This window comes from Rattus norvegicus, chromosome X (genome assembly GCF_036323735.1).
Source record: "Rattus norvegicus strain BN/NHsdMcwi chromosome X, GRCr8, whole genome shotgun sequence".
Taxonomy (NCBI): domain Eukaryota; kingdom Metazoa; phylum Chordata; class Mammalia; order Rodentia; family Muridae; genus Rattus; species Rattus norvegicus.
The window spans coordinates 115,442,962-115,731,319 of NC_086039.1; the positions used below are offsets into that span (position 1 = coordinate 115,442,962).

Here is a 288,358-nt window from a genome sequence, read left to right on the forward strand (position 1 = left end):
TAGAAAGACTTTAATGCAAGATCTGAAATTGATAAAGAAAACAATAGGTAAAACATTTTACAATTTGTGCATAGACCAGGAATTTCTGAAAATGGCTTCAACTGCATAGGGAATAATCCAAAAGAATCTGGAAATCGGATTACATATATATAAATATATATCCTCCAAAGAAATACAACTATTAAATACAAAAGGACAAAATCATCCAATCAATAAAGTGTAAATAAATTAATGAACTAAATAGGATACAAATGACTAATAAATACTTTAAAATTTTTTCAACTTCTTTAGTGACCAGAAAAGTCCTAATTCAAACTGATTTATCATTGAGAAAACAAACAGGGGCAAATGAGATAACTCTCCAGTTCAGAACATCATCTGTTCCTTTCAGAGTTTGGTTCCCATCATCCGTACTGGGTACACTATAACTAACTGTAGCTTGAGCTGCAGGAGATTTGATATAGCCATGAAGGAATTCACACACACACACACACACACACACACACACACACACACACACACACACAAATCTTATAAAGAAAGGAAACAACAAATGTCAGGTATGTGAGGAGGGGGAAACCTTTAAACACTGCTGATGAATGTAAATTGGTCCAGCCACATGGAGTTCCTTAAAAAATAAAAAGGCAGCTATATTTTTGAAAAGTCCAAGTCTGCATCAGTAAGACTATTGATTATTTGTGTACTCTTCACAATAGCTAAAATATGGATACAGTCAAGATGCCCATCACCAGATAGATGGATACTGAAAATGTGCTACATACGCACAATGGAACTTTATTTAGCCATAAATAATGAAATTATGATATTCACAGGAAAATGGATAAAACAAGAACTTATTATGTCAATCCAATAAACTAGACAACTAAAGACAAACTACCTATTTACTTATCTATCATCTATCTATCTATCTATCTATCTATCTCCCATAATGTTGAAATATTGTTACAAAAGGAAAAGCAGTCTAAAGGAGTGGGAGGAAGGAACTAGATAACCTGTATGCATGTCATGAAAGCAGAAGCAGGTACTGGGGAGAAATTAGGGAGAAGGTTGGCAAGAGGAAGAGGAAGGGCAGGGGAGAAGAGAAAATATAAGAAATAAAATAGGTAGTTTGAATAAATTGTGGACTGCAGAAACTACAAATAAAATAAAAATACTGATTAGAGATAGTCTAAAAAAAGTAAAGGGCAAACAAAATAAAGTTTGAGTTGGGCCATTTTAGTTCAAGATTGGAGTGTTACTAGATAGTAATAGGCCAATAGTCTTGTTTTTGCTTTTAGTTAAGCTTTACTCGTAGAGATGAAGGACTTCTATGTGTGATGGTCTATGTGTATTCATGTGTTTTTATAGTAAAAATGCTAAAAGAGTATACTTTTCTATAATTTGCTTTCAGAGCATCACAATTTGGGAACTTACTTTGGTCTTTAAATACTGAGGAGATGGAATTGAGCACTTCACATTTATTCATGTGGAAAAAAATCAGCTTAATATGATGTTAAATCTGTTTGGTATAGCATCCTCATTAAAATATCTGCAACCTGAACACAGTTAATAGGATATTAGGGTACATGGAAAAATATCCCTTAGGTTATTCTATTTCCAGTATCTTGCAGAACCCAGTAAGCTAATAGTTTTTGCTGAATTGTAATGCAGGACTAAATTCTATAAAAATATGATGAGAAGAAACAGGAATAAACCTTATAAAAATTAAAATGTATGTTAATAGAGCAAGTGATTGGTGCTTGGAAATCAGCTAAGTAATTCCTCGTATTGGTTAGAATTCTGCAAGTGAGAGACCAAATGATGTGGTTGTTTCGGTGTGTAAGGTAGTGGTCATAGCGTGGTTTTAATAGCTGTTTGATTGGTTTGCAATATCTAGAATCTTCCATTACACTGATTTTTAAGAGATGAGAGAAGTGAAGAGCTTTTTAAACCTCCTCACTTCTGTAAAGATATTCTGACATAAGATTTGAATTAGCTCAACTCAGTTACTTATTTATCAGAGAAAGTTTAGATATCAACAAATAAAGAACAAATGATGTGAGTCTGATAGTGACATTGATTGCTGCTGCAAATCGTGTACTCCATATTTTTATTCAATAACATTTTATGATGAAATGTAGGTTTCCTTATTTATATTCTAATCTAATGATTGCATAAAGACAGAAGGAACCTTTTTCTGAAGTACTAACATTGTCAACCGAGGATATTTTAGGAGGAGAAAACTCCATATTGCAAGCATATAGTGATAAGCTCAATCCACTTTCATCTTTGTTACGCCATCTGTAAGGCAACTAGTGATAATATTCACAGGTGATTTAAATATTCCAGCTGGCTTTTTTCTCTTTAAATTACAAATTCTCATTTAGAGAGCTCTTTAACACCTTTGATGTTTTAGTTTCCCATGTGCATTGGAGGTACAAAATGTGTCTAGTTAATGTGCACTGTATTCATTGCAGCCTCTGGGAAATCAAGAAGCAACAACTCTCTAAACTAAGCTTAACTTTATATCCTTCTGAACCTGTGGCTTGGACTTACTGTAGTTGAGCTTGAAGTGATACATAAAATTACATACTGACTTGTGGAGGTTAGTTTTGAATCTAAATTAAAATCTACCTTGTAAAAATCTTGTAAGACTAAATGGATAAAGAATAGTAAGTTCTCTATTAATTTTATTTTTAGTGTAGTATGGTGCATTTGCATATGGTTTTTGCACACTTGCATGAAAGTACATTTTTTAGAGGCCAAAGAAAGATATCATGTTGTCTTACACTTCCACTCTCCTCCATATCGTTTTGAGACAGGATTATTCATTAAATCTGGACTTAGAATGATGGCCAAAACGTTCCTTCTCTCCCTGCCAGTCACAGAGCTGGGGTTACAGACATACATGCCAGTATATCCACCTTTTTATATAGTTGTTAATATTCAAATAGAATCCCATACCTGTGGAGTGATATTCTTCCCTACTGAGTCATCTTCCCAGCCCCAAAGAATAATAACTACTGAGATTTTTTTTCAAAGAGAATAGAGTCAAGTAAACAAAGACAGCATGGTGACGTACATATTTTAGAAAGCCAACCCTACTTTTAAAACTTGACCGCAACATATTCTGCAACTTATTCTTCATACCAATTTATCAAATTTTGGTGGATTGTAGCACTTCTGACAGAAAACAATGGTATAATTAGAATTGGTTCAAATGCTTCTTTGTAGTTAGCTTAAAACCCCTGGCAGTTTATAAAGTCACACAAAATGATTAGCTGGGAATCAAATTCTGCCCAACACATTTCTAGTTGTGTTTCAGTTTATTCTCTATGTCCATTCATACGATTGGAACACATCTTTGTGCAAATTTCAAGAGTCTTAGACAAAGATACTGAAATAATATTAAACTCATTGACAAACATTACAGTATTACCAGAAAGGAACTTGGTTTTGGCTTTTGAAGTTTCTTTTTTTTTTTTTTTTTTTTTTGGTTCTTTTTTTACGGAGCTGGGGACTGAACCCAGGGCCTTGCGCTTCCTAGGCAAGCGCTCTACCACTGAGCTAAATCCCCAACGCTTTTGAAGTTTCTTAACCTTCCTAATGTTCTAATGTTTCAATATACTTCTTCATGTTGTAGTGACCCCAAAACATAAAATTCTCTTCATTGTGATTTCATAGCTTTATTTTGCTATGATCATAACATAAATATTTGTATTTTTGATGGTCTTAGGTGACTCCTGTGAAAGAGTCATTTATATAGTTATTAATATTCAAAATAGATAACAAACCACAGGTTGAGAACCACTGGTTTAAAGTATCAAATTTTCCATAGTTATATTCCATTTATGTCTTTTAATAATAAGCTATACTTTGGATTTGATTATCTTATAGGGCAGTCTAGACTTGTAAAAACAATGTTGGTATCTCAAGGTAGTGCTCTTTTTTTCCATGATAGCAAGCTTCCAAGAACTCATTTTGCATTGAAGTCAGTATCTCCTGAGTGTCTCAAGCACAACAACAATACTCCAGAACTAGATAGAAGAGGCTTTTCCTTTCTCTTTACAAACACCAACGCACAATCTATGACCAGGATACAGTGCATAATTTTATCTTTATTTTACAGAAAATCTTTTATTTGTAATCATTTAAAACTAGACTGAGATATCATATTTGGGATCCAAAACAGCATAAAATTTTACTCATTGGCCCTGTATTTTATCCCCGCATATAACTTTCCATTGTAACACATTCCCTAAGAGATTAGCCATGTTAGGGTGGAACATGTTGATATTCAACAAAGCACTACATACTGAAAAAGTTCATGCAACATCCAGTCAATTCTGATGGGGAAAAACACTCCAATTGAACCAGAATGCAGACATTTCTAGTTTGATGCTCTTAAATGCTAGTTAAGGGGTACACTATAAATAAAATGAATAGTGAACTTGCAAAACAAATTAGTTCCTGGATGGTAAGAAAATCCTTCAAATATCTAGTCAACTGGCCATAGAGAATCATGATACCCAGAAGATATAAGATTCTACCTACTCTTCATATAACTTATCTCAGGACTTCACTGGCTTGAACCTTCTACTGGATGAACTATTATATTCTGTTGTCCTTCATAATGTCCCTGGAAACATCACACAAGACTCAGTTGTACACTGTTCTATAAAAATTGCAAGAGTAAGGATTAAATTAAGCTTCTGAGCACTCATATCACACCAACAGACTGATCTTTGTGCCAATCCCTATTTTTAAAAACATGTTTCCAGTTGCTGGAACCTACATTGTACCTACAGTGGTACAGAGAAGCTCAGGACCATGTACCACTTCCCATATATCCCTACTAACTTTCATTCCAGTCAATTCAAACTGACATAACCTTCTGGTGTCATGGGGCAATTTGGCAAAGCACTTTCAGTTTTGTTTCGTTTTGTTTTTCATTAAGGTTATTGCGAAGTTCAAGTTTGAGCACTTGTACCTTTCAATACTAACTTCTGGGGTGTGACAGGAATTAGTAGTTATTACTGTTGTTTGTATCCTTTAAACCAAGTGCTAGGATATATTTGGGGAAAAGAAGAAGAATAAAAATATGTGGTTACATGCCAGTTTTTAACATTGGGAGAGGAAAGGGCAGGAGAGAGAGGAGGAGAAAAGTAAAAGTAGGAGTGAAAAAGGGAAGTAGGGAAAGTAGGAGGGAAGGGGAGAGAAAGAAACAAGGAAGGACTACTTTATTGGAAATAATGCGATGATATTAGTGATAGATCAAAAAACTGAAATTCATTACACTAAATAACTCTCCAACCTTTGGTTTCATGATCAAATACCCAATTAATGTAGGACCGGAAATTAGATATCATGCTATTCTGAAAGAATCAAAATAAAATGTGCAACTAGCACAACTGCTTGTCAACAGGAAAGCCTGAGAGAGAAATCACGAACACCTTGAGTTTTTAATCTTAGATTAATTTAAATAAAAGATGCCAATTGCTATCTTTCTCATTTAAGGGATTATGATAAAATTCATACTCATAACATAAAATACATATGTCATAGCATAGATGTACTCTAAGACAATGCATATTTCTCTCGATAATCACATCAAAATTGTTTCTAGCTTTGTGTCCTTTCTAGATTTTAACCTTCAAATTTGCATGCATAATTTGTTGTTTTAAAACATACATATTGAGGCAGGGGGATCAAAAGTCCAAGATCATCCCTTGTAAAACAATACGGAAGCCCACTCTCTAAGATGAAATAAAATAAAATAAATACAGTGCTACTGGAAGCCCCACTAGGTATTTCATTACTAGAAGAATATTAGAAAATGTTAAATTCACTCAATACGATTCCCCCACGCACACGCAATAAAAAGGACCTCCGAGTTTTAATCAGAAAACCTGATTTTGTATGAGAAATGGGGAAAATACGTAATTGGGACTTCATACTCCACTCAAAAGGCTTTTAGATTTTAGATTTTCATCTCCATTTCGTGAGTGTGTCCCATAGCTCATTGTTGCTTTTCTTTTAAACTGTGAATCCGTCCAAATGGTATGAGCAGAGACTGCCCCCTGCCTTCCTACATAGCAATAGAATTCTGCCTTTTTCATTGAAAAAAAAGAAACTTAACCAAATTTTTAAAGACTTTATGTATAATAAGCTGTCTGTATATGCTATATCTAAGTTTTAATCACTCGGTGACTATTAATGAGGAAACCAAAGAGCCATAATAATACTATAAAAGATTATCTTTAGACATTCCGTATACTCAATAAAGAGCCGTAATAATACTATAAAAGATTATCTTTAGACATTCCGTATACTCAATAAAGGATACTATGGATCTGACTTCTTTTTAGCTTAAGTAAAAAAATATACGCAATACCAAAAAATACTATTTGATACAATTACATAAGTGTTTAAATTTCTAGCTCTTAAAATTTGCTTCAAAGCACAACATACCTGTAGGTAGAAGGGTTATCAGAACACCTTGCATCTCTAATCCTCTGGTAAACAAGTGGAGGGGGGGGCGGGTTGTTCCGGTAAATTTGGTTTGAAATCTTTGGATCTGTGTAACTATCTTCCTTGAAGTAGTTTTCTAGAATTGGGGTACTCATTTTTACATTTGTCTGAGAAATTTTTGGGATGTGTTTGCAACATAGGGCTCTCTGGTCAGGAAGTTATATAATGACTAGTAATTTGTCAATGGCTGGGATTTGTAAGAAAGTTCTCAAAGTCTCATGTGATGAAGGACTTTTTCCTACTTAAGAACATATTTATTAACATTCTTCCTGAATTTCTAAATCAATAGTTTTGGAAAGATATGCGTAGCAGAGGGGAGAAATGCCCCTGGGAAGAAACCCAGCGGTGAGACTATTGGAGACTCTTCCTGTTCCCGGGATCAGAAGGCATTTGCATCATGCTAAAAGAACTGATCCAAATGTTTTTTTCCCAAAAACAAAACAAAACAAAACAAAACAAAACAAAACAAAACAAAACAAAACCTTAGCCAGACTTGAAAAACTGTTGGGACTACAATGAAAACCCAGGCTAATCCCTCTGCATACCTTAGGTGCTAGAAAAACCTCTACAACTGAGCACACCTGAAAAGGCTTGTAAGAATTTACTTCTCCAAATTTAACGTGTGTCCTACCTGTCTCCCCGTGTCGTATTTATTCTCTCTCCCTGGCCAGTGTTACCCAAATCCCCAAAGCTCTTCAGATCACCAACTCTCAGCTAAGCGTCTGCCTACCTAGAGAACACAGACTGGCTGGGGATATGCCACAGACACCAAGAGAGTGGAACTACTGCTCCTGGCTGAAACCAGCTCTCTAAACCCGGCTGCATCCCGCTCCAGCTCAGCATCACCGGCTCCCGGCCTAGGCGAGAGCGCCGCTCAAAGGCAAGCTTGCCTGCGGCTCGGCTCTCAGGCAAAGCAAAATGCTAAACCTTGGAGCTCTTCAACTCACTGCCCTTATTGCGAACTTTCTGCCCAACCAAACACAGGGTGGGCTTCACTTATCTCTTGTCAAAACATTTGTTTTTTCTCCAGGATGGAAAGAGTAGTCTAAAGAGCGACATAAGGAATAAAAAAGTATAACTATCGCCCTCGTTACCCTCCTCCTCATAACTGCCATTTGCCACGGTCAATTTCTCCAAGCCGGTTTCCTCTGGAACTAGCAAAAGAGACCAGGTTTTGGGTGACGGTATCTTTCTTCCAAACCTCAGTGAGATATTGCATAGCGAATGTCATAGGGATTTACATTGACAATGTTGAAGTAATACAAACGCCTCAGCCTCCGACATAGTCAAGAGAAGTCGCGAGAGAAAAGAAAGTATGAAAAGTATTCCATATTCGCAAGCCTAAAAAAATGTAGGGGGTTTTAAAAGATGAGCGCTTAATTATTTAAAGAGAAAACATATGTTTTCGCTTTGGTATTTATAAAATACTTTTCGCTAACAAAGCGATCCCACAGATGCAAGTGTGGTGCAGTCTGCGGACTTGGCAGCGCTGTCGCCACCACCTGTGTAGCAAGCATCATACAGGAGCATTCAACAGATGCTTCGAGCAAACTGCGATAGGGTCTTTCCTTGCGCGGGGGAGGGTGGTGGTAGTGGTGGTGGACAGTATGTTTGTTGCCGAATTAAATTTCAAAGCCTTGCAAAGTATTTGAATTCATTAAAGATAGAGAGACTCCCGACCCTCGGGTGGCCTTCTTACAATAATACAGTTAGTGCTCCTATTGCAAACCTAAAAAAAAAAAAAAAAAAAAAAAGATTTGGCTCCCGGGGCACCCAGAATAAAGAAGAGACCTAAGTCTTCTCATGTCTCCCAACTCCACCTCCACCCCACCTTCTCTACCTTCTGGGGTCAACAGTCCCAGAGTTGCGGGAAGGTGCCTTCCTTTCTGCAGTTTTCGGATTTGCACCTTCAAGCCCTACATCGACCCTTTGCAGTCTCTTCTATGTAATTAATCACTGTTCTGTCCTAAGGTCCCAACTAGCTGTACTAGTTAGTCTCTTACTCTGGTCCAGCTACCTCGCAGCGGTGGGGAAACACTCTTTACCTCTCCAAGCAGCTGTCCCTGTTGCGGACACACACACACACACACACACACACACACACACACACACACACACACACCTCTAGTCACCCCTGTCTGCATAGAAATCTGGTCTATCTCTGTGGGGGTATTTCATGCTTGTTTTTCATGTTACTCGGGGGGTGTCTTGACCAGGTGGCCTGGATCAGCCTCTGCACTGCAGCCTTGACACAGCAGGCACCTGCCCAGTGGTACTTGAGAGTTAATGGTGAAGGGTTCTGCTTGCCGGCTTGCAGCTGAGTGTATGGGCAGTTGTCAAAAGAGAGCTTTTATTTCTCCCTAACTTGACTATTGTGTCTATGCCTTGATAGCCCTTGAAGTGGCTGGGCAGCTAACTGTGCCTCCCAATTTCTGTTGGAGATATTTTCAGCTCCCAGAGAAAACCGAATGAACTACATTCAAGGTTTATTTCTAAGCTCTTATCAGAGTGTGCGGGGTGACATCAAGAATGAATTAAAAATTGTTTTCCAAGGTCTTGAAAGTCAAGGGGCTCCCTTTCTCTCTTTGAATTTAAGAGTAGGGGCTGGGGTGAAATATCCGGCCATCAAACCGAGTTGTGGCCTTTAATGGTTGATCCTGTCAGAGTCAGTTGTTCCTGATGGACAGAAGAATGACAGTCGGACTGGAGACCCTCTGAAAGGAGTTTTATGAATCAGTGAAATTTATAAGACTTTGAAAGTCTCTTCCTGGAACTAAAGCTCCTCCTCCCCCATCTCTGTCTCTATTTCTATCTGCGTGTATGTGTCTATGTGTCTTTCCTCTCTGTCTCTTTTTCTCGCTACATGTCCATCATGCTCTGTGCCTCTTTCTCTGTCTGTCTTGTGTGTCTTGTTCTCTCTCTCTCTCTCTCTCTCTCTCTCTCTCTCTCTCTCTCTCTGTCTCTCTCTCTGTCTGTCTCTCTGTCTCTGTCTTTCTCTCTCTCTCTCTCTCTCTCTCTCTCTCTCTCTCTCTCTCTCTTTCTGCAGTATGTGTTTAAAGTTTAAATTTTGAGGGTCGATCTTAAGAATTTTCCCATCCCCTCTCTGTTGCCATGAATGACCTCAGTTTCCCCGAGTCCCTATACCTTATGAATCAAATTAATCACTTCTCCACCTACGCCACAGGGTCTCAGGCTCCCCTGCCAGCAGATTCCAGAATCACAAAGATTCTGGTCCAAACAGGCCCGGAGCAGTGTAACCCTGAGCACTGATTGGCTCTTCTTGGCTCCTCGTGACTCCTCCCCTCATCCCTGGTTTTGCCTAAGAGCCCGGTGCAGCCTCACCAGCTCTGGGTAGGCGCTCTGGTGCTCACTGAGGAAGCTTCCTTAGGTGTACCGATCTTAATGATTGAGCCCTTGGAGCAGCAAGATTGTTAATCTTGGTTGCTCCTTTGGCCTGTCTATCCCTTACCTTCCTATTACATATGAACTTTTCTTCGTTCTGCACATCGATTGTCGTCGGCGTCGTGGAGATCGTCGTGGTGCTCCGGTGGTGGTCTTCGTCCGCTTAGAATAGTGTAGTTAGTTAGGGGCCTTCAAAGAAGAAAGAAGAAGCGATTGGCGCGGAGATGCTGGAGGTGTCAGTTACTATGCTAGAGTAGGGTAGTGAAACAATCCCCAGCCAAACCTTTCCGGGGGGCGCAGGTTGCCCACAGGAGGTCGACTTGCCGGCGCTGTCCTTCGCGCCGAGCTCCCTCCATCCTTCTTTCCGTCTGCTGAGACGCAAGGTTGCGGCGCGCAGCGCTGAGCAGCGCACTGACTGCCGCGGGCTCCGCTGGGCGATTGCAGCCGAGTCCGTTTCTCGTCTAGCTGCCGCCGCGGCGACCTGCCTGGTCTTCCTCCCGGACGCTAGCGGTAAGTTGGAGCCCCCGGGCGACATTGCTAGCGCAGACCTTAAAGATTTGGGCGGAGGATGGGGTCGGGGAGCATGGACAGGTCCCGGATGGTTGCAGCCTGGAGGACCGCACTGGTTCGGGAAGGGTGGTGAGAAGCGACTCAGAGCGCTCAAATCGCGGGGTGGTGGGGGTCTCTGAAAGGAGACAAGAACGCAGGCTTCTGTAATGCAACCCCAGAGTCTGGAGGAGGTTGGAGGACAGCACTCGAGATGTAGGCGCTAGAGGGAGGCAAGGATCTAGAGACCCTCGCGTTCAGGGAAAGCTGTGAGAGTAAGACTGGGGTGGGGTCTCAAGAAGTAAGGGGAGGGGGAGGAGAACAGGGAAGGGTGGGAAGGAGGAGGAGTAAAACTGAACGTAGGGGTCTCTGGTCGAGGGGTTGGACTGAGAAGGGTGCAATCCAGTAGGGGGATGCTAACTGTTCACCTTATTAAGAAATCGGACTCTGACTAAGTGGGAGGGGGCTCAGGGCTCGAAGTAATGGGAGCGGGGCTGGGGGGATTGCAAATGATCTCTATTATGTTCTCGTTGAAACCGACCCTCATTTTCGGCGGGTCTCAGGGAACACTCGTAACTCTGGGAGATAACACACTGCGGATCTATGTCTTGGTCTAACAGCTGCTGGCTGAATTTGAACAGCGTTGCTGATGGTCACGTAAGTTTAAGAGGATAGTCTAAGGGTATCCGGCGAGCCTTTTTATTAGCTTCCCGAAGTCATTTTGGTGACAGTTTTATATTTTAAAAAGGACTATGGAAAAGTCTTCAAGGCTGCCTCTTATCCCGTCTCTTTGCTCAGCTTAACCTGACAAGCAGTGTTAACAGCATACCACGGAATTGCTAAACATGAACAGGTTGCTGGTTCCTGGTGCGACATAAAGTTCGTCATTGCAAAACATGTCTCTGTGTCTGTTTCTTTTCTGCGCCGAGCCCTTTGCGTCTTGCTTCCTGTTAGATGGTACTAGGTGACTAAGACACTTCACACTGTGATGGAGACAGACCCCTTATTTTAATTGACAGGCACCCACTCCAACAAACACAGCAGGCGACATTCTGCAGTTGAAGGATATTTAATTTAGTTCAGAATCACTGCCAGTGCTTGGCAGGTTCTTCATTAATATCTACCTGTGTAAATCCCATCCAAGGAAATCTTAGCTGTTTCTCTTAATGCTTATGCCCCTCACCATATACTTTGTACCATATACATTACCTTGTTCCTTGCTAAGCAAGGAAAATGTCCATTGGGGAAAATGGGATTGAACTACGATGTTGCAGGGAGGTGGGGGGGGGGGAGAAAATGTTGCGCAGTGAGTAATCTCTGCACTCCCAGTCTGTTGCAGATGATCATGACCTCACATAAAAGAGTGGTGAAAAAAAATGTGGGACCAAGACAGACTTTAAATGTTTTCATTAAGAAATTTGTATTTATAATATGCATTCATAGATACACATAAATACATATATGCATATATGTATATATAAAAATCATATACTCTGACAAACAAAACATTAATTCATTTTACATAAACTGTCACCTGGAGTCTTTACACCTGTAAGGATAATGAGAAACAGCAATTAACTTGCTCCACAGAAAATAATTTCTTCACTTCTTTTTCAGCATCTCTTTCTGTCACACACACACACACACACACACACACACACACAGGCACGAGCATGCACATACCCACACACACAGGCACACACACAGGCACACACACAGGCACACACACACACACACGAACGTGCAAGGTCACACACACACAGGCACGCGTGTGCACATACCCACACACACAGGCATACACACACACACACACACACACACACACACTGGCCTTTAAGAGGAATATAATTTTTGGCACCTTTCTTTTGGGAAATCAACTATAGCTCTCAACCCCACCCTATAGCAAGTAGATCATAGGATTTTCATTCGGTAAACTTGTTTTTCTGGTCCTTTGGGAATGTGAAAAAAAATACTTGCAATGTGCACATAATTTCTCTCCCAATAGCACCTATCATCTACAGAAGTAAGCCCAACTCAAGTAAGTCCTGAAAGTCAGAAGGTGAATAAAGCTTGTGGTTTCAATGTCAAGGTAGGATTTGGGGTATTTAGACTTTTTCTATCTGCAAAATAGAGAGAGACCTGTTAACCCTTTCTCTGTTGTCATTTGGGTTTTTCCTGCCATGTAGAGTCATAATGGATAACAGTGATGACTTTTTCAGGTAATATCACGACAGGCTTTGGTGCAGTATGAATTCACAGGAAAAAGAAGAGTGATAACTGATATTTTAAAGATCCTCCTGGATGCCAGCTAGGGTTCAAAAGTATTTCATATATACATAATGGCATAATATCTTCGTAACATCATTATGAATAGAATAGTTTGTCAAATGTTATTGGCACCAGCCAATTTCCCCCTCCCTTTCCAAAGAAGCTCTCATAGAGTAAGGCAAAGAAACAAAAATCACTTCTTTGTACTTACAAGGATACTTGAGAAGAACATAGCTATTTCTCCAGCAACCAAAATAAAAACGGAAAGTCCTGGGCTGCAATAGAGCACTTACCTAGCATGTACAAAGCATTAAGTCCAATCTCTAGCGTGCAAAAAAAATTCCCCTAATTTTAAGCTGGATACCCGTGACAGTGTGCCAGGAATCCACTAAGGATTTAAGAAATATTAACGCCGACACCCACTGCTGTGGCTCACAGAGGACAATAGAATTTCTCTCTCTCAAAAAAAAAAAAAAATTAAAAAGCCTTGAAATTCTGGCTTTTGCAGTGTTCTCAATATTGCTTGGAATTAACGATTTAGGAATATTAAGATCTAATTTTCTTAATTTGGCCAATAAATACCCAAACTTCAATAATAGTCTGAAACCTGAAAGAATGCTCGGCATCTTGCTGCTTCATTTTATTTTCTCCAGATAAGAGCCACGTATGTTTCCAAATGAAGGAAGCATAAAACCAGGCAGAATTTAGGGTGAAGATGGTCAGCAACCAATATCAAGTATCTTCATCTGCTCTGAAATTTGTCCAAAGCTTGAGACTAAAAGTTGTGGATTGCTGAGCCCTGCTGCAAAACAATAATTAAGTTCCCAGAGCTAATGACTCCTTAGTCTGCAGACTATTTGGTTGGTATCATTAACCTGTGCCTTGCCACTTCACTTATATAACAGTGAAATCCGTCAAGAAACAAGGATACACAATACTTGTGTTGAGATTATTTTAGCAGAGCATCCTTGACAGCTTACTGTTTAATGAAATAAATGCTTAATTAGCTCATTAATTAGGTAACTATGTGCTATCTATGAATATTTTACATATTTGGGTTAACAAGATATTATCATAACAAACAATGTAATAATATAATAGTCATATAATCAATTGCCTTTACTTGAGCATTTTGGACCATTATAATGTACTTTGACTTTTTAATGATTTTAAAAAGATTATCATTTGTCATGATTATAGAACACCTATGCTATTTTTCAATGTGTTGTAACTGCTGAATTTCAGAAGAAAATCACCAACCATCAGCCTAATGAATGTTGCACAATTCAATCTGTCATTGCCTTTGATCAAACATTTAAGATTTCTTATGATACGGAGAACGTAGCTGCAGAGCATCCTAGTAATCTCGACTTTATACACTCAGCTTTGCAACCAACAACGAATTTAAGGTGTTCCATTATTTAACTAGCAACTAGCAGATATTTTAATTCACAATTGGAATAGTATAAACAGGATTTCAAATAAGATGTAGAAGAGCTGGAATGTCCAATTTGTGTCCTGCTACTCAGCACCTATCTCTATTTTTCTGCTGAGTCCCCCTCCCAGCTATGGTTAAGACTGTGCCATCTGCACCGTCCTAAAGACGCTTGCAAGCTGCATTTCATGTATACATCTAGCTGTTGTTTAGTATCATTATTAAGGTTACTCTGCTGCATAGATCGTCAGTTGCATGGTCTAAGTTTGAGAAGAACTAGAAAAATCTGTTGACTCCAAACTGTCTTCATGGCCCTTTGTATCACTTGAAATCCTACTTCCAGGAACATTCTTCTGTATTTTTATTTTAACCACAGATATCTTCTTCAGGGGGTCAATAATGTCCTTGCCTATTTAATGTAGGATAACTATCTATAGAAATCAGAAAGCTTTGAGAACTGCATTGCCTCACACAACAATTCCATGTTGGTATTTTAAATTTCATACAAAAGTATATCCTTATAAGTTCAGAAATACACATCTCCTAACATCAAATTCTTTTGGAACATGTTGGATATTTTCTGGGGAATGAGAAAGGGAGTACAGTTCTGATCCAAATAGCAAAAAAAAAAAAAAAAAATGAGTGAAGGGAAATGGATTGCAGTATCTTAGGAGGTAACCTAAATAATTGTGGTAGGTTGACAGGCAAGCCTTAGAGGAAAGAATGTCAGTAATGCCTTTTACAAAAGATGGGTAGGGCAACAGGGTGGGTGGGTGTTACAAGGTGAATTATTCAGTAATGACAGGCTGTGGAGTGCATGTAGTGTAAAAGCTGAAACAACTTCATACTATAAAGTCATGTAAACAAATGTCTAGACAAAATATTATCAGACTAAATGGCAATGGTTGCCATGTCATTTTACTTTCATGAAAACATATTTCTTCTTTAATGACATGAGTAACGTGCCTTTGACAAAATGGCTTGTGTCCACATCTTTTTTTTTTTTTTTTTTTTTGGAGCTGGGGACCGAACCCAGGGCCTTGTGTTTGCTTGACAAGCGCTCTACCACTGATCTAAATCCCCAACCCGTGTCCACATCTTTTTAAACTAGCGCAGAAATCCAGACTCATTTAATGTTTTTCACATACAGCTTCCTACAATCAAAACATGAAGATCCAGTTGTCAAGTAGCTATTCCTCTTAAGAAAATAATAAAAGATGGTAATAGTAGCTGTTATTCATTGGCAATTGCTGCATAATATGTAATAAAGTCTGTAATAAATTAGCAATTTTTGATTGATTAGATTGGCAGTCACAGGCACTTAATGTTTTGTACCTTTAAGAAGAGAATCATCTAACCCAACTACCTCCCTGAAGACAGGTTAGGACAATTAAAGATTTATAAATCTTAAATTAAGTGGGTAAAGTTTAGTACTAAAATACACAGTATTATATTCCATTTCATAGTCAGATATGCACATTGTGTGTGTGTGAGTGTGTGTGTGTGTGTGTGTGTGTTTGTGTGTGTGTGTGCATTTGAAAAGGGAAACAGTTTGGTCATTTAGCTGACTACTTACTAGATGGTAAACATGTGCTTAAGGGTTAGGACCAGTTCCACATTCTAGCTCTATCCCATAACTTTTATATTAGTTAAAATTTAAACATATAAATCAATGATCCACACTCTTTTTGTGATGTGGGTTGATGGGTGAATCTAATTGTTTTCTTATCTAATTATAGGCTATCAAAGGATCCTATTCTTAAATTGCTTATAATGTTACAATTATGAATGTGTTAGGTTTTGTAATTTTGCATACGTAAAGTTAACTTTATGATTTATAACCATCTGGGACACACCTCAATTGTTTTTGGATTAGTCATTGACTCCTGGAAGTTGAGTAGGGCCATACATTCCCATATGATCTAAAAGAGCTTCAGAGAAACTGGGATGCTTTCATGCTTGTAGGAAGCAAATAGGAAAACTCTGTATAACTCCAATTTTCTAGCAATACCTACAATTTAAGGGAGCAAAAATGAATAGTTTTATTGATAGACTTGTTTCTTTATCCTTTCCTCACATATCTACTTTAAAATGATCACAAATGGCAAAGAAATGGTAATATATACTATATTTATGCAGCAAGATTATTAATCATTGATACCATGAATCTTACTCTTCCAAATATTATTTTAATAGTCAATATAGTAGGTTTGTTAGATGGGAAGATTATTTTCCTCTTTTTATTGGGCAACAGTATATCTCAATTTTAAAATACATCTATTCCCAAACCTCAGCCACTTTTCTAAAATGTACTTAATTAAATTAAATCTATAAACTGTATTGTTCATATTAATCACATATATAATCCAAATCAGTCAACTATAAGATGAAATGAGAAATCAGTTAGGAGTAAGGAATTTTACTGAGTATTATTTTAAAGGCTTAGTATATTTTCAATGCTGTATATAGATGATTGATAAAATCTAATGTGCATTTTGTATTAAACTTCTAAAAAAAACTAGTATTCCGAAAAGACTAGTCCATGAAATAGCACAGCATAGTTTTTCAAGCTATGCAATGGGTAACATTTATTTCTCTTTCTTTCGTTTCCCCCTCAGAACAAATGAGAGGAAAATGAGACTGACATTTTTCCCTCAAATGTACTACTTATATTTTTCATTTCCATAGTGATTATTGGTAGTTCTTTAACTATCACTGAAGAAAAATATCTCCATTCTGCACTTGAGCTCAACATATACATACTCCACTTTAGTCACAATACATAAAAAATGCAGAATATTTACTGGGTTAACAGCAATACAATGACAAAGGACTTGTGACATGCCAAGAACAAATAGAGTCTCAGGTAAATTATAAAAGTAATGAGCTTCTGGCAAAGGTAGGACTTCGAGAAATGGCAGCAGACTAATTCTCGGTCTTAGTTCAGGCAGAAATGTAAAGTTTTGCCACAAAGAGTGAAGAATGAGGGCATTTTGCTGACTGTAAAGCAAAGAAGCAAAAGCCGGGCATGGCTTTCGTACGCCTGAAATCTGAGTACACTCAGGAAGGAAGAGCAGTGAAGTAAAGGCTAGCCTGTGCTACAAGTCAAGGTGTTATGAAGGACGTAGAATGATCTTATCCTGTAACAAATAAACACAGATAAAATAAATAATGCTTACAATGCAAATGCTTTAAAATATATATAATGCAAATTAAATTATATATATATATATATAACGCAAATGCTTAAAATTTTATATATATATATATATAAAGTAACTGATCACATAAAAAGCATCAAATTTTCCATTTTAATTTTAGTGAAAATAGAAATTAAACACATTATTTGACACTTAGAGTATTGTGGTTTAGTTTATTTGCTTGTTGCTTTTAATTTAATACTTTAATTTTCAATAATTCCTATCCACCAGGCATGACATTAGAAATCGTATAAACATTGTTTTGGATATTACAGTGAGTATAACCTAATTTATCAATTTATATATCCACAGATAAGGATTATACTTTATTCATGTTTATGTGGATAGACCAATATATCATCGTTTACTTCAATATATATTTGCTGAATAATTAATATGAAAAATAAAGGCACTATGGGAAAGTTTTAACCTTTTCAGTTCGAGTTAAGTGACATGAAGTTTACTCCTTTATTAGCCTCTGTATCTTCTGCTGTTCACACAGTAAATTCTAGGCAACTTGGTGGTAGAGCATTTACCTAGCATGTGTGACAGTCTTTGTTTCAGTCCTCAGCAGTGGAAGTAAAAAAAAAAAAGTTGAACTAGGTGGTTATTAACATCCCTTCAAATACTACAAATTAAGAAAAACTTCAAAAATTATCTAGTTCTGAAAACTGAATTCAAATTATTACACAGAGATAGGAGATTTTTCTGTCTCAGAAAATAATAGCTACAGTTCTTCAACCACACAAGAAAGTTTTACAGAAGCAAAAGCCAGTATTCATTTCTGTCATTTTCCCATTCAGTGACCTATATTTGAAATAATTCATCTTTTAATGACAAGTGGAAACAAGTCTTGGTTTTCTTTTATTTCTTGAGATGAACTTAAGACATTCTTACTAAATGGAACAAAACTAACATAACAGCTAGCGATCTAACCTCAATGGTAGTACAGTTCCAAACCTTACGAAACAGAGATATTTAATGATGTCAATACCCACAAACTTATACTTCACTGTTAACCTAGGTTATCACTTATCAGCTTCCTTAAGCTATATAAATGTTACTCTAAGAAGAATTATTTTTGATTACTTTTCTTTAATTGAATTGATAACCAAATACCCATGGCTGGGTGTGATGACATCTGTCTGTAGTCCAAGAACTTGAGAAGGAGAGGCAAGAGCATCAGAAGTTCAGGGTCATCTTTGGCCACATAAGATGTTCAATAGCCTAGGCTTCTTGAAACACTGCCTTAACACACACACACACACACACACACACACACACACACACACACACACACAGAGAGAGAGAGAGAGAGAGAGAGACAGACAGACAGACAGACAGACAGACAGACACAGACACAGACACACACCACACCACACACACACACACACACACACACACACACACACACACACACACACACACATTCTAGCCATGGTTTTTTTTATATAGCATATAGCATATATCGTAGGAAGAGAAAGTGAAGATTTTAATAACTTTTTTTTTTATAAATTTTGCACCTGTCTTATAAACACACAGAAGTCAAAAAGGTGAAACTTAAATGTACTACAATCTTCACACAAAATTATTTCTACAACTGATTGTAGAACAATTCAGGGGTTCATGCTGCCAGTCTGTGAACACACAGGCAATTCATTGTGATGCATAGAAAAAAAGAAATTTAGAGATATTTTCCATTTCTCCATTTTGCTATATATTACCTAACAGGTGCATTTAGGATATTCTTCCTAATGTCTATTATATATTAAATTTATGTTATCACGTACATAAGCACACACACACACAATTTTGTATTTTGTGTCAAGGTTTCATTTTGCAGGACTACCTATCATAATGTAGATAAAACTGACTTTGATTTGTGTCTTCCTCTCATTGATTACATAACTAGCCTATTTTTAAAATATTTTCTATTTAATGTAGTTTTAAAATTCTACTAAGGGGTTATATGTAAGTTCAAAATCTTTACTTACATTCTAGACTACACTTTCCCTATCCTTTATCTAAATTATTTTCTTAATGAATGCAGCATAAAGGTGAAAGTGTTTAAAAATAATCACAGAAATAATTTTAAAGGTAGATCTAATCTTTATAAAATTATGACATTTATATCTAGTTATAGCATACCTAAATATTCTCTTATTTATTTTTCAATGTAACTACAAAATAATTAGAAGCCATATTGTAGCATCAATTTTGCAAATGAGAACTTAAAAGTAAATAAGTTTAAATAATTGTGTTCATGATCACACACTTAATTGTGCCAACAAATTGAAACAATACAATGCTATCTCCATATTAATTCCAGTAAACTCCCTCCCTTCTATGTTATACTTACACAGAAATTTTGGTGCTGATAAGTGAATGACACAGTTAAGAAACTGAAAGAGTTGATGTGTTCTTGGTAACACAGTGTTTGCCTATTTTAACATGTGGGAGGCTCTGAGTTTCATCTCCTGAATCATTAAAACAAAAATTACATAGATATATGTGTGTGTGTGTGTGTGTGTGTGTGTGTGTGTGTGTGTGTGTGTGTGTGTGTGAGAGAGAGAGAGACAGACAGACAGACAGACAGACAGACCGACAGACAGACAGACAGAAAGACTGAGATAGGAAAGTTTAGAACTTACTCTAAAATGATTAAAATAAATAATAAATCTTTGTGTTTCTGCAAAAGAATAGGCACTCATTTAAATATGGTCAAAGGTTATATAAATAAAATAGACGATGAGCAATGTGTCTTTGATGAAAAACTTAATAGATTCCAAATAACTTTCTGTAGGACGTCAGCCATTCCATTGTGGTTTAGCCAAGCAAGGTTTCTTGAAAGTCAATCAAGCTTGGTTTGACTTCCTCCTCTAATTTCCCCCTAAAATGTCTCAATTTATTATATTTTTCTAACTATTAGTTCTACCTTGTTCATTTTTACTGTGATGTTCAGAGGCCATGTAACAGAAGGTACTTTCATTATTGTATAATGTAAATTTTGAGACTATTATAGAATGAGGATATAACAATATACATAATGCTACCCCCTAGAAATAAACCTTTATTTCTTTCTAGAGAAAACTATTAAAAATATATCATTAGATAATTTTATTCCCAAATCACTTTTCAGTGTAGAATTCAGAATGAGAATTCATTAACATCAGTGCTGCCAACTTTCAGGCTAAGATTAAATTTCATGCCTAGAAATTGTCTGGTTCATTAAATATATTCTTAGATTTAATGGAACACATGGGTGGTTAGTATATAAAGGCTTCAAATGACAAAGATGACAGTGGGCACTTGTTCAACTAGAGGCCATTATTCCATCCTGTGTGAACTTTCCTGACCCCTACATTGGAAGTCTTTACTGGGGAATATTCACTTTCTGTAATCAGAGTGCCTTTGAATATTTGGGTGACTTTAGACACTGGGAAGAAGAGAAGGAAAGGTCATTTGTAGTTTGTCCATCACTCCTATCAAGGCTCCCTTTGGATTCCTAATTGTTTACCAATGAAAACAGTATCCAAATAACGTTCACCATTTTTTAGTGAATGTGAAGTTGCACTATTTGTGATTGTGTCCAATAATTTCAAAGTAATCACTTAGTTTTCTCTACTCTGGTAGATCTTAAATTTTGGTGCTTCGATTTCTTCTTGATATGTTTTAGGAAACAAGCAGATTTCTATCATCAGTGGAGACATATCTTTTGAAGCCTGATTGTACCTCAGGCCATAAGGAATTAACAGAATATACCACCTGTTCTTAGAGTCATCGAACTGTCAGACCAGGGTTTGATGTCCATGTGATGTCCTCCATGCTAAAATCCCTACCATAAATTATATTGGTATGCAACTAAAAGTTAAGATAATATATAAGGAAGTCCTAAATAGATGCCATGCATACAATTAGAAAAGAGTACCAAGTGTGGCAATTTTATTAGACAAAATGGGAGCTGACTTGGTGTCTGAGGCTTACTAGGACTTGGATTGGCACAGAGGACAGAAGAACATTTTGAAAATCTACAGATATTCATGTTGTACAACTTTAAAAAGGGGGCAGTATGGGCCAGCTAATAGCTGCAGCAGTGGCGTTCCCTCAAACATATTTAAAACAATGGTCCACATGTGCCATTACATGTTCCTTGGATAAATGAAAATCAGACCTTAGGTTTCTGGAGACAGATTTTCCCTGCATTCCGAAGAGTGATTCATGACATGTTCATTTTATTGAATTTCAAGACTTTGCAACCTTCTGGTTGTCAACGGAAAGGAACTGAAGTCCAATGTTCAAAGCTTTGGGGGAATGTTCAACAATCATATTAATCCTGATATTCAAAAGAATTTCTAAATCAACTCCCAGCTTTCTGCTTTACTATAACTCAGTGGTTATTAAGGTTCTAGTATCTGCAAGACACTTATATATTTCCAGAAACAGAAATAATACCCAGTTCTAATATTAAGGAATTAGAATTCAGTTCTTAACTGGAAGTCCAATATGTAAACATTATAGGAAGATATGGCAAGCAAGGATCACCATGCTATTTAGAGAAAGTTCACAGAGTAGATTTTTTAAAAAGGATACTGTCTATGTTGAAAATGGTGATATCGCTCCAAAGTGCAAAGAAGGAATACAAGTTTGAATCATTTCTCAGGTGCTATTTTTACTACCACAAATGAAGATGTATTGATTAGTCTATTCTGTGATAACTCACAGAGACACCCAGGTAGAGAAGACATTTGTAGAAATTAAGAAGAATTCAAAGGAGCATTGCTCAATGAACATGCTCAATATTTTCATATGGTCAAACAGGAATTGAGAACAGTCTAGGCTACTTAAGTACTTCAAGTGAAATGATTAAGCTTTTAATATGTAGAAATTATGAAACTTATTTTTTAGCAAATCATAAATATTTGAATTATTTGACTTCTATAAAATGTAAGTAAATAATGAGCTGTGCATTTCACTTGAATATCATCAGTTGTTTGGTTATAATATAACTGCTAGTCCCTAATGCCAATAAAACTATTTTATTAGTCTATTTTTAGTAATGTTAACATGGCATTTCATATTTTTCAAGGTATATATGATGCTCTGAAAGTAACAATTCATTAAGTACTAATCGTTCTAGTAAAACAATAGAATTAAAATATTTTCATATTTCTGAATGATCTCATGTTGCATATGGATTTTCAAAAATTAAACATTAAATGTAATCTTGTGTGTGAGTGTGTGTGTGTTCACAAGAGAGGGAGAGAGATGGGGCAGTCTAAGCAATCAAGGAGGTCAGAGGACATTCTGCAATCAATTTTTCCAGTTCTATGTGGGCTTGAGGGGTTGAACTCAGGTTTCCTGCCCTGCACTGCAAGCATGTTCCCCACTAAGACGTCTTTGTGTCCTGTTATTTGTAACGTCTGAAAGATGCCTAATAAGGTTAAAAAATGGCTCTTCATTAATTTTTAGAAACACAAGTAGTTGGTATTTATTAGTGAAGAAGCCATAGAGAGAATTTTAGGCTCTTAACTCTGAATGCAGGCTCTTTTCCCCTTTGGTCCTCTGCCTCTTGAAGGCCATGTGACATAATAAATGAAAGCTTTTAAAATTGTGACTGCATCACACTGTCCTTGAGAATCTCATCATGCTTAATAAATTCAGAATGAACAGAAAATACACTTGCATTCTTGGCTTTGAAAATTAAAAACAGTACAAATATGTGAATAACTTGCAGACTATGGCTTTTATTATTGCTGCCATAAACATAGAATATACCCTTCTGTTTGTGTAATACACACACACACACACACACACACACACACACACACACACATATATATATATATATATATATATATATGCACATTCACAACAGGGCGAAAAGTAGAATACATTTTGAGGTTTATTTTAGGTGACTGACCAGCCGATTGGCCACATACACTTACTTATGTTAGTTTTGATGTCTTAATTTGAACAACTGAGGTTTGAATTAGCTCAAGGCTGAATGCTTACTTTATAAATCACAGCCCTTTAAAATGTACAGATGCAGACATGAGTCACTAGCTACCGAAGTCCATCTTTAATCTATTATGTCATTCTCATAAGAAAACAAACCAATGACCTTCATGTCATTTTAAAGGCAATGACTGAGCTCCAGTAAAAAGATAATTATATAAAATGAAATCAGTTTCCTTCTATGTTTATTTTTTTCCTTTTATTTGCATGTGTATCTTTTATCTATGGATGAGTTTGAAACTATTTTGAAATAGTCATTCATGTATTTTCATATTGATGCAGGGGAAATCCAGTCTCCTTTGGGGGTTCTTAGTCCCATTAATAAAACAATTCAAGAATGGACTCAGACGGGAGCACAAAGGAAAAGGCTATTAGAGTTTAAAAGAAAAATGTCAAGCTGTAAAACCACAGCAGTTGCCAAGTAAGTGAAGGAGCAAAGGGGAGAACAGACCCCGCTCTTAGGCTGACATGCACATCAGATACATGGCGAAAAAACAGCCACATGATAGGAATGCAGGTTTACAGAAAATGCAAGGAAATCAAAATGTTTAGGGAAAGGCCCAAAAAGAGATGGAAAAACAAGGAAATAGGAATGGAGAGAGGCTAATAAGTAACCAAGTCACGATTCAAACTCAGCTTTGTTCATCTACAAAGGCTGGGCACACATTTTTCATTGTGACTTGAGTAAAAAAAAAAAAAAAAAAAAAAAAAAAAAAAAAAACAACTTACCAGTTCAAAAATATGCCCAATACTCATGCATGAAAGGTCCTAGGAATACATCTACTCAGACCTAACACTGTTCTCCAGGCCTGAGTTGGCACATAGACATCATATGACAGCTTCTCAAAATGAGGAGTGTGTGGGTCGTGAAAGATCTCAGTTCACTTTTCAAAGTGGAGGAAGGGCCATTTACTAAGATCATAAGGATAAAAATGCTGTGGAAGATGTTATATTTGGGTAGAGGTCTGTCACCTAAGGTTTTATTCTTGGGATCTAATGTGGCAACAGTGTTAGGACAATATCTTTGTGACTTCTGCCAAAGTAAAGGACACACACACAAAGTGACAACAGAAATAGCAGTTTTATTGCTCTTCTTATCTTGTGAGCCCAAGGGAGGAGTCAAAGTTTTTGTTTGTTGATTTGTTTTGTTTTAAACAAAAGTGGCTTTATGTAAAAGGACCCGTTTTATGCACAGTTGACATTGGCTCAGAGGGCAAAGCACTTGCTGTACAAGGGTGACGGAAGTTCAAAACCCATCACATATTTAAAATTTTAAGTTTGGGGCTGGGGATTTAGCTCAGTGGTAGAGCGCTTACCTAGGAAGCTCAAGGCCCTGGGTTCGGTCCCCAGCTCCGAAAAAAAGAACCAAAAAAAAAAAAAAATTTTAAGTTTGATGGACTGAGTTCGATCCCAGATTTTATGGCAGAAGGAGAGAACCAACTCCTAAAAATTGTCTGACTTCCACATGTGTACTGTGGCACAAGCCTGCCAACACACATCTCTCTCTCTCTCTCTCTCTCTCTCTCTCTCTCTCTCTCTCTCTCTCTCTCACACACACACACACACACACACACACACACACACACACACACACACACTGAATGATAAAGTTTAAAAGGTAATAGCTGATCAAGATAGCAAAGACTGAGATTTGTTAAGACTACATGGAAACTTGAAGTGAAAGTTAAGACAATAAAACAGAAGGCTGTAAGTACCCATGGTTTAAGTAACACTCAGTGAAAGGAGAACAAAATTGTTTTGATAACTGTAGAAGAAACAGAGAAAGTCAGAACCTCTTTGCGCTAGAATTTATAACAACTATACGACCGAAATAAACCACAGTGCTTAGTCTGCAATATGTTTTTGAGGATGATAAAAGGTTGGAGATGTTTTGTACCTACCTGGAATTGCCTGCCTCACTAAACTTTCTTTAAAATGATCACATTTTGATCACATATTTACCATACTTCTTTAAAGATTCCTTGAAAACTCAAATAAGCGGGGAAAGGAACCCTGCAGGCCACCTGTGGTGTTGCTTTAATCCTGAATCAGATGACATCCCTTTCTTTTTAAATGAATATGATAATCTGGGAATAGGTAGAGAAGTACATTCTGTTCTTTTGTGATGCTAGTATCCATTGGCTCAGGTAATTAAGCCTAAGATAGGCATGTTGGTAGGTACTGTACTTGGAAAACCTGTCTCAAGTTGTGAAAAACTATTATTTCAACTAGAACTTTTATTTAGTCCTCACTGTCTTCTTAAAAGTTTTAAAAGGCAATTTTGAATTGAAACTATGCTTTCATAATAGCTTTATTAGTGTAGGCTAGGTACAAAAGAGCTTTTGCATGTACTTAATGTGGTATAAAAGCAGACTGGACAATAATAAACCTGCTTCAGCCTCAGAACTGGCTGGAGTCATGGTGTAAAAATAAATAAATAAAATAAAATGTCTTAAATAGCCACAGAATTGTCCTTCATGTCACTTTATAAATTAATTATAGGTCATGTCAAATACAATAACATCATAAATGGAAAACTTTAAAAATGATTGCTTTACAATGAATATCCTAGTAAGAGCACCAGTGGAAGGGGAAGCCCTGGGTCCTGCTAAGACTGAACCCCCAGTGAACTAGATTGTTGGGGGGAAGGCGACAGGGGGGGGATGGAGAGGGGAACACCCATAAAGAAGGGGAGGGGAGAGGGGAATGTTTGCCCGGAAACCGGGAAAGGGAATAACACTCGAAATGTAAATAAGAAATACTCAAGTGAATAAAAAAATGATTGCTTTAAGACGTGCATTTATATTAATATGTAGAACACAGTTGTGCTCAAGGCCATCTTGATATCTTGAATCACTGCCCCACAAAAAGAGAGAATCAAATTTATTGTGGGAATTTAAAATTGTAATAGTTCAATAAGGTATGGAAAGATCAAATACTTGAACTGCTAATAGATGTATCATAAAATGTATCTAAAATTCACAACTAGCTGATGGGGAAAAGATGTCTTCATAGATGATAATATTGCCATAAAGAAGGCTCTGAGCCATGAGCTAGAGAGCAGTGGAGTGTCCCTGTAATGGGAGACAGATACAGGAAAATTGCCATAAATTTGAGGCCAGCCTGGGCTACATGATTCTATTCAAACAACAATAACAACGGAAAGGGGAAAAAAGCATAATGAGGCTGGAAGGACAAACTTAGAAAAGAGTTAATTTTATAGTGAAGGAGGGTGTCTTTTTTTAATCAGAATTAACATTTTAAAAATCTACTCGAAAACATAAGACCCATCAGAAAAATAGTTTTACTTGTCAAGTTTCACAGAAATATGTCCTAAGAAATTCCAGGTTCAATGCTTTTTTTTTTTACCATGAAGGAACAGAAATGCTTCATTGTAAGATCATCTAAATCTCCTCATGTGAGGGAAAACCTGACTGAAATAAATCCTGACTGACTTCAGACCACACATTGTTCTGACTGCAATAGTTACGAATGACCACTAGGGGGCCGCAATCCTATTTGCCGCACTTCCGTGGTCACAAAATATGAAATCCCCTCTTAGGGTACTGTATAATTAGGTAAGAGTAATTTAACCTGGAGCTGCGACGGGTAAGAGTAGGTTACTTCAGTGTAGTGAGACGATATGCTTTGTTGCAATGCAATCTACAATTTGCAGCCTGTAAATTGATAACAGCATTGCCAAGGCCTTCTTCACTCAGCATAGACTCTTAGCAGAAGTTGAAAATGGCTAGTGATTTTGGATCTGTGCCTCCTGAAATGTATTAAAGAGAGCCGGCTTTATACATCTTTCCAATAAGGAAACTGATTTGTTTATTATATGTACTTTAACGTTTCCATACAACAAAATCACAATGTTAAACATTTATTCTTCACGGTCATTGCAATGATTCTCTGCGCTAACTATTCAAAGTGGCAAAAAGGTGCGCTCGTGCAGATTTTTGAATAGTAAACGTATGTTTTAAAAAATTAATTTAGGTAGTAGAGGAAAAATTTAACCCAAGTTGTTTCTCACTTATTTGAATTCACAACTACCTTAATTTACTGTCTTAAGAAATCTGGATAATATGAAATAAAATCATCAAATTATTGAAATTGCGACTTTAAAATTCTATATATACATATTTTATATTATGTTATTCATGTAACATATGTTGATATGTATATGAGTAAATTAAATTATTTTATTAATCTAAATTACAGAATAATGTTTTCTATATATTTTCCACCATCCTAATGGTGTTTTACTTAGCTCAGCAGAAATATTAACTTTCTATTTTAAGAAAATACCTGTATTTGAAACATATTGGACATGTTTGTATTGGTTGGGGAATACATTTTTGTTTAAAGTAAGTAAGTAACATTATTGAAAGTTTGTTTGTCCTACTATAAAAACGTATCTAATGTTTGTTTTTAACTTGTTTTGCATTGAAAAGTAAATAGTTGCAGAAATGACACTGTACAACAACTGCCATTAAAATGTTAATTTCAGGTGTTATTTTCCTTCCCTTAGGCTAGGCTAAGGATCTATAGATTGAATGCCCTCTGATTAGAGCTCTGAAAATTGTCTTACTTAAAATGATTCAACTTAACATTGGGTATAGAATTTTGCTGATTCACTTAGAACGCAGAATTGGCATGTGATTCTTCTTTAGCAGAAGGACAAAGGTAGTGGACAGGCTGAACTGATACTTTAATTTTTGTACTTATGGAGTTGAGATTTCCATGCGGAGTTTGGGGATAGCATACCTGTTACTACTCAGCCAGGCTTTATCCAAGAAAATAGGATAGGAACCTTAACTAAAGTCTTTCTTACATAATTCTCATCCTATTTTTTTCATATTTACTTTTAGGGTTGTCAACTATTACCTGCAAGCATAGGCCAACGAACACCTTCTTTCCAAATTAATTGTAAGTATACACATAAGCATGCCCTGGAATCATTTTGGATCAATATTTAACTATTATATATAGATGATTACAACTAGTTTGACAACTTACGGCTGTACACAATCTACTAAATATATACCATTGAGGGCTTACCACATCTGAAAAATATTGTTGAAAAATATTTTAATGCAACCTAAAACATTAGAATTATGTTTTATCGAATTATGTGTGACGCAGATACCCTCACCAATTTTCAAAACACTATCTCAACTTTGTGGTAAGTAAATATAAGATTACATACTGAGAAATTTCAGCCAATGAAGAAAATCCATGATCGCTTGATTTCCCCTTATAATGCCAAACTCATAGCTGTGCTTTGAAATTAGCAAATCCAGCTATCATTTGCTGATAGGAATTTTAGAAAGCAAAACTCATTAAATGTTCTTCCTACCTGAGGCTGGGGTGTATCTCAGTGGTAGAATAATTGACTGGCAAGGGGACGAATCTATGCTCCATTCCCAGTACCAAATAAAACAATGATTATTATTGTTGTCATTATTAATTATCATCAGCTTCTCAGAACAAGTGTAAGAAAAGGTGAGAATCTTTGTTATCACTCAAAAATTCTGAAAACCAGTAAAGACAAACTTGCAGAAGAGAGGAAAAGGAGAGAGTGGTAGCTGGCTGAGGTGGTATGTGTGCTTAATCCCAGCACTCAGGAGGCAGCAGCCAGTGAATTTCTGAGGTTCAGGCCAATCTGGTCTACAGTTCCAGTTCCAGGATAGCCAAGGATACACGGAGAAACCTTGTGTTGGAAAAAAGTAAGGAAAAAAGGAGAGAGAAAGAGAGGAGGGGGGAGGAATGGTTAGTTAAATATTTGAGCCTTCTCACAGTACTATTGACATAGTTAATATCACAAAATGAGCTTACAATAGTAGTTTCAGAGGAAGAATTGATGATTGTGGGATGTAAGCCATCACTATAGGGGCATTTGATAGTAGTATTTTAATATAGTGCTAATATATAACTATGTAAAATATAAGGGTACAAAAATAAAATGAAAAATGAATGCTATCCAAATTTAAAAGATATTAATAAGGAAATAGACCTGGAAATGGGAATGTCTCCTACACACATAACTGAAGATAAAATATAATTGAAAGAAAGAAGAAATCAGTGACATTTTTTCCCAACAAAGCAGGTATATAAAACATGGCTACATCAAAATGTACCCAGTAGTCAAAAAACCAACATCAAACCATTGTGCCAGATTACTAAACATATTTTCATTTAATGCAATGACAAACATAACATTTCCTATTAATATATATTAAAAAGTTTCTATTACTCTCCCACTAGTTTTCCATACAGTGCGAAAATAAATGTTTAGGGAAATTTAAGAGCATAGAGTAAAAAATTTTGAAGTGCTCCAATAGGAGGAATCTCACTGTAAGTTTATGAACATTGAAATGTACTGCAATTGTTTTCATTGTGTTGGTGAAATCGGTTAACGTGGATGTCCAGGTAAGTTTATACGGTATTCACACCAGGTCTTCTCATACTGATCAGCATGCGAATGATAAAGACCAAGGTCAGTTTTACCACACTGTGAAGTCAGCCAATTCTACCTTTGCTCTCACCTTTTACTCGTACTCTTCTGACTGTGGCAAAGTATCTTCTCTCTACCTCTTTATGCTAAGCATCTAATACCCACACAGCGAGTGTTGTCTATTTCTCTCCCTGGCCTTGTGCTGACCATTGGTTTTTAAACAGCAGTTAAAGATTTTTTTGATAAGTAAATTCATCTTAAAGTAGTATTAACTGGTAAGTTCTATCTCATCTCTCCAAAACTTGAATCCTCCAAAGAGCTCAAAGGCAAAATTTAGCTTAAATTCACTTTATTTTATAAAGTTTTTGGCTTACTTCACTTACCCAAGCAGTTCTCCTTGCTAGAGCACATCAGGGACCTGAAAACTGCATTCCCACCCAGCTACAAAAAATGGTTGAAGACTAGTTGTTTGTTGCGATGATGTAGCAAACATGTTTAATATATTAATATTGATTGTATGTTGATGAGTAGCAAAAGTGCAATTGTAATACTTATATACCAATATACCTACTTTTTTTAGGAGAATTAACATGACCCACACATACTGGAAAAGCACAGTAATAACAGGAATTTTGAGTTTCTGAAACTATTTTAATAAGAGCGAATAATTTTTACAAACTAAATGCAGGTTCATGTGACTTGTTTCAACTATCCTACGAAGTTAGTAATATCTTCTTTAAAGTTCTACAGAATCAGGCACAAAGATATTATATATATATATATATATATATATATATATATATATATATATGGAGAGAGAGAGTGTGTTAATGGTTTGGTTAATGGTATCAACATCTCTTTTGAAAAATGGGTAATTTTTTCAATTGGACAGGCGTGTTCCTTTTGAACAGAATAAAGTTTGCAATACCAGTAAGTATTTAAAGTATATACTGTTTAGTTTTTTTTTTTTCTGTAACATGGTGACAGCACTGAAAGTTGTCTACCTGAATAGTTCATGTAGTGAAGATCACCAATACATTTATACTTATTACTCTCTTGACACTTGTATTAAAAATGGAAGAACATTCATTTTTTTTATTATTAACTTGAGTATTTCTTATATACATTTCGAGTGTTATTCCCTTTCCCAGTTTCCGGGCAAACATCCCCCCCTCCCCTTTCTTATCGGTGTTCCCCTCCCCACCCTCCCCCCATTGTCCCCCTCCCCCCAACAGTCTAGTTCACTGGGGGTTCAGTCTTAGCAGGACCCAGGGCTTCCCCTTCCACTGGTGCTCTTACTAGGAGAACATTCATTTTTAACTATGTGCCCTTGTGTTGTTACAAATATAACAAATTCAATATTTTTTATTGCAGAATTCCATTATTTTACTATGCACTATGTTGTAATTTCTTTTTCACAAATATTTAAATTTCTTGTACTTTATCATATTTATATATTATATTTTATATATTTATATTATTTTTTTTACTCCTCAACTCTTCACTTGGATAAATTTAAAAATATATAAGCAGAAGAGTGGGAAGGAATCGAAGGATTGAACGCTAGTCAGTGAAGTATCATTATGTTCTATGTCGGTTATACAGTTGTATCACACACAATAAGAACATAGTGTACTACATGTTATACATACTCAATAATCAGTATCACAATAGTTATGAAAGTTCTATGAAAAAATAACAATGATAAAATAGTACTTTTAGAAGAGAAATAGCCAAGTATAGTTGTTAAAAATTCCCATCCATAGTATATTTTAAACATGGGTAAGTTTTGAGGCTTTCTATTCTGGCATTGTATACAATATTTACTTTTGTTGATAATCTAAATTGTAAGCCATCCTTCTTCACATTAAGTTGAATGCAAAAGACTGTCTACATACTTAAAATCTTCTTGTCGTCCTATAAATATGTAAATATATGTATATATACGTATATATGTAAATGCATGTAATCTAATTTCGCTAACTAGAAATGTAAAACCTGTAAACAGTATGGATGCATTTTTATTTGATGTAGCCCGTGGCAAAAGCTGGCAAGACATGACAGTTTAAAATGTATATATTCTTTTACAAAAACTTCAACATCTATAAAATAAGTGAAAGTTATACGATTTTGAAAGGTGAGTAGCCAAAGAGTTTGTAGTAACTTTAATGACTGCAAGAAAGTTAGCAAACACGTGCATATTAGTAAATATCTTAAACAAAGAGTTCATCACACAAACATATCAATGCCAAATTTTATTATTTTAAAATATTAATCTTAAAGGCATATGCAGTGCAATTTGTAAAACATCAAGATTTCGTTTTGTTTTCTTTCCAGAAATACATACTAGACACCACACAAATGAGGCAACTGTGTCAAGGGTTCACAGCCAAGTCTTGCTACATAAACTGTTTGAAAGCAAACAGCAAACAGAACGGAACAAAAGCATCAGAGACAACTATAGTCAGAGCTATTTCATTTTACATCATTTCATTATTTTATCTCTGTCCAACCGAATTGACTATTTTGCAATAGCCCAAATTTGTCTTAAATTTAATGTATCTGTCCTGACTCATACATTTTATGATCCTACTCACGTTTCCTCTTTATTTTACAACTGTTGAGTTTTTGACAAACTATTTCAAGCCAGCATGATGAATTATATCATTGTTCCTGGCACTACGCTGTGACTACAATCATCTGTGGGATACTGACTCAATAGGTTTGGTGAATAGGTTAAGAGTCTGTGCTTTTAACAATCTCCCATGTTTCCATAAACCAAATTTGAACCAAGGTCAGAGATTAAGTGTCAATAATTTTTCATAATCCATAGTTTGGATGGTGGGAACCATGTGGACTCTCACAGATATTTAGCTTTGCCTTTGAAGCTCAGAGGCAGCCACAGGCAGCAGAGTTAGAGCCAGGCCCAAATAGGCTCATGAACACTACACTGACATCTGAAGCCTTAAAAACTTTCCACATCACTCCATATTATTGACATTTTGATTTTTCAACTGAGTAAAAATTGAACCCCATCGTTGGCTTCTGCATCAAAGCAGTCTATGGTTAATTTGCAGTCCACCTTCTTGGAGCAAAAAAAAAAATTACTAAAAAATAGTGTCACCACAATTTAGTGGGTAGTAGGAGAAAGATGAGCTCTGCAGAAATATGACAGTCAAGTTAGTAATTGAAGGTATAAGGCTTCTCTAGCAAGTAACAAGGAATTAACAGAGAGAAAAGGAGGTAAGGAAGAACATTGGTACGTTTAGAAAAATTAAATCATCAACTGTATGTGAAAAAAAGTAAGCTCTTCTTGGCCAAGAAGGCTCAATGTAGTGGGAATTTCTCCATATGAATATTGAAATAGCTTAAAACTTGAATGAGTAGTAGTGTTGGGTAAGCATGCTGAGTAAACAGTAGGGAATGCTATTAAATTCCACATTTTGGAATTTCAGCAAAGGACTGGTCTGTCGTGAGAGAGAAAGGGGACAGAAGTGTTTGAAACGCTACAATAGAAAGGTCAGGCTTTAGAAGTAGCTGGAAACTATTCAGAACTAAAAGCTTTGTGGAAGCATTTGTAGAAATCATCTGAGTTGGAAACTTTATTGTTAATGTGTGAAAGGAACATTGACTTCAGAAGCAGAGCAAGCCTTTAAAGTCAATTTTCTCATTGTTAGGAAGCACACAGCAGATTGAAAGAGGGGTCTCTAAGAACAAAGAAGTGAAGACTTTAGAAGGTGATCTCGACAAATGTTCAAGGGGCTGCCAGATATTGCTGATGAGCTAAGTGTAAGAGAAGCATGTGGGCTTGGTAGGTTTTTCTGCTGGTTCCTTGATGGTAGTAGTGGGCTAAGATGATGTGACGTATTCATGCAAAAATACATTGCCCTTATCTCAAAGAGAAGAAGAGCTAGTTTATTCTGAAACCATGTATCTGTTACTATGACCTGGGGACAAAGATTCAGATCCTGTATTCCAGTAGCTTACCAACTTGGAAAAGTTCAAAACAAAGTCGTTAATCAAACCTTTTTCAAATACCCCAGATAGTTGGGCTACACCCAAGTGAAGCATTCTTTCTCCAGTCCTTGGGTGTTATGTGAGGACATTTGTCACTTTTGGATGAGTAGAAGTTAGATTTCTTTTCATACATTCTACAAGGTTTGCCCAACAGTTACAACATATTAATGATCACACAGAGGTGGGGAATAAAAAATGCTATTCACAGGAACAAGAGAGCTCAAGATAACTTCCTTCTGGAAATGCAACATTCTAAACACCTACAAAGCATCAAAGTTCTCACCATCCAATATACCCTTGTGTAATGTTAGAAATAGGAATAGCTCCATTTGGAGAAATTTAGCTCATAGATACTTCATAAGAGCCCCAGAGTTAGAAATATGAAAAACAGAATATCAAATAGTAAATGAACATATTTCATAATTCTTTCTGGACCTCTTTCTGAATCTCTCTCCCCATTTCCTATCTCCTGCAACTTCCTCCACTTCCAGTCTTTTTAGCCAAGTGATTCCAAGGTGTGTGTTACACGAATTGTTAAAGGGAATTTAAAATTTACGGAGTACCAACTGGACATACTTTTAAAGTCTCATTTCAATGCTATAACAAATGGCAAGTTTTTTCTTGCTGTTTAGCATACAAAATAGGAAAACCTGACCTATGCAACAATTCTTGCCAGCTGTAGGTTCTAAATAAAATGTGAAGAATCTCACTCTTCCTCATTGGAGAAATTTTAGCCTTTCTGCTAGCTTAATATAAGAAATACTTTTCTCAAGTTTTGTTCCTCAAGTTGAAAAAAATTGCCTAAAAACTTAGGTAAAACATTTGAGACTGTTTGCTTGTTCTCTTCTAATTTTGTTTTGAAGTAGGGACTTGCTCTAAAGTACTCACCTCACCATGTAATCCAGGGCAGCCTTGAACATGGGGTAATTCTCAAACTTCAGCCTCCTTAATGCTTAGGATTAAACGCATGAGCCGCCATGCCCACTTTAATTGATTTTAATGATGAAAGTTAAGGTGTCATGGTTGTTATATAAAATAAGTTATCAAGAGTAGCAAATATAGGCGTAGGAAATAACAGAGGTGCTTTTTTGGTGTGTTTCTCTGTGTTTGTTAAGTGTTCGCTTAAAGGACAGATGACAAAGTTTCTCATCAAATGAACTATGAAGTTATGTAGAGATATAATATAAACTATGCCAATGTCAGGTATAATGCTGGATGTGATAAATGCTATTTCCTCCAAATTTCACAACATTGTAATGAATTATTACCCATGATTAATACTCTACTCCACTAGACTTGCCTAATGAAATCTGTTCATGTAAACTCGGTAGCATTAACTATCAAGTGCATCCTGGTTACAAACAGATAATGAACATTATTTCCTTTCTATTATGACTATTATAATTAGCTCCATCCAAACTTCTAACCCTGTACTGCAAGATGACAGAGTGTGTAAAAATGCTTACTGTGGACACTGATTACCTGATGCCATCCACAAGGTGTCCCCCAACTCAACACACATATTGTGGTATACACATACACATGTTTTTAAAAGGATTCAAAGTTTGTCAAGCCCAATTACCTTAACCCTCATGTGGAAGTCAGTATAACATAAGATTGCCATAAAAAGTCCCTAAATTGAACTTCTTGAAGATTTTAACAAATACAAACCATTTAGTAATTATTAAAACCCCTATGTGTTCTCTTGAAATATACCTTTTACTTATAAATAAAGTCAAGCCAGATGATTGATGCTTCTGGCTACTCAGTGGGAAAGGATCTTGGTGTTTACAGCCAGAAAACAGTGCTTCTCCACAAAGTGGCATTGTTTAAATGCATGCAAAATGCAATACTTGTCTGAAACTCTGAGTTTTTGGTTTTGTTTTTTTTTTTTTAACACCACCACTTCTTTCTTTTACCATGTTCCTGTATCTTGCGCCTCCAAGATTTCAGCAGACATTTCCTAATATTTTGGACTTAACAAAATAATACTGCTCAATACTATTGAGTCTGCAAATTTAGTGGGATCCCAGCTGAAAAGTTGTCTTTTAATAATTTAAGCAACTTTACCCACAGTAAGAAAGCGTTCACTAAATGTTTTTAATAAATGTTAGATGCAGATGAATGAATTACTTATTTCCATTCTTTGGTATTTTTAAATCTTTATATTTCTGCAGATCTTTGTTTCCCTTAAGTTGAACATACATTTATCTGCTAATTGATTTTAAGGAAACACGTCATGTTCCCCTGGATAAAAAAAGCTCAAATGATTGTCTTTATTCTACTATATTTTTGACAATTATATTAAAGTCTTACTCTGGTACTTGATGTGCTAACACTTGAATGCAGCATTGCTTTCTCATATTGTTTGCCCTTTGTTACTTCTCTTTAATTTATATTCACTTTGATCAGTTTGGCATTCCTCCTGCCTTTAAAGGAAAGGCCACATTTGGGGGTTATGGAAATACGTTTCTTATTGTCTAACCATAATCACTGATTCTAGAAGTAAAAGTAATGATGCATTTCTCACATGGAACCCTAATATTTCAGAGACATCTTTAAATTCATTAAGCAAATAAAGAACTAAATCTATATTTTTATTTTTTAATTAAAATGTAATTACATAATTGCCCCCTTCCTTCAAGCATCCCTACCCAGTCCTGTTAAACTCATGACCTCTTTCCAATTGTTACTGTTATTTCTTTCTTGTTTTCCCTCTCGCCTTATATATTCATATATATTCATATATATTCATATATATTCATATATATTCATATGAATATATAAAGAGATATACAAATAGACATGTGTTGTATAATGTGTGAATCATCATGCTTACCTCCTCTTGTGTTACATATATATAGATATATATGTAACACCAATTGGTATTGTATAAGCAATCAGGCAATCAGGCAACCAGTCCCTAGAGAAGACTTATTCTTCTTTCCTTAGCATTGTTGCCTGTAGGGTTAGGGCCTTGTTAGATTTGTTTGAGTGTAGGGTCCTACGAGATTTTCCTCTTCTCTGTTCACATGACTATTGCTATAGTATTTCTTTGGGTCTTGTTTTGGCAGCTATATTGTTCAGGCATCAGGGTTGCAACAGAATACATTTTAAAGTGAATAAGCCTCTTGGAAAATGTCTAGTTAAAAACTTACTACCGGAAAGAAAGGTCAAGGAAGGCACTATGAGATCAGCAAGAGATCAACAAATAGAGCATAGCTTGTATGGTGGCAGTGTGTAAGAAGTTCTGAGCTTAAAATTGAAGACAGAATTGGTCTGGGAGGGTGGAGAGTCCAGAAGGAAGTGTATTTCAAAGCATATGATTCGACAAGTGTATCTGTGGGGGCTCATGGAAGCCAATGAGCGTTGAGAACAGAACTGACGTGACCTGTGAACTTTTATTAAAACAAGAGGAATAAAGGAAAGGTAGGTAAAGGGAGAGATTTCAAGAAGAAGATGTTGATTAGGGGATGTTGACCGTATGAATAGCTACATCCCCCAATAGAAACTCCTACAAGTACATAGAAACACAGCCCTAGATTTCTCATTTGTATGTCACAGTTTTAGCACTGTTTCTAGGTACAGGGCTCTGTAACATTTAAACCTGTAACAGCCTACCCTGGCCACCAGGTGGCTGCCGTCCTAGGATTATTTTCAGGTAGTTCAGATTAGTGTGGCCAAAGTTTTCTCTCCACCCACGACATGATTTTTAGAAACTTATAGTCTACCTACAGTCTTATTTTACTATCTAGAACAAACTTTTTCCTTTTGTGTATATGTGGTTTGAATCCAAGGCCCATTACTGAGCTGTATCTCTGGCTGACTACATTGGACTCTTCCTTTCTTACTATCTACCAGTTCAGGGAATTAACTTATATATTAGGTTTCCCAACTGAGCAAATGAAAGTGAAGTAATTAATCAGATTTGTATGTAATTTCCATATACCCTACATTATAATTGATGGCCTATTCTCAGACAAATGTCTTTAATGGTATTGCTATCATCTAATATTGAACTGTGGTGTTTAAAACTATTTAATTACTTTTCCACATTGTCCTGATTTTGAGTCCCTATGGCAGAGTTATAGCTGTGAGACAAGATATTCACTAAATTACAGGATGGGAAAAGGATAGCCAGGCACTCTAAAGCCTTCAGTGGTAGGTTGGCAACCATTTGAATAGTAATCATTAGCTAATACAAATCCAGAAGGGCTGTCTTCATTACACTTCATGATATCCATGCCATAGAGAACATCAAGTTCTCAGGGTATGGTTTTTCAAAAAAATATAAAAATCCAAGATTGTTACTTTGACTTTACGTATTTATAGATAATGCATTAAGTTTGCATTAGAACTAAAAATGGTGCAACCTACTTTTGAAAAAAGCATAACACTCCAATTAACATATCAAAACACCCCTGCCAGAGAGAAAATATGCTGTTTATTGCTCTAAATTATTCATAAGTTTTCACACAATTTGTTGTAAACATCTGATTGAAAGGAGATCCCAGAACTATTACTTAGTACTTTTTTTTTTTTTTTGGTTCTTTTTTTCGGAGCTGGGGACCGAACCCAGGGCCTTGCGCTTCCTAGGTAAGCGCTCTACCACTGAGCTAAATCCCCAGCCCCAGTCCTTTTTTAAAAATCAAATTGTGGATTTTATTTTTCTTCCATTTCTCTCTATAAAGGTTATAATAAAGAATGAGTAGCACAAGGTGTTGGGCTGATAGTTGGAAATCATACAAATATATCCTTTAATAATGCTGAAACAGTTACTCTTACCTGTCCACGCTATCGGAAATTAATGGGATTGATATGAAATGTTCACCAAGATCTCTGGCCTCTCAAGGTTTTTGTGATGCTATTGGTGAGGTAAGATCAGTTAATAAGAAATAAACAATTGAATAGTGTGGTCCTAAGTATTAAGATCATGCGTGTACAAAGAGGTAGAGAACCACTGATGCCTGCATCCTGCTAAGTCTCCTTCAGAAACTGACCTTATCAATTAGCAGGTAGCATATCCCTATTTTGAAGTTACCTTGCTTATCTCATTAGGCATCTACTTTTTATGTGCCATTCAAGCCCTGTGCATAGGTACCTTATAGGGTACAAGCTATGTCAATATTCCTACTTGATCAAAGGGTTTTTGGCTGTTTTGTCTTTTCTTGTTTTTTGTTTTGTTTTTCTAGACAGAGTCTCACTGTGTGGACCAGGCTGCCCTAGAACTCATAAATAGCTCTCTACTTTGCTGGGACTAAAGACTATGTCATCACAATAATTTCTATTTTTCCTCTAATTTGCCACTGTTCTATCACTTCGGACTAGATACTACCCTTTTATGAGTCACATATTAACTTGTGTGCTTTCATTCCTGAAGAATAGTTGTTACCATACTCTTAGATTAATGCCTATTTTTAATTGTTTTTATTATTCTTAAATCTTTAGTGTCTTAGAAGAAAGAAAATAATGCAATCCTCAGTTTGGTGTTAGAAAACAGCTTCATAGAATAGATAATGTAAAGCAAGAAGGGGAATGTTTTTTTATTGATTACACTGATAAAACTATAAATGTTTAAAAGAATCAAGCATTTATAGGAATAGGAACCAAGTGGATCTTTTATAGATTGCTGGCAGAAATACAAATCTGTACAAATACTTGGGAAAATGTTGGCATTATCTCCTAAAATTGGATATTCACAGTGCATAATTTTAAATAACAAATTAATTATAGCAAGAGAGCCATGGGTGGTGCGATGGTAATAGTGATTCCCACACCAAGCGTTATAATTAATCCCATTCTGTACACTGAGGCCAGACTCTCAGATTTCAGGGAGCTGAGTATCCAAGTGGGGAGCATTTAGTATGACAGAGGTACAAAGGATATTGGAAGGTGCATTTTGCTTGGTATAATATTGTTTTACTCTTGTAATTGCTTCATATAATTTACTAGTGAATAGTTTCTGATTTAGTACAGCAAGACATGTGGGGAGAAATAATGATTATTTGCTATAGGCAGCTCCACGTGACAGGTTTTCTTTTATAACCAAGAGGGAGAAATGGAAGATGCACTGAATGGATTGTGCTCTGTTTTTGTACCTAAGGAAGAACATGAGATCCATCCAGGTGCAAGGAAAGATATATCATTGTCATTAGTACAACTCAAGTATAGTGATCCATGGATTTTTATAGGAAATATTGCACAGTTTTAAGTAGTCACCCCATCTTTCGGTCAACATCAGCAGTTCAGTACAAAGAAGCTTTGTTTTATAACAGTGAAATTATAAGAGGAGTGGAAACATGTAGAATTATTAATAAGAAATAACTCCCTGGTGCGGAAGAGGGCACAGCAGTAAAGAGTCCCTGCTGCTCTTCCAAGGGATCCAAGTCAGGTAGCTCATAAACTCCTGTAACTTCAGCTCCAGAGGACATCCAGCCCTCTTTTAGCCTAGAACTTGTACACATGTGCAGAGATAAAGATGTTAGGTACAGCACTGGATGCCAAATACTTTCCCTAATATTCTTATAACAATCAAGTCTTATTAAACATATGAAGAAACAGAGGCCAGGAGACCTTGAGTATGTTTTCTAAGGTCTTACAACCATACAGGGACTGCTGCCACTCTGGACTCAAACTCACCTAACTATCAACTTACATTTCTTTTTTTTTTCTTATTACATAAGAGTGATTTTTATTTATTTTTTTTTATTAACTTGAGTATTTCTTATATACATTTCGAGTGTTATTCCCTTTCCCGGTTTCCGGGCAAAAATCCCCCTCCCCCTTCCCCCTCCCCTTCCTTATGGGTATTCCCCTCCCAACCCTCCCCCCATTGCCGCCCTCCCCCCAACAGTCTAGTTCACTGGGGGTTCAGTCTTAGCAGGACTCAGGGCTTCCCCTTCCACTGGTGCTCTTACTAGGATATTCATTGCTACCTATGAGGTCAGAGTCCAGGGTCAGTCCATGTATAGTCTTTAGGTTCAACTCACATTTCTATTTCCTGAAGTAGAACCTGATTCATAGGACACCCTGCCAAGTGAAAACAGCATCGATTTCTGAGATGATTCCGGTTTCTATTCACCTCCTCCTACTAGCTGCTTCCTCTGCACAGAGCATGTAGCTGTGCCAATAGCTTTGCTGTCTGTAGCACTGGCAAGTGACCTGTTGGACTTTCTCTTGACCAACTGGGCATCGAGCAGTGCGAAAACAAAACCCTCCGAAAGCTGGGAGAGTCACACTGTGGACTACTCCCGCATGCAGGTGGGTACATAACTAATGGGTCCTGGGACCTTTCCTGAAAATTGTGAGCAAGTGAAAAGACCTTGACTTCGATGAAAAGATAGCTATTCCCATATCAGGTTTACAGCTAGTGTTCAGTACTATCCTTGCTAGGGGGCCATTTTAATCCTTTCTAGCTATGCAACTTTTAGCAATATACATCAACCTTTTTAATTTTCAGAGTTGGCGTCTACAAAATATGTTTGATCTTATTGGAATGAACAGAGGTTCTCATAGAGATTTCAAGAAAGCAATGCTCATTTAAATTTCTTGACCAAATGCTCGTTAAGTGTTGCTTAGAAAGGACAACACAATATCTTCTTCAACTGCCATGATGAAAAAGAGTCTATTATCCTTACAGATGATGGCTCCCTTGTGTTCTGTTTGTTCTATGTTCTTACTAGATTCCTGAAAAACTGTTTCCCCAGTTTCTTCACCCCCTGGATACTAACAGTAGGCTCAGATGTGGGATTTCACTTCATGATCCATTGCTGGCCTCTTTATACTTTGAAGACATATTTAAATACCCAAATCTCCAGTAATCCTTCCCTCTACCACATAGTGAGTAATGGCCGACTCTCTGAGAGCAACAGGTTTAACTTCACATGCAGGTTAGAACTTACTGTCACCTCTAGGGCCTCTTTCCGAAAATAAAAACTCAGTGAATCATTATTTAGCCAAATTTTAGTGAAATTTCTTTGCAAAGTCAAACATTGATTACTGTCATCAGAACAGGATGAAGACAAACACTAGAACCTTGAATGTCATAGTTTTGGTATCATATAAAAACAAAGTGATTTCAAATCTAATAAAGTTGACTCAGTGAAATATGAATCCATAATAAGTTCTGTAAATAAAATAATAACATGAAGGGAGACCTCACATTTTTCTTTTAGGGACATAGACAGTGATCATGCCTTTCTAGAAAGTTGTTTTAAAACATGATCCTCTGTTATAAAAGCCAGGGACCATAGGCCTAACTTTGAAGCATGTCTATTTTCTAACAATTACGTCATCATTGTTAAAGGATGCCCACAACTTGAAGCTCTTACAATCTTACCTTTCTGGAACAATGAAGGTAACATACATCAGTGGAAAAATACATACTTCTGATAAAATTTATAATCCTTAGCAATAGCTATACATGCTTAATTAAAATAATGATATAATTTCCAGATAAATGAAAATTATACCTTAGGATTGCTGCTTATTTCAGTATTTGAGAGTAGATTCTTGAAATGCATTATTCTTTAGACTATCATCTTTATTAACATTTGAGAACCATGGGATTTTTACCTTTAATTTTAATGTTTGTGGGTGATATGAAATAAGAGAGCACATCCTTCTGTGAATGTCCTTCTTCAGCTTTCAGACTTCGTCCCTTAGGAGGTAAACCTGAGTGACTTCTTCTTTATGAGTATAAGAAGATAGAATGCTCATCTACCTGATCTACCTACCTACCATATTCGTAAAGGAATATGTGCAAATACAGTTTTATTGTTTGCCCTTTCCTAATTTAACTCTGGAATAAGTGTTATTTGAATGCCCGCCCCCCAACACACATATATCCCGTTCATAACAAGATGTGAGAAGCCAGCTTCTTAAATAGATTTAAAAATCTTTAATTTCTTAATATAAAATTGTCTTGAGACATCTCAGTGGCCCTTGTTGTGAAGCTCTGTCAAATAAATGTCTTTTTCTCAACAAATTTCCTAAGGGCAACATGTGTTTTTTTGGAACTATTTTTTGCCTCTTTTTCTTTCCTGATGGACTTTAGAATCATTTGGAAAGTTATGGAAAAGAGTGCTAATCTAGATAATACTCTAATGTGAAAACATTTTATAACAAAGACTAGGAACTTCATTGCTGTAAGTATCTGCTTATATTTAAATGAAGTATATTTATAACAGAATATGATATTCAAAAGGAAGCACAATTATTGATCTTTGTACTGCTTCCTTTGCTACACTTATCCTCTTGGGATCTTGCTGTAAGTGTATTTTCTATTCATATTTTATTGTTGTCAAGATAGCAAATTATGATCCGGAACAGATGAAAAACTACCATGGTTCAAGTACTCAAAATTCATTCTGGTGCATGGTACTTTTTATAATCAAACCTCTCGTAACATATCAACAAATTGAATCATGGCTGATCCATCAGAGATATTTGAATTCTTGTTATACATTGAACAAGAACATTGAAGCATTGTTCTTATTATATTGTGATAGTATATGAATGCTATCAAAGGGAAATGATCATTTCTTGTTGTTCTTTTATATGATGATACCAGATTAACAAAGCTGGCCTTGAGTGACAGTATTTAAGCCATCTTTCTGCCTCCGTCACACCAGAAGTGCAGGCACATGCAACTGAACCTAAACGTTAATTTATTTTTAACATAAATTAATTCACAGATTTACTTCATTAAGTTAAGAGGGCCAAAGTTATTCTGTCTAGGTAGATGGACCGCATGGTGGAGAGATAAAAGATATGAGGTGGGTAGATGTAGATGAGAAGATGGTAGATACACAGTTAGATAGATAATAGATAGAAACAAGATAGACTTTAACAGTAGACAATATTTTACTCATTACTTGTATTTGACTTTATCATAGGCTTATTTTTCCCTTACTTATTCTTTCACAAATTTTTCATAAGAAATGAAAAATCGTAAAACAAACCTTCATATTTCTTGAGAAGATTTAAATATGAATATAGAAAGACACTGAACTGTATATTTTCTGCTGAGAAGAAATTGTAACCAATGATATTTTTATCTCTCTTGACATCTCCCTTCCACACTACCAACTCTGGTCTGCTTTTTTCTATCCAAGGTTAACAGGCTCTGCAGCCTCTAGTTCCTGGCCCTCCAGGCAGTGTCAGACATGGGCTCCCTCTAGTGGCATGAGTCTCAAGTTGGACCAGTAATTGGTTGGCCACTCCCACAAATTCTGTGCCACCAGTACTCTAGTACATCTTATCAGTCTAAGGTTTTGTGACTGTGTTGATGTCCCTATCCCTCCACGGGAAGCCTTGGCTGGTTGCAAGACAAGACTGGTTCAGGCTCCTTATCCACCATTCCTAGGAGTTCTAGTTGGGTCACCCTCGTAGATTCCTGGGAGTTTCAAGTGACTTTGCTTCCAATAGTAGATATTTTAAAATGTTGGACGTGGTTTGAATTTCAAAATAGTATATTATATCTCAAGAAATAATTTTAAAGACAACAAATAACTATTTTGTTAAAGTATTCATGACTCCTAGGCAAATTATACCCACATAAAAATATTCAATCAAATTCTATAATGTGTTAAGGAATTTCTGGGCTCAGTACTGTATATTAACTCACCTTAATATAATGAGTACATTGCAAACAAAGTCCCATAGCTGGAAGATCAAATGGAATGATTAAGAAAATTCATTATTATTAGGTGACTATACATCGTAGTTGTCTAAGATAGTGTTTATACTACTTATTATCTTTAATAATTTATTTGACTCTCAAAAATATTCTTATTTTGATGCAAACACACATGGTTATTTCTACTCACCACGACAAGCCTAAACATTATATAATTATACATAAAGAATTGTAAGAAAATATCCCTGGGGAGCGGGAGAAACGCCTTAAAGGTATAAGACCTATTTGTGCTATCACTACCAAGTAGTCTCTGTGTGTTTAAACTGAAAGCTTGCATTTGTATTAGGTCAGTAAGCAGAGAGTAATGAAGGGGCACCACGTCGTGGGCTAGCCCATATTTTTCGAATACTTCTCCTAAAGGTTGTTATATGCATGAAGTCTCATAAATAAATGTATAGTGATTAAGGTGACTATGGTTCACATCTAAACACCTCATGGGGGAAAAGTGAGTACAAAGAAAGACATGTTAGAAACAGCAGCACAAAGACTTAGAAATTGTGGTGGTCTCTCGGCCTATGTCTTCTACTGCCTAAGTTTAAGACAGTGAAGCGACCATGGTCTTCACCTTTACTTTGTTTACTTGTGTAAGAGATTGAAGTAGATTCATTCATGGATATATAGCATCATTAATAAGGGCTATGTAAATGACCTTTCAAGTTATTATCAAGTTTTCTTCATCTGATTTTCATAGCAATCACCAATGTCATGTATGTTTTCAGTGATGTAGTATCCAATCGGAATTCTGTGTTTCACTAATAGAGAGAAAGGAAATGAGGGAGGAGAGAGAGAGAGAACATACTGGTAATTGCCCCGAAAACAACAGACATCTGCTGTGTTAATTTCATTTTTATTTTTTGAAGTAACTATTTTGTAGTAGGGATGTGATCATATTCCATTCCTTCTGATAGTGACGGTATACTAGGACACTCCACTAGGAGAAGCGGGCCTTGGATATTTTCAGAGTGAAAACTTCAATTATGCTACAAGTAGTAATTGTGGCTCCTGCCTGCTCGGGGGGGGGGTGCATAACTATGGTATATAGGTCTCCTTTGTCATTTCTCACAAGGAAAGGCAGTTCCACATTTCCAGTACCACTTTGGTTTCAGGAAAGATGCTCTTGTTCCCAGTGTTCATCAACAAACAGGAGACACCACGCCCCCTGGAATACAGGTAGAGCAACTGAACAGCAAGAAACTCTTGTCAACTCAATGAGGCTCAGATGTCTTCTGTGAATCCAGCTGGTTCAAGGCTGCAGGCCCACTTCCCTTGGCAGATTTTTCCATTTCAGGGAGTGGGGAAAGTGGCCCTAAACCATCAAAATGGATTATACATCACTCTTGACATACGTGGATACTCCTCTCCATTAACTGGAGAAATTAGAAATAGATTTAGCTGAAAAGCAGTCTAAGGATGAGGTCACAGTGTCCAATACTTAACACATACTTTTAAAATGCGGTGGGATAAAAGGAATTATATATCTATCTGTGAATCAACTTTGAACTTTCTTAATATAGTGAATACAAAGCCAAGACCAAACTCAAGCAATGTTTAAAAGGATTCTTAATCTCTCTCTCTCTCTCTCTCTCTCTCTCTCTCTCTCTCTCTCTCTCTCTCTCTCTCTCTCTTTCTCACACACACACATACACACACACACAGACACACCACATCTTGGTTTCTTGTAGGCTAGAAGTGCCACCATGTATTTAAATCTAGCTGTAAATCACATCTAACTCCCAAGATCAAACTCAAGCAATGTTTAAAAGGATTCTTCATTATTTTCTTTGTCTCTCTCACACATGCATCTGTGTGCAATAATTGTGTTAGAAAAATCAGAGTATAATTTAAATTCTGTGCCTCATTCCATAACTTCTACAGATTTGTGGCACTTTGTCCAGCCCTTACAAGTATTAAGCATATGGAGGAAAATTAAGATGTTGACTCATATTGATATGTGATATATGGTACCAACCTCAGAAAATCTACAACATTGAGCAAGAAGGTCGTGGTGGCTGCTGTCATTGCTTCAATTCTTCCTCATCCTCCTTCTCCTACTTCTTTTCTTCCTTCTTCCCCTCCTCTTTTTTTCCAACTGAATAAAGTTGATATTATATAAAAAGAGTGAGTACGATTTTTTAAATGAGTGTAGCTTAATGATTCTAATGGTGAGTAGGTCCTCTTTCCTAATAAAATCTAAACATTTTCTGAACTAGGAAAAAGTTGAATCTGTATCTAATGAGGTTCTGGGCTACTGACTCAGTTATGTTTCAGTTACAGATGAGGTTTATTTATTTTTCTCTTTTTGATACAAGGTCTTTCAATAGAGCTCATAATTGCCTTGTATTTGCTCCTTTTCTGCTTTAGCCTCCCCAATCCTAAAATTACAGTGTGTGCCGCCATGCCAAGTATTTTTTTATATTTACTTAGAAATAACTGACTCATTAAATGACATCATCACTGATTTTTCTGAATAAACTTATTCATAATTTAGACACAGCTACTGTGAACCTATTCAGGTCCAAATAACTTAAATAATTATATTTAAAATATTATATTTATATTTAAAAATATTCTGTAGAACACAAAGTTGCTTAATAATATTTGACTGCCAAGAAGTTAAGTTTAACAAATATAGGTCAGATCTGTGGTAAATGGAATCCTTGTATGTTATAATTTTAAGGTTATAATTCATGTTTTTGAGCATGATTTTTATGGTTTTATCAACATTTGTATTAATGTTCTACAGAAATAGTGAATATTCATAATGATTTTTAGTATTTTTTATTTTGAATTTGCTTTCATAGCTCCATAATTGAACATCTTTTGTAACCTGATTTTATCATGAAAAGAAAAACAAATAGTTCCTCTTGTTACAAAAATTGTGTAAATATTTTGTTCAAATCTTTGACTTCTATTTATCTTATAAAAGAATGTGGAAGAAACGTTTCAAATGCCATTAATTGCTTACATTGTAAATATTGTTAAAGTCTAATTTAAGTGCTAAACATTCATGTGGATTTAGATTTGTGAGGGAAAATATGATAATGCAAGAAGGAACTCATTTGCTAGGTACCTCTTGCCATTTTTAGAAGGATGTACAGTCATAGCATCAACACAATCAAAATCTCGGAGGCAGGTGCTCACATGTCCTCCTCCATGCCTACACATACATGGAGGAGGCCATAGTGGCAACTGTCACCATGATTGATTTCGTTGGGATAGAAGATTGACCAACTGGTTGGAATCTTTCTTACAACAGGAAGACCATTACACTTAAAGTCCTCAAGGTAGAGCAAAGGAAAAAGGTTTTGAAATGTAAAGGTTCGGAATCCAGGATACTTTTCTCATGTCATTTCTACTAAACAAACAAAATGTTATGTTTAAGCCATCTATGTCCTTACACCATAATGTCAAAATGATAACTTTTATGTTCCAAAGACAAGAAAATATAGTGATAAAGGAATTGATACATTGCTTTGTGTGTATTTCCTCCTAATCTTAAATGAATAATGTATTAAGTTCAATCTAAGGAATAAGATTGTTTTAGAAAACTAAGATTCTGAAGATTGATATTTAAGAAATTGTAAATTGTATGGTGGCATGCTATAATATTGGAATAATTTCTTGACAAACATATCATAGTTAACATATAAACTTATGATTCCTTTATTCAACAAATATTTTATGACTGTAAATATATGCAGGGATTTTTTAATTTGTATTCTATTCTTAATAGTACCAAGATAGTATTACCTGAATCATGAATATTAAAATTGGATTTTATCACTCTTACCATCTACAATTTCATATATTTCACTTCCACTTTGAATATATATATATGCCAGTGGCTACACATGACTATCGAGTAGGAATCACAGGTGGCTTTTTGAATGACACAAAGTTCTTGAGAATGGACTACACTGATGGGCCACTAAAAAAAGAAGCATGAAAACAGCCAGTTACACTGTCATTTGGAACATCACAGGAAAAAGCGCAGTCATGTTTTGGTCTTACGAGATTGACATTACACACATTACATAGAAATATGGCAAAAAATGTTTTCATCTTTTCTATGTGAAAATTTACCTGGGTAATATGCTTATGAGTGGCACTTTTGATAACAAATCATCTGTATTTTTTAAATTATATTGAATTTTTATATATTTTGAATTTGATAAACTATATAAATAGATAGGAATTTCTGGAAGACTTAATAAAGGATCTATGCCTTTACTGAAGACAAAAGCATATTCTTCATATTCAAGCTGCTTGCAACTGGCAGGCAGGATGTTGTGACCATGCTCTCAGGAGCAAGGCCTTTCTACTTTACACAATTGAATTATAGCATCTTTTATTGTAGCGTGCTTTCTATTTCTCCTTTAGAGTTTCTATTGTTTTAGCAATATTGATAATGAGATCAAATTCAGGTCATCATTTGAATACTTATTACCCACTGATTCAACTTGCCAGGGTCAAACTTGAGTTTTTAATATTTTCATGATCTCATTTTGAAATTATGGCATGTAGTGGTGGTGCATGTCTTTAAGCCCAGCACCCAAGAGGCAGAGGCACACAGAACTCTGTGAGTTGGAGGCCAGCCTGGTCCATCTACAGAGTGAATTTGAGGATAGCCATGGCCATACAGTGAAAATCTGTCTCAAACCAAGAGATAGAGAGAGAAATAGAAAGAGATGAGAGGGAGAGGGAGAGGGAGAGGGAGAGGGAGAGGGAGAGGGAGAGGGAGAGGGAGAGGGAGAGGGAGAGGGAGAGGGAGAGGGAGAGGGAGAGGGAGAGGGAGAGATTATGAAATTACGGCATGAGCATATGATGATATAAAAATTTTGGTCACACTTTATTTCCAATGCTAGGTATGGACTCCTCCACAAACTCACAAACTAATATCTGATTGATAAAGTGTATAAATCACATTCACATTGATAAAATATGCAAACAAGACCATTTGTGTTTTTATTTGCTTTTTGTGTATTTTCTCCTGTTACTTAGCTTTTGTTTTATGTATGGGCCTACTATAAGTAAACAGTACCACCCAACCATTGAACTGAGAATGGGATCCCCAATGGAGGAGTTAGAGAAAGGATTGAAGGAGCTGAAGAGGTTTGCAACCCCATAAGAACAACAATATCAATCAACCACAGCTCCCAGGGACTAAACCACTACCCAAAGAGTACACATGGCAGACTCATGGATCCAACTGCATATGTAGCAGAGGATGGCCTTGTTGGACATCAATGGGAGAGGAAGCCCTGGTCCTGCCAATGCTCAATGCCCCAGTGTAGGGAATGTCAGGATGGGGAGGAGGGAGAGGGTGGGTGGGTGGGAGGGGGGACACCATCATAGAAGCAGGGGAGGGGGAGGGGATAGGGGGGTTATTGATATGAAACTGGAAAAGGGAATAACATTTGAAATGTAAATTAAAAAATCCAATTTAAAAAAAGAAAGCTGTGTGCTATACTATTACTTTGGAATATATTAGGTTTTTTAGAAACTAGCTGTTAACAAACACACCAGCATTTGAAGAAAAGATTTCTTTTCATGACTCAATTGGTCATGAATTTAGGTTAATGACTTACAGATACAAGCTAACAGCAAATTTAGCCCTTAATCATGACTTAAGAGTTAAACTCCAAACTTGTCAGAGTTGTAGCATAATTAAATATATTATGGAGTGAACTTTTTAAATTAAAGTTTGTAAAACAATTTGTTTTCAAAAAATAATTTTAAACTAGGGTGTGCATTTTTTCTTCAATGTGGAAAAGAATCAGTTATTTTCTCCTCAAATATGAGCTTGTGATTACATGAGATTACTATTGCTCTCTTTGTGTCCATCTAAGAAAGGTGAATAAAGATTTTTTTTATTAACTTGAGTATTTCTTATATACATTTCAAGTGCTATTCCCTTTCCCGGTTTCCAGGCAAACATCCCCTCCCCCCTCCCTTTCCTTGTGGGTGTTCCCCTCCCAACCCTCCCCCCATTGCCGCCCTCCCCCCATAGTCTAGTTCACTGGGGGTTCAGTCTTAGCAGGACCCAGGGCTTCCCCTTCCACTGGTGCTCTTACTAGGATATTCATTGCTACCTATGGGGTCAGAGTCCAGGGTCAGTCCATGTATAGTCTTTAGGTAGTGGCTTAGTCCCTGGAAGCTCTGGTTGCTTGACATTGTTGTACTTTTGGGGTCACATAGGCTGCCGCACTCCTTTTATTCTTGACAAGAGCTCCAGAAACTACCTTGCTAAATACTGTCTTAGGGAAATGCGGGCAGCCATATTGATTGCTTTGCAGTCTTTCCTTTGGACATGTGTTGGGTGAGTTAGTGATGTTATCCCAACTGGTTGCCATACTGATTTGGCAGCCTTCACATTTAATTCCTGAATGTCTCGGTTTGATATATAAGCCTAAGATAAATTGTTAAGACTTAACTTGTACAGTAAGGGGGCAGCACCTCACTGAAGGAGGGCTTTCAGCTCTCGTTTTCTGTCTCTACAACCCAAAATAAAAATTCCTTACAGAATAAGACTTTCCATGTGACAATATTTTGCTAGGAAGCTATCAAAGTGTAAGTTAATTATAACACTGGACTACTTGGATGGGTTTACAACTATTCATTACAATTTCTCTGCTGGCTCCTTTTCAGGCCATTTCCTGTTAAAGAAAGCAAGTTGTTTGTAGTTTTGTAGAGAAGAAGAGCAAGTGAGTGAGCAAGCTAGACAGACCGACAGACAGACTGAGACAGAGACAGACATACATACAAACAGATGAACAGAGACAGACTGACAGAAAGAAAGAGAGACGGAGAAATAAATACAAATGGGAAGATAGAGACACAGAGACACACAGAGGGAAGCAAAAAGGAAGACAGAGCCATTTTTGGCCCAGGTTGCTTTTGAATTAAAGTTCAGACATGTGTGTCTTGAGTCTCCAAGTGCTGAGATTACAGATTTACACCACCCCATGCAGCTATAAGGAAACTATATTTTTGTCTGAAATTCATAGGCTAGCGTTTTTAGAAGTTTAGTGTTCCCCATGATATATTTAAATACCCACTACAGTTAGAATGATTTAAGTGTTTATATGCTTATCTAAGTAAATAGATTTAAAAATGATGTAACTAATTGGAATTCAATGAGTTTATGTTTATTTAGGCAAGAGAGATTTTTCTGAGAAGTTCAATGTAACCGAATTTATTCACGTATTAAAAATACAGAAGCTTCATGAGCCTATTAATTTATGCTGACTGATCAGTATAAATATAGCATTCTTCATTTTTTCTTTGTCCCTCATGCTTGAATCAACTTTTGACAATTCGATGTTATTACTCTTCTGTAATGGTTATTAAGATAGTATATCATGTGCTTGAGGTGTCTGAAGACTTTAGTTCTTCGTGTCTGACAATAATTAACCTACATCATACAAACAGAACAAGTAGAGGGTTGGAAATAGATAATCACTTTCTCATACTTGGGCAGCAGCACATTAAGGAGAAGAAATAAAACCCTAAACATGCTAATTGAGTCTAAGTTCTTAATGCTTTGGTCCTGAATTGTGCCTGCTCTGTAGACATAGGCTGTGTCTGAAGGCCTGAACATGGGCTAGCTCTATAGAGAGGAAGATGAAGGATCTCAATAAGGACAGAATACACTATGAAAATCATTTAAGTTGCAGTGGTAGCAATATTGTATTTTCCCTGCAGCTACTTTGGAAAGAATAAAACATGACAGCAATCTAAAGCATCTACAAGCAGTATCTAACCATTTTGTGTATTGATTTTTGGGGGGGGGGTGCAAGTGGAATTCCGTAGCAAGCCAATAGCAAGAATCTCTGTACTATTGAACTGAGAAAGGCACTACACATTTAAATTATTTAAAAAGCATATTTAGATTTTTGAGATTCATTAAGATGTGTTGGATTTAACCATATGCCTAAACATTTTATTTTTAGTGCACACTGGAGATATGTTAATGAGGCACAGATTATCATTGAAATTAGACTGAAACTTCTATCTCCTAGATGTATAATGAATTAAATTAAGTGCACATTTTTCTTTTATTCATATATTCTTTTCTTTTTGATGTTTTGTTCGTTTGATTTGGGCTTTTGCTCTGATGCTTCAATCTTTCTGTTTGTTTGTTTTTGTTTTTGTTTTTGTCAACCGCAAGTATCTGTGGACAGTTTAATTATTACTGGGTAATTCACTCAGAGTTTGATAAGTTTGATAAGTTGCACTGTGCCAAGAGCTGGGTAACCAACACTGAGTAAGTTATCGTTCCTGGGACTCAATTCCCCAAGTCTTGCAGAGGCATACGAATAAGCAATGTAAAAGTTGTCTGAAATTATGAAGTTTACAAGTAACCAAAATCAGAAAATGTTTAGTTAGTCTGAGCAAGCCTGGTAAGACTAGGAGTGTTTAATGACTCTTGGCATGGAAAAGAGGTCATTGTCATTCTAAACAGAAGAAATGTATGTGCTGAGGCAGAGAGGTACACAGCAGCAGTGTGGTCTGGTGTTTGGCATTACTACTGTAGGAGAGAGGAAATGTCATGTTCATTCTCCCTTTGTTTAGGACAGAGACCCCAATTGCAGGAAACATTACTAAGAGAAAGGGGTCATTATACCATTCAATAGTAGAAGGTTTGCAAGATACTTTGATTTCCATCTTTAGAATTATAGGTGGGGGGGGGTCAGAAAAGTGACCATTCTTCTTCTGCCATGTATTTCAATGCCAAGGCACCACATATTTGGAGTAGTTTGTCCCAAAAGTGGCACTGTATGGAAATGCTTCATTTTCCATTACAAAACGTGCAAGCTATATTATTACTATCTTTACTATGATTAAGCTGTGCTAATTTTCAGAGATATGAATGGCATATCCATTAGATCATGAAAGTTTTGCAAATAATACTTCACAATTCTCCCTTTTCTGATATGAAAATGGAAACTATCACATATCAAGGGAGTTTAGTAAAGTGATAATTTATTGCTTAAGGTCTGTCAATTTCAACTCTGTTAGTGTTAACAAACCTAGGCTCTAAATACTCTACTCTACTCTAGGCTCTACTAATACTTCAACTTAGAAGTAAAGCATTGTAATCTTCTATTTTCCCATAATGCTTTCATTTAAATATCACCCACAGTTGATCTTGACAATGATAGAGCTAAAACCGCAATAGTTTTCAAAACCAAGATCATTTTGTAGACCTTTTAGCAGGTAAATATTAAGGCTCCTGGTGATGCTATGTTGAACATGTTTATAGAATTCAAAAATAATTCTACCAAACTAAGAGTGATGATTTGTTTACTTGTCTTAGCACACCACTCCATACTTAAATCTGTCCAGTATTTAGAGATCAACGATATGACCTCATGTATTTTCTTCTCCACAGCCATAGTAGTTCACACCCACTTTGAAGTCAAGTGTTTGCGATAGTCTCTATGTAACAGTATCTTTTTCAGATCTTCAGATGGCTAGATGCTCCTCCTTCTTCAAGTCCCAGGTTATATATGACTACCTCATCAATCTACCCCGATACACCCGCAATCCACACGATTCAAACTCTGTTATTTTAGTTTGTTTTGTTTTGTGTTTACAGCATGATTCTTCTTCAATTATCTTGTGCATTTGTTCACTTCCTTATTAAATCTCTCCGGGCCCTGCCCATTTATCCTAAATTTGAATGTAGTCAGAACTTCAGTTGTTTCCTGAGAACTACATCCCAAGCAACCTATTCATTAAACAATAATAGGTAATCAAAATAGCCCTCAAACAGCTACTCCATAAAGTCTAACGTTTAATTTAGGATCATGGAACTGAGAATTAACATAAAAGTTGTTGGAAACATTTCAGGGAAAAAAGAAGCAAACCGTACAAAAACTATTTAAAAAAAAACATAACAATTCAGGTAAGACCAAGAACCAATTCTATTTGCTGACTTTTTATAACTGATCTTTGACCTACTAAATTCTTTTATCTTTTACAAAATAAATACACTAATTTAGTTACTATTGTCCCTGTTTTGTAGGTATAAACTGAGGCCCAAAGAATGGACAATTTGTACAAATTCACAGAAATATAAAGTGTACTCCAGGTTTTCCTTCTTCCTATGTCCAATATTTTCCCCATGAAACCATCTAGCTACAAGTTCACTAAGAGCTCAGAATTTAGTTTGGATGTAGTGAACAATAACCGCTCCTATTTGAGCTTATGAATTATTTATTATGTTATCCCAGGAGGTTTCCAAATATCATGGTCATTATTCAGAGTAGCAATTTATTCTTTGTAGGGTTTAGAAGAATGTGCAGCATAATGGTAGAGGGTGACAGATTGCTAATCTATTGGTTCTTCAATTTCTAACATTCCATAATTATGTGGTTAAGCTTTCCACTTTGCCCACTAATATTTCCAATATACTTAACTTTGTGTAACTTAACAAGCTGGTGACGTGATAACAGCTATTGAACCACACATACCACAAGCATACTAGTCTCTAGGATGTGCTCATTGCATGGGCTATGTAGATTTCTATTTAATACACAGAACATGCAGTGAGAACTTGATAGAGATTGGAAGACATCCAGAAGAATAAACCATGAATTCTGCAAGGATAATTTTGTACTTGGTACAGATTAATTAACTCTCCAATTTAAGCTTTTTACTAACCCTGTGTCCAAACCCCACAACCTAGATTCGAAATCCGCCACTTGAATTTGCATATTGATTCTATTTTCATTTGTTATTTGATATTCTTCTTTTAGATAGGATTGTTAACATTGCACACAAAGAGTCAAAGTTAGTTTTTATGGAGAATTTAAAACAATTATTTAGGTGCTGGAGAGATTTCTCAGTAATTAGGAGCACTTGTATCTTTGACACAGGACCAGGATTCAATTTCCTGTACCCAAACTTTGGCTTACAATTGTTTTTAGCTCCACCTTCCATGAATCTGACGCTCTCTGATGGCCACTTAGGGCACTGTATGCATGTGGTGCACTTATATTTACAGACTAAGCATTCACACACATCCAACTAAAAATAAAGTCAATTTCTCAAACATCCCATTGATGAAAGAACATAAGCCATATGTTTCAAATATATTATGACCATGTGTTACTTTTGATGACACATTAGATGAAAATTTTTACAGTATACTGGATATTGGTGACGGTCATCTAATGCTCACCTCATTCGTACAGTTGGAACTAATTACTGAAAATATTCTGAATAGATATATGTCATTCATTTCAAATAGGAGATTTTGTAGAGTAGTAGAATGATTTAGTTTGATTTGAAAGTATGGTAACCCTTGCACATATATTTCTTATAATTAAAAATACTCATTCTTGTTTTGGCACCTCCTTGTTTATACAAGGAAGCAAAGCCAAACTAAATACGTATTAAAAAATCAAATTCAAGAGCTAGCCAGAATAAAGCACATTATAGGTCAGAGAAACACAACAGCTCTATATTTGGATGCAGCGATGAACAAAATAGAGATAAAAAGGAAGTTTATAAAGAAAATGATTTATTAAGTACTTATTAGAAATATTGGAGCATCTTCTATAATGTCATATTGAAAATTATGGTCGAACTTTTTAAAGACAATGTTAGAACATATACAACACATTGTGTTTCTTCATGCCTGGCATATAGCAGGTCCTCAGTAAGTATTTGTTGAAAAAATAAATGAACCAACAAATCTTATTTGAGCACCTGTTATGTGGAGGATAAAAAACTACAAACCAGGCAGAGTTTGTTATATTATATGGGAGAGAATGAGTATAAGGTAAATGTGCAAATGACTATCATTTTTGAAACTGTGTAATAACACCAACTGTGTCTTTTAAAAAGATCACAGATGGACAGTTCATTTCCAATCCTCAAAGAATTTAAGGACTTGAACCTGGGACTTATAAGAAGTATGGGAGCAAATATCTATATTTCTTTTAGAAATTTAAGTGACTTTAACAAGTATTTCTAAATCTATAATCTTATGAGAGTCAATAAATTAAAAATAGAACTTCCTGGATCACCATAAAAACTTCTTCATAATCATTTTTCTTAATTTCTTTTGCATTTTCCATTTCCATAGTATGAAAGAGTGTGAGTTCTGGAAACACTTTGTGCCCCTTAGTTCTTTTTTATTTATATGTATTAACCATCATTTATAATAAAACTTATCCAAAAGGTTTTTATCCATTTTTTATAGTAAAACTTATACCAAATGTTTTTGTTAAATGCCCTGTACATTATTTTATTACTCTTCAGGTTCAACTTCTAACCTGAAAGTAATTTGAATATGGAAATAGCATTAGTTATTTCTAATTTAAACTTTTCCACTAAAGATGTAGAACAATGTTTATGCATTTTAATAGGTCCCCTTTCCTAAGAAGATTAAGGAATAAAATGTCTTCTGTTTGAGTTGCTCCTATGCCATCTTTTTGAAGAACAGCTATTACTAGAAAATATTAATTTTATCGGACTACAGGTATATATTAGGAAAGACAAACAGGTTATTCTATTTTATGAATGATATATAGATCACTTTGAATATAAGTCAGTATTGCCACCACTTTTTTCGAAGGTTGCCCTCAATCCATTTTTCCACTTATTTATTGTTTTATCTGTTGAGAGTTTTATTGAGTGATTGATTGGGATTTTTTGAAGCAAAATATCAAATAGCCTAGTCTGGCCTAGAACTGATTATGTGGCAGAAGATGATCCAAAACTTCTGGTTCTCCTGCTTAAAGGTATGAACCACTACATCTGGCTCCAACAGTCTCATTTATGAGACACAGGCTAATTTCTCCTTCATTTGGCTTCTTTTTTATTCTATATACAAAATTTATGCAGATGTTATTCACTGTTTTATAGTCAATTACTTATATATACATGGGCTTGAGCAGGAATCCATATAGATGTTGGATGAATGAATTAGGAATCATCTGTTGTAGAAATATGAGCATAAATAATAGTATGACTATAAAAATGAACTAGGTACATTTATTGGGACTGGAATTAAGAACTCTGCATTTTGATTGGCTGTGTGTTTTTGTTTTGTTTTTGTAATGATTTTCATGTGTTGTAAGAAGTTTAGTTGATGAAGAGTGAGGACTACACTTATCTGTGCACATAAGGACTAATGTTTAGAAATTAATGACTTACCAAATTGATTGTTATACGTTATCCTTCACTGAAGATCCATAACTTCACTGGCCTTAATGAGTTGGCTAGGTCTCCTGTACTATGCATGGTTTATCAGTAACATTATGGAGCAGTATATATATATATATATATATATATATATACATATATATATATACATACATATACATACATACACACACATATGGATTTGAAGAAAACAAAAAGGATATACAGGAGGGTATGGAAGGAGAAAATCTAAGGGAGAAATGATGTGACTTTATTACAATTTCAAAAAGAAAATCATGGAAGAAAAACGCTAGAAGAAGATGAATATGAGTTCTGAGTATCATATACTAAAAAAATTCAAATTGCTTTTATGTCATTCAATCTTGAAATATTCTTATTACTACTCTACCCTATCTTCATAAGTGTATTAATGTGACTTTTACTAGTAAGGTCCTTACTGGTTGCTTCCATAAACTAATAGGTAATTAGTAGTTGAGACTGTAATAAATGTTACAGGTATAGCAATGATGGAGAAACTATGGCTTCACTCAGAGATAAAAAAAATGTTTAGGGAAAATCTGGTAAGTGATCAGGCAAAGAAAATAATTTGAATGCTATGGCAGGGGTCATCTTAATATACTTTAAGAACACAAGAAAAGTCTAGGAAACCAGCCGAAGGTTAGAGAAGGTAGCACAGGAAAGATTTCTGCAGAAGGTAGTATGAGGACGATCCTTCTGACTGTCTATGTCATTCTCGGAGAGAATGGAATGCAATTTATTGATCTCTCTGGTTATCTGCCTGTTTTTGAGAGCTGTTTTGAGGGTCTCACATAAACTAAGCAGACTTTGGACTATTTATATAGGCAAGATGACCTTGAACTCCTGATATCTCTGCTCCCACTTTCCAAGAGTTCAAACTAAAGGTGCACACAATCATCCTAGGTAATATGCAAATTGTGTAAGTATTTAATATATGAGATAAGTTGTGAAATTTGCATCTAATTTAAAGAATGTACTTGGTATTAATGGGAGCCACATAATCTTTTACTGGGAAGCAGGAGATGTAAAGAGAATGAGAAAAGGAGACTAAGTGATGGCTTCCCAAATGTGGCAAGTAAGAAATAAGTAAAAAGTACAAACAAACTGCTTACTAGAAAAATTCCAGGGAGTTAGGAAATTAAACTTTAAATGCAATCAGGTAGGTGACAGTAGAAAGGACTTGTTGAGACAGTGATGTACTTAGCTTAAGTGCAAAGAAGAGCGACAACGAGTTGTGTGTATCCAGTTGCTTGCAGTATTGAACACCAGGACCAGGGCAAGTAGTTGTTGTACTGGTTCTTTAGCTTTATTTTTTTTCTTCACTTATAAAAGGAAGAGTTTGGTTTTTAAGTTCCAGAGAGAATACATAATGACCAGGGAGACATGGCAGCCAGCAGTTACATAAGGAATCTGAGAGATCACATCTTCATCCACAAACCAGGAAGCAGAGAATGAACTGAAAGGTGGGCAAGCCTATAAACTCATACAGCCTAACCGCAGTGACATACTTCCTCTTGGGAGCTGTCCATCTTGGTTAACCTTAGCAGCACAATGAACTAGCAGGCTGAGATCAAGTGCCTATTACATTCTAGGCCCTTTTTTGAGATATGTCTGGAAAAGTTCAGGGTTGTCAAAAGACTTTGATGATTTTTTTTTGGTAGTAAAAACAAGAAGACAGTTTTCAGAACTGAGAGAGTCAGATTGCTCTGTACTTTGTCTGTTCCTTTGGAATTTACCCATACTTTCTAAACCCTAGGAATATCTTATTTGATTGACTGAAAGTAATTACTTTGAATCTCAGAGCCTGCCCTTTGTTTAGTTTCAAACCTGGGACAAATGACTGAGATGCACAGTTAATCTGTCAAAGCAGAACTGGCCTCCAGATCCTCCCAGCATCCCTCTGTCCCGGCTGGGTATAGGCTATGGCTCACATATCCCACACCTCTCCCTTCCACTTTTCAGCCCAGGGGTTGGGCTGCCCTATCCCCAGAGGCTCTTCCCTATATAATACTGATATTTTGCTGGATGACCCTTTTTGTACCCTTGGCCTCTTGACTGCTGGACCTGGCTATCCTCTTTCTCCTCTTCTTTCCCCTCTTTTCCTTCTCCTCCCCGTCTCCACACATTAGTCAGGGACATGAACATTCTGAATTCTCCCAGATGTCCTTGCCTCTACATGCCTTACCCCTTTATGTATAATAAATTTTCTCCTTCACCATACCTAGAAGCAGTTGTGTCCCGTCCTTTCCTAATTCAAGTCCTCATTAAGTACTTCTTCCAGCAAGGCCATACCTCTCACACCTCCCCAAATAGCACCAGTTCTGGAGAATGATATTCTAATGCCTGAATCTATGAGTGTCACGTAAGAGAAATTTCTTTAGATTTTGCAAGATGGGCAGCTGTAAATGTTATTAGACTTAAACTGTACTAAAAACTAAAAATTAGACTTAAATGTCCAAATTTAAAGATGATTTGATTTTTGATGTCTGCCCTTATAAAGCTAGGTACCCCTTATATGTATAGAATATTTAGGATATTTTTTCATGTCACTATAGTCTTAAAATGTACACAATTTTTAAATGACTTTATATGATGTGCTTCAAAAATCTGAATGCTAAATATAAACTGTGACAAACAGACAAAAATAAGTAATTGTTTATACAGGATGTTTTCTTACAATTTTCTTCTGACGGCACATTCATATTTTTCTAGGAACCTATATAAAGTGAGATTTTTTCTTCAGTACCAGAATATTTTTCCAGTATTCCTGATGCCTTTGGTTCATTCTCCAACATCAGTATGGCTCAGTGGTAGAGCCCTTAATTAGTATATTCAAGGGCATATGTATAATCACTAGCACTCTGGAAAGAAATAAATTATAGGTTACTTTTTGTTCCTTTGACAATATTTATAGTCCCAGGCTTTTTGTACTTGATAGTGGACTTGTGACTTGCCTCTTGCCAATAGTGTAAAATCAAAATCTATTAGGTAGAATACAATAAAATTACTTTCATCATAAGATAAATAAGACGCAGTTGATATTTATAGTCATTGAATGATTCTTTAGCTTTCAAGTAAGCTTTAGATCCACTAACTAGCTACTGTTAGGCATAGTAAGAACTGTTACACTGTACCAATGACTTTCCTACTCAGACTTAACTACATTGCTATAATCTTTTCACTTAATATAGCTATATTAAGTTTTTCCTCCTAGACACACTCATTTTATGCTTGTCAGCTATTTTTCTTCCTTCTCAAGTGTTCCTTTATAAAAATAATTTTACAACTGCCTCATTTACCATCACACGCAACCTTGAAGGGTATAGATTGGCATCATGTTTCATGGGCTGATGAAGCTACAGGGTGTAGAATTCCTTTCTACATCCTAAATTCCATTAGATCATTTGACAGGATTCTTTTGGAAGATTCTGTACCTTCTCCAGTTTTAATAGCATAAAGCTCTACTCATTTTCATTGACCTGCTAATTAAAGTTGCAAAAATAACTTGCTGAATCAGAGAACAATTATTTTGATTATTTCCACCCTGGATTTCTTCATATTTTCATTATCATTTAAAATACGCATTCAGTTTTGTTTGTGTGGTAATTTCAGCCAACTTATCTTTATTTAGGTCACCCTGTGCAAGAAAATAAATTATCTCACTGTTCCATTCATTTGCTTGGCTTCTCCTACTGTACATAACTGTGACATTCCACAGAATGATTTCCTGAGAGGTTCTATTTTCTTTTCTCAGTTTCTTTTATCGCACAACCATCTATCACCCTTTAGAATTCATTTTATTGGTTTAAATGATTTCTTAATCTCAGTGCTTATCATCTAAGCAGGTTACATAAAGGTGAAGGGAGAACTTGAAAGATTAGCAACTGTTAATAACCCAAGTCTCTGTGTTCTCTGACCTTACACAGCAGTCTTTCTAGACAATTGCTTCAGCAGGAAGGAAAGGAATGTTTATTGATTCAGCCATCCACCCACTGTTTCAATTGATTTTTAGAACTATACTCACCACAATACTTCCCATGGAGTTTGCCATAAATGAATTAACATGTCCATTAGTTTTCATTTGGTCACCTAACTGCTAAGGCTGAAATGGGGTCTTTAACTTGCTAGGTGAGTGCTTTGTCACCAAGTCACAGCCTTTGCCTCCTAAGTTAGATTAGGTCTATTTCCATAGAGTCAGGATGTCTTTTTACTTTACTCTTTAACTCCTTAATTCCCTGCAGTGTGAAATAAGAGGGGGATATACCCTCATGCGTGCGTGCATGCACACACACACACACACACACACACACACACACACACACACACACACACACGGTGGGGTTAGGGGGAGGAGGGAGGGAGTAAATGAGACAGGAGACTTTTTTAACCTAATGTTTACAAGTCAATCTCTTGCTCATATATTTTGTACCTCAAATTTGATCAATGTTAGTTTTCTCACCTGCCTTCTTTTTCTATTGTTTTACAAGATATTAAAATTAGTGGGAACTTACAACACATTTAGTGAGCAGCTTGTGAAAGATTCTCTTACCCATTGTCAAGAAGAGAAAGTCAATGAAATAACTTCATATATTTAAGCCTAGACGTCTAATGAAGTTCATATTCCTACAGTTTCCTTGCATCCCCAGCAAGATGCTTACTGGGGTGTATATATTACTTCACCAGCAGCAGCAACAATAACAGAGAAATTCTTTTCCTATTCAATACATTTCCAGAAATAAAATATAAATGTGTAATATTAGCCCTTGTCTATCTGTGTCTGTTATTTTTTTTTTTTTTGGCAGTTCGAAAACCTGTTCAGCAACTCCTACTGTAATACTGAACTTTTGTTTAGCTTTTCATTTTATTTACATTTTCCTTGTAACAAACATAAAGCAATGAACTGTTATATTTCCTAGATCCCATTCTTGAGATGTTAAGTTTGCATATTAGTGCCTAAACAATGGTAGTCTACTTGTTAGCACATCCAGTTAGATTCTTTTCTTCCTGCCAACTAACTACTTAACCAATAAATACATGTGCAATAAATAAAAACATTAACAGAAACAACACTCAACTTGTTACTTCTGTCTATATTCCTTGAGAGAAAACATGAACATAAAAGCCAGACACTTCAGTATCTCAGATAATACTCCTTAATTTTATAGATACTGTGTAGAATATTCATGAAGTCATATAGTATTGTGTAATTGTGATTAATTTTATTTTTGTTGGTACCATTATAAAACTGAATGGCATTTTTTTTACTTGAAGAAACTACAGAATTCAGTAAATCTCTTCAAATCACACAATTCTTATCATTAATGTACAAATGCATTCACAATCTTGAATCAATTGAAATGATCATATGCACACATTCACTCAATCTTACAATCAACTGTAAGAGGAGTAAAATTTTTGAAAACAGTTTTACTCATATACAATACAATTAATTACATTTTTCTCTAGGACTATGAAGAAATAAAGAGAAACTATGAATTAAAGACTTGGATGACTTCGATTTTGTTGGTAATAATTCCCATTGTCTAATCCATAAGACAACAGTATAGTTTAGTGGTAGATTACTTGCCTAGCATGCAAGTTTCTGGCTTTGAGCTGTGACACATTGAAGCTAGTTACTTAGAAATGTAATAAAAAGTACTACAAAAACTGCCTTACATTCACATTCTGCTAGGTTGTGACTGATTTCTATGGCTATGGTTTATTACATTCATTGAACTCTTAATCTTTTATTTGCTTTCTGAGGTTGAAATGAACCCTGGGCTGTAACAAATAGAGAAAAACATAGGAACCTGTAAACAACAAATCTAAGTTATAATTGTGTCCTAACCTGATCCATAAACCAAGTGTTTACTTAAAAGATCAGTGAGTTTTAGTGAAAAAGCACCACCTAGAGAAACATGATAGAGTACCTTTATGTATAACTCTCATTTTCTCCCTATTCTCTTTCTCTCTCTCTCTCTCTCTCTCTCTCTCTCTCTCTCTCTCTCTCTCTCTCTCTCTCTCCCTTACTCCCTCTGTCCCTCCCTCTGTCCCCCCCTCTCTCCATCCCTCCCTTCCTCCACCCCCCTCTCTGTTTATCTGCCTGTCCCTGTACTACTCAGTGTCTTTACCTATCCCCACAGCCACTAAGTATACGTGTAATCTGATATGGAACTGTAGTTGTAGAACTGGATAGCATACAATACACACGCAATATTAATTTCCAAGAAACTCAGGAACTAAACTGAATCAAATTTGTTTAATCTTTATGAACATAGATTACACATAGACCCAGGCTCACACTTGAGTCATAAACTCAATATAGTTACAGAAGTCTGTGTCCTGATGATGAATCAGACGTGTGCCCTTTAATAAAAGGCAACTTGCATATTTATTATCTGTTCAAATGTTTCTGGATAACCACAAACCTGTTAATGTCTACATTATAATAATTGTACTAAAATTCACTTATACACTTTCTTCTTATTTATGGTGAAAATTATTTTCCTTTATGTACCGCACAATTATCACAATGTCTACCTGAATCGTGGAAGACTAAAGACATATTATTTTTTAAATCCTCCAAAAAAACATGTAAATTTCTAGAATGTAAATGTTCCATTGATTTCCAGTGGTAAACAATGGAATTTTTCTGATGCAGACTCTCAATGAGAAATCCACTGAATTTTTTCTAAGCATGGTTTCTTTGTAAACGACACTGTCTTACATTACTAAATTGATAATCCATATGGATGCCTGATCTGTGCTTCTGTTGATTTAAATGAAATTCTTTCAATAAGAGTTATCCATAATAAATTTGAAGGTACTGTGGGAGCAAGTCTTATGAATACCTGAGTTTAATGACTAATATGACAAATGTTGAGAAGTGCAATTACACTTCGCCCACACATTTCTGCTTTATTTTTTTTAACTTAGCTTTCTGAGATGCTGTGAGGAAACCCATCTTTTGAAGAACCAAAATACTATAATTATCTTCAAAAGCGTGTTTAGTGCTAGATTTAAATTAAAGGTAGGAGGGTAGAGAACTTGGAAAAGGCCTACACAATGAGAATAAAACAAAGGTTTACAATGTGTGCCCCATAAGTAAATTCTATTCTGCACTTTTTCCTGGTTGTGCAGACACAATCCAATATTATTTCACTGTGTGTTGGTACTATACACATACAAAATCATCAAATAACAATATATAAGCAAAGAAATTATCAGGAAATACTTTCTTTGCCTACTTTTTTTCCTTTTTTTCTTTATTAACTTGAGTATTTCTTATTTTACATTTCAAATGTTATTCCCTTTCCCGGTTTCTGGGCAAACATCCCCTAACCCCCTCCCCTTTTATATGGATGTTCCCCTACCCATCCTCCCCCCATTACCGCCCTCCCCCCAACAATCACTTTCACTGGGGGTTCAGTCTTAGCAGGACCAAGGGCTTCCCTTCCACTGGTGATCTTACTAGGCTATTTATTGCTACCTATGAGGTCAGAGTCCAGGGTCAGTCCATGTATAGTCTTTGGGTAGTGGCTTAGTCCCTGGAAGCTCTGGTTGCTTGGCATTGTTGTTTATATGGGGTCTCAAGCTCCTTCAAGCTCTTCCAGTTCTTTCTCTGATTCCTTCAACTGGGGTCCCGTTCTCAGTTCAGTGGTTTGCTGCTGGCATTCACCTATGTATTTGCTGTATTCTGGCTGTGTCTCTCAGGAGAGATCTACATCTGGTTCCTGTCGGTCTGCACTTCTTTGCTTCATCCATCTTGTCTAATTGGGTGTTTTGCCTACATTTTAAAAAATAAATTTGTGCTTGGATAATTCTAAAACAAAATACAAGAGAAAGTGAATATCTATTCATAGTTTCTTATCAAATTATTTAGATATTTCAAATAATGTTGCATATTTTAGATAAAAATCTAACTTCTGTTTCAATTAATATATCATATTCTGATTTTATTTTAAAATTATTATTTTTCAAGATGAGGTGTCACTCTACAGCACATGTATGTTTCCAGCCAGAGCCTAAGACTAGAAGCAGGAATCATATAAGGCTTAATCCAGATTGTTTTTGAAATAAGTGACTTTTGAAGAACAATGGCCATGTCAGTGAGTGTGCACAGATAATTTTCTTTCAAATGAAATGCAGAAGTAAAATTACAGAGTCTGTGATTTTTCAAGAAAGCCCTTGCCATCAGTCAACCTCAGTTGATACACCATGCACCAAACCTGTAGTCACTGACAATGATTTGGCCATTTGTTTGTATTTTGGTAATTTATAAGAATAAAATAATATTCAGAAGGCAAATATTCTTTCTAAAAATGTAGTGTGTATAATTAATTCATGACTTTACTGAAGAATAGAACTGAATAAAGAATGGGTTTATTTAAAGTTACTGGTATATTCTTAGTTTGATAAATATGAAGAGTAAAATGCCATGCAAATGTCAGACTGCCCTTGTCATCGCACTTATATCCTTTATTTGGTTTGTGAAAGAGTTCCAATCAATAACTTTAATGTCATTTATTCTACTATGCAAGAATAGGTGTGGGCAAATCCACAGTATTGATCCTTTCATTTTCATATTGGTATTCCCATTTGGTATAAAGAGAAGGCAGAAAAACACAGCAATGTCTTTTTACCCAAACCACCGATGATTCTTTACAAATGAATCTCATCAATTTCAGGTCAGTTTAAATGAACAACTAATAAAAATGGCGAAAGAGAATACATATATTTATACTTATATGACTTGTTTTAAGATCACAAATGCTTGATTCCCAGTAAAATTAGATTTAATGTTAATCGTAAATATTAAAGAAGCATTTTTCCATGTGACGGGTGAGTGATAGTTTTAAATTAAGAGACCTTCTATTTATAGTGTTTCTCCACACATTTGTCTTTGACAAACTTTGTTTGTCTTCTTTTTGCTACTCAAATCTGACTGACATTGCACCATGATACAGTATTGTCAATCATCAATATGATCTGTGATGACTTTTAAAATATGGAACATACCTTAATGCATAAATAATTTAAAATAACATAAAACTTTCAGAATATTTCTTTCATCATCACAATTTTACACCATCATTGACATAATTGACATAAACTGTAATTTGAAGAAATTGGAGGGTACAACAATGGGTGTAAACATTGTCATTATTCCCAGTTAACAGTTTGTTGGAAAGTAAAAATAAAATATTGCAGTAGCATTGTGATCTTGCCTTTAAAAATAAAGGTGGTTGTGTTCACTTTCACTTGAGGAAGTAACTAATATGAACTTGTCATAGACCCTGCTCACAGGAAATAATGACAGCTCTAAAATATTTATTTTCTCCTTTTTTTCAATGACAGTAATGAAAAAGACCACTACCATTTATATAAAGGTGCATCAAAAATTTCTTGGGATTTTATTAGAAATAAAACACACTCAGTATAAGATATCTATAAGAGAAAATCTTAAATCTGTAAGGTAACTTCGAATGCAATGTATATTTGAAATACATGAAATGATGGATTCATAGTTGGATGAATCCAAATGAATATTTCATAACAATCCTGACATAAATAAATTCATATGTGAATGGTAGAGCAATGCCTAGCACATGCGAGGTTACGTGTTCAATTCTTACTACCACAAAATGCTAATAAGCAATTTCATATATATGCACTAACTTATGCTAATCATCAGTATTTTCAAGATCTTTTTAGTATTTTCAAGATCATGGTTGCTGTATATCTTGGAAAATGATTTAGTTTCTCTGTAAAATGAATTGGAGGAGTTAGAGAAAGGATTGAAGGAGCTGAAGGAGCTTGCAACCCCATAAGAACAGTACCAACCAACCACAGCTCCCAGGGACTAAACCACCATCCAAAGAATACACATGGACAGACCTATGGTTCCAGCTGCATTTGTAGCAGAGGAAGCGCTTGTTCAGTACCAATGGGAGGAGAAGCCCTTGATCCTGCCAAGGCTGGATCCCCCAGTGTGGGGGAATATCAGGGCATGGAGGCAGGAAGGGGTGGGTGGATGAGTGAGAGAAAACCCACTTAGAAGCAGGGGAGGGGTGGGAGAGAGTGTTTGTGGACAGGAAACCTGGAAAAGGGATAACATTTGAAATGTAAATAAAAAATCCTATAAAAATTAAAATAAAATAAACTTAGAGAAAGAAGAAAAAACAATTATGTCTTATATGTAGGTTAGCTGATAAATTGTAATTGTAATTATAAAATTTATACCTTCCTCTAAAATAACTACTGTTCATCCCCCATTAGGGATATTTTGTACATTGCAATGTACAGTTCTGGAAAATATACCAGCCATATACACATATATGTTGAAGAAGAAATAGAAATTATGTGGTGATGTTACAGCTTGCTGTACTTACATGGAATATTTGACTCATGGATTTTACTTAACTTTCTAAGAACTTCATCATTAAAAGCAGTACAATCACTGCTAGGAAAGTTATATTAACAAAATTGATATCAATATGGAAAATTAAGTTGAATGCATCCCTAAGATTAGTAGGATAGAAGTCACTACTTCCCTTGGAATAGAGAGATAGACATTAAGTTTTATAATTCTTCACTAGCCAACTAGACCTTTTTTTCAGGACAAAATCTGATCTCTGTCCTCAAACAGATATACTTCAAATAAGTGTAGTTTTTTACAAACATTGAAGAATAATACCTAGTACAATTGATATTATTATTATATTAGTAGTAGTAGTGGTCATGTGGGCTGGATAAATGCAGCATATGTCATGGAAAATGTCTAAGGTTCAAGAAACAGCTCTTCTTCTACTGTGGTTTCTTGAGATTGAACATTGGGCTTGCCCAGCAAATGCCATCATCATCTTAGACATCGCAACATCCCTAAATATATGTAGCCCTTCAGCTTGCCAATGGCAGTAGTGTACACTGTCTTACTTTAATTATCTTTACTTTTGTGTGAACTTTACACTGAATAATGAATTATTAGAAACAGTGTGAAGTAAATTATTTACTCAAAACTTTTTTGGATTTATGTCCCATTTACATCTTTCCTTTCTTAAGATTGTTCTTAATGAACTTGATGAGGATGTGAATTAATTAATTATATTTTTATATATGACATAATATAATATTAACCTGAATCAACAGGTTAGAAAAATGAGATTAAGAAACATAAAATCGTAACCTTGTAAATGTAGCCATGTTCAACACTATGCTACCATCAGTTCATTATATGTGGTCTCTGTATTCCTACAAACTGTTGCGATGCACCTGGACTCTGCCTCGTTCAGGATCACTATCTTGTGAATGAGGTGCAGGTAAAATCAGCAAGTCATGGAGCGGTTTGCATTTAACATTACTCCATTTTTAAATACTTTCTTGGTTGTAGAATTGGAAATCCTGCTTCTGTATATGGTAGACAGCTATCAGCATTTAGTGTTTCGTGTGTGTGTGTGTGTGTGTGTGTGTGTGTGTGTGTGCACGCATGTGTGTGTTGCTAGAGAGATTATATTAAGTGGTATGCATATGAGTGATAACTGATCAAACACTGAGCTGTACCTGGAAGCTGCATTTTACTTTTTCAAGTCCTACTAGGTTTATTACAGTATATATAATATAATTTGATGGTGTGAAGTTTTACTGAAATGCTACATTAAGAGATTTGGAATATATGGATATGAAACTACTTAATTTGACCTAGGCAGAAATGCATGTACAATTAATACCTGTCATAAGTGGGTGTTTAGATGATGGGATTCTTGTGACAGTAACCACATACATTATATGCAGTGGACACACAGATATTTGAAACTCTCCTTACTGGGGAGTTGTTGGTGGAGTATACTAATTGAAGGAGAGGGGAAAAAATCATTCTTGTGTAAGGATGTGGTCATTTGTAGGATTTAAGTGCTGCAGTGGACTTGCCCACAACTATGTGTATATAGAAAACACTAACTTGACTTTTTAGGTTATCAACAAAAAAAGAAGAGAGACTATGCTCCACGAGAAATATGTGAGGGGGTATGGAAGGAAATAGAAAGGAAAAAATGGAGTATGAATGCAAATATTTCATTACTATGAAATAAATTTCTCAGGAATAAAGAAAGAATTTTTAAATACCAAATTGTTCTAGAACTCACATTTCCCATGGCATAGATAATAACACTGACATGGTGGAATAATGGTAAGAAAGCTTGTATATTCTCATTGAGTCCCCATCTTTTTTATTATTAACTTGAGTATTTCTTATATACATTTCTTTTTTTTTAGTTTTCTTATTCAGTGTATTTATTTATTTATTTATTTATTTTGGTTCTTTTTTTCGGAGCTGGGGACCGAACCCAGGGCCTTGTGCTTCTTAGGCAAGCGCTCTACCACTGAGCTAAATCCCCAACCCCTATTTATTTTTATTAACTTGAGTATTTCTTATTTACATTTCAAATGTTATTCCCTTTCCCGGTTTCTGGGCAAACATCCCCTAACCCCCTCCCTTTTTATATGGGTGTTCCCCTCCCCATCCTCCCCCCATTGCCGCCCTCCCCCCAACAGTCTAGTTCACTGGGGGTTCAGTCTTAGCAGGACCCAGGGCTTCCCCTTCCACTGGTGCTCTTACTAGGATATTCATTGCTACCTATGAGGTCAGAGTCCAGGGTCAGTCCATGTATAGTCTTTAGGTAGTGGCTTAGTCCCTGGAAGCTCTGGTTGCTTGGCATTGTTGTACCTATGGGGTCTCAAGCCCCTTCAAGCTCTTTCAGTCCTTTCTCTGATTCCTTCAACGGGGGTCCTATTCTCAGTTCAGTGGTTTGCTGCTGGCATTCGCCTCTGTATTTGCTGTATTCTGGCTGTGTCTCTCAGGAGCGATCTACATCCGGCTCCTGTCGGTCTGCACTTCTTTGCTTCATCCATCTTGTCTAATTGGGTGGCTGTATATGTATGGGCCACATGTGGGGCAGGCTCTGAATGGGTGTTCCTTCTGTGTCTGTTTTAATCTTTGCCTCTCTATTCCCTGCCAAGGGTATTCTTGTTCCCCTTTTAAAGAAGGAGTGAAGCATTCACATTTTGATCATCCGTCTTGAGTTTCGTTTGTTCTAGGCATCTAGGGTAATTCAAGCATTTGGGCTAATAGCCACTTATCAATGAGTACATACCATGTGTGTTTTTCTGTGATTGGGTTACCTCACTCAGGATGATATTTTCCAGTTCCAACCATTTGCCTACGAATTTCATAAAGTCATTGTTTTTGATAGCTGAGTAATATTCCATTGTGTAGATGTACCACATTTTCTGTATCCATTCCTCTGTTGAAGGGCATCTGGGTTCTTTCCAGCTTCTGGCTATTATAAATAAGGCTGCGATGAACATAGTGGAGCACGTGTCTTTTTTATATGTTGGGGCATCTTTTGGGTATATGCCCAAGAGAGGTATAGCTGGATCCTCAGGCAGTTCAATGTCCAATTTTCTGAGGAACCTCCAGACTGATTTCCAGAATGGTTGTACCAGTCTGCAATCCCACCAACAATGGAGGAGTGTTCCTCTTTCTCCGTATCCTCGCCAGCATCTGCTGTCACCTGAGTTTTTGATCTTAGCCATTCTCACTGGTGTGAGGTGAAATCTCAGGGTTGTTTTGATTTGCATTTCCCTTATGACTAAAAAGCTTGTATATACTCAGCACCAACTATTCTATAATATGGAATAGAACAAGATATATAAGTGTTTAAATGCATAAGTACGAACACATTCCTAGTCATTAATAAAAAAATCAAAAACTCCGTACAATCTCACTTGGTTTCCTGGAGCCATCTGACCACAGATGCTTTGATTAAATCCTTTCTGTCCTTTTTGAATTTCAGTACTCATGAGTTTGAAGCCCCTTAAAATAAGATGAATTTTCTATTCTGATTTTTACTTGAAGATATAATACTTTATTTATAGGCTAAAAGATACCAAAAAAAGGTTAGAAACCAACATCTCTAGGCTTATAAGAGTAAGAAGCCACATGAAAAAGTGTCAACCTGTAACTCCCAGCTACTAAAAATCCTTCAATATGAGGAGCACCTCAGCCACAGATCAAAGATGTGTTTCCAGAAGATGTAAGGAAAGAGGTGTGGGAGAGAGGAAGGCTATTAAACTTTTAGAAGGGCACATTCTAATTTTCTCTGAATATGTTGGACTTAACCTGGCATGTGCTTGTTGAAAGGTTATTTTATATTCTTTGCTTCCAAATTTGGTATCTTTAACATTTATATTCTGCCTTTCATTGTCCTGCCATTTGTTATAATATCATGAAATGATTCATCCTCTAATAATATGATGGCCTGAAATAGTTGTCATAGCTTCCCAGTATGCCACACATAAAAATGACTTAAGCTCCAACATTGCAACCATTGCATTAAACAAACGTTCCAAATTGTGTCGTTGATGAAAACACATGAAAATTTGGTTCAATAATTGAGAGGTACTTTTATGTATTCATTAAAAATGAATACCCTTGACAACCATAGCTATTATTAAATAGATAAATGTCAATCATGACAAATTTCTTCTTCATAACCATAAGCATTGTCTATGGATCCGTAATACATAGAAATAAAGTCATATAAATGAAGGTGATTAACCTACCAAAATATCTACCATACATATAGTCACCCTCTGCAACACACAGTATTCCCCTTAATCTTATGATACAATTACCATTGATTATCTTCTACTATTATTCCAACCTGAAAAAGGAAATGTATTTCATTTCATGTTTCCGAGGTTAAAAAAAGCACTTTCAAAGGTAAAAATAAAAGATAATTTGAGTTGCAAGATCGTTCCAGTTTTATACATGCTAAAAATTTTATTATAAGGAAAGGAAGAATTCCTTATGATCTGTAGAAGTACAGCTTAAACTTTTGGTCTCATTAGATTTATTATTCATTGGAATTAATTAAGTATTGGGGTGCAGGAAATCATGTACCAAGTAAAGGTCTCAAATAACTTGTTATGTCCCTAGGATACTTTATTTTTGCATCATTATTTTGGATCTAATAAATATACTATCTAAAATATTTTTAAAATATTTATAAAAAGCAACACATAATACACCAGAATTGTTTGCTTGTGAGCTAACAACTATTGAGATAACAGGAGACCTGAGGGCCTGACTTGAATTTCAAAGGACAGGAAGAAAGGGAGATTTGGCTCTTTCAACTCTTCCTCCAGTTCAGTGATTGAATTCCTTAATTGAATCCAATTCACACCATCTGCACTTTCCTTCTTCTCCATACAAATACATACAAAGGAGCTGCCTGTTGCATTGAGGGAACTCAGTTCCCCAACCTGGAGACCTGGAAGTGTGTTGTGCATATGGTTGTGTTGTGTGTTTATTGGGCCAGTGTTTGATGACAGGGAAATAAGATGGATTTTCTCTATTGTCACTGTCAATAATGGTTTTTTCGAGCTGAAGGAGGACATGGCTTTACATCACATAGGAAACAAATTATGAGTCATATTAAAATAACTTGCAGCCAGTGATAATGTAAGACAAGGAGAAATATGTGGAGAATCTATGCGAATTTTATGGTGATTGGCAGGTATCAACCTGTGGGTAGTGACCCTTTTAGATGTTGTGCAACCCTTTCATTGGGGGTCACCTATGACCATCTGAAAACACCAATAGTTACATTACAATTCATAAGAATAGCAAATTTACAGTTCTGAAGTAGCAACGAAATCATTTTATGGTCAGGGGTCACCAAAACATAAGGAATTTCATTAAAGTTTGCAACATTAAGAAGTTTGAGGACCACTGCTCTAGATGGAAAAGAAGCATCTAATCTGGAATAGGGTCATAATCTCACCCTTAAGTTTAAATCAGTTTAGAAAATTGACAATTCATAATAGTATAAGAAATAACCACTTTTGTCTTCTTAGAAGTCAGGCATCAGTTAGCAATGGAAAGCAGTCAGCTCTAGAAATATAATGAAATACTGGCTAGTATTTTTAGTCACAGTACAATGAATACTGGACAGAATTAAAGTGATATTCCTATCACCATCTTATCACCATCTTCTTAATGGCAAAGCCTCATATTTTTAAATTTAAAATGACAAGACTTGGAAAAATTCAAAACCAAAGAGCTTAGGAAATAATCTCTCCTTGATAATATCATATTGGCTTTTATGATGACTAAGTAATCTTAACTGGCTACCAATGAAGGAGAGAAGAATAGTTTCAAGCAGGCTAAAGGTTTTGCAATTATTTTCTGCCTGTTTTTTTTAAATATATATACAAGGGTAAGAAAAATGAATGCATTGTTGGAGCCATTTCTAATGATACCATTTTTTTCCTTCTATGGCTTTCCAGATCACCAAAATGATCTTCTAATGCCATGGCTGAAAGAATCGCTATTCTAAAGCAATCTTTGTTTCAATTTTTCTGTAGACTGAAAATGAGGTCATTCAGTACATTTATGCAACAATGTCATCTTACAATATAAAATTGCTTTCTATTTGTAAGACTGGCCAGTCTCTTTTTCTTATGCATTAAATTATTTTTGAACACCAGCATAAATTAAGGAATTTAGTTGCTGTGAATAGTCATTGAACAGGAGGGTCCACCCTTAATGTATAGTTGATGCCAAAAGATAATCAGACAAAATGTGCCTGAAATGAGATGTAGAGCATGCATCTGTAGTCACATACATACACATATGCACTCAGGCATACATTTATTCAATCGATGACATTTTTAAGTGTAGATAGACTTTTAAATGATGTTTAATATGCTGCTCCTTTAAAGTATATTTTTAATTGAAATAGAATTATATCAGTCTCACCTTCCCTTTAGGCACTGGCAACTATCCTGCTTTCACCTTTCCTCATGTTTCCCCACTATCATGTTGATAGGTTCTTTTCCTCTGGCTATTATGTATGTTTGTTATATATAAATTTCAATTTAAAATAAAAAGATGCTATCTGGCCTAGAAATTAGATTGAACTTCTTTCTATTCTAAAAGGAATGCATTATCCTTTAGTATGTCCAAGACCCTGAGTTCAACCTTCGACATAACCAAAAACAGGAGAGAGGAAAGAAAAAAAAGGAAGCATACTTCATGAGCTTTCTGCTGCTTAAGTTTCATTCCAATTACTCCCATTTTCCCTCATAACAGTAAATATTTGATTTTTATTTAACTAGAAGAAAGGAAAATTAATCTACAAGTCAATTAGAGATGAGACATGTTTCTACTTTATCGTTCCCCCTTTGTGAACATCTTCCTAACAACTAGAATCTCCTGTAAACTGCAAAACACCTATGAATACTTTCTAAGTTTCCTCCTTAATGTTTTTTGTTTGGTTGTTTTGTTTTCTTATAAGGAATGGAATAGGTTAGTGCTTGGGAAAATTTTGGAAAATGTACTGGAAAAAAATAAATAATTTCCCCTAGAAAACTCCTCTTTTGGCCAAATTGGAAAATTTTATAACCATGCTGTTAGCCCTGGCAGTGACACTTATTCCTTTTCTTACTGATAAGAATTTTATAATGTGAGACATAGTTAGATTGGTCCTACTCAGCCCAAGCATGATGGAGATGTCACAACTCTGTATTACTCTTGGAAATCTCATAAAATATTTCAGCTTGGGAAAGTCCACTGTGTTTTAAAATAGTATTATTCCAGAAGTGGTTATCACACCTGAAAAAGATAAAGATTCTGTCTGTGACATTCCTTATAACATATGCTGCAGCCAAAGAGAACATGATAGGTTGAAAATAAGAATGAGTTATATTTATATTATTATTCAAATTTGCCAGCATATCATTTCTCTGCATACAGTATTCTCACATACAAATGAGTAAGAATGCCACAAGCAGGTTTCTAAGTAATCTTTTCTGCATTGAAAAAAAAAAACCCTATAAGATGTAAGACAAAGTCTCACCCTAGAGAAACAGAAAGGGACAAATGGGGACTCAACATCTATCCAACTTATGTTTTGAAGAAGATTAAGTTTTTAAGACTCACAGGCAATGGGAACCCACTAAAATAATTTGCGGTATGTTCAAAATGTTTGACTTCTGAGAATTATACATTTCTTTATATTTAAAAGTTAGTTGTGAAATTATCTTTTAAAATAACCACAGTCTATCTAAAACTTCTCCGAATTGATACGTCTCATTTCTTTTCCTGAAAAAATTGAAATATATTTATAGGTATGAACCATATACCTTTTGATAAGTGGATCAAGAATTCTTTTTATTTTTTTTTTACATTTTTAGCTATAATAAATATTTACTAATTTAGTGGTTTATTTTATTTTTTTATTAACTTGAGTATTTCTTATTTACATTTTGAGTGTTATTCCCTTTCCCGGTTTCCGGGCAAACATCCCCCTAATCCCTCCCCTTCCCCTTCTCTACGGGTGTTCCCCTCCCCATCCTCCCCCCATTGCCGCCCTCCCCCCAACAATCTAGTTCACTGGGGGTTCAGTCTTAGCAGGACCCAGGGCTTCCCCTTCCATTGGTGCTCTTACTAGGATATTCATTGTTTCCTATGAGGTCAGGGTTTATTTTTTTAATCAGTATGTTTTGTGTTGTGATTCCTTCTCACACTTTATTAAATTAGATCCTACCCCTAATTGGAGATTTCAACAATACCACAGTATTAACTATCTGAGAAAAAAGGTAAAGTTGAGTGGAGGATAAGAGTCCAAAGGCAATATTATTTATAAAGTTTTATTTACTGTCCTGAAATTACATTTTTTGTTTTTACAAAGGGTAAAAATACTTAGCAGGGTGGAAGTTTTGCTTACTTCTGGGGAGAGTATTGAGGTGAGGATGTACAGTGATATAGACATTTTTCTTCTTATAAGTTAGAATGTAGTAAATACCCCTTATTTTACAGTATTGTAATCTAAAAACATAACTTTTACTTCAGTTACCTTGATACTCTTGGTTATTTTTTGGAAGGGAAAAATATTTTTATAATGGAGAGCAGAAAATAATTCTCATTTTGTGGGGTTATTTAAAACACTCTAAGAATATGCGTAAGTGTTTTTGGCATATGAAATATCACAGCATTTTCAACAAAATACCAAATTACGAAAACAGAAATGGTGGTAGGAGGATTGTATTTCTCACTATAGTATTTCAAAAATATGCATTTATAGAAGGACTAAAACAAGAAACAATTAAAAATAAACTGCTATAAATGAATTTGCAGCTTTAAAAGTTTGAAATTGATAGCTCTTTTAATAAAAATCACCAGCAATACATTTGTTTCCTCAAGGTTAGACAAATAGACTTTATATAAGTCCATACATACACAGATGTCAAATATTAAAAGAACAAAACATCAATAACAAGATGAATTTTAATGTAATAGAAAGAATACTACATGAAAAATAATACAACTTGAATATTATAATCATATTTCACTAACCTTTGAATTTGATTTTTTTCTGAAAGTATAATCATGTTCTTAAAAAGCAATTGGATGCAACCTTGATTTATATTATAAATACCATTCTTTTTATCATTAATAAATGGGCATGGTAACAAGAAATTGATGAAAAGTTAAATTCTTATGAAGTTTCTAAATGCCATGGAATAATTAAATCTTCTCATTACATAAGAGGAAACTTAATTATTTGTAATGCATAGTATGTAAGGAAGATGTGAATATATTATTCAGGTCTCTGACATCACTTTTAAGGGATTCTGACAATGAACCAGTCTTTCTGCATATATGACATCTTATAAGACTGACTATATGAATCATAAATTTTTCAGTGAAATCCTAACTTAACTATTATTATGCTGACACAACACTAAGGAGTTACATTGTTTTGCCTAACATAAACAAGCTTGTAATTAACATAAACAGCTTTCAGGGAGATTGTTAATCCCTAGATTATTTAAATGTCAAATTTTTAATACCCTACATTTGTTTTTAACACTTGTTAAAAAACGTTCTAATGCATTCAGAGTACTTTAGAATTGGAAAGAATCTAGTCTACCTGTTTAATTTCATACAAATGAAACTGATGATCAGATGAAAGAGTTTTTCCTAATCATTGTTTTTCCTTAAAAATGTGCTAGTCAAATCAGGGAAATTTCATAACATGAGTCCCCCAATAAAAGACTCTAAAAAGTAAGTTTTATTTCCTGAATAAGTTCACCCTTTATTAAAGGAACAAAACATATCTGAACTCTGGCTGGCTTGTTCAACTCAGCTGTTCTGGTTCAAACTCATTTTCAAGCTGATTGATTCAATCTGGATTCTTTTAGTGTCTCACTGAATTGGTCTGCTTAGCCTCAAAACAATTCCTATAAGCTATTCTGGTTCCTTCTTATCCTTTGGCTTCAACTACCTCTGCTGACCTGCACTGAACTGCATGAACTCAACTCCACTACACTGCACTCACTGCACTCACTGCACTCACTGCACTGACTTCTAACTCACTGCACTGACTCCTAACTCACTGTACTCACTGTGCTCACTGCACTCACTGCACTGACTTCTAACTCACTGCACTCACTGCTCTGACTTCTAACTCACTGCACTCACTGCACAGACTCCTAACTCACTGCACTCACTGCACTCACTGCACTGACTCCTAACTCACTGCACTCACTGCACTCACTGCACTGACTCCTAACTCACTGCACTCACTGCACTCACTGCACTGACTCCTAACTCACTCCACTCACTGCACTGACTCCTAACTTACTGACTGAACTGACTCACAGTTGACTCCTTTGCACTGCTCTCAAAAATTTTTCCTCCTGAGAGTTGGGCAAATACTATGTCTGATTCATTCTGTTCATCTTTCTTTGATTCATCACTTTGTCTACGCCTTAGTTTGATGTCTCTGTTTGGAATTAAGAGTGTTTACTAAGAGCAGGTCTGTATTCAATCCAGAGGGATTAAAGGGGAGTTATTCGAACTAGATCATAGTAACCTGGAAGTTCTTTGTATATAATCCCTTACCAGAACAGTCATGTTGCTGGATTAAAATCCCTCTGCAAAAAGAGTTGTGATTGGGGCAAATTCCTGCTAAAGCAACAGTGTAAATAATGGTCATTGTCTTAAGTCAATTCCTGCCCAAAACATCATGACCAAGAAGAAAGTTAGCAAGGAAAGGGTTTATTCAGCTTACATTTCCACATTGTTGCTCATCACCTAAGGAAGCCAGGACTGGAACTCAAGCAGGTCAGGAAGCAGGAGCTGATGCAGAGGCCATGGAGGAATGTTACTTACTGGCTTGTTTCCCCGGCTTGCTCAGCTTGCTTTCTTACAGAACCATTGACTACCTGCCTAGGGATCTAGGGCTAGGTTCTCGCCTCTTGATTGCTAATTGAGAAAATGCCTTACAGTTGGGTCTCATGGAGGCATTTCCACAAGGGAGGCTCCTTTAGTCATAACTCCAGCTTGTGTAAAGTTGACAAACAAAACCAGGAAGTAGTGATTTGGGTAATTTTTTGACAAAATTTTCCTTTTGGTGCTCAATGCTTAACTCAATATCTCAATGTCCTTAGACATGATGAATAAAGAATTATTATTTATTAAAAATACCAACTACAATACTTAAACTAATGACTAGATTGGACTATTTGAAACCTTGAGCTGAATAATTTTATCTCCTTTACTTTATAGCATATTCCAGAAATAATTCTCCATAGGCTATCTATTCCTAGACCATTTCTTTCATAAGTAAATAGAAAGAGAAAAAAGAATGTACTGTTTGCCACTAATGAGCCTGTACATAATTTGGAACTATTTTTTCTTCAATCAGGAAACATTCTACTCTTGCTTTCAATTTGTTTGCACCAGTAACTTTGAATGGTGCCTTATTACACTGTTCTGCAGTTGAGACTGAAGTTTCAGGTTGAGAATGTTCTTGGCAAATTATTCCTGCAAGACAATTGGAGTGGGGAAGGTTGTTATTGTTTTGATGAAAAGAATGACTTGTGAGGTTGTTCTTTTTTTTACAAGCTCTTTAAAATATTTACAGTTTAAAATAATTTAAGTACCTTGGCAAGTAGGCAAAGATAGGAATGAAGGAAAATTTGACCCATTTTACTTGTTGCCAGAATAATTATATACTTCATTAAATCAAATTTTATCATACCACTTAAAGAAGACAACAAAGCAGACTTTTGTCACCATGGAATACAACAAAATAAATAAATTATATAGCGGTTGTGTTTTTATAATAAAGTGGTTCAGTACCAACCAACTGTACTAATAACACCATATTAGTTACACATTGCTTCAATTTTCAAAGAATAAGGACATTCTGCATTATTTTAGTACTTAATGTAATTTCTTTAGCTTAAGATTTTCTTAAGGAAAATATTTATGTAAAATATTGTGTTGAAATCAGTGGCTGAAGCTGTTATCATTTTGAAAATTGTAGTCTGTCTGCAGTTGATATCATTGATTTTATTAGATTCAAGTTTAAAAGAAACTATGAAAATTTAAGAGATTAGTCCTGTGTTTTATCAGAGCTGTCTTTTCTTCCAATTAGTGTTTAAAACTCACTTTGGAAAATGCTGTAGAAAGCAGTTACTTAGTATATGTCATAAGATATAAAATAGAAAATATATATGAAAATCAAATTTTAAGAATCATATTTAGAAAACAATTTCTTCTAGTGCTGGTTCATAGACTCAATAATATTTGTACTTTCACAATTAATTGTGGGCACCATTCATTGTTTAGTAATTTATCCACATATCCTATGCACTTTTGTGCATTTGAGACTTTTTCCTTTTTTTCTTTTATAATTTTATTTATTTATTTATTTATTTATTTATTTACTTTTACACTCCAAATTTTTTTTTGTTTTTTTTTGTTTTTTATTTTATTTTTTTTTTTATTAACTTGAGTATTTCTTATATACATTTCAAGTGTTATTCCCTTTCCCGGTTTCCGGGCAAAATCCCCCTCCCCCCTCCCCTTCCTTATGGGTGTTCCCCTCCCAACCCTCCCCCCATTGCCGCCCTCCCCCCATAGTCTAGTTCACTGGGGGTTCAGTCTTAGCAGGACCCAGGGCTTCCCCTTCCACTGGTGCTCTTACTAGGATATTCATTGCTACCTATGGGGTCAGAGTCAAGGGTCAGTCCATATATAGTCTTTAGGTAGTTACACTCCAAATTTTATTCCCCTCCCATTCCAACCCCCGAGGACTCCACATCCCATACACCCTCCCCCGCAACCACTCATTCCCACCAACTCCTGTCTCCACAAGGATGTTCCCACCCCACCCACCCCACTGAACTTCCTGGAGCCTCCAGTCTCTTGAGGGTTACGTGCATCTTCTCTGACTGAACAAAGACCCAAGAGTCCTCTGCTGTATATGTGTTGGAGGCCTCATCTCAGCTGATATATACTGCCTGGCTGGTGATTCAGTGTCTAAGTGTTTTCAGAGGTCCAGGTTAATTGACATTGCTGGTCCTCCTACAGGATTGCTCTCCTCCTTAGACCCTTTTTTTGTCTTTTGTGACGGGATTCCACTATGTAGCCCAGTCTGTCTTTGAACTCAAGATTCACCTGCATCAGCCTCCAAAGTGCAGGGATTACAAATGTATATCAACATACCTAGTTTGAATGTCTTATGGTGTCTTTTCAAAAGACCTGTACCTTTGCAATTTTTTTGTTTTCTCTGTAATTCATTAACTGAAATGGATTGGTCCTTAACATATTTTCATATTTTAAAGCAAAGAATTAAGGCTATGTTTGTCTTACCTATAACAAATTTTGTAGTATAATTTCTATGTCATTTTTTTTTCTTTTTTTTTTTTTCGGAGCTGGGGACCGAACCCAGGGCCTTGTGCTTGCTAGGCAAGCGCTCTACCACTGAGCTAAATCCCCAACCCCCTCTATGTCATTTTTAAATCCTGGAGCTGAGACTAGAATTGAGCACAGAAGGCCTGCTGAGTAAGTTCTCAGTCATTAAAGTATACCCTTAGATTCCCAGAGTAATTTAGGGAAAATACAATACTTTTAGTCAACAAAATAATATTAAAAGTTCATATATGAATACAAATTGCATTGAAAAATTTTCAACCTTATGGTTTCTTTTTTGTTTAGTTTTATTTTATTTTATTTTATTTTGAGACAGGGTCTCATACATTTTGTTGCAAAAGGTGATTCTCAACTCTTTTTGTTTTAGTGAGAAAGTAGGTCTTTATTGTCCACTGGCCTTTGAATAACATCTTCATTTCATTAATAATCAAAAGTTTCTGTGAACTATCCTGAAGTATTTTTAAATTATTTTCTTTTATTAATTTTTTTAAAATTTATATTTCTTTTTTTTTTTTTTTATGGATGATGAAACATGGATTTAGCTTCACTTTAATTGAGAATACTCTGGCTAGCCCTAGGATATTTTTTTTTTTTTATTAACTTGAGTGTTTCTTATATACATTTCGAGTGTTATTCCCTTTCCCGGTTTCCGGGCAAACATCCCCCTCCACCATCCCCTTCCTTATGGGTGTTCCCCTCCCAACCCTCCCCCCATTGCCGCCCTCCCCCCATAGACTAGTTCACTGTGGGTTCAGTCTTAGCAGGACCCAGGGCTTCCCCTTCCACTGGTGCTCTTACTAGGATATTCATTGCTACCTATGGGGTCAGAGTCCAGGGTCAGTCCATGTATAGTCTTTAGGTAGTGGCTTAGTCCCTGGAAGCTCTGGTTGCTTGGCATTGTTGTACTTTTGGGGTCTCGAGCCCCTTCAAGCTCTTCCAGTTCTTTCTCTGATTCCTTCAATAGGGGACCTATTCTCAGTTCAGTGGTTTGCTGCTGGCATTCGCCTCTATATTTGCTGTATTCTGGCTGTGTCTCTCAGGAGCGATCTACATCCGGCTCCTGTCGGTCTGCACTTCTTTGCTTCATCCATCTTGTCTAATTGGGTGGCTGTATATGTATGGGCCACATGTGGGGCAGGCTCTGAATGGGTGTTCCTTCAGTCTCTGTTTTAATCTTTGCCTCTCCCTTCCCTGCCAAGGGTATTCTTTTTCCTCATTTAAAGAAGGAGTGAAGCATTCACATTTTGATCATCCGTCTTGAGTTTCGTTTGTTCTAGGGATCTAGGGTAATTCAAGCATTTGGGCTAATAGCCACTTATCAATGAGTGCATACCATGTATGTCTTTCTGTGATTGGGTTAGCTCACTCAGGATGATATTTTCCAGTTCCAACCATTTGCCTACGAATTTCATAAACTCGTTGTTTTTGATAGCTGAGTAATATTCCATTGTGTAGATGTACCACATTTTCTGTATCCATTCCTCTGTTGAAGGGCATCTGGGTTCTTTCCAGCTTCTGGCTATTATGAATAAGGCTGCGATGAACATAGTGGAGCACGTGTCTCTTTTATATGTTGAGGCATCTTTTGGGTATATGCCCAAGAGAGGTATAGCTGGATCATCAGGCAGTTCAATGTCCAATTTTCTGAGGAACCTCCAGACTGATTTCCAGAATGGTTTTACCAGTCTGCAATCCCACCAACAATGGAGGAGTGTTCCTCTTTCTCCACATCCTCGCCAGCATCTGCTGTCACCTGAGTTTTTGATCTTAGCCAATCGCACTGGTGTGAGGTGAAATCTCAGGGTTGTTTTGATTTGCATTTCCCTTATGACTAAAGATGTTGAACATTTCTTTAGGTGTTTCTCAGCCATTCGGCATTCCTCAGCTGTGAATTCTTTGTTTAGCTCTGAACCCCATTTTTTAATAGGGTTATTTGTTTCCCTGCGGTCTAACTTCTTGAGTTCTTTGTATATTTTGGAAATAAGGCCTCTATCTGTTGTAGGATTGGTAAAGATCTTTTCCCAATCTGTTGGTTGCCGTTTTGTCCTAACCACAGTGTCCTTTGCCTTACAGAAGCTTTGCAGTTTTATGAGATCCCATTTGTCGATTCTTGATCTTAGAGCATAAGCCATTGGTGTTTTGTTCAGGAAATTTTTTCCAGTGCCCATGTGTTCCAGATGCTTCCCTAGTTTTTCTTCTATTAGTTTGAGTGTGTCTGGTTTGATGTGGAGGTCCTTGATCCACTTGGACTTAAGCTTTGTACAGGGTGATAAGGATGGATCGATCTGCATTCTTCTACATGTTGCCCTCCAGTTGAACCAGCACCATTTGCTGAAAATACTATCTTTTTTCCATTGGATGGTTTTGGCTCCTTTGTCAAAAATCAAGTGACCATAGGTGTGTGGGTTCATTTCTGGGTCTTCAATTCTATTCCATTGGTCTATCTGTCTGTCTCTGTACCAATACCATGCAGTTTTTATCACTATTGCTCTGTAATACTGCTTGAGTTCAGGGATAGTGATTCCCCCTGAAGTCCTTTTATTGTTGAGGATAGCTTTAGCTATCCTGGGTTTTTTGTTATTCCAGATGAATTTGCAAATTGTTCTGTCTAACTCTTTGAAGAATTGGATTGGTATTTTGATGGGGATTGCATTGAATCTGTAGATTGCTTTTGGTAAAATGGCCATTTTTACCATATTAATCCTGCCAATCCATGAGCATGGGAGATCTTTCCATCTTCTGAGGTCTTCTTCAATTTCTTTCCTCAGTGTCTTGAAGTTCTTATTGTACAGATCTTTTACTTGCTTGGTTAAAGTCACACCGAGGTACTTTATATTATTTGGGTCTATTATGAAGGGTGTCGTTTCCCTAATTTCTTTCTCGGCTTGTTTCTCTTTTGTATAGAGGAAGGCAACTGATTTATTTGAGTTAATTTTATACCCAGCCACTTTGCTGAAGTTGTTTATCAGCTTTAGTAGTTCTCTGGTGGAACTTTTGGGATCACTTAAATATACTATCATGTCATCTGCAAATAGTGATATTTTGACCTCTTCTTTTCCGATCTGTATCCCTTTGATCTCCTTTTGTTGTCTGATTGCTCTGGCTAGAACTTCAAGAACTATATTGAATAAGTAGGGAGAGAGTGGGCAGCCTTGTCTAGTCCCTGATTTTAGTGGGATTGCTTCAAGTTTCTCTCCATTTAGTTTAATGTTAGCAACTGGTTTGCTGTATATGGCTTTTACTATGTTTAGGTATGGGCCTTGAATTCCTATTCTTTCCAGGACTTTTATCATGAAGGGGTGTTGAATTTTGTCAAATGCTTTCTCAGCATCTAATGAAATGATCATGTGGTTCTGTTCTTTCAGTTTGTTTATATAATGGATCACGTTGATGGTTTTCCGTATATTAAACCATCCCTGCATGCCTGGGATGAAGCCTACTTGATCATGGTGGATGATTGTTTTGATGTGCTCTTGAATTCGGTTTGCCAGAATTTTATTGAGTATTTTTGCGTCGATATTCATAAGGGAAATTGGTCTGAAGTTCTCTTCCTTTGTTGTGTCTTTGTGTGGTTTAGGTATAAGAGTAATTGTGGCTTCATAGAAGGAATTCGGTAGGGCTCCATCTGTTTCAATTTTGTGGAATAGTTTGGATAATATTGGTATGAGGTCTTCTATGAAGGTTTGATAGAATTCTGCACTAAACCCGTCTGGACCTGGGCTCTTTTTGGTTGGGAGACCTTTAATGACTGCTTCTATTTCCTTAGGAGTTATGGGGTTGTTTAACTGGTTTATCTGTTCCTGATTTAACTTCGATACCTGGTATCTGTCTAGGAAATTGTCCATTTCCTGAAGATTTTCAAATTTTGTTGAATATAGGTTTTTATAGTAAGATCTGATGATTTTTTGAATTTCCTCCGAATCTGTAGTTATGTCTCCCTTTTCATTTCTGATTTTGTTAATTTGGACACACTCTCTGTGTCCTCTCGTTAGTCTGGCTAAGGGTTTATCTATCTTGTTGATTTTCTCAAAGAACCAACTTTTGGTTCTGTTGATTCTTTCTATGGTCCTTTTTGTTTCTACTTGGTTGATTTCAGCTCTGAGTTTGATTATTTCTTGCCTTCTACTCCTCCTGGGTGTATTTGCTTCTTTTTGTTCTAGAGCTTTTAGGTGTGCTGTCAAGCTGCTGACATATGCTCTTTCCTGTTTCTTTCTGCAGGCACTCAGCGCTATGAGTTTTCCTCTTAGCACAGCTTTCATTGTGTCCCATAAGTTTGAGTATGTTGTATCTTCATTTTCATTAAATTCTAAAAAGTTTTTAATTTCTTTCTTTATTTCTTCCTTGACCAGGTTATCATTGAGTAGAGCATTGTTCAATTTCCACGTATATGTGGGCATTCTTCCCTTATTGTTATTGAAGACCAGTTTTAGGCCGTGGTGGTCCGATAGCACGCATGGGATTATTTCTATCTTTCTGTACCTGTTGAGGCCCGTTTTTTGACCAATTATATGGTCAATTTTGGAGAAAGTACCATGAGGAGCTGAGAAGAAGGTATATCCTTTTGCTTTAGGATAGAATGTTCTATAAATATCCGTTAAGTCCATTTGGCTCATGACTTCTCTTAGTCTGTCTACATCACTGTTTAATTTCTGTTTCCATGATCTGTCCATTGATGAGAGTGGGGTGTTGAAATCTCCCACTATTATTGTGTGAGGTGCAATGTGTGTTTTGAGCTTTAGTAAGGTTTCTTTTACATATGTAGGTGCCCTTGTATTTGGGGCATAGATATTTAGGATTGAGAGTTCATCTTGGTTGATTTTTCCTTTGATGAATATGAAGTGTCCTTCCTTATCTTTTTTGATGACTTTTAGTTGGAAATTGATTTTATTTGATATTAGAATGGCTACTCCAGCTTGCTTCTTCTGACCATTTGCTTGGAAAGTTGTTTTCCAGCCTTTCACTCTGAGGTAGTGTCTGTCTTTGTCTCTGAGGTGTGTTTCCTGTAGGCAGCAGAATGCAGGGTCCTCGTTGCGTATCCAGTTTGTTAATCTATGTCTTTTTATTGGGGAGTTGAGGCCATTGATATTGAGAGATATTAAGGAATAGTGATTATTGCTTCCCGTTATATTCATATTTGTTGTGAGGTTATGTTTGTGTGCTTTCATTCTCTTTGTTTTGTTGCCAAGACGATTAGTTTCTTGCTTCTTCTAGGGTATAGCTTGCCTCCTTATGTTGGGCTTTACCATTTATTATCCTTTGTAGTGCTGGATTTGTAGAAAGATATTGTGTAAATTTGGTTTTGTCATGGAATATCTTGGTTTCTCCATCAATGTTAATTGAGAGTTTTGCTGGATACAGTAATCTGGGCTGGCATTTGTGTTCTCTTAGGGTCTGTATAACATCAGTCCAGGATCTTCTGGCCTTCATAGTTTCTGGCGAGAAGTCTGGTGTGATTCTGATAGGTCTCCCTTTATATGTTACTTGACCTTTTTCCCTTACTGCTTTTAATATTCTTTCTTTATTTTGTGCGTTTGGTGTTTTGACAATTATGTGACGGGAGGTGTTTCTTTTCTGGTCCAATCTATTTGGAGTTCTGTAGGCTTCCTGTATGTCTATGGGTATCTCTTTTTTTAGGTTAGGGAAGTTTTCTTCTATGATTTTGTTGAAGATATTTACTGGTCCTTTGAGCTGGGAGTCTTCACTCTCTTCTATACCTATTATCCTTAGGTTTGATCTTCTCATTGAGTCCTGGATTTCCTGTATGTTTTGGACCAGTAGCTTTTTCTGCTTTACATTATCTTTGACAGTTGAGTCAATGATTTCTATGGAATCTTCTGCTCCTGAGATTCTCTCTTCCATCTCTTGTATTCTGTTGGTGAAGCTTGTATCTACAGCTCCTTGTCTCTTCTTTTGGTTTTCTATATCCAGGGTTGTTTCCATGTGTTCTTTCTTGATTGCTTCTATTTCCATTTTTAATTCCTTCAACTGTTTGATTGTGTTTTCCTGGAATTCTTTCAGGGATTTTTGCGATTCCTCTCTGTAGGCTTTTACTTGTTTATTAATGTTTTCCTGTGCTTCCCTAAGTGTGTTCAGGTCTTTCCTGAAGTCCTCCAGCATCATGATCAAATATGATTTTGAAACTAGATCTTGCTTTTCTGGTGTGTTTGGATATTCCATGTTTGTTTTGGTGGGAGAATTGGGCTCCGATGATGGCATGTAGTCTTGGTTTCTGTTGCTTGGGTTCCTGCGCTTGCCTCTCGCCATCAGATTATCTCTAGTGTTACTTTGTTCTGCTATTTCTGACAGTGGCTAGACTGTCCTATAAGCCTGTGTGTCAGGAGTGCTGTAGACCTGTTTTCCTCTCTTTCAGTCAGTTATGGGGACAGAGTGTTCTGCTTTCGGGCGTGTAGTTTTTCCTCTCTACAGGTCTTCAGCTGTTCCTGTGGGCCTGTGTCTTGAGTTCACCAGGCAGCTTTCTTGCAGCAGAAAATTTGGTCTTACCTGTGGTCCCGAGGCTCAGGTTTGCTCGTGGGGTTCTGTCCAGGGGCTCTCTGCAGCGGCAGCAACCAGGAAGACCTGTGCCGCCCCTTCCGGGAGCTTCAGTGCACCAGGGTTCCAGATGGTCTTTGGCTTTTTCCTCTGGCGTCCGAGATGTGTGTGCAGGGAGCAGTCTCTTCTGGTTTCCCAGGCCTGTCTGCCTCTCTGAAGGTTTAGCTCTCCCTCCCACGGGATTTGGGTGCAGAGAACTGTTTATCCGGTCTGTTTCCTTCAGGGTCCGGCGGTGTCTGTGGCAGGGGTCCTGCCGCTCCTGGGCCCTCCCCCACGGGAGCCCAGAGGCCTTATACAGTTTCCTCTTGGGCCAGGGATGTGGGCAGGGGTGAGCAGTGTTGGTGGTCTCTTCCGCTCTGCAGCCTCAGGAGTGCCCACCTGACCAGGCGGTTGGGTCTCTCTCCCACCGGGTCTGGGAGCAGAGAGCTGCTGCGGGCCGGGATCCGCGGGTGTGGGACTTCCGGTAAACACAGAACGTGCCCGGTTCTAGAGAAATTCTGCTTCCGTGTGTCCCAAGCTCACCAGGCAGCTTTCTTGCAGCAGAAAATTTGGTCTTACCTGTGGTCCCGAGGCTCAAGTTCGCTCGTGGGGTGCTGCCCAGGGGCTCTCTGCAGCGGCAGCAACCAGGAAGACCTGTGCCGCCCCTTCCGGGAGCTTCAGTGCACCAGGGTTCCAGATGGTCTTTGGCTTTTTCCTCTGGCGTCCGAGATGTGTGTGCAGGGAGCAGTCTCTTCTGGTTTCCCAGGCCTGTCTGCCTCTCTGAAGGTTTAGCTCTCCCTCCCACGGGATTTGGGTGCAGAGAACTGTTTATCCGGTCTGTTTCCTTCAGGTGCCAGCGGTGTCTGTGGCAGGGGTCCTGCCGCTCCTGGGCCCTCCCCCACGGGAGCCCAGAGGCCTTATACAGTTTCCTCTTGGGCCAGGGATGTGGGCAGGGGTGAGCAGTGTTGGTGGTCTCTTCCGCTCTGCAGCCTCAGGAGTGCCCACCTGACCAGGCGGTTGGGTCTCTCTCCCACCGGGTCTGGGAGCAGAGAGCTGCTGCGGGCCGGGATCCGCGGGTGTGGGACTTCCGGTAAACACAGAACGTGCCCGGTTCTAGAGAAATTCTGCTTCCGTGTGTCCCAAGCTCACCAGGCAGCTTTCTTGCAGCAGAAAATTTGGTCTTACCTGTGGTCCCGAGGCTCAAGTTCGCTCGTGGGGTGCTGCCCAGGGGCTCTCTCAAAATTTATATTTCAAATGTTATCCCCTTTCTAGGTTTCCCTTCCAGAAACCCGCTATCCCATCCCCCCTCGCAGTGCTTCTATGAGGGTGTTCCCCCATCTGCCACCCTACACTGGGGCATCGAGCCTTCACAGGACCAAGGTGGCTCACCTTCTTGATGTCAGATAAGGCAGTAGTCCTCTGGGACATATGGGACCCTCCATGTGTACTCCGATTGGTGGTTTAGTCCCTGGGAGCCCTGGGGGGGGGGGTTGTTGGTTGATATTGTAGTTCTTATAGGTTTGCAAGCCCCTTCAGCTCCTTCAGTCCTTTCTCTAACTCATCCATTGGGGTACCCTGCTCAGTTCAGTGGTTTGCTGCTAGCATTTGCCTCTGTATTTGTCGTGCTCTGGCAGAGCCTCTCAGGAGACAGCTATGTCAGGCTCCTATCAGCATTCACTTCTTGTCATCGGCAATATCGTCCGGGTTTGGTGGCTGTATATGGAATGGATCTGTGGTTTCTTAATGTACAAATTAGCTATTATGTTTAAAAATATTTTATAACTTGTTAGTTTCGTATTTCAAGCCTTTTCTATTTTGTAATATGTCCCTAAAGTTTACTAACATTCTCTGTACGATGATTATAAATGTTAAGCCAGCCATATATGTGAAGTACAGCCCTCTAAAAGACTGCTGACCTGAACGAAAGTCATCAAACTTTTGAGAAAAATGTTATATCCACACTGTGGTCATTAGTTTATTATACTCTTACTTCTCATGAATTTGATAGAGGACAGGGAGGTTTTTTGAAGGGAGGAAAGAAAAGGAGAAATTGATATTATTTTAGTCAAAGAAATAAGAAATTAAAATAGGACTTTATAAGTAATCTTACACATATATAAGTAACCACACATATTGAAACATCATTTTATAATTTAACCATCAGCTCTAATAATTAGAAAAGTTGTTTTAGTTCATGAATGCAAGTAGCACTTTCAGTACCTGCACGTAGAAAATGATGAAAGCTTCATTAAAATTATGAAAATTGAGCAATAAACTGAAGAAGGGAAATTAAATTTTAGTAATTTTATTCATTTATAGTCATGGAAATGTGAATTTTTCATCCTCAAGTAAGCTTATTAAATATATAATAAAGACATAATGTAAGTGGGAGAAAAATGAGTAAGACTGATACTTTATGTATTAGTTTCATACTCATTTTGAGTTCCCTTTTCTAACCAGTTTTTGATCATCCTACAAAACTGACATATTATTAGGAAGCCTTAAAATACTTATCGAATCTCGGTGAGCTGTTTCTTCTCAGGTCTCATTCACACTTGAGGGATATCTACATTATACTATATGTGCACTTGGCTGCCAACTTCCTTGTTTTATCCTTTAGAAATTTCACTGAAACATATTACTTGGTCTCACCTCTCTATGTTAAACCTTTACTACACAGCAAACATTCATTTAAAATGGCACCTAGTGTCAGATGTTTTAGCACATTCCTGTATTTCCAATACTCAAAAAGAGGGAGAGAGGAGGATTTTGAATCAGATACCACTCTCAGGTAAATAGCAAGCTATCCTGGACTTACCACCTCTAAAAAATAAAGGAAAATGTTGATAATTAAACAAATATTATTTTCCATAACATAACTTACTTTACAGGGCTATAAAGGACAAAGAGTGCTGATCTTAAAATGTCTCTATTACTATACATGGACTGACCCTGGACTCTGACCCCATAGGTAGCAATGAATATCCTAGTAAGAGCACCAGTGGAAGGGGAAGCCCTGGGTCCTGCTAAGACTGAACCCCCAGTGAACTAGTCTATGGGGGGAGGGCGGCAATGGGGGGAGGGTTGGGAGGGGAACACCCATAAGGAAGGGGAGGGGGGAGGGGGATGTTTGCCCGGAAACCGGGAAAGGGAATAACACTCGAAATGTATATAAGAAATACTCAAGTTAATAAAAAAAATAAAAAAAAATAAAAAAAAATGTCTCTATTAGTGTGTCGAGAGACAAAGCATGGAATTTTCATTTTCACTATTATTAGTAGTTAAAGGATGTCAGAAAGATGATTGGGCATTTCAGAAAACACTGATTCTGAATGTAAGAATGCTTGATCTTTCAATTAGCTATTTCTCTCTGAAGCCATGGACTTTTTCCATTAAGAAACTGAAAACCGAAAAATATCTTTGTTTTGATCACGATTATCCACAAAAGAAGAAAGCAGAATACTAAAGAGAAGGCCAATCATGCACAGCCTTTGAGAATCAGGGCAAAAGTGGGACTTTGAAGAGTGTTGCGTTTACACTAGAATAGTTGACCATCTCCAAATCAGAGACAAATGGAGGTTATGGAAACTGTTTTGCAATAAGGAATTGAAATGGGAAGATCTGTACAATTGCTTATTTTACAAATAGCATTGATAATTTAGACTAGTGAACTTAAAAAAACAAAGCCATACAACTGGCCTATGTCCTGTTTGATTACCTCTAAGTATTCCTATGTAGATTTATCTTCTAGCATAGATTCAAAAAGTTGTATTTAAGTTGAATAGTAAATGTAATTTCACTCTAACCCAAAGCACTCTGGCATTCCATTTACCTCGTTTCTAGAATAACATGAACTGAGTCCATAGAACTATAATAGTATTAGCAAGTGTTTATACTCTGAACTAGTACATAAATAGGATTGTTTTGCTTTACTTTGTTAAAATGGGTTTTGATCTCTCCATATTTTAACAGGGTCTCACATTGTAGCCCTGGCTGGGGAGATACTCTATGCAATCCCCAACTATCCTTGCATTCAAGGCAATCCTGCTTCAAAATTCCTGAGTGCTAAAATTGCAGCCATACTCTGGTAGAGACAATGCCTTGTTATGTTCAGCTTGTCCTCTAACGCCTAAGCTAAAATAGGAATTCATTCTGAAGGAATGAATCAGAAATTTCAACTTAAATGAACCCTTAAAATCATTTATTCAATGTATTTATTTATGCGGGTATTAGTGTGTGCATGTGTACCATGTTGCACACATGGAGGTCAGAGGACAACTAGCTGGCATCATTTCTTTTTTTCTACCATGTGGGTCCCAAGGGTCAACTCAGGTCATCAATCTTGATAGCAGTGGGATTACTCAGTGAGACATCTAGCCAGCCTCGATAAGATTTTGATTAGCAAATCAAAATCTGTTGTATTTACTACTACAATTTGGCCAGCTAGAAAATTTGATTGAAGAAAAAATTGGCCAGCTTTGCCTTCGAGAGTTGGCCAAATGCAAAGACAGAACAATGTCTTGTAAACGAAAAAGGACATGGGATTTATAACACATCAACTGACTCATTAGAGCCACGAGAGTGCAAATTCAGGTCACAAATGAAGATTTGCTGTAATTTTAATAATCTTGATATTAGGAAGTTAGTCATTACACTAGAATGACAATTATGGCAAGTCATTTTTAAAGTGAAGTTGTGGCTCTTACAGAGAACATTGCTTGTCATTTTTGAGACAACTCATTTAAAAATTCAATATTTATAAAAGGTATCAATTTGACAACTCTGCAGACGTGCTTAATTTAAAAATATATTCAAATAATAGAACAGCAGTGATGAGATTTTCCGCGCAATCCCCTCCTAGGCATCTGTTGTGTCTATCACTATTTTGGAAAATCTGTTTCCTGGGTGAAGAATTATTTTGGTCAACATCTGAGCAGCATCTCCAGGAAGACTGTCTTTTTCCTCATGGCTCTAAAGAGGATCATGACAGTTTTTGAATGTTTGGAGATGTGGATGTGAACAGTTGGTAGTGCTTTCAATTTCCTACATCTAGGGCAAGAATTAAGTAGTCAACCCAGGGAAGTTGCTAACACTGTGCTAGGTTGATTCGTTTGACTTTTACTGCTTCTCTTCCTCTCTGAAATATAGCAAACAAAAAGTCAAACTACAACAATATGATTTTGATGGTCTTCCATCTGTTTGATTCAAAATTTCTCTATATATTTATTTCTTCAGCATTACTTCTCTTATTTCGCATTTATATCTAACAAGGATTTTTATATACACATACAATACAATTGAAAAAATTGAATTTAAAACATCATAGGAAATAGGCATTCCTGTATGTTTTACTGGTAAAATTAAAAACAAAATTGTAAGCCCCTTGGGGGTCAATATAATTTTCAGCCTTATTATTTAATATTTAGTAGTAAATTGTCATTAGAAATTTAGTATTCAGTTAATACAGGTTAAAGCTTACAATGCCTGCTTCACGCATCCTCTAACAAAACATTCATGGTTTTATGCAGGACTAATGAATAAATTGAGGATCATATAATAAGTTTGATATGTTAAGAAAACTACACATCTAGCCACCTAAGCTAATATCAGTTATGACACAATACACTTCATGCTATTATAAGGAAGTTAACTCTTTAAACTAGTAGCTTTTGGATAACTATTATAGAATTCCTAACAAAGTCTCTTCATTGAGCAAAATTAGTTTTGGTCCATGGTTTCAGAGATATTTCAGTCAGTCTTGGCAGTAAGGCATGATGGTGCACATGGTAGCAAGAATGGGATGTTATAGATTAAATACCCATAGAGTTAGGGTTAGGGTTAAGGTTAGGGAACAGACAAACATGCACAGAAATTGAGCCATCATGAAAACTGAGTATAGCCTTCAAAGGCTGTCTCAGGTGGCCTACTTTCATCAGCAAGCCTCTCAAAGTTCTACAGACTTCTAAAATAACAATATAAATTGGAAGCAAGCATTCAAATACAAGCCTATGGGAGACAATTTATATTCAAATTGTAATGTCCTTTGATGCATAACAAGATTTTTATTTGTCATCACAATTTCACTGATTGCAATACTTATTTTATTATGTATCGTCATCATCATTCATAACCATATGTCACTGACATTAATACTAACTTCATTCTAAACCAGAAGAAATTGAGGCTAGAAGTGGTTAAACACCTCCAAGAAATAAGTCATATCAGCATAATGATAGCCATATCCATTCATTAAAGTATTTCAGCACTCCTTTCTATTTGACTCAGAAAAGTTTTGGTAGTCACACAATACTAATCATATAAAAATCAAAGGTAAAAAAAACATTTTTGAGTGAGAAATGAGTATGTGGTCATCAGCTTTATATGCATGGCTGAGGCAAAAGGAACATCACACTCATCAATTCCATTAATCAGTGTTTGAAAATGATTTTCTTTCTCTTAGTCCTGTCTACAATCTTAACATATTCTCGGTTGTTCAATATTTCCTTCATTCAACAGATATTTACCAAGCACTAACAGTTTGCCTGGCTTTGGTAGGAATATAGTGTTAAGTATCTAAATCTATAAATTGAGACATAGTTTGGAGTCTCCTGATCATTTTTTCACATTTAAAACAAATTACTTATAAATATGTTGGAACAAAAGGTAAGATTATTTAATAGAATTTGTTTTGACTGAAAGCTATTACTTGTTGGAAAAAATAAAATCTATATATCTCATTGATAGAATTGCTCCTAGCTTAAAATTATTGATACTTTAGGAGAAATGGTGATATGATAAAACAATATCAATGGTTTAATTTCCTGCCTTAATAGAGAAGTTTCTAGATCTGAAAGAGAACTATTACATTTTCTATGTTATTATATTCATTTTCATAAAGAAAGTCCTACTCTCTGGAGAACTATCAATTTTAACTTTAGATGTGTATTTTTCTTTACACATATTTAGCTTGACTCTTGAAACAAAGCAATCCACTCATCTCCAAAGTAAGGTAAATTATAAGTTAGGTATTTTATCATTATCAAATTATAAAATTTAATTGATTAATTATCAAAAGAAAGATAATGTCAATAGTTATCATATATCTTAACTTTAAAAGAACATATTAGAAATTTCTATTTCTACCTATTGACTTTAATCTAATGATTGATATAAAGTAATTAATTATCTATTCAGCAGCAAAGAAAATTCTCCTACTTATTATTTTAAAAGGGGTAATCATCCTCAATATTTTAATTAAGTACCTTTACCCTATCACATATTAATGAAAGTATTTAAGCATCCAATGTGATGCATTACATATGCCTCACAGAGCAAACATGTCTACTCCACACTATGTTGAATGTTTCCTGATGGGCAAAATCATCCTCAGTTGAGATCCACTGATCTAGAAGATAAATATCTCAGCTAAAGTGAAGTGATAATGGAGAATATAAAGGATATTCACTGGATCCAGAGGTATGCCCAAGATGAATGCCAAAGAGAGGGCAGAAATTCTTATTTAATATATGGTCAATGAAATTTGCCATCCACAAAGATGATGTTCATGGGTTGTTTAAATATGTCTATCCTGTGCTCATCTGGACCTTCATTATTTGTTTCTGAGTAAAGAAAGGGAATCTGATAAGGATAGCAACTTTCCGTTTATTCTATTCCCAAGATACATTGCTGCTGCCAGTCTGACATTGATCAAGGTGAATCCTCAGGAGGGAATCAGGCTTCCGGAGGGAATCAGGATGAGCTGACTAAGAGTTTACTTCCAATTGCATTAACTAAATAGATGTTTTAGTTATTCACTGAGGTCCATCAGCCATCTCCTAAGCATAAGACACTGAAATTCATGTGCAAAGTTGGCAGGAAGAGTGAAAAGTGTTCTAATTGAAAACAAAGTGAAAAGGAGCCATAATGAAAACATATTGTTCTTTCATACAATGACTAATGACTGGAATGGGTACAGTTTTCTACCTATGAAAAACTGTAAAGAGTGATTTCAGCACTTTCATCAAGATGTGATGATAACCATGTCAAATTTTCCTTTATTTTCTTTCTGAAAATTTTAACAATGGATTTGTGTTTGTTTCTAGCTTAGATTTCTGAGTTCCTACCTCATTTTTCCATGGCAATATGATGTTGCTTACACATGAACAAATAAAATAATTAATAAAATTGCTTAATTTCCTCCACTGGGGAAAGCTTGAGAAGAGGATACATGCTCTTCTATGATTTTCCTTCGCTTCTATTTATTAGTGGTTTACATGTGCTTAAATCTAGGGTTTTATCCCACGGAATTTCTTTATTTTCTTCACATTTGTGAATATTCAAAATAAATCCCATCTGCTTGTACTTTATAAAAACCTGGGTTATATATACTCTAAGCCCTGTTCATTTTATTCCACTGCTAAATATTTATAGGACTGCTTTAGTACTGAAGTGCGTAACAGACAGGATACAGACACATCATAGGGGGCCACCATTTTGCTTAAGTGCATCATCCATTTTACTGTCTTATAAACCTAGTCTAACCCAATTATTTGAAATCGGTGTTCATTTTCTTTTATACTTCTTTTAAGATATTGTCCCAAACAAATCACTCTAGAAATGACAACCAACTCAAGGTGATTTATACGAAATATACAGCTTGAGAGTAATGTAGCCCACGTGGTGATTAATTTTAGATGTAGCATTTTGTGAACTTCTGGAAGAATTCAAGTATGCTGTTCTTCCTCTGTCAGTTTTGATCAACTTCAAAATATATAGTGTTTATCAATGGCTTACAGATTTCAACCATAAACACAAATCAGTTTTTTTCATAGTGCCTTCCACTGTGTAAACGTCTCCTTTTGTTAAGTGCATTAGGTTTTGTGTAACTTGGGTATTTTGCACACCGAGAACAAGAAGAAAATCTTTCAATCATTCAAGTAGATAATTAATATGTATATATAGTTTCAGATTTTTGCCTTTTCTCAATAGCAATTTACAAAAATATCCTTAGCTTAAGCTATAATGCCTTTCTGATAATCTGATTGCTACTATGATGAGATCAGGAGCATATTTACTGACAGGGGGTTCAATTTTCATCTCAGAGTCTAATTTACATCTAAGATTTACACAAAAAATGCTCAACTTAGTAATACAGTGTTGACTCCCAACTCATTTCGCAAAGGAGTGTAAGAGATGAGCTAGAACACTGTATTGGCTTTGCTGTAAAATTTAATTACATGCACCATACTTTCTCCAACATCAGCATTAACTACTGGGAGTTTTTCTCCCTATGTCAGCATACATATGTGTGAATGAAATATTTTATCAAGTTTCTTTTAATTTTGTGGGTTTTCATGAATTTAATAAACTCACTACTTTCTTTTGACACTTGAAGCTTCCCAGAAAGTAATCCACATACATTGTGATATCCTGGGGGTATTCTGATAACTACAGATTTAATATCATTCTGTTAACAGAATTTTCTGTGTTGAAAGCTATAGTATTATAGAAAAAAATGGAAAGGATAAAGCATTTAATAATGTTTCCCTGTACAGGTTAAGAAATACTTCTGCCTTTTTAAATATTGAACCTTTAGACTATTTGCAGTCGTAGTGATTGACAGTTTTCGAATTGAGAACACTTTGCTCTTGACATTATGCTTTTGTATTTGTCTTTTTAACAAAAAGTCCACACAGTTATCTATTTGCAATTGCGTTGAGTACATTGAAATCAATCCTCTATAGTTGAGACTTGGCCAGCTGCTGTTTTTACTTGTTCTCTTCATTACTTTCTTCTCCAGCTCTACTTTGCTCTCCCGTGATGGAAACTGTATGTTGAACCAAGTAACTATTCTTATAGGATGACTATTGCCTTAGCCCTGAAACTATTTGCCCTCAATATATTCACCATCCTCTCTTCCGAGCTTAATTTGTAGAGCAAACACTTCATGTCACAACATGAATATTGATCTCTGCTAATAAGATTTCATGCTCTATTTTACCCTCCTTAACAAAGAATGTGTCGTGTTTAGGTAACAGTCTCCAGAAGACTGCAAACGTGTATAGATGCATGCCTGACACTGACATCCAGTGAGCAATGAATGGGCTCCACTGTTTATATGAGCATTTCTGTCAATATGTTGTCTACAAAATTATATGAAATCTTTGCTTGGTGTAAAGGACTTTGTCATGTTTAAAGGGTTACACGAGCTTATTTTCTATCTTTTTAGGGAAGAGATGTCCACATCTGTTACACTTAAAAAATCAAAGCACTTGCTAGAAGGCACAAAGTTTGCACTTAAGATTGTCTTGGGAGTTTAAGTAAAAGTAAAATGCTTTTTAATCAATGCTTTAGCATCTTGAATGCTAATAGCATACTGTCCTCTAATCACCCTTATAGATTGAAGACAGGCCTTTGAAAGATTTTCATGGAACAAATAAACAGAAACATTTGTCCATATGTTTGAATACCATTTTATATTTCTAGTAGACTAATGTTAGAACAATTTTAAATGATATATTTAATCCATCTAAATTTGTCTTTTTGACACAATGTCATTATTCTTTATATAATTTTATTATTTATATCTATGTTAAATTATATGAGTGTAAATGCAGCTGAGCTGCTTTCCCACGTGCTTCAAACTATTTGAGATAAGAGTAGAACATCTAATCTTATCGGGCTTATGCATATTAATAAAAGCATCTGCAATTTAAGATAACTCCACAGCTCCTCAAGTTCTTTCAATATTCATATTTGGACACTGGCTTTTTTTGATTGGTTTAAAAGATTAAATTAAATAGTAAACAGCCTCTTCACAAAAGGCTATTCAGGAAATAAATGGGAATTTTAAATACTTTCTCAAATAATATGTAAGTATTTTAGTTTAAAATTAAAATAAAACTAAAATTTGCCTCTCTCTTTTCCATTATTTTTTATTTATTCACTTTACATCCCAATGTCAGAGCTATCTCTCTACCCGGTCCCCACCTTACACAGATGCTCCCTCCCCTAACCCCTCCCTTCTCTTAGCTAATAGTTCCCTATCGTCATATCACCTCAAACCCTTCAGCCTATGTAACCACCATTCGGTTCTCTGTTTTCATGAATGACATTTTTCAGATTCAACATATAAATAAGGTAATGTGGCTTTTGTCTTTATGTACTAATTATTTTAATTTTGGGTTTTGTTTCATTTATGATACCTTGGATTGAAATTCTTTAGGTGATATCAGGATAGGGCAGTTGGGAGGTTTAAATGTGTGCGTGTGCATGTGTGTGTGTGTGTGTGTGTGTGTGTGTGTGTGTAAGGATACAACAAATACGCAGAACAACAGGAAGCAATCTTTCTCTAATGCTGAGAATCTGCTTCTCCTAAATCATCAGCTCTGTCTTAAATTCTTCAAGTTCACCATGTTCGCTTTCTTCTACCTTTGCAACTTGTAATAAATAGGACAAAATCCCTTTAAAATAGTTTACATCTACCCTCACAGATCAGTGCAAACCTCAGCCATCACCTGCTTTCTCTTCCAATACAGAGCACAAAGACCCACAAGTAGACATTAACCAGTGAGAGGGAGAGACCTCTCAACACTCAGCCCTAAATGGGATTTCTACATCAAATCCCTACCCTCAGAATTCAGGGAACCCTGTGGAAGAGAAGGTGAAAACAGTGTAAGAGCCAGAGAGAATGGAGAACACCTAGAAAACCAGACCCTCTAAATCAACATGAATAAAGCTCACAGGAACTCACGGAGACCAAAGCACCATGCACAAGGCCCGCACGGGTCAGCACCAGGTCCTTGTGTATAAAGGAGTTTGTCTCTGATTCCTCCACCTTCTCTTGGGATCTTTTCCTTCTGTTGGTTTGCATTGCCCTATTTCGATATGATTATTTTGTCTTATCTCATATTTTATTTTGTTATGTTTTATTATCATCTCTTAGATGCCTGTTCTTTTCTAAAGAAAGTGGATTTGGATTGGATTTGAGGGAAGATCGGGAGGAGCAGAGAGGGAAAACCATAATCAAGATTTAATGTGTAAGAACTGTGGTCTTGCCACACCTTAAACTCACTAGGGAAACAAAGAGAATGTAGCCATTTATTTACGGATCCTAGTGCAGCAATTCAATTTACTGATCAGTCTTTTGAACATAATGAATTAAGATTACTTGTACATCTTTTTTGGTTTTGTATTCCATTCATGTGTTGAAAAAAACCTGTATTTGTGTAATAGTACTTACTAAGAGGATGTTGTAAGTTTCATGAAAAAATATTGTAGGAAGTTAAGTCTTAGGTCTGTTACTTAAAATAATAAAAATCTGATGCCCCAGGGAAAGAGGATGCTGGGAGTAGGTAGGGTTAGGGTGGGTGGGTGAGTAGGGGTGTACCCTCTCAAAAGCAAAGGGGAAGAACTATCGGAGGGTGGACTGGGAAGCAGGATAACATTTGGAATGTAAATAAATAATATAATTTAATAAATAAAAATAAAATAATATTTTTCCTTTTCTATTATTACATTACAAATGTTCCCCTTTTCTGGTTTCCCCTCTGGAAAACCCCATTCCAGTCCCCCATCCCCTGCCTCCATGAGGGTGCTCCTGCACCCATCCATTCTCCCCCTCCCTCCCTTCCCCCTGCCCTGGCATTCCCCTACACTGGGGCATCCAGCCTTTACAGGACCAAGGGCCACTCCTCCCACTGATGCCAGATAAGCCCATCCTCTGCTACATGTGCATCTGGAGCCATGGGTTGCTCCATATGTTCTCATTGGTTGGTGGTTTAGTCCCTGGGAGCTCTGGGGTTTCTGGTTGGTTGATATTGTTGTTCTTCCTATTGGATTGCAAACCCTCTCAGTTAGCTCAGTCTGTTCTCTAACTCCTCCACTGGGGACCCTGTTCTCAGTCCAGTGGTTGGCTGTGAGCATCCACCTCTGTATTAGTCAATCTCTGGCAGAGCCTCTCAGGAGACAGCTATATCAAGCTCCTGTCAGATGCACCTCCTAGCATCCCCAATAATGACTGGATTTGGTGGAACTGCATGTGGGATGGATCCCCATGTGTGGCAGTCTCTGGATCGTCTTTCCTTCAATCTCTGCTCCACAATTTTTCTTCGTATTTCCTCCTGTTAGTATTTTTGTTCCCCCTTCTAAGAAGAACCAAAGCATCCACATTTTTGTTTTCCTTCTTGAGCTTCATGGGGTTGGTGAATTGTTTCTTGGGTGTACCGAGGTTTTGGGCTAATATCCACTTATCTATGAGTGCATACCATGTGTGTCCTTTTGTGATTCGGTTACCTTACTCAGGACGTCATTTTCTAGTTCCATCCATTTGCCTAAGAATTTCATGAAGTCATTGTTTTCAATAGTTGGGTAGTACTCCATTGTGTAGATGTACCACATTTTCTGTATCCATTCCTCTGTTGAAGGGCATGTGAGTTCCTTCCAGCTTCTGCCTATTATAAATAAGGCTGCGATGAACATCGTGGGGCAATGTCCTTGTTATATGTTGAAGCATTTTTTGGGTATATGCCCAGGGGTGGTATAGCTGGGTACTCAGGTACTATGTCCAATTTTCTGAGGACCCTCCATACTGATTTCCAGAGTGGTTGTACCAGCTTGCAATCCCACCAACAATGAAGGAGTGTTCCTCTTTCCCCACATCCTGGTCAGCATCTGTTGCCACCTGAGTTTTTTATCTTAGCCATTGTGACTGGGGTGAGGTGAAATCTCAGAATTGTTTTGATTTGCCATTTCCCTGATGACTATGGATTTGAACGTTTGTGCTCTTTGTATAGAAAATATTGCTTTTCCTCAGCCAAGAAAACTGAGCAGAAAGCAAAGAGGTGTTAAATTGCACTCCATTCATCAAGTTCAAAGTCATTTCATTTGCATTGTTTTGGACTCTACAAAACACTTCAACACAACCAATGATAAGGGACTGCAACTTGGTGTGGTTCATGGTCTTTACAAGGAGAAAATGGTTTTACCTATCCAAAAGTACAGGCCTCCATCTGCTCTGGCTTTCAGGTTTTCTTTACCTTCTCTGTCTATGTGGATCAGGATGGATGTGCTACAGTGCACATGTGGAGGTCAAAGGAAGATTTGTAGGACCTGACTCCTCTTTTTACCATGTATATTCCTGGGTTGGACCTCAGGTCCTCAGGCTTGTCAACAAGTACCTAGACTGTTTGCCACCATGGCAACTGTATTAATGAATAAATTATGAAAGGTTCTATACAACTTTGTATTATAGTAGATGGGTGTAGTAGGCAAAACTTTAAGAATGCCCTCCAATGATTTTGTCACTCTCTCTCAGCCCAAATTCTGCTCTTATTCATCTCTGTTCTTTCCTAGTCATTGTGTCAAGGCTCTACTTTGATAAACAATACGTGTTTTCCATTGCCGTGTAACAAATGACCAAAAGCCTGCTTCCTCACAACACTACCACATTGTTTTCTACATCAGAGGCTCTAAAACAACTTCTCCTGAGCTCCTTGCTCAAGATCTCATAGGTCTTAAGTAAAGATGGCAGACTGGCTAAGCTCTAACGTGGCTCTGGAGAAATAGCTGCTTCCACGTTAATTCAAATGTTAGCAGAATCAGTTCCTTAGGATTATGGGGTTGTGGTCGCTGTTTATTACAGCCTATTCCTCATGGACTACCATTCTGACTGACTGTCCATTTATTGGGTTTTCTACAGGGGTATGGGTGAGGGATTTTTAACAGACGCATGAGTGACTCAAGGGCAGTTGCGTCAGCAAAGCCTCCCCCTCCCCGGCCCCCAGAAAGGATTTTTTTTAATGCTTCATTTCTCTGTGACATGCCCTTTGCCTACAGGACAGAAGATGGCCTGTGTTTAAAGGACTAATAGATTAGTATCAATTAAATGGGTTCTTTTGCTGCAGAGGGGAGCGTACAAGGGGCAGAGTTCATTGGAGGTCATTCTTAACATTGGCTACCACACTAATCTACTGTAATACCAAAATCTTACAGCAGCTTTCAAAATTTATTCATTGATACTGGTGGCAATACGATATATTACACCTCAGAAAACATATTCGCACATACACACAGTAAGGGGGGGTTGAAAACTACATTCATTCTTTTTACAATAAATGACACTAGTTAGAATTGTATCCTATTTCATTAGAGTAAAAAAAAAGATTAAAGCTAAATAATTTATGGAAAACAGTAATTTAAAAAAAAAGTCAGGAAACAATTACTCCATGCTACCCTTTTTGGAAACTCATGTAATTTTTCATTTCCTAACAACCTTTTCTATCGGAGATAGGACAATACACATATAAATTATGTTTTTTTATCAAAACAGTATGCCTAGGCTTTTTTCCTCACTGGTGTCTTTATTATGTGTATGTCTGTGCTCTGAACCAGCGTGGTCATGCTCTTGCTGATGCTGCAGAGTTTTGAGACAGCCTTTCACTGTGTAATCTACACAGACTCTCAATCTGTAATTCAATTTTGATCTACAGAGCTCTGGCATTACAAGTGTAGCACTACACCTGTATACCATAATTAGGTTTAGTATAAAACAGGCTTGGGAAATCAATTTGAAACCACTAAAAGGAGCACCTTGCATTTGATCCCGTGTCATCACAGAGCCCACATATACACATGACTATTTATAGTAGTTATCATAGTAGCCACGAGATGGCAGTACGAACGTGAGTTTTGCCTGAAATGAAAGGCAGCCACAGATTGGAGTGTGGAGTGTATTAAGTGCCAACATTTTATCTCAGATATTTTATACTCTCTTATGACTTTTCATAAATGAAACAAATATTGATATGGTATTATTTAAAATGTTGACAGTTTGCATTATTAGAAATAAATATTCAGTGTGATTTTTTATACTTTTTTTAATTTTCCACATATTTATTATTTATTCACTTTATATCCCGATTGCTGCCTTCATCCCAGTCCCCCCTCACATAATCCCCCCATCCTTCTCCCTCCCCTTCTCTTCTGTGAGGGTGGAGGTCCCAACCCTAGCACTGCAGGGCTAGGAACATCTTCTCCCACTGGGTCCAGACAAGATAGTCCAATGAGCATATCCCACAGACAGGCAACCACTTTAGGGATAGATCATACTCCAGTTTTGGGGGGATACCATATGAAAACCAAGCTGCACATCTGCTACATATGTGTAGGAGACCTAGGTCCAGCTCGTGTGTATGCTCTTTGGTTGGTGGTTCAGACTCGGACAGCCCTAAGGATCCAAATTAGTTAACTATGTTGGTCTTCCTGTGGACTTCATATCCCTTTTGGGGACAGCAATCCTTCTTCCTATTCTTTCATAAAAGTCCCCAAGCTCCATCCACTGTTTGATTGTGGGTGTTTGCATCTGTCTGAGTCAGCTACTGGGGGGAGCCTCTGGTAGGACAGGTGTGCAAGCATGAGAGAGTATCATTAATAGTGTCAGGGATTGGTTCTTACCCATAGGATGAGTCTCAAGTTGGGCAGTCATTGGGTGTCCATTCCCTCAGTCTCTGCTCCATCCCCCTATGCCTGCATTTCTTGTAGACCTAAGGATAAAATTTGGGTTGAATGTTTTATGAATAGGTTGGTGTCCCTATCGTGCCAATGGGGTTCCTGCCTTGCCACAGAAGGTGGACTGACTTCAGGTTCCATATCCCCACTGCTATGAATTTCAGCTAAGGTCTCTCCCACTGATTCATGGGTAACTCACTCTCCCAGGTTTCTACTATGTCCTCCAGATGCCCCCACTTCAACCATTAGCTGCAGATATTTGTTTATTCTCCTGGTCTTCTGGTCTTCATGTCTTTCCCCACACCTCATCCCGAACCTTCCCATTCGTATTCCCTGTCCCTTCTCCCACCCAGTTTCCTCCCTCAATCTGCCTCTTATAACTATTTCATTCCCCCTTCTAATTGAGACTCAAGCATCCTTGCTTGGGCCTTCGTTTGAGGTTAACTTCTTCACGTTTGCAAAGTATAGGGTGGGTATCTTGTATTTTATGGCTAATATCTATTTATAAGTAAGTACACACCATGCATGTCCTTTTGGGTCTGGGTTACCTTAATCAGAATGATAGGTAACACAGAATTCTTACTTTTTTAAACTATGACATTTTACTATCTTCATCACTGAAATGCAATACTTTTGCTTGGGGCTGCTAAAAATGGGTCTGAAACTGAATTTTCCCCTGAACAACCTTGAACCTGATGAAAAGTTTTCAAGAGTGATTTCTTCAGGTCAGTTAATTTCTTACAGAAACCATAACTGAACGCATGTCTGGAAGCCCAGACATTCAAGATCTCAAGGTGTCCCCCACTGGTGAAGGTCTTTCAAGGTCAGCCTGGACTACATGAGAACTTGTTTCTGAAACCAACCAACCAAATAAACAAACAAACTTTTAAATGAATAATCAATAAAAAACAAACCCTCTAATTGGATCCAGCCTGCCCTTTGCCCTTTTTATACTGACTATAATCTGACAACGTAGACCTGATGCAATTACTTACTAGCACTAGGCTTCGTTTTTATGCTAAAACGAAGAATATCAATTTTGCCTATCATCATGGCTCCAGTACTCAGCACAGTGCTTGACATATACAAAACGTCCTCAGTTCAAACTTATCCACTAATAGGGAAAGCGAATAAAGCTTTATGTTTGTTTGTTTGTTTGTTTGTTTGTTTAGTGTCACCATCAAGGATGTTGTTGTTGTTGTTAAAGATCTCACTAGTATTTAGGGACATGTGGGCTTAATGTTCTGCAGTACCAAGACAAAAGTCCATCACCTTTATAATTCTGGTTTCAGTCAATTCAGATTGAAGCAAGTATATGTAAGTTGACTCTGAAACTCCACCTCCATACCATTGTGCATGAAAATGCTGATATTTAAAAAAAAATCTTCCACTACATTTAATTTTTACAGAAAATGAAAATGGCCCAGCTGATACACAGTATGTTCTTTTTTGCAACTGTATTGTCTATGATCTATCTGAATTTATATGGCTGCCAGTTCTCTCATTAAAATCTATGGTTGCTGGCACAGATTTAGAATGTTGACTCTCCTATGATTCAGTTATCAAATGCTTGCCACAACAGGTGACTTTCTTCAGATTTGAAAAACTACTTGATGCAAGCATGACAGTTTATACGAGCAAGTGATTTTGTATTCCTTCATATCCTTCTCTATATAATGACATGTAACCACGGTGTAGGTTACTCAATGACTATGAATTTTGCCTAAGTATAATTTGGGCTAACTTGATGCTTAAAATCACTTTGAATAGATGCAGAGACAGTTAATACTATCTGCTTTTGTCAGCAAGGAAACCATTTTATCATATTGCAAAGTTTGATGGGCATAATGCAGCTTCCTTAGTTCACAGTTTTCTTCTTCTATCCTGTGAGTAATAAGAAGTTTACTGAAGTGGAAGCCTCAAGGCTAACTTGTTGATAGGTCCTGAATCAACATAAGGATTTCAAATAGACTGGACATGCTTATTTTAACATGTGCTTTTCCTGATTTATGAACTTAAAGATCAAAGTGGCACATGTGTATGACTCTTTTATGCTCATTTCAAGGTTTAAGTGCCCTACTCCAAAAGGATAAAACTCGACTTTGCCTGAATACACCTTGGGTTTTCTCATCTTGATGATCAACTGGCTTAAAATACCATTCAATTTAAATCCATGATTTTTTTTTGAAAATTAGTAAAGAGGAAGGCAGTCGTTAAACAATCATAATTGTCATATAGTTTTAGAAAATAATGTATTTTGGTATGATAATTTTTATCTATTATCTTTAAAAATGTTTACGCTTGTAAGATTTGTCTCTTCCAGTGTTTTTTATTCTATTAAAAATTGCCAAATGAAAGGAACACCCATTCAGAGTCTGCCCCACATGTGGCCCATACATATATAGCCACCCAATTAGACAAGATGGATGAAGCAAAGAAGTGCAGACCGACAGGAGCCGGATGTAGATCGCTCCTGAGAGACACAGCCAGAATACAGCAAATACAGAGGCGAATGCCAGCAGCAAACCACTGAACTGAGAATAGGACCCCCGTTGAAGGAATCAGAGAAAGAACTAGAAGAGCTTAAAGGGGCTCGAGACTCCATATGTACAACAATGCCAAGCAACCAGAGCTTCCAGGGACTAAGCCACTACCTAAAGACTATACATGGACTGACCCTGGACTCTGACCTCATAGGTAGCAATGCATATCCTAGTAAGAGCACCAGTGGAAGGGGAAGCCCTGGGTCCTGCTAAGACTGAACCCCCAGTGAACTAGACTGGTGGGGGGAGGGCGGAAATGGGGGGAGGGTTGGGAGGGGAACACCCATAAGGAAGGGGAGGGGGGGAGGGGGATGTTTGCCCGGATACCGGGAAAGGGAATAACACTTGAAATGTATATAAGAAATACTCAAGTTAATAAAAAAATATTAAAAAAATAAAAAAAATTGCCAAATGAAAGAGTTCTTGTTACTATTTAATAGAGAGAGCAAATTTAGACTGGCAGTGACTATAAGCCAGCCATCTGGACTTCAACTCAGTAAGAAACCTCCAGGAACTACATATCCACATAAATTTAACTCAAGACCTATTTTCAAGTATCTATTATTATCACTGAGGGACATAGAGTCCCTTTGTAAGTTTTTGGTATTCATGATAAAATAATTTTTAAATGGGATTAAAAGGAAGGTCAAACACTATTAAATAGTGTAACAGAAAAAAGGAACAGGGAGGCAAACAGGAGATCTTGGTAAAGAGAAAAGAAATGATAAGGATGGCCAAGCCTTTGGCGCTTGTTTTTACATTTAATTGAAGAGTCACTGTATTGCCTCCCTCAAAGGGTGATGTGTCCCTTTGCTGTACAAAAGGCTCTTCATCCTTTTTGGCTAAATCAAGGAAGTACGTCACTGTAATATTACCTGGTTTAGCTGCATCATCAGGTAGGATTTGCTCTAGTGGCTTAGAATTCAGGGCATCTATCAAGTAGAAAGGAATAACTAACTATATCTGTGGCTGAGAGTTTGCCTTCCATTTTTTTAATTTTGGATGAGAAAGGAATAATTCACAACATATTTGGCAGTCATTATATCTTTGCTCTTATAATTTTGGGGCCAGTTTAAAGTCCATGTATTTGGCTCTTTTTTAACCTTCAATTAGTTTCAAGGAGCCTTTGGGTCTTTATCAATTACTGTAAGGCCAGCACTTAACAATGGGTCATTAGCAGATGATGGGATATTTTTCCATCATCTTGTTTAAAGTGTGTCTCTTTTAATTACTCCTAAATTCTTTGTATAACAAGACGTGACTTGCCACTGATTATGCCTTTTGTCTCTAAGGAAAAATTGTATGTCTAAAATGATGCTAGGCAAATAGATAGAGGGCATTTTCATTCCCTTTCTCCCTACCTCGCACTGTCTTCTTGAAAACATTAACAAGAGATAGAATTCTTACAGGAATTTGTACTTAAAGGATAATGGCAGACATTTAGATCAGAAATATGTGTTAACTGCCTTGTTTTTAGGAGACAATAAGATCAAAATACCCAAACAACACCAAAGGCCATCATCAGGTGGACGTATGTGTTTGTCTAACAAGTCACTGCTCACCTGCTGACTGTTATCCTGACTGGATGGCCAAAAGTTGTGGATTTCAGCTCAGAGTAGTTATGAGCTAGTTTGATAAGCATATATAAGTGATCAGAGTGTGTATCAGTGCTGTACAAGCTATGGAAAAACTAGGGGTTTGCTCTTTTGTGATTTTTCTTTTTTTTTTGGAGTTTTTTTATTTGCATTTCAAATGTTATCTCCTTTCCTGGTTTCCTGTCCATAAACCCTTATACCATCTTCCTCCCCCTTCTTCTATGAGGGTGTCCCCCACCCATCCGCCCAGCCCTTTCCTGCCTCCCCAATGTTTTCTTAAGGTTGAAGAGCTGGCTGAGTTCAGATGCCAGCACCCAGATCAAAAACCAAATAGATTCTCATGGCTACAGCTCCACCATTTGTGCACAAACACACAAACGTGTATATGTAACACACATGCTACATAGACACACCACATCACACATACACATACCACAGTACACACCACACGAATAAAAGGAATCCTTTCTTCTTGTATGAGCCACTGGTTTTCATGATACAATTAATTCCTGACTTAAAATATCTCTTGCACATGTTAGCGTGCATAGGAATTCGTCTAACTTAAACAGTAAGGAGACACTAATTTCAAATACAGTTCAGTACAAATGTAAGCAACTCAGACTTAATGATGTTAAATTTTCTTTTATTTTATGATAATACTATTTTTCCTTTGAAAATTTAAAACTGTTTTTTGAAATAAAGTATATTCAATGGCTGACCTTAGCACATTAATAGCCTTATTTAATTTTAAATTATATTTGTATGATTTAAAACAATTTTTAAATGTGATTATATTTTGATCATGTTCTTCCCCTACCCAGATCCTCTCCCACTCCACACCCACCTAACATTAAGTTTTTTCTCAAAAACAAAACAAAACAAAACCCTAACCAACAACGAAATGCCCCCAAACCTATAAAAGATAATAAAGTTAACATCCAAACGGAGGGTAACCAAACCAACTGTAACCAAATAAAAATACACACTCAACCATGAAGTCCATTATGTGTTGTCCCAACATACTCCTGAACATGGGGCCTGTCCTGAAGTAGTTGGTGTTCTCAGTGTCACTCTATTGAAGAAAATGGATTTTCCCTCTCCAGGCAGGTATAACTGACAGTTTGGTTGGCAACCTTTTCCTACTAGCTTGATTTACATTCATTCATTCATTGATTCATTCATTCACTCTTTCTTTCCTTTCTTTCTTTCTTCCTTTCTTTCTTTCTGGCTATAACAAAATAATGTGTAACAAGATAAAACAAAATTTGTCACATTGGTAGCCCAATAGAAGTCACAAGAATCAGAGAGCAACTTATTAACTCACTCAGGAATTCCATAAAACCACCCAGCTAACAGCTATAACATATGTGCAGAGGACCGGATGCAGACTCAGTCAGACTCTTGCTGCTTCGGTCTATGTGAGTTCATGAGAGCCTTGCTCAGTTGATTTAGAGGAACTTGGCTTTCTTGGTGTCCTCCACCACCTCTCGCCTCTTACCCTCTCTCTACTTCCTCCTCCAAAAGGAAAGACCTTTCCTTCATTTAGCTGTGCATCCCTAAATCTACAACACCACCAGACATTTGCTAGGTTTTAAACAATTGCAATAAACACATGCACTGTTTTGCTGCTACACCCTTGTAAATGATTTAGCTTCTATTTCATTAAAATAAAGTAAACACAATTTTCAAAATCTGGAGAACATGGTCAGTTCTCTTTAGTGAACATTTTTTTTTTCCGGAGCTGGGGACCGAACCCAGGGCCTTGCGCTCGCTAGGCAAGCGCTCTTCCGCTGAGCTAAATCCCCAACCCCTTTAGTGAACATTTTAAATGGTCTCAATCATTCTATCATGTCTTCCCAAGATGGTAATGTATCCTCAGCAATAATAGCGATTGAGTTTTGCTTATGAATATAGTATTTGCATTTACAGAAAGGATCCTCTAGCTTAAACATAAATGGTTATTTGTACTATCAGAAAATATGGCCTGTCATAATTTTTAAATGTAGTAGTAGGAATAACAATGCTGACTATAATTTGCTACACATAAAAGAAAATGTAGGCTGGAGAGATGGCTCAACGGTTAAGAGCACTGACTGCTCTTCCAGAGGTCCTGAGTTCAATTCCCAGCAACCACATGGTGGCTCTCAACCATCTGTAATGGGATGCTCTCTTCTGAAGTATCTGAAGAGAACTACAGTGTACTAATATACAAATAAAAATAAATAAATAAGAAGAAAATGTACATGTTGATGTGTATATTTAATAGGTTTATTTTAATTCTTTAATTTTTAAAGTTAGAATAAAAAATTGCATCATTCCCTCTTCACGCTTTCCCACAACCTTCCCATATATACCTTCTTCTTCTTCTCTTTTACATCCATAGACTTCTCTCATTAATCGTTGCAACATGCATGTATGAATGGAGGTACAAACATGCAACCTACTGATATAACCTACCCAGTCTGTATATCATTACTTGAATGTAGGTGTATGTATTTTGTTAAACACATGCACACATTACTTAGCATTTTATTCAATTTAAAATATAAAGTAATCCCATCCCTCACTTGATGCCCTGTCTTTCTGCTAGAGGTGGGCTCTATAAGTTTCCTCTTCCCACTGTAGGGCATTTCATCTAGGGTTCCCAGCTTTGACTCCTGAGAGTCTCTCACTTCCCAGATCTCTGGTACATTCTAGAGGGTCCTCCTAACCTCCTTCCTCCCAATGTTGCCTCTTTCCATTCTTTCTGCTGCCCCTCAGGGTTTCAGTCCTTTCCCCCACCCAATACCAGATCATGTTCCACTCTTCCCCCATCCTCTTCCCCTTTCCGTTCCCTGTCCCTTCCTCCCTCCCCTCTTGTGGTTGCATTCTTCTCCCTCCCAAGTGGGACTGAGGCATCCTCAGTTTGTTGGCTTTATGAGTTCTGTGGACTGTATCTTGGGTATTCTGTACTTTTTTGTTAATATCCACTTATTAGTAAGAATATACCATGTATGTCTTTTCGGATCTGAGTTACCTCACTCAGGATGATATTTTCTAGTTCCATACATTTGCCTATGAATTTCATGACATCATTGTTTTTGATAGCTGAGTAGTACTCCATTGTGTAGATGTACCATATTTTCTATAGCCATTCCTCTGTTGAAGGGCACCTGGATTCTTTCCAGCTTCTGGCTACTATAAATAAGGCTGCTATGAACATAGTGGAGCATGTGTCTTTGTTGTATGTTGGAGCATCTTTTGGGTATATGTTCAGGAGAAGTATAGCTGGGTCCTCAAATTATACAATGTCCAATTTTCTGAGGAACCTCCAGACTGATTTCCAGAGAGGTTGTACCAGTTTGTAATCCCACCAACAATGAAAGAGTGTTCCTCTTTGTCCACATCCTTGCCAGCATCTGTTGTTACCTGAGTTTTTGATCTTAGCCATTTTGACTGGTGTGAGGTGGAGTCTCAGGGTTGCTTTAATTTGCATTTCCCTGATGACTAAGGATGTTGAATATTTCTTTAGGTGTTTCTCAGCTATTTGGTATTCCTCAGTTGACAATTCTTTGTTAAGCTCTGTATCCCAATTTTTAATAGGATTATTTGATTCTCTAGAATCTAACTTCTTGACTTCTTTGTATATATTAGATATTAGCCCTCTATCAAATGTAGGATTGTTAAAGACCTCATTCCAATATGTTGGTTGCCATTTTGTCCTATTGACAGTGTCCTTTGCCTTACAGAAGCTTTGCAATTTTATGAGGTCCCATTTGTCGATTGTTGATCTTAGAGCATAAGCCATTGGTGTTTTGTTCAGGAAATTTTCCCCTGTGCTGGTTTGTTTGAGGTTCTTCCCCACTTTCTCTTCTATTAGTTTCAGTGTATCTGGTTTTATGTGGAAGTCTTTGATCCACTTGGACTTGAGCTTTGCACAAGAAGATAAGAATGGGTCAATTTGCATTTTTAAAAACACACATAGTATGCACTCACTGATAAATGGATATTAGTCCCAAAACTTGAAGTACCTAAGGAAAAATTCACAGTTCATATGAAGTACAAGAAGAAGGAAGACTAAAATGTGGATGCTTCATTTCTTCTTAGAAGGGAGAACAAAATACTCATGGGAGGAAATACAGGGACAAAGAGTGGAGCAGGGACTGAAGAAAAGGTCATCCAGAGATCGCTACACCTGGGATCCACCCCATATACAGATACTAAATCCAGTCACTATTGCTGATGCCAAGAAATGCTTGCTGGCAGAAGCCAAATATGGGTGTCTCCTGAGGCTCTGCTAGACCCCTACAGATAAAGATGATGATGTTTGCAGCTATCCATGGGACTGAAGAAGGGGATCATAATGGAGGAGTTAGAGAAAAGACTGAAGGAGGTGAGGGGAATTGCAGCACCATAAAAAGAATGACAATATCAACCAACCAGAACCCATCAGAGCTCCCAGGAACTAAACCACAAACCAATGAGTATAGATGGAAGAGCCCATGACATCAGCCACATATGTAGCAGGGGACGGCCTTGTCTGGCATCAATAGGAGGAAAAGCCCTTGGTCCTGTGAAGGCTCATTTCCCCAGGGTAGGGCATTGATGTTGGAGTAGGTGGGTGGGAGTTGGAGCATCCTCATAGAAGCAGGGGGAGTGGTAAGGGGGAATGGGAGAGGGGGAAAATATAGGATAACTTTTGAAATGTAAATACATAAAATATTCAAAAAATAAAACTAAAAAAAATCCTCCCAAATTACTCTCACATTCCTTTTAAATCAATAGGCATGTTTAGGTGTATGTCATGTTTTACATTCAACTGGCAATGGCAAGAAGAATCTACCTGTAATTTTGCATTTTAACTTCATGATAAGATGGGGGAAACACTGAGTCTCAAATAAATTTGATTATTTATTCTAAGCTACACTTCAACTAAGTAAGCATCGAGTCTGAAATCATGCTCCCTAGTACCCAGTCTACTGATCCATGTTACAAAACATGATGTTTTTAATGTGATATATTTAAAATGTAAATTATGCCAATTCAATTGAGTTGTCTGTATTTGTCATACATTGTTAATGTTCATGGTGAGCCTGTTCGTTGTAGATATGTTTGCTTTGTCGGTGGTTTGAATACATTTTGTCGTAATGTCTTATACACAGAGGTTGCTTTTTCTTGAAAAAAAAAATGGCGAAACTTGAAAGACTAATCAATCTTTCAACTCCAAAGTAGTGGTTTTGTTCGTTTCTTTCCTTCTTTATCCAGGAGTACCTAAAACTGGCAAACTGAAGAAGTGTTGGAGAGATGAGGGGTTAAGAGTTCATTCGGCTGTCCAGATGTATCCAAGTACCCTGTTATTTGGCAATAAATACATCTGGGCAACTGATTGAACTTTTCGCTTCTCTTGACTCAACTGGAGCACCTACAACATTCAAGGCCTGCTTGACAGCGTAGACTGTACAATGTCTTAGTCTAATGAGGCTCAGTGAGAGAGAGAGAGAGCTGCTTGTCAGTGGGGGGACTTCATTGCAAACCTAAGGGGGAAATGCATTTTTGTATATACTTATGTATGTATGGACTATATGTAGTTTGACAGAAGGGAATGAATTTTGCTTCAAGTTTGTAAAATAAACAGAGTATTTTCCTCAGTGATACTTGTCAAGTGCCTATATTGCCAGTGTAAAATAACTGTATTTGCGATAAATAATAGCTAGGATGGCCTCAATCTATGAATACATAAATCTGTCTGATTTATTTCCTCCAGTTACTCCTTATCCTATTATGGGATTCCATTTCATTCATGGCAATGGTACACTCCTGACATGTTTATCACTTGTTGTGCTGGAATGTAAGCTCTGTGAGAGCAGGGCCTTTTTCCACCTTGTTTTCCACCCTGTGTACAGCATCTGGCAGAGAGCCTAGCACATAAGAGGGAAGCAATAAATGTTTGAACACAAAGAAATTTGCTTGTACAGTTTTCAGTCTTGCAAGTCAGTTGGAATTGTTCTCCAACACATACATCACCATATGTTTTCCTCCTTAGCACTGCTCTTTACGAGACTTTGTTTATTGTGCTATAACTATACTTAGGCTGAGATAATTGAGGCAGAATTCTGCAACCACCTATGGAGAAACAGCTTCAAATTGCTGGGCAGTACTGCTCACTAAGACGGATTCACTCAATGTTTGCTATCACAACTGTGCAAGGATTTGCATCAGCAACTTTAGTTCTATTAATTTAGGCACTATTTTTGGAGTATTATTTATGCCAGCAGAATAAGTCTTGCTGTGGAAAACTAACTACCTTAAATTCTGTTGGTTTGAGGAGTTCACTGGTGTTTTTTGTTTGTTTGTTTGGTTGGTTGGTTAGTTGGTTGGCTGGCTTTTTTGGATTCTCGTTAGATTTAACAATAACTGTTTTCATGTGGTCCTGAGGACGTAGATCCCACATGAGGAGTATGCCATCCTAGCACCACAAAACAAAAGAGAAACCTCCCATAACTTATATCAAACAGAAGAATCTAGAAAACATAAATAAAGAGAAACTATTTTATTTGCAGTCCAAGGACAGAAGGAAAAGTTATATTCGTTTTAATACTCCTTAGTATTTTCTGAACAGAAGAGTGGGGAAGTTGAAGTATTGGAAACAATTTTTTTCAAATTAAATAATCATATTGGTGTTATAAGATATAATGAATTATCCAGCAAAAGCCCATCCTCTAAATGTTGGCAGCTGTTTTAAAAAGAGACACTATAAATAAATCTTCCAGCATGTAGGATGACATTGTCAGAAGTGTCCTCTCTCCCTCTTGCCACAGTCTAGGGAGTGTTTAGTCTTAGGTTTGAGGCGCTGTATTCCAGGGCAAGAGTAATAAAAATGTAATAACTGTCTTAGGCCTGAGGAGTAGATTCCTTTCCTGATGTATTGAGGGACTTTTCATTTCCAGTGACGTCTATTATCCTGGGGTGCTTTTGCCTGGTGCAAAATAACATTTCCTGAATGAGCAGATTGCTGTACAGGAAAGGATTTTGAAATTACATGTGATGAAAGTTGTTCTAAAGAACATCAACTGTCAAACTTGTCAAAGTGACTTAAATATAGACCTGCCTGAAGACAAGGAACTAGATTATTTGATCCCTTATAATATTTTCGTCTCAGAAGTTCTGTGAATTCAAGCTTGTAGAATAAGTTAAGACCTTAAAATACAAAATGGCGTGTTTGGTTTCATTTAAATTCACAGAATGCATTTCTAAATGAACTCACCATGTTTGAAGCTCTTATGTTTATAGGTAAGAAAGGATTTCAGTTGATTGTAGTCTCTCAAAAATTTTCAAGGAAATCATAAAAAATCACACCATGTGACAACTATTCATAACAAACATGAATTTTTTGAATGGAAAGAGTTCACTTTATTACAATATTGCTACAGAACCTTTAAATTTAAATTTAAAAGGAACATTCACATAATATGCCTTTGTCCTAAAAACATTTTTTGGATTACTTGAGTATTCCCTAACTTGTTACAACCCTGCATACTATTATTTTCCTCACAGGAGCTATCTGAACATTTATACTAATTCATTTTTGAACTAGCCATCTGCTGAAAGTTGAGTGTATTTAATAACCAGAGAGAAGATTTCATTGAACTCTTATTCAGGTTTTGTCAGTTTAATATATGTATATATTATATTGTGATAATCTTCATACTCATTACCTCCTTTTATAATCTCCTACTCCTGCAGTTCATCTTCTTTCCAGCTAGTCCTTCCCCTAACGTTGGGGTCTTATTTTGGGGACAGGTCCTAGACAGGTAGCTACAACCTCTCTGTCTCCCTGATTCCATATGCTTTTGGGCCCCAGTGGCCTCATGCATGAGGTCTAATCCTCCTGATTACACTGGCCATGTCATATGAGAAGAGCATTTCACAGCACTCCCACCTGTCTTCTAGTTTCTCTGATCATTATACCCCTTTTCTATGATGTTCCAGAGAGAAAACTTTTTAAACTCTGAGCCTTTAGTTCTGAGCATTGAAAAATGATAAAATCAAACTTTGCATGCACTGTTACACATTTGGTTCTTAAATGATTCCTCATACATACTCAGACAAGTCATGGGCAAAATGGCTCAGTCAGTAAAGGTGGCTATAACCAAGTTGGATGACCTAAATTCAATCTTCTAGCCTCACATGGTGGAAGGGGTGGAAGGAAAGGAGTAACTTCTGCTAATTTTCCCCTGAACTCAACACCTCTTACATGCATGTGAGTGTACAAACACACACACACACACACACACACACACACACACACACACACACACACACACATACCTCCCACAGAAATAAAATAAAAGTCACACAGGAATCATATGTTTACTGTGTATTCTACGGTCTAATAAGAATTCTATATCAGATGTACTTTCTTCAATGTGAGTAAAAATAGTGTGCTATATCACCATGGTTACCTGACAATTTTTTTTCAAGAAATCTGAAGGTAAAAACCAATCTGAAAGGATTAGTTCAAGAGCATAAAGGACCAAAGCACAACCAAGTTTTTCAATGAAGTTCTAAAGTTCTTTCTTCTTCAAACATAATTTATATATAACCACAAGTCCATCCTCTTCCATTAAGTAAGATTTTATTCTTTTCCAAGTCACCCTCAACCTTCCCATAAATCACCTACTTTATACACTGGACTTGACAATTTAACTGAAATGAAAAGAGGATACACATACACACACACACACACACACACACACACACACACACACACTCCTGCTCACTCGCAAAATGTTTTAACTTTCTGTTTCATTATATTTCAAGATAATTATTTATAATTGTTTTACTTATTTTGGCGAATGACATGGACTTTTAACAGTTTGAATTTTATTTCTGAATACTTAATAGTCATATGATTTTGCTTCAAGTATTTCCAAGTGTTTGCATGAGTTTTATGAACTAGGCTAATGACAGATGTAACCTATTATCAAGCATAGTTTTAATGAGCAACATTTAAATATAACGTTCACTGTTTCAGTGTTCAGAAGCCTCTTAATTAATATCTGCTATAAAATTGTGCTGCTAGGGGTTTGGGATTTAGCTCAGTGGTAGAGCACTTGCCTAGTAAGCGCAAGGCCCTGAGTTCAGTCCCCAGCTCCGAAAAAAAAAATTGTGCTGCTAAAAACCACATGGAGATAAATATTTTTCCCCAATTTTGCCTGAGCAAAATTGATACTTAAAGAACTTACAATGCTTTAGAGGCAGCATCAAAATGTCTGTGATAAATGCTACAGGGAGAAAAAAGAAATTGATGGGAGTAGTTACTGATAGTGAATTCAATTTTGTGATTTAATCTCCTATTATTATTTTATACTTGAGAAAAATAATTAAATTCAGGTTTTCTATGTCCTCACTCACTTGTGCATAAGTGCCCTTAGAGTCTATGGGAATGCAATAGATTCTGTTTAAAGGATAGCCAATTGACTCATCATCTAAAAATGGACTTTCTAAAAATTCACAAAAGGCTAACCTTCCCAAGTTTAAATGTTTGACTCACATGTAGAGTATGAGAGGTTTAAATCAGAAAATATTTTATTTGTTCCCCTTGTTAGTTATTTGAGGCTTGAGGAATTTTTCATTCTCTCTCTCTTTTGTAATTTCACACTTATTATTTCAAATATACATGGCACTTATTATTATTTATGTCACATAATTCACATAACTTATTCCTCCTATATTGTGTTCCCAAGCCTCTACAAACACTTCAAGACAATTTACCATTTGGTTTAGTCAATGTTAAAACGTAAATTTTTAATGATGGCTTTAGTTCTGTGATAGAGGAAGTATATTTGCTCCTTGGTTTTGGAGAAAAATAAGACAGAACTTAAACAAATTAAAGGGAATAAGGTTTAGCTGCATAAGAAGTCATGACTTTGATTGAAAATAGTTTTAGTTAATAAATTAGGAATCTATGTGTATAACACTTTGTAATTTCTGTTTTCTTAGCGAAACTGGAACCTAAGTAATGAATTGCTAGTCAATGTTTTTATCTGTAATTTTAAGGGAAATAATATATAATTGGCTAATTTCTAAGAATTACACCAGGGCTGAGAATATGTATAAAGTGTTTTATGAGATCAGGACCATATGTAGCTATTGCAAGTCCACTGATATTGTTCAAGTATAATCCTATTGGAACATAGTGCACTTTACACCACCATTGACTCTTGGTTATTCCAATTTGTAGATACAAGAAAAAATAAAGAGTAAAAACCATTTTCAAACTTTGAGCAGTACTAAAACAGGAAATTTTGATATTTTAGAGAGATAAAAAGGGAAAAGCTAAAGGACACTGATACTTAATTTAGACATTTTTCATCACCCATTTCTATACCTCAAAAAGGAGGAGTTGTGTGTTGTCTGGTGGCTAATAAAAGGGCCTAACAGTCTGTGGAGATCACTCTCTCACAATATATTTTGTGTCTCTGGTCACTAGGAAGTCAGAATGCATATGTTCTCAAGAGTAAGGAAATGTTTTTGATGGAATTGAAAGGTAGATGTTGAATAATAACGGCAGACCATATTAATTAATGCTTGCCTTTGGTGTGTGAGAGAGGGAATGTAATTGCTCTTCTACTTGCTATTAATTAATTAATAATTTGAATGACTAGGAAAAGAGAGTTCTGTTAAATGATATGAGAGATGAGGAATTACATTTTGCTCTAGTGAAATTAGGATTTCAAGTTTTTGAAAGAAACTAAGACCACTAAAGAAAGACAGATTTTTATTTTTTATTTTTATATTCCTTGAAAATACATATAGACTACATAAAATGGACCTTAAAATATTTTGTTGTGTTCTCAAGCATTTACTGCTCCCTCTCTTATACACATTTCAACATACACACATGCACATATGCACACAGACACACATACACGTTCACTCGCACACACACACACATGCACACACACACACACACACTTTTTCTGATTGCGAAATTGGTACTTACAACCTCAAAAATGTAACAGACATGAACCTTGAAATCGTTTTATAAGCCTAAAAAAAATAGACTTATTAGCTACGTCTTTGGCATGGCAAAAATTTAGTCAAACCCAAACTCAAAAACACAGAAGAGGCCGAATAGAGAACATAGCGTTTTGACTTCTCTCTGCTTAGTTACACACCCCTAGGAAGAAAACCTAAAAGAGCAATCTGTTCGTTACTGGGACTCAGTGTTGGTATAAAGATTGATAGTTGAAGGCTCTGCTCAGCAAAGCTGCATTCATTTTTTTCTTGACCAGCATAATTCTCAACCGGCATTTAAAAATATGGAATGTAATAATAACTGATTAGTAACCTGATAGATTATTTGTAATATATCAATCATTTCAAAGACAACTTAAAGAAACAAAAGTCGTCCAACGTGAATTTTTTTTATAAGCTGCTGGACGATGTAGTACCATCTGTCAATCTACAAAATAAGCTAAGAGTGTTCTTTCAATCATCTGATACACCCAACCTTTTATTTTTAAGTTTCAGTACTACATTATCTGCTTGGTCTGTAATATTTCATCAATTACTACTAACTAGTTATTAAATAGAGGAGCTGCTGTACACAGAATAGATGATAAACTTGCTTAGTGTATTTATTTAGTTACAAACCACTTATTGCTGCCCTCTGGTGGATAGTGTTGGTTAATGCAAAGGTAGAAATAGAGATGGATTGTTTCATTTTGAGGAGAAATAAAACTTAGAAATTTATAAAATATGTTTGTGTTATACAAATTCTTGAAATTTGTTATAGATTTTTATTTTCCTATAAGATGAAACCTTTTAATTTTAGACATGTAAAATAATGTAAAATTTTATGTTTCCTCAATGACTTGCAAATCTCAAGGACCTATTCAAAGGACCTTTGCAAAACATTGATTTGAAGCTCTATTTACCCAAAAAGAATATGCAGTAAAAGCATACAGCACTAGATCCTGAACAAGAAGTCTTACAAAAATTAATAGTTTTGTGCCTATAAGTAGGTGAAAAGAAATATTCTTAGATATTCTTCATTGCTTCCATATGTTTCCCTGTTCTTGAAATGAAGTATTGACTATCGTAACACTAAAGATGTTCAATTGAGTTAATTTAATTTAATTGTCTGATATGCAAGTTATTTCGTATTTTAACTAATACTCTTTTTTCTTTTTTTCTTTTCTCTCCTCAGGGAATGAAACAATTCTGTTAACTTCCTAATTCTCAGTTTGAAACTCTGGTTGCTTAAGCCTGAAGCAATCATGGTGAACCTTGGCAACGCGGTGCGCTCGCTCCTGTAAGAATTCTATTACTTAAGTTAAAGCAATAGTTACTTTTATGGTTGCCTACTCAATGATATGAAAAGGCTTGCATAAGACCAGGCTACTCTATGGCCTGTATCAAAAATATGAATATTTTGTATTTAAAGATAATAAATGGGGAATAAGAATAATCTGGCATCTAATTAAATTTTAAGACTCATCTACTCAAATGATATAGAGATAATAGCCTCAATTCCACCTATTCTAGTTTTTATGGTTGCTTCTTCCCCTTTCTTTCTTGTACGAACTGAACAATTACAAAAATCAAATGGCTGCTTATTGTGGTACTGACACCAAGGTGTGAGGTCAACTTAGGAAAGACACGTGCTGAACTGAGAAAGGGAAGAGAGGATGTTTGTCTAAGCAACTGATTTTGTAAGGAGTAGTAGAGGATGCTAGAGATCTGAAGGCAGGGATTGAGGATGTAGCTGATAGAGCAGCACACTGTGATCCTGGAATCAATCAATAGTTGAATTCAGTAGAATGAGATGTAATGACTAGGTAAAGAATCATATACCAGAATAAAGCCACTGTAAGTCTCACCCAACCCAAACTTACTATTTGAGAAGTGGATAAAACCTGAGCACTTTCACCAAGAAGTCTTGAATCCCTTTGCTCCTATGTAATAGGTGAAAGTAATAAACAGGAAAAGAGATAAAAGTAAAACTAAAAATGAGATAGATAGGTAGATAGATAGATAGATAGATAGATAGATAGATAGATAGATAGATAGATAGACATAAGTAGATAAATAGATCTCATTCAGAATAGCCAGTCACAAATGATATTTCCAAACATGAAATTTTTTAAATTATTTTATTTATTTGCATTTCGGGCATGACCTCCTCCTGGTTCCCCCTCTCACATTCCTCTTCCCCCTTGCCTCCAAGAGTGCTTCCTCTACCAGACTTTCCCCTTCCCTGGGGCTGCAAGTTTCTCAAGGTCTAACTGCATAATCTCCCACTAGGTCCAAACCAGCCAGACCTCTGTTCTGTATGTGCCAGGGGCCTTGGACTGGCCTGTGTCTGCTCCTGGCCGGGGTTCTGTCTCTGGGAGCTCCGTGGGGTTTGGGTTACTGGAGACTGCTGATCTTCCTGTGGGGTAGCTCTCCCCTTCAGCTTCTTAAATCCTTCCCCTAATTCAACCATAGGGGTCCCGAATTCAGTTCAGTATACATATCTGCTTCTGTCTCTCTGCTGTCAGCTGCTGGTAGGGGCTCTCCATGCTAAACTCCTGTCTGTAAGCATAGCAGAGTAGTGTTAGGCCTTGGTGCCCCCTCCCCAACCCCATGAAATGGATCCCAAGTTGGGCCAGTCACTTGACCTCCTTTCCCTCAGTCTCTTCTCCATTTTTGTCCATACAGTTCTTTTAAACAGGAACAATTCTGGGTCAGAAATTTTGATTGTGGATTAGTAACACTGTCCCTCTAACTGGGGCCTTGTCTATTTCCTGGAGGTGGACTCTTAGAGTTCCCACTTCTCAATGTTGGGCATTTTGGCTAAGGCCACTCCCCTTGAGAGTCTCTCACATCCTGGTTTCTGGTACATCCTAAAGAGCCCCCCACCCTCCTGAGGCTGCTTATTTCCATTTTTCTGTTGGCCCTTTGGGCTTCTCTACTGCCCCCCATACCTCATCCTGTCTCCCTTTTCCCCTTCCCTTCCCTTCTCCCACCCAGTTCCCTCCCTCCTGCTGCCCCCCCCATATTATTTTCTTCCCCCCTTCTAAGTGGGAGAAAATTTTGAACGTAATTGTATTTTTAAAATCAGGGAAGATACATGTGTTGGTTTTGTAGGACACACCTTAGGAGCTCACATCTTGAGCAAATATTTGTCTTTGAAATGTAAATATATCTCATCACTATGAGGGAAATTAATTTGAATTAACAAAAGTGAAATAGAAACATCTCCCTTGTCTTAGATTGCCACCTAATCCGAAATTCTTACGGGTAGAATCTAAGGACCAATGTAAAAATATGTATTTTAAATGACTTAAGAGATTGAATTCCTACCTCTGTCCATGGGAATCAATCATATACAGACATTACTCTAAAGCCTAGAGTTAAGTCCCAGAAAACCAAGGGCACAAAAGAAGTAGACAGTAGGGAGCATTAATGTTTAAGACACAAGGTAAGAAGTGGACAACCATCAGAAACTCACTTTGCAAACATAAGAATTTGGAAATACTTCTAAAAAGAAATGAGTATGTATTGTGTCACAGCACCTTTCAAAACACATTCATAAAAATAGTTCTGATAAAGTCTTATACTTTCTTTTAAATTTAGGACAACACAATTCAACTTCCAAGTATCTTGTCTGGCCACTGGATGCTTTAAAGAACTTTACCATTATTTCTGTCACAGCTGTCTTAAAGAAGAGGTCAAAGAAATTAATATTTTAAAAATATAAAGAATAAAACATTAAGTCAGTCTCTGAAAGAAAAATACCATGTATTTTCTCTCATCGTAAAGCCTTAACTTCATCGATACAATTAATCATGCATGAACAGATGACATGAAAATTAAAGCAAAACTCTCAGGAATAAAGAGGTTTAAGGAGAGTGAGGGTGTCTATTGTGGTGTGGGAGGCAGACATACTCAGAATACTTTCTATGTTTATATGAAAATTGTCTTCCATAATCAAACATTATAAAATATAGATTAAAAAGAAAATAATAAACTATCACACCAAGTCAAACAAGACTGTGTTTTGGGACAACAGTACTATTTTAATACAGTCTGAAACTAGACCTTATGATGGACCCTGGTCCTGTCATTTACTTCGCTACATTGGCTTGAGAAAATGTCAGAACCCTTATAGCAGTCACTCAGTAAAAAAGAGTGATAAAAACGGGAAATGAAGAAGATGGAGGAGTCATGGTCATAGTACTGGAGGGATGGCTACACGCTATTGTATAGTAGAAGCGAAATATTGTGTGTAAACAGAGCCTGAATTTCCTTTTTCTTTTCTTTTTAATTTTCAGGATGCACCTAATCGGCCTATTGGTTTGGCAATTCGATATTTCCATAAGTCCAGTAGCAGCTATAGTAACTGACACTTTTAATTCCTCCGATGGTGGACGCTTGTTTCAATTCCCGGACGGGGTACAAAACTGGCCAGCACTTTCAATCGTCGTGATTATAATCATGACAATAGGGGGCAACATTCTTGTTATCATGGCAGTAAGCATGGAGAAGAAACTGCACAATGCAACCAATTACTTCTTAATGTCCCTAGCCATTGCTGATATGCTGGTGGGACTACTTGTCATGCCCCTGTCCCTGCTTGCTATTCTTTATGGTGAGTACAATTTTATTCCTTTCTCAATCTCAGATTGTTCTCCAGGTTTGAAATAGTCCTCGGGATGTAATTCACACAGTTAATAATTTACCTATAGAATCTGAAAAACAAAAACAATAAAAACAAAAAGTAAGCAAGACATATTGATTGGATAGGTTAAGATATGTGAAATAAAACTTGAGCTGACTTTTCAAAAGTTAAAACACCTATTTTGTAATATATTGAAATTATGCATGAACATTTTCTTTGCAAGTGTCAGTTATAAACAATAAATAACCATAAAAATGAGAGTGGCACCCTGCCCTGTATTTGGGCTAGCACATTAACTGTCAATGCCACATCTAATACAAAAAAAAGAAAGCAAAACTTGTCTTTTTAACATAATTTTATTTTAAGAAATGTTTCTGGGTGAGAGATATTGAACCCAGGGCCTCATCCACTCTAGGCAAGTGCTCAGTTACTGCTCTACACCCCGGCACATGCAATCTTTTATGTTGACAAACTACTTGGTACAAATTATGCACTCAACGGGATTTGCTCCTCTTTTTCATGCAGTCTATAAGTCGTGGTTTTATAAGGTATAACAATTAATATCTTAGCACATAAATGCAAGTTCATACCACAACCATAAAACTCAGCTTCAGTTATTTTCAAGAGTCTTCATTTTTTTTCCTTTGATTTTCTGCCATCTCTTTACTTTGTTCATTTTAATCTATGTTTTGGCTAATATTTCAAAAAAATCAGTCCTGGTCATGAATCCTCAATTGTCTTCCAGAAGACCTAGTTTGATGCACAGCATCTACATGGCAGTTCACCAGTATTTCTAACTGTAGTTTTAGATTTGATGCTCTCTTTTGACCTCTGCAGGCCATAGGGCATGCATGTGGTACAGACATACATATAAGGAACACAGCCATACACACAAAATTAAAAGGGAAACATCCAACATTTAAAAATATTGATAGGAAATATAAATGAATGAATCAAAGCTCATGTGTACTTCCTGCATCAGGCTCCCACGGGTGTGTACCACTCTATTTGTCACTAAGTACCATAACTACAAAATTTGAAAATCAAGCTCAAATTTAGTTATTAATATCTGGAAGTCCCAGCTAACTTTAATTATTCACGTACTCATCATCCTGTAGAGTAAAAGAGAGATGTCCAACAAGTTCCCCAAATGCATAAGGGAATTAGACAATAAAAATATTACTAAAATAGTATCTAGCCTAAAAGTCTTAAAAAGAAGAAAGATTTAAAAAATCTTAAAGAATCTTAAAAAGCGATGTGTCTCAAACATCATCTCTCATGATATATAAAACTTACCCATTCCCAAGTCTACAGTGGCAGTCCCTAATTTTAGCAACTCCACGAGTTTCAGAGACGCATTTACCTCAAAGCACCTATATCACACTGGTTATCTGGCCTTTTACTTCTCCAGGATTAGTGAAAACATGGTCCCATAAGTGAGGTGAAACAGCAAATTCAAAGGTACAGTTAAGACTGTGAGCTCCTCACTGCCTGCCTTTTTTGGGTAGATCAAGGACAGGCTATGAAAAAGTTTATAAAAAATGTAACAAAAATAAAAAAGAACATTACTGGGAAGGCTGAGATTGATCTAAAAACACCACTGCAAAGCAAACTCTGAAAAGTTACGAAGATAAGCTTCAGGTCACAGAGGGAAAAGTCTGCACAAATCTCAAGAAAAAGTCATTTCCTGGAGGCAGAATGGAGTGAAAAGGAAAAATAAACATGAGAGGCAGAATTGACATTTGAAGAAAATGGGTCAGTGCAATGGTGAAGAGAATAAAACATATTTTACAGGACAGAAATGTCACAGATAAGTGCCATCAACTCTTCCCATACTGCCCTCCACTCTTCACTTAAATTCCTTGAAATAAACCACATTGCTACACCTGGGAAGATGTTCTTGGCTTAAAACCTTAGAAATCAGCAAGAAAGATGCAAATTCCCTTCATCTGTGTCATTACTATAGAATAGATCACAATTGAAAACATATGCTGCACACTTCATCAAGATATGTCAGACCCAGGAAAACAAATATCACTTCTTCTCATCACGTGAAGAATCTAGAGTTATTAACATGACAAATAAATAATATGAAAACATAATGTCTATTTGGGAAGAGGATGGCATTCAATGTGGAGAATTAGAGGGAAATACTATCAAAGCAATATATGTATTTCATGGTTTAGTCTACTATTTTTTGTATAATAAATATAAACTAATAAAAATAAAACCGAAGAAAACAAAAACAAAATACTTCAGGTGATATTAAATATTTTAAGTAAACACATTAATATGTCAAAATGCTTTCATAAAGCAACCTGACAACTGTGAATATAAATACTTTTTCTCCCTTAAAACACTTGGTCTTAAATAGTCCCATGAGAAGTAGTGGTTATTAATGACTACAATAAAAGAATGTAATGAAGAATACAAACAAAACAGTGATGAAAGTAGACATTGTGATCTTGATGTCTGACAGTCAATTTCAAATGAAAACAGAGGAGAAAGGATGTTCAATGATAAAAGACAAAGTTAACAGCAAATAGGTAGCAGGCACAAAAGTCTGTATATTCTATAATAATCATGAACACTAAAAGTAAAATATTCAAAAGAGGGAAACGATTTTAAGATCTACTCACCACAAGGGAGACTGGAGAATGTGAGAAGGTATGCATGATGGTATGTACCTTAAACCCATCATTCAGAATCCCCATCAATTCAAGAGCATGTTGGTCTACATAGTGAGTTCAAAGCTAGCCGGGACAATTTAATGCGACTATCAGAAGACTGTGTAGAGGCAGGACAAAGTAATTATGAGTAAAGACATTATGTTATGATATATATTAAGTATTTCCATTTATAAAGAATGTATCTTCTTACAGATTGCAGATTAAACTGACAAAAGGTCACTAGAAAGTCGAAATTTCATAAAAGTACTTTCTAATAACAAGATTCTAGAAATCATTAAAAACAAAATTTTAAGAACATTTTAAGTAGTTTAGACATTTAAAAAAAATCTTTTGTGTTTTGATTGGCTTTTGTTTTTGTTTTTACATAGGATTTCTCCATGTAGCCTTGACTCCAGAAATGAAAATTTGCTAAAAAGAAGCATTTTATTTAACTATACTTAGAATATACTTAGAATAATAGTCAGAGAAAGATTTATATACTTATATTTATATTCATATCTATTTTGAAAAATTAAAACACACAAATAAAATTTTCTTAAAGCAGTGATGGAAACCCACAAAGAAAGCCCAAAAAATAAAACAAAAAAAGATAAAGAAAAATTCAAAGAGAGATAATAGAAGTAATTGTTTGGGTAAAGAATAGAAAGAAATATATTCAATTCCAAAATAAAAACCTGTTTTAAAATGGAAAATTTTAGCCAATTTAAAACAGGGAAAAAAGATATATAGAGAAAAACAGTATAGTAATTGAGAAATAACCAAAAATAATAACTTTTTAGGATCTTGAGCTTTTTTGTAGCATCACATGCACAGCAATTAAAACGAAAATTAATTGGATGTGGTTTAGTGATAGAAAGTTTGCCTTACCTTTGCAAGGCACTGAATTCTATCCCAGCCCTCCCAAAAAAATCTAGGTCAGAAAAATGTATGTTCACCAATAACTAGATAATTAGAATCATTAAGAAGAGAATTTTGCAAGCTATGTTTTACAAGTACATATTCAAAAATAATTTGTGTTTTTATACACTAGCAAGAGAAATTGGAAAACAAATTCAAGGTTACTGTTTTTAATATAATTAAAACAAATAAGAAGTATAAATCTACTAAAATATGTAATGGAGGTACATGAAGAAAATTTAAAACACTAGAAAAATTATTATAAATAGACTCAAGAAATTAAGATACATACCTTATTTATAATTGGACAAGTCAGTCTTCTAAGGATATTAATACTTCCTCAAATGATCTGTAGATTCAGTTCAAAAAATATCTGCATGTTTGAGGGGCACACATATAAAAGTGCTTTAAACTTTATGATTACATGTAAATGAACTAGAGTAGCTGAAACAATTTTTAAAATAAACTGATTTCAGACAGGAGAGATGGTTTGGTGACTAAAATGTTTGCTACAGGAGCATGGGGGCCTGAGTACAAAGCCATAGAACCCATGGAAAGGTGCATGATATAATCTTAGCACTCGTGTGCCACTGTGAGAGAGAGAGAGAGAGAGAGAGAGAGAGAGAGAGAGAGAGAGAGAGAGAGAGAGAGAGAGAGAGAGAGAGGTTTCCTGTAAACTCACAGGGCAGCTAACCCAGTGTATATGAAGAACCTGTCTCAAACAAGTTCAAGAGCAAGGAAGGACCTCCATACTTTGTCTGAGGCATAAATGTTCCTGTACTCACACATGTATGGATAGATGGGGACACACACACACACACACAGAGAGAGAGAGAGAGAGAGAGAGAGAGAGAGAGAGAGAGAGAGAGAGATAGTAAGGAGACATAAGACAGAGACAGAGATGAGCAAGAATTTATTTTAATGTCAAAGACATAGAATTTGATTTGATATTAGGTTTCAGTCTCAAACAACAATATTCAAGAATGCTATGTTGGGTTGGGGGTTTAGCTCAGTGGTAGAGCGCTTGCCTAGCGAGCGCAAGGCCCTGGGTTCGGTCCCCAGCTCCGGGAAAAAAAAAAGGAAAAAAAAAAGAGAGAGAGAGAGCTGACTCCAAGAATGCTATGTTGAATAGATTACAGTCAAATACTGAAAAATCAGCAAATACAACAAAGGCTCAAACTCATTTCAATGGAGAAAAAAATCTTTCTAACCAATATTACTGGAGTTATTATTTATCATATGTAAAAAACAAATTTCCATCTTCATAAAAATTACACAACTAAGAAAAACTAACTCAAATGGAATTTCAATCTAAATTCAAAACTACAAATTTTCTGTAAGAAAGGAAAAATCTTTACAACACTGGGTTAGGCCAAGGGTTCTTAGAATTGTTATTGAAATCTAAGGGTCATGTTGCCAAGAGACAGAAAGAAACTGGTGGGAAAAACTGTCTGGGCTTAGATGGCCAACGTCTTAAATACCTCAAAACAAAAGAATGAAGGGCAAAAAGGAAATAAGGAAAGGCCACCTAGAGGAGCAACAGGACACACAAGGGGGACTGGCCTTGCAGGAAAAGAACAACCCACTATCTGAATCTGCTTGTTTCCTGGGTTTTATCTCATCCTTTTAATCAGTTGTGATAACTGTGAGAGTCAGATAAAGGATTTCCAGCTATTCACTTCTGGACAAAACTCTAAATAAAATTATTGCTCCATATCTTCCATGTTATTCTATCCTTTGTTAATGTAACTAAACATCTGATCCCAGGGGTAGGCTTTATTGTCCAGTCACACAATGATAGAAAATTGAGCCATAAAAAGAATAGATAAATTATGCTTAATAAGCATGAAACAATGACATTTAACTGGTTGAAAAGGAAGATGTACTAGACAATTTTCAGTAGTAATCTAATAGAGGGTAAATAAGAAAACTAAGAGCTAATTTTTAAAAAAATGAGGAAGAGAGATGGATAGATGAGTCACCAAGGAGGACATACAAATATTAAAAATAATGAATAAATAGATAAATAAGTAAATTTGGAACGACATTTATTAACAACATTTTCAAAATAAACTGGATTTCACTTCAAATTATCTTTTGCCATTATACTATAATTCATCATGTATGTTTTCATTCACACAAACTGTTTACAGTTAAAATAATATTAAAGCTCACTCTGTCTCTACATGCTAACAGAAGCTAGGCTCAAAATTAATTAATTAACTGGGCAGTCTAAAAATTACTTATTGATTGATTTACATCCCAAATGCTGCTCTCTCCTATCCACCCTGTTGTGTTCACCCCCAGATTCCCCCTTTCACCTGGGAAAGGGTAGCTCCGCCATATTCCTCCGCCCTGGTGTATCAAGTTTCTGTAGGATTGGGCTCATCCTTTCCCACTGAGGCCAGATGTTTTCGTTAGGGTTTTACTGCTGTGAAGAGACACCATGACCAAGGCAACTCTTATAAGGACAACATTTAATTGGGGCTGGCTTACAGGTTCAGAGGTTCAGTCAATTATCATCAAGGCAAGAACATGGCAGCATCCTAGTAGGCATGGTGCGGGAGGAGCTGAGTTCTACATCTTCATTTGCAGGCTGCTATGAGGAGACTAACTTCTAGGCAGCTAGGATGAGGGTCTTATAGCCCACACCCACAGTGACACACCTACTCCAACAAGGTCACACCTTCTAATAGTGCCACTCTCTGGATGGAGCATATATACAAACCATCACACCAGACAAGGCAGCACTCTGCTATATATATATGTTCCTGGGGTCTCAGACCAGCCTACGTATGTATGCCCTTTGGTTGGTGGTTCAATCTCTTGGAGTTCAAAGGGGTCCAGGGTAGTTGACACTGTTGGTCTTCCTGTGGTGTTGACATCTCTTTGTCAGCTTTCAGCCCTTCACCTAACTCTTCCATAGTGGTCCCTGACCTCTGTCCAATGTTTGCGAGTGTCTGAATCTATCTTGGTCAGCTGCGGAGTAGAGACTCTCAGAGGACTGCTTTGCCAGGCTTCTGTCTGGAAACACAACACAGCATCGGTAATAATGTGAGGGACTGATGCCTGCCCATGGTCTCAAAAATGGACTGATCTTTGGTCAGCCATTCCTTCAGTCTCTGCTCCATCTCATCTTTGTCCTTACATTTCTTTTGGACAGGACCAATTTTTGGGTCAAAGTTTTGTAGGAGGGTTGGTGTCCCCATCCCTCCACTATGGGGTCTTGTCTGACTATTGGTGGTGGTCTTTTCAGGTTTCATTTCCCCACTGTCGGGCATTTCAGATAAGATCACCTTCATCGACTCCTTAAAACTTCCCTCGTCCTGGGTCTCTGGAACTTCCTATTTCTGGTCTCCGATTTGATTCCATTGATCAACCTGTTTGTTTCTATACATATGCGACGCAGTTTTATCACTATTGCTCTGTAGTACAGCTTTGAGGTCAGGGATGGTGATTCCTCAGAAGTTGTTCTACTGTTGAGTGTCATTTTGGCTATACTGTTTTTTTTTTGTTGTTGTTGTTGTTGTTGTTGTTTTTCCATATAAAGGTGAGAATTGTTTTTCGAGATCTTTGCAGAATTTTGTTAGAATTTTGCTGGGTATTGTAGATTGTAGAATTCTTTTGGTAAGATGGCCATTTTCACTATGTCAATCATACTGATCCATGAGAAGGGAGAGATTTTGTTCCATTTTCTAATTTCTTCCTCAATTCCTTTCTTTAGGGACTTGAAGTTCTTGTCATTCAGAGCTTACATTTGATTGGGTAGAGTCACACCAAAGTATTTGTGGCAATTGTGAAAGTTATCATTTCCCTAACTTCTTTCTCAACCAGTTCATCACGTGTGTAGAGGCAGGGTTCTGATTGGTTTGAGTTAAATTGTATCCTGCCACTTGGCTGGAGGCATTTATCAACTGGAGGAGTTTTCTGGTTGAATTTTTGGGATCATTTATTAGATTATCTGTGAACAGTGATACTTTGACTTCTTTCCTATTTGTATTCACTTAATCTCCTTTAGTTGTCTTATTGCTCAGGCTAGAACTTCAAGTACTATATTGAAGAGATAGGAGGAGAGTGAACAGCTTTGTCTTGTCCCTGAGTTTAATGGAAATGATTTAAGCTACTCTCCATTTAATTTGGTTTTGTCTATTGTCTTGTGGTATATTGCCTTTGTTGTGTTTAGATATGCACCTTGTATCCCTGCTTTCTCCAAGACTTTTAATAAGAAGTGGGTTAGATTTTCTCAAATGCTTTTTTGTATATAGTGAGATCATTATGTGGGTTTTGTTTTCTTTCAGTTTGTTTATATGGTGGATTATGTTGATGGATTTCTGTATATTGAACCACCCCTGCATTCCTGGGATAAGTCTGCTTGATCTTGATGCATGATGTCTTTGATGTATTCTTGGGTTCAGTTTCTGAGTACTTTATTGAGTATTTATTTTACATCAATGTTCATACGGGAAACTGTTTTGAAATACTTTCTTTGTTGAGTCTTTGTGTGGTTTAGGTATCAGGGTGACTGTGGCCTCATAGAATGAGTTTGGCAGAGTTGCTTCTGTTTCTAATTTGTGAAATAGTTTGAGGAGTATTGGCATTAGTGTATTAGTTGTTCTTTGAAATTCCTGTATAATTCTGCCCTAAAACCTTCTGGCCCAGGGCTGCTTTTTTTCTTTCTTTCTTTCTTTCTTTCTTTCTTTCTTTCTTTCTTTCTTTCTTTTTTTTTTGCAGGGGGTGGAGTCTGTTGTGAGAGATCTGTAAGTGACTATGTCTATTTCTTTAGGGACTATCCAGATGTTTTACCTGATCTTGATTTAGTGTTGGTAATTTGTCCATATCTAGAAAATCGTCCCCTTCTTTTAGATTTTCCAATTTTGTGGAGTACAGGCTTAAAAAAACCAACTACTTCTACTTTTAACAGTTCAATTGTTGCCCTTCAGTAAAACCTAATGGTTCTTTGAATTTCCTCAGTGTCCATTGTTGTCTCCCATTTCATTTCTAACTTTGTTAATTTGGGTACTGTCTTCCTTTAAGTTAGTTTGGCTGATGGTTTTTGTCTTGTTGATTTTCTCAAAGAACCAGTTCTTGGTTTCTTTGATTCTTTGTATTGTTCTCTTTGTTTCTAATCCTAATTGATTGATTTCAGCCCTGAGTTTGATTATTTCCTGCCTTCTAATCTTCCTGGGTCTGATTTCTCTCTTTTTTTATTGTTTTTTTTATCATTTACATTTCTACTGTTATCTCTTTCCCCTTCACAAACCCCCTATCCAACCCCCTCCCTCCTGCTTCTATGAGAGTGCTTCCCCCACCCACTCACCTACTCCTGCCTCCCTGCCCTGGTAGTCCTGAGCCTTCACAGGACTAAGGGCCTCTCCTCCCATTGGTGCCCAACAAGGCCATCCTCTGCTACATATGCAGCTGGAACCAAGGGTCACTCCATGTGTACTCTTTGGTTGGTGATTTAGTCCTAGGGAGCTCTGGGGGTTCTGGTTGGTTGATATTGTTGTTCTTCCTATGGAGCTGCAAATTTCTTCAGCTACTTAGTGCTATGAACTTTCCTTTTAGCACTGTTTCCATAGTGTCTCATAAGTTTTGGTATGTAGTGCCCTCGTTTTCATTAAAATTTAAATAGTAATTAATTTCTTTCACTATTTCTTCCTAACCCAGTGATCATTATTTAAAGAGTTGTTCAGTTTCCATGAATATGTAGGCTTTTTGTTGTTTCTGTTTTTATTGGAGTTCAGCTTTAATCTATGGTAATCTAATAAAATGCATGGAGTTATTTCAATCTTCTTGTATTTGTTAAGATTTTCTTAGTGGCTGATTATATGGTCAATTTTGGAGAAGTTTCCATGTGGTGCTGAAAAGACAATATATTCTTTCATGGTTGGGTGAAATGTTCTATAGAAACCTCTTAAGTCCATTTGAATCATAACTTCTGCTAGATTCATTCTCTGTTTAGTTTATGACTCGGTGACTAGTCCATTGGGGAAAGTGGAGTTTGAAGTCTCCCATTATCTATTAGGGTCTGTAAGACCTCCTCCCAAGCCTTTCTATCTTTCAGAGTCTCAAATGTGAAATTGGGTGTAGTTCTGATAATTCTGCCTGTATATGTTACTTAGCCTTTTCCCTTATGCTGCTTTTAAAATTCTTTTTGTTTTGTATATTTTAATTATTATGTGACAGGAGGATTTTACTTTCTTGTACAACTTGGTGTTCTGTACCTTCTTGTAACTTTATAAACATCTCTTTATTTTGATTAGCAAAATTTTCTCTTATGATATTGTTGAAGATATTTTCTCAGTCTTTAATCTGGAAATCTTCTTTTATTACTATTATTACTAGATTTGGTCTTTTCAAAGTGTCCCAAATTTCTTGGATGTTTTGTATCATGGACTAATTAGATTTTGCATTTTCTTTGACTTATATGTGGATTTCTTGTATAGTATCTTCTACACCTGAGATTCTCTTTCATCTCCTGCATTCTCTTGGTGATGCTTATATCTGTAATTCCTATTCTCTTTCCTAGGTTGTTTATCCCCATGATTGCCTCAGTTTGTGTTTTCTTTATTGCTTTTATTCCCTTTCCAGGTCTTGAACAGTTTTATTCTTATCATTCACCTGTTTGAATGTTTATTCCTGTATTTCCTTAAGGGATTTCTGCATGTCCTCTTTAAAGGCTTCTCACATCTTTATAAGATTGGATTTAAGATACTCTTTTTGTGCTTCAGTTTTATCAATAAATCCAGGGCTTGCTGTAGCAGGGTAGCTGGGCTCTGTTGGCACCATAATTGCCTTAGGTCTTGTTGATTGTGTTCTTGTGTTGTTCTTTGGGCATCTGGGTTTCTCTGTTGTTGGGTGGATAATCTTGATAGAGGCAGGACTTCTTGGGAAGAGAGAGTGAGCTGTGAGCCAGAGAATGGAGATCAGGGTATCCTACTCTATTGGCTGTGACTCAGTCAGACCCCACCCTGTGAGTTGTTGTGCCCTGGGGCAGACCCTACTCTGCAGGTTGGGTTCCAGCCAGATAGAACTGGAGTGACAGACAGATCCAACAAGTATGTATTGTCAGGCAGGGTTGCAAGCTGGTTAGTTTCAAGGCCACTGACGTCTTCCATGGAGAGGCAGGGTGCTCTTGGGGTCCCACAAGTCTCCTCCAGACTATAGAGTAAGGCCAGACCTAAACAATGGGGGTCCAGTCATAGTGTATGCTTCTCTAACCAGGGATTTTAAAGATCATTTTATTAGTTTAATAGGGCAGATCATAATCATTCTTATGATAGCATAATACCTCCATTAATTTTTCTGATTTTACATAGTTTCACTTCAAGTACAATTATTTCAAATGTGACAAGTTCAATGCCATCTTCAATAGCAAGAAAACGAACAAACATTATAGGGCAGCAATGTGTTCTAATTCATGATGAGCTTGAAAAAACAAGTAGACAGCAGTATGTCTGCTAAATCTACTTGGAAATACTGAATGTCTATTATTTACCTTGTCACTATTGAAATAATTCTTTTTCCCAGTTTTTATTTTCCATCCACTTATTCTGTCACTGAGTATCTCCTTAAAGTATTACGTTTAATCAATTTAAATTACCATTATTTTAAATAAAACAGAAAACATCTTTAGGTTACTTAGGTTGCTAACCCAATATTGAAGCATCTCTTAATGAAAGTTCTTAAACACATGTTTAATTTTATGTAGCTTTGCTGGATAAAATAAACACACTTGAGCCTTCTCATATATTTCTTATGTGAGAGACCCTAAAGCCAACTTTTAAAACAGTACACTAGATAACCTATCTATCTATCTATCTATCCATATCCATATCCATATCCATATCCATATCATATCCATATCCATATCCATATCTATATCTATATCTTCACCACTGTAAAAGATACAATCCCAGCTTGACATCTACAAAGGAGTGTGGCAGCCACAGAATCTAAATGTCAGCATGTTCAGTGTTAGCTAAGCAGAAAAACATATACACATCTTATTGGAGAGTAATGACATTGAATGGCTTTCAGATACAATTACACCACAATGGAGAAAATACATCTCAATAGGACTTTGTGAAGACGAACAAAGTTTGAAAGACAATGTTTCATTGGACTTTGGCTATAGTAATATGTCAAGACCTGAACAGCTGTTACCTTATCACGTAAAATTTCACAAAAAACTTTGTAGGCATGAAAATTAATGGTTACCTTTGCCATACTCAATTTTGAGTACATAGCTTAAAGCAAATACCCTTTTCAGTAATGAGGCTACTGTGAAAATTAATAACAACACATTTCTGCCCACCCATGGCTTATTCATTTTTCATTTGAGTAATGGTTTGCTCAAGGTCACATTATTGGGCTAATAAAATATCAGAGTCAAGTTTTGGATTATATTAAGTCTATTCTACCACCTATTTGTATTGTCAATCGTACTATTTCGGTACTCATTATTTCCTCTTGAAAAGTCAAGAGGACTGCTGAGGGCATCGTAGCTCAGTCATACAGCACTTACCTTATGGTGCACAAGGCCCTGGGTTTAATTGCAAGTACCAGAAAAAAAAATCAGGAGAATTTTGTGCGGAGAAAAGATCATGGCAGCCAATCTAGAGAAAAATTAGAAGTTAAGCTGATCTGTAGAATGTAAAGAAGGTAAGTATGCTAGTTTAAAAACTATTTCGGGGTATAGGCAAAAATGAATAGCATCACTCAAACATTATTCTGAAGCCTTTGGGATGTATTACTAGGGTATATAGATCACAGTATACTTCGAAATTGCTGTACTATTATTTTGTTCTGCTTTGTTTTCTTTAATAATTTCCTCAGATACCTAGTAAAACATTGTTATTGATATAATTGTTACATATGCTATATTTCCGCCACCCTCCTTTGGAACTTCAACCTTTTCAAAGGTCTACTGGTTAATGGCAATGGCAATGGTAATGGGTAGGATTCTTATTTAGGCTCTATCTTCATTTTTTAAAAATCTTTCAAATAGACAACACCAAGAAATGTCATACTGCATCTTCAAAATGACTACATAATAATATTATCAATTTTCCAATTCAAATGAATACACACCTTAGGTTTGGTAAAGCTCATTCTCTTTTTAGTATACTGAAATGGAAACTCTAGAACTTTGCATATTTAGACCAGGAACTTGAGAATGAAATAGAGATTTGCATTTGGTGTTTTGTCTTAGCATGTTGGATATGGTACATCAGAAATAAGCATGAGTGACAAGAATATTCAAATGTATTTAAAAGTTTGTAATTTAAATTGTGAAATAATTTTTATTTAAATTTTTAATTTTCAAAATTTTAAACATAAATAGACTATGTTGTAAGTTCTCCACCCATATCTCTCCCTTCTTCAATCCCTTCCTAGTTTCTTCCCCCAATTCCTTCTCATATCCATAATCTATGAAACCTAGTGATTCCATTTTGTATTATTCATATGTACATGTGTTCATGGCTGATTATGCGGGACTGGATCACACATTAGAGTCCTTGTTCATGGGGAAAACTGATTCTGTCAGTAACCATTGACTACCAGCATTTTTTCAATTAGGGGTGAGGTCTTTTGGACTTTTCTCTGTCTATATTGAGAGTGTCTCTTACTTAGAGCATTACTAAACTTTTATAAATATTTTGAGATTATACTAGAATTATATCATTTCCTTTTTCCTTTCCCTTGCTTCCAAATCTTTCATGTTAACACATACCCCCGCACAATTTCAAATTTGTAGCCACTTTTTCTTTTTTTTTTTTTTCTTTTTTTTTTTTTTATTAACTTGAGTATTTCTTATATACATTTCGAGTGTTATTCCCTTTCCCGGTTTCCGGGCAAACATCCCCCTCCACCATCCCCTTCCTTATGGGTGTTCCCCTCCCAACCCTCCCCCCATTGCCGCCCTCCCCCCATAGACTAGTTCACTGTGGGTTCAGTCTTAGCAGGACCCAGGGCTTCCCCTTCCACTGGTGCTCTTACTAGGATATTCATTGCTACCTATGGGGTCAGAGTCCAGGGTCAGTCCATGTATAGTCTTTAGGTAGTGGCTTAGTCCCTGGAAGCTCTGGTTGCTTGGCATTGTTGTACTTTTGGGGTCTCGAGCCCCTTCAAGCTCTTCCAGTTCTTTCTCTGATTCCTTCAATAGGGGACCTATTCTCAGTTCAGTGGTTTGCTGCTGGCATTCGCCTCTATATTTGCTGTATTCTGGCTGTGTCTCTCAGGAGCGATCTACATCCGGCTCCTGTCGGTCTGCACTTCTTTGCTTCATCCATCTTGTCTAATTGGGTGGCTGTATATGTATGGGCCACATGTGGGGCAGGCTCTGAATGGGTGTTCCTTCAGTCTCTGTTTTAATCTTTGCCTCTCCCTTCCCTGCCAAGGGTATTCTTTTTCCTCATTTAAAGAAGGAGTGAAGCATTCACATTTTGATCATCCGTCTTGAGTTTCGTTTGTTCTAGGGATCTAGGGTAATTCAAGCATTTGGGCTAATAGCCACTTATCACTGAGTGCATACCATGTATGTCTTTCTGTGATTGGGTTAGCTCACTCAGGATGATATTTTCCAGTTCCAACCATTTGCCTACGAATTTCATAAACTCGTTGTTTTTGATAGCTGAGTAATATTCCATTGTGTAGATGTACCACATTTTCTGTATCCATTCCTCTGTTGAAGGGCATCTGGGTTCTTTCCAGCTTCTGGCTATTATAAATAAGGCTGCGATGAACATAGTGGAGCACGTGTCTCTTTTATATGTTGAGGCATCTTTTGGGTATATGCCCAAGAGAGGTATAGCTGGATCCTCAGGCAGTTCAATGTCCAATTTTCTGAGGAACCTCCAGACTGATTTCCAGAATGGTTTTACCAGTCTGCAATCCCACCAACAATGGAGGAGTGTTCCTCTTTCTCCACATCCTCGCCAGCATCTGCTGTCACCTGAGTTTTTGATCTTAGCCAATCGCACTGGTGTGAGGTGAAATCTCAGGGTTGTTTTGATTTGCATTTCCCTTATGACTAAAGATGTTGAACATTTCTTTAGGTGTTTCTCAGCCATTCGGCATTCCTCAGCTGTGAATTCTTTGTTTAGCTCTGAACCCCATTTTTTAATAGGGTTATTTGTTTCCCTGCGGTCTAACTTCTTGAGTTCTTTGTATATTTTGGAAATAAGGCCTCTATCTGTTGTAGGATTGGTAAAGATCTTTTCCCAATCTGTTGGTTGCCGTTTTGTCCTAACCACAGTGTCCTTTGCCTTACAGAAGCTTTGCAGTTTTATGAGATCCCATTTGTCGATTCTTGATCTTAGAGCATAAGCCATTGGTGTTTTGTTCAGGAAATTTTTTCCAGTGCCCATGTGTTCCAGATGCTTCCCTAGTTTTTCTTCTATTAGTTTGAGTGTGTCTGGTTTGATGTGGAGGTCCTTGATCCACTTGGACTTAAGCTTTGTACAGGGTGATAAGGATGGATCGATCTGCATTCTTCTACATGTTGCCCTCCAGTTGAACCAGCACCATTTGCTGAAAATACTATCTTTTTTCCATTGGATGGTTTTGGCTCCTTTGTCAAAAATCAAGTGACCATAGGTGTGTGGGTTCATTTCTGGGTCTTCAATTCTATTCCATTGGTCTATCTGTCTGTCTCTGTACCAATACCATGCAGTTTTTATCACTATTGCTCTGTAATACTGCTTGAGTTCAGGGATAGTGATTCCCCCTGAAGTCCTTTTATTGTTGAGGATAGCTTTAGCTATCCTAGGTTTTTTGTTATTCCAGATGAATTTGCAAATTGTTCTGTCTAACTCTTTGAAGAATTGGATTGGTATTTTGATGGGGATTGCATTGAATCTGTAGATTGCTTTTGGTAAAATGGCCATTTTTACCATATTAATCCTGCCAATCCATGAGCATGGGAGATCTTTCCATCTTCTGAGGTCTTCTTCAATTTCTTTCCTCAGTGTCTTGAAGTTCTTATTGTACAGATCTTTTACTTGCTTGGTTAAAGTCACACCGAGGTACTTTATATTATTTGGGTCTATTATGAAGGGTGTCGTTTCCCTAATTTCTTTCTCGGCTTGTTTCTCTTTTGTATAGAGGAAGGCAACTGATTTATTTGAGTTAATTTTATACCCAGCCACTTTGCTGAAGTTGTTTATCAGCTTTAGTAGTTCTCTGGTGGAACTTTTGGGATCACTTAAATATACTATCATGTCATCTGCAAATAGTGATATTTTGACCTCTTCTTTTCCGATCTGTATCCCTTTGATCTCCTTTTGTTGTCTGATTGCTCTGGCTAGAACTTCAAGAACTATATTGAATAAGTAGGGAGAGAGTGGGCAGCCTTGTCTAGTCCCTGATTTTAGTGGGATTGCTTCAAGTTTCTCTCCATTTAGTTTAATGTTAGCAACTGGTTTGCTGTATATGGCTTTTACTATGTTTAGGTATGGGCCTTGAATTCCTATTCTTTCCAGGACTTTTATCATGAAGGGGTGTTGAATTTTGTCAAATGCTTTCTCAGCATCTAATGAAATGATCATGTGGTTCTGTTCTTTCAGTTTGTTTATATAATGGATCACGTTGATGGTTTTCCGTATATTAAACCATCCCTGCATGCCTGGGATGAAGCCTACTTGATCATGGTGGATGATTGTTTTGATGTGCTCTTGAATTCGGTTTGCCAGAATTTTATTGAGTATTTTTGCGTCGATATTCATAAGGGAAATTGGTCTGAAGTTCTCTTTCTTTGTTGTGTCTTTGTGTGGTTTAGGTATAAGAGTAATTGTGGCTTCATAGAAGGAATTCGGTAGGGCTCCATCTGTTTCAATTTTGTGGAATAGTTTGGATAATATTGGTATGAGGTCTTCTATGAAGGTTTGATAGAATTCTGCATATTGGTATGAGGTCTTCTATGAAGGTCTGATAGAATTCTGCACTAAACCCGTCTGGACCTGGGCTCTTTTTGGTTGGGAGACCTTTAATGACTGCTTCTATTTCCTTAGGAGTTATGGGGTTGTTTAACTGGTTTATCTGTTCCTGATTTAACTTCGATACCTGGTATCTGTCTAGGAAATTGTCCATTTCCTGAAGATTTTCAAATTTTGTTGAATATAGGTTTTTATAGTAAGATCTGATGATTTTTTGAATTTCCTCCGAATCTGTAGTTATGTCTCCCTTTTCATTTCTGATTTTGTTAATTTGGACACACTCTCTGTGTCCTCTCGTTAGTCTGGCTAAGGGTTTATCTATCTTGTTGATTTTCTCAAAGAACCAACTTTTGGTTCTGTTGATTCTTTCTATGGTCCTTTTTGTTTCTACTTGGTTGATTTCAGCTCTGAGTTTGATTATTTCCTGCCTTCTACTCATCCTGGGTGTATTTGCTTCTTTTTGTTCTAGAGCTTTTAGGTGTGCTGTCAAGCTGCTGACATATGCTCTTTCCTGTTTCTTTCTGCAGGCACTCAGCGCTATGAGTTTTCCTCTTAGCACAGCTTTCATTGTGTCCCATAAGTTTGAGTATGTTGTATCTTCATTTTCATTAAATTCTAAAAAGTTTTTAATTTCTTTCTTTATTTCTTCCTTGACCAGGTTATCATTGAGTAGAGCATTGTTCAATTTCCACGTATATGTGGGCATTCTTCCCTTATTGTTATTGAAGACCAGTTTTAGGCCGTGGTGGTCCGATAGCACGCATGGGATTATTTCTATCTTTCTGTACCTGTTGAGGCCCATTTTTTGACCAATTATATGGTCAATTTTGGAGAAAGTACCATGAGGAGCTGAGAAGAAGGTATATCCTTTTGCTTTAGGATAGAATGTTCTATAAATATCCGTTAAGTCCATTTGGCTCATGACTTCTCTTAGTCTGTCTACATCACTGTTTAATTTCTGTTTCCATGATCTGTCCATTGATGAGAGTGGGGTGTTGAAATCTCCCACTATTATTGTGTGAGGTGCAATGTGTGTTTTGAGCTTTAGTAAGGTTTCTTTTACATATGTAGGTGCCCTTGTATTTGGGGCATAGATATTTAGGATTGAGAGTTCATCTTGGTTGATTTTTCCTTTGATGAATATGAAGTGTCCTTCCTTATCTTTTTTGATGACTTTTAGTTGGAAATTGATTTTATTTGATATGAGAATGGCTACTCCAGCTTGCTTCTTCTGACCATTTGCTTGGAAAGTTGTTTTCCAGCCTTTCACTCTGAGGTAGTGTCTGTCTTTGTCTCTGAGGTGTGTTTCCTGTAGGCAGCAGAATGCAGGGTCCTCGTTGCGTATCCAGTTTGTTAATCTATGTCTTTTTATTGGGGAGTTGAGGCCATTGATATTGAGAGATATTAAGGAATAGTGATTATTGCTTCCCGTTATATTCATATTTGATGTGAGGTTATGTTTGTGTGCTTTCATTCTCTTTGTTTTGTTGCCAAGACGATTAGTTTCTTGCTTCTTCTAGGGTATAGCTTGCCTCCTTATGTTGGGCTTTACCATTTATTATCCTTTGTAGTGCTGGATTTGTAGAAAGATATTGTGTAAATTTGGTTTTGTCATGGAATATCTTGGTTTCTCCATCAATGTTAATTGAGAGTTTTGCTGGATACAGTAATCTGGGCTGGCATTTGTGTTCTCTTAGGGTCTGTATAACATCAGTCCAGGATCTTCTGGCCTTCATAGTTTCTGGCGAGAAGTCTGGTGTGATTCTGATAGGTCTCCCTTTATATGTTACTTGACCTTTTTCCCTTACTGCTTTTAATATTCTTTCTTTATTTTGTGCGTTTGGTGTTTTGACAATTATGTGACGGGAGGTGTTTCTTTTCTGGTCCAATCTATTTGGAGTTCTGTAGGCTTCCTGTATGTCTATGGGTATCTCTTTTTTTAGGTTAGGGAAGTTTTCTTCTATGATTTTGTTGAAGATATTTACTGGTCCTTTGAGCTGGGAGTCTTCACTCTCTTCTATACCTATTATCCTTAGGTTTGATCTTCTCATTGAGTCCTGGATTTCCTGTATGTTTTGGACCAGTAGCTTTTTCCGCTTTACATTATCTTTGACAGTTGAGTCAATGATTTCTATGGAATCTTCTGCTCCTGAGACTCTCTCTTCCATCTCTTGTATTCTGTTGGTGAAGCTTGTATCTACAGCTCCTTGTCTCTTCTTTTGGTTTTCTATATCCAGGGTTGTTTCCATGTGTTCTTTCTTGATTGCTTCTATTTCCATTTTTAATTCCTTCAACTGTTTGATTGTGTTTTCCTGGAATTCTTTCAGGGATTTTTGCGATTCCTCTCTGTAGGCTTTTACTTGTTTATTAATGTTTTCCTGTGCTTCCCTAAGTGTGTTCAGGTCTTTCCTGAAGTCCTCCAGCATCATGATCAAATATGATTTTGAAACTAGATCTTGCTTTTCTGGTGTGTTTGGATATTCCATGTTTGTTTTGGTGGGAGAATTGGGCTCCGATGATGGCATGTAGTCTTGGTTTCTGTTGCTTGGGTTCCTGCGCTTGCCTCTCGCCATCAGATTATCTCTAGTGTTACTTTGTTCTGCTATTTCTGACCGTGGCTAGACTGTCCTATAAGCCTGTGTGTCAGGAGTGCTGTAGACCTGTTTTCCTCTCTTTCAGTCAGTTATGGGGACAGAGTGTTCTGCTTTCGGGCGTGTAGTTTTTCCTCTCTACAGGTCTTCAGCTGTTCCTGTGGGCCTGTGTCTTGAGTTCACCAGGCAGCTTTCTTGCAGCAGAAAATGTGGCCTTACCTGTGGTCCCGAGGCTCAGGTTTGCTCGTGGGGTGCTGTCCAGGGGCTCTCTGCAGCGGCAGCAACCAGGAAGACCTGTGCTGCCGTTTCCGGGAGCTTCAGTGCACCAGGGTTCCAGATGGTCTTTGGCTTTTTCCTCTGGCGTCCGAGATGTGTGTGTAGAGAGCAGTCTCTTCTGGTTTCCCAGGCTTGTCTGCCTCTCTGAAGGTTCAGCTCTCCCTCCCACGGGATTTGGGTGCAGAGAACTGTTTATCCGGTCTGTTTCCTTCTGGTTCTGGTGGTGTCTTAGGCACAGGGGTCCTGCCGCTCCTGGGCCCTCCCCCACGGGAGCCCAGAGGCCTTATACAGTTTCCTCTTGGGCCAGGGATGTGGGCAGGGGTGAGCAGTGTTGGTGGTCTCTTCCGCTCTGCAGCCTCAGGAGTGCCCACCTGACCAGGCGGTTGGGTCTCTCTCTCACCGGGTCTGGGAGCAGAGAGCTGCTGCGGGCCGGGATCCGCGGGTGTGGGACTTCCGCCACTTTTTCTTTAACTGCTATTTTTCCTTTCTGTTCTGTAGCCCCTTTTTGATATCTCTCTATATCACTGATGTTACCTTTAACTTTCCAAAAAGACAGAAGTATGCCTCAGAATTCTGAGATTTACAGTCCACAATTGATTGAATGATGGAGTATGTCAAAGGCTATCATGAACAGATATACTCCAAATGAGTTAAGCCTCTTTCTGCATACAGATTGGCAAATAGCCAAGAGACATAAGTTCCATATAAATAGCTAGCACTTAGGTCACTATGGCACCCAATTCCTCAGCCAACAGAATGTAGCCACAGCTGTTTGCATTCTCAGTTTCCAGCCCTACACCCATCTTCTTCACATTCTGCACAATTACTAGTTTTCTGTCCATAGTCATCTCTAAGAAATTACTTCAAAAGCCATATATTCCATGGTAACAACCTCGTTTTCTAAGATCCTCCTCGTTTTTTTTTATTTTTAAACTCCAGATTTTATTCCCCTCCCAGTCCACCCTTTGACTGTTCCACATCCCATACCAGCTCCTTATCCCTCCCCCATCTCCACTACCACCAGACCGCGAAACTTCCTGGGGCATCCAGTCTCTTGAGGGTTAGGTGCATCTTCTCTAACTGAACCCAGACCCAGGAGTCCTCTGCTGTATATATGTTGAAGGCCTCATCTCAGCTGTAGTACACTGCCTGGTTGGTGATACAGTGTCTGACAGATCTCAGGGGTCCAGGGTAATTGAGACTGCTGATCCTCCTACAGGGTTGACCTCCTCCTCAGCTTCCTCCAGTTTTTTCCACATTCAACCAGAGGGGTCAACAGCTTCTGTTCATTGGTTGTATGCAGATATCTGTATCTGACTCTTTCAGCTGCTTCTTGGGTCTTTTGGAGGGCAATCATGATAAGTCCCTTTTGGTGAGCACTCCATAGCCTCAGTAATGGTGTCAGACCTTGGAACCTCCCCTTGAGCTGGATGCCACTTTGGGCCTGTCTCTGGACCTTCTTTTCCTCAGGATCTTCTCCATTTCCATCCCTGGATTACTTTCAAACATGAAGAATTATGGGTCAGAGCTTTGACAAACCTATAACAAACCTATCCCTCACTTGATGCCCTGTCTTTCTGCTGGAGGTGGGTTCAACAACTTCCCTCTTCCCACTGTAGGACATTTCATCTAAGGTCCTCCCTTTAAGTCCTGAGAGTCTCTCACTTCCTAGGTCTCTAAGCTCCTCTTTTAAGAAAAAAAAAAACATTGTTTTACAATATTTCAAATGTTTGGTTCAAGGTCAAGTAGGATTCACTTTTGTCTGCTATACACCCCAAAATACTCTCAAATACTTTAAAGAATTTGACTGTGTAAAGAAGTTATTAAACTGACAAGAGCATTCAGTATATTACGAAATGATACAACAGAGACTCTCCCATTGGTTCATATAGTCTTTGCTCATTCCTCAAGAAAACTGTAATTCAAATCACCAATTAACATATGTGAAAATCAAGCAAATTAAAGCATGGATTATCAAGAAATCCCATATCCAGTAATGAGGGGCGCTCCTCTGTATATAGCAATAGTAACTGAAAGCAATTCTCAATTCTTTCTCCCTGAGAACAAAGATAATAAGGTAAGGTAGCAATAGGAATTTCTGAGCCACAATTACATGGTCTGGTGGTTATAGACAATAATGTGATGCCATTTTCAGTAAACTAGAAGAAATGGTTTTTCATATTTTTTCATAAAAAGTGTAGTGGCTTCAAGGAGATACATATAGTTAATCTGATTTAAATTTGCACAATGTATAAATGTATTGAAGCATCACAAGGTTCCCAATCAATGTGCACACTTTTTCTGTTTATGTTTCATATGTCGGTTAAAAGACATACCATTTGCCTCTTTACAATGGTTGGCAATTTCTGTAAGATGCATAGCACTGGTAAGAGCAGACGTACTTTATATAATGTAATTGCTCAATTTCTCATTTTCATTGTACTTCCCCACCACTCCATGAGCGAACTTAAACAGCAAACACAGCTGAGATAATTCTTTTGCAAGTGAGCACAGCTAAACTTCCAAGATGGTGGTTATTTGGCTTTGAGGACATTTACTCATAAGACCTGTTCAGAAAAGTCACCACAACTAAGAACCACTGATTCAATTGGTAGATTGAATAGCAAATTTGTTTGCTCACAGTTCTGGTATAAGGGGAATAACAATCGAAATGTAAATAAGAAATACTCAAGTTAATAAAGAAAAAAATAAAAACCAAAGAAACAATAAACAAAAAAATGATAATAAAATAGAGTGTAGCAGTTTCCAATAACTATAAAAACTTGCCACAAACTTGACTTAAAAGTGCATTCTTGGGGGCTGGAGAGATGGTCCAACAGTTAATAAGACTTGTTGCTTTTTGCAGAGGACCATAGCACTCCAGTTCCATTTGATCTGTCATCCTCTTGAGTATCTGCATACATACCATGCACATATGAAGACACATATACATACATATAAACTTAAAAGTAAATAAAAATTTAAAATAATGTATTCTTGAGGTTGGAGTTGGCTGTGTCAGTAAAGAATTTGCTTTGCAAATATGAAGGCCTAAATATGATGTATAGCACCCCCTTAAACAGCCAGGCCTGTGATGCATGCCTGTAATCCCAGCATTGGGGATACTGAGGCAGGAAATTTCTTAGGCCTTGTTGGCTACCCAATCTAGCCAGCAATATGGCTAGAAATATGGCCACTGAGAAACCAAAAGCACATTGGAGGTGTTGGAGAACTCATTTTTATTAAGCTGGCCATCAGCAGTGAGCCGTTGGCCAGCAAGAGAGAGACTGAACTCTCAACTACAGTTACTGGCCTTTATAGGCTGGACAGTATTATTTTGGGTCTCTTTTGTTACTAATCGATTCGAGGTTTGAAGTTCAGTCTATGTGACTAAGGCCAATAAGCAGCACTTTTCCAGATGCAGAAATCACAGCTAAAGACAGTTACTCTATAACTGTCTCTCAAGGTTAAGAGGAGAGGAAGGGGCTAGTTGAGGCAGGAAGTAAGGTATATTACAGAAGCAAGACACACTACATTTTATTCGTAGATACAAGTACAGCATGGCTAGAAACTTATTTTAATCCCTCTTATTAAAATCAGTGAGTGAACTCAATTTTAATGAGACCTTGTCGCAAAACATGTGCTATTACGGCTGATGAGTTGGTTCAGCATTTAGGAGCACTGCCAGCACTGCCAGCAGAAACCAAATGGTAGTTCACAACGACCAGTAATTCCTGCCCCAGGGGATCCACCACTTTTTTCTGACCTCCACAAGCAACAGGCACATATGTCATGGACAGACACACATGCAAACAGAACACTCATGAAATAAATATTTTTTCCATGTGGAGAGGTTTAATGAGAGAAGAAGAGTAGAAGAAGAGAGGAAAGGAGGCCAGCCATGGGTATGTGGGGAGAAGTGGGGATGAGGAGAGACGGGACAGGGATAGAGAGGAAGAGGGCAGAGAAGAGAAGAACAAAGAGCTGAAATAAATATTTTAAAAATTAAAAAAATTAGATGAAGAGAAATTCAGGAAAGCACCCGACTTTTAGCTCCTTCCCTCCACATACACATGTGTACACACACCAGACACATTCAAATGCATTTTTCATAGCTCTGACACCAGATAGCCAAAATCAGCATAACTAGGCTATACACTGTCTATGAGACCATACTCTATCAAGAGACTCTACAAGACTCTGCTTTCTTTTTTACTTATGTATTTTTGGTAGCTTCCAGCATTTCTTGGATTGTGAACACAATCTCTGTGTGATTGATTGGCATGGCAAAGTTTTTATATAGCTGTGAGTGAAATGCAGGGTTTTATGTGCCCCAACACACACACACACACACACACACACACACACACGCACACGCACACGCACACACACGCACACTACTTGACAATTTTGTTCATGTATATAATGAATTTGGATCGTTTTCATCCTCAGTTACCCTTTTTCATTCCCTTCCCTCTCTGCTCATTCCTCATTCTTAAATTCTTTACTTCCTCTAATGTCTTTTCATTGTGCACATGACATATGGACTTTAATTATGTTTGGTTCTATGAGTAGGGTTATGTTTTTTCACAGCCTGATTGCACCCCTCTCCCTCCTCTCCTCCAAGTACCACTTTCCCACCCCATTCCAGTATCACCTTCTCCCCAGAGAAGGGGAGACCCTCCCATGTATATCAACATATCCTGATACATCATGACAAACTAGAACTAAGTGTATCTTCTCCCACTGAGGGCAGACAAGTCAGCCAGGCTATGTGAATGGGACCCAAAAGCAAGTAACTGTCAGACTCTGTCCCAGATGTTAGGGGACCCATATCAAGTCCAAGCTGCACATTTGCTACAAATCTGTGGGGCAGGGCTCGGTCTACCCCTGCATGCTCTTTGGTTGGTAGTTCGGTCTCTGTGACCCCACGTGGGCTCAAGTTAGTTGATTCTGTAGGACTTCTTGTGGTGTCTTTGACCCCTCCACGTTCCTCAATCCTTCCCCCAACTCTTCAATAAGACTATCCAACCTCTCACTATTTTATAGTTGTTGATCTCACCATCTGTTTCCATCAGATGCTAGATGAAGACGCTCAGGAATCATTTATGCAAAGCTTCATCTGCAAGTATAGCAGAGTATCATAAATAGTGGCAGGGTTGGCGATCTCCAGAAGGGGAGGTCTCAATTTGGATCAGTCATTGATTGGCCATTCCCTTAATGTATGCTCCATCTTTAGCCCTGCACTTCTTGTTTCTCTTGTTACTATAGTCCAGTTTTATTCAATGGCGGTCTGGTAAGATACAAGGAGTTATTTCAATATTCTTTTATCTGTTGAAGGTTGCTTTGTGACAAACTGTGTGGTCAATTTTGGAGAAGGTTCCTTGAGGTACTGGGAAGAAACATTATTTTGTGATTGAATGAAAATGTTCTATAGATACGGTCAGGTCCCATCTGATACCCGTGTTACTTTCATTATTTCCCTGTTTAGTTTCTACCGTGATGACCTGTCTATCAGTGAGAGTGGGGTGTTGAAGTCTCTCCCTATCAATGAGTGGGGATCAATGTATGGTTGAAGCTTTATTAGTGTTTCTTTTTACAAATGTGGGTACCTTTGCATTCAGGGCATAGATTTTCAGAATTTAGACTTCATCTTTGGGAATTTTTCCTTTAATGAATATCTTTTCCACATTAATTTCATTAATATTAGTTAAAAGTCTTTTATTAGCTATTAGAATGGCAATTTTAGCTTGCTTGTTGGATCAATTAGCTTGGGAAATATTTTTCCATCCTTTTACATTAAAGTAATGTCTATCTTTGTTGCTAAGGTATGTTTCTTATATGCATCAGAGTGATGGATGGGGCTTTTGCTTCTATTTTGTTAACCTATGTCTTTTTATTGGGGAGTTGATTTCATTGATTTTGAGAGATATTAATGAACCAATGATTGCTAATTCCTTTTATTTTGATGGTGGTGTGTGTGTTTCTCTCTCTCTCTCTCTCTCTCTCTCTCTCTCTGTGTGTGTGTGTGTGTGTGTGTTACTCTCTCTGTCTGTGTGTGTGTTACTCTCTCTCTCTCTCTCTGTGTGTGTGTGTGTGTGTGTGTGTGTGTGTGTTTATGTGTGCTTCACTTGTTTTGCTTTTGATGGTATGGGATTATTTGTTCCCTATGTTTTCTTGGGTGTAGTTAACCTCCTTGGGTTGGAGTTTTCTTCCTAGAATTTTTTATATTACTGCATTTCTTGGATAGATATTGTTTAATTTTTTCTTGGAATATCTTGTTTCTTAAATCTATGGTGATTGAGAGTTTTCCTGGATATAGTAGTCTAGGATGGGATCCGTGGTTTCTTAGAAGCTGTACGACATCTGTCCAGGAACTTCTACTATTTAGAGTCTCTGTGGAGAAATCATATATAATTCTGACATGTTTGCATTTATATGATACCTAACCATTTTCACTTGCAGCTTTTAATATATTCTTTCTTTTTTCTGTAGATTTAGTCTTTTGATTATTACTATGTAGTGAGAGAATTTTCCTTTCTTTTGGTGTTTGTAATCTTCTTATATATCTATAGGTCTCTTTCTTTAGGTTGGAAAATTTTTCTTTTATGATTTCTTTTTTTTTCAGAGCTGAGGACCGAACCCAGGGCCTTGAGCTTGCTAGGCAAGCGCTCTACCACTGAGCTAAATCCCCAACAGCTTCTTTTATGATTTCGTTGAAAATATTTTCTGGTCCTTGGGGCTGGGACTCTTCACTTTATTCTATTTCTATTTTTCTGAGAGTAGGCCTTTTCATAGTATCTAATATTTCCTGGATGTTTTATATCAGAAAATTTTATATTTGAATGATTTATCAATTTCTTCCACTATATCTTCTACACATGAAATTCTTTCTTCCATATTTTGTATTCTGTTAATGATGCTTATGTCTGTTCCTGTTCTCTTCTCTGGGTTTTCCACCTCCAACATTTCCTTAGAGTGTGTTTTCATTACTGCTCCTATTTTCATTTTCAGGTCTTGAAAGCTTCTTTATTTTTTCACTCATTTAACTGTAATTTTCTTTTATTCTTTAAGGTATTTATTAAATTCCTCTTTAAGGACCTCCATTATCTTTATGATATTTAAGATTTAAGGACATTTTCTTATGCTTCGGTTGTGTTAAGATAACTAGGGCTTGCCATCTTAGACAGCTGTGCTCTGGAGGTGCCATATTGTGTTGGCTCTTGTTGATTGTGTTATTATGGTGGCATTAAGCCAGCCAGATGTCCCTGCTGTAGCAGGTCTTGGGAAGGTATACTCAACCTGGATGTTTCTGGTGCAGCAGGATTTGAATGGGCAGCCTTGGTCTAGAGAATGGTACTCAAGGCTTAGTAAACATCTCAGGGCAGGTAGGCATGCCACAAGAGAATCACCCTGCAAGGGATTTGGAGCAAGAAAGAATTTAATCTGGATGTTCCTGGTGCAGCAGACCTGGGGAAGGTGTATAGAACAGTGGGCATACAATGGAGTTCAAGGGACAGCATGCAGCTCAGGGAATTTTGAGGTAAGAGTTTTTGAGGGATGTTCCTGGTGCAGCAGGCCTGGTGAAAGCAGGAGGAGCAGTGGCTGAACCACCATACAGTGTTATTAACTAGAAGATCGGTGACTTGTCAGTGGCTGTAGCACTGAATGGAATAAACATTTCATTCCCAGCAACTAATAGCTCCAATGGGGCTTCTTGATGATGGAATAGGGCCTATACATGATGGAATGTTGACTACACCAATCTTGGCAAGCTCTGTGCAAAGAACCATAACCTCTGTGCATTCATAAGTGCAGCAGTCATATGATGTGCAGAAAACAATGTTGCAGCATGACTTGCCAGTAGACAGTTCTTACATCCTTTATGCCCCAATTTCTGCTATTCTACATTCTTTACTAGTCTTTAGAGTGCATGATGTAGGACTTAGAACTCAACAGTGAGCATTTGAGTAGCTGTGAGTTGCTGCATTAACTGTCACCCGCTGGAAGCAAAACTGCCATTGAAGTAGGCCGAGATTAAGCATGAGTCTTTAATTATAAACATCGATGTTTAGTTAGTAGCTTGACAGCACATGCATTTAGTAAGTAAATTTTGGCCTATAATTATAAACATCGATGTTTAGTTGGTAGTTTGACACCACATCCATTTATTAAGTAAATTTCGGCCAAGTTTATATTATCAGGCATGAACTCCTTCCTGTGGATAAGTCGCCAAATTCAATCATAAAGTTGTCAGGGCCAGAATTGCTGGCATACACCTATAATCCCAGTATTCAGGAGGTAGAGGCTGTTGGATCTCTATGAGTTTGAGGTCATCTGATCTAAATATTAAGTTCCATAACAGCCAAGGAGACCCTGTGTTAAAAATAAAAAAAGAAACTCATGGTACTGTTATATCAGTGGGCACATCTTAGGTAAAAACTCTTGACATTGAACCAAATCTGCAGTACCCATTTATTATTATTTTATGTCACCTTATTCTTGCTCCTTTTATAAACAGCTCATGTATTTCTTATTTAGAGTTCACTTACCTAGTCTAAAATGATCACTGTATCACACACACCCTCATTAGAGCAGCAAAATGTTCCTTTTTGTTGCCATACATGAGTATGTGGAACGATTCTCTTATGTGTGTGCTCTTTCCAAGATCATTCCTCATATTCCTTTTTTTTCCATATAAGGGGAACTGAGTGCTTTTTGCAAGAAAATGTTCTTTTGCCAATCACAGCTAGTTTATTCTGAAACATATTAAGGACTGTGGAATATGAACAGGAAAACACAATCTAGCTTGATATTGGGAAAATGCATGAAGCAACATTTCACTATAAATAATACACAGATAGTCCTGCAAATAGGTATATAATAAGATGTTTGGCACCAAACACTGAACATTAGAAACATTCAAATTAAATATATGTAGATACATTTAATCAAAATAGACATGTGTCAGAATAACAAAATTTTAAAAATTGAAATTGAAAGCACTGCCCTTACTTTTTGGAGCTTGTCAGACCCTTGTCAGATCATCTGCACTACAAATTATCTGTATATAAGTATAGGAATGTGTGTTTATAAAAGAATATTCCCATATACCTGTCACTGTTCTCCACCATGACTCAATCAATTTCAATAGCTTGGTTCCACACATTTACTATAGTTTTAGGGATGCTACTGTTGCAGAATTCTTTTCTTTTTATGTTTTCTTCTCCCTTCCATTCCATCCTGACCACAGTCACCCTTCCTTCCACTCCCTCCAGTGCCGCCTCTTTCTTCTCCCCCAGATCCTTCATTTCCCTTCAGAAAATAGCAGGCCTAATAAGGATATTGACTGAACACAGGGTAACAAGCTGCAGTAAGACTAGGCACATACTCTCATATCAAGGCTGGAAGAAGCAAACCAGGGGGAGGAAAAAAGTCCTAAGAGCAGGCTGTGGTTGTTTAGCTTGGAGTTTTTGTGAGATGCCTAACTACAGAGTGGTTTTGTTTTGTTTTGTTTGGGTTTGTTGTTGTTGCTGCTGCTGCTGCTGCTGTTGTTGCTGTTGTTTTTGTTGTTTATTGTCTTAGTGTACCTTTCTAGGCACATCTGTGCTTAGCCTAAGGACCTAGGGTACTGTACACAGAGTCACCAAATATCAGCCTAGGAGAATAACTTCTGAGTCTCATGACAATGAAGGTTAAAAATCTGATAGGAGTGTAAAAAAGCTAGATTATGAAAATTACAGGAAAATGAGAAATTGAGGAAATGTTAAAAATAATGAAAACTGAGAGAACTCTCAAGATTAGGAGGGGTTCCTAAGAAAGGAAAAAGTCATTGTGCTTAACTTTGTTGGGATTATATAGAACCATGGTAGAAATTGGGCACAGGCCATTTTAGTTGTTATGATTTTTTTTTCTAGACTGTCCTGTTCTGAGTCAATAGAGAGAACAACTATGCATGTTCCTCTAGCCCAAACAGGGATGTGATCATATACCACACACTTAGGGATAGTTAGAGCTTGCCTCTGTCCATTTCTGACTCTTTCTTGCTTCATTATCCATGACTGCCAGCTGTCCATTGACTGTACAAGTAACTCAAGCACTGCTACATGTACAATGCTCTCTTTACATGATCATTTTACTATAGCTTCATTGTGGCAGAGAATTAACTTCAGCATGGCCACCAAGATGTATCTGCAGTCTGTGTTGTTAACCTCATACCTAGTACCTTGTCCGTAGGTCTGGGGCGGTCTCAAGGCTTTCTGTTAGCTTAATAAACTACCGTATTTACAAGTGAGTCTGTTCCAGTGATCTGCATTAGAAGTGAGGATCTATGAAAAGAAAATAGTATCTTACATCTGCCTCCTCAAGGGATCAAGGCAAACTTATGGAGGCTAACCAGCAAGCCTGCCAGCCTCTCTGACTCTTACAAATCATCTGGGCTATAACATGCCCAACTGCAAGCTCTTTGTTTCTTATCTCTATGGTTCTTGGTATTACCACTTTAAGCCTAACATTCTTTATTTTTCTGTTTTATTCTTGTATTAATCATTTTATTTATTTTCATTTCAAATTTCCCCCTTCCCAGTATCCCTTCCACAATCCCCTGAATCTCATCACCCACTCCCTGTTTGCCTCTATGAGGGTGCTTCTCCACCCACTCACCTTCTTCCACCTCACCACTCTAGCATCCGCCTACACTGGCGCATCAAGCCTCCATAGGACCAAGGGCCTCCCCTCCCACTGATGCCAGATAAGGCTGTCCTTTGCTACATATGTAGCCGGAGCCATAGATCCTTCCATGTATACATTTTGGTGGGTGGTTTAGTCCATGGAAGCTCTGGGTGGTCTGTTTACTTGCTGTTACTCCTAAGGGGTTGCAGTCCTTCCCACAGCTCTTTCATTGTGGAAAGAGCTCTCCCATCCCAGTCTCTGTCCGATGGTTGGCTGTGAGCATCACTGCATCTCTCTGTATTGGTCAAGTACTCAAGGAACTTCTCAGGGGGCATTCATACCAGGCACCTGCCAGAAGTGCTTCTTGGCATCAGCAAAAGTGCCTGAATTTGGTGTCTGTGGATGGGATGGATCTTTAGGTGGGGCAGTCTCTGGGTGGCCTTTCCTTCAATCTCTGCTCCATTGTTTGTTCTTTCCTTTTTTTAGACACGAACAATTCTGGGTTAAAATTTATGAGATGAGTAGGTGGCCCCAGTGTACTCACTGATAAGTGGATATAAGACAAAAAGGTCAGACTACCCACAATATAACCCACAAATCATATGAAGCTTAAGAAGAAGGAAGGCCAAATGTAAATGTTTCAATCCTACATAGTAGAGGGAACAAAATAATCACAAGAAGTAGAGGGAAGGAGGGGCCAAATATGAAGAGAGGAAGGGGAGAGCAATAAAGGGGGAGGACCAGGTAGGGGAATGGACAGGAAAATACAGATTGTCAAGAAATTGAACAGAAATATGTAGCAGTATGGAATGGGGAACTGGTGGTAGCCACTAGAAAATCCCAAATGCCAGGAAAATGAGAAACTCTCAGGACCCAATGGGAGTGACATCAGCTGAAATACCCAACAAAGGTGAGACAGAACCTGTAGAGACTACCTCCAATAGATAGCCATGACCCCTAACATTCCTTTTTAACTCCTCTAACATCCTTTCCTACAATCATATATGTAAGAAACTTGTAGATTTCATCAAAGGCCTTTCCCCCTTACTACCTATAGTGAGCTATTTCTTGCCTCATTAAAACCAAATGATGTGTGTAGCTATCTATACAGATAATTGCTACCATTTTTAGCAATTGCACGTGTCAGCAAGGCATCATTATATCATTGTCGTCATAAAAATTAAAAAATAAAACTGGAAATAAATTATCCTTGGCAACATTCTATTACAGGTCAACTTACATTTCAATAAATCACATGATAACAGCTTCACTTTCACTAAATTATATTCCATAGGCTTTTGAGTGCAATTAGTCCTATATTTATTTTTGAATCGTATCTCAGATATTTTCAGAACAGTTTTATTTTTTTTCTAGCAATCATTTTAGCCACAACTGCAAAATCTTCAAAGGCACAGTGAAATAAAATAAAAAGGAAATCCCTAAATATGTAACATTTCAAATCCTTGCCTTTACCTGCATATTTATTTATCCTTTGTAACAATCTATTATTTAATCTGTTTGCTTAATATTAGACACAGTTTACATGATGGACTGCACAAAGGAGAGAATGCCTTATCGTGTGCTACAGTTCCTTAATTACTTCTAATATTTACCTTCTTCCCAGTAAGGCATTTTAATGTTTGTGCTCAGTCTATATGTATAATTATTACATATGTGTATTTATATGTATTTAGATTCTAAACATATACAATTCAACAGGTATGAAATGGTACTTTAAAAATATTTAAAGATTGATATTGGGGAGAAGGCCCAGTGGGCTATGTGCAAACATGAAGACCTGAGTTTGGATCAACAACATGCACAAAAAAGTAAGATAGTGAGGAGGACCTATACTCCCAGTACTGGAGAGGAGAGAAGATAGAGGTGGCTGTCTGGAGCTTGTTAGTCAGCCAGCACCTAAACATACACAGACATATACACACACATGCACGCACACACACACACACACACACACACAACACATACACACATACACACAGAGAGAGACAGAGAGAGAGAGAAACCACATTAAGGGAAGAATATTTACTTAACCTAAGCCTAGACCTTGCAAGCCTAAAAATCTTATTTCTTGACTTTATTTTCAAACTATCAATATATCCAAGGCATACTGACATTTATACAGAACCATAATTTATCAATCTAAAGTCGTTGAATTAATTGCATGTTTGTTGTGTTCTGCACAAACTCATTGATGAATGATATGAAACCATGCCCCCTGACACCTTAAGTTTTGAAATATCTGACTTTATCTCTTACAAAATCATGGAATAACAATTTTCCAGTGTGCTTGCATAGCATAGGAAATCCCTACTTTCTTCAGTACTCATGGCTCTACTTAAAACACTACATTGTCATTTACTCAAATGTAGGAATCAATTCAGTGCTGGTCATTCATTTATTCATTAGTTTTGGTTACTCACTGTGCTTTTAAAGGAAGAGAGAAGTTATAAAATTGCCATTCTCGGGGAACATCCATAGAGAAGGGGAAGGGGAGAGGTTGGGGGATGTTGGCCCGGAAACTGGGAAAGGCAATAACAATTGAAATGTAAATAAGAAATACCCAAGTTAATAAAGATGAAAAAATCTTTAAAAAAACCCTAAAAATAAAAGGGGGGAAGGGTGATGGAATACGGGGTTATGGGATGGGAAACTGGGAAAGGGGATAACATGTGAAATGTAAATTTAAAACTCCAATAACAAAATGAAATCTTGTTTTAAAAAAATTGCCATTCTCAAAAGTTATCCAAATAAACAATAGGAAAAATTAAACTATATTGTGTTGTTCTTCTATCAGTGTGTATACAGTTTTTGTTAAATTGATCATTAATAGTCCTTGAGTATTTATAAATTACCCATCGGCTTACTATCATGTGAATATATCATTCCAAGTTCTTTTTCTGATTGTCCTGATTTTCTTTGTTATAACATCATTTTTATAATTAATTATGATACCTTAACCAAACAAGCCACGGAAGAGATTTGAGAGAAATGGGCTTATTTCACTAATAGGAGATAACTGATACAACCAAACTTCTGTGTATGAAAATAGATTTCACATAAATTAATGTCTCAGGGTTTCTATTGCTGTGAAGAGACACCATGACCACAGGAACTCTCATAAATGAGAATATCTAGCTGGGGCTGGATTACAGTAAAGTTTAGTCCATAACTCTCATGACAACAAGCATGGCATTGCACAGGCAGATAGGGTGTTGTAGAAGGAGACGAGAGATCTATATTCAGATCCTCAAGCTGCAGGAAGAGAAAATTACACTGGGCCTGGCTTGAGAATTGGACCCCTGAATTCCCACCCCTGGTGACTAACTTCCTCAGCAAGGCCACACATCTGAATTCTCCCACTCCCTATGTGTCTATATGGGCCATTTTTATTTATTCAGACTACCATATCCACTTCTTGGCCCTCATAGGCTTGTACCATATCATAATGCAAAACTGCATTCAGTCCAACTTCAAAAGTCCCCATCCATAGTCTTTCACAGGTTTCATACAGTCGAAAAGTACAAAGTTCAAAATCTCTTCTGAGACTCATGCTTATTTCTTAACTGTAACCCCTGTAAAATCAAAATGAAAAGCAGATTGCATACTTCCAAGGGACAATGGCAAAGGATATATATTATCATTCCAAGAGGGAGGAAAGGGAGCATAGTAAGGAAATACTGGACCAAACCAAGACCAAGAATTCTACAAGGCAAACTAAAAATCTTCATCTCCATGTCTGATGACAAAGGGCTCTTCAGATCTCTACTTCCTTTAACTTTGTTGACTGCAACACATTTCTTCCTCTTGGACTGATTCTCCTGTTAGCAGTTCTCCTTAGCATGTATCCCACAGCTCTGGCATTGCCAACATTTTGAGATCTCAAAAACAATCCAGGCATCACCTTCACAACTTCATGCAATGACCTTTCTATGCCTCCATGCAGGGAGATCCCTAAGACATGTCTGGCTTCATTGGCTTTCCTTAGTCTTGGAGGGGGATTCCATAACCACTTCCTTGTATCCTTGACTCTAAAGTCAGAACCCCATGGCTGAAGTTGCCAAGTTCTGCTGCCTGCTGAAACTTGAACATGGCCACCTAGTTCAATTACATTTTTACCAGCTTCCTGTTTTCAGTGGTTTTCTTCACTGCCTAAGCTTAGCTGTCCTAAAACTTTCTCTGTAGATCAAGCGGATCTAAAACTCAGAGATTCACCAGCCTCTGATCTCTGAGTGCTGGGATTAAAGGTGTGTACCACCACACCCATCTTTAAGCTTCTCTTTAATTGCTTTTCACATGTTGGAACTTAGCATGTTGAGGTCTTGCTCTGAGGTCACTACTCCCTTGGTTCCACTAAGCATCAAGCTTTACTTTAACTTCTTATGCTTCCTGGTATAAACTTCCAAGTACATCTTGTATTTTTCCTTGCTCCATTTGCTCCTTTTGTTTATAGATCTGAATGAGACTGGTGACTAATTGGAATACAACACAGTTACTGCTACATTGTTTGGAAATATATGCCAAATCTATTAATACAAAACCGTTCATTTTTGATTCAGGCAGATTGTTTATATAAGGACCAAAAGAAGCCACATTCTTCAACAAAATATAAAAAGGACTATATCTAGGCCACATATTAATATTTGTCATTGAATCCTCTTGAGCATTACCCACACAAGTCATATCACACTCAGAACCACTTTTTCCCATGCTCCTAGTGATGTGGTCCATTAAGCCCCACTTAACAATGTCCAATTGCTTTTCTAGTCCAAATTCCTAAAGTTTCCATATCTCTCCAGGAAAAAAATTATGCTCAGGTCTATCACAGTGATATCACAGACCCTAGAACCAAATTCTGTTTTAGTTATGGTTTCTATTTCTGTGAAGAGATGTTATGACTATAGCCACTCTTATAAAGGAAACTATTTAATTAAGGCTGGATTACAGGTCAAAATTTTTGGCCATTATCTTCATGACTAGACACATGGCAGCATGTAGGTAGACATGGTGCTATAGATATATCTGAGAGTTCTACAACCAGATCCTCAGACAGAAGGAAGAGAGGGTGACACTGGGTCTGGCTTGAGCATTTGAAATCTCAAAGCCAATCTTCAGTAACTCAAGTGCTTCAAGAAGGTCACACCTACTTCAAGGTCACATCCCATTCTCTGTGATCCTATGGGGGCCATTTTGATTCAACCTACTAAACTTAATGAGAAAATACTCATTCTATTAACTTTTTGTCTATTTAAATGTAATACCTATATAAGTTGAAATTTTAATGAAGTAAATTGAGTAAACACCAGTACCATTCTTTTCAATATGTTAAACTAATCTTGCTTTTTTTTGTATTAAACTTAGTAGTAATAATCATCTGACATCATAATTCAAATCATTTGACAGTGACTGTTACAGATATTCGATTACAGACCCACTAGAAGTCAAACCATGTTCTGTGAATCTCTCTCTTAGAATTTTATAAATGGCACATGTTGTGCCTTCAAAGCTCCTCCTCTATGTTCCTTTTTGCAGCTGCAGGTCATGCCCCTTCTTCTAGTTCTCAGATCCTGACTTCTAGCACTTATACCACATCACATGTTATGGATTCTCCTGATTTCTCAACTTCTTTTGAAAAGAAAAAGCAGCCCATCAGTTCTTTGGAACTGAAGGGAATTGAATTATCTTTCCCTTTGTGAGCCCCACCATGCTATCAATGATGAATTTCTCTGCTAATGAAACAGTTGGCCTACATCTTCTAATAAAGGTCATCTGAAGGGCAAGTCATCCCAGTTCAATATCTATAAAACCCACACCTTCTCATTTATTTATACTAGTTAGTTTTAATATTCTTTATTTATTGGAGTGATGAACTCTGCTGATCAGAAAATGTTTGGTAGCTATAATTCCTCTGAGATTCTTTTTAAGGGTGGGAAGTGAGCAAAAGTTGGATTGCCTATATTTAAAAAGAATTAAGCAGCAGTTTCTGTCAATGGAAACTTGGAAAGACATAAAAATTAAAGTAGACGCACAGAGCTGTGGCTGTCCCACAGTCCTAGGAAACAAATCCTGCCCACAGAGAGGTGGTCGGCAAGAAGCAATCTCATTCCTAAGCCCACAGGTGAGACCCCACTTTCTCTCCAGTGTCTGTCCAAAGTGAGACCTTTTCCCACACAGGGAAAAGGAGCTTCAGGGCTGCCTAAAAGAGGATGCTTCCAGTCTCCATCTGTGCCCACAGCACTCCAGATCCAAAACATGCTCTCACTCCTAAGATCACAGGCATACAGGCTCACTGGCTCACAGGCCCATAGGAGGGCAATCTCCAGTCAGAGACAGCAAGATCAACTAACATCAGAGATAACCAGATGGTGAAAGGCAAGTACAACAACCTAAGCATCTGAACCAAGACTACTTGGTATCATCAGAACCCAGTTCTGTCACCACAGCAAATACTAGATATCCGAACACACTGGAAAAGCAAAATTTGCAATTAAAATCACAACTCATGATGATGATAGAGGACTTTAAGAAGGACATAAATAACTCCCTTAAAGAAATACAGTTTACCCCAGTGAACGTGATTGTTGGGGGGAGGGCGGTAATGGGGGGAGGATGGGGAGGGGAACACCCATATAGAAGGGGAGGGGGAGGGGCTAGGGGGATGTTGGCCAGGAAACCGGGAAAGGGAATAACATTAGAAATGTAGATAGGGGACACCGCCGGAACCTGAAGGAAACAGACTGGATAAACAGTTCTCTGCACCCAAATCCCGTGGGAGGGAGAGCTAAACCCTCAGAGAGGCAGACACGCCTGGGAAACCAGAAGAGACTGCACTCTGCATACACATCTCGGACACCAGAGGAAAACACCAAACGCCATCTGGAACCCTGGTGCACTGAAGCTCCCGGAAACGGCGGCACAAAAAAAAAAAAAGAAATACAGTTTATACAGGTAAACAAGGAGAAGCTCCTAAAGAGGAAACACAAAAATGCCTTAAATATTTACAGGAAAACAAAACCAAATAGGTGAAGGAATTGAACATAAACATCAAGGTTCTAAAAATGGAAAGAGAAACAATAAAGAAAGCACAAAGGGAGAGAATTCTGGAGATAGGGAAGAGATTGGGAGTCATAGATGCAAGCATCACCAACAGAATACAAGAGATAGAAGAGAGACTATCAGGGGCAGAAGATAGCATAGAAAACATCAACACAACCATCAAAGATAATGTAAAACACAAAAAGCTCCTAGCCCAAAACATCCAGGAAATCCAGGACACAAAAAGAAGATCAAACCTAAGGATAATAGGTATAGAAGAGAGTGAAGACTCCCAACTTAGAGGGCCAGTAAATATCTTCAACAAAAATCACAGAAGAAAACTTCCCTTACCTAAAGAAAGAGATGCCCATAAACATACAAAAAGCCTACAGAACTCCAAATAAATTGGACCAGAAAAGAAATTCTTCCCATCACATAGTAGTCAAAATACCAAATGCACAAAACAGAGAAAGAATATTAAAAGCACTGAGGAAAAAAAGATCAAGTAACATAAAGACAGACCTATCACAATTACCAGACTTCACACCAGAGACTATGAAAGCCTATGATCCTTGGCAGATGTCATAATGACGCTAAGAGAACACAAAGGCCAGACCAGGCTACTGTATCCAGCAAAACCCTCAATTAATGTGGATGGAAAAACTAGGATATTCCATGACAAAACCAAATTTCCACAATATCTTTCCACAAATCCAGCCCTACAAAGGATAATAGATGGAAAACTCCAACACAAGGAGGGAAACTATACCCTAGAAAAGCAAGAAATTGATTTTCTTGCAACAAATCTAAAAGAAGATAGACAAACATAATTTCACCTCTAACAAAAAAATAACAGGAAACAATCACTATTCCTTAATATCACTTAGCATCAATGGATTCAATTACTCAATAAACACATAGACTAACAGATTGGACACATAAACAGGACCCAGCATTTTGCTGCATCCAGGAAACACACCTCAGTGACAAAGACAGACACTACATAAGAGTAAAATGCTGGGGAAAAATTTCCAAGATAATGATCCCAAGAAACAAGCTACAGTAGCCATTCAAATATACAATAAAATTGAATTTCAACTACAAGTTATCAAAAAAGATAAGGAAGGACACTTCATGTACATCAAAGGAAATATCCACCAAGATAGACTCAATTCTGAATACCAATGCCCCAAATGCAAGGGTACCGACATTCTTAAAAGAAAATTTGTTGAAGCTCAAAGCATATTGATTACACCACACACCATAATAGTAGTAGACATCAACACACTACTCTCATCAATGGACAGATCATGGGAACAGAAACTAAACAGAGACACAGTGAAACTAAAAGAAGTTATTAAACAAATGGATTTAACAGATATCTATAGAACATTTCTTCCTAAAACAACAAAATTTTACCTTCTTCTCAGCACCTCATTGTGCCTTTTCCAAAATTGACCATATAATTGGACACAAAACATGCCTCAATAGATACAAGGAGATTGAAATAATACCTTGCATCCTATCAGATCACCGTGGACTAAGGCTGGTCTTCAATAACAATAGAAAGCAACAGAAAGTCCACATATATACATGGAAGCTGAACAATGTTCTACTCAATGACAACTTGGTCAAAGAAGAAATAAATAAATTAGTGACTGTTTAGAATTTAATGAAATTCAAGACATGGCATACTCAAACTTATGGCATACAATGAAAGCAGTGCTAAAGGAAAGCTCATAGCTCTGAGTGCCTCCAAGAAAAATTGGAGAAATCCTACACTAACTGCATGACAGCATACATGCAAGCTCTAGAACAAAAAGAAGCAAGGTCACCCAAGAGGAGTAGATAGTAGGAAATAATCAAACCCAGAGATGAAATCAACCAAGTAACACCAAAAAGAACTATACAAAGAATCAACAAAACCAGGAGCTGATTCTTTTAGAAAATCAGCAAGACAGATAAACCCATATCCAGACTAACAGGCACAGAGACAGTATCCAAATTACCAAAATAAGAAATGAAAAGAGAGAGATAACAACAGAAACTGAGGAAATGCAAAAAAATCCAATTACAAAACACTCTACTCAACAGAACTGGAAAATCTGGAGGAAATGAACAGTTTTCTAACAGATACCAGTTACCAAAGTTAAAGCAGTATCAGATAAACCATCTAAATAGTCCTGCAACCCCTAAAGAAATAGAAGTGTTCATTAAAAGTCTCCCAAATTAAAAAAAACAGTTCAGGAATAGATGGGTTTAGTGCAGAATTATTTCAGACATTCATAGAAGACCTAATACTAATAAGCATCAACCTATTCCACAAAGTAGAAATGGAAGGAATGCTACCCAATTCATTCTTTGAAGCCATAATTAAATTTACACCTAAACAACAACAAAAAGTCCTACAAAGGATGAGAAGTTCAGACCAATTTTGCTCATGAATATTGATGTAAAACTACTCAATAAATTTCTGACAACCTGAATCCAAGAACACATCAAAATTGTCATTCACTATTATGAAATAGGCTTCATCCCAGGGATGCAGGGATGGTTCAATATATGGAAATCCATCTATGTAATCCACCATATAAACACACTCAAAGCAAAAAAACCACATGATCATCTAATTAGATGCTGAGAAAGCATTTGACAAAATTCAACACCTCTTCATGATAAAAGTCATGGAATGATCAGGAATTCAAGGCCCAAACCAAGGCATAGTAAAAGCAAGATACAGCAAACCAGTAGTCAGCATCAACCTAAATGGAGAGAAACCTAAACAACCCCACTAAAATCAGAGACTAGACAAGGAAGCTCACTCTCTTCCTACCTATTCAATATAATACTTGCAGTCCTAGCCAGGGCAATTGGACAACAGAAGAGGTCAAAGGGATACAGATTGGAAAGGAAGAAATCAAAATATCACTATTTGCTGATGATATGATAGTATACTTAACTGACCCAAAAGCTCCACCAGAGAACTACTAAACCTGATAAACACCTTCAGCAAAGTGGCTGGATATAAAATTAACTCAAACAAATCTGTAGCCTTCCTCCACTCAAAGGATAAAAAGGCAAGAAAGAAATTAGGGAAATGACAGCCTTCACAATAACCACAAATTACATAAAGTACCTTGGTGTGACTTTAACCATGCAAGTGAAAGATCTGTATGACAAGAATTTCATCTGAAGTAAGAAATCAAAGAAGGTCTCAGAAGATGGAAAGATCTTCTATGCTCATGGATTGGGAGGATAAATATAGTAAAAATGGTCATCTTGCTGAAAACAATCAATAGATTCAATGTAAACCCCATCAAAATTCCAACTCAATTATTCATAGAGTTAGAAACAGCAATTTGCAGATTCATTTAGAATAACAAAAAATCCAGGATATCGAAAACTATTCTCAATAATAAAACCTTCCGGGGGAATCACTATCCCTGACCTCAAGAAGTATTACAGAGCAATAGTGATAAAAACTGTATGGCATTGGTAGGGAATCAGAAAGAGTGTTCAGAGGAAGAGAATTGAAGACCCAGAAATGAATCCACACACCTGTGGTCACTTGAGTTTTGACAAAGGAGCTAAAACTATCCCCTTCTATGTAATTACTACATTAGACACATAGGTGAGGGTGATTTTTCATTGACATTTAATTTTTCTATTAAAATGGAATATAAACATATAAACTTAGACCCATTTTTAATTCTTCCTTCATTTCTTTGAAAGAATTATTATAGCCCTAACTAAATCATATTGGAAATGTATGTCTTTAAACAAAATAGAGATCCTCAAAACCAGTACTCAGAAACGTGTTTGAGAAATAAGTGTTAGAAATGTATCTAGAAATATTGATCCTTCCTTGTATTATATACTTTCATCCCGAGGATTCCAGAGATTCTATCAGTGTCCATGAGAATGTCCTAAAATCAAATACTACATGAAACTAAACATAATATAAGTAGAACAACCTTGAATTCTTGAAACATATTTTCACAAATATTAAGTATTTTCAGAATTTTTCTACCTACAACTTTATTCTATGAAGCTGTTTAACTTTTTAAGATATTATGGTCTTATTGATTCTTTGAGATTTTCATATATGTATATATACAATATATTTTAATCTTAATTATGCCACACTCTTGCATCCAATTCATTTCAGATCCTTCCTATGCCCCCCTCTCACTTTTGTGCCATTTCCTTTCTCTTTATTTTCATAATACATTGAATCTAATAAGTGTTGCCCATATATATATGGATGTAGAGTCATCTACTGGAACATGAAAAACGTAGAAACATTTACAACCTCCCCAAAAACAGCCTCTGTCCTGGCAGCCATCAGCTGTGGATGGGTAGCTCCATAGCTAAAGGTGGAGACTCATATGCCCCTTCTCAGGCATGCTGCGATGTTGCTTGGTTCTGCAGGTATTGTGCAGAGAAACACAGTTACTCTGCATGCAGCACCAATGTCATGTCCAGAAGTCAATGTCTCCTTCTGGCTCCTTTTCAACATCTACTTCTTACAATCTTTCTACCACTTTTTTCAGGAATGTTACCTGAGTCTCTGGGAGGGGGGGGATTTTGTGATTTAAAAGCATCACTTGAGTGCTAGCAGAACATTCCGCAAACACTTACTTCCTGTACTTTGACCTGTCATGTGATTTTGTGAATTCACTGTCAACTACTGCAAAAGGAAGCTTCTTGGTGAGGACTGACGGCTGCATTAATTTATAGTTAGAGAGGTTTGACTTTAGAAAGCACTTTGATCTTATATTAGCCTAACAAAATAATAGTAATAAGGACTATGAAAGCCCTAGGAAAAACAAATGCCTACTCACCCCACTTAAGACACCAACAACAGACCAAAGAAATAATTCCCCCAGCAAGTTTATAGAGATGAGCTAGATACTATTAAAGGGATTGCTGCATTATTGGATAAGAGATTAATGTATACATTTCTAGGTTTCCATATACATCTTCACACTCTATAATGAACTTATGTAGTCATAAGTTATTCTGAACAAGTTACTTAGAGCCCCAAGTTGTCATTATGAATATATATGTATGATACATTTGTGATTAACAGAGTAAAAGAATTAATATTTCTTACAATAATATTGCATTCTATACATTCATGTGACTGTGATCTTTAAAGTCAGTTTAGTTAGTCACAGCAAGACATCTTAGATACAAAAATTACTCATTAATTTTATATTGTATTTAATATCTCAGAAGCCATTTTATCTCTTTTGCAATCAATAATAAAATGTGCTTATCTTAGATGAACTAGTTATTCACAATGATCACGTTAAGAGACTCTAAAATAAAAAATAATAGTAATATACTTATCCTTTATTGCAATTGACAGTAATTCCATTATGAAATCTTCATTTCATGCAGTCAATGAGAGATCTTACAGTTACACATCTTAACTCTTCTTATTTATCAGCATATATGCTTAATATGGTGTTTCTACGAGGTATAGTGAGTATGTCCTTACACTATTCTTTAAAATTGTTTTAATTTTTCCTCTTTAGTAATAAATATACATATATTCATCATGTGCTAAAGTGTATTTTTGGCTTTGACTAAAACATCAAAAATCTAAAAGATTCAGTGGCTAGTGGAACACCCACTTCAGAGTCTACCAAACTCAAAAGCAACAACAGCAATGATGATGACAACAACAGAATAAAATGTTTCATCTCTAATTTTTGTGTATCCAACATAAACACAGACAATATATTCACCCGTGTTCACATAATACTAAGTCCGCCAAACACATTAGGTTAACCATTACCCAACCTCATAATTTCTTTTTCAATATTGGTAGATGTAAACTTTGGGGTGTTTCTCAAGAGGATTTCCCAAAACCAGAAGCTGGAAACAGATAGAAGGTCATTAGCAAACAAAGTGAGAAAATGTATCAAGAAGGAGTATACTACAATGGAGGGTTGTGCAGGCCAGTGCAGAGTAAAAGAGTTGAGCAAGTTCAACAGCCTCCACAGGGTTGTGGCTTTCATCTTATAAGGGCTGGGATACTTGTATAGTATTATCTTTTGGAGTTATTTATATGGCATGGGCTTTCTCGCGCATGTTCTTTTACATGTAGCTTAACACATAGCTTTCTGCACCGTGTATTTCAGTGGCATCATAACTTTTCACTTGTGGTTGTGTGCTTTAATATGGCAATTGCATGTTTCCTTCACATACTCTGACATGCCTCACAAGTCCCATTAAGGCTGAGCATTCCACAGACGCTTTTTATTTTCTTTTGTACGTTGGCCAGTTGTGAGTATTATATTAAACCCAACCACACATAAAAGAACATTTTCTTGGGATTCCTCAGAGTTTCACTAATATAGAAGCATAAAGATAAGGATTTAGAAAGCAGTTTGACACTATGATTATTTAGCAAAATAATAGCAATAGGTTCTTTCCTAGGGTCCATGAACTCCACAGCCATGGGCTCTTAGCCCTATTTAATGTACCAGGCCGGAATCTCCTCCTTTTGAGTGTACTTTATCCAATCAGAAAATCATGGGTTACTATTGTAATATTCATTTTGTTTCATTTTTATTGGTTATTTTATTTGTTTATATTTCTTTTTTTATTTTTTCTCCATCTTTATTAAATTGGGTATTTCTTATTTATATTTCAATTGTTATTACCTTTCCTGGTTTCCAGGCAAACATCCCCCTAACCCCTCCCCCTCCCCTTCTATATGGGTGTTCCCCTCCCCATCCTCCCCCCATTACCGCCCTCCCCCCAACAATCCACTCCAGATTTTATTCCCCTCCTGGTCCACCATCCGACTGTCCCACATCCCATATCTTCTCCCCACCCCAACCCCCTTTTCTCCAAGAGGATGTCCCCACCGCACCCACCACACCAGATCTCTAAATTTTCCGGGGCCTCCAGTCTCTTGAGGGTTAGGTACATCTTCTCTGATTGAACCCAGACCTGAGAGTCCTCTGCTGTATATGTGTTGGGAGCCTCATCTCAGCTGGTGTATGTTGCCTGGTTGGTGAGTCAGTGTCTTGAGCCATCACGGGGGTCCAGGTTAATTGAGACTGCTGGTCCTCCTACAGGGTCACCCTACTCCTTAGCTTCCTTCAGCTTTTCCCAAATTCAATAGAGGGGTCAGCAGCTTCTGTTCATTGGTAGGGTGCACATATCTGCATCTGACTCTTTGGGCTGCTTGTTGGGTCTCTTGAAGTGCGGTCATGATAGGTCCCTTTTTGTGAGTGCCCCATAGCCTCAGTAATGGTTTCAGGTCTTGGGGCACCCCCCGAGCTGGATCCCATTTGGGACCTGTTGCTGGACCTTCTTTTCCTCGGGATTTTCTCTATTTCCATCCCTGCATTTCTTTCAGATAAGAAGAATTATGGTTTGGACTTTGGGATAGCAACCCCATCTCTCACTGGATGCCTTTCTGCTGGAGGTGGGCTTAACAAGCTCCCTCTCCACACCGTAGGACATTTCATCTAGGCCTCCCTCCCCTTGAGTCCTGAGAGTCTCTCACTCCCAGATCTACTGGTTCCTCCCAACCTCCTTCCTTCTGAGGTTGCTTATTTCCATTCTTTCTGCTGGCCCTCAGTCCTTTTCCCTCACCCAATACCAGATAATGTTCCCCTCTCTCCCCACCCCATCCCTTTTCCCTCCTCTGTCTATCCCTTCCTCCCCACATGTGGTTGCTTTCTTCTCTCTCTCAAGTGGAACTGTGGAGTCCTCACTTGGGCCCTTCAGGTTGTTGATCTTTTTGAGTTCTGTGGACTGTATCTTGGATGTTCTGTAATTTTTGACTAATATCTACTTATTAATGGGAACATACCATGCATGTCCTTTAGGTTCTGAGTTACCTCACTCAGGATATTTTCTAGTTCCATCCACTTGCCTGCAAAACTCAGGATGTCCACATTCTTAATAGCTGAGTAGTATTCTATTGTGTAAATGAACAACATTTTCTGTATTCATTCTTCTGTTGTGGGACATCTGGGTTGTTTCCAGCTTCTGGCTATCACAAATAAGGCCGCTATGAACATAGTGGAACACGTTCCCCTGTGGCATGGTGGGACATCTTTTGGGTATATTTGCAAAAGTGGTATTTCTGGGTCATTAGGTAAGTCCATTTCCAATTTTCTGAGGAACCTCCAAATGGATTTCTAGGGTGCTTGTACCAGTTTGCAATCCCACCAGCAATGGAGGAGTGTTCCTCCTTCTCCATTTCAAATTTTATCCCCCTTCCAAGTTTCCCCTCCACAAACCCCCATCCTCTCTCCCTCCCTCTGCCTCTATGAGGGTGCTCCACCACCAACCTATCAACTCCTACCTCAGTGCCCTAGCATTCCCCTACCCCAGATCATCCAGCTTTTAAAGGATTAAGGGCCTCCTGGCCCAGTGATACCCAATAAGCCAATCCTCGGCTACATATCCAGCTGGAGCCAGGGGTCGCTCCATGTATACAACTTTGGTTGGTGCTTTACTTCCTGGGAACTTTGGGGGGTCTTGTTGGTTGATATTGTTGTTATTCCTTTGGGGTTGCCAACCCCTTCAGCTTTTACAGTCCTCCCCCAACTCCTCCATAGAAGTCTCAGTGCTTAGTCCAGTGGTTGGCTATAAGCATCCTCATATGTATTGGTCAGGCTCTGGAAGAGCTTCTCAGAGTACAGCTAGAACAGGCTCCTGACAGCAAGTGCTTCTTAGCATCAGCAATATTGTCTGGGTTTGGTGTCTGCAGATGGGATGGATTGGTGACTATCACTAGGTTGGTCATTATTGTAGCTTTTAGAGTTTACATGTGGATAGTATTGTTGCTGACTATTTCTCCCATCTTCCATTGCAGCCCCTGGCACTCTAGTAGCTAATAGGGTGTAAGGAAGCTTCCAGATAAAGTCCAGTTTGATTACTCCATTTTCTATGATCCACGTGTGGTGTATTAAACACTATGATCTTATTACCTAAGTTAAACAAGTCTGTACTGTTCATGCTGCTTCTCTGATCCCTCTGTACCAACATATGGAAGGGACGTATCAGTATAAGATTCCTGACAGCGGGCATTTTGTTAGATAACTATAGTTTCTTAGAGAGGACATGATCCACAATTACAGTAGTGTGACTTTGATGAAATTTTTTCCAAAATGATTCTAGAAATCTTGGAAAATAATAAGTAGCTCATGAATTTTCAAAATCCTTATTGTCAGCTCACCTTTTATCCATCTCTGCCCTTAGACTTCTCCCCAATATTCTCTATTTTTCTTTCATGCTACAGATTTCCAGCCCTTCAGATTTTCTATCTTCAAAGTCCCCTTTTTGGTTCCTGACATTAACAGATATTGAAAATTAATAAAGAATTCTAAACATTTGAAGCTAGGATCCACATATGAGGGAGGAAATGAAGAATTTATATTTCTAGGTCTGTGTAACCCACTTAACTGAAACTTTCATTTTTATAGGTGAACAAAATTCCACTGTGCATGCTTATTTTTCATTATCCACTCTTCAGTTGATGAAAATCTAGGCTGCTTCCATTTCCTGGCTATTGTAAGTAGAGAAGCAGCGAACATTGAGGTGAACAGTATGATACAAGGTCACCTAGACATATGTCCAGGACTGGTAGAACTGAATCATAGAAGACCTATTTCCAGATTTCTGACGAACATCCATGCTAACAAAGAGTTTCTACCAGTTTTCAGTCTCCGCAGAAAGGAATAAATATTCTACTTTCTCCACATCCGGGCCAGAAGTTCTCATCATTTTTCTTTTTTAAAAAAAAAATATTAACCATTCTCACTGGGGTAATATCAAATCTCTAAATGCTTTTAATTTTTCTAATGACTAAGGATGTTCAATATTTTCAAAAATATTTCTTAGCTATTTTTATTTCTTCTTTTGAAAACATTCTCTTCAGGACCATGCTGTTTTAATTATTACTACTCTGTATTGTTACTTGAGATCGGATAAGGTCATCCTTGCAGTGCTGTTTATTTTTTCTCAGGACTGTTTAACTATTTAAGATCTCTTGTATTTCCATATGAATTTAAGTTCATTTTTCCCTGTTTCTGTGAAGAATGTCCTCGGTGTTTACATTGGGGTTGAGTGGGAGTAGGTTCTACAAATATCTTTGGGTAAGATACTTGTTTTTACAATGCTGATTCTACCTTTCCATGAGCACAGAAAGTTCTTCCCTCTTCTAGTATTATCCCTGGTCATTGAATCAGTTTATTTTCTATTGCAACGATAAATCATCATGATTGAAGGACTTAAAGAAAAGAGAATGTATTTATATACTGAAGACATTTAACAATATTAAGCATTTATTCATTTTTCTATGTTGTTTATATCCATCTCATATACTCTAAATATAATATCCCCTTCAGAAAGCAATGGTATGCCCTCCATAAAGCACGTATGGATTTCGTTTTAGTAAGGAGTACATGATAATTTGAATATGCACTATGTACACAATATAAATATCAAGTACTTTGAATTCCAACATATATAAAAAATAAGTAGATATGTAATATGAAAATAAATTGTCTACACTATTCCCTTCCTCCTAATGGAAGTCCCAAATTTTCAGTTTCTCATAATCCTGTAATCTGTGACTACATGACTTTCACCAGTGGGTGGCACATATCAACCACAATAAGCAATTTTGTTTTCTGTGCAATTACAATAAGATCTGAACGATAAGGACAAGTTTTACTGAATTCTGTAGTACAGTAATTCTGTTATGGATAGAAAGGAACTTGATCAATAAGAATTATGCACGACACAAATGTGAAAGTGTGATTGTGCACCTCTTTGAGTTCTTATTGCTTCCTAGTCTTTGTCATTCTAGCTGTGTTAGGCTCTGTTACTTCAGCATGGAAGAATTCCCAGGACTTCAAATACTAAAGAATGAAAATAAAAATAGCTAACAACCTTTAGATCACTATATAGTTTTGATATTTTTAATGTTACAGCTATACAAGATTCTATCTAGAATCAAAAACAACTGTGAAATGAAAATATAGGGCTGCTTTACCAAGATATACTAAAATCAATTCCTGAAAACACTTTACCTCTTAAATATGCTGTCACATGGTCTGTTCATACAGAATAAGTTAAGAATACCAAAATTCCAGTAGAGTAGGAGAATTAAGTGGCAACATTGCCAAACTTACATAATTTTAAAGTATTAAGCATGCAGTGCTATGGCAAAGTACTTAAGTGTACTTTCAGTGTGTATTAGTCTTCTGGGAGTATCTGTTTAAGTCATTTTTTAATCAGAGTTTTGAGGCAAAAATCTCTTTTCAGAAGCTCCAGCAATCTAGGCTTGGTCATCTATTTCAGTATGCCAATTAAACCAGCGGAGTGTTGGTGAAAAGCTGAAAATGAAAACTTAATTACTGTGTAGGGAAAATAAAGAATTACAATCCAGTGAACTCAAATTCACCATTGATTACTGGTGTGAGATTTTAGGGTGAAGAGGAGAAAGAAACATGCAATGAGGGGGGAAAAAGCTGTCCTGGTCAAGATGTGTTCATCTTCATCATCATTTCAGCTCTGCTTCTACAAACTTGCAAAAGAAATCTTTAGAAGACTTTTATGTGGAACAAAGAACTTGATGTTATCATCATTTGAGGGATTCAATATGGATGCTTTAAGATGGTAAATTTAGCCTCATGGTGTAGTCTTGCCTCACAGCTAATTGCATTCTTCTGGATGGACTCTCCTTGGAAACTTTGCTGTTCCTGGAATCTAAGATGGCTGCTGGTTTACTACATCCCTCTTACTTCACCTTGAAGTTCTTCCCCTAATCACACATTCTACTTTGGTTTCTTTCTGGGGACCACAGTTTTCATTTACTTTCCATATCTTACAACTTATTCTATTGAAGTTAATGGAAACTTTTTATTCTAAATGTTTTGAAATGAGTTCTAAGCAATTATCCTGGCAGAGTGGGAGAGGAAGTTAATGGGTACAGGTTTGCTTGCACACAAAAGTTCTGTTTGGTTGTTGTGTGCTCCTATGGCCTCCCAGAGTTTGTCTGCTTCTGTATTATTTGTTGCCGCTGAGTCAATTTTCTTTCTTTCTGTTGGATACAATTTGCAGCCACACTATCCACTCTAATTGCTTCTTACTGAAAGCTAGACATTTAAAGCAATATATTTTATTCTTTGTGTGATCAAATCCCCTCCTCTTCCTCCTCCTCCTCCTCCTCCTCCTTTTCCTCCTCCTCCTCCTCTTCCTCCTCCTCTCCCCATCCTGCTCCTCTTCCTCCTTCAAGTTTTTTGTTGTTTCACAGGGTTGGATCATCATTGTTGCTTATTTTAGGGTCCTTCCTAGGTTAATTCTACATGTTCTAAATTTCCTGAAATGTTTGACTGTTGCTTTCTTCTCTCTCTCTTTGCTTGACTTCTAGTTTATATTCTGGCCTGATTTCTTATGAACTACTCTTTACATGGGAAAGAAAGAATATACCTTTAATCCAAGCACCTAGGGGAGAGATGAGGAAGATTTCTGTGAGTTTGAGGCCAGTTTGATCAATTCAAAGAGTTCCTGGATAACCAGGTTACATAGAGAGGCCTTATCTCAAAGAAGAGAGTTCTTATTGAAAGATGATAGTTTAGAATTAAATAATAACTGTGAAACAATGTAACTCATTTATCTTCCACTCTGTCTTGGCACAGTTTCTTTCAGTCTTAGCTTTTACCTACCATTTGAGTAGAAGATCAAGGGTGGGGAAAAATTTGTCCGTATTGTTATATTATTATTACTATTATCTCCTCTTCCTCCTTCTCTGGTTTTGTAGTAATGTGCTCCTTTTGGACATCCTGTAATATATTGGAGCATTGTATAATCCCTCGTGTTGCTCTTATTCTCTTTAGCAACCCTTAAGATTTCTTTAGCCAGGCTCTTCTTTGTTCTAAATAAATTCATAGACTTAGCCAAACGTTGTTACTAAATTCAGATTATTGCTACTGTTCTCAATAATACCCTAGGGATGGGGTTTTTCCAAGGAACTGAACTCAGAGTCAGGTCAAATAGCGTAGGCCCTGGGAATAAAATGCTCAAAAAGAAACTGTAAATAGTTAATGAAAATATTGAATATGTTCAAGGAATGGGATTTCACATGAAACTGAAAAATAGGTCATCTCCCAGGTAACCAGCTGACGGTTTTTCATGGCTTTTGTGCTGTATCGCTAGGGTAAGAGAGGAACAGGATTAGACTCAAGTTTAAACAGTGTAATTCCATTGTTTACACCAATGTTCAGTAGGTTGTTTTAGAATGGATATCTTTTAAGTTAGTTTTATGTCTGGTTATTTTCTAAGACTCAAGATTCTGTGAACGAATTCACCTAGGTTCTAAATCTGCTTTGTAGATCTACTTCTTGTAAATACTTCTTTATCCACAATCCATTTTCATGAAACTTTCAACAAAAAAACCCAAAATTATCTAATTAAAGCAAAATGGTTATTTCATGACTTCCACTACCTAAACTGCAGGCCCGTTCATGACTGATGGAAAAGATATAAACAAGTTACTTCTTTTAAAGGAGAATTCAAACAAGGCTCATGAATTTAGTTTACTTGCTATTAGTTACGTTTCTTGTTGATTGACCAAATCCCTGACAGGAAGCAATTTGAGGAAGGGAGTTAGCAGATTGAGGGACCATGGTGGGGAAAGTATGGAAGCATGAGTGCGAGGCAATCACGTGACATCTGCAGTCAAGAGTGACGGATTCTTGTGTTCAGCCCAATTTCTTCTTCCAATGTAGTCTGAGATCATAACCCAGGGATGGTGCAATGCACACTCAGGATGGTTGTTCATTTTCAGACAATTTTTTCTAAACATGCCCTCAAAGCCATACCCTGAGAACAAATTTCCCTGTTATTCTAAATCCAATCAAGTAAACTGTAAAGATTAACCATCTTACTAAGAAAAGTACTGACGGGAGCAGACGCAGAGACCTAAAGCCAAATGCTAGGCAGAGTCAGGGGAACCCCGCAGAACAGAGGGAGGATGGAGGGGACCAAGGACACCAAAAGAACATGGCCCAGAATCAACTGACCAGTACTCAAGTGGGCTCACAGAGATCAGGGAGACTGTATGGATCTGAACTAACGTCTCTGCATATAATACATCGCTGTATAGCTTGGTGTTCTTGTGAACTCCAACTAGGGGAGTAGAGGTAGGTATCTCTGACTCTTCTGCCTGTGCTTGTGTCCCTTTTTTTCCTACTGGGTTGCATCATCCAGACTTGATGTGAGGGTTTATGCCTACTCTTATTGTAACTTTTAGGCCATGGTTATTGAATATCCCTGAGTGGTCTGTTCTTTCTTTTAAAGGGAAACCAAACAATAGTGGATCTGGGGGAAAGGGAAGGTAGGAGGAATGACTGGGAGGAGTCGAGAAAGGGGAAACTGAGGTAGGATACAATGTATGAATGAAGAATTAAATAAAAATAATGTTTTATTAATGTATATAAAATATATCCTATAATGTTTTCATACATGTGCATTATAAAGTTCAACTATATATACCACTTTATAGTTATTACCCTCTTTTGTTATCTTCCCACTCTTGTGAAGCCTTTACTCTACACAACTAGCCTTATGTCTTCATTAGTGTGTTTATCCCTGTGATAAAACACCATGACCTAAGAAACATGAGAAGAAAAGGGATTATGATTATTTTGCTTATACTTCCTGGGAACATTCCATCAGTGAGGAGGGTCTGGTTAGAAACTCAAGCAGGAGCCTCATCTCAGCTGGTGTATCTGTGTCAATTTGACATAAAGAAGCCAGAATAACTGACCCTTTGTGAGCCAGACATACAAATACATCAGTGTAAAACCTTACCTCTTTCCTTATTGTTCATCCCTAAGATCTTGTGTTAATATTAAATTCACAATATGAAATAAACATTTTATTTTAAATTTTATTCATATGGTATATTTTCATCACATTCTCTCCCTTCTCTCAAATGCTCCCAAATCCTTCCCACCCTCCCTCCTCACTCAACTCCATGTTCTTTCTTTCTCTCAAAATGATGAAAAGCTAAAAATAAGAAAAAGCAAATATTCCAACTTTTAAAAGTCCCACTGTCTGTAAAAATTCAAATACTTCAATTCAAAGTTCAATATTTTTAAAACATCAAAAGACACTGAATCAAGTTTCTTAAATGGGGGCACCTATTTTTTAAAAAAAGACAATAGGCTAAATACTTTCCAATTAAAACAAGGAAGACCCAAGTCATAATCTCTATCTGATCAAAGCAGTCATCCTATAGAACTGGCATCTCCAAATTTTTCTGCTCTCCACTGTAGCTTGGATACACAGCCACCATTCACCTCTTCTGACTACTCTTCAGGGACTCCAGCCCTGACATACTATGCCAAGCCTCAGATGCTCCCTAGGAATCTTTAAAACCTTCAAAACCACCACCACATTACCATCTTTGGTTGCTAGAATGAGATATAACTTTATCTTCTTTCAAACCAGAGCTTCAGTGTGCTAACTCTGAGGAAACGTCCTCAAAAGATTTTTACCTCAACTATGCTAGTCCCTTTTAAGTTACAACTAATCCATCAGCATCTGATAACCAATATTATTTGTCTTAGAAAACCAACTCCAACTGCCTTTCTCTTCTGAATCACTACTGATTCTTCAGCACTATCTGACTAGACACCATAGATTAACACAAAATATCACACAAAAATTCAGACCTCCACCTCATGACCTACTCTTGTCTTATCATCTTCTAAGTTTCTGTACAACAACCCACTGAATTCTGAGCACTCAACATCTTCCGAGCCCAAAGTTCAAATGGTGCACAACCCTCCAAAAACAACATGCCCAGGTCTGTCAGAGAAATGCCCCACCGAACTTAGCAATTTCTCTTTTAATTGGGGTTTCTTTTGCTGTGACCAAATATTATGACCAAAATTATTAAATTTTATTAAAAAATTGTTTCACTTTTACTTCTTTATCATAGTCCATCATCGAAGGACAGAGTCGAAATCTGGAGCCAAAAAGTGACACAGAGGCCATGGAATAGTGTCTTAATCACCATGGTTTGTTCGTTCTTCCTTCTAATAGCACCCAGGACCACTATCATAGGAATAGAACTCCCCACAGTGAGCTTGGCCTTCTCACATCATTATTGATCAAGAAAATGCACCACTGACTTGCCCATAGGCAAATCTGGTGGTGGTATTTTCTCAATTAGAGTTATTTGCAACTCCAAATGACTCTGCATTGTATAAAGTTGAAATAAAATCTACCCAGCATACCCCTTTTTATTAAAAGCATTTCTAAAGGAGTTAATTCTGAGATTTAGGAGAGAGAATGTTTATGAGTGGGGGATACACGAATAAAGAAGTACTTTAGACCAGGAAGATTTGAGTAGGTCCAAGGGAACTCATTGTAGTTTCTGGCTTAAAAGACAACTTTATTCATCTCTTGACCAACAATAACTATTAATTCTAGTTTATGCTAACATATAAGAAAAAAAGCAAAAATCGAGATCTAAGAAATTATAAAGAGACCATAAGGTTATGAATGAGAGAGAAAAAAGTATAAGGCTTTGTAAACATTATCAACATATTTGAGTTTACTTTTAAAAATTATTGCTTATTTTATTTACATTTCAAATGTTATCTCCTTTTCCAGTTTTCCCTCCAAAAAACCCCCAATTTCACCCCTTCCCTGCCTCCATGAGGGTGCTCCCCCACCCACCCACCTACTTACCCACTACTTCCTCACAATGCTAGCATTCCCCTACACTGGGGCAACAAGCCTTCACAGGACCAAGGACTTCCACTCTCATTGATGCCAGACAAGGCCATCCTCTGCTACATGTGCAGCTGGAGGCATGGGTCCCTCCATGTGTACTCTTTGGTTGCTGGTTTAGTCCCTGAGATCTCTAAGGGATCTGGTTGTTTGATATTGTTGTTCTTCCTATGGGTTTGCAAATCCCTCCAGCTCCTTCAGTCCTTCCCCTAACTCCTCCATTGGGGTTCCCATGCTCAGACCGATGGGTGGCTGCAAGCATCCTCATCTGTATCAGTAAAGCTCTGATAGAGCCTCTCAGGAGGCATCCATATCAGGCTCCTGTCAGCAAGCAATTCTTGGCATCATCAGCAGGTATCTGGGTTTGGTGGCTGCATATGGGATATATCCCCAGGTGGGGCAGTCTCTGGATGGCCTTTCCTTCAGTCTCTGCTCCACTCTTTGTCCCTGTATTTCCTTTAGACAGGAGCAATTCTGGGTTAAAATTTTGTGAATGGTAGTTGGCCACATCCCTCAAACGGAGGCTGTGCCTAACCTCTGGATATCTGAATATCTACAGGTTGTTTCTCCCCTTTGTTGGGCATTTCAGCTAATCTCATCCCTGTTGGATCCTGGAGCCTCTTCCTTTTCTGGTATCTTGGACTTGCTGGTGGCTACCACCAGTTCCCCATCCCCCATTGCTACATACCTCTGTTCAATTTCTTGACCCTCTACATATCTTGCCCATCTCTTCCCACATCTAATCCTGCCCCACTGTTTTCCGCTCCCCCACCTCGCTTTCTCCCAAGTCACTCTTACTCTCAACCTCCCATGATTATTTTGTTCCCCTTCTAAGTAGTACTGAGGCACCCACACTTTGTTCTTCCTTTTTCTTTACCTTCATATGGTCTATAAGTTCCATCATGGGTACTCTGAGCTTTTGAACTAATATCCACTTATCAGTGAGTGCATACCATATGTGTTCTTTTATGACTAAGTTACCTCACTCAGGATGATATTTTCTAGTTTCATCCATTTGCCTAAGAATTTCATGTGATCATTGTTTTTAATAGTTGAGTAGTACTTCATTGTGTAGATGTACCACGTTTTCTGTATCCATTCCTCTGTAGAAGGACATCTGTGTTTTCTCCAGCTTCTGGCTATTATAAATAAGGCTGCTATAGTGGACATGTATCCTTGTTATATATTGGAGTATCCTTGGAGTATATGCCCAGGAGTGGAATCTTAGGAGTTTACATTGTATTAAATGATTTCTCTTTTATGAGTTTCTACACATTTTTCCATTGGTAAACACGAAAAAGTAGTAGAAAATATTGAAAACAAGATTGTGGCTGCAGCATTACCAGCAACTTTATGTGGAAGTTAAAATGATGTGGCTTCTTTGAGCTTTTTATTTACAACTGGAAAGATTGAGTATCTTTACAGTTGCCTTTATAAATATGATTGAATTTTTTTGAAATCTCTCTCTCTCTCTCTCTCTCTCTCTCTCTCTCTCTCTCTCTGTGTGTGTGTGTGTGTGTGTGTGTGTGTGTGTGTGTGTGTGTCCTTTCCCTCTTTCCTATCACAACCTCATTTATAGAAGAAGTTTAAATTTGCTGCACACTGTATAGTATGACAGAAATCTTCCTTTTCTTCTTGTATTTCTTTTGTATTGTGTCCTTCTATTTCACTTTGGCTTTATAGTTTAGATGAAGGATATGTCTAATTCGAAAGAACTAAGAGGGTCAAAGGGAAAAACAACTGTAGAAGAAACCTTCCTAGATCATTTAGTAAGGATATTAGGTATATAACCAAACTCCAATGTACTAGACACTAGGCTTGTTGGCATGAATGCAGACATGGATTCCATGGCCCTAACCCCCAAGAAACTTATTTTAATTTTAGAAAATCATAAACATAATTTAAATTCATTGTATCTCTATTTCCTTAACTTAGGTTTTAAAAAAAATCTGGTTTTCACCATTACCTTTATCAACTTCTGAAGAAATTACAAAATCAGCCATGGCAAAAAAAATTCAGTGACTAATACCAGCTAATGGAAAGATATAATGGCCAATTCTAGCAAAAATCATTAAGGCAAAGACTTTTGCTACAATCTTTATGTAACAAAATGAATTTCTGTAGAAATGCATAATAAGTGCTTATGCAACACAAGATATTTGGCAGGAAATAAAAAGTGCTATGCCATTTATACGAAATACTGTGAATCTTCTCTTTTCCAAATAGATTTTGAATTGATAAAAAGTAGAATGTGTTTAGAACGTTTTGAAGGAGCCATGTGATTTTTCAGTAATCATGAAATACCACTGAAGCTAAGTGGTATTTTTTGAGATACCACAATACAATAGAACATATAACTTGATATTAAACGGATAGTGGTTCATACTCCACGCTGCTTTATAATCACATTGGACAAAGTATCCCTTGCTTATTTTGTTAATGTTTTTTATTAGTTATTTCATTTATTTACACATTTAAAATGTTATCCCTCTTCCAGGTTTCCCCTCTGCAAACCACCTATCCAATCCCCCCTGCTCCTGCATCAATGATGATGCTTACCCACCCACCCACCTACTCACACCTCACTGGCCTAGCATTCCCCTTTGCTGGGTCATCGAGCCCCCACAAGACCAAAGGCCTCCCCTCCCACTGATGCCAGATAAGGCCATCCTCTGCTACATATGCAGCTGGAGCCATGGATCCCTCCATGTGTACTCTTTAGTTGGTGGTTTAGTCCCTGGGAGCTCGGGCGGAGAGGCATAAAATGAAAAAAAAAAGTCTATCACCTAAAGACCAGAATAATAATATCTAATTGGCATGGTACTGAAGCTTAGAAGAAGTGTGTGTGTGTGTGTGTGTGTGTGTGTGTGTGTGTGTGTGTGTGTGTGTGTGTATAAGCACTTACTATATATCTAAATATAAATAAAAGAATTTAGGCACAGTACACTTAAGTTTACATGTCACCAAGGTCTGCTAATCTATCCTAGATGATTGATAGAAGATGATGATTATGTTTAACAAGAAAAAAGTTGTCTTTTATAAGTGGATATTAGCCAAAAATCTCAAATTACCCTAGATGCAATCCACAGACCAAAGGAAGCTCAAGAAGAAGGGTGACCAAAATGCCGATGCCCCCACTCCTTCTTAAAAGGGGGAAAATATCCATAGGAGGCGATATGGAAGAAAAGATTAGAGGAGCGACTCAAGTAACAGCCATTCAGAACCTGCCCCATATGTGGCCCATATATATACAGCCACCAAAACTAGATAAGATTGATGAAGCTAAAAAATGCATGCTGAAATGGAGCGGATATAGATCTTTCCTGAGAGACACATCCAGAGCATGTCCAATACAGAGGTCAATGCTAGCAGCAAACCACTGAACTGAGAACAGGACCCTCTTGGAGGGAATTAGAGGAAAGATTGAAAGAGTTGAAGGAGCTTGCAATCCCATAAAAACATCAATGCCAACCAAGCAGAGCTTCCAGGGACTAAACCACTATCAAAAGACTATATATGGACTGACCTAGGGCTCCAACTGCATATGTAGCCTTGTTGGGGCACCAGTGGAAGGTTGGAACCCCAGTGCAGGGGAATATGGGGGGACAGTAAGGGGGATGTATGAGGGTAATAACCATATGGGGGAGGGGGAGGGGTGGAGATGGGGTGTTATGGACAGGAAACCGGGAAAGGAAATAACATTAGAAATGAAAGTAAAGAAATATATCTAATGAAAAAAATGAAAAAAAAATAGTTGTCCTTTAAAAAAAAACAAAACATCCCCCCCAAGCATATATTTTAGAAATCAGTGTAAAAGTGGAAGTAGTGTACTGAGCACAACTTTTTTCTTTCTATGGAAACCAGAAAAACCTTAAACTAATATTCCTCCTACTAAACCCTGTATCACTATGTTGAGCCTGAATCCTCTGTTAGTTTTTTTTTCTATACCTCATATATCTTGGCATGCAAGAAAATAACCATGCATTTCCCCATTTATAGATATCTTTGATGTCATCTCCATATTTTATAAGAGTTTATCACTGCCATTTTGATATCAGAGCTATCTAGATTAAGTATTCTATATATATGGGAGCAAAGATTATGCCTTTAGGTACAGAAATTTGCCATTCCAGATCAGCAATAGGATGATGCTTCAAGCTCCAGATTTTGTTCATTTCCCATATTGATATGCTTTACTATTTCTGAGGAGAGTTTCATAAACCAAAGACAGGGAAAAGATGTGTTTTTCCAAATAATGATACAGAATATTAAATTCCTGTGTGTAAATTATTGCCCTAAGTGACAGACTGAACAGCATCTCAATGTTTCCACTGTAGAAGTCATCTGATAAAAGATCAAATATTTCCTGGGTGCAACATTAATTCTTCCTTGTGTGTTTTTTAACTTTTAAGGTTAAAAAATTAATGCCTAAACGTGCATCTCATTCAGTATACTAAAAATGTGTAAAGAAACTGGAAACAGAGAAGTTTGTTACCTTGTAAGACTAGCTCATATCTTAAGTATTTAACTTACTCATATATGTTGTTTCCACATGTCCTCAAACATCTCCATATTTATTTCAAAAAATACTAATTCTTGATATTTCAATAATTGATATATATATATATATATATACGAGTCTTTCACTAAATATAATCGTTTTCCTTCAGATGTCATGACTTCATTTTTCTTTATAGCATTATGTATGTACCTCATCTTTATCCACTTACCTACTTTCTACTTTTTCCTGTTGCTAATAGAGCAGCAATAAACAAATATGTGCAAGTATCTCTTTGGGTGGACAGAGAGTTCTTTGGGTCTATGTAGTGAAACAATTGGAGGAAAACATACTTCAACTTTTCCCTTTTTGAGAAATGTTCATACTGACTTTGTAATAGCGGGGACAGGTTATAATCCCACCAGAAATGTATGTGTTCCTTTCCCCTAGATTCTTACCTGCATTTTCTGTTATTTTTCTTGATGAGAGCTAACTAATGTGACTGGAGTAAGGTGGAATCTCAAAGTTGTTTGGTTTTCATTCTCTTGATAGCTAAGGATATTGACCACTTAAAAACATATTGTCAATGTATGTTTCTTTCTGAAATATTTATTTATATTTTACTTATTCACTTTACATCATACTTGCTGTCCTCATCCTGGTAACCACCTCCCACAATCCTTCTCCCATCACCACTTCCCTTCTACTCTGAGCAGGTGGGAGGCCCTGGGTATCACACCTTCCTGGCACTTCAAGTCTCTGCAAGGCTAGGTGTTTCCTCTCCAATGAGGCCAGATAGGGAGCCCAGCTAGAAGAACATATCTTACAGACATGCAACAGCTTTTGGGACAGCCCTGCTCTAGTTGTTCAGGACCTACATGAAGACCAAGCTGCACATCTGCTACATATGTACAGGGAGGTCTAGGTCCAACCCGTGTATGTTCTTTGGCTGGTGGCGCAGTCTCTGAGAGCCCCAAGGGTCCAGGTTAGTCGACTCTGTTGTTCTTCCTGTGGAGTTCCTATCCCCTTTGAGGCCTGTAATTCTTTTCTTCCTCGTATTCTTCTATAAGAGTTCCCAAGCTCCATCCATTGTGCATGTATGGCTCTGTCTGAGTCAGTTGGTGGATGAGGTCTCTCAGAGGACAGCCATGCTTGATTCCTTTCTGCAAGCACAACAGAGTGTCATTAATAGTGACAGTGATTGGTGCTTGCCCATGGGATTTTTTCAAGTAAGGTCAGTTATTAGTTGGCCATTCCCTCAGTCTGTGCTCCACCCCCATCCCTGCATTCCTTGCAGAAAAGTTTGGGTTGAAAGATTTGTGGGTAGATGGTGTCTCTATCCCTCCATTGGCATTCCTGTCTGGCTACGGGAGGTGCCCCCTTCAGGTTCCATATCCCCAATGTAATGAGTCATGACTAGTCACCCCCATTCATTCTTGGGCACCTCCCTTATTTCAGGTCTCTGTGATGTACTTGAGACGTCCCACCTCCCCACCTGTCAGTTGCAGATTTTCATTCATTTTCACGGCCATCTGGCCATCCCCTATGCCCTTCCCCACACCTGACCCCAATCCTCCTCACTCCCCCTCTATCCCCTCTCCTGCCCAGTTAGGTCACGCACTCCATCTGCTTCCACAACCATTCCATTCCCCCCTCCATTTTGAGGCTTCAGCATCCTTGCTTGTGCCCTCTTTCCTGTCCAGTTTCCTTGGGTCTGTGGAGTGTAGTATGGGCATCCTGTATCTTATGAATAATATCAACTTATAAGTAAATACATATGGTGCCTGTCCTTTTGAGTCTGGGCTACCATACTAAGGATAATATTGTCAAGATCCATCCAATTGCCTGAAAAATTCATGATGACTTTGTTTTCATTACTGAACAGCATTCTATTGTGGAAGTGTACTACATTTTCTGTATCCGTTTTTCAGTTGAGGGACATCCAGGTTGTTTCGAGTTTCTGAATATTATGAATAAAGAGTGTGTGTGAGAGTGGGGAGAGAGATAGAGACAGAGAAATAAAGAGAAAATGAATTTGATTAGAGTCTGAACTTCATTCTAGTCCTTTTTCACCTCTAATCTTGTCAGTTTCACTCTACTGTCTTTCTTTTGTCAGTTTGTAAATATTTTTTCAAAGATTCAGCATTTTTAATGATTAGAAAGTATTTTTGTATGTTGATTTAAAAAGTTCTTGCAGCTAACAACTAAAAAGGTTTCCTATGTGCCTTATCAAAAATTTTTTAGACAAATTGGAGACAGTGCTAATAGGAAGATACTTTATAAGATTGAGTAGGATTGATTTTAGTTTTCTCAAATGTAGTATGCTAGACTGTGGGCTAACACTACCAATCAAGTATATTGGACACATGGACATGTTGATTTGTTTATACATGTATGTGTGTATGTGTGTGTTATGTGTAGAGATGTGAACAAAGGTGCTAAAAGATAGTAGGAACTACCAGGGCAAAATTTAATTCAAAATTACAGCTTAGATGGCTTAAAACTTAATTTAAGCTTAATTAGTTTAAGATTCAAGCAGCTACTATATTGAAGAACTTTGCTAAGCAAAGTTGAAAGCTTGCAGAGAACAAGTCCCAGAGGAGCATGACTCTTTCAGCTAGTACCATAAGGAACTATACCATAACCACAAGCATGAACCGGAAATGAACGTGAACCACAATCCTATGCTTAGGTCCTGATAGGAAAGGCTTTATAACAGTGAAGGATTCAGTAGGCATTAAGTCACATCAACTGGGGTATTGAAAATATTCAAGAATAAAAATGGAATGTTTTTTCCCAAATCGTAGGGGTTTTTTGTTTGTTTGTTTTGTTTTTAACTATAAGAGGTGGAGACTGTAGCCAATCGATCTAATAGCAAAGGCTTTAGCTGTTACATTCTACCAGAAGTATTAAATTTGCTCTGGAAAAAGAGAGTAAAATTAGATTGAACTATTTTAAGCTATTTTGTGTAATTTTTATATATTTTAATCATATGCTTTCATTCCCCCCAAATCCTTTCAGATCCTACCCATCTCTCTACCTACTGAATTTCGTGTTTCTCCTTATCTCTATCAAATAAAACACGAAGTAATATTTTTAGGGCACTGAAGTTGAGTTTTAACAATTTCAGATGATTTACCACAATAACACTAACAGTTTTGAGCCCAGTTGGCCTGATAAACCTTAAGGTGGTAGTTACAGTTCCTATTGCTGTCATAAACCACCATAATCAAAAGCAACTTGGTTATAAAAAAAAAGCTTATTTCAGCTTGCATATCTCTGTTGCTGTCTATCATTGAGGGAAGTAAAGTCAGAAACCTGGAGGCAGAAAGTGAATCAGTGCTCATGGAGGAGTGCTGCTTAATGGCCTGGCCTCCATGGCTTACTATGTTTGTTTCCTTTTAGCATCTGGGACCACCAGTCCAGGGATATTATTGCCTATAGTGAAGTGCCCCTCCCATGCCAATCACTATCAACCAAGAAAATGTACCATGGTCTTTCCCAGGAGAAAATCTGGCAGGTGCCTTTTCTCAGTTTAAGTTCCCTTCTACCAAATGATCCTGGGTTGTGTCAAGTTGACAAAACTACCCAGCACAATATGCCTTTTGTCAACTTGGTACACAAACAGATAGCACAATTAAACCATAATCTTTGTTTTAATCTCCAAGGTTTCATGTTAATATCAAAATAAAACATTTCAATTGTTAAAAGTACCAGATTTTTAAATGTAAACACTTTAAAATTTTAGCCTCTTTTTAAAATTCAAAGTTCAGTCTCTCTAAGTTTCCAAAACCTCTTAATTCCTGGATCCTGTAAAAATCAAAATTATATTCTTTCTCTCTTTTAGAATACTTTTATTATTATTTTAAATTGGATATTTTATTTATTTACATTTCAAATGTTATTCCTTTTTCTCTTTCCCCTCTGCAAACCCCCATCCCATCTTCCCTTACCCTGCTTCTATGAGGGTGCTGCCCCACCCACCCACTCCTGCCTCACTGCCCTAACATTGTGCTACACTGGGGCATCAAGCCTTCGCAGGACCAAGCGCCTCCTCTCCCATTGATGCCAGATAAGGCTCTTTCAGCTCCCCTGTGATCAGTCTGATGGTTGGCTTCCACCACTTGAGTCTGTATCAGTAGGGCTCTGGCAGAGCCTCTCAGGAAACAACTGTATCAGGCTCCTGTCAGCAGGCACTTCTCAGTATCAGCAATAGTGACTGGTTTTGGTGTCTATATGTAAGATGGATCCCCAGGTGGAGCAGTCTCTGGATGGCCTTTCCTTCAGTCTTTGCTCAACTCTTAGTCCCTGAATTTCTTTTAGACAGGAGCAATTCTGGGTTAAGATTTTGGAGATGGGTGGGTGGCCCCATCCTTCAACCAGGAGGCCATGCCTAACCTCTGGATATGGTTTCTACAAATTCCCCCTCCCCTTTGTAGGATATTTCAGTTAATGTCCTCCCCGTGGGGTCCTAGGAGGCTCTTGCTTTCCTGGCATCTGGTACTGTCTAGCTCCCCATGCCCCATTGCTTCATGCCTCTGTTCAATTTTCTCACCCTCTGTACATCTCCTCCATCTCTAGAAAGAAAAATCAGGCTACAGTCACAATCAAATCAAAGTGAAAATTAAAGTCCACAGTCAAACATCAGGAACTCCTTTATGCTCAAAAGAGTCTTGGGTTCACTGCATTTCTTTGGCTCAGACATTCATAGCAAACAACTTTTCTCCTAAGCTCAAATAGGTTTACCCCACAGATACTGAGGTCTCTGGTGTTCATCATGTGGTATTGGTATTTAAAACATGCTGGGGTATCTATCCTCCTACAATTGATAGTACGCCTTGGCAACTTTTTCTGGCCTTACTTCAAGTCCTTGATACACAGTGCAAAACCTTAGCTATTCTCCATTACCCCTTAGGGGCTCGAGACCCCAAAAGTACAACAATGTCAAGCAACCAGAGCTTCCAGGGACTAAGCCACTACCTAAATACTATACATGGACTGACCCTGGACTCTGACCCCATAGGTAGCAATGAATATCCTAGTAAGAGCACCAGTGGAAGGGGAAGCCCTGGGTCCTGCTAAGACTGAACCCCCAGTGAACTAGACTATGGGGGGAGGGCGGCAATGGGGGGAGGGTTGGGAGGGGGACACCCATAAGGAAGGGGAGGGGGGAGGGGGATGTTTGCCCGGAAACCGGGAAAGGGAATAACACTTGAAATGTATATAAGAAATACTCAAGTTAATAAAAAAAAAAAACAAAACAAAAAAAACAAAAAAACCCTTCAAAATCAGTACTACCTGTGTGACTCTTACACAACCATGTTTGGCTTCCAGCAAGTATATATAACATTATATGGGCTACATGTTGCTAGAGATTAACTGAGAGTTCTCCATCCATATAAACAGGAAACAGAAAGAGAATAACACTGGGTGTGGCTGGAGCATCCTAGACCTCAAACCCTGCCTCCAGTGATACTCTACCCCCAACAAGGCTAGTCTTACTCCAATAGGTTTATACCTTTTAATAGCCCTACTCCCTGTTAACCAATGGGGTCCATTTTCATTCAAACTACCACAAAGAGACCACATGTTCTGTTGCTGATCTTGAAAAAACATTTCAAAGACAACTTGACCTTAAAGATCCTGGTTTCATCTTAATCTCTGATGTAATTTCATTCCCATCTGTCAAGTATCGATTGTCCCAGCAAAGCAAAATTTCGCTTTATTGGTTCTTAATTCAAAATGTTAAATCATCCAAAGAGAAAATTTAAGGGACTCTGAAACTTCCCAAGCCAGGCCTCCTTCCTCCATACTGATTTCAGCAATATCATCTAAGTCCACAATTTAGCCCCATAAGCTATGAGCACTCACTGACTTTTCTAAGCCATTTGAGTTCGAAAGTCTTTCCTCAATCCTCCACAAAACATGGGTCAGGAATGTCATTAAAACAGCTCTTGACCTTGACCAATGACTCTCTTACTTGGGGTTTCCATTTTGTATTTAAAAAATGACCATAATCTAAGTACAAAGCAAATGTTTTCTTACATGCTTTAGTGTGTCCCATCATTCAGGGAAGTTAATATAGGAGCCTGGTGAAATGAACTGATGAAAAGGAAATGGAAGAATACTGCAAATAGGAAGTGGCTTGTTCCCCATTTTTTGTTCAGCCTGATTTCTTATAGCACCCACAACTTCCAGCCTGGATGATTTAGATAAGCAGTACCACCAACAGTGAGGTGGGCCCTACTACATCAAACATCAATCACGGAAGAAGTATATCATGGCTTTTCTACAGGCTATTCATTTGGAAGCATTTTCTCAATTGTACTAACCAATACACAGATGATTCTACCTTGTATTAAGTTCACTTAAAACTAACCAACAGAGTAAAAGCCTACTTCTAACTCTTGCTTATTCATTCACCTTAGCTTTCATAACTACCAGACAAAATTATTTTCTTTCTTTTTTGTTTATAAGTCATTGTTGTTAAAAGTCTGGTTACTTTTTCATCTAATTTTTCATTTTCAAAGTGAAACAAAAATCATTAAGCACAAGGAACATAAATGATCTTAACAATTACAATTTTGTAAATCTAAAAATATATTTATCTGTTGGGAATGAACATTAACATTTTTAATTACTTGTGGTAATTAGACTCCATCTTTGATATAATCAAATTAATCTTCCAACTAATAGTGGCCATTCTATTTTGATATGAGTGGTATATAACACTCTCTAATGTTTCATATGTAGAATGTAATGAGATAAAAATTCCAACATAAATTTGAAATCCCAAAATAATTCCACAGAATTTCCACTAATATTTTTTACAAGTAAAAATATAGAAACATTTTATTATCATACTTTTTTCCTTCTTTATTAAATTGGGTATTTCTTATTTACATTTCAAATGTTATTCCCTTTCCCAGTTTCCAGGCCAACATTCCCCTAACCCCTCCCCCTCCTCTTCTATATGGGTGTTCCCCTCCCAATCCTCCCTCCATTATCACCCTCCCCCCAAGAATCCCATTCATTGGGGGTTCAGCCTTGGCAGGACCAAGGACTTCCCCTTCCACTGGTGCCCTTACTAGGCTATTCATTGCTACCTATGCGGTTGGAGCCCAGGGTCAGTCCATGTATAGTCTTTGGGTAGTGGCTTAGTCCACTAAAATTTTTATATAGTTGTTGATCTGTTATCACATGAGGTTCATGATTCATGCTGTCCTGGTCACTGTTCTACTGCTGTGAAGGTGCACCATGGCCATGGACACACTTAAAAAAAGTGTGATTTGATTGGGAGTCTGGTCACAGTTTCAGATGTTTGGTTCATTCTCATCATGTCAGGGAAGGAGCATGGCAAGGAGCTTAGGGGCACATAAGCAGTTATGTTGCTAAAAAAAAATTAGCTGAGAGGTCTATATCTGAATCCACAGGCACATGCAAGAGAGCAACACTAAGTCTGCCTTGGAAATTTGAAAGCACAAAGCCCACCCCCAGTGACATACTTCTTCCAACCAGGCCATACCTATTCCCATAAGATCATACCTCCTAATATTTCTCAAGTATTGCTACTTCCTGATAACTATACATTTAAATAATTAGGCTATGTGAACGACTCTTATTCAAGCCACCACATTCTACTTCCTGGCCCCATAAGTTATTAGCCATATCATAATACAAAACGTCATTCAGTCCAAATTCAGAAGTCCCTAAATCTATCAGCTTCTCAAAGTTGTTTAAAAGCCCACCTTCAAAGTATCTTCTGAGATTCAAGGCAATATTCTTACTGTAACCATCTGCAAAATAAAAATAAAAAAGCAGACCACGTACTTCCAACATTCATTACTCTCCCTTGTGAGGTCCTCAGTTCTAGTTACAGTTAATTCCTAATAAAAATGTAGATAGGGCTGGTGATGTCATGAGCCCGTCTTCTCTAAGGGAATAATAGTTTGTTTTGACTCTCCCAACTACAATTAACTTCCAATAAAAAACCAAGGATGATGAGGCCTCAAGAATCCTGCTCCCCAGCCCCATTTAACTGCCTCTAAAAACCTGTGATAGGAGTAGTGGTAGGTGTGGCTCTTGAACCACCCTTTTTTCTTTTTTTAAAAATTATATTTTCTTTGTTTACATTTCAATTGTTATTCTCTTTTCTGGTTTCCTGTCCATAAGTCCCCTATCCTCTCCCCCTCCCCTGCTTCTATAAGGGTGTTCCTTTCTCCTTTCACCCTCCCTGACTCCCCCAACCTGCCTCCAACATTTCTTTGCACTGGGGGTCCAACCTTGGCAGGACCAAGGGCTTCTTCTTCCATTGGTGCCCAACAAGGCCATCCTGTGCTACATATGCAGCTGGAGCCATGGGTCTGTCCATGTATAGTCTTTGGGCACCCTTTTTAACTACAGTTAACTGTCTGTAAACACTGAGGGAGAGATACGTCCTCTTAAGCCCCACTCTTCAGCAATAGTTAACTGACAATTAAAACTCAAGGAGGTACAGGGCCTAATGAGCCCATCCCATCTAGCTACACTAAACTGGTCAAAAATACAGAGAGGGTGAGGCTCTTAAAATCCCTTCTTTTTTGGTGCAGTTAATTGCCTGTAAAACCTGAGGTAAGAATGGGCCCTTATGAGCTCACCACCAGACCTACAGTTAACTGACTAAAATTTCAGGGAGCTATGAGGATTCATGGTCCCCTCCTTCCTCTATGATATGGTGATGGGCTGAATCTTGTACAGATTATAGGAGTTGTAAGTGTGGGTGCAGTATCTTAGTCATGTCCATAAGAAAGCATCCTATAATATTGTCCATACTCTGGCTCTTATATTCTTTCTAGCCTCTTTTCCACAAGATTCCTGAGTCTTGAAGGGAATGATACAGTAGTAGAAATGACCAATCAATAGTCACTTATTTTCAGCACTGTGATCAGTTATAAGTTATTCCAGTTCCTGTTGCCATTGTAAAAAGAAGCTTCTTTGACAGCAGCACTAATTCAAAAATATAAATATTAAAAGATCATCTGAAGGGCATGTCATCTCCATTTAGTCAAACAATAGCAGTGGCTTCCACTCTAGAGCCTATTGCCAACACAGCCATGGTCTTAGACTGGATTTACAGTAACAAACATGAGTTGTGTCTTGTGAAGTGGGCTACCAATTCAATCAGAAAGCAATTGGTTATCAACATAACTATCATGGCCACTATTGTATTGATAGTCACAACCTGGTACTTACTAATATCAAGCACTACATGATCATAATACACTATTACGAATTCCACATTTTCTTTCTTTGGCTCCTTATAATGCCAACATTTTCATCCAGCCAGTTGTTTTATATTCTTTTCAGGATGCTGCTAAGAACTGTATTCTTCTTTTTTTTTTATTAACTTGAGTATTTCTTATATACATTTAAAGTGTTATTCCCTTTCCCGGTTTCCGGGCAAACATCCCCCTCCCCCCTCCCCTTCCTTATGGGTGTTCCCCTCCCAACCCTCCCCCCATTGCCGCCCTCCCCCCATAGTCTAGTTCACTGGGGAAGAACTATATTCTTGACTTATTAACTTGTATACCTTACCTTCCACTGGCCAGTGGTCCCAAATGAAGAAAAATCTACCTTATCTTGAGGATGGGCCTCCATCTTTAGATCACCAAGTATGTCTTCTTTGAGATGTATCTGGTCACCTTCAGGAATATTCAGGGGGAAATGTGACTTTCATCTGGTTAGTGCACATATTAAATTGATCAAGGGATATCCATTGAAGTGCAGAATGTTCCTCAAATATGGGGAAAATGTTCTTACAATAATCCAAGCTCTTTTAAATTGTATGCCAAGGGATTCCTCTAAGTAATTTTCATGGGAAAACATTTCTACAGGACTGATAGGTTTTTATATTTGTCATCGTTTCTATTCTTTTTGAAATTAGATATGGACAGGTAGACTTCTTTTGTTAGTTCTAAGTGTGATGTGGACAGAGAAGGTTGTGAAAAAGAGAGGCTATACAGGAGGTTTGGGCTGAGAGGTTAGAAATGACTCACGAGGAATGAAGTTGGGTGGACAGAGCAGATTTGGCTGGATGGAAAGGTTAGATGCAGCACGTTTCCCACGTTTTCCTGAAGCCTAGGTGTTAGGCAAGATGGGTCCTGGCAGACACCCAGAAATTAGTTGTAGGACAGGCAGTGTTGGCTAGATTGGGACTTGGCTCTGATGTGGGGTCAGCCTATATCTGTCTTGTTGGGGAAGGTATATAGAGGAAGAATGGGGAACACTCACTCGGCTAGGCCCTGAAGAATGGTGTAGGAAATAGGATTGGGTGGATATATAATTATTAATAGGGGAAATAAAAATAATTCAATTTTTCAAACCATCTGTCAATCTTTTTTAATTTTTATTGGATATTTTATGTATTTACATTTCAAATGTTATCCCATCCCTCCCCTCTCCCACCCCTCCCCCCTCCCCCTGCTTCTATGAAAACATGGCAAGTAATATTATAGTGTTCATTTAGTTTCTTTAGTTGGGACTTCCTAGGACTTGTTGCAATGAATAAATTTTAGGCCAAGATTCTTTAAAAGCCTATAAAGAGCACCTTCCTGGGAAACAGGCAGGATAGAAATTAGGAGTCACCATGAGTACAAACTGATCAAATGAATCTTCTCTGTATTAGCTAATGGTAAGTGTGTTCTGGAGAGCATGGCAATTGCTATATTTTACTCTTTGCAATTTTCTCTTACTCTTTTCCTTTTGCTTCCTGATTCCTGATTCTGAACCTTTGGTATTATCTCAGATATAGCAGTATGGGTTCATTCTAGAGGGGGCTTCTTTGAATATCTGGCCCTTTGCTTGTGGCACAGCTCTAGAGTGGGTCCATTATTACAACTTTGTACCTGCCTCCACCACCAACTTTTATTCTTTTTACCATTTTCCATCTTTTATTTCAATCTTGAATCAAATCTTTTATCACAATAAAAAAAACTAGAAAAATTCACAAGATTCACTAAACATGGTCAAATGGTGATTAGATTAAAAAATAGACACTTTCTGAATTTTAAGAAATTTTAAATTAGTAGACATAAACTTCAAGTCAAAATAGTGGACAAAATATAATGAAGTAAAACCCTTAGCTTTTTATTTTATAATAAAAGTATACCTTTCCCTACCAGCCAAGATCTCTCTCTCCCTATGATCTATAGTTCTCTATAATTCCAATTGTGGAAATTTTAGATTAATACAAAAATTCCAAATTAAAATAAAATATTAGTGAATGAGATGAATTTAAAGGTGAAGAAACAGCATAAGATTGTGGAGTATGCTTTTAATCCCAGCAGACAGAGAAAGAGTGTCAGGGGACTACCTCTGAGTAGTTTGAAGGCAATCAGGTAGCTGCACATAGAAAGTTCCAGGATAACCAAAGCTGAGTAATGAGACTCAGTCTAAACAAAATTTAACAGAAGATCCTTAAACCAAATTCTATCTTTTCTTAATTTCCTTAGACTCTATTTCATACGGGTTTTAGATTAATATGTTAATATGTAGAGAGCACTATAAAAGCTAGGAAAAATATCTAAGTAGTACAGTTGGAATAGTAATAGTATAATTTTCAAAGTATATATATATGTATATGTGTATATATATATATTCATGCACATGTGTGCACTTGTATGTGTGTTTGTGTGTGTATACACTTACCTCAGTGAACTATTGCATATTCTTATTATCTTTAGACATAATTTTTCTTTTTCTTATTCCTGGTTAATATTTGTCATGTGGAAGAAGCAAGGATTACTGAAAAACTTTAAGACAAGCATTTATTACAAAAACTTGATTCAGTGTGAAATACATTAGCATATTGAACCTGGTTGGGCTAACTGTTGTTACAAATGCTTCTCTAAGTCCCTGATATTAATAAAAGATTGAGGAGCACTTATGGCTGGAAGCTTCCCCCTGGGAAGCTTTGTTGCTTCCTAGTGAGTTTGCTACCTGTGCCCTGAATGTTTCCTTTTTCAGTTGGATATTTTCTTTATTTACATTTCAAATGTTATCCCCTTTCCTGGTTTCCCCTCTAGAAATCCTTCATCCCACCCCCCCATCCATGAGGCTGCTTCTCACCCACCCACTCCCCTCCACCTCCCTGCCCTGGCATTCCCCTATCCTGGGGCATTGAGCATTCATAGGACCAAGGGCTTCTCCTCCTGCTGATGCCTGACAAGGCCATCCTCTGCTACATATGCAGCTGGAGCCATGGGTCAGTCCATGTGTACTCTTTGGTTGGTGGTTTAGTCCCTGGGAGCTCTGGGGGTGTTTGATTGGTTGATGTCGTTGTTGTTCTTATGGGGTTGCAAACCCTTCAGCTCCTTCAGTCCATTCTCTATCTCCCCCACTGGGGAACCCGTTCTCAGTCCAATCTTTATCAGCCATTCATGAACAAACACCAGTTCATTCTCACAACACTCACCACTTAGAGTAAGGCAACCATTTCTTCATAGTGACACCTTTCCTACTGCAGAGAAAATTTTTGAGATTTCTTTTTTTGGACACATCTGCTGATTTATTTCTTTCTAGTTTGCCAATAGTTATTTATGCACATAGTGTGTTTCTAGTGGAAAGAAAATATTATTTAGACTGGAGATTAGCCAAAAAGCTGTGGTTCACCCTTTGGTTACCCCGTTTTTTGTGTCCTATAGGTAAAAGAGCTATAGAAGGCATGAAGTATGCTATGAAGGGACTCTTCAGTAGATCCAACAGGATGTGCTTAAATAGAATGATATATAAACAGTTTATACCTTGTTAAATAAAAACAAATATTTTATACTTTAAAAGACAAGAGATGTTTCCAAATTTAAGTTTACTACTAGCTATACTTACAAAGATTAAAGGACTACTACTATTTCACATAGTTAAACTATTTGAACTCATAAATGTTATGCCACTTCCCAATGTTATGGAACTTCACAAATAAAAATCATAAAAGAGCCTTATGATATCAAGATGATATTTCACAATTTCTTTTATTATATGGAAATACTTAAATCCACCCCATTGATGATTAGCTATTTCTTGAAGCACGTTGAAGAAATATGTACTCAGAAATTTTTGATGATGAATGATGGGTGGAGGTAGCCCATTAATACCTGCATAGATGTCTTCAAGATCAGGATAGTATAATCGGGCAAAGAATCCTACTCCCATTGTGGAGTCTGGCTCAACAGAGAAAGATCACATTCACATGCCCATGATGAAAACAAGAGATCCAAACCAAGGTACTTTGACAGTCCAAAGGAACTTATTGTGGTGTTATATCAAGAGTTTTCCAATATTTTCCATATTCAGTCTTAAGAGTAATCTGAAGAGAGGTGAAGATTTCAATTTGGAGGCATCCAATACAGAAACAATATTCAAGACCCAAAGTCTATAAGTTGCTTGGAGACAAAAAATAGCAGGTTATGCCTTTGTTCTTCCAGGGATCTCATTTCAAAGCATGGAGGCTAGAATGACTGGCAAATGGGAGCTCATTTGGTTCAGCCAGGTGCTACTTGGCCTGACCAGAGTGAGACTAAGAAAGCAGGTTGAAAGGAGGTCATTGTATACTACTGGGTCTATCCTGATTGGTTGAAAGTCTGAACAAAGATGATGTCGATAATGAGATCAATTGTGACATCATGAGGCATAAGAATACTAGTACCTGGGCTGTTCACTATAGCACAGGACACATTGCACAGAGCCCAGGCAGAATGTAGTTACCAAAACTTTCCAGTATGTCAGGGAACGTAAAAAGAAGATTGTGGTACAATACATGGGTTAGGATACAGAATACAGTTTGAAGACACATCAAGGGGAAATTAACTATTGACTAAAACATCCTATAGTAACTTATCAAGTTTAATAGGGTATGTGTTATCATACATATTACATCTAGCATGTAATTATCATATATAAACTATCACTTATAAATTATGCATGTAATACATATCATGTGATAAATAACACAACAGAAGTATAGGTACTTCTTTCTGCCACTAAAATAAATGTTCATCTAACAGAAAAATTCTTCCTACTTTGGTTTCTTCTGTTTGTTTCAGATATAGACATGCTCTGCCTTAAGGTGGAGGTGCCAAAACAGAAAGTGAAAAATTGTTTAAGGTCTGGCAAAAATAAAGATACACTTAAGAAACACTTGTATCTCTCAGTCTGACTATCGGTCTGTTGGAACAATGGACCTAAATCAAATGAGAAAGTCCTCAGGGATCTCATGCTAGAGGGAGAAAAGGGCTGAGTCAGAGGGGATAATAGTCTGGTGGAGAAATTTCAACCAGTCCTCACAACTTCTCAGACTGCTTTAGAGGATGAGACTGAAGCTGCTTACATGTACATATCTTTCACCTTCTATTTAAATTTTGTTCTCACTTCAGAACTTTCACTTCAAGATGGACTTGAAGGGTTTACTGGGTCTTGTTCCTCTTCTCAATATGGTCACATCGATTACATTTTCTTGTTCTCCTTTCCCTTTTAATTTGGACCTCTTAACTGGCTTATTGGTAGTGGAGAGCTGGACTTGATTGGAGACACAGGTTGTGACTTCTCCTTCCAAGTTTCCTAACAATGCTGGGGACTGGACTACTTAAAGTCAAGCTGTTGTCTTACTGTTGGTCTGTCCATAGTATTGGTAACTCTTGAAATGAACGTCTTATACCCTAGTTAAATAATGTTCTTGCTGTTGCTACCAGACTTATTCAGACAATTTGTTTAGGAAAAGCACTAGAACCTGAGTATAAAGTCATCTCCTTGATCATTGAACTGCACATGTTCCCATTCCTCCAGTCTTACAGATTTAGCAATCACCTTGCATCAACAACATGATTGAGTATTTTCTTTTCAGAAACATAATTATCAAGACAATTAGTGTAATAAGCTGCAACTAAAACCCCAAACAATAAAGTATAGAAACAAAATTAATGTCGCGATCCTTATTCCCTTTCCTGCACAATTTAATCTTTCCTACTGCTGAGAGAGTATGCCTATATGGGACAAATCTAGTAAAAATCGTCCTTTTCCTATGCTTGGAAAGGCAGAAAGTACAGAATTTTTTATTTGTCCTTATACATATCAAACAACTCTAAAAATAATATATGAATAGAAAATGAAAAATGTTTATCATAAGTCCATAGGGAAAGGCTTACAGTCTAAATGGAAGTACCATAAATCAAAAGTCATGCCTTTCAGGAGAAGTAAAATTACTTTTGCTTATGTGTGTGGCCCTGATAGGTTTATCGCACTTCAGGAAATAGCCTTGTACCTATGAATATAAAAGAAGGACTAATGGGGCTTGGAGTTTTAAAAATAAGGGCACAAAGTTGGGTGAGTGTGGAATGAGAGTTGTACACAGGAAGAGATAAGAGAAGGAACTGAACATGATAAAAGGAAGCAATGTATATAATTCACAAAATAAAAAAAAAAAACCTCAAAGTCATATGGAAAGTCTTAGAGTTTTGGAACTCTCTTGATTGAACAATTACAGAATGCTTTGAAAAATTATTTGTACCTCATAAGGAACAATCCAGGTGTGAGTTCTTAGTGGAATTGTAGGGTCACAACTTACAAATATCACAAAGTTCTCAGGCCTGACACTTGGGTGAGCACAGCAGGCAGCATTTTTTCAGCTGAAAGACAGCTAGTAGACTATGTCCCTACATAATTAATTCATTCAGAATTTTCTCATCATATTACAGAACCCCATTATCTGATCTCAGGATGACGCTTAGGACTACACTTTTGATAATTAACAAGTGGTTAACTTAGTCTGTGCTAGCACTATTCAAAAATGATATGCAGAATACTCCTTCTAGCAATAGAAATTGACTTTACTATAGTACAAGAATACTTTGGGCATATTATTTACAGAAACAAGCAGATGGGGTTGCCTAAACTTGGAGTATTTCTGGAGTGGGTAACTCATAAAGTGTTGTGAAACCTGTAATATGGGTAGAAATTATTTTAAAAGTCTATAAGAGTTGATAGTTCTGAGATTTGGAGAATAATTGGAGAAAAGGCTAGGTCATTGATTATCAGTTTTCTAGGCAATTCTGGTTATCCATAACAATTTTATTCAGAACAGAAGACAAAGTGAGAAGAAGCCTTCATGTCATCATTTAAGCATCAACCAATGGCAAGCCCTCCAACAGAGAACAGAAGTTCCAGGTGCAGCAGTTGACCTTCACATGGACGGGGAGGTTGAACATCCTGCATAGTGCTGCCAGGAAATCCCTACTTCATACTAAGAGGGGGCTGGCTGGTTGCATATGTAGGATGTCCCATCTCCCGGCCCACTTCGTCATGACAGATACCAGAAACACCGTTCTGCTTGATTGAAGAGCCGTAAAATGTATTCATTGAAGAAGCAAAGATGTTTAGCTCTATCTTTAGGAAGACATTTTGATGGACATATTCATTAGAGGATGGAGACTAACTGCTATAGCTTTAGTTTACAAGAGGAAGAGGACATGCGAGTCGATTTATAAATAAGGGCCAGCAAAAGGGGAGAGCAGTCTGCAGAAATTCCTACAGACACACAGGCAGAGCTGAAAAAATTGTGTCACCTTCTCTTAACATTATGCAAGCATAAGGAGATCTGGTACCTGTACATTTTTACTTAGGCTATTCAGAGGCAGAGTACCTAGAGAAAGAGATAATCTAATTCCTACTAAGAGAAAGAATGTCAATTATATTGTGAAAATTAGAAAAAGTAAAAATGGATCACTAAGTCTTGGACCTCACATCAGGTGTCCAGAGAGGACTCAATAATTGTAAATAGATACAAACAGTCTAATAGGCAAGAATCCTAGGATATGGGGGAGATAGGGATGATTTCAAGAGAGAAAGTGGTATGTCTCCCAGTATTTTGAAAACATAATGTTTAGATATAACACCCAGTAAAATACAAGGGACATATTGTATGTAATGATATATATTTGCAATTTGTTTTCAAGTTTAGGTTTACCTCATGAAGAACCTTGTGAAATAAGCATTTATTTACTGAGATTTTGAATATTATAGATGTGTAGTTTTTCATATGTATTTGCAGTTACAAGTAAATATGTTTGATATTTCTGTTTTCACATAAAAAAGTAACAGTGTGACTTCTTATATGGTTAGATATAGATTTTTCCAGAAGATTGATGAGTAATTAAAAAGTAAAGGTAAAAAATAAACCTTGTATTTATCTTGCAAATATTTGAGTAAGAATTTTTATTAAATGAGTCACTATAATGAATTGTTTTCCTAGTTTTCTGTATCTAGTACTTGTTCTTACACAATTAAGACCTCTAGATTACTTTACCTTATATCCAGACAAACTGTAATTAATTCTCTCTGAACCTATTGTTGTTTCTAGATCTTTCAGACTTATTAGGCCAATTCACATAAATACAAAAATAATTTTGTCTATCTCTTATTTTCAAACACCAAACAAGTTGCTTAGATACTCATGTCAGTAAAAATTAACAAAATACCAACAGGGACTTGCCTGTATGACTCAGCATTCAAGGACAAGTATTACTAAGATTGACCAACCGAGTTTGATCTCTGAGATCCACCAATTACAAGAAGAAAACACACCATGAGAATTGTCCTCTAGCCTCCACATGTTGCCATGTGAAGTGTCTGACCCACAAATAAACATAATAGCTAACTAGCTAACTAACCAAATAAATAAAGCAATGAGTAAGACATGCACGGCCATAAAACTCAGTGTTATTCCCCTAGCATTCACGGGCACATAGGTTTAAGCCTTAAAACTACAAAAAGAAAATGAAGCAAAATAATGAGTAATAAGAAAGTTAGTGTTCATTCTAATTCTTGAGATGGATAAAGTTAAATTGCACTACCTAAATTATTGAATTAGTTATACTTGTTATTTAGGAATAAATTCTCAAATTTAAGGGAGTTCTTAGGGTCTATATTATATCTGGATATAGGTATAGATAGAGATAGAGAAAGATGTATAGATATATATATAGATAGAGATAGAAATATAGAGATAGATATAAACAAAATCAAGATATAAATATATAGATATAAAATGGCTTTTATATTTATTTAAATGATTTTTCAGTACCTATTCAAATAGTATAAATCTTTTCACAATATCAACATAATAGACCATCTCAGTATATTTTAGTGTTGAATTACCATTTCATTACTACAATTACTGTTGTTTTTCCATGATGTATTAGTTGGGTACTTTTTGAACCCTGTTGTAATACTGTAATTGAAATTTTGCATATATTAATGAATGTCATTTTTCTCTCACATATTTAAAGAATTTTAAAGTTTTGACGTTTTTATTTATTGGCTTATGAATTTTAAAATGTCCTTGTTTTCTTCAGTGACCTGTTCAATATTTACCTGTGTGCTATTAAATCTCTATTTGTCTGTGAAAATTTCTGTAGTTCTATTTGATGAATGTTTCTAGCTTATTCCATTACAATAAGATGTAATACAATAAGTTATTTCACTTTTGCTTATTTAAGTAATTTTCTGTGTACTAATATTCTTTTCTGGGAGATATTCTATTCTAGAGGAACCTCCAAGTGTTACTGAGATTATTTTTTAGCATAACTTATATGAAATTCTCTGTATATGACTTTTAAGTCCATTTGATATACCACATAACATTTATCTCCTTTTATTCTTATTGCAATAGTCTGCATTTTGGAGGAAGTAGAGGTTTTAATCTACTAGTATTGCTTTGAAGTTAATCAATAACTTTATCTAGTATTGTTTCCTCAGCAAAGTTGGGTATACTTGTTTTCAGTGAATATATGTTAAGAATCATGATATCTTGATATATTCTGTCTTTCTCATGATTTATTTCATTAGTCTGACTTTCCAATGCATTTTTATTTACTATTTTATTTCCAGTAGTTTGGTTTGACTTTCTCCTTGATGATTCTCTTTATTTAGTTTCCTTTTCAAAGCCCCTACTGACCGCCTCATTTTATTCAACAATTTATTTCCATCCTCTTAGAATTCATTCTAGAGTTTATTCATCCCATTTTGATTTATTTTAACACATTTACATTAACTTTTTTCACTTTTTTGTCTTGGACTTAGTCTAATACAGTCATATTAGTGGTAACTACTGTGAGATTAACAATTTTGTAGATGGCATACCTTGAGGACTTTAAATCAACAATTTTTGTGGAGATTTTGTAACTTTCAAGAGGGTCCAGATTATAGTAGAGTTAACAGGACATTTTTTGTTTGTTTTGTTTTGTTTTGTTTTAAATTTATTTTTATGGTATATTTTTTCTTTACATTTCAAATGTTATTCCCTTTCCCAGTTTCCCAACCATAAGCACCCATCCCCTTTCCCCCTTCTTGTCTAAGGATGTTCCCCTTCACCAACCACTCCCCTTCCTTCGTCTGCGACCTGATATTCTGTTACACTGGGTGAGGGGGTGTCTAGTCTTGGCAGGACCAAGGACTTTTCCTCCCACTGGTGCCCAACAAGGCCACCCTCTGCTACATATGCAGCTGGAGCCATGGATCTGTTCATGTGTAGTCTTTGGGTAGTGGTTTATTCCCTGGGAGCTCAGGTTGGTTGGTATTATTCTTATGGTGTTACAAGCCCCTTCAGCTCCTTCAGTCCTTTCTGTAACTCCTCCAATGGGGACCCCATTCTCAGTTCAATTGTTTGCTGCTAGCACTTGCCTCTGTATTTGTCAGGCTCTGGCTGAGCCTCTCAGGCTACAGCTATATCCAGCTCCTGTCAGTATGCACTTTCTTGGCTTCATCAATCTTATCCAGTTTTTGTGGCTGTATATATATGGACCACATGTGTGGCAGGCTCTGAATGGCTGTTCCTTCCTGAGTTTCCTGTGGTCTGTGGATTGTATCTTGGGTAATTCAAGCTTTTGGGCTAATATCCACTTATCAGTGAGTGTGCACCATGTGTGGTTTTTCTGTGATTGGGTTACCTCACTCAGGATGATATTTTCCAGTTCCATCCATTTGCCTATGAATTTCATAAAGTCACTGCTTTTGATAGCTGAGTAGTATTCCATTGTGTAAATGTCCCACATTTTCTGTATCCATTCCTCTGTTGAGGGACATCTGGGTTCTTTCCTGCTTCTGGCTATTATAAATAATATTATGAACATAGTGGAGCATGTGTCTTTGTTATATGTTGGAGCATCTTTAGGGTATATGCCCAAGAGAGGTATAGCTGATCCTCAAGTAGTGCAATGTCCAATTTTCTGAGGAACCTCCAGACTGATTTCCAGGGTGGTTGTACCAGTTTTCAATACCACCAACAATGGAGGAGTGTTCCTTCCTCTTTCTCCACATCCTCGCCAGCATCTGTTGTCACTGGAGTTTTGAATCTTAGCCATTCTGACTGGTGGAATCTCAGGGTAGTTTTGATTTGCAGTTTCCTGATGACTAAGGATGTTGAACATTTCTTTAGGTACTTCTCAGCCATTTGATATTCCTCAGGTGGAATTCTTTGTTTAGCTCTATGCCCCATTTTTAATAGGGTTATTTAATTCTGTGGAGGCTAACTCTTTGAGTACTTTGTATATTGTGAATATTAGCCCTCTATCAGATATAGGATTGGTAAAGATATTTTCCCAATCTTTTGGTTGCAGTTTTGTCCTAATGATAGTGTTCCTTGCCTTACAGAAGCTTTGCAGTTTTATGAAGTCCCATTTGTCTATTCTTGATCTTAGAGGATAAGCCATTGGTGTTTTGTTCAGCAAAATTTCCCAGTACCCATGTGTTTGAGGCTCTTCCCCACCTTTTCTTCTATTAGTTTGAGTGTATCTGGTTTGATGTAGAGGTCCATGATCCACTTGGACTTAAGCTTTGTACAGGGTGATAAGAATGGATCAATTTGCATTCTTCTACCTGCTGACTTCCTGTTGAACCAGCACCATTTGTTGAAAATGCTATCTTTTTTTTCCACTGGATTGTTTTAGCTCCTTTATCAAAGATCAAGTGACCATAGGTGTGTGGGCTCATTTCTGGGTCTTCAATTGTATTCCAATGAACTACCTGCCTGTCAATACCATATAGTTTTTTATCATTATTGCTCTGTAATACTGCTTGAGGTCAGGGATGGTCATTCCCCCAGAAGTCCTTTTATTGTTGAGGATAGTTTTAGCTATCCTGTTTTTTTTTTATTACAAATGTATTGCAAATTGTTCTTTGGTATCCTGGGACCAAATTCTATCCTGAGATTCCCTTGCAAATAGAGCACCAATTGGAAAAAAGTTACTCCCTAGAAATGAAACCACTTTGAAAATGGAGGAATAGACAACAAAAGACATCTGTTAAACAACCATCATTTTATGAAGAGAAGAAATCTTTGTAGTAGTGTGTAAAGTAAAATGTGACTATGGGTATGAGCTGAAATGGTATGTTAGTTACTTGTCTCATTTCTGTGACAAAATACATGATCAAGCCTATTAAAAGGAGTGTTAATTTTGATTAACATTGCAGAATATATAGTCCATCATGAAAAGAAAGGTATGGTGACAGGAACCATATATGTGCATAATCAGTAAGCAGAGAGCAATGAATGTCATAAAATGAAGTGAATAAATGAATGTCATCCACATACAAGATAGGCCTTCCCATCTCAATTAACCTAATATCAATAATCCCTCATAGACATGTATAGAAATCTGTTGTTACGGTGATTCTAAATCTCATTAGGTGGACAATATGAACTGTCAACAATGGTAAATTATAAAGAAAAAAGGGGGGAGCAAAGAAGCAAGCAATTGTTAGTATTAGGTTAATTAAAAATAGAAAAGGTAATATAAATAATGTGGAATACTGCAGGGACTGAAAGTTTAGGTGAACATAGGCTAAAGGTAGACTGAGAGGTAACTGGTAAAGATATGTTATCCTCATTTCTCAGAATGTCAAACCACAAGAGACCTTGTGAATTCTGCCAATCTATGTTCTTCAGGAGAACAAAATAAGCAAACAAACAAAAGTACAACCAAAAGTAAAACAGCTGAAATAGGAAAGAGTAAGAAGGAGGAAAAAATAGATGGCAAGATTAGTAGAACCAGTTAGGCTTATTAACTTGACAAAGGGTATTAAATATAAAAAGAACCCATACATAAGGGAGAGGAAACCAGATGGTAATATAGGATGGACAAAACTACTAGGCCTAGTTGCTGCATTATGTGTCAAATCTCTTGAGTTTCTTTCCCAGCTTTTATAAGTCTGTCTCACACGCAGGGGTGCTTTTGCAATATGTGGTCCAGTTTTTCCCTGTGGCTCTCCCTTTGGTTGGTCAGATTATAGATTATGTATGGTTATTAATTTTTGGGTAGGTGGAGTCATGTTTTCTTGATTCCCCATGTGTCTTCCTTAGTACTAGCACATCTGTGATTCAGTCAATAGTTGGGCTATTTTGATTATCCTTATTTTGTCAGTTGAAGTTTTTATGATGTTCAACCAGAAGTAGATTATAGTAGGGTTAGAATATTACTCCTACCTACTGGACTGCTATGCCCTCAGCCCACATACTCAGAGTACTAGACTCAAACTTCAGCATGACCCCAAGAATAGAAAGATACCTATAAACACAACCACAACTAATGGATAGACCCTCTATAAAAATAAGATAATAGCTAATTAAAAACAAGCATCTGATCCTGGAGTGATGGCTCAGTGGTTATGAGCGCTGGCTCTTCTCCTGGTCTAGGGGCTCAAAGTTCAGTTCCCAGCAGCCACAATGGTATTTTACAATCATTTATACTAGGATGTGATGCCCTCTTCTGGTGGGCAGATATACAAGCAGACAAAGTACTCGTGCAAAATATACACAAACAGAAACATTTGATAAAAACCAAAAATAAAAGTACATAAAGAAAATATAAAAAAAAACACATTTCGTTGCCTCTCATGTTGGGGGAATTAACAAGTATAGAATGGTATACACTAAAACATTACTAAGGGTAGAATGGAAAGAAAATAGACATATAAGTAATTATGTAATTGATATGAGAACAACATAGATACAAGAGAAAAAGGGAAGTAGAAATCTGGAAAAGTGAAGATGAAGGGAAGACGTGAGACAGACAAAGGCAGAATTAAAACACAGAGAGATAAAGAAATGCAATCATACCTAAAACAATCTTAGTACTAGGAAGGATGACACAGGAGCCTCCACACATCCATGTATACCCCAGGCCAACCAATTTTCTTTAGGAAAACCTACTTCAAATTAAGCAAATTATACAAGTGAAGGAAAGAAAATTCAGCAAGGCCTTGCAGTCTGTTTTAAAAGGTTCTTTCCGTGAGCACAGATGCAGAGTCTGTGTCAGAACCCTCACTTTTTCTTCTCCATTTGAGTAGGTGTACTTTAATGAAATCAAAACCTTTGTGGGATTTTGCTTCTTCTGCTGTTTACCCTACCACCAGAGGGTGTGGTATACTTGGCTCCATTTCTCTAGGTCTGTAAGTAAATTTTCCACTGGTTGACCAAGCCAGCTCAGTCAACAGGTTCTCCGGGGCAGGAGTAAGGATTGAAAAGAAAAAGGACAATTAGACAACATTTAACGTGACTCCAGTCAGTTCTGAGGCTGAAGCAGATGTTTTATTTTCCAATCTGCTTTTATACCACTTTAATTACATGCAGAATGATAAGATAAGTTCTGAGGAGCAAACAAGATGATGATCAAAATCTTGTAAATACCTTTCTAGAGGCTAGTCAGGATGACCACGACAAAAGCACTGCCACACTTGCTTCTGCTGAGCCTGCTCTGAGCTTTGCATTAACTCAAATGTAAATGTTCTTAATCAGGGCCCATTTTCTGAGCACAAGCCCCAAGCCAGATTCCTGCCCTGGGCTTATATCTTTTGTCCTGATAACGTCAAATTCCCTTCACCAAGTATCTAGAAGCAAATAGCCCTAAAAGGCTCTCTACACATTAGCATGCCTCACACATTTTTGAAACCATAAAGTACTTGCCATAGCTAGTTCCTCTTCAGATGTGTTAGTGAGTCTCATTGTAATCTTTTGATCAGATGATGTATCCAGAACATGGGATTCTGCAGAGTTAGGACTCAACTGTTTTCCCATACAGTTTAAGGTATTAAGCAAGCCTAATCTTGGAGTCTAGGCTCCTGATACTTGCTCTGCGTTCCAAGAGTGGGTCTTGCATAAAAGTATCTTTGTATCTACAACTACATAAGTAAAAAATATCAGCCAGGATCTTTTAAACGTGGCTTCTCTGCCACTTGCCTTGTCATGTGGCATGAGAAAACTTTGCCATCTTTGGCATAAGGATCCCAAGATTCCATTGATTACAAATCTGGTCGGTGGTATATCCAGTATTAATTATGGTTTTGGCTCTTCTTCTCTTTCCTGTTTAAATTATCACATATTTTAAAATGCAGTGAGATATCGCAAGGTTCTCTCTTTGTCTTAGGATATGATTCCAACTCTCTGAATATGCACCCATTTAACCCTGGAAGCAAAGTTCTCTGGGGGCTGAGTTGTTTCATTTTCTAGAGTTCTTTCGTTGTAATGAAATTAGTATTTGTCCACCATCATCTCCAATCTATCCCTGTTTGTTTCTACCAGTAGGTATATGGACATTATCTGTCATTTTCTAAACCCTAAGCAAGTCATCCTATAAAACATTACACACAACTTTGTTTCTGAAAATGAGGTCTCATGTTATCCAGCTATGACATTTTACTATGTAAATTTCTAAACTTTCCACCTATTCACTACATGGTGAATAGGTGGGGATTGTGTAAATTCACTTATTTCTCTGAGAAATTTGCATTTATGGTAGAAAATAACAATGTAATAGTTCATCCAGTGAAACATCTATCATCTGAACATCTACACTGTAACTGGGAGTGCAATTCTACAAGCAAAATATGTCAAACTAATTTTATAATTACCAATAAAATCAACTTCCATAATAGGTATAGCTTGAGAAACCGAGACATGATAACAGACTAAGGTTTTAGCTCGGTAGTAGAGCACATACTTAGTATGTACAAAGACATATATAGGTTCAACCTCAAGCTTTGAAATATAAAAGGCAATGTTAATAGTCAAATTAATAAACATCTGTGTTTAGAGGACTTTCTAATAATGAACACTTGAATGAAAGTCACATTGGTTGAGTTTCCATCATTAATTACTTTCATATAAATGAAGAGGAAACAGTTTCTAACATATGACTTTGCTGAGACCTGAAGAAACCAGGAATATTGATTCATATTAGTTCTTAGCCTTCTGAAGGCTGAGACAGGAATAAAATGGTTATGAATATTTTGGATAGACTTAGCAGCAAATGGTATATGACAGGAAAAAGTACCTCGGTGCATTTGAAGAGAGGTGCATTAAAGGTAGCACCAGATAGAAAAATGTGCTCAAAAAAGAAAGAATGCATCCTAGCGAATATATGAGAAAGCATTTAAAATTCTCTCACAGATAAATGACTGGAGACTTAATGGGTAAATGCAGAAAAATATATTTGAAAAATAATGACTGAAAAGTTCCTATATTTAGTGAAAGTCATAAAGTTGTAAGCACGTTAAGGTCCATGAATAACAAGCATAAATATGAAATCCAGGGTTAACAAGGCTGCTAAGAAGATATTTTCCATAGCCCTGAACCCCAGAGGCTAAAGAACTGGTTCATAAACTTCACCATGCACTGAGAAGTTTAAAGTGAAGTTTAAGTCACTGAGGGAATATTTTATTTCCTTGCATTCAGAGAGCTTTAGAATATTTTAGTGAAGAACTAGGTGAGATCCAGGTTGACTGGTGAGCATCTAAAACTCCTAGAACTGTGGGCGTTGAGACAGGAGAATCATGAGTTTAAGACTAGTGTTGGCTGTACACCTGAAACAGATTATTTCCAATCCCTAAGCTATACTATAGTATAAACTCAATTTGAGTATAGTATCTAAATATGACAATGAAAACAGGCTTTGAAAAATAGTAATATTTTCTAGGCAAAACACAGTGAAACACCAACAAAGTCCACCATTGTAAGTAGTATCAATCTACAGGAATATAGGGAAATCTGACTTAAAGAGATTCTTATCATCAAACTAAAAATCTTCTCAAACATACAAGATACATTAAAATAATTATAAGGCAGAAGGTATGACTCGGCAGTTAAGAGTACTGTCTGCTTTTATGAAAGTCCTGAATTCAATTCCCAGCAACCACATGAAGGTTCACAACCATCTGTAAAGGGATCTGATGCCCTCCTCTGGCATGTAAGTGTACATGCAGACAGAGCACACCTATATTTTTGGTGGCTGGGAAATTTCATTTTATTTTAAAAATTTATTTACTTTTTTGGTCCAGAAATTGGCACACCTTCATCAAAAAATACATAAATAAATTAGTTAATATAATTAAAAATCAGAAAAAGTAATTAGAAAATGTGGCCAAATTAAGGGAAAAAACAAACAAACAAAACAACAACAACAAAAAAGTTGACCACAACAGGAAGCCTAAGATTGGAATTACCAAAGATTTCAATCACCTACTTAAGTTATTCCAAGTGCTAATGAAATTGTGAACAAAGAACTAAAGGAGACAAGGGTCAGCAGACAACAATGTTGTAACAGAGCATTTGGGAGTTAGAAAGTACAGTAAGTGAAATAAGAAAAACTCCCTAGAGTGATTCAACAGCAAAGATACTGAATTTAAACCTAACATTATGCCTCAAGGAACCAGAGAAAAAGCAAAATTACACCAAGTAGCAAAATGATAAACATAGAATAATAAAATATCCATTTATGAAATCCAAAATTTCTTTGAAATTCTGAGTTTTAGTGAGAAGAGCTAAGGAAAGAAGAAAAATAAGTGGATATGTTTCTATGGAATTGAGGGATTAACGTGTAGGGGTAAAGAAATGGCTCAGTGGTTAAGAGTACTTGACACTTTCTCAGAGGATGTCATTGTAGTTTTTTTTACACTCAACAATAAATAGCATCTCAACAAATATCTGTAACTCACAGTCCCAACGACCTAATAGTTTTCTTTGGTCTTTGGCAGGACACATGTGCACTTGAGCATTAATGAAAATAAATCATTTAAAAGTTTAGGAAATGATACCGTGAATAATCACCCTATGACATGCTAATCAATCGAAATGAGGAGTGAACATGAAACATGGAGGGAACACTGGAAAAGAAGAGACAAAAATATTGGTGATCATATATATGGAAAATCACTAAGACTATATACACAAAAATTAGACATGATAAATGAGCTTGGTTAAGTTACAGAACACAAGGTCAATAAACTAATATTACCTTCACTGCTACACAGAACAATGAACAATCTATAAAGGAGATTAAAAAATCTCTTGAGACAACCTTATTGGCTACTAAAAGGAGCAGGGTAATAATAAGTAGATGAACACAATGAGTCTCCAACCATACTTATCAACAGCCACACTATGGAAAATAACTCCAGTTATAGGAAATGTCCAAAATATATCAATCCTTAATGACAATGAACAGGCTAGAGATTGCCAGGAGGATTGGGGAGTAAAGAACGGGTTGCTGACTGCTTAGTGGATAGTGTTTTTCTTCTGGGATGATGAAATGCTCCAAACCTAGAAGCAAGTCATGTTTATATAATACTGTGAAGCTACTACATGCCTTAGAATTGTACTCATTAAACTGGTTACTTTTATATTATGCAACGCATACTGTAATAAAAAGTTATACCACCAATGCTATCATCACTGGGAAAAATTCTGAAACTTTGTTGCCTTTAAAATATTGTGGAGAGGAAATAATAAGTAGACTAAAGTGGAAAAGTATGGACTATTTTGTACACTAACATGTTCTTGTCTCTTCTCTTTGTTCTTTTACAGATTATGTCTGGCCTTTACCTAGATATTTGTGCCCCGTCTGGATTTCACTAGATGTGCTATTTTCAACTGCGTCCATCATGCACCTCTGCGCCATATCGCTGGACCGGTATGTAGCAATACGTAATCCTATTGAGCATAGCCGGTTCAATTCGCGGACTAAGGCCATCATGAAGATTGCCATCGTTTGGGCAATATCAATAGGTAAATATACCTGGCCATAGAATTGCAGCGGCTATGCTCAATACCTTCGGATTATGTACTGTGAACAACCTACAGACGTCGACTGGTAACATTGCGTTTGATCGGTTGTCGAGTAATTATTCTTAACCTACATATCTGATATTTAGGTTAAAAATAATGAAAGTAGTATAATGCATATGGATATAGTCGTATAGCTAAATTATTTTTTAATTAATAGACCAGTGGATTTGGCAACACAGATACGAAATGCTATGCCAATTACAAAACTATAAGAAAAAAGTCTAAATTTTTAAAATATAACATTGAAATTGCTGAAAAGAAAGTTCTTTCCAGAATATTTGCCCTACTAATTTTTACTTTTTTCATACTTTTCAATGGAAAACTACTAATGCAGTTTCAATTGGCATGAACTAAACATTCAAATTTGTGCTGTCATTAAACAAAATTTACGATTTCTCACAAATTTTAATTACTTTGAGTTCTTAAACAAAAAGAAAAAGACAGCTGTTGCACTGCTAAAGATTCAGAATATTTAAAGACAGAAAAACAATCATATTATTTTACATGCTTGAGATCTTCCTAAGGATTTGACTGATATTAAAGTCAAGGACTTTAACTAGATGAAAGTTAGAGCATTGCTGATCCTACCTCACACCCACTTCAACTTATATCTCATGAAATTATTTCTCTTCAAACTTATGTTTCTTTAAAACATCCAAATGGAGAAAATAAAATCTAGACATTTCTTGGCTCTTCATTAATCTTCTAACATTTCATCTCTGGACTAGTCAAGCAAATAAATTTATATGAGTATTAAGATTGTTTTGTTGTGGCTATGGTAGATCATTCTGTGATCTACAATACACCATTAGATAACAAGCCTTAAAGCTTCTCACAGAATTCCATGAATCTATATATGCAAAACTGCACTTAGAAAATTCAGTTCACATTCTCTGCATTTATAAATCAGCATATAAGGTGTTAGATACCAGTATCATTTTTAAGATAAAATATTTCACATCAAGAGTAAATGGAAAAAGTGTAACTTGTACATTCAAAAGAGTGGAAGAGAAATTCCTAATTTCCAAATTTAATAAAGAATATATAGATTAATAAAAATTGAAATGGATATGTTAAAGATGAAAATAAAAAATAGATTAAGAATATAAAATCAGATAGTAAATGGTAGAATTAAAACCAATTATTTCTAAAACTATATTACTATAAATAATCTAAATAGTCTAAGAATGCCAGAATTAGAAAAATAGCTATTTAGTAGAGTATCAGTTAGCTGCGGTCTTCCAAATTACCAATACTGTTCTAAAGTGTTTTCATTTTTCATAAAGATTTAAATTAGCTTATCAATCTCCAAAGCAAAACGTCTTGTTTTTTTAAAAAGCATAATTGATTTGAATTTACAAATCAATTATATAGATACTAAAGTCTTAAAAATATGACTTAAAATTCATATGCATATCCATATGTACACACAAATATTTAATATTTACTTAAGTTTAAATTCTACTATACTGTTATATCTTATAGGTCTTATATCTATCTTTCATAGACACATCGCTGGACATTTAATCATTTGGCTGCTATTGCAAATAGCATTGCTTTAAAAATGTTTATTGCCAGTAACTTGTTGGTGGTATATAGAAATAAATACATATTATAAGGTAACATATTATATATTTATCCTTCACTCAGAAATCTGGCTAAATTCACTTAGACTTTCTAACAGCTTGTTAACAGAGTTACTGCAACTTCCTGTATATACTCCATGATGTCACTTATAAATGATGACAGGTTCATTTGACCATTCCTTGTCTTAAATCTTTATTAGTCTTGCTGTATTGTCCTGGCAGGGCAGTGAAAGAGCAAGTAGAAGACATTTTCCATTCTTTTATGATTAGTATTTTAATACTGAGTGATGTTCATGGGTAGGGGTGTGGCTTCAATGGTAAAAAGCTTGTCAGGTGTTTATAAGGCTATAGCATAGGGAAGCAATATGAGTGCTGTGTGGTGGTTTAGTCCTTTGATATCTTTCATCAGATTCGGCCAGTTCCCTTTTCTACTATATTTGCTGTGACATTTCCTAATTAGTGGGAATTTCCTCAAATCTATTTTTTTCTGTCTAGTGTGATGGTTATTGGATATATTTTCTCCTTTATTCTCCTAGTATACCTGATCATGTATATTTTTGAATTGTGATTTACCTTTCTCAAGTAAATCATATTTAGTAATGGATTTTTAATTTCTACATCATTTCATTCTTTTAAGATTTAATTAATCTTTTTTAGCTAAATTGTCCAGAGAGATGTGCTTTATCATTTTCCCCCTTTGGTAGTAGTTTTGGTGTGATGATATATATATATATATATATATATATATATATATATATACACATATATATACATATACATATATATATAATCTTAAAGTGAATCTGAAATGATCTTCATATGTTTTTTCAGTTTTTGGAAGAGTTTTAGCATATCACCTTTGTTTAGAGCAATAATATAGTCATATAGCCTTTCATACCTGCAGGGTTCGTTTGCATGTGTGTTGTCTTCATTATTGATTTAATCACTTCAAAATGAATAGGAATATTTGTTTTCATATTGTTTTGGCAAATATTTACTTTCAAAGAAAGTACTTTGTACTTTATCTACTATTTATATTTTTTGGCCACAAAGCAACATGCAAAAATCTTAATCATCCTTTACTAAAACTGGCTAGCTCTCTTTTTTTCTGAGTTAGTCTATACTCTATGTTTTATTGAATTTCTACAAGAAGCAATTTTAATCATGAAATTTCTCCTTTGCTTCCCATGTCCAATCTAATTTGCTCTTTCTCTATTTCCTATGGGTTTATTTCACCTTTCTGACAGCAATTTTATTCAGTGACTCTTCTTTGGGTTTTGCATACTTTCTAGTCACTACTTTTAAGTAAAATCAGTTTACTCATTTGAGGACTTTTAAAATATAAACACTACAGCTACCTTTTTTCTCGTAAACACTGCTTTCGTTGTGTCTCATAGTTTATTATAGGACTTTCTCATTTTCTTTTCTCAGCATAGTTTTACTATCTTCTGATTTCTACTTTGACTCAGTATCCTTATAGGACAGAGTTACCTAATTTCTAATTAATTCCCATGTTTTGCAAATTTCCCATTACCTTTCCATTACTGAATCCTACTCTTATTTCATCTTCATTGGAAAGTATACTTTGCCTACGCTCAATCCTTTTAAGCTAATTGAGAATTGTTTCTTGCTTTAACTTATAGTCTACTTGGAAACTCTTGTGGTGTATTAAAAAAGAATATATAGTTTATTATTGTGTAGAAATTTTGTAGATATCTATCTGTTAGATCTATCTATATTAGAGCATAGATTAAGACATGTAGTTCCTCATTAATTTATTTTTTATTCAACTTGGCAGTGAAAGCTATGTTGTGGAATTTCAGTATTGTTTTTGGAATTATGTACTTCTCTTTATGTTAATTATTCTGTGTGAATTTTGTAGTTTTTATTTGGTGAATATGTCTCCACCATCAGTATGTGATGTAGACTGTCAGTTTTATTACTTTAGCTACTGTATAACTAAGACTATGACATTTTGAAGGCTACTGCACTTTTATTTCAGTGTCAGTTGGGGGATTACTAAATCTTCTTGAGATTTCTGTTTATGTGATCAACTGCTTCTACTTTTGAGATTTTTGCATGGCGCTAGTAATTTGACATTTTATTATGCTGTCTCTATAAATGTTCCCCCTTTAACTTTATTCTACTTGTAGTTTATGGTGCCTTCTTGGATGTTTAGAAAAATTACCTGTGTTCAAATTAGTTATAAAAATATTTTTTACATCCTTCTTTATGGAACACCAATTGTGCATACATTGGTAGACTTGATAGTATCTCACACATATTTGAGCACTTCTTGATTTTTCTTCATTACTTATTCCTTTGTTCTTTAGAATGCAGTATCTCAGTTGATATTTCTACTTGTCTCTGTCTCTTCCTCTCTCTCCTCTCTCTGTCTCTTTCCTCTCTTGCTCGCTCTGCATTTTCTAATTCTGTCTTTTTGAAATAACAACTCTTCTATTGAGCCACTAATTAATTTTTCATTTCAATGACTCTGCCAACATTTTCTCATAATTCGCTCCTATTCTCTCCATTTTTAAGTTCAGCATATGAGCAATATTATGTGTTGTTTGACTTCCCATGCTTGACTTATTTCATTGAGCACAATAATCTCCAGTCCCATCTATTTTGTTGCAAATGACAAGACTGTATCCTGTCATATGGCTTGATATTGTACCATCAGATACATGCATTAAATTCCCTTTATTTATTCATTAATTCATGTACATGTGTTGTTCTCACTTCTTGGCTATTACAAGCAGTGTTGCAAAGAATATGGAAATGCAAATGTTTCTTTGATATACTCATTTAGTCTTGTTCAGACACATAGCCAGCAATGGGATTACTACATCATATCTTTAATTTCTAGGGGAAACTCAATACTGTTCTTCATAATGACTATACTAACTTGCATTCTCAACAACTGTGTGAAAGGGTTCCCCCCCTCCACCCGTTCATCACCTCTTGCTAGTGTTTTTTTCTTTTTTCCTAGATTCCTCCTAATTTTATCTCATTGTAGCTTTTATTTGCATTTTCCTTCTGATTAGTGATAAAGAATTAGTTGTGAAATATCTGATTGGCATTTTGTAAGACTTCCTTTCAGACACGTTTAAATTGGGCCTTTGGGGGTTTACTGGTTTCTAATGTTGCTATTGAGGTGCTTGAGTTCCTTGTACATTCTAGTTAATAATCTCTTATCAGAAAGTTTAAAAATATTTTATTGAATTCTCTAAATTTTCTCTTAATCTGTTGACTCTTTCCCATACTGTGAAATGTTTTAAAATATAATTTGGCACAGACCCATTTGAATATTCCCACTTTAACATCTTATCTAAAAGTTTCCTTCAATTTAATACCCTAAAATATTCTCTTGCGGTTTTTTTATGTAGTTTCATGTATAGTATTTAATTTGTTAGTCCATTAGTTGATTTTTATACAAGGAAGTAGAGGGCTAACTTCATTCTTCTATAAGTGGATCGCCAATTTTCCCAGAAAAACCTATTGTTTGACTAAAAAGATATATTTTTTGCCTTTACTGAAAGTACATTGAATGGAGATACGTATTTACTTTCAGAATTTCTATTGTTCCACTAATATATATGACTATTTTATCCCATTATAAAGCAATTTTGATTGCTCTAATACCTATGAAATTATTCTGGTTTATGTGTACGTACCAAAAGTTATATACTTCCTTCTTCCACTCTATTTGTTGTATGTTATATATTTTAGTATGTGTAGTATTAGTTGTATTTTAAATTTTGTTTTGATGTATTACTTCAAGAATAAATTGCTGGAAGTGGAGAGATTGCTTGCTCAGTGGTTAAGCATCTTGATTCTCTTACAGAGGACCTGGATTTGATTCCTGGTACTCACATAACAGCTCAAAACTGCCTGTAATTCCAGTTCTAGGGGATCTGATGACATGTGACATGAGCTCTTTATCTCTTTCTACTAATATCAAAGTCTTCTACTTATCTTATGCGTTCACCATTTTAATTTTGATGTCTGTCTGTGGTTCTCTGAATTTATATGACTTGGGTTGATTTCCCATACTTTTTATTATTTTATGTATTTACTTTATATCCCAATCACAACTTCCCCATCCCCTCCCAGTTCCCCATCTCATCTTTCCTCCCCCTATGGCTCCCTTCCCTTTTTTGCTCAGAGAAAGGGAGACCTCCCATGGATATCAACTTTCCTTAGCATGTCATTTTTTTAATGTTTTTTTTTTAATTTTTACATTTCAAATGTTATCCCTTTTCCTTGTTTTCCTTCCACAAACTCCCATCCCATCTCCCTCCCCATGCTTCTATGAGGGTGCTCCTGCACCCACCCATTCACCTCCCTGCCCTGACATTGCCCTACTCTGGGGCATCGGGCCTTCACAGGACTAAGGGCCTCTCCTTCCACTAATGTCTGACAAGGCCATCCTCTGCTATGCATGTGGCTGGAGCCATCGGTCCCTCTATGTGTACTCTGTAGTTGGTGGTTTAGTTCCTGGGAGCTCAGGGGTTCTGGTTAGTTGATATTGTTGTTCTTCCTATAGGGTTGAAACCTCTTCAGTTTCTCAGGCCTTGCTCTAACCCCTCCACTGGGATCTCTGTGCTCAGTCTGATGGTTAGCATCTGATGCTGCAGGCATCCTCATCTGTATCAGTAAGGCTCTGGCAGAGCATCTCAGGAGACATCCATATCAGGTTCCTGTCAACAAGCACTTCTTATCATCCTCAATAGTGACTAGGTTTGGTGTCTATAGACAGGATGGATCCACAGGTGGGTCAGTCTCTGGATGACCTTTGCTTTGGCCTCTTTTCCACTCATTGCTCCTGAGGTATTTTCTCCTGTGAGTATTTTGTTCCACCTCCTAAGAAGGACTGAAACATCCATACTTTGATCTTCCATCTTCTTGAGTTTCATGCTCTTCCTTAATTGTATCTTGGGCACTCAGAAGTTTTGACTTCTATTGAGGCTAAACAAGGCAGCTTGGGAGAACGGGAGCTAAAGACAGGCAAGAGAGTCAAAGACAACCACTGCTACAATTGTTAGTGGACCCACAGGACGACCAAGCTTCATGTCTGTTAGATATATTTATGGGGCCTAGCTCTGTCCTATGAATGCTCTCTGGTTGGCAATTCAGTCTCTGAGAGGCCCTATGCACCCAGATGAGTTGAGTCTGTGGGTTTTCTTGTTGTATCCTTGACCTATTTGGTCCCTTCAATCCTCCCCCTGCCTTTCCACAAGATTCCCCGTGCTCTATCTGATTTTTTTTTATTAACTTGAGTGTTTCTTATTTACATTTCGAGTGTTATTCCCTTTCCCGGTTTCCAGGCAAACATCCCCCTAATCCCTCCCCCTCCCCTTCTTTATGGGTGTCCCCCTCCCCACCCTCCCCCCATTACTGCCCTCCCCCCAACAATCACGTTCACTGGGGGTTCAGTCTTAGCAGGACCCAGGGCTTCCCCTTCCACTGGTGATCTTACTAGAATATTCATTGCTACCTATGAGGTCAGAGTCCAGGGTCAGTCCATGTATAGTCTTTAGGTAGTGGCTTAGTCCCTGGAAGCTCTGGTTGATTGGCATTGTTGTTCATAAGGGGTATCGAGCTCCTTCAAGCTCTTCGAGTCCTTTCTCTGATCCCTTCAACGGGGGTCCTGTTCTCAGTTCAGTGGTTTGCTGCTGGCATTCGCTCCTGTATTTGCTGTATTCTGGCTGTGTCTCTCAGGAGCGATATACATCCGGCTCCTGTCGGCCTGCACTTCTTTGCTGCATTCATCTTGTCTAATTGGATGGCTGTATATGCATGGGCCACATGTGGGGCAGGCTATGAATGGTGTTCCTTCTGTGTCTGTTTTAATCTTTGCCTCTCTCTTCCCTGCCAAGGCTATTCTTGTTCCCCTTTTAAAGAAGGAGTGAAGCATTCACATTTTGATCATCTGTCTTGAGTTTCGTTTGTTCTAGGGATCTAGGGTAATTCAAGCATTTGGGCTAATAGCCACTTATCAGTGAGTGCATACCATGTATGTCTTTCTGTGTTTGGGTTAGTTCACTCAGGATGATATTTTCCAGTTCCAACCATTTGCCTACGAATTTCATAAAGTCGTTGTTTTTGATAGCTGAGTAATATTCCATTGTGTAGATGTACCACATTTTCTGTATCCATTCCTCTGTTGAAGGGCATCTGGGTTCTTTCCAGCTTCTGGCTATTATAAATAAGGCTGCAATGAACATAGTGGAGCACGTGTCTTTTTTATATGTTGGGGCATATTTTGGGTATATGCCCAAGAGAGGTATAGCTGGATCCTCAGGCAGTCTATTTGATTTTTGCCCGTGAGTGTCTGCATCTGTTTCCATCAGCTGATGGATGAAGCCTTTCAGATGACAGATATGCTAGGCTCCTGTCTGCAATCATAGCATAATATCATTATAGTGTCAGGGGTAGGCTCCCTCTCAAGGCATGGGTCTCAAGTTGGGATAGTCATTGCCTGGCCATTTCCTCAATTTCCCTTCCCTCTTTATTCCTGCACATCTTGTAGGCAGGAAATATTGTGGGTCGAAAGTTTCATCCCCTGTCCCACCTTCCCCCCACACACAGTGTATAGGGCTAGCATCCCATCCCTCCGAGATTGGAAGTGTAACCTGATTACAGGAGGTGGCCATTTCAGGCTCCATATCCCCTGTTGCTAGGGATCTTAGCTAGGATCACCCTCATAGGTTCCTGGGAGTTTCCATTGTCCTAGTACATCTTGTTCCAGGGTTACTCCCCACTATCTCAGTTCTCCCTGCTTCCATCATACTTGATCCCTCCTGTTTCCCTCATCATCATCTCTCCCACTTAGTTCCTTCTATCCATCCATCCCCAATGTTTTGTTTAATTTTATTACGATTTTATTTCTCCTTCTCAGTGAGATTCAAGCATGCTCCCTTGGGCCTTCCTTGTTAGTTCGCTTCTTTGGATCTGTGGTTAATTTGTATTTTATAGCTAGTTGGATTTTAATAAATTTGAGAAATTTCCAGCCATTATTTAAAAAAAATACTTGTACTGTGCCCTTCTTTCCTTCCTCACCTCTTTGTATTTCATGAGTGATTTTGTGTGTACCCACGCATATGCCTGCATGTTAATTTTCTTGATGATGACTAAGTTGGTCTATTGTGGAGTTTTTCTCTACTGGTTTGGAATCTCTATTGTTTTTTTACTGTCCTCAAGGTTGAACTTTTCCATACTATACTGCAGTAAGTCACTTTCTCTGAGAAGAGATTAAGAATTACTTGCTTTATTATCAAACTTCCCTGAAGATAAAAGTTCCAGATCACAATCTCTGATCTAGAGTTGGAAAGGATGGGGAGGTGAACAGGGTTTTCTTAATGATAGTTGCACGGCAGTCTCTGAATTCTTGGTGGAACAGTTAGTGTTTTGGCTTGCTTCTCCATTCATGGAACCACTGCTTTACAATATGTAAAAATAGCAATTTAGGATGCTGCCTTGTCAACATCAACATACAGAAAATAGAACTTCAATTGTATGAGTGGAGCCTGAAAAGAAAAGAGAAGTCCCTGCCTATCAACTGCATTCACCAGATAATAGTTTCATTGGCAGGATAAAAGAAAATGCCAGTGTCCTGCCATTCCTTGAAGCATATACAACAGGCTCAAAGCTAGAAGTATGGGAAAGCCTTCTGTACTGGCTTTATCTTGTTAAAGAGAGACTGCCTGTCTCATTGACCCAAGAGTTAAGAAGAATAAGATACATGTTATTCAGACACAACAGAATCTCAGAATTCATATTAAGCACTACTAACTTTTTTGATTAAATGTTCCTTTGTGTGCTTCATGCCCCCATGACTATTTCTAGAAACATTTTCCTCAGTGATTAGGATGGACTCCAACAAGACATCTGGGTGTGCTTAGGCAAGAGCTAACCTTCATTGTGTTGTCATAGTTTTGGTAATATTTCTGAGAAGTAAGTTGGCCATGCATTACTTTATTAGTAGTTATATGAATAATATTCCACTCTATGAACATATTTAATTCTTGCATTCAGTTAGCTGAATATTTTTAAAATAGCTTAGTCTTTATCTGATAGGTTTAATATATAGTCTCCCTGGGAATGATTTTACTGGCTGCTTTATTTATTAAGCATTGGCCACTTGTTTGTTTCTTTGGATTAGTGTTTTTTTTTTTCATCTTTATTAACTTGAGTATTTCTTATTTATATTTTGATTGTTATTCCCCTTCCTGGTTTCCGAGCCAACATCTTCCTACCCCTACCCCTCCCCTTCTCTATGGGCTTCCCCTCCCCATCCTCCCCACATTACCACCCTCCCACCAACAATCACGTTAACTGGGGGTTCAGTTTTGGCAGGACCAAGGACTTCCCCTTCCACTAATGCTCTTACTAGGCTATTCATTGCTACCTATGAGGTTGGAGCCCAGGGTCAGTCCATGTATAATCTTTGGGTAGTGGCTTAGTCCTGGAAGCTCTGGTTGATTGGCATTGTTCATATGGGGTCTCCAGCCCCTTCAAGCTCTTTCAGTCCTTTCTCTGATCCCTTCAACGGGGGTCCTGTTCTCAGTTCAGTGGTTTGCTGCTGGCATTCGCCTCTGTATTTGCTGTATTCTGGCTGTGTCTCTCAGGAGAGAACTACATCCGGTTCCTGTTGGCCTGAACTTCTTTGCTTCATCCATTTTATCTAATTGGGTGGCTGTATATGTATGGGCCACATGTGGGGCAGGCTCTGAATGGGTGTTCCTTCTGCCTCTGTTCTAAACTTTGCCTCCCTATTCCCTCCCAAGGGTATTCTTGTTCCCCTTTTAAAAAAAGGAGTGAAACATTCACATTTTGGTCATTCTTCTTGAGTTTCATGTGTTCTGTGCATCTAGTGTAATTCAAGCACTTGGGCTAATATCCACTTATCAATGAGTGCATACCATGTATGTCTTTCTGTGATTGGGTTAGCTCACTCAGGATGATGTTTTCCAGTTCCAACCATTTGCCTACGGATTTCATAAAGTCATTGTTTTTGATAGCTGAGTAATATTCCATTGTGTAGATGTACCACATTTTCTGTATCCATTCCTCTGTTGAAGGGCATCTGGGTTCTTTCCAGCTTCTGGCTGGAAATAAGGCTGCTATGAACATAGTGGAGCATGTGTCTTTGTTATATGTTGGGGCATCTTTTGGGTATAAGCCCAAGAGAGGTCTAACTGGGTCCTCAGGTAGTTCAATGTCCAATTTTCTGAGGAACCTCCAGACTGATTTCCAGAATGGTTGTACCAGTATGCATGGATTAGCGTTTTTGATTGGTACCTGTGGCTTGTTGGAATTTAGATTCTCCCTGTTCCCTAGGATTTGTTGTTTCCATGTTTTTATTGTAACTTTTGTGACATTTCTTAAGTAATTGCACAAAGCATATATTCTTTGTTAATGAAGTCTGCGCCTCATTAGTTTAGTGACTAGCTGGTAATTAGGTAGAAATTCCTTTCCTGCCTGGAAACAATAAATCTCCTCCTCGTCAGAATCTTTGTTATCGCTGGGACACTTGGTCAGCATTAACTAGAGTTTATAAATCTCCTGTGTACTTCACATTTGTCTTGCACAGAGTTTCTGGGTCAGCCAGAACTGAGAGCCTAGGGCCACCTGGGACCTTTACAAAGCACAGTCTTATGAATGCATACTTAGTGATATCTAAAGTATGAGAACTACATTGGAACTTTGGAAATATTTATTTATATAACTATTTTTCAGCTTCTCCCCATCTCTTTTGCTTATTCCATCCACATACAAGTGTCACTTGTCTCAAGCAATTACAATGTTGGAACAATTACCAGAAATGTCCCTTGGAGACAGCCTTTTAGAACTGGTCAAACTCCTAAGCAAATTCAACAGCAGCGAATCGGCAATTTCAGTTGGTCTTCCAGGACAACACCAGGCATGACAAATAATTATATATCCCAATTCCGGGATTTGACTAATCTCTTCCATTTTTCTATCATTGTATCAGAACCATCAGTTGTTATTATTCAAGGCTGCCATGGGTCTGGGTAGCAGATGATGGCAAAAGGTTTGATGCTTGCCAATAGTAAGACATTTTTCTTGAATCAATATTTCCTCTGCTGTTACTACTCTTTGCTTATTTTGTACAACTCTAGAGTGATAATTCTAGTTTTTCCAGATTTTCTGTTGTTTTTACTAAGATAAAAAAAATTTTGGAAGTCCTAGCTCTTCCATTTTCTTAGAAGTCACTCCAAAACTGTTTCTTTTTTCAGTAAACACAGTATCATCATCATCATCATCATCATCATCATCAACATCATTATTATTAATCTTCATCTCCTCCTCCTCCTTCTCTTTTTCCATCTCCTCCTCCTCTTCCTCCCCCTTCTCCTCTCCCCCCTTTTTCTGTGTTAGTAACAATGATATTTCATCATTCTGACTGGAAGAAACTCCAACTAGAATTATATACCTCTAGCAATTTCTGTGGTTGTTGTTGTTGTTATTGTCGTTCTTGTTTTGATAGCTGCCATAAGGAGTATTACATGTTTATGAGCGACCTTGTCCTCAGGCAGGTCATGTACTAGTTCTTGCTTCTCTCTGACTCTGCTTGTCTTTTTCTTCTGCTGTTTGTCTAGAAAGTTGAACAGTCTAAAATCCACCATTCTGACCCCTGCCTCCCTTTCTCATCCAGATAGCCAGTCTCTGCTTGAGCACCTATTCTTCGTTCCATATTCATGATGTTTTATCCAGGTTAAAAACGTAAACCATGACTATGTGTAAAATTCTCTCTGTAAAGCTAAGGCTCTACTTGTAAGAAGAGTAGGATGTTTCATCCTTACTTTGAGATGTTTGATCATTGCTTTTTGATGGGATGGCTAGTCGAGTTCTAGAAACTGACAAGGCTACAAACATGGATCAAATTTTTGCAATGACATTTTTCATTGTGCTTAAGTGTACATGATTTAGAATTTCAAATTCACCAGTTACTGCATTTATTGACAATCCTATTCAGTTTTTCAAAAAGTTTATTTTGCAGCTGAAATATTTTCTTTAATTTTTTACACCCATCCTGAAATTTCCATCTCTACAACTACTACAGTTATCTTTTCTGAGTAATTATTTAGCATGTTTATGATCAAGTTCTTCTCTGTTGATTGGAGCACTCATGGTTATGTGTTGATCTGTTTCTGTTGACTTAACCTCTCCTTTAGTAGATCCCTCCATCTCTTTTTATCTCTACTAACCTTATAAAAATGTTCATGGAAAGGCTTTGCGTGGTCTGTTTTGTTTTATTAATACTGAGTGGCAGGTTTGCTTTCAGTTCTAGGCTACATCTTTTAGCATTAAGAAAGGGGGCAAGCCAGGTGTGCTGTTCCATATAAGTGAACCCAGTGCAGGGCATACCAAAGCAAGAAGATTGTGAGTTCAATTCCACACTGTGCTACAGAGTGAGTTCCAGTCCAGGGTGGACTGAGCTACATAGAAAAATATTATGTCAGAAGAGAAAAGGAAAAGAAAATCTATAGTATGGATTTATAATCCTAATAAGCCCATATAAATGATGCACAATCCAGGTATTTTTTTTACAAGCCACATGCCTAGATTGGGCAGAACCAGGACTATACTAACTTATTACCCAGCTTTATGGTCCCCTTGTTACTTGCTGCTTCTCCTAGCCTCACAGTTTTAGCCCATGGCATTTGTCCCCCTTCCTTTTCCATCTCTTTCTTTACCAGCAACATCCTCTCATAAAATTCCAGTCCCACCTTTCCACTTCCACTGCCCAATCACAAACTCTAGCCTTTCATTGACTAGTTAAATTTGGGAGAAGCTTCATGTGGCATCACTTGGGTAAGCAACCACATCTTGAGAAACCAGTATTTAGCATTAGAATACAACCAGCATCAGAACAACCCACTACAGAAATCAAAAAGAAGAGAGCTTTTCCCCTTAAAGTTTTTTTTTTCTACAATTAGTGAATAGCCTGTTTTGTGTGAGGCCCCTTTAACTTTTTATAATTCCAAATTCTTTCTTCTTTGTAACAGATGATATGTCACTCTAAGTATACTAAACCTCTTAAATGTTGCTGTCTTCAGGTTTTCCTTAGTTCTGCTCATAGGACATTCAGGTGCCAAGCAAGAATTCAAGTGAGCTTTGTATGGAAATTCCAGGCTGCCTCTTCACTGTCATTCCTTCCTTCTCTAGTTATACTGCCCCAGTCCTAGCTCTTTTGCCAGTTCTAAATTGTTCATCCCCACTCCTCAGTTTAATTAGAAATCAACTTTCTAGTTCTAACATGCAGGCTAGAGAAGGCCCTCAGGGAAAGGACACAGGAATGTGAGATTCAACACCCAAGATTCCTAACTTTGAATGGAATGACTCCTTATAGCTTCTTTGGACTTCTTGCTCAGTTTCAAATACCTTCAAATAGTTATTGTTGCTCAAAAATGTGTTCTGAGTTTCAAATGCTGTTAGTTGGAGGGTGTATTTTCTATAAGTTCCTCAACCAGTAATATAAAATGCATGAGTTTTTATTTTTATTTTTAATTGAAAATGGATCATTTTCACACAAGACAGTCTAATTATAATTTCTCTTCCTGTAGATCCTCAAATCCTCTCTAATTCCCTCCCACTCAAATCCACACACTTTCCCTCTTTCTTTCATCATAATAGAAAAAAGCACATAAAGAACAATAAGATAAAATAGAGACAAGCAAGACTAGGACAAAACAAACTGGAAATAAAAGCCAAAGAAAAAGCACAAGAAGCACATGCAGAGACTGAGACACATTTGCATAGAAACCATGAAATATAAATAAAAGATCTGTGAGAGTAAAAAAAAACCTCCAAAAATACCACTGAGTTCACTTTGTGTTATACTGCCATGTTATTTTAAATAATTTTTGTGTTTGTTAGAACCCTAAAGCTTATTTTTAAAAATATTTATTTTATTTAATGTATATCATACATACTCTATCTGCGTTTTAATATTAATTTAAATACTAGCTAATATAATTACTACTAGCTACTGTACTACTAGCTAAAATAAATACTGATTTTCATACTAGCTACTATAAAATGAATGTTTTAAATTTTCTTTGGAAAAATATTTTATTTAACCTAAACTATGAATGAAATTTGAAACTTTGTTGTGTTAGCTGTAAATGTATATATCAAAAAATAACTTGGATATTTGAGTTATATCACCAGAATAAGCTGCAGATATTTTTATATTTGTGGCAGAAATAGTGTCATATGATAGACACTCATTAGTAATTTCTAAATTCTATTAGTCTTTTACTTACTGTGCTAATTTAAAAGCCAAGTCTGCTGGCACTGGTCCTTAATCCCAGCCACTCAGGAAGCTGAGGCAGGAGGATTACAAAGTCAAGGCTTGCTTGGGTTACAGAGCAAATTCAAGGCCATCTTGAGCTATTTAGTGAGAGCCCCTCTCATGAAGCAAAAACAAGTAAGAAATGGTTTGGTGCAAAGTGTTTTCCTAACACATGCAAGATCTACCATTATTGTTTTGACTGGAGAATATTAAAATATTTTCGTCTCTTATATATCATTGCATTTTCATTGAGAAACACTAGTCTTAAATAGAAGTACACAATCATAAAAAAGGCTTCAAACCTTTAACTCAGACTCCAGGTTCCTCTTTTGTTACCATTTTTCTCCCTCAAAATCATGACCTTTTAATTTCTCCTTTTAAGAAAAATGTTGTGGCTAAGCTGCATCTCTTGCTAGAACTTCACACATAGAGTCAGGAAGATTTTCATAAGATCCTCCATGATCACCTCTCACTTAACACAACTCACAGTGAGTTCTGTAGCAGGTCTGACCTCCGCCCCCACGTGCTCACAGTGGCTCGCAATCCCATGTGCTGCAACCCAGCCTGGAAGGCTGCCCTGACTGGTGTGTCTGTTTATCTACATCAGAGGTTCTCACCCTTCCTAATGCTGCTACTCCATACAGTTCCTTATGTTGTGGTGACCTCCAACCATAAAATGATTCCACTGCTACTTCTTATTTGTAATTTTACTACTACTATGAATCATAATGTAAGCTTTTTTTTTTTTTGCAATAGAGGTTTGCCAAAAGGGTGGCAACCCCACAGGTTAAGAATCACTGCACTAGTGCCACTTTCTGAGACTTGGAGTTGCCTAGGACTTCCAAAGGAACCTCCTAAAGATCTCAGCAGCATATCTGTGCCCTTGAACTCCACTCGTCTCTTGTTTAGATTTCCCTTTGCCCTCATATAATCAGTTCTCTTCTGTGTATTTATTAGAGAACTCAGGTTCTCTTGCCTTTTTCTCCAGTCTCTTCATATTTATGCTACTGGATATTTTCTTTGTAACATATGCATGTTCGCTATCGCAATTTCTCAGAAAAGCTCATTTAGTTTCTGGCTGCTATGTGGAATCGAGAGACATCTATATGAACCACTTTGCAGATCCAGTTAAGAATTCAGATAATTGGGGTTGTTGCCTAGCAAGCGCAAGGCCCTGGGTTCGGTCCCCAGCTCTGAAAAATAGAAAAGAAAAAAAAGAATTCAGATAATTTTGCCATTTGTTTTTTATTTCAGTCACTTTCTAACTTTCTTTATACTCCTCGATAATTACTGTCACCTAATTATGCTTCCAACACTTCCAGTAGATAAAAATAATTCCGCTCTCGTATCATGTTTTTCTTATTCTATCTCACTTTATCTCTGTCGGGACCTTTAACCTATCATTTGTAATCATTCTTTTTCTGTTTTTAAAGTATCTTACTCTACTATTTACTTTCCATGTCTAAGCTCCTTGTACATTTCCTCAAGCTACATTAGTTTGTAGTAACAATGTGACCATCTATGAATGCTCCTGCTCATTGCTTCTTCCCATACTGCCACCCATAGCAGAACGTCCCTGTCTTAGTTAGGGTTTCATTGCTCTGAAAAGACACCATGACCACAGCAACCCTTATAATATAAAATATTTCACTGGAGCTGGCTCACAGTTTCAGAGGTTTAGTTCATTGTCGTCACAGCAGGACGAATGGCAGCTTGCAGGCAGACGTGTTGCAGGGGATGAGAATATATATCTTGATCCATCTTGATCCATAGACAGAAGAAGGAGGCTGTGTGTCACAATGGACATAGCTTAAGCATAGGAGACCTCAAAGCCCGGCCCCACAATAACACACTTACTCCAACAAGACTACACCTACTTCAACAGCACCACATCTCCTAATATTGCAACCCCCTATGGACAAGCACTCAAACCCATAAGCCTTTGAGGATCATACCTATTCAAAATACCACACTGCTTCATCTACTTCTCCATAAATTTCTGTCCAAGAGTACTTTCTATTCCCAAGACATTACTCTTACAAGCTCAGCCAGTCTCCTCTTCCTTTTTCCTTGCTGTCTGATTTTAAATCACAATTCTTCAGTTCTATATAGAAGTTCTTATCACTATGATAACAAAAACTGCCCTATAAACACAAATAAATATATATGCCTGTATTCTTTTTTGGCTCAAATCTAAAAATCCCTGAGGTTCAAACTTGAGTGAATTTGTTAATTTCTCCTGCTACAAACACCATAACTGAATTAGTCCTCAAACTCAAAAAACACCCCACTTTCCAAATATTGGCAACACTTTGCCATCTACAAAATGAAGCTGCCCTGGTTTCTGTGTTCTTCTTTAATTGGATTCTGTTAACTATGGTGTTCAAGGGACTCACAGCAGGCGGCAAGAGATTAGTCATGTAGGCTTGGTCCTCCTAGATGTCCGTGAGAAAAAAAAACTTTCCAAATTACACAACGATTGAAAATAGATACATTGGAGGCATCTCCGAACATCAACTTTCCTAATTTATAGTTTCTTTTTGTTGGTGAGGCTGTCCTATGAAATTTATTCATTTCTCTGCCTTATGTAGGCCTTTACCAGTCATTTATTACCCATGCTGTGACAATTTGTTTACTATTCTTTTGTGACTGTTTTCTCTATATATAATGACCTTAGTTTGAAAGGCAAGGAAAATGTTTCCACTCTAGAACTAGCTATGACTTTTGTGACATACATTTTTCTCTTTCCCATAGTATTTCAGGACTTCTGTACTATACTCATATTGCAAATACTGCCTATCAGTTTTTCAGACTAAGTTTACTAAGTGTGAGGACCATTTGGCAGCTACTGTCTAGTCAACAATGATTATAACACACTGTCATTCACAAGAAAAATCATAAATTCAAAAATCTTTTAAAAATCTACTTTTAGAGTCATTAGCAAATGATATTATCAAATGAATTAAAAAAAATTGATCTGTGTTGCTTGAATTCAAGGTTTTAGGAACTAATATTTATATTATATTTAATATTTATTATAATATTAATATTCATATTTGTACTCAAACCAGTCTAGATTTCCTTTTCTTTGCGATACATTAATTTAACTAAATGAGTTTTTTATTCACTAGAATAAGATAATTTGTAATGTGAAGTAATTGTAAGAGTCAGTAATGTTCGTGCTTACATGTTGCAGTTAAATAATCTTGATAAGTGAGCTTTTATGAAATGAGAATGATGTAATGCATGCAAATATAATATGAGAGTAGATAAACACACAATTAACAATTTATTGGTAAAGGTCCTTAATGATTGAGTGTAAAAGTAGGAGCAGTAGTAGCTAAGATACTTCTTGTCATTGTAGTAATATATATTTCCAATAAAAGACAAATAGCAATTCATAATATTTTTAAAAATTTGCAGTATCTATTGTTGAATCACTGTTTTTATAATGTTAAGTTAGATTTTACAGGCTTTATTGAACGTTCATTTTTTCTTTAAATAAAATTAGTAATTATTATTTAAACTAGTTTTTAAAGTTTAAGAAAATTGATTAGACAATGCATGCACAATATTTGACACTTCATTAATTAAAATAATGCCTGCGATTTATAGCATTATTCAACTACTACTTGTTTTCATTGTTTCTTATATTTTAAGATGTCATAAACTTACCAAAGTTAACTTCAGAAGTATTAAATTTGTTCTTTAATAATTATTTTTGTGTTTTATTATCAATAATGAATTAAGTAATCTATGAACTATATAAAATTTACAAATAATTTGAGCATAGAAGATATACGAGATACTGAGAAAAATCTGCTATTTACCATAATTGTTACTGGTACACAGTATCAAAAGTAATTCATATCTACTCTTCTTATTTGATTAAATCAAGGATAAAAAAATTAGACTATATATTCACTACATTTACATTTTCTGAAGTTAGCTTGGTAAAATAAAAGGTGTCTTTCTGGATTCTTATAAAAATAATGAATTTAATGAATGTTACTGGAAATAGTACTGTTATTAGTGCTTGATGGTGTAATTACTCATTAATTACTATTGCTTGAACTGAAAATGATAAAGAAGGCATTACGTATATATTATGAACTCTCCAGATCCTACATAACTTATCTAATAACACAAAACAGGCATTCTCAAACTCTGGTTTACGGAACCTTCATACTTTTAAAACACTAAAGGTCTACTGAGGTCTTTTCTTTATGCAGAGTACATAATGTATCAATAGTATAAATATTAATGTTTATGATATTAGAAATTAAAAGTTTATGAAAATTTACTGGATCATTGTCCTCTTAATAATGACAATAATTTAAATCTTTTAATATTACCACTTATGACACTTCCTACAACTTAAAATTTTTTAGGAATACAAACATTACTTTAAATGTTTGAATATTTAAATGTCTATTGATACAATGAGAGCTAAATTTCTAAATGTGTACATGCCTTAAATTTAATGTGATGTTGCAAAGGAAAAGAAAGAAAGAAAAAAGAAAGACAGACACAGAAAGAAAGAGAAAAAGGAGAGAAAGTAAAAGGAAGCAAGTAATTTGAACACTCTGGAGGTAGAGATAGGAAAATAAGTTCAAGGTCAGGTCAAATTATAGGAGTTCATGAAGATAAAATCCCCAAAATACAGTAAAAGTTAAAAAATGCAAACTACCCCTCACAAGAAAATTATAAATCTCAGAGGCTCCCAGGGTCCTTGAAGCACAGTTTGAGAACTCCTGACACTACTTTTTTTTATTAAAGTATCAATTAAAATAGTCTGTGCATGATATATTGTTATTGATGTTGTTTCTAGGATTGTTGTTATTGTTATTGATAATGTAGTCTTAAAAGTTAATTTCTTTTGGTTTGTTGACTGCATTCATGGCTTCCAGAACCAAAATTTGTAATGATACAGCTTTAGTAAATCCATCAACGCAATCCACTATATAAACAATATCAATTATTAAAACCACTTCATCATTTCATTAGAGGCTGAGAAAGCATTTGAAAAAATTCAACACACCTTCAGGATAAAAGTCCTGGAAAGAACAGGAATTCAAGGCCCATACCTAAACACAGTAAAAGCCATATACAGCAAACCAGTAGCCAACATTAGACTAACTGGAGAGAAACTTGAAGCAATCCCACTAAAATCAGGGACTAGACAAGGCTGTTCATGTTCTCACTACTTATTCAATACATTTCTCGAAGTCCTAGCCAGAGCAATCAAGCAACAAAAGGAGATCAAGGGGTACAGATTGGAAAGGAAGAAGTCAAAATACCACTATTTGCAGATGATATGAGAGTATACTTAAGTGACCCCAAAAGTTCCACCAGAGAACTACTGAGCCTGATTAACAACTTCAGCAAACTGGCTGGGCATAAAATTAACTCAAACAAATCAGTAGCCTACCTATACTCAAAGGATAAACAGGCTGAGAAAGAATTTAGGGAAATGACACTCTTTATAATAATCCCAAATAATATAAAATACCTCGCTGTGACCTTAACCAAGCAAGTGAAAGATCTGTATGATAAGAACTTCAAGCCTCTGAAGAAAGAAATTGAAGAAGACCTCAGAAGATGGAAAGATCTCCCATGTTCATGGATTGGGAGGATTAATATAGTGAAAATGGTCATTTTACCAAAAGCGATCTACAGATTCAATCCAATCCCCATCAAAATTCCAATTCAATTCTTCATAGAGTTAGAAGGAACAATTTGCAAATTCATTTGGAATAACAACAACAACAACAACAACAACAACAACAACAACAACAACAAAACAGGATAGCTAAAACTATTCTCAACAATAAAATAACTTCAGGGAGAATCACCATCCCTGACTTCAAGCAGTATTACAGAGCAATAGTGATAAAAACTGTATGGTATTGGTACAGAAACAGGTAGATAGATCAGTGGAATAGAATTGAAGAACCAGAAATGAACCCACACACCTATGGTCACTTGATCTTTGACAAAGGAACCAAACTATCCAGTGGAAAAAAGATAGCATTTTCAACAAATGGTGCTGGTTCAACTGGAGGTCAGCATGTAAAAGAATGCAGATCGATCCATGCTTATCACCCTGTACAAAGCTTAAGTCCAAGTGGATCAAGGACCTCCACATCAACCAGATACACTCAAACTAATAGAAGAAAAACTAGGGAAGCATCTCGAACACATGGGCACTGGGGAAAATTTGCTGAACAGAACACCAATAGCTTATACTCCAAGATCAGGAATTGACAAACAGGACCTCATAAAGTTGCAAAGCTTTTGTAAGGCAAAGGATACTGTCATTAGGACAAAACGGCAACCTATAGATTAGAATAAGATCTTTACCAATCCTACGACTGATAGAGGGCTAATATCCAAAATATACAAAGAACTCAAGAAGTTAGACTCCAGAGAGCCAAATAACCCTATTACAAATGGGGTTCAGATCTAAACGAATAACTCACAGCTGAGGAGTATCAAATGACTGAGAAGCACCAAAAGAAATGTTCAACATCCTTAGTTATCAGGGAAATGCAAATCAAAACAACCCTGAGATTCTACCTCACACCAGTCAGAATGAGATAAAAAACTCAAGTAAAAACGGGTGCTGTGGAGGATGTGGAGAAAGAGGAACACTCCTCCATTGTTGGTGGGATTGCAAACTAGTACAACCTCTCTAGAAATCAGTCTGGAAGTTCCTCAGAAAATTGGACATTGCAGTATCTGAGAACCCAGCTATGCCTCTCCTGGGCATATACCCAAAAGATGTCCCAACATATAACAAAGTCACGTGCTCCACTATGTTCATAGCAGCCTTATTCATAATAGCCAGAAGCTGGAAAGAACCCAGATACCCTTCAACAGAGGAATGGATACAGAAAATGTGGTACATCTACACAATGGCATATTACTCAGCTATCAAAAACAATGACTTTATGAAATTTGTAGGCAAATGGATAGAACTGGAAAATATCATCCTGAGTGAGGTAACCCAATCACAGAAAAACACACATGGTATGCACTCATTGATAAGTGGCTATTAGCCCAAATGCTTGAATTACCCAAGATGCAATGCATGGACCACATGAATCTCAAGAAAGATGAAGAAAATGTGGGTGTTTCACTTCTTCTTAAAAGCGGAACAAAAATATCCATAGGAAGGCATAGGGAAGCAAAGTTTAGAGCAGAGACTGAAGGAATAGCCATTCAGAGCCTGTCCCACATATGATTATTTATATATATCCACCAAAACCAGGTAAGATTGATGAAGCTAAGAAGTTCATGCTTACAGTAACCGGATATAGACGTCTCCTGAGAGACACATCCAGAACATGTCAAATACATAGGCGAATGCTAGCAGCAAACCACTGAACTGAGAATGGGACCCCTGTTTGAGGAATTAGAGAAAGGACTGAAATAGCTCAAGGGGCTTGCAACCCCATAAGAACAACAATGCCAACCAATCATAGCTCCCAGGGCCTAAACCACTACCAAAAGACTATACATGACTGATCCATTGCTCCAACTGCATATGTAGCAAAGGATGGCCTTCCTGGGCACCAATGGAAGGAGAAACCCTTGGTTCTGCCAAGGTTTGACCCCCAGTGTAGGAGATTGTTGGGGGGCAGTAAATTGGGGTGGATGGGAAGGAGAACACCCTTATAGAATGGGAGGGGTAGGGATTAGGGGGCTGATGGACAGGAAACTGGGAATCAGAATAACATTTGAAATGCAAATAAGAAATTCCCGATTTTAAAAATGGAAAAACTAAGTATGTAAAAGGTGGGGAGCTAAACTGCTTGACAAAATTATAGCTATAGAAGGGAGTGTTAGGCAAATTAAAAACGTTTTCATGTCTCTTATCCGTAATATACATGGCTCAGTATCTGAGACAGTGAATGATTAAATTAACAGGCAGCTATCAGATTTTCCATTTCCCCAATGCACATAAAACTACAGAGAAGAATGCTGAGTTATAAAATAGGCCTCACAGGGGCTGGTGAGATGGTTCAGTAGGTAGAGACTCCTTTCTCTAAGTCTGATTTCCCAAGTTCAGTTCCAGGAGTGGAAAACCACCTCTTGAGAATTGCACTCTTAAGTCTATAGGCATACTTTATTAACAGAAATAAGCTCATAGTAGCACAGGGCTGGGCTCTGAGTGGTGTTGGTGTTCACATTGATCTTACAGCCAACATAAGATACCTTCCTTAGGGAGCACTTTCTGTGGAAAGTTGAACCTTTGTGTCTATGTACATCTACCTCTGTTAAAATGCTTCTAGAGGGAGGTACAACTATCTCTATAGTGATGCCTGTAGAGGGATGACAAACTTCTCAGTCACTAGCCTTAGGATCTTAGGACTAGAGGGGGACCACTTTAATTGAATGTTCTGTTCCTATTTCTTTTTAATAAAAGGATCCTGGGAAGGTACAGCAGTGTTCCTCCAGAATTTTCTCATGAAATGGCCACCTTCCCTGGAACCATTGACTTCCCTCAGTGCCCATCCTTGGGACCATAGGAAGATCTGAGAATTTCTACTCCAGTCAAAATTTTTCTTTAAAAACCATAGTTTGAAATGTATCTCCAAGTTTCCATACCCTTCCCTACTTCCCTACTTGCATGGCTAGCTCTCGGGCTATAGATGGCTCCCTTGGTGGCTGTTTCTTCCATTGTCACTTACTTTCTTCTGGAGACTCATCACACACACCAGAAATTTAATGCCTGAGAAAAATGCTTAATAATTCTTTTCCACACTCTCCCTTTCTGATCTTCCCAGAGATTAAATAGCTATCAGTATTATCTATGTTTTACTCTTAGGTCATTCAGTCTAATATATTGAAGCTGACAAAGAACACTTAAGTCAACTAGCATGGTCTTAAGGTACTAAGTTCCTCATAGCTCCTCGAGTGGTCCTTGGAGTTAGCAACTCCTGTTTAGAGCGAAGATCTACCTCCTCTTGCATTTTTGCAGTGTGGATATCCAGCAGCTTGGTGTTCCAATCGCCTAGGATAGAATCTCCCAGGCATGATCCGAGTTTGGTAAGGTCTTAACTTCTTGAGGATACAGAGAGGATAGATTAGTATGAAAATTCCCTTGGCAAGTTGTCCCTGTTTGTCAAGGGGAGAGTAATTTTGTGGTCCACAGTGCTTCTGATGTTTCCAGAAGGTTTGAGTATAAGATCACGGTCTGTCCCCATCCTTTATGCTGATATTTCTTGTCAGGAATCCAATCGATTTTATTGGATGATTACTTGTCCATACCCTTATGATTAAAAATTATGTCTATCTGTCTGTCTGTCACTGTCTCTCCCTCCTTTTCTGCCTCCCTCCTACCCTCCTCCTTTCTGATTCTTCTCCCGTCCCTAGCCCAGTGTCATACCCTGAAGATCCATCCTCATCCCCTTTCTGTTTACTAACCTTGAAACCCTGTTACTGATAGATACACACACACACACACACACACACACACACACACACACACACTCACACACACACGGCCTTGTGGAAAAAAAGAGAAAAAAAATCAGTTGCTTCTGCTCTTAGATTAGTAGTTGCGTAAAAGAGAAACTATCCAATCAATCCTCCCAGACTACTGTAGATGTAGTGCATATTGTTGTTATTGTAATTGAATAACAGCATACTAAAAAAAAAAGAAAAAGAACGACTGATCTTAATGATATTACTAAAGACAAATGCGAAGTTATTCCCTGGCTTAACAAATATTGAGCACCTTTGAGGAGCAAAAACAGTTCTAGGGACTACAAATAGAACAAAATGGATTCAGTCCACTCCAGGACATAATCATATCTCTGATATTTTGTCTCAAAAAATGAAGATTCTCTACTGTTACAGCAATCCGCAGAATGCTATCATTATGTATTGCCCCCAAGACTTTCCAGAGCTTCCTGGGTTTGCCATGAATAGCTTTCAACAAACATCAAGTTTTTTGGTAAAATGACAATGAATGACTGTGCGCTTTTATACAAATTGATGCATGTGCTGTAACGACTCCCACCTTTTTGTTCCCGTAGGAGTTTCAGTTCCTATCCCTGTGATTGGACTGAGGGACGAAAGCAAAGTGTTCGTGAATAACACCACGTGCGTGCTCAATGACCCCAACTTCGTTCTCATCGGGTCCTTCGTGGCATTCTTCATCCCGTTGACGATTATGGTGATCACCTACTTCTTAACGATCTACGTCCTGCGCCGTCAAACTCTGATGTTACTTCGAGGTCACACCGAGGAGGAACTGGCTAATATGAGCCTGAACTTTCTGAACTGCTGCTGCAAGAAGAATGGTGGTGAGGAAGAGAACGCTCCGAACCCTAATCCAGATCAGAAACCACGTCGAAAGAAGAAAGAAAAGCGTCCCAGAGGCACCATGCAAGCTATCAACAACGAAAAGAAAGCTTCCAAAGTCCTTGGCATTGTATTCTTTGTGTTTCTGATCATGTGGTGCCCGTTTTTCATCACCAATATCCTGTCGGTTCTTTGTGGGAAGGCCTGTAACCAAAAGCTAATGGAGAAGCTTCTCAATGTGTTTGTGTGGATTGGCTATGTGTGTTCAGGCATCAATCCTCTGGTGTACACTCTCTTTAATAAAATTTACCGAAGGGCTTTCTCTAAATATTTGCGCTGCGATTATAAGCCAGACAAAAAGCCTCCTGTTCGACAGATTCCTAGGGTTGCTGCCACTGCTTTGTCTGGGAGGGAGCTCAATGTTAACATTTATCGGCATACCAATGAACGTGTGGCTAGGAAAGCTAATGACCCTGAGCCTGGCATAGAGATGCAGGTGGAGAACTTAGAGCTGCCAGTCAACCCCTCTAATGTGGTCAGCGAGAGGATTAGTAGTGTGTAAGCGAGAGCAGCGCAGACTTCCTACAGGAAAGTTCCTGTAGGAAAGTCCTCCCCACCCCCCGTGATTTTCCTGTGAATCATAACTAATGTAAATATTGCTGTGTGACAAGACAGTGTTTTTATAAATAGCTTTGCAACCCTGTACTTTACAATCATGCGTTAATAGTGAGATTCGGGGTTCTATATTTACTGTTTATGATAGACGGGGACTAATTTATTTTGATTCCTTGATGCATAATAGTGTTTGTGGTTTTTCTCTTCCTTCCTTCCCTATTTCCTCCCTCCCTTGCCCCTTCTTTGCTTTCTTCCTTCCTATCTCGATTCTTTTTGTGAATGAGGAAATGTTGATGTTCATCTCAGGTGGCATTTGCAAGAGACCAGAATGATGCACGGGACTGTGATGTTATTTCAAACCACACCTAAATGGACAGATTCAGTGGCATCTTTTCCGGGTTAACAGTAAATATGTACTTTAGATTCTCGCTCTGCTCATCTACACGCATAAACACAGTAAGATAGGTTCTGCCCATTGTGAAAAATATTCATCAGTGAGTCAGAGTCAGACTTCAACTTTGTTGTTATACATCGGGGTGCAATTGGACATTGTCAGAACGTCGTGTCAGATTTTTGCTGCAATGTCTATCCCCAATCATAGTGGTCTTTTAACATAGCAGCTGGTTAACCAGGACTACAGAAGTGGAAGGATGCGAAAGAGATATACACACGAAACAGCTTTTCACTTCTTAAGGACAATGTTCAAATTCTGATTATTACGACAAGCAAACTAAAATTAGTGTCGTCATTCTGGTCCTTAGTAAATACCTAATTCCAAGAGTAAACTGGGAAAGCAAATCCCAGAGTTATTTCCCAATCCAGGATTCAACATCAATTGGATTTTGATCTCAGAATTCTGGAAATTTGTGTGCTCCACACAAAATGAAATTTGCATTTCGAGCCTTATTAAAATATCTTCTTAATTATGGTACCTCTATCTATAGGACCCAATTTGGCAGTCCATTTTTAAGTAAAACTAGTCTGAGAAGGGTAGAGAACCATGACCTTGAAAGTTTTGCTTGATTAAGGACTACTGAATTAGGCCCTTAGAATGTGAAAAAAGTAATTTAAAAAGACGCTTTCATTGAACTCTGGGAAGAATAGAAATACAGAGTTTCCATTTGAATTTTAAACAAAATTTATCTCATTGTCAGATCCTTCCAAGCTCTCTAGTGCAGGAAAAGGCTGCAGCTAAATTGTGACCGTGGAAGCTCCCCATTGTGCTGCAATTATGTACCTGAACTTTAAATCTTTGTTCAAATATAATGCTGTGTTCCAATTAATGTCAGCCATTGTTTCATTCGTGGGCCTGCTGCTCCCTAAGAATTAAGTACCATTTTAGTGAAATTGAAAACTATGAAAAGTTTTCAAACATTGCTCAAGTCAGATTATTAAGTCTATGCTGTGTACAGAGTATACACCCGTTCCCAGTAACTGTGTTTCCCTGTGTGGACATTTGTACACAACTGTGAATAAATTTCTGAAGAATTCATGACACTGTTTCTTATGCCCAAGAGCTGCTTGCACACCTTGGAATGGGACTCTTAGGCTCTTGAAGTCAGCAAGGAAGGATTTGAATTTCAAAAACTCCTGGAGTGTGTTCTTAACACACAGCATAGATAAATTGAACAGTCTGCCACGGGGGCAGTGGGAGAGCGGCTGTATTTGAGGAAACTCAAGCAGTCTCTATTTGATTTCCAACACTGCCAAATGTCACTCAATTGCTTGAGCATGCCCAAACATGACAGGAAAGTAAAGTCTACCTGCCTTTTAGGTCAGTTGAACTGCATGTAAAAACAATTACCTGAAATTGAATGAGATGACCTACTTCTTAATGAAATGAAAATGACTGAAGAAACACAGCATGCATTGAGCATGAGTTCTGCACATACAGATGGTGATGTGCATGTACGCCATGTATGTTGCATCAATCCACTGATCCGTATCAACGCAAGGCAGAGGAGCTGATATAGAAAGCGCTGGAGAAAACTTCTTCGGCAGTCCCTAAGAGACATTCAGATCTGAAGTATTGTATTAGAGAAAATTGGAAACATCTGATTTCTTTCTTAAGTATCAGGGCAAGCTCATAGCATATGTTTTACAGAGACATAGACTATAAACCATGGAGTTCCTAAAGCACTAGCAATAAGTTGAATGATAATCGCTTATAGCACATTTGTTAATAATTCTTATGTCATCAAGTAGTAGTACGTAATAGTACCCAACACAGCAATTATTCTCAACTTGTGTGCTATTCGTAAGTTCCGTGCAGTTTGGTATGAAGTATATCTATATAAAAACAACCATTTGGAAATAAATCTTACAGTTCAGTGTTAAATCTACAAACTTTTATAAATGTTTTAAAACAGTTCATGTGACAACTGTAAACGTGGTGAATTTACTGTCAAATCATTTTGATGTGCTATTATGTATGTATACTCTTTAAGACTGCCTTATATTATTATTTCCTGTGATTTTCCTCCTTTGTCAAACGGTACTTTTTGTGAATGGTTGCAAACTGGTGTCATATTCCTTATTCCCGTGTGTTACATTCTTCTGAGTTTTGTGAGACTTCCTCTTAATTTATTAAATTTATTAAGTGATGACCTAGTTTGTCATGTGTCTTTTTTTCACCCGTGCACCGTTTCTGGATAAAAATCTACCCCATCAATTGAAAATGCTAGAGGGATTCCCCTTTGTAAGTGAGACTGAAGCACCCTCACTTGGGTCTTATTTTTTAACTTCTTATGGTCTGTGTAGTGTATCTTGGGTATTCTGGACTTTATGGTTAATATCTACTTATCAATGAGTACACACCATGCATGTCCTTTTGGATCTGGGTTACCTCACTAGGGATGATATTTTCTAGTTCCATTCCTTTGCCTTCAAAATTCATGACGTCCTCATTTTTAATAGCTGAATACTATTACATTGTATAAATGAACCACATTTTTGTATCTACTCTTTGATTGAGGAACATCTGGTTTGTTTCCAGTTTCTGGGTATTAAGACTAAGGCTGCTATAAACAGAGTGGAGCACGTGTCCATGTGGTACAGTTAGGCATCTTTTGGGTACGTGCCCAGGAGCAATATAGCTGTGCCTTCAGGTGGAACTATTTCCATTTTCGGAGTAACCGCCAGATTGATGGCTGACCACTACTGGCCCATCCAATGGATGGGTACCAAATCCTGATGCTATTACAGATGCTATGTTGTGCTCGCAGGAACAAGCACATGTGCCTAGCATAGCTGTCCTGTGAGAGGCTCTATCAGCAGCTGACTGAGACATGCAGACACTTACAACCAACCATTAGGCTGAGGTCAGGGACCCCTACGAAAGAGTTAAGGGAAGGACTGAAGGAAATGAAGGGAATGGCAACCCCATAAGAAGACCAACAGTGTCAACTAACCTGGACCCTGAGGAGCTCCCAGAGACTAAGCCACCAACAACAGAGCATACTTAAGCTGGTCCAAAGCCCCCAGCATACCTGTAGCAGAGGTCTGACTGCTTTGTCTGGGCCCAGCAGGGTACACCTAATCCTGTAGGGACTTGATGCCTCAGAAAAGCAGGATGCTGGGGAAAGTCACCCTCTCAAGGCAAAGGGGAGGTGTGAAGAACTCTGGGAGGGGACTGGGGGCAACATTTGGGATATAATTAGATAAAATAAGAAAAGAAAACATGCTAGTGGGTAGGGAAGGGAGAAGGATCTAGAAGGAATTGGGGGAGGGAAAGAACACAATCAAAATATCTTTAAATTTTTAAAAATTAAATAATTAAAAAGTAAATCATCACCATCATTTTTCACCAGAATCAATACTCCCCAAGGACAGACAGGACCATCTACTTTTTTTTTATTTTGAGACAGAGTTTCTGGCTATCCTGAAACTTACTCTGTAGATGTTGTCCTCTAACTCGGAGATATTCCCAGCATGGACCATCTATCTTATTGATAGTTTTGTCTTCAGAATGTTGAGGTTACTGTACTTTCAACAGATACACACAGACACTCAGAAATCAGTTGCTAGGTTGCCTTTCCCCATGGCTAAATGAGTTGTAAGAACTCCCCGTTCTTTAGTTATGTCATCTTGAAGTATGGCACCTTTACCTTCGCTTTGCTTCTCAACTCAGATGACTTAGGCAGACACCTCTGAAATTATCAGAGGCAGCATACAGTCCAACTCTATTTCTTGTACCTGAAGCCAAGGCTGACGAAATGCATTGTCCTTTTCTTTCAACATACATAATTTATAGGTGATGGGAAAGCCAAAAGGATGCTAGTCTGAGAGAGCAGTTCTAGGAGGAGAAAATATTGGTGCTTCATTTCTTTTTCAAGATGAATAGGTTGGTTCACAGAAATGGAACAGCCATCAGAATCAGCAGAGATACTGCTATGCATAGACAGAATAATTAATTAATTTATTCAAGTCTTCCTAAGATGACTAGGTTGGTCGAGAACATGCTATCTAGCACAAGCTGGCCCTATGCTCATAATCTTTTTCTTCTTTTTTTTTTTTTTTTCGTTTTTTCGGAGCTGGGGACCGAACCCAGGGCCTTGCGTTTGCTAGGCAAGTGCTCTACCACTGAGCTAAATCCCCAACCCCAATCTTTTTCTTTATCACCTGAGTTATGTTTATAGGAATTCACCACCATGCCAGGCATCAGAATTGCTTTGCACTGCTAAATCTGGAAGCTGTGTGTGCCTAATACAAAAAAAAATAGAGAAAAGCTAAATTTATTTGTATGGTGTGTGCGTCAGTGTATACGGCAGGCATGTGAAGGTGAGAGAACACATTTTGGGATTTGGCTCTCTCCCTCTACCTTGTTTGGAGACAGAATATCTCTTGTTTCGGTCTCTGCACTGCCTACTTCATGACAGTTGTTTGGAAAACAATATTCTGGCTGACTTTCCTACCCTAACTTTCTATCTGTCATTAAGATTACATATGTGTGCCAGAACTTCCGGCTTATTATAGCGATTGCAGAGATAAGTCACATCATCAAGCTTGTTCACCCAATGCTTTTACCCACTGAGCCATCATCTACCTAGTCCAAGGTTTCATCTTTTTCTTATCCCAATAATGGAGTTACTACTAGTAGTAGTAGCAGAATGAAAGATAGGCCTAATACTGAAGTAACTCAGTCCACAGCCCTGAACTACTCACCTAGGCAGACAGAGAAGGATGTCAGTTATCATGAAATAGCGGTTGATTTCTTATATCCAAAGCTTCTGGGCTCCCACTTACCCTAGTGCGACTTCTACAGCCAAGACCGTTTCTTCTTGAATATTTTTCTTGCACTTATGTTAAAACATTACCTAGAAAACTGAACACGCTGGAAAGAGATAGTCATCCAAACCTACAAAAGTAGAATGTATCAAAGCAATCTCAAATATTTTGTGAACTGGGGCCCACTTAGAACAACAATAACAATAAAATAAAACATTGGTTTTTATCTTGGGATTTATATGCCTAGGAGAAAGGAAGAAAACACGACAAACCACCACAGTTACAAGAAGGATTTCTTCCCCCTGGTATCTTTAAAAGAGGAGGTGCAAGAAATCATCCAACAATCAGGACCTGGGAGACATGGTAAAGGCCAGCCTGAGGTGCATAACAGATTTCAGATCATACTGGGCAACTCTTTTTTTGTATCCAAAAATAAAATTGGCAAAATGAGTAATAGAATGCTTGCAAAGCATTCAGAGAGCCCTAACTCAATCCCCACCACCCTTCCCAGCCCTTCCAAAATCACCGCTCTGAAGATGTGCTTTTATAACATACAACTCTGACAACAAATGTGTGGAGTTTCCACAGCAAGCAAATCTCAACCTTCAAAGACACCAAAAGGGATGTCCTACAATTTAGTTCAATTCTGTGGACCAAGAATAAAATCACCTTTTGGGTAACAAAGAAACTAATGTTAATGTGGGGTTACTTCGAATGGATAAAGAATCAGTTTTCAAAATGTGCCCTCGGTTTTAGAAAAAGGTACCTATATTTATAATTACAAAGCCCAATTGGGCCTGGAAATTCTACTTGTTCCAAATTGATTAGTGCTAGAAAAAGTTTAGTGTGGGGCCAAGAAGCCATGGGACCTTGGAGCAGGCCTGGAACAAGAGTGGAGTTGAGGTGTATGCAAAGCCCAGAAATATCATCCTGAGTAGGACCATTCTCCACCTATATGGGGCTTGCATGTCCTGACCAGAGAAGGACACTTATCCAGTAGCCAGGTTGAACTTCCTTTTTCCTTATAAGATCGTGTCAAGAAGCACCTAGAATCTTCCTCATGCAAATGAGGCATCTTCAGCATCCTGGCCCTCCATCAGTGATTTATATTCACTCCAATAGCCCCTGCTCACCCAGCAAAGGTTTAAATTACCTTTTTCTCTTCCCTGTCACAAGCACATGCACAAAAACTCGACTAGTTCTCCGAAGCTGTTCCTGGGAGTGGGTGTCCTTGCCCAAGCACTCACTGCCCACAAAGCTACTGTCTACACCAACCTGTCCTCACAAAGCTCCCCTCTCTCTAGCCCACCCTCGTGCACAACAGGCCTGCCTACCCCAAGGGAGAAGCACACATGGAATGGCAGTTAAGCTGTTGTGTTGGAAAAGAGTTCAAGTGCTAATTCAATCACTGGCTAGTTTAGAGAAAAGGAAGGCCAGCAGGGGTTAATTATCTTTCAAAAGTTAACTCTCATGTGGAAAGGAGGAGAGCAGAATGAAATATATCATAATTGGGTTAGAATATGTAGTGGTGAGGCTAGGAGACCCTGTCAATATATATATATATATATATATATATATATATATATATATATATATATATATATATATATATATATTCTAACTGTAAATAGAGCTTGAATAATTTCCTGGTTTGAGGATGCAGTCCAAACTTTCCCCTCCTCAATTCAAATACGACTTAAAATATTTTTTTTTAATTTTTTTTTATTTTTTATTTTTTTATTAACTTGAGTATTTCTTATATACATTTCAAGTGTTATTCCCTTTCCCGGTTTCCGGGCAAAATCCCCCTCCCCCCTCCCCTTCCTTATGGGTGTTCCCCTCCCAACCCTCCCCCCATTGCCGCCCTCCCCCCATAGTCTAGTTCACTGGGGGTTCAGTCTTAGCAGGACCCAGGGCTTCCCCTTCCACTGGTGCTCTTACTAGGATATTCATTGCTACCTATGGGGTCAGAGTCCAGGGTCAGTCCATATATAGTCTTTAGGTAGTGGCTTAGTCCCTGGAAGCTCTGGTTGCTTGACATTGTTGTACTTTTGGGGTCGCGAGCCCCTTCAAGCTCTTCCAGTTCTTTCTCTGATTCCTTCAACGGGGGACCTATTCTCAGCTCAGTGGTTTGCTGCTGGCATTCGCCTCTGTATTTGCTGTATTCTGGCTGTGTCTCTCAGGAGCGATCTACATCCGGCTCCTGTCGGTCTGCACTTCTTTGCTTCATCCATCTTGTCCAATTGGGTGGCTGTATATGTATGGGCCACCTGTGGGGCAGGCTCTGAATGGGTGTTCCTTCAGTCTCTGTTTTAATCTTTGCCTCTCCCTTCCCAGCCAAGGGTATTCTTTTTCCTCATTTAAAGAAGGAGTGAAGCATTCACATTTTGATCATCCGTCTTGAGTTTCGTTTGTTCTAGGGATCTAGGGTAATTCAAGCATTTGGGCTAATAGCCACTTATCAATGAGTGCATACCATGTATGTCTTTCTGTGATTGGGTTAGCTCACTCAGGATGATATTTTCCAGTTCCAACCATTTGCCTACGAATTTCATAGACTCGTTGTTTTTGATAGCTGAGTAATATTCCATTGTGTAGATGTACCACATTTTCTGTATCCATTCCTCTGTTGAAGGGCATCTCGGTTCTTTCCATTTTCTGGCTATTATAAATAAGGCTGCGATGAACATAGTGGAGCACGTGTCTCTTTTATATGTTGAGGCATCTTTTGGGTATATGCCTAAGAGAGGTATAACTGGATCCTCAGGCAGTTCAATGTCCAATTTTCTGAGGAACCTCCTGACTGATTTCCAGAGTGGTTTTACCAGTCTGCAATCCCACCAACAATGGAGGAGTGTTCCTCTTTCTCCACATCCTCGCCAGCATCTGCTGTCACCTGAGTTTTTGATCTTAGCCATTCTCACTGGTGTGAGGTGAAATCTCAGGGTTGTTTTGATTTGCATTTCCCTTATGACTAAAGATGTTGAACATTTCTTTAGGTGTTTCTCAGCCATTCGGCATTCCTCAGCTGTGAATTCTTTGTTTAGCTCTGAACCCCATTTTTTAATAGGGTTATTTGTTTCCCTGCGGTCTAACTTCTTGAGTTCTTTGTATATTTTGGATATAAGGCCTCTATCTGTTGTAGGAACGACTTAAAATATTGAGTATCAAATATATCCATCTTTTTGTCAGAATTGATTATAAGTAGAGGATTCTTACAGTCTCCTTCTCCTGCTTAACAAAAGTCTATGATGGCTTACAAAAACTCAGTGAAAGAAATCACTCCTGTTTACTGGTTTATTATAAAGAAAACAAACAAAAATATTTAAAGAGATGACTTAGAGGATGAAGTACACCTAATAAGCATGAAGCTATTAGTTGAATTCCCCAGAGCCCACTTAAAGGATAAAGCATGTGTCTGTTAATTCCAAGGCTCCTAGGGGGAAATGGAAGAAATTCTTGGGCCAGCTTACCTGGCACAAGCAACAGAAAACATCAGAAACAGAAACTCCCATCTCAAACAAGATGGGAGATGAGGACCAACTCCTAAGGCAGTCCTCCACACACCCTGAGGCACACATTCACACACACACACACACACACACACACACACACACACACACACACACACACACACACACGAGAGGGGGGAATGCATGTACACACCAGAAAGGGAAATAGATGAAATACATGAATTGCTGGTGAAGGATGAGATGCATACACATTTATGTAGAGGAGGGAAGGGCATTTGTGAACCTGATTTCACCACTAAGCCTAATCTTCCACTTCATTTTTCAGCTCAATCTTAGTTCGGATCATATCTGCATATGTATTCATTATCTTCAACTATGTCTTTAAATCCACAAGTTTATATAATCGTATCTTTGTTCTTAGCTTTAAAACAAATTGCAAATCAATTTCCCCTACATTCTAGCATTATCTCCCTAATCTTACCTTTCTGCAAACTCAAACATTACTGCAATCCCTACGGATAATCCGTATGGTCGGCATCATATCTCCTGCTTTTAGGACTTGGTCAAGGTTAAATGTGTTTCCACTTCTAACATGCTGAGGACAAGCACTAGCACTAATTATTTCAGAACACGTTCACTTTGTGACGATCCTCTGGAGCTGGACTGAAAAATACGGAAGAATAGTTTAAGATGGTTTTTATTCACTTTATCTTCAAACCTTACACCAAAAACACCTTCACCTTGCCCGAAATTTTCTTCCTTGTTTTGGGGTAGAGAAATTTCGCTTATTATTAAATCCATGATAATTTTCATCTACGAAGTACTGACAATGCTTCAAACACAAATATGTTTTCCAGTAGATAGTTCGATACATTAGAAAACCCATTTTTTGCCAACCAACCAGAGCTTCCAGGGACTAAGCCACTACCCAAAGACTATACATAGACTGACCCTGGGCTCCAACTTCATAGGTAGCAATGAATAGCCTAGTAAGAGCACCAGTGGAAGGGGAAGCCCTTGGTCCTTCCAAGACTGAACCCCCAGTGAATGTGATTGTTGGGGGGAGGACAGTAATGGGGGGAGGATGGGGAGGGGAACACCCATAGAGAAGGGGAGGGGGAGGGGCTAGGGTGATGTTGGCCCGGAAACCGGGAAAGGGAATAACAATCAAAATGTAAATAAGAAATACCCAAGTTAATAAAGATGAAAAAAATACCCATTTTCATCATTGACAAAGAGACTGGACCAGGTGATTGACATGCTCAATTACATTAACTCTCTCTCTCTCTCTCTCTCTCTCTCTCTCTCTATATATATATATATATATATATATATATATATATATATATATATAAAATGTGAGCACCTTAGAGTATTCATGAAGTAAAAGACTGCACTCTCTTGAGTAGGAGGGATCTCTTAGTGAGCCTCAACATAGCTCTGATAAATTTTCATTAACCTTAAAGTGGAGCAATTATGATTCTTTCCTTTCTTGTGTTCTAAAATAGACTATGATGGAGTGAGGACCTCCATCATCAATGGCCTCCAAGCCTGTTGATGACTGTCCATCTACTTTCACAAACCTACCTAACAATCTAACTTAAAAGGCTAAGACCTTGTCGACATATTTAACTAGTAAATTACCATGTTTCTTATGCAAAAGAAAAAATTAATCTCTCTCAACCAAAGTTCAATTTCTTTCTAAGTGAATGTGACATGGCCTTCTAAAAGGATCAAAGATAAAATGAGAACAAACTACTATAGTATGGACCCCAAATATTCTCTCAAGTCCCCTGTGTTAGATGCTTAGTCCATAGTGTGACACTTTTGGAAAGTGGTAGAAACTTTAAGAGCAGAGAGCAAATGGTAGGTTGTTTTAGTTACCTTTCCTGTTGGTATAATAAAATGTTATGGACAAAGCAATTTAAGGGATAAGGAGTATGTTCTATCTCATGGTTCCAGAGTATAGTCTCTCAGAACAAAAACGCAGGTCAGAGCAACAAGTTGGTTGGAAAACGTAACTAAGGAAGTTAAAAAAGAAAGTTACTCTTTATACGATCTGAAAAGCCCCAACATATAACAAAGACACATGCTCCACTACGTTCATAGCAGCCTTATTTATAATAGCCAGAAGCTGGAAAGAACCCAGATGCCCTTCAACAGAGGAATGGATACAGAAAATGTGGTACATCTACACAATGGAATATTACTCAGCTGTCAAAAACAATGACTTTATGAAATTCATAGGCAAATGGATGGAACTGGAAAATATCATCCTGAGTGAGGTAACCCAATCACAGAAAAACACACATGGTATGCACTCATTGATAAGTGGCTATTAGCCCAAATGCTTGAATTACCCTAGGTGCACAGAACACATGAAACTCAAGAAGGATGACCAAAATGTGAATGCTTAACTCCTTCTTTAAAAGGGGAACAAGAATACCCTTGGGAGGGAATAGGGAGGCAAAGTTTAGAACAGAGGCAGAAGGAACACCCATTCAGAGCCTGCCACACATGTGGCCCATACATATACAGCCACCCAATTAGATAAGATGGATGAAGCAAAGAAGTGCAGGCCGACAGGAACCGGATGTAGATCTCTCCGGAGAGACACAGCCAGAATACAGCAAATACATAGGCGAATGCCAGCACCAAACCACTGAACTGAGAACGGGTCCCCCGTTGAAGGATTCAGAGAAAGGACTGAAAGAGCTTGAAGGGGCTTGAGACCCCATATGAACAACAATGCCAAGCAACCAGAGCTTCCACAGACTAAGCCACTACCCAAAGACTATATATGGACTGACCCTGGGCTCCAACCTCATAGGTAGCAATGAATAGCCTAGTAAGAGCACCAGTGGAAGGGGTAGCCCTTGGTCCTGCCAAGACTGAACACCTAGTGAATGTGATTTTTGGGGGGAGAGTGGTAATGGAGGGAGGATAGGGAGGGAGGGAAACACCCATAGGGAAGGGAAGGGGGAGTTAGGGGGATGATTGCCCGGAAACAGGGAAGGGGAATAAATGTAAATGTAAATAAGAAATACTCAAGTTAATAAAGATTAAAAAAAAGAAAGTCACTCTTCAGAATAAGCTTTAATAAGAAAGAGAGTTTAACACCTATTGTGTGAGCCATGATTCAATTTAGCATCGAAGTGGGAATACAATTAGAGGTAAAGCATCATGCACACGCAGCATAATGGGACCTTGAAAGGAGAAACAGAGCTATCCCTCTGAAGCCAGAGAAGAACTATATCAAGAGAGATAGTCACCAGGTATGACATGATGTTGTCCTGAAGGAAGAAGACACAGTCCTTTAAATTCCCCAGGAGAAATGGCCACCATATTACATTAAGACATGAGCCTTTAAGTCCCTTTAAAAACCCAGAGAGCAAAAGAGGTTTCTGACTCATAAGTTTCCAGAGAGTGTCAGCAGTTCCACACTGGGATTTAGTCTTGGTGCCAGGACCATGAGCCACAATGTATCTATTGAAGAGAGCTAGGCTTGCTCACATCATCAAGTGGGAGGAAGCAAACTGCCAGGGCAAGGAGTGAGAATTCAAGCAGCTTGTCCTGATTTCTGAAAAAAGAGTCAGGTACATAAGAAAGTGTGTCATCTAATTATAGCAGAGGATTTTAGACAGTAGAAGGTTGAAGCAGCTGGTCATATTGTGTCCAGTTAGGAAGTAGGGAGACAGGAAATATGGTACTCCAATTTCTCCTTTTCTTGCGGTCAAGAACCCATTCCTAGGCAGCAGTGCCATTCACTTCTAGGATATGTATTTCTACTTCAGATAACTGAGTCAATATAATCCTTCAGATAGGTTACAGATGCACCTGCAGTCTTGTCACCTAGGTGATTTCAGAGGCCTGTCAAGTTCTCAGTTAATATTCATACAATAGAGGGCCTTAGATCATTGAGAGATAACTCCAAATGATACCCTGAGAACCCAGAACTTTCCTTTTCCTTATTGATCCATATATCATGGTATAAGTGATTTTGCTCTAACACATGTACCTACAATATGCTGCCTTACCATACACACAAAGCAACAGCAACAGTCTATCATGACTTCCAGAATTATAAGTCAAAATGTATACCATGTCTTTATAAATTTATGATCTCAGTCAGACATCTCTTCACAGTGATATGAGTATTCAAGCAAAACACCAATCCTAAAAAATTCTGGAACCTTGGAATACCAGACATAGGAGCTGTTTTTGGATTCTAAACAATTTTGATGCCTCCATTCTAAGTTTTTGTGTTCTGCTCTAGTTTGGTTTGGGGTAACTGAAATTAAATTCAGGACCTTACTCAGGCCAAGTATAAACACTACCATGAAGCTAAACCTACTACCTATTATATGATCTGCTTTATAAACATTTCCTGGGAGGACACAAACAAAAGCCTGTTTGCCTCAGATACAGCACCTACAACAAATCAAGGTAAGGATTCTATTAAGACTTTATTACTTACCTGAACATGGGTGAAGGAATATTCATAAGAACCTGGGTGATTCCAAAACAGCTACATCAAAACAAAATCCCACTTTGCCATGCATAAAGACCTCACGGAACCTATATCCCTCTAAGTTAATATTTTGTTTCCTGTATGGTATTTAGCATTCTCCAAGGTAGGAGAGAATAACGATGAGAAGACCAATTCAGGGTCTTGCCCTTTGCCCTCAACTCTGTTAATAGTTACTTTACCATTAGCATAGTTCTGTTTTTCTCTACAGTGTGTTGCTTCTTTTGCTGCCATCAGTATTCTCTAATCCAACATTGGATGTCATACTGTAACAGATATTAAAGATAAGTTTAATTGTAAAGTAATAAATATATTTTAAAATAAATATTTTAATGAGAAGTTAGCATGTGTGTAGCTATCAGAGATACAGACTCATTTAGGTAGGGTTCAGAACATGGAATCCTAAAGCATGTTACTTTGTCACGCTATGTAGTTTTAACTCAAGGATATTGGATGTCTTCAAAAGCAAGAAGCTCTGACCCCAGACTATAGGATGATGCCATTATGCAGGTGAAGGCAGGTACAAGATAGAACAAGGCCTGTCATCAGATAAGAAAGAAGGATGGGTGTGAGAAAAGTTTTAGAGAGGAGGAGACTGGAGCAAGAGGAGGAGAAGAGCAGCTGAGAGAACATGGATGCTGATGTTAAGATTCCTCTCTGCAAATTTACAGGTTGTTATGAATATTCTTAAGGGATGAATGCATATAGGATTTTGTGTATCTAGATGAGGAAACTGTATGTTATGTAGGTGGGCAATTGTATTGTATCAATTGGATCAGAGGTTATTTTGTTGTGTGTTCTTTCATGTGGTGATTTAATTGAACTCAAGAGAGTGTGTGGTAGCTGGAGACACTGGACTGCCATGGAATTGGAATGTGTGTGTCTGGCATGGTGGCAACCTGTCTTGGAAACTAGGTGGGTAGAGAGATTGTTGCCAAACTCAGAGAGTAGCCACTGGCAGTGTGATATGGGATAGAGCAAAGTGGGTGAGAGGTTTTGCTGACTGAGATGAAAATATCAAACAGATGTCTTGGGACACTATGGTGCCGGATCTAGTGCAGGTTAAATGAAAGCATATTTTAATTTTACAGGAACACCTGACCTTCACTAACTATGCATTCTTTCAAAAGTACAGAATTCCTTTCTTCAGAAAATAGCTATACAACCTACAATGTCAACCTCTGATGATCTACCTTCTCGAAAAGGCTTTATTTCATAAGAGCTACATCATATTCATGATGGAAATAAATGCAACATGGTAGCTAAAAGGAAGCCAACAAACAAACAAACAAAACTGGCCTTCCAGTGGTCTTTGAATCTCTATTTCTGAAATTTCCCTTGTCACAGAAATTTTTGATTAAAAAATATTTATTTTCCCCCTTTACTCAATTGATTGCTATAGGAATGCTGGCTCTATCTAAGGATCATATTCCTTTTGTCTATCTACTGTCCCTGTTTGACAGAACCTAAATATAAAATAACTATTTTCTCCTGTTGATATGTCTTTAAATTGAAGTGTATATGCCATATAAAGCTATGACTAGACAAAATTTGATAGAATTTTTCTCCTGTTAATTTGTTCTTTGTCGTAGAGGTACCATCCAGTACCTTATTGGCAGAGTAGTGTCTCTTTACACTCTCATATCCTTAAAATATGTAGCATTGGAGTTTTTCTTTAGTTTCATATTTCTTAAAGATTTATTTATTTAATGTATATGAGTACAGTGTAGCTGTCTTCAGACACACCAGAAAAGGGCATCAGGTCTCATTATAGATGGTTGTGAGCCACCATGTAGTTGCTGAGAATTGAACTCAGAACCTCTGGAAGAGCACTCAGTGCTCTTAACCATCTAAGCCATCTCTCCAGCCCCAGTTTAATATTTTTTAAGCAATAAGTATAGTATATATTTAAGGAAACTATACATGACAGTGTTCCACTCAGATTTTTATATTTTATAGATTTTTGAGACTTAATCAATGTTTGGTGCCGATTGAAGGAATAGAGAGTAATAGCAACTAGGCAGGAGAGTGGGTGAATGGAGTTGTTCTAAAACTGGATAGAGGTGATGGTAGCACAATTCTACAAATCTACTAAAAATTTGCACAGATAGACACTTAAATGAGTTCCTATGTTCCATGAATGCTTTATAGACATATTCTAATCAATACTGAATCCAAACATGCCACCATGGTTGTTTGGACCATTTTTTCAGACAATCATAGCTCACATTGCCATTAGAACATCCAAATTTCTCCTCTTCCTCTTCCTTTTAATACTTCTTTATTTCATCATTTCTATTATGAGTTTAATACATGTCACCCATTCAAGTATGGATTGTGTGCCTTCGTGTGTGTGTGTGTGTGTGTGTGTGTGTGTGTGTGTGTGTGTGTGTGTGTGTGTGAACTTTTAAAAGTCTGTTCATTTAGAAGAGGAAACAAAAAGCAAACTATAAAAGGGTACAGATGACACCAAAAAACAAGGCCTTCTAAACGTTAATGGACTGACATATATATAAACTCACAGGTTGTGGCAGCAGGCACAGGGTCTACACAGATCAAAGTCAGATGGGGTCCTACAAATGAGAAGGGAAAGTGACATGGTCTTCTACCTCTAACCAAGAATCTGTATGCAATTGATACCCTCTGGAAAAATTAATTTTCTCTAGTGGAGTCTTACTGTATATACAAACCATACTTAAGGGTCGGTCCCACAGGAAGCTCAAGTAGAAGGATGACCAAAATGCGGATGCTCCCACTCCTTCTTAAAAGGGTGAAAAATATCCATAGGAGGGTATATGGAGGCAAATTTAGAGCAGCTACTGAAGGAATGGCCATTCAGAGCCTGACCCACTTGTGGCCCATGTATACAGCCACCAAAACTAGATAAGATTGATGAAGCTAGAAAATGCATTTGGAAAGGGACTGGACATAGAGCTCTCCTGAGAGACACATCCAGAGCATGTCCAATACAGAGGTCAATGCTAGCAGCAAACCACTGAACTGAGAACAGGACCCCCTTGGGGTTGAAAGAGTTGGAAAAAAAAGAGCAGTTCCTATTTCCAGTTGTGGATGGATAATAGAAAATGAATCCAATGGTATTTTTTGGAGAATTCTTTTTTTACTTTACTGGGCTTTTATTTGTATATTATGGCTTATGATTTTGTGTTTTATAGTGTGTGGGTGACTGTGTTTCTTTGTATTTTTGTTTTGTTTTGTTCTTTTATGGTTTGTTTTTATTTGCCTGTTTATTTTCTACCAAGATAAAAAGAAGGCCTGGAAATGGGTGGAGGGGTGGAGGGAGGATCTGAAAGGAGAAGAGAGAGGGGGAACAATGATCAGAATATTGTGCATGAAAAAAATATTTGCACTCAAAATAAACAAAAAGCTATTTTAACTTTATCTAAATATAAGTATTATCCATATTTGCATATTTCTAATTTAATAATTATTTCATTTTTCCTTGAAGTTTGAGGATCTGTCAAAGAGAACCTTTTTTTATTAAAAAATAAGGAAATCTAAATAAGTGACTCTAGGATCAGGAAGATCCTAGAGTCACTTATTTAGATTTGGACACTTTCAGAGTCTCTTCTGCTGAATAGCAAGATCCCACAGTCTCTTAATCAGTTCGAGAAGATGATGGGGTTATTTGTGGTGATACAGAAAGACCCAATGCCTTGGAGCAGATTAGAAAGTGCCTGAAGTCCTTCAGATACATGGAAAATTTTCATGTTTCTGAAACTGCAAGGGAAGGTGCTGAAGGCAGTAGAGCCCTACCCCCAACCCCATCAGATCCTGATGTCTGCATCATTGGCTGGGCTGAGATGGAAAGTTTCAGAGGACCCTGAGCAGATAACAAAGGTGCTAGATTCCCTTGACTAGATGGGAACGTTTCTGCACCTCCTTGGGTAGATGATGAACGTCTACCAGGTTCTGGAGGTGATGGTAGCAAAGTTCCTAGAGTTGCTGAAGCAGATTGAGAAGATGCCACACCCTCCTTCACTCATGGCAAATGGCATAAAGTACTCTGTGATTTTTTTGTATTGATTTAATATCCCTGTGGAATATACTGAAGGTTCTAGATTTCTTTGGTTGGAGAAAAAAGAACTTTGCACAGGCAAAGTTGGCTTTTTTGCCCTAGTAAGTTCCTTGGACTTTTGAGAAGAAAGCAACGCTCCTAGAACCCCTGGAGCAGGGACAAGATGCTCCTGGGCACCTAGTAGAGGTGGGCAGTGTCCTACATCTGATGGTGAAGTACAGAAGGACTCTTGAGACTTCTGACTAGGTTAGAAAGGAGCAGTGTCCCTTGGGGAAGATGGGGATCTTTGTACACAATGTTGGGAAGACAGAGCCTGGCAAGAAGATGGAGGTTGTAAAGTCTTTTGAGCAGAAGAAATTTGTACAATCCCTTGTTTAGATGTTACCAATTTTCTTTGGCAGCAGGAGATGGCACAAGCCCCCTTTTTGCAAAAAAGGGAAGGTTGAAACTGTCTTCCTCAGATGTGAAAGTGAAGAAAACAAGATCAAGACATATCTCTTTAGACCAAGCAGGCTTCAAATCTGTGCCATCAGATGAGGGCTCAGAACTTTGCCATACTTCCAAAAAGGAGAGAAGTGCTTCCACATCTGACAAAGCAGTGTAAAGCTTATAAAATGAGATGAGCAGGGGCCTCATCATATCTGTTTCTAACAAAGGAGACCCCAGATCCTCACAATCTCGTAAGGAGGGCCTCAAAAATCCCCCATCTCCTCAAGGCATCCATAGATGGTACAAATCTACCAAAATCAAATTGAAAAGGGCCCTTTCTGACCAAGTAAACACCCATGCTTCTCATTTAGAACATGAGGGTTACTAACCATCCTCTTCATCTAAAAGAGTACTCAGACATTCTTCATCTTCTAAAAAAGATAAGAAACTAAAAGGGGGAGAGAGTGTCTTCCATTTGTATAAAAAAGGGCATGGGAAAAACTCCCTCTCATTATGAGAGCCTCAGTAATTCCACCACTCTCCTTGGGATTTAAAGGCAAATTATTTCTACCAGGAATAGACTCAGGAATGCCCATGATACCCAAAGAGCCATTGAAACATCTTTTGCGATCAAAAAATACTCTGAGTCATTTCTAGATGGAAATAGTCCCCAGGCGGGTGTCAAACCTTCACCATCATCCAAAAATGTTGTTAGCCACCCTCTTTCTTCCAAGGAGGGCTAAAATCATGCTCTTTCTGTCCAAAGGGAGGGAAACCTTTTACTAGTGCCAAAAGGGTGACTAGAGATGCTCCTTGTGACAAAAGAGAATCCAGAAATTTGTTCTCTAATCAAGAGAGAGTGTGAACTTCAAGTTCTGCCTTAGGAAGCCTCCAACTTACCCCTTCTATCCAAGTATGTAACCTCTAAAGCAGCCCATCTCAAGAAGGGAACTAGTGTCCTACTCTTACCATGGCATCTTCAACTCTTTTAATCTACAAGCCAACCTCAGGTTTTCCCCCAATGTTTCCCATATAAACAAAAGGAGTTTAAAACTTTTTCTTGTCATCAACCATCTGTCAAATCTATGACTTCTACTGCTGGTTGCTTCAGATGTACTTTTGAGGCATCAGATGAGTCCCTCTGATTAAATGCATGGTAGGTGTTTCCTTTCTGGTCAAGAGGAGCTCACAATTTTTAGCTAGAAGAACATGCTATACAATTTGTTGAATAACATGTGCTTCTTCTGACCTGTATGGCCCTAGACCTACTTCATGTGACCTAATTGGTAACAAATCAGATCCCTCTACCTAAAGTGCTCTAAGTACTTCTTATTCTGAATAGAGCTGCAGACATAAGACTAAGAAAGGCTGAGACTTTTCCATACAATCACAGGGAGCTCCTCCCTTCTACTTGAGAGCATCTTTAATCTATAACCTGTCCCCAGAGGGGAACCAACAATTCCTCTTCTGCCCCCAGAGAAATTCGATATAGATCAACCTTCACAAAGAACTCTCAGTATCCTCTTTCACTGAATCGGCCTTTCCCTAATTATACCCAAACTATTCCTCTTCTCACCAAAAGGATCTCAGTCCTGCCACTTCTAATAGCAAGCCACAGCCCACCAATATCCAAAGGGTTCTCAGACCTTCTAAATATGTCCCCATGGGAGTGGACTTATTAATTCTATTTAATTGGGCCTCAGACCATTCTGTTGTGACCAAAGGGATTCCAATCTACTCCACCTGATTTACAAAGGGTGCTCAGATCACATTTTTGCCAAGTTGTCTTCAAATATGCCTCTTTGGCCAATGAGGACCTCAAATTGTCCTCCTCTGAGTCAAGGACCTCAGACATTCCCCACACAAACTTTAGGTCCTAGAGTATTTCAATTCACCTGAAGGGAATCCAGACCTCCCAGGATTAAAGTAGCAGAGCCCAATCATAGCAAGTACAGCCAAGAACAGGAGCTCACTGCCTCAAGGAAGAAGCCGAAATGGTGTGTTCCCCATCATTCATACCTAGACCTAGCAATTGAACATATTCTTGAGAAGGAGAAGCAGCATGGGACGGTCATCCAGATTTTTGATGAATGCTCAGACTATTGCCTGACCTGGCACGACATTCACTAGAGTGGACAGTTGTTATAGTCTCATGGATATGCTCCACTGAATGAGGCGGGATAGGACACTGATCTCAGGAAAGAAAATGCAAATTTTCTTCTCTACTCAAGGAAACCTTAGTTTAGCTCTATAATGGGGTCTCAAATTTCCACTCTCTCCCCAAGAAGCATTCAAATATTTCCCGTTTGATCCTGAGGATCTTAGACTTTCTCCATGACTTTTGGAGTCTCATTTCTTCCCCATGCCCTTCTGCAGGACTCAGATATCTCATGACTGACCCACTGACCCCTAGTCATATATCTCTGACTAATGTTGGGGGCATTCGGGGTCTGAATATGAGGCCTTCAATAATGCGCACATTGTCCATTGTCACACATACTCTTTTTTGCTAATGGGATCTTCAAGCTCCACCTCTAGTGAAGAGAACTTCACACAGTTCTTTCTCATTTATACGGGGTCCCTATACTTACGTCTTTATCCAAATTGCCTCTGGTTTTTTCTTCTGGCCAAGCAGGTCTCACTTTACTCAAAGAGACATCACATTTACACAGTGTGGACAAAGATGCCTTGGGCATTCTCCTGCTAGTCAATATAACATTCCTTCAGTCAGGTTTGAGGTCTCCAGAGCAGCAAGGAGATGCTAGAATAGCAGTCAACATCTTCAATGTCAATGGAGTGGTCCCAACCCTAGTGCCCAGACATGGATGGTTAAATACAAACCCGAAGGGCTGTCAAAGTAGTAGCTGCCCACCCAACCATGCTCATGGTACAGTGTTCAGATTGCTGCACATCCTCCTGAAGATGCCACAGATGACATGGTTACTTTTGATTGTTGTTGTTCTTTTCTTGGCATTGTTTTCTTTTAAGCTTAGAAGAGGACATCTTGGTAAATTGTTGTTATGGTAGTTCATCGACTGGCATTAAAACCAGCAACCCACTGCTTAAATGTTTCATATTTTCTTTTTTTTTTTATTAACTTGAGTATTTCTTATATACATTTCAAGTGTTATTCCCTTTCCCGGTTTCCGGGCAAACATCCCCCTCCCCCCTCCCCTTCCTTATGGGTGTTCCCCTCCCAACCCTCCCCCATTGCCGCCCTCCCCCCATAGACTAGTTCACTGGGGGTTCAGTCTTAGCAGGACCCAGGGCTTCCCCTTCCACTGGTGCTCTTACTAGGATATTCATTGCTACCTATGGGGTCAGAGTCCAGGGTCAGTCCATGTATAGTCTTTAGGTAGTGGCTTAGTCCCTGGAAGCTCTGGTTGCTTGGCATTGTTGTACTTTTGGGGTCTCGAGACCCTTCAAGCTCTTCCAGTTCTTTCTCTGATTCCTTCAACGGGGGACCTATTCTCAGTTCAGTGGTTTGCTGCTGGCATTCGCCTCTGTATTTGCTGTATTCTGGCTGTGTCTCTCAGCAGCGATCTACATCCGGCTCCTGTCGGTCTGCACTTCTTTGCTTCATCCATCTTGTCTAATTGGGTGGCTGTATATGTATGGGCCACATGTGGGGCAGGCTCTGAATGGGTGTTCCTTCAGTCTCTGTTTTAATCTTTGCCTCTCCCTTCCCTGCCAAGGGTATTCTTTTTCCTCATTTAAAGAAGGAGTGAAGCATTCACATTTTGATCATCCGTCTTGAGTTTCCTTTGTTCTAGGGATCTAGGGTAATTCAAGCATTTGGGCTAATAGCCACTTATCAATGAGTGCATACCATGTATGTCTTTCTGTGATTGGGTTAGCTCACTCAGGATGATATTTTCCAGTTCCAACCATTTGCCTACGAATTTCATAAACTCGTTGTTTTTGATAGCTGAGTAATATTCCATTGTGTAGATGTACCATATTTTCTGTATCCATTCCTCCGTTGAATGGCATCTGGGTTCTTTCCATTTTCTGGCTATTATAAATAAGGCTGCGATGAACATAGTGGAGCACGTGTCTCTTTTATATGTTGAGGCATCTTTTGGGTATATGCCCAAGAGACGTATAGCTTTATCCTCAGGCAGTTCAATGTCCAATTTTCTGAGGAACCTCCAGACTGATTTCCAGAATGGTTGTACCAGTCTGCAATCCCACCAACAATGGAGGAGTGTTCCTCTTTCTCCACATCCTCGCCAGCATCTGCTGTCAACTGAGTTTTTGATCTTAGCCATTCTCACTGGTGTGAGGTGAAATCTCAGGGTTGTTTTGATTTGCATTTCCCTTATGACTAAAGATGTTGAACATTTCTTTAGGTGTTTCTCAGCCATTCGGCATTCCTCAGCTGTGAATTCTTTGTTTAGCTCTGAACCCCATTTTTTAATAGGGTTATTTGTTTCCCTGCGGTCTAACTTCTTGAGTTCTTTGTATATTTTGGATATAAGGCCTCTATCTGTTGTAGGATTGGTAAAGATCTTTTCCCAATCTGTTGGTTGCCGTTTTGTCCTAACCACTGTGTCCTTTGCCTTACAGAAGCTTTGCAGTTTTATGAGATCCCATTTGTTGATTCTTGATCTTAGAGCATAAGCCATTGGTGTTTTGTTCAGGAAATTTTTTCCAGTGCCCATGTGTTCCAGATGCTTCCCTAGTTTTTCTTCTATTAGTTTGAGTGTGTCTGGTTTGATGTGGAGGTCCTTGATCCACTTGGACTTAAGCTTTGTACAAGGTGATAAGGATGGATCGATCTGCATTCTTCTACATGTTGCCCTCCAGTTGAACCAGCACCATTTGCTGAAAATGCTATCTTTTTTCCATTGGATGGTTTTGGCTCCTTTGTCAAAACTCAAGTCACCATTGGTGTGTGGGTTCATTTCTGGGTCTTCAATTCTATTCCATTGGTCTATCTGTCTGTCTCTGTACCAATACCATGCAGTTTTTATCACTATTGCTCTGTAATACTGCTTGAGTTCAGGGATAGTGATTCCCCCTGAAGTCCTTTTATTGTTGAGGATAGCTTTAGCTATCCTGGGTTTTTTGTTATTCCAGATGAATTTGCAAATTGTTCTGTCTAACTCTTTGAAGAATTGGATTGGTATTTTGATGGGGATTGCATTGAATCTGTAGATTGCTTTTGGTAAAATGGCCATTTTTACTATATTAATCCTGCCAATCCATGAGCATGGGAGATCTTTCCATCTTCTGAGGTCTTCTTCAATTTCTTTCCTCAGTGTCTTGAAGTTCTTATTGTACAGATCTTTTACTTGCTTGGTTAAAGTCACACCGAGGTACTTTATATTATTTGGGTCTATTATGAAGGGTGTCGTTTCCCTAATTTCTTTCTCGGCTTGTTTCTCTTTTGTATAGAGGAAGGCAACTGATTTATTTGAGTTAATTTTATACCCAGCCACTTTGCTGAAGTTGTTTATCAGCTCTAGTAGTTCTCTGGTGGAACTTTTGGGATCACTTAAATATACTATCATGTCATCTGCAAATAGTGATATTTTGACCTCTTCTCTTCCCATCTGTATCCCCTTGATCTCCTTTTGTTGTCTGATTGCTCTGGCTAGAACTTCAAGAACTATATTGAATAAGTAGGGAGAGAGTGGGCAGCCTTGTCTAGTCCCTGATTTTAGTGGGATTGCTTCAAGTTTCTCTCCATTTAGTTTGATGTTAGCAACTGGTTTGCTGTATATGGCTTTTACTATGTTTAGGTATGGGCCTTGAATTCCTATTCTTTCCAGGACTTTTATCATGAAGGGGTGTTGAATTTTGTCAAATGCTTTCTCAGCATCTAATGAAATGATCGTGTGGTTTTGTTCTTTCAGTTTGTTTATATAATGGATCACGTTGATGGTTTTCTGTATATTAAACCATCCCTGCATGCCTGGGATGAAGCCTACTTAATCATGGTGGATGATTGTTTTGATGTGCACTTGAATTCGGTTTGCCAGAATTTTATTGAGTATTTTTGCGTCGATATTCATAAGGGAAATTGGTCTGAAGTTCTCTTTCTTTGTTGTGTCTTTGTGTGGTTTAGGTATAAGAGTAATTGTGGCTTCGTAGAAGGAATTCGGTAGTGCTCCATCTGTTTCAATTTTGTGGAATAGTTTGGATAATATTGGTATGAGGTCTTCTATGAAGGTTTGATAGAATTCTGCACTAAACCCGTCTGGACCTGGGCTCTTTTTGGTTGGGAGACCTTTAATGACTGCTTCTATTTCCTTAGGAGTTATGGGGTTGTTTAACTGGTTTATCTGTTCCTGATTTAACTTCGATACCTGGTATCTGTCTAGGAAATTGTCCATTTCCTGAAGATTTTCAAATTTTGTTGAATATAGGTTTTTATAGTAAGATCTGATGATTTTTTGAATTTCCTCTGAATCTGTAGTTATGTCTCCCTTTTCATTTCTGATTTTGTTAATTTGGACGCACTCTCTGTGTCCTCTCGTTAGTCTGGCTAAGGGTTTATCTATCTTGTTGATTTTCTCAAAGAACCAACTTTTGGTTCTGTTGATTCTTTCTATGGTCCTTTTTGTTTCTACTTGGTTGATTTCCGCTCTGAGTTTGATTATTTCCTGCCTTCTACTCCTCCTGGGTGTATTTGCTTCTTTTTGTTCTAGAGCTTTTAGGTGTGCTGTCAAGCTGCTGACATATGCTCTTTCCTGTTTCTTTCTGCAGGCACTCAGCGCTATGAGTTTTCCTCTTAGCACAGCTTTCATTGTGTCCCATAATTTTGGGTATGTTGTATCTTCATTTTCATTAAATTCTAAAAAGTTTTTAATTTCTTTCTTTATTTCTTCCTTGACCAGGTTATCATTGAGTAGGGCATTGTTCAATTTCCACGTATATGTGGGCATTCTTCCCTTATTGTTATTGAAGACCAGTTTTAGGCCATGGTGGTCCGATAGCACGCATGGGATTATTTCTATCTTTCTGTACCTGTTGAGGCCTGTTTTTTGACCAATTATATGGTCAATTTTGGAGAAAGTACCATGAGGAGCTGAGAAGAAGGTATATCCTTTTGCTTTAGGATAGAACGTTATATAAATATCCGTTAAGTCCATTTGGCTCATTACTTCTCTTAGTCTGTCGACATCACTGTTTAATTTCTGTTTCCATGATCTGTCCATTGATGAGAGTGGTGTGTTGAAATCTCCCACTATTATTGTGTGAGGTGCAATGTGTGTTTTGAGCTTTAGTAAGGTTTATTTTACGTATGTAGGTGCCCTTGTATTTGGGGCATAGATAATTAGGATTGAGAGTTCATCTTGGTGGATTTTTCCTTTGATGAATATTAAGTGTCCTTCCTTATCTTTTTTGATGACTTTTAGTTGGAAATTGATTTTATTTGATATTAGAATGGCTACTCCAGCTTGCTTCTTCTGACCATTTGCTTGGAAAGTTGTTTTCCAGCCTTTCACTCTGAGGTAGTGTCTGTCTTTGTCTCTGAGGTGTGTTTCCTGTAGGCAGCAGAATGCAGGGTCCTCGTTGCGTATCCAGTTTGTTAATCTATGTCTTTTTATTGGGGAGTTGAGGCCATTGATATTGAGAGATATTAAGGAATAGTGATTATTGCTTCCTGTTATATTCATATTTGGATGTGAGGTTATGTTTGTGTTCTTTCATTCTCTTTGTTTTGTTGCCAAGACGATTAGTTTCTTGCTTCTTCTAGGGTATAGCTTGCCTCCTTATGTTGGGCTTTACCATTTATTATCCTTTGTAGTGCTGGATTTGTAGAAAGATATTGTGTAGATTTGGTTTTGTCATGGAATATCTTGGTTTCTCCATGTATGTTAATTGAGAGTCTTTGACAGTTGAGTCAATGATTTCTTTGGAATCTTCTGCTCCTGAGATTCTCTCTTCCATCTCTTTTATTCTGTTGGTGAAGCTCGTATCTACAGCTCCTTGTCTCTTCTTTTGGTTTTCTATATCCAGGATTGTTTCCATATATTCTTTCTTGATTGCTTCTATTTCCATTTTTAATTCCTTCAACTGTTTGAATGTGTTTTCTTGGAATTCTTTCAGGGATTTTTGCGATTCTTTCAGGGATTTTTGCGATTCCTCTCTGTAGGCTTCTACTTGTTTATTAATGTTTTCCTGTGTTTCCCTAAGGGAGTTCTTCACGTCTTTCTTGGAGTCCTCCAGCATCATGATCAAATATGATTTTGAAACTACATCTTGCTTTTCTGGTGTGTTTGGATATTCCATGTTTGTTTTGGTGGGAGAATTGGGCTCTGATGATGCCATGTAGTCTTGGTTTCTGTTGCTTGGGTTCCTGAGCTTGCCTCTCGCCATCAGATTATCTCTAGTGTTACTTTGTTCTGCTATTTCTGACAGTGGCTAGACTGTCCTATAAGCCTGTGTGTCAGGAGTGCTGTAGACCTGTTTTCCTCTCTTTCACTCAGTTATGGGGACAGAGTGTTCTGCTTTCAGGCGTGTAGTTTTTCCTCTCTACAGGTAAACCGATAAACCAGTTAAACAACCCCATAACTCCTAAGGAAATAGAAGCAGTCATTAAAGGTCTCCCAACCAAAAAGAGCCCAGGTCCAGACGGGGTTTAGTGCAGAATTCTATCAAACCTTCATAGAAGACCTCATACCAATATTATCCAAACTATTCCACAAAATTGAAACAGATGGATCACTACCGAATACCTTCTACGAAGCCACAATTACTCTTATACCTAAACCACACAAAGACACAACAAAGAAAGAGAACTTCAGACCAATTTCCCTTATGAATATCGACGCAAAAATACTCAACAAAATTCTGGCAAACCGAATTCAAGAGCACATCAAAACAATCATCCACCATGACCAAGGAGGTTTCATCCCAGGCATGCAGGGATGGTCTAATATACAGAAAACCATCAACGTGATCCATTATATAAACAAACTGAAAGAACAAAACCACACGATCATTTCATTAGATGCTGAGAAAGCATTTGACAAAATTCAACACCCCTTCATGATAAAAGTCCTGGAAAGAATAGGAATTCAAGGCCCATACCTAAACATGGTAAAAGCCATATACAGCAAACCAGTTGCTAACATTAAACTAAATGGAGAGAAACTTGAAGCAATCCCACTAAAATCAGGGACTAGACAAGGCTGCCCACTCTCTCCCTACTTATTCAATATAGTTCTTGAAGTTCTAGCCAGAGCAATCAGACAACAAAAGGAGGTCAAGGGGATAAAGATCGGAAAATAAGAAGTCAAAATATCACTATTTGCAGATGATATGATAGTATATTTAAGTGATCCCAAAAGTTCAACCAGAGAACTACTAAAGCTGATAAACAACTTCGGCAAAGTGGCTGGGTATAAAATTAACTCAAATAAATCAGTAGCCTTCCTCTACACAAAAGAGAAACAAGCCGAGAAAGAAATTAGGGAAACGACACCCTTCATAATAGACCCAAATAATATAAAGTACCTCGGTGTGACTTTAACCAAGCAAGTAAAAGATCTGTACAATAAGAACTTCAAGACTCTGAAGAAAGAAATTGAAGAAGACCTCAGAAGATGGAAAGATCTCCCATGCTCATGGATTGGCAGGATTAATATAGTAAAAATGGCCATTTTACCAAAAGCGATCTACAGATTCAATGCAATCCCCATCAAAATACCAATCCAATTCTTCAAAGAGTTAGACAGAACAATTTGCAAATTCATCTGGAATAACAAAAAACCCAGGATAGCTAAAACTATCCTCAACAATAAAAGGACTTCAGGGGGAATCACTATCCCTGAACTCAAGCAGTATTACAGAGCAATAGTGATAAAAACTGCATGGTATTGGTACAGAGACAGACAGATAGACCAATGGAATAGAATTGAAGACCCAGAAATGAACCCACACACCTATGGTCACTTGATTTTTGACAAAGGAGCCAAACCATCCAATGGAAAAAAGATAGCATTTTCAGCAAATGGTGCTGGTTCAACTGGAGGACAACATGTAGAAGAATGCAGATCGATCCATGCTTATCACCCTGTACAAAGCTTAAGTCCAAGTGGATCAAGGACCTCCACATCAAACCAGACACACTCAAACTAATAGAAGAAAAACTACGGAAGCATCTGGAACACATGGGCACTGGAAAAAATTTCCTGAACAAAACACCAATGGCTTATGCTCTAAGATCAAGAGTCGACAAATGGGATCTCATAAAACTGCAAAGCTTCTGTAAGGGTTAGGACAAAACGGCAACCAACAGATTGGGAAAAGATCTTTACCAATCCTACAACAGATAGAGGCCTTATATCCAAAATATACAAAGAACTCAAGAAGTTAGACCGAAGGGAGGCAAATAACCCTATTAAAAATGGGGTTCAGAGCTAAACAAAGAATTCACAGCTGACAAATGCCAAATGGCTGAGAAACACCTTAAAGAAATGTTCAACATCTTTAGTCATAAGGGAAATGCAAATCAAAACAACCCTCAGATTTCACCTCACACCAGTGAGAATGGCTAAGTTCAAAAACTCAGGGGACAGCAAATGCTGGCGAGGATGTGGAGAAAGAGGAACACTCCTCCATTGTTGGTGGGATTGCAGACTGGTACAACCATTCTGGAAATCAGTCTGGAGGTTCCTCAGAAAATTGGACATTGAACTGCCTGAGGATACAGCTATACCTCTCTTGGGCATATACCCAAAAGATGCTCCAACATAAAAAAGACATGTGCTCCACTATGTTCATCGCAGCCTTATTTATAATAGCCAGAAAATGGAAAGAACCCAGATGCCCTTCAACAGAGGAATGGATACAGAAAATGTGGTACATCTACACAATGGAATATTACTTAGCTATCAAAAACAATGACTTTATGAAATTCGTAGGCAAATGGTTGGAACTTTAAAATATCATCCTGAGTGAGGTAACCCCACAGAAAAACACGCATGGTTTGCACTCATTGATAAGTGGCTATTAGCCCAAATGCTTGAATTACCCTAGATGCCTAGAACAAATGAAACTCAAGAAGGATGATCAAAATGTGAATGCTTCACTCCTTCTTTAAAAGGGGAACAAGAATAGCCTTGGCAGCGAATAGAGAGGCAAAGATTAAAACAGAGACAGAAGGAATACCCATTCAGAGCCTGCCCCACATGTGGCCCATACATATACAGCCATCCAATTAGACAAGATGGATGAAGCAAAGAAGTGCAGGCCGACAGGAGCGGGATATAGATCTCTCCTGAGAGACACAGCCAGAATACAGCAAATTCAGGGGCGAATGCCAGCAGCAAACCACTGAACTGAGAATAGGACCCCCGTTGAAGGAATCAGAGACAGAACTGGAAGACCTCCATGGGGCTCGAGACCCCTTATGAACAATAATGCCAACCAACCAGAGCTTCCAGGGGCTAAGCCACTACCTAAAGACTATACATAGACTGACCCTGGACTCTGACCTCATCGGTAGCAATGAATATCCTAGTAAGATCACCAGTTGAAGGGGAAGCCCTGGGTCCTCCTAAGACTGAACCCCCAGCGAACTAGATTTTGGGGGGAGGGCGGCAATGGGGCGAGCATGGGGAGGGGAACTCCCATAAAGACGGGGAGGGGGAGGGATTAGGGGGATGTTTGCCCGGAAACCGGGAAAGGGAATAGCACTCGAAATGTAAATAAGAAATACTCATGTTAATAAAAAAAAAAAAGATAACGGCAGATAATGTACCCGTGCAACATGTATGTCTTTGCATTCTTTATATGTCTTTTAGAAATTTCATCTTGTTGGCAGCCTCTCTACTCTCTAATGCTAATGAAGAATATGCTCAGATTGTTATATGCCTTCACTTATTTTAATAAGAATTCAAGTGCAAGCAGTGTTAAATATGTGTGATATAATTGCCATCTTCAACAAGAAATCTTAAGTAATTTTTATTGAAACTGCCACAAATAAAATTCCCAAGCAACAATATCTCAAAAAATTAAAATTAATAAATATTACAATTTGCATGAGAATTACATGCCAAATATATTTAATCTAACCAAGTTTAATATTATTTTAAAACTCACCAAAAAGTTTTATATAGCTGATATATTTTTTACCATTCTAAATGAAACAATTAAAGTAGTTACAGCAAATTTAGCAAAAGCACAGTAAGTGTAACTCACTTTCTAGCACTGGATTAAAATCTAAGACTGCAGGGGATGTGTCTCACTGATATCATTTTTCTATATTGAAGCCCTAAGTTGAACTCTTAACACAAAGAGGTAGAAGGGAACATGATAACAATGCATTCACAAATCCCAAATGCACTTCATTACATTTGTTCATTCTTCATGCCACTAATAAATAAACCTATTGTGTAACATTGCCCATTCAAAACAGGACCATCGAAGTGTAATTGACAAGATTATGATTAGCAGCAAATGCTTGCTAAACCCTTTAACTACTGAGAAGTTAGAATTTCTAGAAAAATTGTCTTAATTATATTCAAACTGCTTTAAAAAGCAAGTGTGGCAAGGAAAAGCTGATAAACTTAATAATTGTCTGAATTCTTTCCACGTGAAGTTTGAGGAAAGTTGACAGACATCAAAAAATTAAAATTTAATAAGTACTTTATTATATAATCAAAGTCATGTAAGGGACCTAAAACAGTCCAACTCATAATAATTGCATGATAACCATAACCGTACGTTCTCATAAATGCTGCAGTTTCACATTTTATGAGGTGACCCAGACTCATTTGTGATAGTTTGTATAATTAATTCCATACACAGCAGAGAAGCTGCATCTCTACAATCCTTTGTCACAGCTTGTCCAGTGCCCTTTTGTACCAGTAAAACATATAGGGTGACTGCTCCAAAGGGGCTGGAGAAGTCCTTAAATATGAATTCTTTAAGACCCAATCTCAATCGACTCCTCCATACCCCCTTTCTTTCTCTGTCTCTGTCTCTGTCTCTGTCTCTGTCTGTCTCTGTCTCTCTGTCTCTCTGTCTCTCTCTGTCTCTGTCTCTCTCTCTCTCTCTCTCTCTCTCTCTCTCTCTCTCTCTCTCTCTCTGTCCTCTTTCTTCCCTTCTCCCTCTCCCACCAAAATCTCCCCAAGAACTCCTCTCTGATGTTTCCTATTTAGCTGGGCAACTCTAAATACAATCAACTTTTAAAAATTCACATTTAGATTAAATTCAATAAGGTATTCATTCATTTATTATCTAATCATCTAATATTTGTCAGGCACACAGAAAAACAATTCTCCTTACTCACAGAACTTGAGTTTCATTGAGAAGAGCCTTGAGGGACTGCCTGGCATGGAACCCAGGTTTTTATGGGATGCAAGTGCTTTATGAGTCAATTTATGACATATCCCTTCAAAGCTATGTTATACAAGCATGAGTTCTATGGAAAACATAAAGAACAGAGAGTTGTGGTGAAGAGACAGACTACTAAGAGGCTCAAACACTCTTTTAAAGTCAACCAAAGCCTGCCTGAGAGAGCAGTAAAGACTGGATAACGTCAATGCCATGTTCCATGAGCATATCCCAGGAAAAAGGTCCAGAGCAGAAGAATGAAAGCAAAGACCCTAAAATAGAAATGTGTCAGGGTGGTACCAGCAGAGCCTAGCACACGGGACACTGAGTACTCAGCAGGCCAGAGTTTTAAACTTTGTTTCAAAGAAGAAGCAAAAAAAAATCGGGTTTATATAAGGCCTTAAATAATGGAATTTTAGTTGGAGCGAAATTTTAGTTGGCTTTCCCATAAAGTTTCTCAAGATGCTAGTGGTTTTGTGCATTGTGCAACATAAAACTTATTACATAACCTGAAAGCTATGTAATATGTAATATAGTATATGCATTTAGTTTTCATTTAGTATCTAATCCACTAATATTTGTAGACAAAATACAAATATATTTTATGTTTTAATATGTTGTATTATATAATATGTGTAATATATTGTATTATATTACATAGATTATGTGTATTATAGTACATGTATTGCATATGTTATATATGTACATACACACACACATAAACACATATAAAAAGGAGTAAAGTCTTGTTATTTCTAGGGGAAACAGGTGGAGCAGAAAGACAGACTTGGGACGACAAGTCACATACTGTCTTACATATGTGGAAATAACAAGATCAACAACAACATTTCCGTTGCTGAATTTAGAATAATGATTACATATATATATATATATATATATATATATATGCGCTTCAGAAGTAGATGATAAGTGCAAGTAGATACATAGGACTAGAAAGCATCTACAACATGATCAGAGACTTGCCACTCCTTGAGATTTAAAGAACAACACAGGGGCTCTGCTCCCAAACCCCGTGGGAGAGAGACCTCACCGCCTGATCAGGTGGGCACTCCTGAGGCTGCAGAGCGGAGGAGACCACCAACACTGCCCACCCCTGCCCACATCCCTGGCCCAAGAGGAAACTGTATAAGGCCTCTGGGTTCCCGTAGGGGAGGGCCCAGTAGCGGCAGGACCCCTGCGCCTGAGACACCGCCGGACCCTGAAGGAAACAGACCGGATAAACAGTTCTCTGCACCCAAATCCCGTGGGAGGGAGAGCTAAACCTTCAGAGAGGCGGACACGCCTGGGAAACCAGAAGAGACTGCACTCTGTGCACATCCAGATGCCAGAGGAAAACACCAAACGTCATCTGGAACCCTGGTGCACGGAGGCTCCCGGAAAGAGCGGCGCAGATCTTCCCGGTTGCTGCCGCCGCAGAGAGGACTTAGGCAGTACCCCACGAGCAAACTTGAGCCTTGGAACCACAGGTAGGACCAACTTTTCCCCTGCAAGAAACCTGCCTGGTGAACACAAGACACAGGCCCACAGGAACAGCTGAAGACCTGTAGAGAGGAAAAACTACACGCCCGAAAGCAGAACACTCTGTCCCCATAACTGGCTGAAAGAAAACAGGAAAACAGGTCTACAGCACTCCTGACACACAGGCTTATAGGACAGTATAGCCACGGTCAGAAATAGCAGAACAAAGTAACACTAGAGATAATCTGATGGCGAGAGTCAAGCGCAGGAACCCAAGCAACAGAAACCAAGACTACATGGCATCATCGGAGCCCAATTCTCCCACCAAAGCAAACACGGAATATCCAAACACACCAGAAAAGCAAGATGTAGTTTCAAAATCATATTTGATCATGATGCTGGAGGACTTCAAGAAAGACATAAAGAACTCCCTTAGAGAACAAGTAGAAGCCTACAGAGAGGAATCGCAAAAATCCCTGAAAGAATTCCAGGAAAACACAATCAAACAGTTGAAGGAATTAAAAATGGAAATAGAAGCAATCAAGAAAGAACACATGGAAACAACCCTGGACATAGAAAATCAAAAGAAAAGACAAGGAGCTGTAGATACAAGCTTCACCAACAGAATACAAGAGATGGAAGAGAGAATCTCAGGAGCAGAAGATTCCATAGAAATCATTGACTCAACTGTCAAAGATAATGTAAAGCGGAAAAAGATACTGGTCCAAAACATACAGGAAATTCAGGACTCAATGAGAAGATCAAACCTAAGGATAATAGGTATAGAAGAGAGTGAAGACTCCCAGCTCAAAGGACCAGTAAATATCTTCAACAAAATCATAGAAGAAAACTTCCCTAACCTAAAAAAAGAGATACCCATAGGCATACAAGAAGCCTACAGAACTCCAAATAGATTGGACCAGAAAAGAAACACCTCCCGTCACATAATTGTCAAAACACCAAACGCACAAAATAAAGAAAGAATATTAAAAGCAGTAAGGGAAAAAGGTCAAGTAACATATAAAGGCAGACCTATCAGAATCACACCAGACTTTTCGCCAGAAACTATGAAGGCCAGAAGATCCTGGACTGATGTCATACAGACCCTAAGAGAACACAAATGCCAGCCCAGGTTACTGTATCCTGCAAAACTCTCAATTAACATACATGGAGAAACCAAGATATTCCATGACAAAACCAAATCTACACAATATCTTTCTACAAATCCAGCACTACAAAGGATAATAAAGGGTAAAGCCCAACATAAGGAGGCAAGCTATACCCTAGAAGAAGCAAGAAACTAATCGTCTTGGCAACAAAACAAAGAGAGTGAAAGCACACAAACATAAACTCACATCCAAATATGAATATAACAGGAAGCAATAATCACTATTCCTTAATATCTCTCAACATCAATGGCCTCAACTCCCCAATAAAAAGAAATAGATTAACAAACTGGATACGCAACGAGGACCCTGCATTCTGCTGCCTACAAGAAACACACCTCAGAGACAAAGACGGACACTACCTCAGAGTGAAAGGCTGGAAAACAACTTTCCAAGCAAATGGTCAGAAGAAGAAAGCTGGAGTAGCCATTCTAATATCAAATAAAATCAATTTCCAACTAAAAGTCATCAAAAAAGATAAGGAAGGACACTTAATATTCATCAAAGGAAAAATCCACCAAGATGAACTCTCAATCCTCATCTTCGATTGGTTTATATACAAGTGTGCAATTTCTAGGCTTGAAAGTAAAATGATGCTATCTGGTGCTGGATAGAGGAGCCTTATTTTTTATTATGGCAGCTTGCTATTTTTGTAACATGGTGATTTGGTTGAACACAATAAAGTACAGTAGTAACTGATCTCCCCCTCTTCCTGGATGAGTGAGGAGATGATTAAATGTTGATGTCAGCACCCATGAGCATATTCAGATGAGCTTCTGCTTCTGTTGAAAAGGATGCTGTGTTTGATTGTGGTCCGAAGCTTTGAAGCACTACTTGGCATCTCCTTCCTTGGAGGTCTCACTGTTTAAACATAACAGATTTGATAGCTTGTTGGTAAGGTGAGGTCCAGCTTGTCTCCACTAGGTCATCTTCATGTGAATCCGGTGGTTATACGGTTTTGTTCTAGGGATATTTCATCTTTTTAATAACGGTTTTAGCTGACATTCATGGAGAGAATGAATCCTTAGAAGTGTGCCACTAGTGAAAGGAAATCCTGTCTAGAGTATGTTTCTTTACAAAGGTGTGTCACACCATCCTTTGGGCCCTCTGCTGGAAAAGTAGAATCAAGTCTCAAATAATGCCTTTTAAATTGTATCCTCTAGTATTATAGATGTAGGACAGTACTGTATCATACCTCTGTGGATGTAAAATAGCTTGTACCTGCTTTATGATACGTAGTAGTGACCGTGCTTTATCAGAGCTGTTTTTAATGATGTTGCTCAGAATGTTTTCTTTCCAGATGATGATTGAGAAGCTAATTTAAAAAAAAATGGTGCCAGGTACCACAAGAGTAACAGAACTGTGCTGTTTTCTCGGGTTTTGTTTTTTTACTTTTTTTTTTAATGGAGTGTGCTGGATGTCTCTACAGTTTTGTTCAGATGACTGCAGAACCTGGAAAAGCTGTTGCTGCTGTTGATGCATAACACACTGCTATTATTGGTCTTTTTATATAAATATAAATATATATATACAGATATATAATTTGAATTTTTTGAAACTTTACCTGTGCTGTCAACTTTCGAAAAAAGTATCCCCGTTTACTGTGTTGAGTTGGCACTGTACAGAAATTAACAGCCATATTGGTCTAGAAATGTTGAACTTAAGTTTTTTCCATTTGTACAGGGGTAACACACTGTATTAAATATGTAAGGTCTTATATACGTGGGTTTGATTAAAAAAACTAATAAAGTATTCTCTAAATTAAAAAAATAAAAAAAAAAGAAATACTCAAGTTAATAAAAAAAAGGAAAAAAAGAAAAAAAAAATAAAACAGAGACTGAAGGAACACCCATCCGGAGCCTGCCCCACATGTGGCCCATACATATACAGCCACCCAATTAGACAAGATGGATGAAGCAAAGAAGTGCAGACCGACAGGAGCCGGATGTAGATCGCTCCTGAGAGACACAGCCAGAATACAGCAAATACAGAGGCGAATGCCAGCAGCAAACCACTGAACTGAGAATAGGTCCCCCGTTGAAGGAATCAGAGAAAGAACTGGAAGAGCTTGAAGGGGCTCGAGACCCCAAAAGTACAACAATGTCAAGCAACCAGAGCTTCCAGGGACTAAGCCACTACCTAAATACTATACATGGACTGACCCTGGACTCTGACCCCATAGGTAGCAATGAATATCCTAGTAAGAGCACCAGTGGAAGGGGAAGCCCTGGGTCCTGCTAAGACTGAACCCCCAGTGAACTAGACTATGGGGGGGAGGGCGGCAATGGGGGGAGGGTTGGGAGGGGAACACCCATAAGGAAGGGGAGGGGGGAAGGGATGTTTGCCCGGAAACCGGGAAAGGGAATAACACTTGAAATGTATATAAGAAATACTCAAGTTAATAATAAAAAAAAAAAGAACAACACAGGGAAATATGTGCTGGCCTTCCAGACTGACTCCAACGCTCCATTCCCACCCTCAGCCGCCTGGTCCTGCTGCCCAAAGTGGAGATGAAAGTCTCAGGACTGCATGGGGAGCAGGGGCAGATGCCGGAAAACATGCAGTGTCTCAATTTAAAATGGTGAATCACTCCTATGATGAAGATCTGGACGAGCTGTGTCCTGTGTGTGGTGATGAAGTATTTGGGTATTATTAGAGTCTTCTCACCTGTGAAAGCTGCAAGGGCTTTTTTTTTTAATTGGACAGTCCAAAACCAAAAGTTACACATGCATAGAGAACCAGAACCGCCAAATTGACAAAACACAGAGAAAATGATGTCCTTACTGTTGATTCAAAAAAAAAAAAATGAATGGACGTTGGAAGGAAGCTGGAAGCCATGTTTCAGGTGATCCAAGCAAGGCCCTCAGAGCTGACCTTATAATTAAGAACATTCTGCCTCCAAAGGCCTGTCTCCGACCTATGTAGCCGTGACACAGTGACAGAAGTCCCTTTGTCACATCTCCCATTAGCGTGACATTGCCCCCTCATAGCAACCTACATGATTACTGACCATATGGTCCCTTTCCTAATTGGACCATCAAGTCTGAATATCCAGACCCCTACTCCAGCTTACCTGAGTCAATGAATGATTGGCTACTCCGATGTGAATGGTTACTAGACAAGCATCCCACACCCGATATTGGAAATTTTGAAGTGTGAACCTGATGAGCCTCAAACAAAAATCATGGCATACGTACAGCAAGAGCAGAATAACTGAAACAGGCAGGAAAACCTGAGTGCATTTGGGCTTTTGTGCAAAATGGCGGGCCAGACCCTGTTCTCCGTTGTTGAGTGGACCAGAAATAGTATCTTCTTCAAGGAACTGAAGGCTGATGACCAAATGAAGTTGCTTCAGAACTGCTGGAGCAAGCTCTTGACCCTTGATTACATTTACCAGATAGTGGCACGTGGGAGGGAACAGACAATCTGCCTGATTACTGGAGAACATGTGGACTACTCCATCATCATCTCAAACCTGTAAGTTGCATTCAACAGCTTCCTGAGTCTTGCACAGAAGCCCGTGGTGAGACTCTATTCGCTACAGTTTGATCAGCAGGAGTTTCTGTGTCTGAAGTTCCTGATGATGTTCAGCTCACATGTCAAGAATCTTGAGAACTTTCAGCTGGTGGAAGGTGTCCAGGAGCAGGTGAACGCTGCGCTGCTAGACTACACAGTTTGCAACTACCCAAAACAAACTGAGAAATTTGGGCAGCTACTTCTTCAACTACCAGAAATCCAGGCAATCAGCAAGCAAATAAGTGGGGATGTGCCCCATAATAACCTTTTCATTGAAATGCTGCATGCCAAAAGAGCCTACGTCTCCACCCCTAGACGCTTGCTCTAGGAACAGAGACTGGAGGGAGACGAGGAGGAGGAGGGGGAGGAGGAGGAGGAGGTGGAGGAGGAGGAGGGCGAAGAGGATGGTGAGATGGAGGAGGAGGAGGTGGTGGTGGAGGAGGAGGAGGAGGAGGAGGAGGAGGAGGAGGTGGAGGAGGAGGAGGAGGAGGAGGAGGAGGAGGAGGAGGAGGAGGAGGAGGAGGAGAAAGATGATGTTCTGAATTGCTCCAAGCACTGCTAATTACAAACTTGGCTTAAAGACACTGAATTTTAAAAGCATAGTAATTACATTCTTAATAGCAAATAAAGGATATATCCGGGTATTTGTACTACAAAACCAAAGTCTGCATATCCCCAAAGGCTTCCTATGTAGATTGAGCTTACAGATGGAATTCAATACCACAGCAGAATAAAAATGTATGGAACAATCCCTGAATATTTAAACTAATCTGCTATTAAGAAATTCAGCAATCCATCTGTTTTATTAATTGGATTTGTCCAAAATTACTCTGTGTTGAAGCTGAACAACTCAAGAATACATGGGTTGTGCCTTGGCAGCCCATCGGTCCCCCCAGAAGGTCCAATACCTTCTGACCTGTGAGCCCCAAAGCTATTTTAAGGACTTGTGTTCAGCCACAACCAGTGGCAGCTCCACTAAACCATAATTTCTAAAGATCTGTGCCTTAGACCTGCCAACAGCTACTAAGAAAAATGTATAAATATGTCAGTTTCCCATTTTAAATATGTTCTGAAGTTTGTTTTGCTGTGTGTTTGTTATTTTAGAAATCCAGGCAGTATCCCTCTACTGTATAAGCATTAGTTAATATTAAGGGAAATCAAACAAATCTTAACTAATATTGCCAACAAGCAAGTTAGAGCTCTTGTCGCTGAAATGTGGCTTTGGCATGGTTGGGTTTCATAAATTTCGTTGACTAAGAAGCTTGCTGGTATACAGCCATCTGTTTAGGCATCAAGGTTTGTATTTCACTTAACAATAAACCACTAGACATCTTTTCCTGGATGTCAAATCCTTATAGTCTAAGTAGCCAGAAAGTGAAAGCAGGTTGAGCATTGCCAAATTAAAGAATGGTTGGGCTGCAAAGGTGATTGACTCGAGGTTCATTCCAACTGTAACTTGAGCATCCCCTAAACCTGGGATGCAAAAATAGTGATTGTGCATATGGCTTGGGAAGACAGGAAAGCTAGTCTCCTACAAAAGGGAATGGAAAATACTCACATCTCTCCTAAGTCATAGACCAAAGTCTGCTGTAGACCAAAATACTGGAGGGCAGAGACAGCAAAGTCTCCAAACAGTGCTGTCGATATCAGCATTCGATGCCACAGGCATAGAAACCTTGCCTTACTTCCTGGTCCTAAAAGGGAGCCATGCAGATATGGATCAATGTTCTGCTAAAAATAAAGTATTAATACTTTAAAGTCAAATAAAATATACTGTTTACATCCTTTAGTTCCTAGGAGGAGTTGGGGTGGGGGGACCTCTGATAACACAAGATAGTAAAAGCAGTAATCTCTTTAATGTTTTTTTCTGGCTAGTAATTATTTTTAACAGTTTAATTATTGTATGTTGTGAGACACTGAAATCAAGAATGAGACTCTCATTTAGTCTTTAATTTGTTCAGATTACCAGTAGCACAATCACTTGTAGAAACTGTATAAAAAAACTCTTAATTTTTTTCCACAAATGTTTCTGGCTTTGGAATAGTTTATTTATATTGCACATAATAGTTTCAACTATAGACAATTACAAAGTTAATTCATTGTTCCTTGGGCTCCCCTTTGTATAAGGTAGAACCAAGGCTATAGAAACCAATATATGTGTGTTTACTATAGCATGTCTTCAAGTTGGTGAAACATAGTTCAGGGGTACATGATTAAAACCATCCATTTGATTACAAGTCTGGAAATTCCCATAATGCTTCTGTAACTTATTTAATGTTTATTGTCAATCATGTGACTATAGCTTTTTCTTGTTTTTAAGACATTTTAACAATAAAGAGTCTTACCTGTTTTTCTTTTCCAAACAATGTAAATTGTTTATCAAAAATATTCATTTATTGCTTCAGATTTATTACATTTATTAATCACTTCTAATATCCATCCACAGGAAGGTTCACACTAGCTGTGTTGGGATTGACTCTCAGTGTTATCCTTGTTATTATAAGGAGGGGAAAAGTCATTAATCAAAGCTCAGATCCAAAGCATTAAACCAAATAGAGACATGGCTTTTCCTCTCAACTAAAATCCAAGTTGCTTAAAGGTACACAGAGAAGGACAAGAGATATCGGTAGTTAATGAGAGAGCTCTATCCTGGGTGTCAATGTGACTAGAAGGATGGCTGTTTGGAGTGGTTTTGACATTGAAAACAAACAAACAAAAATCCATGTTTCCTTATTTTAAATATATAGTACTCCCCCACTGAATATTAAACCTAAAAGTTGTCAAATACTGGTTTGTCATTCACCTAGTAGCTTTTACCCTGAGAATGGTTAGAGAAACAGGCAATAGTCACATCCATACCAAGGACAGAAGCAGGTTGAGCAGGAGTGTACATGGTACTCTGCATCCAGGGCCCCTTCAGAGCTGGCCAGTTATCGGATGTCAGTTGGTAGCCAGTTTGTAACTTAGCCAACTGCCTCATTGATTCTAGGATTTCCTAATAAAGGCAGACTTAAGAGGGAAGGTCTTCAACAGAGCCAGATTTCCTGTGGTTGGTCTCTGTGAGAGACAGTCTGTAATGTCTGAGTCTACGGATTGTGGCTCGTCTGCAGCTGCCTTAGACTTGAATCCATGGGGTCTTCAGAGTGTGGAGTTGGTTACTTGTTGACCTTTTCCTACTGTAGCAGTGAAATACACATTGTCATATAGATTCTTGCTATGAATTTCACAATGAAAATTGATTTTTTCCAGTATTTCAATAAACATTGATATGTCCACCTGGTAAAAAAATAAATATATGTAATAAATTCTAATTGGAATAAAGTTTATAAAAGTAAAAATATATTTATTTTAATTTTAAATGTATGTTAGCATTAAAAATAAGGCATTTTATCATAGCATTTTATTACATGTATATTTATGTGTATAATTAACATGTACTCATTAAAATAAATATTTAAAAATACAGGGTCAATGATCTCTATTTTATTACATAATTCCCGACCATTAAATAAAGCTGCGACTAGACTTACCTATATTGCAAAATGAAAGGAAAACACTGTTTTATCATTGACAGACCATGGGAAGAGAACCTCCTGTGAACAGTCCAGTGGCAAACATTATACAATTCATTTATCATAAAGACCACTGAGACTACCATGTGCTGCTAATGAAAAGAACCTGGTATAACTGCTCCATGGGAAGTTCAGTCAGCAACTGACCAATACAGTTGTGAATGCTCAGAGCCAACCATCAGACTGAGCTCAGGGAACTTATTTAATATAGTACTCGAAGACCTAGCCAGAGCAATCAGACAATAAAAGAGGTCAAATGGATACAAACGGGAGAGGCAGAAGTCAAAATATCACTATTTGCAAATGATATGATAGTATTATTAAGTGTGTGTATTTCTTAGTGTTTAGCTTTTATCTTAATTTGTGTTGCATGTACCCATCTGTGTGGGGGTATGTGTACATTGGTTTAGCTATCCGTGGGTTCCAGAAGGTGTGAAATCCCTGGAACTGAAGTTATAAGAGGTTGTAATTCTAGTGACATGGGTTCTCAAAAGTAAACTCAGGTATTCTGTAATAACAGCATGCATTCTTAAATTTTCAGCCATCTCTCCAACCCCATTTTTTATGTATTTAAAATTGTGATTTATTTTATGTGTATGGGTGTTTTTATTGCATGTAAGTCTGTGTACCATGTATGTGCCTGCTGTGCTTGGAGGCCAGAGGAGGGCATGGCTGTCCTGGAAATGGATTTAGGGTAGTTGTGAGCATTGATTTATGTGCTGAGACTCAAATCGAGGTCCTCTGGTTGTTAACTAAGGATCACATAAAATTAACATGATGATATCTTTTACCATAAATGCTGTTCATATTTTTCTGTTATGCTAATGGAACTTGAGGTAAGGGCAAAGCAATTATCATAACCATCTGAAGACAAACAGGGATACATTTTTGCATTGTTTTACTTACTTTTAGGCTTATTTAGCTTTGGAGATCTACCAAGGCATTCAAACACCTAAAATAAATTCTTTTTGCTGTTATTTTTCCTTAATAGAGGATCTTTTCTATAGAGGCCAGGACAATCTCAGAATTCTAAGAATCCTGCCCTAGTCTTCTAAATGCTGTGGTTATCTATTTTCCCCATTTAACTTTCCCTCACAGACTTATAACATAATCATATCTAAGAAGTTAAAGCTTCTCTTATTGCCATTTTTTTCATCCTAACTAACCTACCTGACCAACTAAAATTGTGTTTTCTTTTCTTTCCTAGGAAATGACTCCTTTGTGCATGGCCAAAAGCAACAAGGGCCCCCAGCAGGAAAACTCTAGCCAACAGTGTGCTCATTTGCACATAATTTTTTCACTCTCTGAATTTTTGTGATGTTAGCGATCAATAATTATATAGGTTTTTTGCCTTTTCAATGCTTTCCAGTGTGACATAGATTTGTGACATAATAAAACAAATTAAAAACTTTTTAAAAAGCCAAGGGAGGATAATTACTTGAGATCAAGAGATCCAGACCAACCTGGCCCACACAGAAAATAAAACTCTACAAAAATAAATTTCAGGTTCGAGTAAAGTTAAATAGGATTGTGTTATGTTTGCAAATCCTTTTGTTGTAGTCAGCACAAATAATAGACTACTATGGCATAACACACACCAGTCCAGTTAAACTCTTTGAAATGTAATTATGAAAGCACAGTTTACTATTTATAAAAATGTAATAATATCCACTTACATGTAAATATTAACTATTAAATAAATGATAACCAAATTGCAATCTGTAGACCCAGACAGGTTAAGTATGAAGGAATGGACTAGGGCGGGGCATTTGTTTGGCTAGCAGTGGGAAATAGAATAGAGTTTATTGATGGACTGGGGTCCGGGTAGAAACAAACTAGAGCGTCAGGTGGGGAGGGGAAAGGGAAATTGGTGAGGGAGGTAATTTTGGGAGAGACGATTAGATAAGAGGAGTTTTTGAGGGGTTGTGTGGAAACCTAATGCAGTGTAAAGTTCCTAAAATATATGAATGTGATCCTAATAGTTTCCAAATAATGGAGGAGAAAGAGTTCCAACTGACCATCTCTTGTCACCAAAGCTTCTAGCATCCAGACTGGATTGCATCCAACTGGGTTGTTGTCCAAAGATGTCCAATGGAAAACCCCAAACAACTCAAACTGTTGCTAAGACGATAGGCTGCTCTCCACAAACTGACAGCAAGGTTCAACTGCTGAAGACAACACCTATACAACTCATTGAACATGGAGATGCCTACCTGGTGCCTACCTAGAACCTTCACACCTACATTCTAGTATCTTGTTATAGGAAGGTACTCTACAGGCTACAAAAACAGAAACAGACACTAACCTACCCACAAAACCTTTCATTGTCACTGCTGTCCTACCAGCAAAAAAATATGCTAGGGCTTATGGGAGTAACCAACCAGAATTTCCTTTGACATATAGCCCACTCAGAGTTTGTATACTCAAAACAAGAAAAGAAGATAGCACAGGGATTAAGGGTAAAAAGTATTGAAGAAATGACTCTTAAAGCCATTCTGCTATACTCATAGATCAGTGTCTTGCTAAGTCATCATCCGAGAAGCTTCTGTCTGCAGCAGATGAGAACAAATGCAAAGACCCTCAGTCAGGCATTATGCATAAAGAGAGAAAGAAACCTTGAAACTTAAATGGAGGTTTCCATCAAATCTCTCCCTTCAGAGCTCAGAGAACCCTGTGTATGAGGAAACAGAAATAGTGTCAAAGAGAATGGAGCCAAAGAGAATGGAAGACATCAGGAGAGCAAGTTCTATAAATCAACTGAGCATAGCTCATATAAACTCACAGAGACTGAAGCAGTAAGCACGGGTCTGCACCAGATGGTTAGTGTATGTGTTAGGATGGTGTATTCAGTTTAGGGTTTTTATGGAACTCCTGAATGTATGAATGGCGAGTCTCTGATTCATGCACCTGATGTTGGTGCTTTAATGAAAGCCATCTACCTTCAAATTTTTCCTGAAAATAAACTTTGCTCATATTCCTTCTCAAATATGAAAGTTTGAGGTTTAATAGCAATAATTTTATGTTTAATTAATCATGGCAAATGACATAGTACTATTTTAAAAGCACAATGTGCACCATAAAACTATCTCGGATAAAAGAATATAAACCTTTTAATCATGTATTTTTAAATTCACTGCTCATCATAACCATGTGGAAAGCTTTTAAAAAGTACAGATTCCTTTTGTCAGTCCTGAATATTTTAATTTAATTAGTTTCTAGTGAAAGCACACATCGGTATCTTTTTTAAAGTTGAGCAATTGACACAAGCCATACCAGTACTGGGAGAACATGTGTTAAATGCAGAACAAAAGAATAACTCAGCTATAGGATCAAAAGAAAAGATAGAAGTCAGGGACTTAACGAGAAAAATTCATATGCTCTTGCAGGCCTGTCTACTGCTATAATGATGATACATGTGTGTTTAAAAGGAAGGTGATAATGCCTTTATCAAGTACCAGGAGGGCATACAAGAAAGAGTAGAAAAAAGAGATTTACCAAGCATGCATTTGCTGCAGTACACAAACATGCAGGAACATGAATGCACTGTGAATAAATCTACCTTGGGTAGGGAGGTTGTTCTGATCAGAGGAACAGAAGGAGTGTTGTCAGGACAAAACGGCAACCAACAGATTGGGAAAAGATCTTTACCAATCCTACAACTGATAGAGGCCTTATATCCAAAATATACAAAGAACTCAAGAAGTTAGACCGCAGGGAAACAAATAACCCTATTAAAAATGGGGTTCAGAGCTAAACAAAGAATTCACAGCTGAGGAATGCCGAATGGCTGAGAAACACCTAAAGAAATGTTCAACATCTTTAGTCATAAGGGAAATGCAAATCAAAACAACCCTGAGATTTCACCTCACACCAGTGAAAATGGCTAAGATCAAAAACTCAGGGGACAGCAGATGCTGGCGAGGATGTGGAGGAAGAGGAACACTCCTCCATTGTTGGTGGGATTGCAGACTGGTACAACCATTCCGGAAATCAGTCTGGAGGTTCCTCAGAAAATTGGACATTGAACTGCCTGAGGATCCAGCTATACCTCTCTTGGGCTTATACCCAAAAGATGCCCCAACATATAAAAAAGACACATGCTCCACTATGTTCATAGCAGCCTTATTTATAATAGCCAGAAGCTGGAAAGACACAGATGCCCTTCAACAGAGAAGTGGATACAGGAAATATGGTACATCTGCACAATGGAGTACTACTCAGCTATCAAAAACAATGACTTCAAGAGTGTGGCCAGGCGGCTCAGACGACAGAGCAGGGCTTTTGTTCCCAGTGGACTGTGTAGAGTGTACATGTAGTCTCTTGTCTTCTGCTCAACATAGCAACTCTTGATATTCAGGTGAAAGGGCATAGAATCGTGCTTCTGGCCAGGCTTTTGAACTTATTCTCAGCCCTAGGTCAAAAGAATCTGTCCCTGATTTCCCCCTTCCCCCTGTCCTCCATAGAAGAAGGATCTTTCCCTGGAGGAAATTCAGAAGAAACTAGAAGCTGCAGAAGAAAGACACAAGTCACATGAAGCAGAAGTTTTGAAGCAGCTTCCTGAGAAGCAGGAGCATGAAGAAAAGAAGTGCTCCACCAGTGGAAGGGGAAGCCCTGGGTCCTGTTAAGACTGAACCCCCAGTGAACTAGGTTGTTGGGGGGAGGGTGGCAATGGGGGTAGGATGGGGAGGGGAACACCCATAAAGAAGGGGAGGGGGAGGGATTAGGGGGATGTTTGCCCGGAAACCTGGAAAGGGAATAACACTTGAAATGTAAATAAGAAATACTCAGGGCTGGGGATTTAGCTCAGTGGTAGAGCGCTTACCTAGGAAGCGCAAGGCCCTGGGTTCAGTCCCCAGCTCCGGAAAAAAAAGAACCAAAAAAAGAAAAAGAAAAAGAAAAAGAAATACTCAAGTTAATAAAAAAAAAAAAAAAGAAGTGCTCCAGAAAGCAATCCCAATTCTGTCCCAACATCACCAGATGCTACTGTACTTGGTTAATAAACTGCACAGTGCTATTAAAAAATGACTTTGTGAAATTCACAGGCAAATGGATGGAACTTAAAAATATCTTCATGATTAAGGTAACAGAGTTACAAAAGAACACATACAGTATATACTCATTGATAAGTGGATATTAGCCAAAAGGAAGCTCGGAATATCCATGACACAAGTCACAGACCATATGAAATCCAACAAGAAGAAAGAAGATCACATCAAAGTGTGGATGATACAGTCCTACTCAGAACGGGGAAGAAAATAGCCAGATGGGAAGAACAACAATATCAACCAGCCAGACCCTCACCAGCATCTGCTCTCACCTGAGTTTTTGATCTTAGCCATTCTAACTGGTATAAGGTGAAATCTCAGGGTTCTTTTGATTTGCATTTCCCTGAAGACTAAGGATGTTAAGGTCATCCAGAGACTGCCCCACCTGGGGATCCATTCCATATGCAACTACCAAACCCCAACACTATTGTGGATTCCAAGTGTATGTTGACAGGAGCCTGATATAGGTGTCTCCTGAGAGGCTCTGCCAGAGCATGACTAATACAGATGAGGATGCTTGCAGCTAACTGTCAGACTGAGCACAGGGACCCCAATGGAAGGGTTAGAGAAAGGACTGAAGGAACTAAAGGGGTTAGCAACCCTATAAGAAAAACAACAATATCAACCAACCAGACCCCCAGAGCTCCTGGGGACTAAACCACCAGAGGACCCATGGCTCCAGATGCATATGTAGCAGAGGATGGCCTTATCTGGCATGACTGAGAGGGTAGCCCCTTGGTCCTGTTGAAGCTTGATGACCCAGGGTAGAGGAATGCTAGGGTGCTGAGGCTGGAGTGAGTGGGCAGGTAGGGGAGCACCCTCATAGAAGCAGCGGGAGGAGGGAGGAAAGAGGGGACTTGTAGAGGGGAAACTTGGAAGGAGGTTAACATTTGAAATGTAAATAAAATAACCAATAAAAATGAAAAATGAGAAAAGTATGGAAGAGGAAGTTCTTAGGATAAAGTTACTCCTAAAGTTGAAAAAAATATTTTCTCTCCCATAATCAGTATTTCCAAAATTTCCCCAACTATGACCTCATTTTACCGGAGAAGTTTTCACATGACCCCAATTCACAGATATGTTGGTTACATTTTTGTTGTTGTGATAAAATACTATAAAAGAAAAGCAACTTATGGGAGAAAGGTATGTTTACAATTCCAAAAGGTCACAATCCATCAAGACATAAATGGCAACTGGAGTGTAAGGCCCTAATGGCTGTCAGGAAAACAGAAAGATAACATTGTGTTTTTACACAGGAAACAGAAAATGAGATACTAATTGCGTACATATAGGTCTAGCAATCATGGCAGAAAGTATTTTAAAAGCCTTTATTTTCTGTAATTAAGCCATTATGCTTCTATGAGAGTAGAAAATTTCACGTGTGTAGTAAAATTACCCTAATTCAGGTTTCTCCTCTTGGGAGAGTTGTTTATCAGATATGCTATATATCACACATTTGCATTATGATTCACAACAGTAGCAAACTTAATGTTAGGAGATATCATGAAAATAATTCTATGGTTGGGGGTCACCACAAAATAAAGAATTGTATGAAAGGGTCAAAGAATTAAGAAGAGTGAGAATCAGTGGCAATACTTGGCCAGAATATTTATTTTATTTAACCTGATACACAAACATATTTACATCTAAAAACGTAGAATGGTTGCGACAGCTATAATCCTGTTTCTGTAACAGTACCATGGCCATAGCTACTGGCTTCTCAACCTGTGGATGATGACCTCCACGTGGATTGTGTATCAGATATTATAATTCATAACAATAGCCAAGGAAATGATTTTATGGCTGAGGATCAACACAAGGTGAGGGTTTGTATTAAAGGGTCACAGTAAAGTTGAGAACCACAGGTCTCAGTCATAACTTACAACAGACTCTAAACAAGTATGAGCTATTATCTCCTGACTCATGGTATAATATATACACAGCATGAAAGTCCAACACTGTGTGTTTCGAACACACTGTTCAGCTCAACACTGCAGTAAAGTCACCTGATACAGCATGTACAGATACTACCCATTCACAACACATTTTATTTTAAAGTAATCTTTTGGGATTGGGCATACCAACTCTTTAATTGGTGTCAAGCTTAGCATGATCCCTCACATTTGGTCATGCTACCCTACATTGTAAGGTTTATGAACTTTAAGGACATTTAAAGATATTTACGACATTTAAGGCATGAAGTAACAGATGTGGGGATGTTTTAGCATCAGAAATTACTCTTTATGTGATTTGGTTACAAGCTGCCCATATTTGTAGAGTGCTGATAAGCAAAGAAAGGTATATAAAGAAATAAAAAACATAATCAAAAATATTTAAAGAAATATAATTTGCATAAAATAAGTACTTGAGTCACTTTGATGAACTTAATTAAAATACTTTACAGAAGGACCAACACTACAGGTAAATAAAGACTTAAGCAGCAATTGTTAGAATCTCCAGAAAGTTTTAGCAATGAATAAAGGAATATTATTTTCATTGCATAGAGCCGATGCTTAAAACCTTTTAACTATAAAAGTGGCACAGGTCACAGTGTGAAATCTTTGAAATCATTTAATTTTATGTATCAATTGTACACATAAATGTATTCCTAGACTAGAAACCTATAGTGATAATCTAATAGAAAGCTTTCCAATATAAATCATTTCATAATATTTTGACTTCATTCCTTTTAGTGTTTGTTGGTTTTTGTTTCAGTTTACTTTTTTCTTTCTTTGATTTGTTTTTGAGGCAGGATCTCCTGTCGCTGAGGCTGACGCAAAAGTCCTTGTGTAGTCTTGTGAACTCCTGATCCTACTGCCTGTACCTTCCAAGGACTGAAAATGCAGAAATGCACCTCCATATCTGGCTTGATATTTCTGTAATTATAAAAATAAGACGTATTTATATATCAGCAAACACTTGACTAACATGCTCCATATATTAAGAAAGTGTCACAAAACAACTGTTAGGGTTCTTTTCCTTCTCTACATACCAATTTGAAATATCCTTAAAATACATCTATTTTGATTAGCAAATCAATTCAATTCATTTCCTCACATTTTCTATTATCCATGAGAATGCAAGAAAAAGGATTAATAGAAGTTAAGCTTCTTTTAGACCTTCGTTTTGGGGAAAATTTGTATCAAATCTTTGCAACTGTTATAAACTTGTAGAATTTCAAAATTTCCCTTGCCATTCTAGGAATTTGAGTGTATTGCTAGATAGTACAAGATAAACCTACTGTAATCCACCTAGAGGACCATCAAGATAGCGGTGAATGAGTTACTTCAAATGACCACAGAAAGTCTACTAAAGATTTTTCAAAGATCTTGTTAGAGTCAACTACAAGCAAGTTTTCTGTGGATTTATTCTCCTGAATCATTATTCCACAACCAAACAGTATACCGAGGCTGTTAAGGCATCAGATGGTAAAGATAACTTGTTTCATCTCTTGTCAGCACGGCAAAGTGACTAAACATGAATCCACAAAACCAAACAACAGTCAGCAAGGGGTTCACCTGAGTCTTCAAACTAGCAGGTGTTTCAAATATGCCTTTTTAGAAGCTGCAGCCAAGACAACAAAACAAACCAAGGCCTCTCTCTCTCTCTCTCTCTCTCTCTCTCTCTCTCTCTCTCTCTCTCTCTCTCTCTCTCTGTCTCTAGTGTACCAAAGGACAACTTCAGAGGCCATCTTCTATTGGCTCTTTTAGTATTTCAGTGATTTTATTTATTTTTTTATTTCATTTATTTTCACTAATTTATTAATTTATTCATTATATCCCAATATTGACCCTCATCTCCACCTAGTCCCCACTTCTCACACCTCTTCCTCCCATTCCCCCAATCCCCTTCTCTTAATAATTCACCTGAAACAACACCTCTCACTGAGCTGGGAACTAGTCTGGTGGACTCAAACCACAGTGATCCTTGAGTCTTTGCCTCCCACAACACTGGAGTTCCAGGCACAGGTGCTTCAATCTAAACTCAGGTTCTCTTGGCAATTTGATGTGTGTGTGTGTGTGTGTGTGTGTGTGTGTGTGTGTGTGTGTGTGTAATAGTGTAATATAGATAACTGGATGGATGGGTGGGTGGGCGAGTGGATGGATGGATAGATAGATAGATAGATAGATAGATAGATAGATAGATAGATAGATAGATAGATAGATAGATAGTGTGAACATAATGTGTTTGGTTATTTTCACCTCATCACTACCTCTTATCACTCCTCCCAGTCCCTCTGAACCCCATCTTCGCTACAACTCTCCTCTCCCATTTTGATGTCTTTGTGAATTTACTTATGGTTGCCCATGTGAGCATGGGTGCTGAGATTCTCAATGTGAGACATTGTAAAGGGGAAAATATATAAATACCGCAATATTGGCGAATTCTCAGAAAAACTAGACCATAACTTTTTTTTCATTTGAAGTTTTACTGTAAATCCAGAAACTAAGAAAGGAAGAGTCCAAGGGGGGAAAGTGATTCTATGTGTAGTGTGTCATTAGAGAAAAATTTATGTCCTTGGCTCTATCCTTTGGGGAATTGTTCTGGCACTTGGATTGCTCTATTCTCCAATAAGAACTAACTTCACTTCCCTAAAAGCCATGACCATGACTATTTGGGAATGAAGTTCCCTAAGGCCTTAGTTTAGATTGGCTTGCCTCTTGTTTATACTTTCCAAAGCTGTTTGACACACAATCTTTGAAGAATGGTCCGGATGGATAGCTAGGAAGTTATTTGCTCCCAGGCATTGAATGGACGAGAACTTGCTTGCACAGTATATATGGGTTCTATGTTTTCAATATTTTGCTCACCATTTAACTCCCCACAGGTCCTCTACCTTTACATTCTACTGCTGTGGGACAGGGAAACTGTCTCTGAATGACAAGACTGACTCTGGATGTGAATCCCATGCGTAATTTTACTGCTAGTTACAAGACAAAGATCTTTGTTTACTATGTGAATATATTCACCATTAGCTGGAAATCTGTAGACTGTTATTCGGAAGTCATGAAGAAATTAATTTCACTCCTAAGCCACCAAAAGTAAAACAAAATCTAGGGCAAAGGTAGTGCTTCAGGGAACATCACTTAATGCTTTAGATACAATGAGAAAAAAAAAAAAACAGTGGAAAAACTCCAGGGCACTGACTCTCAAATGCCTATGTATGCACTATTCTGGATCAGTGGTATCATAACAACAGGGGAATTTGTTTTTAAAAGAACCAGTACAACTGGAATACTATGCCCTATGCTAATCACTCATTCCAGTAGAGAGTCATTTACTAGGGTTGCTGTTTATGTTTCAATAATCTCCTGTCTCAGGTACTAAGTCAAACATAAGAAACAACATTCCAATGTATTTCATACAGTGGTCAGATCATCTTGGTTTATTCCAAAAGCACTGCTAAGGTCAAAAAGAAGATAATTTTTTATATATAGTATAATTTCTTTAAGAAAAAAATCCAAGTAGTCACAGTGAAAGGAATGTACCATACTGACATAATATTAACTCAAGAAACTTGGTGGATGTGGGTTTATGGGAACAGTATACTATTTATTTTTAACTTTTGCCAACATAAAACTGGTGTAGAATAAATAAGCTTATGTTTAAAATCAGATCCTTGAATAGAAGAGTCTTGAAGTTATAAAATACAAAAACTATCATTATCAATTTAAATTTCCCAAAACATATTTGATAGATGGACTGTTTTGCAAATGAGAAAGTAATGATTAGGGAATACAAATGACCTGCCTTAACCTGTAGCTAGTCAATTCCAGAACAGACTCTATCAGGTTTTCTCCAACTACAATCCTATTATTAATGTATCAATAATG

General features: G+C 37.5%; 1 protein-coding gene, 6 non-coding genes and 1 pseudogene across 9 annotated transcripts; all 8 read left to right on the forward strand.

Moving 5' to 3' along the window:
* The first annotated feature begins 10,228 nt into the window (after positions 1 to 10,228).
* Htr2c (5-hydroxytryptamine receptor 2C) lies at positions 10,229 to 239,364 on the forward strand. 3 transcript variants are annotated; one of them, NM_012765.3, is made up of 6 exons: positions 10,229 to 10,443; positions 28,269 to 28,326; positions 120,921 to 121,025; positions 124,030 to 124,346; positions 210,656 to 210,856; positions 235,876 to 239,364. In NM_012765.3, the coding sequence occupies exons 3-6, from the start codon at positions 120,991 to 120,993 to the stop codon at positions 236,703 to 236,705; spliced, it is 1,383 nt and encodes a 460-aa protein (NP_036897.2). In that variant the 5' UTR covers positions 10,229 to 10,443; positions 28,269 to 28,326; positions 120,921 to 120,990; the 3' UTR covers positions 236,706 to 239,364. The 3 variants fall into 3 exon arrangements, with proteins under 3 accessions (NP_036897.2, XP_038955425.2, XP_063135890.1); XM_039099497.2 differs by having other exon boundaries at positions 10,305 to 10,443; positions 210,656 to 210,761; XM_063279820.1 differs by lacking the exons at positions 10,229 to 10,443; positions 28,269 to 28,326; positions 120,921 to 121,025 and having other exon boundaries at positions 124,206 to 124,346; positions 210,656 to 210,761.
* On the forward strand, positions 41,016 to 41,143 carry Snora35 (small nucleolar RNA, H/ACA box 35). The gene has a single exon (XR_005498678.1). It is a non-coding gene; the product is annotated as a small nucleolar RNA SNORA35 (small nucleolar RNA).
* Positions 45,798 to 45,902, forward strand: Mir3552 (microRNA 3552). The gene has a single exon (NR_037329.1). It is a non-coding gene; the product is annotated as a microRNA 3552 (primary transcript).
* Mir764 (microRNA 764) lies at positions 47,677 to 47,784 on the forward strand. Its single transcript, NR_032766.1, has one exon. It is a non-coding gene; the product is annotated as a microRNA 764 (primary transcript).
* Positions 55,058 to 55,145, forward strand: Mir1912 (microRNA 1912). The gene has a single exon (NR_037370.1). It is a non-coding gene; the product is annotated as a microRNA 1912 (primary transcript).
* On the forward strand, positions 113,986 to 114,124 carry Mir1298 (microRNA 1298). Its single transcript, NR_106693.1, has one exon. It is a non-coding gene; the product is annotated as a microRNA 1298 (primary transcript).
* On the forward strand, positions 198,994 to 199,105 carry Mir448 (microRNA 448). The gene has a single exon (NR_031948.1). It is a non-coding gene; the product is annotated as a microRNA 448 (primary transcript).
* A 33,516-nt stretch (positions 239,365 to 272,880) lies between the features above and the next one.
* Positions 272,881 to 274,235, forward strand: Nr5a2-ps1 (nuclear receptor subfamily 5, group A, member 2, pseudogene 1; annotated as a pseudogene).
* Positions 274,236 to 288,358: the final 14,123 nt, after the last annotated feature.

What these genes read in the sequence shown, in the direction of transcription:
- Htr2c (NM_012765.3), top strand. Translation starts at nt 120,991, where the DNA reads ATGGTGAACCTTGGCAACGCGGTGCGCTCGCTCCT. An exon ending in CCTGCTTGCTATTCTTTATG is followed by an intron (nt 124,347 to 210,655) that starts GTGAGTACAATT and finishes GTTCTTTTACAG; the next exon opens with ATTATGTCTGGCCTTTACCT. An exon ending in CGTTTGGGCAATATCAATAG is followed by an intron (nt 210,857 to 235,875) that starts GTAAATATACCT and finishes TTGTTCCCGTAG; the next exon opens with GAGTTTCAGTTCCTATCCCT.